Source organism: Buteo buteo, chromosome 2 (assembly GCF_964188355.1).
Source record: "Buteo buteo chromosome 2, bButBut1.hap1.1, whole genome shotgun sequence".
NCBI lineage: Eukaryota > Metazoa > Chordata > Aves > Accipitriformes > Accipitridae > Buteo > Buteo buteo.
In genome coordinates, this window is record NC_134172.1 from 64,015,066 (window position 1) to 64,303,423 (window position 288,358).

The following is a 288,358-nucleotide window of genomic DNA, read 5'->3' on the forward strand; positions in this document are numbered from 1 at the left end:
TGGAGCTGGAGGAGTCACTGTGCCTGGGAATCCCAGGCCAGAAAGTGCTGCTGCTCCCCCAGAGAAAGAGTGAGGACACTGGGTTTTAGAAATGCAGGACAGGGATTTCATCTTTTTGTCAAAGCAGCTTTATGAACATGCTCTGCTACATGAACAGCCAGTGCTGGACTTTTCCCTGCTGACTGCGGCTCAGCTTGCATGCTGCTGAAGCAGTGGCTATGCTCAGGATAGCCTCTCTACCCTGCCTGCAGAAGCTAGAGGGGAACTCTTTGCCAAGACAAGCCAGCAGAGCTTCCCCACCCTCCTCAATACTGCTGATGCCAGGCCTCTTGTTTTTTTGCCCAAGAAGAGCTCAGGCTGCCATTTCTACCCCTTGCCTTACTGTAGCAATCCTCCTTCTCCCCGACACTGCTACTTTGTCAGACCATCCCATTCACCATCACACTGCATCTCTTTGGGAACTGGAGCAATTGTAGTGCTTTTTGCATACAATTAGAATACAATAGAATAGAACATTTTCAGTTGGAAGGGACCTACAATCATGTAGTCCAACTGCCTGCTTCAGGACTGACCAAAAGTTAAAGCATGGTATTAAGGACACTGTCCAAATGCCTCTGAAACACTGACAGGCTTGGGGCATCAACTACCTCTCTAGGAAGCCTGTTCCAGTGTTTGACCACCCTCTCAGTAAAGAAATGCTTCCTAACGTCCAGCCTGAACTTTCTCTGATGCAGCTTTGAACCATTCCCATGCATGCTGTCACTGGATGCCAGGGAGAAGAGCTCAGCACCTCCCTCTCCGCTTGCCCTCCTCAGGAAGCTGTACAGAGCAATAAGGTCACCCCTCAGCCTCCTTTTCTCCAAACTAGACAAACCCCGAGTCCTTAGCTGATCCTCATGGGATGTTCCTTCCAGCCCCATCACCAGCTTTGTTGCCCTAGTCTGGACGCATTCAAGGACCTTCACATCCTTCCTAAATTGTGGAGTCCAGAACTGTACACAGTACTCAAGGTGAGGCCGCACCAATGCTGAATGCAGCAGGATAATCACCTCTTTTGACCAGCTGGTTATACTGTGCTTGATGCACCCCAGGATGTATTTTGCCCTCTTGGCTGCCAGGGCACACTGCTGACATATTGAGCCTGCTGTCAACCAGCACCCTCAGATCCCTTTCTGCAGGGCTGCTCTCCAGCCACTCCTCTCCCAATTTATACTTGTGCCTGGTGTTACTCCATCTGAGCATCCAACGTTTGGACTTCTTAAATTTCATGCCATTAATGATTGCCCAATGCTCCTGTCTATCTCGATCCCTCTGCAAGGCCTCTTGTCCCTCAAGAGAGTCAACAGCACCTCCCAGTTTGGTATCATCTGCCAACTTGCTAATGGTGCATTCAACTCCTGGATCAAGATCATTATAAATATATTGAATAGAACTGGCCCTAGGATTGAGCCCTGAGGAACAACGCTGGTGACCTGTCGCCAGCCAGATGTAGCCCCATTCTCTACAAGCCTTTGGACCCTGCCATTCAGCCAGTTCTTCACCCAGTGCACCGTGTACCTGCTCATCTTACAGTTGGACAACTTGTCCAGAAGGATGCTGTGAGGGACAGTGTCAAAAGCCTTATTAAAATCCAGAAAAACATCCCCCCCCCCCCATCCTCAGGGATGTTAACTCAAAGCCTTTGGGGAATGACAACATCTAATTGCATTATTATTCAACTCAGCCAGATATGGTAGCTCAAGGATCCATTGGCTGCATCTGTGCACTCACTGCTGCAGTACTCCTAGTTAAATGGAGTGAAAAAAACTAGTGCTTGGACATCCTCCGATGGTACAAGTTACGCAGGCATTGTCACCACAGCAAATACATCACTGAGCTGATTCTCCTAACAATGGAAAACATAACACTTAAGCAGCGTAATACACTGAATGCTGCTATTCTACTCCCTTTACCTGGGGAAGGAACTCCATATCATGATTGTGTAATAACAACCTGTGAAGCTGAAAAGGCTTGAGGAGATTTAACAGATATGCCATTTCTAGATCTCAGTCTGGAACTATTTGTAGACAAGTCCTCGTATTACCTGAATGGCAACTGTGTTATGGGTTATTCAATAACTACAATGAATGGAGTAGTGGAGACTTCACCACTCACTCTGAAGCTGAGTGCACAAGCAGCAGGATTAATTGCATTAACAAAGGCCTGTCAGCTGGCCAAAGAAAAGACTGTAAATATTTATACTAATTCTCAATATGCATTTGGAGTATGCCATGATACTGGGCAGTTACAGAAGTTGTGTGGGTTTATACTTCTAGTGGAAATAAAAGATCAGATGCTCCTCAAATTACTGAACTGTTAAAAGCTATACAATTCTAGAGAAACTTGCTGTCATTCATCAGCCAGCCCATACCAGCAGAAGGACAAAAGAAGAAATAAGAAATAGTCTAACAGATACTGCCACTAAAGCCGCAGCACAACAGCCATATGAACCACCAGGCTTACAAACAGACCAATGGTCCAAACTGGTGTTGTCCACTCCTGAAAAGATATGTTTGACTGTTAGTGCTAAAGGAATTGGCTCTAGGAGAAGGTATGAAGTGACCAAAGATTCCCAGAGAATATGGAAAGCAGGTATGGACAACCTTCCTATTTTACTGAAGCAGTACCCGATTCCCCTAGTAAAAATGCATCACCATCTAGGGCATCTTGAGACTGCTGCACTAGCCCAGATGGTGCTAAAAATCAGTTCACACCAGGAATTTATGCTGCAGCCAAATAGGTAACTGTGTCTTGTACGCATTACATTTATCCTTAAAGAATATTTAACTAAGACCTCAACAAACAACAAAACTGTCTCCCTGTGAAATACTATTTGAAAGACTGATACAACAGCCTGGAACTGATGTACCCACTCATATAATTTTATTAGCAGGAAATGAAAATGTGACCCAGTATATTTTACAGGTTCAGAAATTACTAAAATACAGTCAGGCCCAGGCACAGCTAATACAAGCAGTACCTCTAGAAGGGGCTCTGCACCCCTTCAATCTAGGGAATTAATGTTTGGGTAAAAGTACACAAAAGAAACAGTAACTTACCTCCTTGGTGGGAGTGACCATTTTTGTTATCGCTAACCTTTCTCAGCAGTAAAGGTGGAGGAAAAATTGACTTGAATCCATCACTCCCAGCTGCAGCCAGTCTGGAAGTGGAACCAGGAAACCCTCCTGCCAGTGAGAGAACATCCCACCGTTGCTGAGACTGATTTACCCGCAGCTGGGAACTTACACAGAGCCAGTGGATTGGCTGTGAAACTACTGATCTTGCATAAGAATTCAACAACAGGAAAGTGGAAAGTAATCTGATACTTGGGGATTGCACATGGACTGAACCATACCCTTACTTAGAATTAAAGGTATAATTATTTTTGCTATATATGTCTGGTGGTTTTTTTTCTGTTAATAGTGATTTGGAAGCCTAGATTTTGGTATTATAGCTCTTCTTATAAGCTTGTGGTGGAATATGGATTATACATATTCATTCCATAATTCAGCCATAGCAACAGTCCAAACTATTGCAGCAGTGGCAAATAAGCCCGACTGTTGGAAATGCACTAAAAGCCCATCCTCTACCGGAAATCAAGTCTCCTGGATTTCTGTCCCATTGAATTCTCAGTGGGACAAGGAGGGGCATATATGTTACGGATTTTCACTAAAGAAAGGAAGAAGCCTGAGAAGGGTTCGTCGCTAGTTTGAAAGGAGACCCCTGGATATGCTTGGAGACCAAACCTACTGAGAAGCATACTTGCTTTCTAAGGGCTGGGAATTGAAAATGCCAATATATCTTTAAAATTAATAGCATTAATGGAAATGGATAATTCACATCTTGGGTCCATATAGATGGAAAGGGGATTCTCATGCCTGGAATGTTCCATAGATCCATTCCTATGCCTAAAGGCAATCGGTATTCATATGTTCTTCCAAAACCTTACTATATACTACATCCACGGAGTGTGAAAGGGAAATTTTCCAAAAGCCCTTACATAAAACCTATTATAATAAGACAACATGCTGTAGATTTGTTCCTGGATGGAGTTTATCAGGCCCTGCAGACTCCAAGACAATGTGGATATTCACAGACAGATTAACTGGATATTCTGTAGGAAGCCATAATGAAACTAAAGATAATTATAAAATTCTGGTTTCCACTACGGGTGTGGTGGGTTGACCCTGGCTGGATGCCAGGTGCCCACCAAAGCTGTTCTATCACTCCGCCTCCTCAGCTGGACAGGGGAGAGAAAATATAACAAAGAGCTTGTGGGTAGAGATAAGGACAGGAGAGATCACTCACCAATTACCATCACGGGCAAAACAGACTCAACTTGGGGAAAATTAACTCAATTTATTACAAATCAACCAGAGTAGGGTAATGAGAAATAAAACCAAATCTCAGAGCACCTTCCCTCCACCCCTCCCTTCTTCCCAGGCACAACTTCACTCCCAGATTCTCTACCACCCCCGCCCCCCAGCGCCACAGGGGGACAGGGAATGGGGTTTACGGTAATTTCATCACACGTTATTTTCTGCCACTTCATCCTCCTCGGGGGAGGACTCATCACACTCTTCCCCTGCTCCAGCGTGGGGTCCCACCCACGGGAGACAGTCCTCCACAAACTTCTCCAACATGGGGCCTTCCCACGGGCTGCAGTTCTTCACTAACTGCTCCAGCATGGGTCCTTTCCATGGCGTGCAGTCCTTCAGGAGCACACTGCTCCAGCGTGGGTCCCCCATGGGGTCACAAGTCCTGCCAGAAAACCTGCTCCGTGGGCTCCTCTCTCCACAGATCCGCAGGTCCTGCCAGGACCCTGCTCCAGCGCGGGGTTCCCACGGGGTCACAGCCTCCTTCGGGAACCCACCTGCTCCAGCGTGGGGTCCTCCATGCACTGCAGGTGGAGATCTGCTCCACCGTGGACCTCCATGGACTGCAGGAGGACAGGCTGCCTCACCAGGGTCAACACCACGGGCTGCAGGGGAATCTCTGCTCTGGCGCCTGGAGCATCTCCTCCCCCTCCTTCTTCACTGACCTGGGTGTCCGCAGGTTTGGTTCTCTTACATGTTCTCACTCCTCTCTCTGGCTGCTGTTTCCGTCTGTCCCAACTTTTTTTTCCTTCTTAAAAATGTTATCACAGAGGCGTTACCATTATTGCTGATTGGCTTGGCCTTGGCCGGCGGTGGGTCCGTCTTAGAGCCAGCTGGTATGGGCTCTCTCTCGAACACAGGGGAAGCTTCCAGCAGCTTCTTACAGAAGCCACCCCTGTTACCCCCCCCGCTACCAAAACCTTGCCACACAAAGACAATACAACGGGCCTATAGGATCCTGATTGCTCTGAGTCATCTAATCTCAGTCCAAAACTTACTGGTTTATTTATACAACCAAACCTGGCACATGCTAACTGTTTTGCAGGACATAGTTTACATGACTCAGATTTATTAGAAGATTATAGTACCCTATTTACACAGCTACCAGGGCAATATTGGATATGTGGAGAAAAGGCATTCAAGTATTTACCTGGAACCTGAGCTGAAAAGTGTATTCTGAGCGTGTTAATACCATCCACACAGGTTAGCACCAGTATGTCTTCTGCTTCTGTAACTCATAACTACTGCTATATATGAGAAAAAGCATTACAACCCTCTGACAGAATGTGGCACTGTGTTCCACCTGTTTGTAAGAGCTTTTATCCCGTGGTTAGGAGTTGCAAAACTAGAAAGAGTGACTGCAAATGCGCCACAAGACTTAGAAAAAGTCATTAATGAAATTGCAAATAGTATTATAGCCCTATAGGGAGAAATCAAATTATTATCACAAACATTAATACAGAATTGATTAGCCTTAGACTACCTATTAGCAGCACAGGACAGAGTATGTGCATTATTAAATGATAGCTGCTGGTTTTATGTAAATCAAGGCCAGAAAAATGAAACTGATATAAACAAGATAAAGACTAACTTAAAAATATTACATGAAGAAAGACAGGGGTCTCCCCTAAATCTGTTTGGGTGGTTAACCTCTTGGCTCCCAGACCTAGGTATAGCTAAAAGGATAGTATTCACTATCTTACTTTGCTTTGTAATTATATATGTGTGTTTACAGTGTTGTATTACTTTATTAACTCAATTAACTACTAAATTAATGAATAGTGTGGCGTGACCCTGATAGTCAAAAGAAAAGGAGAGACTGTTAGGAAAAACCTCATTCCTTAAGTATTGTGCCAATTAGTCTTTATAGTATGAAATTGTATGAACTTTTAAAAGATATATTTACATTGTATACTGTATATTCATGGTGAAGTAAGCATGAGTAAAGGACCCCAGCTCATTGCAAGAAGGACAGCCCCCACACTGAAGAAGAAGGGATACCCCTAGACTATAGAGATAACACCAGCATCCCAGCCCCTCCAACTCCTCTGTGAAATCCTCCCATTATCTGGCATCATAGATAAGTAACTGTAGCAAGACTGACTCCAGGGATGTTTAGATCAAGAAAGAAGCAGATAGATGATGACACCATAAAAATATAGATGCCTTTGACCCCACTTGTGGTCAAGGTCTCTCTGCTGCCCAGCTCCAAGCCTGTATTCAGCAGGGCAAAGCTGGGGGAAAAGGTAAAGGAAGTAGAAAGGGGTAGAAAAGCTGTCTTCTTTTACAGGGTCCCTGTCATTCAGAGTCCTTGTGGCCACCTGCTCTACAGTGGGAGCTGCAGCCCTTCAGTTGGGCAGGGCTGGGGAGTCGAGGGAAACTCCTGGTTCCTTGGTGCCAAAAGAAAGGAGAACTTGCCCATAGCAGTACTCCAGGCTGGCTAGAGCTGGATGGAGAAGAGTGTTGGTGTCAGGTCTTCAAACTACCTTCACCTTTCCACAAGGACAGCTCGGCACCTCTGGGGATTGCAATCCTGTTTTGCAATCAGTGTGAATTGCCAGAGGAAAAGACATGGCTGTAGGCAACATTTTAGCTTAGCTCCTAAGAGGTGCAGCACTGGGCACAACCCTCTAACCCCCGCAGTAAACAGCTCCTTGTATTCCTACAGCAACAGTAGATAGTCAACAGACAAATGATGTAGGCACAGGGTTTCTTCTCTGCTGGAGAAGTAGAGAGATCTTTCCTCTGGGTGGGAAGTAAGCCAGAAATTAGTCTATACCTTGGAGGTTTGGAAATGCCACCCTGTGTGTGTGAGGAGCTCAGAAGCGTGTTCATCCCTGCTGCTCTCTTCTGCCCCATTCATACACTAGAACATCTTTCTTACAGCTTCACTGGCTCTCATGCTATTTTGGCCTGGGAGATCCCTCCAGTTGCCTAATGCACAGAGAGTACATCAGCCTGCATGACCTGTATCTGCAGGTGTATCACAAACGCAAAGACAACATCTGGAGGCTGAAGAAAGGGGGTTACATCACCAGTGGTGGCAAAGCAGGTTTGGACGTCAGGCTGATAGAAATAGTTCCCTCCAAACAGGGTTCCCCAAGCGCAGAGAGAGTGCATGCAGAGAAGCAGCTCCTCTCCTGCTGGGTTCAGGCTGTTTTGGGGAAGGTGGTCTGCGTAGCTGGCTTGATAGTGCTTGGGTGATTTCTCCCCTCGTCTCACTATAGGTGGTTTGCACTCTTGAAGGAGTTCAATGAGTACAGGCAATATCTGATCAGGCTCAAGCTGGAGGCAGAGAAAATGTTAAGGCAAGAAGAGGTAGGCAAAGCGGGGTGTTTGTGGACATCTCTCAGCAGTGCGGTGCTGAGGGGAGGTGATCAGTACAGAAGAGGTGAGGGCTGTGCTGATGGGCAGGGTGTTGTGAGGAAAGGACTGCCCATCTCGGAGCTGAGCTAGCACAGGGTGCTGGGGTGGGCTCAGGCAGGAAGGTCATGTGCAAGCATGCAGAGTCCTGAGGGAAGCCCTTCTCTTCTGCCCTTGTCCTGTGGCTGAAGCAGCATGCTGGCCTGGGCCTCCGTGAAGCCTCGGTACGCAGGGGCATGAGTGCTGGTCCAGGTGACAGCGAGCCGCAACATGGTGTCACCTTTCAGGAAAGGCTTTGGCAACACCTGGCCAAATTAAAGGATGCCCCCAAACTGCGGGAGCGATCGACACTTCTTGCCTGTCAGAGTGGCTGCTGCAGCCTCAAAAACCATCTTGCCTACTTCCACCCAAGAGCAGAAATATCTCCCTGAAATCAGAGTGATGCAGAAGAGTGAAAGCAGCTTTGGACGAAGGCCAAACCTACTCCCAACCTGAGTTGGTATGGGAAGGTGCCAAGCTGCCCAGGTCAGTAGTGATGCTGACTCCAAGAGGAAGCCAGATGTCGCTGCAGACAGCGTGTTCAAAGCTGTGTTTGAACAAACTGCAACTGAAGCCCAGAAGCTTGAAGAGGTGGCTGAGTCTGTGGTGCAAGAAGATTCCCTGCAGGTGTAGGACATAAACAAGACAGCTGCAACTTAGGCAAACAGTATCTAAATCTTTCTCTGCCGGGCAGTGCTAAGGAAGTAGAGCAAGCCAAGGGGCAGGGAAATACACTGAAATGCTGAATGGCCATCAGCCCCTGCCTTTGGTTGGAAAACAGTTTTGACTGAGTGCTCAGGTAGACTTCCTGCACTGCTCATAGTTTCCTTTAAAAGCAGAGACTTTGCAAATGCTCTCCACCTCTTTTTTTTTCCCCCCAGATGAGGAAACTTGGTCACAGGACAAGAGACTTACCTAACACTATGTCACAGGTAGGGCAAGGATAACCATGTTTCCCACATCACTGTCCAGTACTCTGTCCTCTAAACAGCTTCCACCTTTGCCTCAGCCCCTCAACCCCAGCCGCTTCTGCCACAGCTTGGACTAACCAGCTCCAAAGCCTGGCAGGCATAGAATGCACCAGCGAACGTGGGCAACACACATCACTCTTACTTGATACTAGGGTCATTAACATAGACAAATGAGATGGGAACAGAACACTCCTACAAGACACGACTTGAATTTATGTTTATTTTTTATATATATATATTTATATATATATACCTTTGTATAGATTAAACTGGGTGGGATTTTATCATATACATTTTTTTGGTATAATACATGAGAAACAGGAACATAGCAAATATAAATCAGTACATTCCTTGAGTGAACTCTTTGCCACACTGAGACTGAAAAATAGCATGCAGTGGGGAGACAGAGAGAAGGGAAATCAATTTTATTTTTAAAAAAAAGAGAAACAAAGACAATCTAGGTACAACTGTCAACAGAAAAGCAGCACTATATATGGCAAACCTGTATAAATTAAAAGTAAATTCCACTCTGACATCTACTACGCTTTAAAGTGCAATGAAGCCCGATTTATTTACCTACAGAACACAGAAAAGATTACCCCCTCTCCCCATTCCAATCTATCCCTAAAAAAAAATAAAACCAAACAAAAAAAACAATAAAATAAATCTAAAGGATATACATTATCCACAGTCCTACAGAGACGCCTACATCTACTCAGTAGCACCAAGAATCTGATATGGGTGTAATTAAAATCAATTAAAACTCGGGAGCAATGGTAGCATCTGTTTGCTGCTTTTGCAGACCTCCTGCCCTTTATTAGTGTCTCGGAGGAGAGGCAGCTCTCCCTGTGCTGAAAGTGAAGGCGACAGTGTCCTGTCCTCTCTCCATCACCAGCCGAACTGTTTTGGCAGCAGGCTACAAACACGTGCACACACACAGACACAGCACAGTGAGAGCAGCTGAAGGTTACACGAAGGGGGTGGGATGGGATGGGAAGCCGAGGCCCCACGTGTGCGCGTGGGTGTCTGTACGTACGTGCGCACGTGGGTGCGTGTGTGTGGAGGGAGCAGGACTAATCTACACAGAGGTGAAGGGCTGCAGGAGTCCAACACAAGCCATGAGCCTCTTTGGTGACAGGGTGATGGGAAGGGGAGGGAGGGAGAGAAAGGGAGTCAGCACAGTCCCCCTCTTGGGAGCCTCTGCTTGTGTTGTCTTCCAAGGCCAGGGGCCTGTGTGCCACAGTTCATCCGTCTCCACATGCTACCTCTCAGCAGGCCTCAGTAGCCAAAGGTCTCCTGGGAAGCATAGACCATGTAGAGGAAGCCATCCTCGTCCTTCTCCTGCTCGTAGATCTCCGAGATGGGGGTAGACACACTCACCATGCTGTGCTGGTTCACCAGCAGGAAGAAAGCCTGGGTCGGATTCAGCTGCAAGCGACGCCTGTAGGGGCAAGGGCAGGAGGGCCTGGGTCATCCCACCTGGGTAGGCACCATGACAGCAAGTTCCACCTCCCCCCAGCAATGCTGTTCACGTGGGGCCAGGCCTGCACAGCTACGACCTCCTCCCACACGCTCAGGACATGGCGTCTATAAGCCCAGCTGAGCTGCTTGGGGCTCCAAGGCCTCCTGAGTCAGGACTTTGCAAAGCCCCTTTCTCCAAGTGCTGCTGGCAAGGGGAAAGCAGAGGGGCCTCTTCCATCTGAGCTGAAGGATAAAAGAAGGGGATTGGAGTGCCCCTCATCAGCTCATGGAATGTCCCTATGAGGAAAAGGTCACAGTCCTTCAACAGGTGCTAAGAACCTGCCTCCCCTCAGCTCTCCCAACAGTCTGTACCACAACACAGGAATGCTGGGGTTGTCATGTTCCCATCCCCACCCTCAGCAGCTGCCTCTGCCTCATCCTCACCCCACCACTCTGTGTTCAGGGCCTGTGCGTGAGAACAGGTTCACAGCATGCCAGTTGGGGCCACCCCACTCACCGGATTATTTTGACCAATTCACTCATGTTGACATGGTCTGGGACAAGGAACTTGGTCTTGTCCAGCACTGGTAGCTGTTTCTCCCCTTTATAGCGTTCAATGATGACCTGGGGAGAAAGTCAATGGTAGGGTTAGCCACAGTTTACAGTGCCAAGCACTGGCCTCAAGGTCAAACACATATCAAAGTAGCACAAGTGGAAAAGTTGAGGTAGGGCCCCACCTTGCTTCACCCTCACAGGAAAACAAAAAAAAGGCCATAGGCAGTGACCATCAGGTTGGCTGTAGACAGCTCTTCAGCAAAGAGTCATCTGTCTGCCTGAGCCAGACGGTGCAAAGCATCCAAGATAAGTGAATTAAAGCATCAATTGCTCTGGCTGGCTGAGAAACAGTAGGCATTAGCGGATTGATTTAGCTACCGTCCTTGGCATGCAGGAGAACCGGAAGAAGAGTGAAGTGTATTTTAACATCACTTTCAGACTGACCAAAACCACGGGTTTTGCTGGTTTGAGCTAAGGACTGCAGTCATGGTGCACAGCAAGAGACATTTTCCTTTGCCTTTCTGCCACAACTCTGGGCTGCTGCCATTCAGCATCACCCTGCTTGCTCAGGAAGAGCTGCAGATATTCCAACAAGCAGCTTTCAGAAATCACTGCGAAGCCACCCAAGGCATTCCTTCAGAAAGGGGAAGTTTGGATTTCACCAGTCTCCTACTCCTCATGTTAACACTGAGACACACTGACTCCAAAAAGGATCAGAAACCCATAGTCACTTCTCCCGTGTGCCACCACAACTGTGCGGTGAGATTCCAGGGCACTTCAGCACAGTGCCACCACAGGGTCAGCCTAACCTGCTCTCCCCTGCAAGAGGTCCTGCTTGGGAAAGCTCTTACCACACCTACATTCTGAAATGGCTAAACAATAATTTCTGTTCCGTTTTCCTGCTATTATAATTAATGAATTTCTTCTGTTAAGGAGTGTCTGCTGACAACTACAACTGCTATTCTAAACCAGCTTGGAAATGTACTATTTGTATTCTAAGAAACAAGGTGGTAGGCATTTAAAATAAGTAATGATATTACTGATAAAGCTCAATACATTCCCATTACAGTGATACTCTGACTCTCGCATCTCTCCAGTACCTAGCTGTATTCTTCACAGAAAGACACTTGTATACCAATCAGTTCACTGTCGTTTCCGAGTTGAGACTGAACATAATTTTTCACTATAAGGCAAGGAGTTCCCATAAATAATTTTCCCAGGTCTTTTCCAAAAATACACAGGAGACTGCAAATGCCTTTGGACAGTGGAAGGATGGAGCAGCCTGCAGAGATTAGGAACCCCAGAAGATGGCTCTGTGGAGCCAAAAGGATCAGGCAAACCTCTGGGAACATTGATTTGCCTTTCCCTTAATCATTTGTTGACACACAAGCCTCTATCAGCAGCAGCAATGTATGTCCTGCTGCCTGCCCACACCAAAGCCAAATCAGACACTCTGGTTGGGATGATGTGATATCACCAGTGAGCTGGGAATGTCTGATGAGCTCCCCAGACTGCAGGGCTTATCTCAAGGCCCACCAGGATGGGCCAAGCTATGCTGCAGGCAGTTCCCAGATGAGCGAGTTGTGCGAGGCACCTTGGTGACAGCCCTGCACCTAAATGCCCTCTGAAGAGCCCATCCTGGACAAAGCTCATACAAGGGGAACCTAGGAGCCCAAGGGCTGGACAAGCAGCATATGAAGGCCCCCACGAGTCCACCAATGTATTCTCACATTGGCTAAGTCTCCTCTTGATACTGAGCAAGCGTGCCAGAGAAAAAGACCAGGGAAAGCCAGATAATGCTCCTTTGGCCCCTTTTGCAAGATGGGGACCTGATGAAAGAACAATTTTCTGCAGCAGATCAAATCATGGATCAGGATGCCCCCTACCAACCTGCTAACATCCCTTCCTCCCTCCAGGAGGACAGAGGAAGTACAAAGACAAGCAGAGCCATCCTGCTGTATTTGAGTCTTACTTGGACAGATGAGTATTTTGACTATAGGGAGATGAATAGTCTCAAGGGGCTGGCCACTGTGAAACACAGAGGCAACAGCAGGACCTTGAGTTTTTACCAGTAGTTTGCACAAAGGAGCAGCTACGTAGGAACTGTTTGTGCATATACCTTCACATGCAGAGAAGGCCCTGTACACCTGGGCTATGCCTCATTTCTCACATCTAGCAGGAACGGAGGCAGACATCTCTAATTACCAGCCAGTTCCATTCCACAAAAAAAGCCTCTGAATTAATCCAAGAATGGGCCGAGAAGGTTGTCCTGGCTGTTAAAGCAGCAGCTGCCTTGTGCCCTGAGCAGACAGAGGGCCTGTCATGTAGAACAGCTCCAAGAGTTTCTGTTTCCAGAACATGAGCTGCTATTTGGGTAACCCAGCTATGGGAACAGGTGGCCAATGGACAAAACATTCTTGTCTAGCTTTGGAGGGAAATGCATGATCAAATGCTAATATTACATCCCTGCGGCCACAGGGCTGGTATACAAAGCCACCTCCCCTCCCATATCCTTTTCCAAGCTGCTGCCTCAGGCCAGGGGGTTCCTCAGTGTGGGACACCTGCTCTTCCAGTGGGAACCCACCACAGATCTCACTGCAGAAATAACATGAGCTGGGCACAGGTGGAAAGGCTTAGGGCAGAGCCTGGGGTCCCAGTTCCATCACAGAGCGGGCTTAGGCAGCATTTATAAACTAAACCCTTGTTCTGAGGCCAGTCTGAAGAGGTGGAAAGGGATTTTGGTAGGGAATGGGGCCAGATCTGGCAGCCTGACAGAGGCGAGACTGCCACTGCTCCATGCCCTCAGGTCCAACCAGCAGCAAGGCTGAGAATGTATTCCCAGCAGGCACACACACACACAAATGTGTATATGTAACATATACATACCTATATACACGGCCAGCCACAGAGATCAACACAGACATGCAGAGCACTCACACACAGCACCAACAGCCTCATCCTGACCCCCTCTGGCTAACAGGGTGGAAGTCCTTTAGTGTGAATATATACAGTAACCCCCCTCAGTCCAAAAGGTGCTCTGGTGTTGATCCATCTTGAGCCTCGTCAGCCTTGGACACTGGGTCTGCAGCTCCCCAAAACAGCTCTCGTAGGAGCCCAGAGAAGGTTGTTACTTCCTCCAAGTCAGTAATTTGGGTTTCTGTCCACCATTGTGCCGGGGCAGGGCATTATTTGGGCTCCTTCACCCACCATAGCCTCTCTGTGCTCCTCAGAGGGTGTGCAGATGAGCTTTTTATCACAGAACCTAACAGAGACCTTGCTGCATGGCCCAAACACACCTTCACCCTTCCCTATCAGCATGAGAGGTGACTCTCTCCTAACTCACCCTCTGCAGCACTATAGCCTGTGACACACTAGGCCTCACTGAATTTAGCACTACAGTGCTTTGGGAAATGGTTTGCTCCTGTTGCTGCCCAGCACAAGCTGTTCTCCTGTGACTTTAGACTCTCCAAGGCTCACCGGAGCTGACTTAAAGCTTGTAGCTGCTCCTCAACAGGCCCCAGTTCAATGGGCTCCAGAAAGAGAGCACTGGAGCTGACAGCAGGCAAGTGCGATGGGCAGGCATAAACTTGGTCTATCCTCTAACAGGGCAGAAGATGATTTCTAAAGCACCTGCTCAGGCTGTGGATGGAGGTCCCAGAGAGAAGGCAGGAAGCTCTCTGCTTGCTCTGACCGCCCGAGGAAGAGCCGCCTTGCAGCTGCCTGCAAGGGCTAACCTAAGCGTGAGCAGTATCTCACTGCCAATGCAACCAAGCCCTTCTCCATAAGAGCTGTGTGTTCCTGTGGTCAGCACTTTTTACCATGGAAGTGCAGCCAGATTTGGGGAACGCAGAGACAGCAAAGGAGCCCCTGGCATGAGGCAGATAAGGAAACACTGGGGAACCCCTAGCTCCTGCCTATCTCTTTAGTACATGTGCCAGTGAGGCATCCTGGGCTGTGATTTCCCTTCAAACAGAAGCAGATAACTCCACGCCTCAGGCAGAGTCCAGGTTATCTACTGCTTTGTCTCCACTGCTCAGACAGACACAGCTCTCTCCCCATGCAGTCCCCCCATGTGTATGTGGCACAGTCCCTTCCTCAGCCTCCTCTGGAAGTACCCTCATGGAAACAGGAGAGAAATGCCTTTCCCTGGGCACAGGCACAAAGCCAGGCCATGCACTCTGCAAATCCTCCTGGACCTCTGTCAAAGCAAAATGGGACCAGCCCAAGGGCTCCAAGTGGAAACTGGAGATGCAAGAAGAGGGCAGCTGCTGCCAGCCATAAGGGTGTAACCTGGGCCATCTTCTCCCTAACTCCCCCTGGGCTGTGGGCTCAAACCCCTTTGCTAATTCCAGGTGCCTCACCAGGGAAGCCAGTCACTTGGCAAACACAGCTCCTGCCTTTCACAGAAGACCAAGACCTTCCTGCAGCCAATTTGCCTGCACTGGACTGCTCAGACCCACAGGTATCCCCCACACCATGCTCCATTTTGCAGTACAAGGCTTTGCTCACAGCCCTAGCACTGAAAGCTACATACAGTGACTTACAGGAACTTCGCTGTGTAAAAGAGAAGAGACAGCATCAAACTTGGTGTCAGGGTCTACTCAGGACCAGGCCTTTAGAGATACCAATGACACAAACACAGCTGGACTCCCCAAGGCCTTCAACACCCTTCTCTCCTGATTTTTTTACTGCTCCAGCAAAACTTGCAGCTAAATGTATCCTCCCCTGTCACATCAGTCAGCCGAGGAAAGCAAAGCAGCTGGGCGTTTAGCAGAGTCCCTCATCCTCCCACAATGCTGGCACTCAGGACACTATCAAGGACAATAAGGCACGGAACAAAGAGGTCACTGGAGCAGGTGTGGGAGGGCTCAGGTGTCTGCCATGGCCAAACCTCCCCATGCACACACAACTCCCCAGACAACCATACCAGTGGCCAGGCCCTGATGACACAGAAGCCTTCTCCTGGGGCACACGGTGTTTGACCCCAACACAAAGAGCACTCCAGCCATGGAAGCGCTCCCACCACGTTTCAGTAATGCTGGTAAAACTCTGCATGTGGATACAGAGCTCTGGCTCCTTCTGTTCACTTCCCAGGCAACGCATTTGTGTACAGGCACTTGATTAGGCATGTGTGTACATTTTATGTACAACTTATTTCTAGCCTGTCCTTATTGCTAGAGTGTTAAGGCATTGTAATTAGCTCTGCCACAGCTCTGGAGAAATGCAGAGCCAGCCTAATGCCATGAAAACCATGTTAAAAGCAGTGGTCAATAAATGTGTAGATGATATGGCATACTGGTATTCAGCATGCTGCAAAGGGCAAGTCCTGCTCTGCTGAGCTGACAACACATGGATACCACAGTGGTGGTGGAACAGAAGGAAGAGAATTATTTTTGCTAGAAGGTGCTATACTAAAAATTAAAAGAAGAGTGAGGCAGGAATGGACTAGTGTGTGCCAAAAGCAGTTTGAAACGTTAAGCCCTGAAGGCTAAATACTGAGAGATTGTACGCAATTTTAAGACAATGCTGATGTTCAATACTGAGAGCGAGTTGAACTAGGAACATGTCCCATTTTTCGGTCATACATGCTATGGTATTGCAAATACTAACTCGAGCAAGCCCTGAGTATGTTATTTCTGTAAGTTCTCCATCTTAGGAAGAGAAGCAAATACTCAGCTAGGATATCAAAAGCACACTCATAGCCAAAGAGCAAGACAGCATATTAGGTCTGACATGGGCAGGAAGAACTGGAGGCAACTCATGGCGTCTTACCTACACATGTCAACAACAGGTGCTGGGAAAGCACAGAGCGGGTGTGACTGTTTGGCTGCATTATGAATTATCCTAACAGAGTCTTTTTGCTTTCAATACAGCAAAGATCATCTCACACATCTTTCTCTGGGCAGATGTAGAGAAATCCTTACCAGGTTATCCAGGAAAAATCAGGTAGCTACTCTAACAACAACAACAACAACAACAACAAGAAGGCCATTTCAGAGTTTTCTCCTGCTGCACTAGCCCGGAAGTAGATTTGAGATCAAATCAGTTCCTTGCCTCTAGGGCAGGCATGAAGCTTAAGAGAAAAACTGTATTTTGCACTGCTGAGAATGTTGTCTACTACCGAGCAGCTGGCATGCACAAGGCACTGGAGTCTCATGGAGAGTGTCCTGTGTTGATTCTGGGGAGCAAAGTTTTGTAACCTCCACAGCTGGCTGGTGGAGGCTAGCACAGAGGGGTCATGAGAACAAAGTCTAATGCAGAACAGCAAGAATGATAACTTACCGGGATTTTGTTTGGATGCTGCTCTCGGATCTGCTGTACTTCTTTACAACGATCCGCTGGAAAGAAAGAAGTAAAGAAATGAAGTTAGAAACATCTGGCTATGCTAGCTCAGGCAAAAACAAGGTAATCACCCTGCAAGCCACAAACTCACAAAGAGGAACATGGCAAAAGAAATGCAAATTCTGTTCATCAGGCCTTTTCTGAACATTTTGCAGCAGTGAGAAGGCCAGCCAGATGTCGGCTTCAGGGATCAGCCCTTCATGGCTTCCTACCACCTCAATCACCCCCCAAGGCAGGGACATGCTACCCTGCCCGGTAAAACTGGGCAACAACATAGAAACCAAATAACTTAAATGAGACCATAAAGATTAGAAAACTGTATTCCTAAATCTACCTTAAGAAAATGCAGCTCATGACCATCAGTGCTGGGCAGCAGCACAGCGTTAGGGTCTCAGCTCTAGAAGTTCAGGATCTTTGTGTCTCCTGGCTGCTTCCCCAGAGGAGATGATTCTCCAGCTGGGGCTGGGTTTTAGCCATTTCCTTCTGCCTGTTGCACACTTCCAAACATTATTAGGCACAGTGCCTCAGTCCAAAAGAGATACACCTTGCCAAGGAGGACTCCTTCACTATTATAGATCTACATAGTAGCTACAACAGCTATTGGCCTGACAGAAAGCATTTCTAGACCTGTCGTGGAAACAGGAAGAAAAACTTAAGCAAGGAGATGACCCACGTACTAAAAGTTTTTTTCTACAGTTGTTCTCACATTTTCTAACCCATTTTCCTCCAGAGTTCACGTGGAGTGTCACTCACACACACAACAGGCAGCACATAAAAGCTGGTATGCTCTTCGAGCTTACAGGAGAATTTCAATGCCCCCTCACTGCTTTACCAGAGGGCTCTCCACTTTTCACAGTTCAAAGCAGCAGAACAGAGGGGAAGAAGCCGTACCAGGGCCAGGTATGGCTCCGTGCATGTTCCTCCTGGGACGCTACAGACCTTAGCTCCTCCTTGCATTACCATTACTCTAGGAAGTGATTCGCAACCTACAATGGCTCCTCTGAAGTGCCCAGGGGAAGCAGTTTCATGGATCACAGAGGGTAAGCTGGGAAGTGAAGGCCAGCGACTAAGGACTGCCTAGAAATGCAAGATCTGGGTATCACAGGATCTGTCATGGGATCATCCTGCCACACACACAGTTGCTGGTGCAGCACCTGCTTCAAGCCTGACTCCCCTTACCTGCTTCACACAGCCCCAGTTTCTCGACCCAGCAGGATCATACAGGGCAGGATAAGTGCATGTGTCTGAATGTGTTTTCTCCCCGCAAACGTTGAGTATTTCCCCTCTAACCACTCAGTAAAACCTTATTGCTTATAAATTGAATTTGGCTAGATGCTACTTCAGGAAAAGACCGGAGTTTCTTTAGAGGCCACAAGAGTACAAAATCACTGGATCACAGAAGCTTTTGAGTACCATTTCTGTCTCCTCTGAGAGGAAAATATCCCTCTGCTAGGAATTGCTAGACCTTTCTTCTCTAGGACTCCATGGGCTAGCAAGACAGAGCAAGATTATTTGGATTTAATGGAAAATTCAGGCATGATTGTTTTGGGTTTTATGACTGAAGATGTGGTTCTTCATGTTTCCTTTTCACCCTATTCAATGCTCCAGGGCATGTGATACAATTGTGATACAATTTTCCCCTGAGGTCCCAATCAGCAAGGAGTTATGCAGACATCAGCACTGCACGTGACACTAGTGCAGCAATGCCTCTTCAGGAATGCTGAAGGACACGGTGACAAAAAGCACCCAGCACACAAGCACCCAATGCATAGCATCCAACTTGAGCAGCCAGCCAGAAGCGCATGCCCAACCTTCTGCAGAGCTCCACTCCCACATGCTCATGGTGTACAAGCTTCAGCAGGTCAGAGCATCTGAAAGGCTGGAGATCCAGAGCAAGACAACACTTATTGGCATAAGTATTTTAGGCAGCTTGACTGCAGTCAACTCAGGCTTGCTGGGTATTAACAGACCCTGCAGAAAGCTGTGTCCTCATGGCTGGCTAGTTTTTCCAGCTTCAGTATCTACCCTATCCTGCATGTCTCTCCATACTATCATATGGCCATGTGGATGAACTTCCTAGACATCATGCATTTCCCTGTAGGGTCACAGAACTGTTTGCACAGGAAGCCCTAGCAATGCAGGTAATTATGAGACAGGTCTAGAGAAGCAATTTGCCAAAGGCAAATTTGCAGCCTTTGCATGTTATCATGGTTAGCAATGTAGATAATCTCAGAGCATCCAACTAGTCTAGGTTGCATGTGCCAATGGGCAACTACATGCCCGATACCCCTTCTTGCTCCCTGGAAGCATCGCCAACTCCAGCACAAGGCTGGCAGCCATCATCACCTTTGCTTCCACAGAGGAGCCAGAGGTGCTCCCTGCCCATCACACTGAAAAAGATACCACACAGAGAATAAAACGCTACATCATCCATCCAGCTACACGCCAGCATCTCAGGATCCCACCCCTGAAACCACAGTCCTTTGTCTCCCGAGGGCTGCAGACTGCAGGTGCCTTGGACAGAGGCAGGCCAGGCTGCTGCTGCAGGATGTTTCTTCCAGGTCTTGCTGACTACACACTCAGCAGGAATTAAGGGCATGAGCAGCCACAGGTGGTAAAGCTCTCAACTAGCCTCAGGTCTGCTGTACCATAGTGGCAGCCTCCCTGTCTCACTTTTTAAGACCTGCCATGTGCCCAAGAGCCAGTCGGTCCCTCTGATCAGATGGGCCCAGGGCATTTGCAGCCCTTCTAACCTCAGAGGACCCTGTGGGAGGTGGCTTGATTTGCAGGTTACCGCAATGCAATGACAGTAGGTGCTGCTTTGCTCCAGGGGCTGCTGGATCCCTTCGGCAGGTACGTGTGATTGCAACTACAAGCACCTAAAGCACTGCACTTCGTCCTCTGCCCAGGAGATGCCCATTTCAGAAACTTCATTCAGGAAGGCAACTGGGAGCAACCCCACCTAAGTCGTTCAGGTGCCTGAAGATTCAGGCAGAAGTTTCCAGGACATTTGAAGCTCTGCTAAGAGCACACTCAGTCCCATCCTAGCCTTGGAGATCCAACCAAACAGGCTTGGGAATCAGGAGAAGCTATCCTGCATCAAACCCTGCACAAGGGTAATTTCTGTGCGCACAATAGTTCAGGTGCTAGAGATCTCCTGCTGGAAATAGGTGACGGTCACCCACACCCTCCTCAGCCTGGAGTGGGAGCTAGCAGTTGATCCTGTGTCTCATGAAAGCATCTTCAATATCACACAGCAAGGAATGATTATAAATACCACCTTTAATTTAATGTATATGTAGTCTAATCTAAGTCACAGGAATAAAGATAAAACCACTAAAGGGCACTTCAGAGGGACCAATGGAAATGCCAGCCTAGCACCCAACCTCACACCACCTACGGCACTGCAGACAGGTACGCTCCCTCCACCCTTTCACTAGCAGTGTCTGCACACTCACATTTCATACACAACAGGTCTGATTTTACAAGCCTTGTTCTTCTCCTGCAGCTCTCCCAAACTGTAGCTGTGCTAATTGAGGTTAAGACCTTCCCCTTTTCTGTAGCACCTGGCTATTGTAAAGCCTTAGCCCATATGTAAAGTGAACCAGAACTGTTTATACAACCCAGTCCTTATCTACTTTTTTTTCTCTGACCCCTCCTCACTGCAAGGAGAAGCAGAACACCACAACCGATTTCAGCAGCTCAGGGACTCCAAGCAAGAGGGGATGAAGGGGCTACAGCCAGCTGCTGTTTTGAAGGAGCTGAGCAAAGATTAACAAACTGCACACAGAGGGAAGAGCACAGTCTCTGCTCCCAGGTGTGGGCACTGCACATCTGCCACGAGGGAAGCCAGTGCCAGGATGTGAGAGCTCAAGATGGCAGCAGGATGAAAACCACACACTTTTTATTGGTTATTCCTAGCAAAATTTGCCTGCTAGGGCCTGCTGAAAGACAGGAATATTTTTGCAGCATTGCATATGCCAGGAAAATTGCCTATTTCTCTTCCAACTGCTGTTTCAACTGTTAAGTAGCAACAGGAAAGCTTGCAAATTGCCCCAAACACCAGAATCTCAGCTGTTTTCTTGACTGAGGTCCTTCTCAAGCTGTTCTCCCAAAGATGTGGGCACATAACATATCCCATGGCAATGCAGGATGAGATCATTATGACAGTTGGGGAGAAGAGTAGAAAATTTTAAGCCAGACTTTCCAAGCATTAACCTTTTTTATCAGCAGTGCCTAGGAACCTTGGCTATGGGAGACAGGTCTCTGCTGTGCTGGGCGCTGTGCAGACACAGAAAGAAAGGACAACCCTGGATGCAAAAGATCTTAATCAGACAAAAGATACAGATGGTGGAACAGAAGGAAAACACATGGCAAGTTCTCCAACAGTGCAGTTGCGTAAGGGACAGCATTTTTCAGGAGACACTAGACAAATGCTGGTCAGGTACTGGTGCTGCCCTGGGGCAGCAGATGGACTCTACAACCAGCCCTACTGCCTGTGACCAACAGGAATGCTGCTAAGAAAATACCATTAAGAAAAAACATGACCTAGAAACGTCATCAATGTGCTACCAGGTCAACAGCTCCTGAGCTGAGCAAGAGCTGCGTGTAGAAAGCAAAGCAGAGAGTAGAAATTCAGCCGTGAGCTACTGCCTCTCCCTGTGGCCCCACATCCCAGCGCTCTGGGTGCAACTGCCCACGGCACGAAGGGAGCGTGCAGACATCCCTGCCACTTGCAGCAGGCTGCCAGCCCTATGGCTTTCTTGCTGCCATCCACAAGACACCCTGTCAGCCAGCTTGGGGGTGGATCTGCCTCAGATCTGAAGCAGATGCAAAAATGAACATGTTTCTTCAAGAAGCTGCTCCGGTCAGTCCCAGAGCAGAGGGTTGCTAGAACATGGTCCTTTCTCCAAGATATTTTCTGCAAGGAGAGGAGGAATTGGATGGTTTGAAATCAGGATGTCTGGGATGAGCTGGCAACTGCTGAAGACACAGGCAAGTTATGCACGTCATTCCAGATGAACGTCAATAAGTATTTTTGTAGTATCACACCACCCTAAGGCAGACACCTCTAACCACCAGGAAATACACCCCTGTGGATGTGTCACAGCTCACACAACAGCTGACCTGACCTGCTCTTGCCCAATGCTGGAGAGCTTGTTCTCAGGCCACTGGCACTGCAGGAGGAGCAAGAGGAGACTCCCACATCCAGGAAAGGAGGGCAAAGCTTGTGAGGCCAGCTGTGCCCTGGAAAGCTGTCGTCACTACTAAGAAAGGGTTATTGTCCCAGGCTACATAGCACAGCAGTGTTGCAGAAACTTGACAGTGATTCTGATCCTTGGTCGTATTTTACTTCTTCTGTCTGCAAAGCTGGGGAGCTCTGGACAGGATGAATGACTCAGGACCAAAACTACACCATTTTAAATTTAACGTCTGATAGAATGTGTGTCTCTGCAACACGGTGTATTATGCCTCATATGCTCCACTCTCACAGGAAGGTATTACCAACATGAACATGGAGCAAGGGATGACTTCTCTGCATGACTATCCATTTCACTGTTACAGCTTCATTACAAGATGTGTGATGTCTGGAAGGATTTTTGAATGCCTAGCTCCTGGAGCCCTGTGACTGTGAAAGAATCTCAGCAGTCTTGTTCATTTGCGTAAGTTCCCAGTCTTCCTGACTCCAGAGTAGAGCCTGAAAATGGATTTTAAAAGACAAACAGGAACCACCTTAATTTTTTTTTAGCAGTTTCAAAACTTAACTGAGTATGATTTTGAGCCTGGCTCCAGGAATGAGTATTTGTCTCTGGCAAGTCCACAATAAGGGCTCAGCTCGTGACCAAGCAGAGCCACACAACAACTGTGAAGTCTAAATTCATGTCAAGACACTTGTTCTCTGGTTGCACAGTACCATGTCCCCCCTGCTGTGGGCCATGCAGGATGAGCATCATTGATGACCTCCATCATTCAAACAGCTTAAAACAGGGTTTCCAATTCACTACACCTCCTGAGCATGGGGGTCAAATGGGCAATACCTTCTGTGCCATGTTTGGATGGCATACAGAGTATTTACATCAGACTTCCAGATAAGGAACTGTTTTTTTTCTCAACATTTAATCAGTTTCACTAGCCTTGGAAAAAGAACAGCAAGGTCCCTCCACAGGAGCAGTCAGGAGGCTGTCCTCTGAAAGGGCTTCCCTCTAGCTTTTGTTTGACCTTTTCTTCTGTCTTGACAACCTTCACAATTATAAGCCTCCAAGAGAGCAGGAATGCACTCAAATTTCTCAGAACTACTCAGGACACTTCAAATCGCTCAAACAAAGAACTGGCACTCCTGACAGAACTGTGTTTTAATGTAGAACAACACACACATGCATGCACAAAGAGACTTTGCACAGTCCGGGTCATTGCTGTGTACGTATCTGTGAACATATTTGTGCACAAACAAGCAGGGATTTGCAGGGCCTATTTGGGCGGATGTGCCAGACACAAGAGTCTTGAATTTATTCCTTCGTTTTCTCTTACAGCCTATTTCCAAACTGCCTTCTGAAGACAAAAGGCAGCAAACAACTGCATGACCACAGCCAGAGGTGTTTACACCCTGCAGGTTGAGTGCAGAACATCACACAAGCAGGGTGACACACTGGAAGACCTCCTGAGTGACTCTCCTGACCGTTGATCCCCACTGGGACTGATCAGGGAAGGAACACAGAAGCCAAGGGAGGTGACTTGGCTGTAGCTCATGGCTACTCGATGACGGAGGCAGCAAGAGTCTATCAGTGTCACAGTTCCTAGATTCATCAGTCTCCACCCTTCTGGCTCAAGGGGATATCTGAAGTTTTTGTAGTGAAGAAAGTATTAAGTAAAGAATAAAGGACATACAGGTTTTACTGTTCTTGGCTGCCAGTCAGGACCTTTTGTTATATAAAAGAATAACAATAAAAAAATCAATATTTGTGGTCTACATGTCTAGCTGGCCTTTGTTCTGGATGTTTGTTCAGTTCTTCTTGTACCAATATTTTCTTCAATGCTGATCATTAACCCCACATCAAATCATGTCACAGAACGTCCTTGGTAATTAGTACAACTAGACACAGGCAGCTAAGCACCAACTTGCAACAGCAGCCTCATTTCACGGAATCCCAGCTCTTAAAGCACAACTGCTAGAGCATGAATACTCCGAGCACAGAGTATGAGGACAAGCTGACTCACTAATCAACCTCAGATCAAGACCGAGATGCTTTTCCAAGTCCCCAACAAGCAAAACCATTACAAGCACAGGATGGTGGATGAGACAGACAATTCATCCACTGTTGGTCTTTCAACTGGTACAAGTACAGCTGGCTTATGCTAGATGAGTCCCTAGAGAAGGCAATGCTTCACTTTTTCCCAGAGCCAAGAGGAGAAGGTACTCAGCTCCACACACTGCCTTTATCTACCACTGCCTTTTCTCTAAAGAGAAGTGGCTTCCCAGAACTAAAGGCAGATCTCCCAGAGGACTGAACCCAGGATGGGAATACTCAGTCCATAGAGGCTGAGGCCAAACCTCTATCTATGTTTGTCACCTAGCCAGGGGCTCCAGCTGACCCATCAAGACACACATGTATGTGTCTTACTGTGAAGTGCCTCCATTTCGGCAGGACGCTGGGGCACGAGGCCAACTTACTTGCAGTTAGCCGACCAGTCTAGGTTTAAGGTCCACGGCTGTAACCACACTGGTTATGTACTGCATTGAAAACAAAGCTTGAAGCCCGTTGGCAGCCTTGCAACAGCAGACCAGCCAATTCAAAACAACCACTTCAAGAACAGTGGGAGGTGCGAGCTCTACCCAATACTCTGAAGGACTCGCCCTCTTTAGGGAAATGCGACGGTGTCATCAGGCTGCTGCATGCTCTCACCACCAGCCAGGACACCCTGTTCCTTTAACACAGACCACAGCTTTGTTCTGTTCTGGGAATTGTTTTGGACTCCTACAATGGATCTGACTTACACAGAAGACAGCCATCTCAGCATCTACAGTCAGGTTCAGCACATGAAAGCAGACAGTTACTGTCAGATTTTACCCCCATGCACCCAAACCAAAGATGCTTTGCTGCAGATGTGCCAAGGACCAGACCAAGTCACAGAGCATCACCCTCTTCTCTCACCACTAATGGCTCATCAAATCATCGGAGAAGTCAGCGCTTGGTGCCCTCAGCACACCTTGGCTCAAACCCCTGGCATTTCCCAGCCAGTCCCTTTCTAAAGTCCTCAACGATGATGAACAGAAATCCAGAAATTTTATTCAGGATAGACGAAGACAAAGCAGATGATCAAGAAGAAGAAATTAATGGAGAAACAAATCTAAAAAATACAAGAAGGGGGAAAAGATGCATTGTCAAAAGCAGACTCTTTAGCACGGGGTGGCAGACCAAGACCTAAGCAAGCCACTTGCCGTGAAACTGGAGCCTGGGTGCCTTTTGTAAACAGTCATATTCCTGACTCTGCCTTTTCTCTGTTTTTTTGGAACCATTCCACTTCTATAAAGTTTTGAAGCCTTAAAAGTTAAGCCATTCTGAGGGTACAGTGTCACTGGTGATGTTTTCCATCAGCCCTCTCCAACTGCATTATAAACAATCGCTTCCTGCTCCTGTTGTGTAATGATTCAAAGACGAAAACAAGCTGTATTTACTTTCTCCAACCGAGCAATTCCAGCCCTGACCCAAAGCAACGGAGTGGGCTGCCAGGCCTCCTCCTCCTCCTCCTCCTCCTTCCCCTCCTCCTGGCTGAGCTCTGCAGACCAGTCAGCTGAGAGAGCAAAAGGGCAGAGGAAAGTCCACAGAAACAAGAAGCACTTGCAGTTGCCAGCACCCAACTCCCCCCCCGCCCCCCCCTTTCCCTCCTGGGCTATTTTAATCCTGCTTTCTTTCAACTACTCTGAGCCTCGGATTTTGTTTTCCTTCTGGCTCATACAAAGTCTGAGTGATCTGCAAAGGCAAACCAGACTCCTCCCGACCATAATAAGCTGATTCTCACCAATTTAACAGTAGGTAGTTACTAAGGGTTTGATTTAGGACTTTACTGCTTTTAATATGTAGCTTAGGAGAACACAGCAGGGTCCCAAGGAAGTATCCCAGGCTTCATTTTATTCTTGTTTGTGCACGTTCACTTGGCTTGGTCGCTGTGGCAGGAGAAGCCTGGGTAAGCATTCAAGGCCAGAAGGGTTGCACCAATAAATTACCAAATATTTACAGTTTCCAAGAGAGCAGCGAGGGGTTGAATCAGCAGTTCAGTAGGAAAAAGCTCAAATTTTAAAACTCACATAGGAAACACACCCTCACCTGCATCTGGACGGTATCTGACACAAAATGAGGCCTCGTTTGGCATGAATACATCGATTTCAGCATTAGTCAAGCAGTAAAGCTCAACTGATACCCCCCTTGGGATGTAACCTGCCAGAAACATGCACCTTTCCCAATGCCAGCTGGCAAAGGTCAAGAGAAGCAGCAGTTGATGTTTCACCTGATTTCACTATCAGGTCTGGCAATCAAATCTGGTACCTTCTATGGTCACCTCCTTGTCATTTGAGTTTTCCCCCCACATACATTTAACAAAGGGACGGGTATGACGTGAGCATTAACTCTTCTGGGTCTCAGGGACAATTAGAGAGGGTGTATCAAATTCTTGGAACAACTACTACTCTAATACTAACTAGATGGGGAGCATGGAAGGTAGTTTTTGAGGAGGGCGTTGTGCTCTGACACCCAAAAGCGTCAAGACTGGACCCAGGGCAAGAGTGAAACAAGAACATTTACCTCTTGGCTACTACCCTTGCCCCGTAGATTTCAGAGCCCCCCGCAGTCACCACCTCACCCCAGTCACTCGGATTGATACACAAGATGCGAAACAGGACGGCGACGGTTCAGCAAACACCGCACACGCGTTTCTTGCCCTCAACTATAGCAGCTGCCCTTCCAACCACGCTCGTCCTGAACAAATTCGCTGTTCCACGCTTTATAAAAACCGGAGGCTTGTTGAGCGACCGCCTCCCCTGTCGAGGGGTAACGACCGAAGTTGATACGAAGCAGGCACGAAGTGGGCAGAGACGTACTTTGGTGGAGAGTAACGCTCCGCACGCTTCGGCCGTGAGGCACCGGGGCCGGTGAGGTACCGGGGCCGGCCTGTGCTCGGGAGCACGCCCGCCAAGCAGGCGCAGGGCTCCTGCACACCCGCGGGGAAAGGCTCCAAACGCCCCCCAGCCCGCGACCCCGCCTCCAGCTCTACCGCCTGGTGTCGCGTGTGTCCCCCAGCCCGGGGCCGCTGTCCCCGCCGCACGGCCCGCGACCCGCTGCGGCCCCCGGTGCGGGGGTCGGCGCCCCGCCGCGCTGCCGGCCGGGATGACATCACCGCGCGGCGGCTGCGGCACCGCCGCCCCCCCCCCGATTCCCCTTCCCGCGGCCCGGCTTCTCCCGGCGGAGCCCCACGGCGGCCGAGCCTCCGGTCGCACCGGGGCCGGGGGGGGGGGGCGGGGCAGGGGGGAGTTCGCCCCGAAGGTCAGCGCGGCGGGGAGGGCGCGGGGACTCGCACCCAACCCAGCCCCAGCCCCACCCCCGCCCGGCTCACCGAAGGTGCGGCGCTGCTTGAAGGGGCGGTCCGAGGGCATGGCGGCCGGGGGGCGACGGGCCGGGCCTGGCCGGGCCGAGGCGCGGGTGCCGGCGGGCGGCTCCGTCTGGCGGCGCGGCCTGCGCTGGGGCTGCGGCGGAGCGGGCCGGTGACGTCACCGCGGCACGCCCGGCAGGGGCGGGGCTTGCCTCCCGCGGAGGGGAGGGCGTGGCCAGGCCCCCGGGTGCTCCGGCGGGACGGCGGCCCGGGCGGGAGCGGCCCCGCCGGGAGGGACCGAGCTCTCGGTGGTTCCGCGGGTCACGGCACAGCTCGGGCCCTTCTTCCCCCCCCACCCCGCTCTGACTAGCGGACTGCCAGCAGCAGCAGCCGCCGCCTCTGTGCAAACGCTGCTTCCGAGCGCCGACCGTCGCGCGCGGGGGTCTGGGACGGTTCCCCTCAGAGGGGTGTTCTTCCTCGTCACCAGCACGCAGCGACCGCACCGGGCCGTTGTGCTGCGAACACGAGAGAGAGAGACGTCGCCGTGGCCGGAAAGGCCGTTTCTAGTCCGTAAGGGACGCGATGACAGAGCACGGCTGTTTACCGAGAGGACGGCGCGGTTCCCTCAGAGGCTGGGCCCGAGCGTCAGCAGGTCTCTTGCTTCAGTCAGAGGAGAGCAACCAGAGGGCCTTGTCTGGCGACAGCAGAAGCACAACCTGGGCTGCGATTTTGAGAGGCGCTGGAAGGACGGAGGTGTCAATGACTCCAGCACTCCGGAGATCTCGGCTCAGACGTCTCCCCAGTGTTACCGCTGGCTCCCCTTAGCCAGCACTGGGGGGAGGGAAGCATCCATGGGAGGATGCCAGCTGAGGCGGTTCAGACCATGGGTCCATCTGTGAGCTTCTACAGTCAACAAACCTGCACGTAAACCAGCCTCACCAAGATAATGAGGTATTTGCAATTCCCACGGCTACCTCTATCATTTCTCAACTAATGAGCCTGTTGTTTTCCCTACTGCGTTCAGAGCCTGGATATTTTAAAGACCCCAGCACAACTACAAATAGGGCAGGCTATTTCTGGAGCTACTGTAAATGAATCAAAAAACAACTGCAAACAGAATGTCAGTGTTTCACAAAGAGCCACATTTAATATTCCCCCTCAACGTATGCCGCAATACAAACTGTATTCTGCTGAAGCAATGGTTCATTGTTTACAGTGAATTGGCATGGAACACCAGTGAATGCAAAATGTTAAAGGATTAAGTACAACCTTGGTAAAAAACAGATGTGAAAGATGCATCTATTAAAAAACTGCTCCAATTATTACAAGTGTTGACAGTTAAAATAATCAAATTCTTTTCTCCTTGTAGAGTTTACCCAAGAAAGGAAACAATTACTTTCATGGCTAACATAATGGATTTTCGTTGACCAAGCAGTAGCAGTAGTTAATTAAACACATACTGGTAAGGAAGCGTAAACTCTTTAGATCCACTTTTATAATTAAGATACAGGTAGAGGCATTCATTTCCAATATAGATCCTTTTAATCAGAAAATAGGTAAGGGAAAACAGTAATGTTGAATTAGATGTGGCAAGCTGATCAACTTTACAGACTGCATCCTCAGGCAAAGGATTTTTTATTACCATTGTTATAAAGCATTAACACCGTTTTGATGAGAGGCATGAGGAACTCTTTGGGGCCATAATTCCACAGAAGATTATTCATACACCAAGAGTGGGAGAAAAGACGCTGGTTCATGGAAGCTCTGGAGCTTCTCAGCATGTTAATGTACTTGCAAAAATGGGACATGGATCAAGGAAGTTTTACTTCTAATCCAGCAGAGTATGATTTATACACTTCTTCCTTCAGCCCTTGGCTTTCCTGAAAAATCTTGCGCACACTAATACCTCTCTTGCCTATTCTTACTGATGTCATTGGCAAAACTCCTTATTTAAGGAGGTGCACTTTAAATCCAAAAAACCCCAGAGCAGTCAAAGGTTTAAAGATGGAAGGAACCAGCTCTAACAACCCAGCACCAGCAAGCTGTCCTAGCATGACCTAGATCAACAGCAAGCTTTATGTATAGCATGCCAGCATTCATACAGGGTAAATGCCGCTGATAATAAGCACCCCTGGATGTTTGTGAAACCATGCTAGCGGAGGGAAATCTCCCCGAAGGAATCCTGTCACACTGGTAAAGGAAGTGTGTTTTTGTCAACAGAAATCATGTTGATGCTCAGGCTTCTGCTGACACAGCAGTGTTTGTCAGAGCTCACTGTCCCTGCACACCCCAGCTGCCACAGCTTTTCCTACAGATTATACTGGTTCAAGGAGCTGCTCTAGCTCTACTAACATAAGGCCAGCCTGTATTGGTGTAACTATCTATGCCAGACTTTCATCGCCTTCAGATGTAGCTATACATAACAAAAGTGCTAAGACAAGATCAAACATAAACGTCCTGTATGTAAAGAGGAGCGCTGTACAACCAGAGCTGAGCCATCTCAGGCAGACGAAGAGTTGCTTGGGAGGGTGCTGGAGCAAACACGAGCTGGAGCAACTTAAAAGAGCTGCTGTAAGACCCATAGAAGATGAGTTTCTACAAACCTAGCTTTTGCGGTATTAACACGTTATCACCTCCATTCCTCTGCCAGAGATTTATCTCAAGAGCAGAGTCAGCACAAGAGAGCGCATCCTTCAGCCTCAAGTGCTGCTGTTGACAGCCCACAGCCATACCTCAAACTTCCTTTCCTTAGCGTGTTAATGCATTAGAGTCTGTTTCCCACATCTCAGCAGCAAATGCTTCCTCTGCCTTCAGAGAGGGATCCATGAAAACTGACTTCTCCAAGACAGCAAATTAGGCCAGTCTCCAGCCACCATACAAAGCAGCTCTAAGGCACAGATCGCAAAGGTTATTCCAGCCCTCCTTTGAACCACCTCGTTGTGCTTTCTGGCTAGAAAAAAGGACTAGAACCATAATGCTTATTTTGCCATTCTTCCTCAATTTGACAATAATTTTATCATACGAATGAGTAGGCCCAGACTCAGCAAACACAGGACAATAAGCAGAACTTCATCCCATCTCTTTCTTGACCCTCTTTAAGTTAACTAAGGAAAAGTGAAACCCTCCCCTAACTTGCATACTGAGCAATTGCTTCTGGTCAGATCTCTGTGACTCTCTAATGCTCCTGATCCGAATAAGACACTTATTCTCCACAGTAAGTATCTAAACGGAAATTGTTGTTCTTCAGCTTCATCCAGCCCCCCCCTTTAAAAAAAAAAAAAAAAAAAAAAAAGTGAGTTAACTTTGAATGCTAGTGTAAAGGTAGCACTAGCACGGCACAAGCAAGGCCCTGCCCTGAGCAGATGGATTTGAAAAGCTCCTCCAGACTCCAAAACCAGCTTCTTCAAGACCACTTTATTCAAATTCCTGAGTATATTTCAGGTCAGACTGCTAACAGTCCTTGAAAAAAAACCAAACAAAACCAAAACACTGCCCCCCCCGAATCAACCCCCACCCCCCCTCCAAACCCTCAAACAATCAGCATATAGCAGGAACTCAGTCATTTCACTGCACATTTATGGTCTCAACACAATGCAGAAAATGGGCATGATCTTTGTTTTGCAACAGGGTTATTTATTACAGCTTGTTTAAAGAAAAAAACACCTCAACATTCTCTGTCCCAAAGTCAGATATGACACAAAACCACTGGTAGAACAGCTATCCTAAAGGAAGTGTCCAAAAGAATGCCGGACACTAAAGAAATCCTTCACTGTTCAAAAGAGTAACACTGACACCTACTAGGGAAAGCCAAAATATGTAAGCAGGTCACCACTTCCAAGGAAACGATTTCTCTGCCTATGAACAACAAAAGATAGAAGAAATAACCGAAGTCACATTCTTCTTCTGCCTCGCTTCACTATTCAGCTATTATCCAGAGACTTCAGCTTGCTGGAGATCATTTTTTTGGAGACAGCACTCAATTAAATTATGACAGATCACATGCATTATATAAGCTGCTGTGTATCAGGAACTACTCCAAACACAGAGCATGATTTCAGACCCTATTAATTGGTTTGATGGTGTGGCTTAAACCAAGATTCAGTAATAAAAGGGCCAGTGAATACATACTATGCGAGTTACCTGTCAACTAGGAGATGGATGTTTACATCAGTCACTTCTTGGCACAAAATGCGATCCCAGAGCTACACCAGTTTAGTGTAGTCAGACATATGCTGATGGGAGAAACAGTTCATAAACTAAATAACAGCCAACACTGAGTCACGTTGACAGCTGAGATACCCAAAATACTGCAAAGCACCCTCACCCAGATGCTGCAGGACTGAGCACAGATCTCAAAAAGTATTTCTGAACTTCATGGTCATAAACACTACCTAAAAAATTAGACACAGTCTATAAATTAATGCCCAAGTCTGAACATGCACAGAAAACAAATGCTGAGCATACAGGTTATCTTAGCTGTTTGAGTCACCACACATCCATCCCATCACTTTGTGCTCTGAAATCCAGAAAAGCGTCCAAGTCAGCACTGACATTTTTACTAAAGACTCCAAAACTGCACTGCGGCCAATTGCCTGAAATACTCCCTAACCTGCTGAGATTATCCACAAACTCTTAGTCCGTTCCTCGGTATAGAACTGGACAGGTAGCACATGTTCCTACTACTCCATGTAATTTTGAAAGAGCAAGGCTAAACACGGGTTATTCCCTTCTGCTAGCAGAGATACATGAGTCAGGAGTGATCCCTCACCAGCACAAGAAACAGCATCCCCTAATAAAACTACAGGTATTCAATCAAAGTTCTTTCTTTAATTGCACACTATGTTTCATGCCTGTAGGCTGTGCCTCTTTGCTCAGGTGCACATTGGGAGAAATTCCTTTTCAGGCTGGTAAAACACTTCTATCACAAGCAGTCTGAGGCCAGACATGTGAAGAGGCTGAAGCACAAGCAGGCAGCTACACTACCTGCAAGCCCCCCCTTCTCTGTGGGACAAACGAGACTGGGGAAGGAACCAGGCTCTCTGAACACCACTCCCTGCTGTAGCAGTTAGCTGTATTGAGCTACCTGAGTATGCAACGAAAATGCAGTGCAAGCCAATATGCATCATTTCTGAATCTGGGCTATGGCATTCCGCACATCACTAAGACTCTTCAGTACAAGCCAGAGTTGTGTCTGTCACACACGTCACAAACATCTTCAGTGCAGACAGTCTGCACAAATTCTTGAGCTCTGCATGCAATTAAAAGGCTCTTCCAAGACTACAAAAATAACCCCTTTATTATTTTGGAGGAACCAGATGACCTTTTTTGTCCTTAACAGCCATCAATAAAAAATTACTAAAGGAGGATACCAGATCAAATTGGCTGCTGAACTGTGATAGTAGGAGAGCTCCAACAGGCAGTCTTGATGGCCTTACTTAGCCACAGCACTTCTCTGTCTGAAACAAAAAGGAAGTGGTAGGAAAATGCTCTAACATAGGAGGCAATTATAAGTACATTGCACATGCACTTAGACTAAATCCTTCTTTAGAGAAAGCAACAGAAGAGTAAAAATAGTCCTAGGATGGTTCTGTTTTTTGAAGAAAAAAAATCAATCATGAGAATAATTAAAATCTTCAGAAGGAAAACACATAAGACAAAAATAGTCACTGATGACACTTTTTAATTTGATATGGTCAGACTTTTTCAAAGTAACTTGTAAAACCAACAAAGTAAGACACAACTAGAGGATAGGCAAGTTTCATATTTACAGTCATTGAAAAGCAGTAGTGTAAAAGCATATCTCAAATAGTGGTGACAGAAGCATGGAAACATACAAAGAATAATCTTTTTTAGAACATTATTAGAATTTTATTATATTACCTTCTTAACTATTAAAAGAATCTGTTGCATTTTTTACTGCCTGATTCTAATTCACCAACTCCTCCTCAAAACGACTTGTGATACAAAAAAAAAAAAACCCGCCACTTTTTCTGTTTGTAAACAACAAAACCACCTGCTTTTGTTTTTCCAGACATTATTGAAGTGGCACAACAGAATTAACACTAATGCTCTATTCTTTACCATTAAATAAAAAAAAAACAGTTGGGCAAAGGGAAAAAAAACCCAGACCAAGTCAGCGTAATCATTCAGTTGGGTTCTGGATGACAATCAGGAAGTAGTCTTTATCTGGAGGAAAAAAGAAATAAATTATTCTTTCATTGCTGGTGTTTGTTCACAGCAACAATAAATTTCAGCATTTTTTCATATCTCACTGACACACTGTGGGAACTAGAGTTCTGACATTCATTCTCAATGAGCAAAAGAGGCTTGGCATGTCAGATCACTTATAATTTTTATGAGTCTTACTGAGAAAAAGTCTCAGCTTTAGAAACTACATGCTCCCAAGCCAATTAAATTTAATCCAGCTTGTGCCTAGGAAATAATAGTAACTGGCACAAGCAATGATGGAATCAAAATAGGTGGTACAAGACAGTGATTTCCCATATCTCACAGGCAGACTGCTGGGCTGCAGCTGTATTTTTTCTGGAGCAATGCTTATTCCTCTCTTTTCATCCTTCATATGGAAATTACAGGGTGCCTCAGCATAAACCCCAGAGCCTGTCTTAAGATCTGCCTTGACCAGTCCTTGCAGAGCAGTCTACTGCAGCCTCTCCATCAGCACAATCCCACCATGGAGCCAATGCAGTATGAAGGCACAAAGCTGAGTTCCTGCCACATTAGTGAACTGTACCCATCCCACTGCTTCCCATTTCATAATTTGCTGAAATACTGAGGATGTTTCCTGAAAAGAAGGTTGCTGCTGCTATATTCTACGACTCATGATTACAGCTACAATATGCTCTATTACTTTTCTCTGAACTGGAAAATCTGTTAGACTGTTTTGCTTTATCACTTAGTCTACAGTTCCGAACTGAAATTGCTCTCAAAACATATTCCTTTCCAACTCTTGTGGTTTTATACTGAAAAACACAAAATATAAGAGACTGCAACACGGTCTCGAACACTATTTAACACTTTCTACTTTGATCAACATGAAATGAGGAAAGTGACTTCCCACATTCAAACATGAAAAAGCAAACTTAGGTCAGTGATAAAAGCTTTCAACTCTGATGAAAGCAAAACAGCTTCTTGGAAAATAAGAGATTATACAATATGAAAAAAAGCAGCCGGCAGAACTCTTCTCTCAGGCTGACACAGTGTCAGTCTCATGAGAAAAGAATTCTGCTGGATTTGCTGATGCCTGCTTTCACGCCACTCACTTTTACCTGGTGCAACCATGATTTCATTTTTCTTGGAGCGGATCCGCAGGAATGTGAGGTCATTCTGGGGATCAATGTCTCGCACAGTGCTCCTTGCCTTCATGATGAAGCTGTGCATGAGGCCCGCATACTGAATTGTTGTAGAGTTGTCCATAGTACTTTTGATAGGAATACCTGCAAGAAACAGGGGACAGCAAGGATCAGTGACATAACTCCAGAACTAACCCTGCCTTGGGCATCATTAGGTCCAGCTGGGGTGGCTATTTAACCTAAGCAGATGTTGTCGCTACACCGGGCATTAGGAGTGTTCTTTTTAAAGGCTTAGAAGAACATGAACAGAAATAAGATGTGGAAAGGCTAAGATCTGGAACCACAGGTGTAGGTGAGAAGAACTGTTTACCTCTAGTAGCATCAGTGCTTTTCTTTTCCTTTTTCATTTATTTGGGTTTTTTTAATGAGATCTATACATAGAAATAAATAGTAACAAAAATAAATATCTGTGGAGAGACAGGAAATACCAATGTTTCAATCTTGTCCTCCTGACTGGGGACAGCTTTTCCTTTCAGAAAGGCTCCTGAACATCACAGTTAAACGATATTCAAGTAAGCTGGGCTGGGATTAGTGTTGATTATAGAGGACATCAGCTGCTGCATCAAGGCTTTGACAGAACACAGGCTGAAACACTGGCATAACTCAAATATTTCTAAGCTTTTGCAATTTATTTTGATTTATTTCCTAAAATAATAAAGTGAGCTTGCAGAATAGCAGAAATAGGAACCCAATTTTCTCTTATTGCCTAGCTATTGTCCATCTGCTTTGGCGACAGGAAAACCTTTGCTAAAGACAGACTGTAATCTAAATGCAAGTAGTACAATCAGCGGTCCTTAAAGTGCATGTTTAGAATAAGTTATATCTCAGAAACCCGAGACTGACACGGTACCTTCAGAATTAACAACAATGATTCCCTGCACTCCTTTTTGGCTCTGAATTCGCTTCAGCGTTTCTTCCACCTCAGCCTGCAAACAGAGAAAGCACAAATCAATAGAAGATTTCAGCTGTTACTTGCCTTCCACCAAAGCTTTGAAATAGTGACTGAAAATAAAGCCGCACAAAGATGATTAAAACAAATACTACCTACACCATTCTGTACAGCAAAGTGTCTGTACTTTGGTACTACCTTTTCTGCATGACCTTTTCAGTTGTTTTCTATCTGTCTTCACTCTTCACTCATTTGTGATTATAATCTTGTGGAAACCTGGAACTCCCCTCTAATCTTTCCCTCTCTCCTCCTCCCCAACCCTCCCACAACCTCACACATCAGTTCCTTACTGTAGGCTTGCAACCAGAAGCCTGCTTCATCAGACTGCTACAATTTAGGTGTCAAGCAAAAATCGTGTATGAAAATATACACGGAATTTATGAAAAACATAGAAAAATATACATTCTTGTTGCAAAACTACCTTCCCTTATATCAAATGAATGCTAAGAGCAATTACAAATAAGAAGGGTCGGGGGAAAACAATGAATAAATGCTATTTGTTTATAATTACAAATCCTGCTGGGATAGCTACAATATTATAACCACTAACAATAATTTAGAGCTTTGCAAAATCAACTTAACAAAAAAAAGGAAAAATGAAAACTGAAGGCCTAGGCGGCAGTCCCTTTTCCTTCTCTGTAAAAACCACCATCAACAGAAGAGCTTCCAAACCCTTCTGCACAACTTCCTTTGCTACAAGACATCAATCAAAATTTAGCTACAGGTTTTCTAAAACCTCAGCACCTGAGCTGCTTTCCACAGCTGGGTGAATATTTGGCATTTTTTATTCCCACTAAAGGAAACAGAGACATGCAGCATCTTTCAGATCCTGCACGACAGAGTCCCACAGAAATGGTCTAGGAGGGAAGACAGGAATCACCTGAACTCAGGAAAGGTGAGACCTACATGGGGCATTTGGCCAAGACAGCTGTGTTTCTTGGGCACTGTGAGTAACCCTCTCTCCACTTCCACCCAGCAGCAAAGGAGCACAGTCATGTTATAAGCCTTGTTCCCTGGGAAGAGGACTTCTCCCAACAAAACAACATAGCCTCCACCTCAGAACTACTAGCAAACTTCCTGCAGAGTGCTGTTAGTTTAAGTAGCTTGGAGTAACACAAACTATTGCAGGTAAGAGATGATACCACCTGAGTTTGTCTTTACGAAGCAGAGTTTTTCTGTCTTACTCAGCATAGAAAAATTCAGTCATTTCAACAAAACTCCTGATTATTTTTGAATGCCGGATTATTTTCAAGTGGAAGACAAGGGAAGGGAAACAAAGAACAAACTACAGGGTGCACAAATGCTGAGAGAAATATGGCAGCATACTGTTAAATCTGAAATAATTTCCTGACTTCTTACTAGCAGTATTTAAGTCCTGATTCATTAAGTATTTTCCTTCGTTGGACCTTAACAAACCTATCTGGATGCAAAGAAGCATCTACAGAGAATGATACTGATTTTTAATTTCTTCTAACAGCCAACAGATAATCTAACACACAAGGTGGAATGATCTGCTCTAACTGTTCACTGCTCTTGACGTAGGAAGGTCTTGCTCCTCCTGTTCTTACTCCCTGACACACACATACCACTTCACACACACTAGCTATGGTGCTTGTCCAACACCCCTGCAAGCCAGTTCAACTCACCAGACTAGCAAAAATATTACTGAGAAAAAATTTATAAGTTTAACTTGTGAAACAAACAAAAACATTCTTAATAAAGGGTTGAATAACTACAAGAAACAGTATATGGAGGAGAGATGCACTCTAGAAAAGGAGAGTAAATACTCCCCCATCACCCATCTGTCTTATATAACCTTTGTTGTATGTACAACAGTAGCCTTTATCTTCCTGTTTTCATCTAGAAAGCTTTAACTCCTGGGTTTGCCTAAAAAATATGTCTTATTAGACCATTTCAATTTTCCACCTACAACTTAGGTCAGTACTTATTTCTTTAGAAGTTTTTCCACATATTTTGATCCCCAATTTCATGAATGCGTGTATGCTAGCCAACAATACATTTGAATAGGAAGCAACCTTCAATGCAATTACAATAAAATAAATACGTTCCAGGTTTCACAGGATATTAAAAAGCCAGATGTCTGAAGCAGTCTTTTTTCCTGATTGCTTTCCGCTTCAGGAGTTTTAACCCGGTAGCCGTAAGAAATGCAAAGATTTTCCTCTCAACGTATCTTCAGCCTGCCATCCCACGGCGTTATTTCAGTACTTGACAGAGTTAACTGAAGGTTTATGGGAACGGTACGCTTTCCACCGCAATGATTTTGGGACAGAAGCCCACGGCCAGCACTGCCGGGCAGGCTGGGCTCAGCTGTCACGGTGACACCCCCCCCCCCCCCCGCCCGTGACAAAGCAGGGCCCTCCCGAGCTGCCCTGTGAAACGCCGGCGAGCCGCAGGAGACCAGAAACCTCCCGGCACAACACCGACTCAACAAGAAAGGGCCAGACCCGCGCGTTCCCAGCACAGAAACCGAGCCCCGGGCAGACTGGGGGGGGGGGGGATTGAGAGACACCGGAGAGAGATCAAACAACTGCCCACAGCTGGGTCCCGCTTCTACTCAGTGCCGGGCACCGGCCGGCCCGGACATCCGCCCGGGCTGGGGCAGCCCCTTTGGCCGAGGGGCTCCGAGGACCGGTCCTCTCCGCCTCGGTCTGCGGGCGCTGGCGGTAGCGCCAATAGGCCGGAGCCCCCGGGGGCCGGGCGAGAGAGGCGGCACGGGGCCCCCCGGGCCTGGCCGCGGGGCAGCGCCGGACGGGAGGGGACGCCCCGGCCCCGGGGGGTGACACGACCTCGCTCCCGCCAGCCCGGGCAGACCCCAGCGCCCGCCGCGGCCTCACCCACCATCTCGAGCCGCCGCCGCCGCCTCTCCGCCCAGTCACGGCACCGCGCGCATGCGCCGCCCGCTCCGCCAATCCGCGGGGAGGAGCGGCGGGCCGGCCGTCACGACGTAGGCCCTGCCCTGGAAGCACTTGTCGCAAGGGCGGGGCGGAGGGGGGAGCCGAGTGGCGGCGTTTCCGCGGTAAAGCCCCGCCCGGATCGCCTCAGGGCCCGGCGGGGGCGGGTCCCGGGCGGCCGTTGCGGAGGGGGAGCCGTCGCTTGGCGGCCGTCGGGTCCTCGAGCTCGCGTAAGGGCCGTTGGTCTAAACCCTCACAACTTTACCCCTCAAATAAAGCAAAGAGTTGACACACACTGCCGGTGCAGAGCGGGGATGGCCGGTCCAGGCCCCACTGCCGCGGACAGGCATCGCGCACCCCTAAAACTGCCGGGCTGGTGGGAACCTATCTGCCGCGGCCCCTAGGAAGCGAGGTGAGGCGGTATGGGTGGCTGCTGCCAGTATGGGAAAGGTAAACGCTCAGCCTGCCTATGTAGGGCCATGTCCTGTGTTCTGAAGGCAAAACGAAGTAACCCACTCATGCACCATATCAGACACAGCCCTAGCTGGTGTTACACAATAGTAGCAGTTAGTACTTTCCCCCTTTCAACTGGAATCCAGGCTCGGCTTGATTCAGTGCTGCTTTTTTCAGCACTACCCCCGTGCAAGCAGAAAACTGCCATTCAGCTAACACTCAGCTCCTCTCAACAGTTACAGAAAGCAGGTGTTTGTTGGGTAGAAAGTAGAAGTGTGACCTCATAAAGTATTTTTTGGTTTTTTTCCAAGATACTCTGAAAACCAGGATTTGACATAGCAGATAAGCTCACTGGTCCTTCAAATCTGGCAGGCACTACTTTCTGCTCAGAGAAAACAAGATTTCTCCAACAAACCCTGTCATTTTTGCACTACTGTAGAGCTGATAGGTTGAGAGTGGACATGAGATCAGGCACCTTCAGAGATCAGGAACAAATCCTTCTTTAGGATTCAAGAGATGCTGCTATTTTCTCGTCTAGTGGATATTTACAGCTCTGCAACCTAATTAATTTAAATTCTAATCTCGCTTACCAGTCCAGCAGTAAGTTTTAAAGCTTGCTTACAGAAAGTCATTCTACCATAGATTGATTCCACTTCTAGTCCCACCAATGATGACAAGATTTGGTCAATAGGTAAGCAGTGCAGAGCTGCTATTGGAGACCTAAACCAAACAAGGTTTTGTTTAAACTAAACAAGTACTCCCATCTTGCCAACTACAAACCCATCAATAACCCCAACCAGGACTGGTACAGACATTAGCAGCATCATCACATAACAAAATAGTGAGGAACTAATGCAATGGTGCAACTGAGGTGTACATTTACCATGCATTGCATTGTTATTCTGTTTTAGTTCTTTTGCCGCCCCCCCTTAAACTTCAGATATATGTGAAATATCCTCATAGCTGTACTAACTTAAAACTACACAAAGCAGTGTCAAATTTTGGGTTTACACAACTTACTAGCATGCTTTTAAGTGATCTCATCCAAATCATGGAGGAAGCAACTCAAAACTAACCTCCCCTGCTGCAGAAAAAAAGGCAGTTATTATTGCATATATTTACTTGGCATAGAAAAGCATACGTGGGATTTGCTGCTACTAACAAAATTGTAATAACTGAGCCTGCGTGAACATCTGGGAAAATATGCAGAGTGAAAACCCAGTGGGAAGGTCTGCAGCAACGAAGATTACCCTCAGTGGAGGACGATCAGTTTAGGGAACATTTGAACAAACCGAATGCAAACAAGTTCATGAGACCTGATGGGATGTACCTGTGAGCGCTGAGGGAGCTGGCCAATGTCATTGTAAAGCCGATCCCAATTATCTTTGAAAGGTTGAGGCAATCAGGGGAGGTTCCTGATCACAGAAAGAAAGTAAATAACCACTTCTCCTTTCAAGGAGGAGGATTAGGGTAACTACAAGGCTCGTCAGTCTCATCTGAGCTTTTTTCCCCTCCTTCCTGTCACACTGTCACTCCTAAACAGAAAACACAAACTTGCACAGTCATACCTCATTTTTATTATCACCACAATAGTGGTACAAGAAAATGTTAAAGCTGTGGCTCCTGCAGAACCTTTCTCCAGACCATCTCCCTCAGAGTACCACCACTAACAGACCAGCAGCCTCACTGTCTCCTTGGGGCAGCATCCCCAGCACCATGAGCACTAAAAATTCAGGTATTGTTGTATTTGCAGTTTCTAACCAGTCACAAACACAGCTGTGTCTGAAATCTCCTAATGAAGTTCCAATGCAACCAACAATAGCAGAAGAGGTCTCAGGAAAGAAACGTTCCTAAAGAACTTTGCTAGAAGGACAACTTCAGGCAGCCTAACCCCTCACCCCCCAAAAAGCAGACAGACAATTTATTTGCACACGGATGCTTCATAACACAGAAGAATAACGACGAAACTACCAACTCTTTAAGTAGTTTTATAAAAGTATTTGACTTACTGAGATACTGTTACAGTTACCTGAGTATTTGAAATTACAATGCAAGGAAATTTCAACAATGAATTTCAGTACAGTATTTTACAATCCAGTGCTGCTGATCCCAGTTTATATACGAGTTCACTAGAGCACATATACACAAACAGTGATTCTTGAAGAAAATTAAAAGAGACCACAAAAAGGGGGCTGGAGATACCAATATAACAGAGCGAGCTGAGATTACAAATGTAGTGCAGCATGTAATAAAAATGCAAAAACAACAACAAAAAAAACCCCAAGCATTTTGTTTTACTTTTCTCAGAATAATAAAAAAAGCTTTTTTTTTTTAAAACACAAGCAACTGGATTAAAAAAAATGAAATTCCATACTAGATCAGATGAAAACATGATGCATTTACTGTGCATTTCATTAGTATATTAACATTTCCTGAGCTACCCAGAACAATAAGGCTTTGTTAATTCTTAGATCAGTGGCTCAGCATTTAATTTTCTCATGTCATTCTCATAAGGCAAAATTCTAAATAAAAGGTATTTTAATAGTTGAAAACTAGGATCAATTGACAGTTGCGTATGAATATACATTTGTGACATACTATGAATTTATGCAGCTTGGGTTGCTAAATAATTTGAAGTAGTGGGAGACAAATTCATTAATCTCTGCTGAAAATCTTACTTGGAAGTCCAATTCATAATAACCTATTATCTGGGATACAAGATGATGTGGGCTCATCCACATGTTGTTTTCACCAGATCCCTATAAAGAACAGGAAAGTGCACCAGTGGCTTACATTAATTCCTTTTTATTTCTACACAACACACTGTAAAAAATTAACAATTTGTTAGCATTCACAATGCTGACAAAGTAAAATGCCTAAGTAATCTTAACCTCTGACTTCAGAAACATTGCCAATTTAACACAGTAAAGTTGCTTTGGATTTTTTTATATTTTGGCCAAATCCAATGTTTCACAGATTATTCCCCTGCCCCCCCCCCCCCCCCCCCCCGTTCTTTATTTGCAACATTTTAAAATCATATCTGGTGCTTGGGATATCCAGCCCCCTTTCCCCCATCCTAATACAGCAGAAGAGACATATAAACATGCCATTTAAATTAAAGAAAGAAAAATGGAATAAGTGGAATCCCGGACTGCAAAAATATATACAAGCATTTACCTTTTTCCTGAACTAAACATTTCAACCATAAAAATATTAAACAGCCATACCCTATAGAACTAGGGCTAAGGCTATTTCAATTATAACTATTCTTTATTTTAAAAATATAGGGCTGAAAGCCTTTTGGGTGATATTTATACATTAACAATAGTTCTAGGTTCCCTACATGAATCATAAAGCATTATGCAGAACACAGACTATTTTTCATAGCTTAATCTTGCATTATCTTGCTTAATTTAATCTCTCTTGTAAATATGTTAGATAACTACATTTCATTGTAAGAATTAATATAAACAGAAAATATTTATAAGGCTTTTTTCTCCTCATGAGCTGTATGCTGTAATATATCCATCAAATGTTTTGAAGTTGGCAGATTTTCCTCCTAGTAAAACCATGAAGTCAGGTTAGTTCTCACCATCAATGAAACTGTAAAAGAGGGTCATTTCTGCATCATCAGAAACTTTTCCTTGCCTTTCTTAGAATATGCATGACAAAAGAGCTATTCACTCTAAACTCTAACCATTCTGCCTTCCAATAAGCATTTATCACTTTGTATGACCCCAAAAAACTCTTGAAGTCAGTTAAGAACTGTAGTGTCTTGGTTCTTCTTAGGCCTGAATCAGTTTTTCCCTCTTATAGTTTAGACAGAAGGGACAGCAGGAAAGAAATTTTCTTTTCAAGACTGGAAGTTCAGTTCTACGGTTTCCCACTATCCTGTTTCAGCTCCAGTATCTAGAAGCCTCTTAAAAACAGCTCCTGTCCCAATGCTTTGAGCTGCAGTTATGCTTTACTATGTGCTACAAGCTATTTCAAGTGTCACATCTCTTACTATGGCTAACAGCTCATCTCATTGAAGTTTGCTTTGCTCCCTTCAGATAGGGCAAGAGCTGACCATACCCAAAAAGTGCATTCAGTCTAAAGGAGCAGTAAAATGCAAAATGTTATTGTAAACCAGAAGAGAATTGAATATCAACAGATTCTAAAAGGAAGTAAAAGATCTTATTAATACAATAGGAACTCACTACAAAAGTTACTAGCTCTAAGCAGCTTAGGGTGAATTAGCTTAGAAACCTCCCGCAAAAACTTTAGTTTCAGTCTTTATAGAACTATTTACTGATGCTCCAGCTTTTATAAAATCTGTAATCCATGTCTGAACTTTCTAATCCTCTTGGCCTTAGCCAGTATCACATATCAGTTCATCAGCAAAAATAAGTATTATCATTTTCTGAATCCAGTTGTTTTGTACCTCTTCTGAAAACCCAATATTGTCTTCAGAGCAAACTGGCTGCAACATTGAAGAATAACACTGAGAATAATGTCTGTTAACACTTTTGACAAGAAACATCAGTCTGCAAACAGGAATCTAAATGGAATCAGTGCAATGCCAGGTGGTCTTGTCTTTTGCAAAACTAGTGAAGTACCACAGTGTTAAGATTGATTTAAAAGTTAAATGTGTTACACAGAAAAAGATCAGAATTCTTTGAAGGGCACACAGAAATGTTCCAACAACTTTGGGTGGGTGTCTGTTTTGCTGAAATTAGCAGGATTGGGAAAAAACAAAGCAAAGCTATGCCCTGGATTTGTGCCACAGTTTGACATCCCCTTAATAGCAGCTTGGATCCAGCTGGCATGTGAGCAGATTCCAAGCAGGGAAAAAACAGTCTGGCCACACTTGAGTTAGAAAAAAGGGGCTTAAGCAATTACTTTGCTCAGAGTACACAGAGGATGGTTACAAGCTGGCTCTAATAACCCTGCTGTAAAGAGGCTTATGATGATGCTGCAGCATTGCAGCTACCAACGAACTTCCCAGTGCATCAGTAGCAAAAAATGCTACTAAAAAGGAAAGACAAAACTATTGTTAAAAATCTGTCAGTCATTAAGGACACATTCTAATTAATGAATGGTAAAACAAAGCAGAGCCCAAAGCTGTATTAAACCTCTACTTAGGTCATATTTCATTTGTAGCCATATCTGCTCATTTGATTTCTGAAAGTGCTCAGTAGAAATCCAGAGTTAATGTGGATAAAACCTCAGGATAACATCCATTTACTTACACATTAGTATTGTTAAATAAATCCAAGTCAAGTCTACTTTACAATGAAGTGTGCAACAAGCAGAAGTGAAGAACATACATCGTGTTGAGTTCACATTCTTCAAGGTGCAAATTTTAGCTATTCTTGCCCAAATCCTTCTGTTTCTTCAATTGCGAACAACAGCTTTTCCTTCAACTGCTCATAATTCTTATAGGGTGGAAGGTCTAAGCGATTGAAACTGAAAATAAAGACGAAACTTAAGTACTGAAAAATAATTAAACCATCACCAAAAAAAAATCCATTATGATTATGGGTAAACTTTTTGCTGTGTAGATGGATACCTGGATTTATACCCTGTGAAGAGCTGACTACTGACAAAAATTTATATATTTCTAAGAGCAAAAGTTAGAGTTCAAGTGCTTGAACAGTGATAGTTTTCTAGAAATGCAGTGTACTAGGTAAGAAGTTTCACTAACTTTTCCTAGTTGTTAACTAGAGTCATCATTCACATTTGAAGTTTGAAATTTGTGTGGTTTTACTAAACACTAATATACCTGAGGAACTGAGTATAAGCTACCTTTTCTTTAGGGAAGGGAGAGTGAATGTGGCTACTTCACTATCAAGATGCAGTGTAGTGATATCAACCCCAAATTCTTTAGACAATACTGTTTATTACTTTAAATTTTCAGTAATACACAAATCCATGGAATTTACAATGGAATCTACTCCATGCCACAAGAGTTTTTCAAAAGTGTAGCTATTATTCAACAACAAAGTTTATTGGTATAACTTGGTGTTTGCTTTCACACAGTCTCAACCATTTAAATATATTACCCATTTACTAAAATCTCCAAGAACATTGTTGTCAGCAAAACGAGAACAACAGTAATACTCTGATTTGTTACATACTCACCAGGTATGACTTCTAGGTAACCAGTTTTCCTTTCCAACTTTTTCAATACAAAATTTTTGGGGTCCATTGCTCCCTGTAACAAATGCAAATAAACAAGGCATAGATCTAGCTATCTTTGTAATCAGTAGGTAATACATTACAACTGAAGTATGAAAGGCTTAAACACAAGATTATCATTACTTGCACAGAAAAAAAGACATCTGTCTTTCACTATGTAACACTGTCTAGATCAAAGTATGCCTGTGGTGAAATGCATAAATTTGAAGAGATTTTGAAACTCAATACAACAGATGTAAACATTCCCTCATCTCTTTTTCCATCATAGCTCAAGTATATGCAGAACTTACAAAATAGCATTCAATATAAAATTCATTAAAAATGTCCATAAATGTAAAACTTGATTCTTTAAAAAAAACCAACTTATCTAATGCATTAAAGGGATTATTAATGCATACCCATGAGGTCAGCAAATCCTCCCACTGGTAATCTGCATGTTCCAGTAACAAACTGCAAGAGCCTCATTCTCTTCTCATTATCTATTTCTTTCACAAACTGAAAAATAGTAATTGAAATAAACATTTGGGTATAGATTTGATATTCAGATTTTCACATCATCATCATCTTTAGATTAACAAATTACATGACTGTTACTAATAGCTGGATGTCCTGGTTTCGGCTGGGATAGAGTTAATTTTCTTTCTAGTAGCTGGTACAGTGTTATGTTTTGGGTTCAGTGTGAGAATAATGCTGATAACACACTGATGTTTTCAGTTGTTGCTAAGTAGTGTTTATACTAAGTCAAGGACTTTTCAGCTTCTCATGCCCAGCCAGCAGGAAGGCTGGAGGGGCACAACAAGTTGGGAGGGGACACAGCCAGGGCGGCTGACCCAAACTGGCCAAAAGGATATTCCATACCATGTGATGTTGTGCCCAGTATATAAACTAAGGCGAGCTGGCCAGGGGCGGGGGGGAGGGATCGCTGCTTAGGAACTAACTGGGCATCGGTCGGCAAGTGGTGAGCAACTGCACTGTGCAGCACTTGTTTTGTATATTCCAGTCCCTTTATTATTATTGTCATTTTATTATAATTATCATCATTATTATTTTCTTGCTTTCTGTCCTATTAAACTGTTCTTATCTCAACCCATGAGTTTTACTTTTTTTCAATTCTCTCCCCCATTCCATTGGGTGGGGAGGAGTGAGCAAGCAGCTGCGTGGTGCTTAGTTGCTGGCTGGGGTTAAACCACAACACTGGATTAGTAGTAACAATTTATATTTACACACTACAGATCTGTTTGATAATTCTGACTATTGTTTACTAAGCTGTAGCTGTGCTCTGTAATTTCTGTTGGTCTGAGAATAAAACAAAGTCTACAAACCTGCCAGAACCATACTATCTGTCTGCTGGTCCTGGTGTAGTGCCGGTAGATGGTATGCCTCTGCCAGTCATTCAGATCAATTTCTTGCATTCCACACAGAAGCACCTTTAGGGGAGAGAAAGGGAAATCAACCTGTGAGTACAAGTTATGACTTTTCTTCTATGACTTCCCACATGGCAAAATAGAACATCGACTGCACCCATACTTGGAAGCATCTGCAAAGACAGTATACTTGGTTTTTATTTTAAACTTTATTCAAAACTTCTACAACAAAAAATGATGACTGCTTATGAAGCGTATTTGGAGAAGCCACAAAATAGAAAGCATCTCTGTTATGAAAAATGGAATAATTGGTTGCATTTACACATTCAAGCCAGGAAGTTTATCATTGCCCAGCCATACAATTCTCCACTAGGAACAGGATGTTTTGTTTTTATGTTTTTATCTTTTAAAATTGAACAGATGCTTCAGAAAGTGTAAGTTTGAGAGATCAAAACCATCTAGAAACCTGGTCCAGTCTGTATGTGATCATCCATTGCATATCTGGTTTTATCTCCCTCTCTGTCAAGTTACTCATTCTTTGAACACCAGCAAATCAAATTGCTGAGCATTACAAAAGCAATTAGATAAGAAATTTCTACTGGCAGAATCTTAGCCTTTAGAAACACGTAAGTAGGCTGCAAAGAGGAAAGTGAAAGGAAACACACTAATCAAATACCACTCCATAAAGTTTCCCTCATATACCCTATAAAACTGAGCTGTCAGCCTTAGAGAGTCCTGCTCTTCAGACATAATGACTGGAGTTTAAGTATTTTATGAATAACAACCTGGATCGAGCAATAGCCAAACAATCCTTTACCTCCAGTTCCTTAGCATCAAAATACTGCAAATACTGTTGTGGCAGAATTTCATTAAAGCCTTCAAAGAAAGCCTGTGTCTGCTCCTCAACACCTCGGGAAAGTCTCCATTCTGCTACTAGCCTGTAAAAGAAGATACAGAAAGATAATTTAAATGGCCTGTGCTAACCCAAGTCCACATCTTTGTTAGCCTATTTTGAGATGAACTGTAAGCTAGGTTAAAAAAAAAATTAAAAAAAATGGTAAGTCTGGAAAGTTCTGGGGATAGAGCATTGTATAATTTTATTAGTAACCTGTACTCTGTGCAAACAATTTTGTTTTTTCTTTAAGTTAAAACCCTGTGTTTCCAACCATTCTGCTAGAGAAAGTATTTTAGACTCAAAGAGGAGGCAGCGTCTATTCACTGATTATATTAAAGAGAGCACAGCAGTCCCTAAATATTTCAAGAAAGAAAAAAATGCAGAGCTATATTTGTCTAATATTCTCCCCAGAAATCTCAGTCATTATCCATGAAAAGGTAAAAACTAGGTCAAGTTGTACTGGTGAAGATAAGTAGGACTGCTAGCTTACCAAGAAACGACTATGTCCATTTGGAAAGTTCCATATTTGTTTCTGTTAATCATGAAACTTTGCTCTGTGGCAGAAATTCCACTCTCCATTAATAAAAAGGTGAAAAGCAGGCAGGAGACCCGAAGAACCTGAACCCAGGGAGAAGCAGATATTATGCTGAATTCAAGCCTAACCTGTCAGGAGAACTGGAGTCTAAAGGAGAGATGGCTATTTTCTGATTTCAATCCTAGAAGCTTTGGGGACTTAAAGCAGGACTGAGTAAGACAAAAGAATATGAGTGAAACTGGAATCTGAGCTCTCCCTGGGTTCCTAGAAACTATAAGAGAATGGTTTTCTGCAGATCCTCCCCATTTGCAACCCCAATATTAATACTTCGCAAAACTGCGAAATGCCAGTATGTTTCTTCTGCAAATACTACCTTCTCTGTGAACCACTGAAATGTCTTCAGAATACTGTGATGAAAACAAAATCCACTCCCTTCTCCCTCACCCCTTCCTGTGACAGAAGTCTTCACAGAACACTTCATGAGAGGAAAATTCTGCTGTGGTCCAGTTTATTTTGTGCCTGCAATGTGTGTGACTTTTTTTTTTTGCAAGCACATCCTTCAAGCTTATACGTTGAAGTTCACACCTTAAAGCAGAACTTATGTACTGTTGCACATTGAGGAAGAAGGGGATATTTCAGGACAAAGCACGTCACTGTTCACATTTTTATTCTTTAATTGCTCTTAGGCTCCTTCCCTCTAACCTATTGCTTTAAAACATTCTGGTACTGCAAACATAACCATTTATTCATTTATTTACAGTTCAACTTATTACAGCATTCATAACACTGTTCTGTTACAAATGCCAAGACCTAATTATAACATGACCAGTTCAGATAAAACTAGTAGTGATCCGAAGTATCTTTAAAAAATAAGAATCATCACAAAAGCATCAAAAAATGTTCTTAAGTTTAAAAAAACCTCAAACATAAATGGCTGGGTAGAGTATCAGCAGGCTATAAAGCAATATAATTCCAATAATAAACACATGTAATGAACGATTTTATGAAATACCTGACATTCACATTTGTTGTCATGATGCTCTGCTAAACTTAAATATCTCTAGGAAAAAGGTGGACCTTCTACTAACTGTAATCTTTGGGAAAAGTGGATTTTAGAAACTTTTTTCTATCAATAGTCTTCTTTCAAATAGGATATCCATACAATTGCCACTTGTTGCCAACATCAGCAATTACTCAGAGACAGAATTTCAACAATACTTCAGATTACATAGTTGACAATCTTTTCTTGCTAGAACTAAAGAAAGAAAATGATGGGGATAAGAGTATTTTAAAATCTTCCATTTATTCTTACCTAATATATTCTTCTTTGTTTTCTTCTGTGACCAGAATGTTGCTACCATTTGGCTTCAAATCATGGCTTTTGATTTCACCTAGAATTTCTTTATCAACTGAGAAAAACATTTCCAAGCCACATTCTTCAATATCATTCTCTCTGTAAGGAAAAAATAAAAAATAGTTTTAAATAACTGTGTTGAGACCTTGTACTCAGTAGAGGAGATGGTTATGAAGAACCTTAAGAAAAAAAGGTTTGGAGCTAAATAATCAAGATAAGGAAATGTTCCTCACACAATAATTATGGTTTTTCAAGAAGTACTGACTCATTTTACTAATATGCATACATGAATTGTACTCCTGATCAGAAATTTTTGATCAGTAGTACCCTTAAAGTTACCAGTCACAAGGCTGACAAACTACCTGCTGACTATGATCTGCGGAATGTCTATGGAATAGAGGAACTTCTCAAGTAATGACATTTTTGCATATTTCATTGCATGACTGCTTCTTCTAACAGGTAACGTAAGGACTGTGCTAAAACATAGCTGTCATTTTGTCAGACAATAGCAGATAAGAAGCAACTAAGCAAGACTTTGCATGCATAATGAATTATCTTCAACTCCAGTATATTTATGGACTATCTTGTAAGCATATACTAAAATGTCCCAAGCTCCTAAGTTAACAAAGTACAATTACTCCTGCTAAAGAGGAATTCTTTTAAAAATTTCAACATAGGAAGAATCTGTAGCCAATAAACATTGCTCAAATAAACTCTATTCTCTTTATAGGTGTTAAGAGCCAGGAGAATAACAGGTACAACCCTGTAATTTATATGTTGATAAAGTGCTTCTGTAAAGTGAAGAATCACCTGCATACGCAGAAGTTTTGATGACCATTTTCCCCCCAAATAAAGTGCAAAATCAAGATATTTGTCCTGAACTGTAACACAGAAATGTCAGTCTTGAAAACATCGCTGTGGTTTACCTAGCACCATGATGCAACAGTGCTTCTGAACTTGATCTTTCCAAAATACATGCTATTGCATGAAATCTCAGATGAGGAGGGAAGGCTTCAGATGGATGGATGATGAAATAAAATAACCTCTTCCTTTTAAAATGAAAGATACCTGCTCTAGCTCATTTTAAGCAGAAAGGTTTGACTAGATGACCTCTAGAGGTCCCCTTCCAAACTCAATGATTCTGTGAAATTTTCAAAATTGTGGGACTGAGAAAAATGGCCACCTGATATGAGAAGGACCAAGAAATTAAAAACTACTGAAAGCTTCCTGGAAAGTTATAAAATTTGTTTTTTTGGTGAGGAACAAAATTATGTCCACCCTGACAGATGTGACTTTTTTCCCCCTACAAATTTGCAGTCATTTCCTTAGAGGATGACTTCATCAGCACTACAGATAAGCAGGCTCAACTATACTAAACTTGAAGTTTGGGTCTCTGTACTTAGAGGTCACTGTGCACCCCTCAGGGGACTGAAGTTTTTTTCTCCAGAGTTTTCATATCCTTAACTGTTTTTTCAAAAGGGCAAAGCCTTTCATGGACTCCAACCTAGAAGATTTCTTTATCACTTCAGAAATTGCTACTGGTATTTGGGTCATATTTGCTCTAGAGGCAGCATTCAAAAAAGCTCTTGTTACAGCCTTAAGCTTCCTTATTGCTTTCTTCCATGGTAAAAAAAAAAAACCCAAAACACAATCCAACAAAAAAAACAAACACTGACTGCAGAATAATAAAAGCATATGTAGCCAGCACAGCTTAGTCATTTGATACCCTCATATACAGAGTGAGATGTAAGAGTTGTTCTTGACAGCAAGTTCTGAGTTTTCTAGTTCTTTACTACAGATGCAGGCTTCTCCTGTCTTTGACAAAATCTTTCATTAAGGACTGCCAGTACCCAAGAATTCAGTCTTGGAAGTTTCACACCAACAATCCACTGGGTGGTATCTGGCAACACTGCATACTTTGAATTAAAATGAGGAGAAAAAGTAGTTTGTGATGTCTATGACAAGTCCCCATTTACTGCCATAGACAAGTAGCCTAATATTGACATCCAGAAGCCTCTGTGCTCTCTTTTAGACCATTATAAATTACATATGCACCAAAAGAACCATACATAGAATAAATGTAACACTCTCAAGCAGCACTGAAAGACCTTGCAATTATTGGGTGTTATAAAGAAAACCCATTGCTTTGAAATGTGAAAAGTGGCCACCTTATGTGCACTGCACACACAAATGCAAAGATGCAACTATGTCTACATACAATGGCTTAAAAAAACCACCCTTTTACTCTAGACTTTCCACAAAATATTAACAGATTGATACTGTTCATAAGGTAAATGTTACATGTGCAACTCGTTACAATTTAGTCAGAAGATCATTCACCAGTAAATAGCTTCCCCCACAATTTAATGTAAATTTCTTCCTGATAACTTGCATTTTCTTGTATCATATTTGCTTGGTCTCTAAAACTCGATAAGCCACAAGATGATAAAAAAGTGCCCTTATTTTAAAAAAAACAAACAAAAACCCGTACATTTTCTAATGTACAAAACAGATATCAGGATTCCTTAATTACAGAAATTCAGACTTACAGCTTCGAGACCTTTTCTTCCCTTTCAGGTCTCAGTTTCATGGCATCTTTACTCAAATAGCAACTATTTTAAGTTTTCCTAATGGAATATTAATTCGCTACAACTTTTAGCAGCACACACATTGAGTACAGAAAATACTACTCTCTGAAAACCAAATAAAAATTCCTATCTCAATTTGTAAACATCTCATAAAGCTGCTTTCCCCTGCCTCATTATTTAAGATAATGCTTCCAAGATTCGTCACTACAGAAGATTACAATCTTGTCTTTTATATTTATTTCTGAATTTTAAAAACCAATCTATACCCACACCTTTTATAAATTTCTCAAATAATTTGTAAAACTATTCTGGTTTTGTATGATTCTTTAGTAAAACGTTTTATCTCTCTAGTTACATAAAAAAAAAAGATTCATTTTTTCTGCTAAATTGTTTCTACTATAGCAGAAGAAAAAAATTTTAAATGAACTCGTCTTTTTGTCTTTCCCTTGTAGTTTTTTTTTTTTTTAACTTTTGGGAAAGGAAAATCACCTGTGTTACTGAAACAAATGGTGCACATCAACCATGGACTACAACATCCTGGAGTCCTGCTATTATAAAATAAGTACAGAATTACAATACTTTAGATCTAAGGGGTTTTTAAAAATATTTTAAGAAATAATTTTAACACATAATTCCAAAATAATTATGGTCTACAAACTCCAGATCCTTATCACTTGCTGTCCTCTGGAGAGGAATCTGCAAAGGAGGGGGGGAGGAGGACTCAAAAAGAGTACGAATGTAGAATAGACAGATGACTGACAATGCATACATGGAAGGCTATACGTAGGAATGGTCTTGAATCATTCAGCTTGGAGCAAAAAAACCAAGGACAGCTAGAAGAATGCATGAGCATTAACTTCTTTAAAGCATGAAATCTTCAATATTAACCTTGAAGTCAAATTTCAGGTATGACTAACAGAAGAATTTTGTGGTTGGAAATAATAAACTAAATTTGTTAACTTCACATTATTGTAGCACTAAACTTTTTGTTTTCCAACTAAACCAGGTACTAGAGAAACATTGAGTGGATTTTTGCTGATTTCTTTTTATCAGTTATCTGAAAAGTTTCAGTGGAATTTACTCAAGCCATTTTATTTGTAACAGTGTTCAAGACTACCACATCTGTATAATGTCTAGCTAGATTTATTAAACAACAGCAAAAATGGAATACAAGATGCTGTGTAGAATACTCAATGAACCACAAAGGCTTTTGCATTATCAAATTATTATTTGTGTATCTAAAATTACAGTAAAAATTACAGTACTGCTCTGCAATTGATGTATTATACTTTCCAGTGGGGTTTTTAGTAATAAATTTACACCTACTTCCTGACATAAGTGAAAACCAAAAACATTGTATTGCTATTTCAAGAACAAAATCAAGTCAAACTCACTTTACCCAGATGAGAGAGTTGTAAAACTCTGGGTCAACAGATTCTAAATCCTTGAGTCCTACTGGCTTGTTTAGGATACGTTTATAGAACGGCAGAGAGAAACCAGTGTCAATGAATTTCCCATGGAACAATGCCTGAAGAACATGAAAACAGACAAAATAATGCAAAGGATGATTGAATACTTAATATGACAACATTCTGTACTCTGTACCAATGAAATCTGACAGCCAAAGAATTAAAACAACCTGGAATATCATGACTGCTAATATGCTGAATTAATTTATACCAACAGTAGTTACATCCAAACACCTGGTAATAGTTTCAACTCAAAAATGAATTGTTTAATTATCCATCTGATGGTACAATATTTATTTATAGGAAAATTACATGACAACCTTTTTCTACTTTTGAACTTACCATGGCAATGAATCTTCCAATAAATCGGAAGTATTTCAGATGGTCTGGATTAATGTAAGAGGCTGGGTTTATCTGTAAGCAGTAGTTATCTTTCCCTGCATATTCAAACAGGCAATACATTGGGTTCAAAACTTCATGTGACAATAGAAAGAACCATTCCCTGGAATCACACAAACAATAAACACAAATTTCAAAATAAATTCAATTAGAAATTACTTTAGCTAACTCATGTTGACTTAGGAACTTGTTGGCACATGGGTAGCCAATCTGACTTATTTACCAGAAAGTATGCTAGACCAAACTGAAACCAAGTTGAAATTAACAAACTACAAATTAATGTACAAAGTTACAATGACATACAACTGTCAGTGGTTTAGATAAAAACCACCCTTATCTAAATAAGCAGATTAAAAGTCTACCACTGATTTAAACTTTAGGGTTTTAGGGACTGCTAATTAATATATGCACTCAGTTACATTCCAGTGAAGACTTTTGACTTGAAAGTAGATTTCTATTCATTTTTTCAATAAACCTCCACTTTGATATTAATGGTTGTACCAAAGGTTTACTGTAGTTCAGTAAACTGTGCATCTATAATGACTGAGACGATTAAAGTAATTCCTAATGTGAATTGAAAAGAATTTTACACAATTTTAAGACATGCATACATCTTAAAGAACTGTCTTCCTCAGATATCCCAAGGAAAGATAAGGAATAAACTTCACTAATATTTTGAAAGCACTGCAGTTGAAGTATCTACTTTGGGGAAGTCTTCACACTAATAACTTGCAGAAAAAGATATTATTTGCCATTTCAGTTTAGTTTACCTTGCAACACCTCCATAATCTAAGCCTTCTTCACCAGGAAAAATAACCCATAAGCGTCTCCGTAGATCCTGAGGGCTGAAGCTCATTATCTTAGTAAAAGAAAAACAATCAATTCTTTTTAAGAAAACAGCTATAAGCACTGGCTAGACTTGCTACTATTTGCTATCAAGCAATACAGCATTTAATAATTCAGACCATAAGATGAACTATGAGTACATGAAGTACCTGCTTACGGGATGTTCAGGGAATCTGAAGCATTACTGCAAACCTATTTCCATAGATTAAAAAGTCAAAGATGCAAGAGAAAAGGAAATAATAATTGTGAAATTAAAGACTCAGGATACTTAGGCCAGCAACCTGTCTATAAGGATATGACAGAAATCCAGCCAATAAATAATGGGCCCAAAGTGAGTCAATACAGTATTTGTTAAATACTATACTGAATGGCATCCCAGTTACAAGTAATGAAGAGACATGATCAAGGACTCAAAGAAATAAATTAGAAACAAAACAATAATAAACCTTGGTTTTTTCCCTTCATTTTATAGCTTCATCTCCTAAAGAGGATAATAAAAATCTAGCTGGTTTGTTGCTTATTTTTTAAAAGTTAGGAAGAATCTTAAATGCTAAGGAACTTTACTGATGCTGGTTTTAATACAATGACCAAATTTGTAATTACGCTGATTTGGTCAACTGTTGTAGGTTTACATAAAAAAATTTCACATAGCACTTTTGTGTTTCCAAGAACCTTAAGTTTTTGTTTGCAGCGAGAGGCACAGAATTTGGATCAAGATTTGCACTTTCAAATCTCTCCTAGATGTCTGTAGTAATCATCACCAAAAAAATTATAACCCCAACAGGTATCTGCAAATGATCAATGGCTAACAAGTATAAAAAACTTAACTCAGGTCTTTGCAATTATGTCATCTAAATTATTGATAAGGCACCCTGTGTTCCTAAGGAAACCTAGGTTTGCTGATATTTACATAATCTCCCTCTTGATTCTTTACAGTACAGTATAATTTTATAACCTCTATGGTTACCGTAAAAGGACCAAGTGCAATTTTAGAAATAAGGCTGGAGCTAACTTTCAGTTACAGGATTTATTTTGTCCCCTTCTAACCCCTTCTATTTGAAGATGTCATTGTTCCAAAAGAAAAGACTAGCCAGCTGCACTATTTGTTGCTTCTGCTAAGCCACTTTACAGTAATTTGAACAAGAAAGCATTAATCCTTATTTCGGAATATATTTGTCTCAAAACATACTATTCTATTTGTTCAAATTTCCTGGCTTGACACATCTGTGATAATTCCTACAAGAAATGAAGCCTGAAGACATATAGGAAAAAACAATTCAGCTAGGGACAGAGGAAGCTAAAAGTTCCTATATTCTTAGATAAGGTATGCATTTTCTTAAGTTACTTTTGAGTCAGAAAAATACAGAAGTGTTCAAGAGGAGTATCTGCCAAGAGGAATTGTTCCATGCACTTCCAAGCCTGTCTCTATGTATCTTACTAGACTGACAAAGAGCTGCTTTTGGCTTCAATTTAACAAGCAATGGGAGTGATTTATTGCCACAATGAACATTCAAAAGTAATAGTACAATTCAAAAGCATTTAAAAATATTGTATAGGAACAAATTTTAACCATGGTTTAGGTCTACAGACATTAATAGGAATTTTGCTACTAATAATCTAAATAGAATTAATACTTTTGTTTTCTTTTAACCATTTCATTACTCATTTAAGGACCCATAACACCCAGACTGAGATCAACTTAATATATTTTGGTACATAGCCCATGCTTATATAACACAGTTAGGAAAAATGTGCCAACAAACATAAGCGCAACACGAAAACTTCCTGAGAATGAGGAGCTGCTCTGCCACAGCACTCCCCTCAAAATTAACTCAGATTTTAATTTTTTTTTCTTTCCTCAGAATTCTTTAACAAAATAACCCTCTCTGTCAGATGAATCAGCCTTTAGAGCCAGAACTTCATAGTTTAGCATGATCTTTTAATATTGTTCTGATTTTGGCTGAGATAAAGTTAATTTTCTTTCTAGTGGCTGGTACAGTGTTTTGGATTTAGTGTGAGAACAATGTTGATAAAACACTGATGTTTTAGTTGTTGCTAAGTAGTGCTTATCCTAAGTCAAGGATTTTTCAGTTTCCCATGCTCTGCCAGCAAGCAAGTGCACAAGAAGCTGGGAGGGAGCGCGGCCAGGACAGGTGACCTGAACTAGCCAAAGGGATATTCCATATCATAGAATGTCATGCTCAGCATATAAACTGGGGGGGGGGGGGGGAGGGTGTGTTGGCTGGGAGGCATGGATTACTGCTCAGGCATCGGTCAGCGGGTGGTGAGCAACTGCATTCTGCACCACTTGTCTTTCTTGCGTTTTATTTCTCTTTTTTCAAAAATATTCCTATTGTTAGTATTTTCTATTTTATTATTATATATTATATTATTATTATATTTTACTTTAGTTACTAAACTGTTCTTAACCCATGAATTTTACTTTTTTTTTTTTTCTCAATTCTCTCCCCCATCCCACTGGCAGGGAGGAGTGAGTGAGCAGCTGCATGATGCTTAGTTGCTGGCTGGGCTTAAACCGCAACAAATATGTAAGTATGAATGTATCCTAACTATTAAACTAGTATTTTATTGTAAGACTCAGTTAAAATAACATTAGCAAGACGTCAAAGGGTCAAGAATGACATGTGACAATAAATTTAATCAACTCAACTTTTCATGCCCACTACCAACATGTTTTAATACAATACCTGTTGAAATGAGTCCTCAAATAATGTTTTTCTGCTCACTGTAATCTTTATGTGTTGTGGCATTGCCAGTTGCTGAAATGAAATTTTTCAGAGGTGAAGTGTACAATCACTTAAAGTTTCTAATACTGAGTTGGGACTGTTAAAAGTTGTATATATTGTTTGAAGAGGTACAGTTGAATTTCACTAATCCATATAAACCAAAACCAGTAATCAAGATATTTAAATCATAATTTACTCCAAGAACAAATTGCTTCCAATATTGATATCTACAGTGAGGTATACATGCCTCCAGATCCTCCTTAGAACAGGTTCAAATACTGTACTCTTACAAGACATCAGAAAACATTAAGATCAGTAACATATTCTAAGTCAGCAAGTCTTTCTACCCCAGAAGTTAATAAAAAAATTATAAAATTTAGGTTATTGTGCACAAAATTCAAAGTGAAAAATTAGGCTAATCTCTCTGCTATTTTTCAACAGATAATTCATTGACTCTTGAAAACTGGAACGCATTTAAACCCAAGACTTTTTCCTAAACACCAAGTTATTTAATCTTTTGATATACATGGAGTTTAGAGGACCAAGACTGACACACTGGAATTTGATATTATTTTAGAGCACGCTAACGTGCAACACAGTACATTCTTCAATGTTTAGAAATGCATGTTCGGTGTCAAATGCCCTGCATTTTCTTCTGGAGGTATGTATTTGTGCAGAAAGTAGATCTTGTATTAACTATAAAAACACCATGCCTCCATATATTCCCTTATTAACAGCAGAAAGAAAACACTATTCTGAAATGCACCACTTACAAAAAAAAAAGCAGCTAAACTGATGTTCTTCTTTACTCTAAAAAGTTCTAAAGCCATAGCTTACCTAGCGTTAAAGCTTACACAAGTTCATACAAGTCCTGTATTTACTTCCTCTTAATTTAAGTCACCTTTAACCTTAAAGTAGTTTGATTACCTTTACTTGCAAGGTATTGAAGGAATTGAAGAGTTCATTTAAAGCATGCAAGCAAAACACCAAAATGCAAACAAATACTCCCAAGAAATTAATCCGTACCTGACACCAGAATCTGAAATAATGGACCTTTGCCTTGAAATCGCGCACATAAGCTATCTGAGGTCCATTGTCTCTGGAACCAAAAGAAGAAGAAAAATGAATTTCAAAAGTGGTTTTGTAATTTAAGTAAAAACCTGCAAATGTATGGTTTAGTTGGCCATCTAGTTGGAAGATTCTTATTCACATTTTTTGATTTTGGGGTGTAATTTTCTTGTTTTTAAACTAAAAAAAAAAATCTTCCTTTGTCAATTGTGGAGTGCGTACACAGTACTTTTTAAACAGGATCTGATTATTAACTGTAAAAAAGATTCAAACAGTAAGGATGGGGTGACATTCGATTAATTTAAGTTGGGAGTTAAATCAGAATTTAACTCCATTCTGATTCCTAAAAATCAAATAAAGAAAGGGTTGAGCGTACTTTTAAAAAGAAAGACTAGTAACTGGAAGGAAGGGATCTGGTCATCAACAGTACTGATGAAGCTCCTTCATTACCCACAGATCTTATATACTACTTGACAGGAAGGATTCTAAAGTGTTCAAAACACAGCCTTCTTCAGGGACAGTTATCAGTGGATGAAAAAAGCTAGAAAATTAAGAAGCATTACTACATGTAAAACTTTCTGCATAAAAAAACGTACAAAGAGAAAAAAACTTTTTAAAATGATGCATGTTAACCTTCATTTTTGAAAACTTAGTATAATGTTAAAAACACTTACAGAGCAGACTTGCCCGTGCGAGGATCTATATATGTAGTGGTTCTCCTATTGTGATCCACAAAGTATGGAATACCATCCACAGTAAATCGCATTTCCCAGCCTTCTGGTAAGGGTTTCTCATTTAATTGACTATGGATACAAGAAAATATAGGGTAACTGATCAACTAAATACATTGTCAGTTGATAAATACCTGAGACAGTAAAAATTTTGGCAGATCTAGAAAAACTATGGATTGAGAAACTTTCCATTCAATATTTATTCTGCCTTTTTTTCCTCTTAAATTTTCATGTCAGCTCTCAATTAGACCAAAATGACTGTTTAAATAAATATTATCTCATTTGGTTGCACTACCTGGTATAATGGCAAATAGAGACTTAAGGGAAAAATAGAAGCAAGGTTTATCGATGCTTCCTCCACTTATACAACAGAATTTTATCTTCTAACTATTAGATCTTTAATCAAAAACTGATATAATTTTAATAAGTAGCTTTTGGTACCTCATGTATAATCACAGCAGCCAAAAAAGAGCTTCAGAATGACAAAAATACAAGAAAATGCAAATACTGATCTTGTATGATTTTTCAACAACTTCCAACTCCATTTTGGTATAAACAAAAATGGATCTCAATATATTTGGAAGACCTGAGTAGTATCACTCCAAAGTGCTCTCAGAGTGACTTCCCTCCATACAACTACATTGTAAGACCACATTTCTAATTGTGAAGCCAGCATGCTGGGTTATATAAAGAATAATAGTGTTCTCCACACAGTCAGCTGCTGCAGATGTGATTGGGATGGAAAAGTTGTCATCTCTGGCTACAGGTATTACCCCTCCACACATACTAGGCTATTCCCCTCTCCCTCCTCTTACTCCTTCTCTATGGAGGACAGATGAAGTTGCTTCACCAAATGGAAATTTTCAGCTCAAACAGGAGGAGTTGCGATTGAATACCCTTCACCCTCAATTTCCTGCCTACATTCCCTACCTCAAAGAGTCAGAGTGACCAGAGCCTGAAATAAACAGTACTCCATTACTTTTAGTAGTGCCTCAAATTCTCTTTCTGTCTTTTTTGTTTTCTCCCCCCCCTTTTTTTAAAAGGCAAGAGGAGGGGTGCTGCAGTTTTTCAAGTTTGCCTTCTTTGTCTTTTAGCTATTGACTGTCTAGGAAATAAATTCAGGATCCTCTGTGCTATCCCATCACTGTATGAAAGAAATCCCTCACTCCCCCAATGATACAAATGTTTATACATGCGCGTCTTATTTATAAAAAGAGTAGGAGCTGTTCTGGGGAATGAACTTACTGCTGTTGACCAAGACTTTCCCAGTAATTGTACTGTTACTAAGTAATATTTTGACAGTTTCCATTTTGGCTAGTACCTTTTAATATTTCAACAGAATTTTGTGTAGGACAGTCCATGTTTCAGCTGTGGGCAGCATTTCCTAGGTCTCAGTCTCACTACTTTGTTACATTTTAATTCCAGACTTACATGAAGCTCCAACTGATTTCTTACCCCTGGCTCCTGGGATCTTCCCACTGAGTGATTCGTGTATTGTGATTGACAAAATACACTCTGCCATTGCTGTCAGTTCTCTTTTCTGAAAAGATGCAAAAGGAAAAAAAATTCAATACCTCCTTAATGTATTGCTGAGACTACATCAAATAAAATAAATTCATAAAATCAATCAACAGACCCTGCCACAGCCTCTGCCGATTTCTCTGTACTTCCTTTGACTCAACATCTTTTCACTTTCATTGACATTATTCTTTAACTGGCTATTCACAAACAGGAACCTCTCTTAATACTACTGACTGCTAATAGTCATTTGAAACTGCACCATCACCTACCCTCAGTGAAAAGCTGCACTTGACGGTATTCATAGGTAAATTCTTTGTATCTCAGTTCTTACCCTGAAAAGTTCAGCTACCTCCACCTGCGCTGCTTACACCAACAATCCTGACCACAAGAGATATTCTGGGCATCATAACAACAATATAAACATTGTTGTGAAGGAAGTAGCTCATCACAGGAGATTTACCTTCACTAGATCTATTGCCCTACTGTTTGCACTTTTAAAAAAGGTTTTTCAGTACTTTTGAAAGTTAAAAATTTATATGGCTTAAAATATTGATGAAGTTGAAATTTCTGTCTTAAGATCCTTTACTATGCTATTTATTTTTCAGTTGTACGAAAAATTAATTGGAAGAATGAAAAAATGTAAGCTGTTTTCTCCACAGAAAATTTCCAGCTGCTTCAATTATGGTGACATAGCTTACAAGCAATATAGACTGTAAACACAAAACAGGTAACAGATGTATACACAAGGATCAAGAAAGTACAAGGGCTTCATATTCAAATTATGAGCAGGGAATAGAAAATGATCAATGCAGTTTCCAAGAAAATACATTTATATTTTCTCTCAGTTTAGTGTATGCCCGTGATTGAACAAAGCTTATGATAAATGCCCCTGCTTGGTCTTCTGTACCATTCTGCAGCTCTTTATGCGATTTTTATTTAGTGTTGCAAGAGAAATACGGAATATAGAATACAAATTTATAAAAACAGGCCAAAATCTGACTACCACAGGTAAAAAGCTTCAGTTTACAAGAGAAGTCTGGAAGTAGACACTTGTCTATGAGAGTTACACTGATAGCAGATTTCAACATGATGTGGCAACTCAGTTTTGTTGTTTCCTGGGCAATGTCAGCCTACAGAACTTTCTTTGAAATGTTATATATGTAATGCAACAAAGCACAAGTGTGGTGAACAACAATTTTATGGCATGAACTTGTATCAATACCAGAACTAAAAATCCAAACAGTTATGTTTGAAAAACAGATGAGCCAAAAACCCAGGACTAACTGCCAACTAATTACTTGCTTTAAAATTACACAATTCTGAGAACTTTGCCTATGTATCATGAAACTTGAATTCTTATATCTGCTTGACAGTCACACAAGAAATTACTTTTACACTTGCATTTTTGTACACACCCCCTCCAATTATATTAATTGTAAATTTTTAACCCTGTAAAGTACAAAACCAAATTTATTACAGGGAGAGGGGCAAGTCAAGAATTGGTTAGCTGTCATTATAAAATGCATTTTCAGATCAACAAAACTCTCCAAGAATTAGCTTGGAGAGAGAATTTGGCAGTCTGATTTAGAGGGGGTTTGGAGTCTGATTTGGCAGGAACGGGATGGTGGCAGGGAATCCCGCCTAATGAAAGTGGTAAAAAGGGGATGACAGTGTGAAAGAAACTATTATGATAGTTACAGAATACTTTATAGCTTCTAATCTACTTTGAAATTGCACATCCTTGTCAGGACTCTGTTTTAACAGCACATTTGATTAGATTTAATTTTAAAAGATTTTTAATACAGATTTCCATTTTAAAAAACTAGCCTAGAACAGCTGACAAAATAATTTGCCAGAAGTATGCTTTAATGTTTAATTACATGGCATTACAAAACACTTTCAAGTCAGTCTTACCCCATCCATGTGGCAGAGGGCCAAGAGGATCAAACTCTTTGTTCTGTGTGGATGAAAAGTCCTGGTTCTGCAAGTCACACAAACAAATGGTGCATTAATGACTTGTCATTTGCTTTCCAGATGTTCTACCATAGCAATCACAAATTACTGAAGTAAATGCATTTTTGTTAATGTTACATATAAGCAAAGATGCCAACAATTTATTTTTCTCCACAGAGAAGGCCTACTTTACAGACCTTGGCATGCTTAATTAACTACAGTGCCAAGAAAATAATTATTCTTTGTTTAGTGCCCCTGCCTACGCAGAAGGGAAATTAGTACAGCAGCACCCAAAACAATCAGAAAGCAAACCACTTCATTCCTGCATTCAGTACAGTTCTCCCTACCACCATTTATGAGGTCCATTTTTACTCTCTACACACATGGCAAATTTAGAACCTACACCATTCTTGATAAACTAGTAGCATGAGTTGGAGTCATCTGAAGACTACTATTCATCAGACGTAAACAATGGATTTAAATTTCTGGAAGGATTATTTTCAATTTCCCTGCTTTCATAACATTCACTGGGCATATTTCATTTTACCCAAAGCAGAAATGTATGTCCTGTGAGATTATTTACCTTCCAGGTCTTTGGCCAAGCCAATACAAGACACAATACAAATAAACCAGCTTATTACTAAGCTGTAGGTTGTTTTGAACCAATGGCTTTTATCAATATAATACATCGAATTTTATCAAAGACGACCACCTATCCAGCTGACAAATAAAAACCATCACACTGCATGTGCTGCCTACAGTCACTGCAAGGACATGAACTGAGGTTACCAATTATTACTTCCTGCCATGCTACACACAAAAAGATACTATATTATCATAAAGAATAAACCAAAACAAAGTCTGATATCTTTATGGAGAAAAGTCACACACAAGCATGCCTCAAACCCAAATACATATATACTTTCAATATGCAGAAGAGATACTAATAGGTTGAAAATTTGAAAAAGATGCCTCTCACTTAACCTTTAGTCATCATTATAGTCCTTACCCCATATATAAATCTCTGATTAAACTGCTGCATAGCTCCTTGAAGCTGACTGCGCTGAAGCTGCCACTGCTCATAATTCCGGACAGACTCTAATGTTGGTCTCTGCCACGTTGTTGTTCTAGTGAAGTGGTCGACATAATAAATTCTCCCCATGTTGTCAACTCGTCGCTCCCAGCTTTTAAAAAAATTACAAGCAACAGCTCTCAATAGCAGACAATTTTAAGGGCTCAGAAGCACTTTTAGGTGAACAGGCAGTATGTTGGAAGTGGATATAAAGCATTGTCTCATGAGCAGGCTTTTTTTTTTCTCCTTTTACCCTCCACTAAAACTATATAAGAGCTAAAATAGTTTGAGAAGAATCACTTCTACTTTGTTGCATATTATACCAAGTCAGACTCATTCCATTTACTGTACTTTTTTGAAATAGTTTTCAAGAGCTACACAAACCACTGTTAATACTATACCATCATTATTGCATTTATCCTGCCCAACCCATTAGAAAATAATCTACTGCTTTCTCCTAAGACGACAGTAGAAACCCTGGCAGTTTGGACCGTACAATGCAAGATTTCCTCACACTCTAATTTGGCAGAAAAGGAATGTGTGGGCATTGGGTTTTGGTTTGGTGTTTTGTTTTGGTTTTGTATTGGGGTTTTTTTATTATTTTCAGTTCATATGAAATCAGTGCTATTTACAAAACTTGAATGAAAACCCTGCTGTTCTGAGTAAGTTTAAGTAATACACTAGTCAATCCTCTCAAAAAGTTAAAAATAAATTGAGTATGACAGGTGGGTTCCCTTTATGAGACTGTCTGCCAGTTTTTGTTCTTTAATACCAAGTTTTCTTTACTAACCCATGTTTTTACTTTGTAATTCTGTAGTGTGTGAACCACTTAAGTATGAATGAAGTGCAACAGAGTAATTCTTACATTTTTCTTACATACCTTAAAAAATAAGAAACATAGAACAAATGTGAACACCGCTTCCGTGTAGAGACTAACATCACTGGCTGTTCTGATGCTAGCAGCTGGAAAAGCCTAATAACCAAAGCTGTTTTATAAAAGCATAGTAAATTAGCAGCTGGGAACCCTGAGACAAGATCAAAGGACTGCAAACAGTAACCTCAGGATAAAGAGGTAACCAAGGGCATTCTTCCTCAAGCTCAATCCCAAAATACTTTTCTGTGGTTTTGGTTCTCTTTTACAGTTGGGGCTGTCTATTGTCTTTAACTTAAATCCATTTCTCAGTAAAGATTCACTTGCTTAATCTTTGACAGGAAATTCAGATTCTGTTATTTTTGATGTTCAATTCTTTTCCATACTACGTACATTTTTGCAGAACTCCTTAGAGATAACCTGGAGCAATTGTTTGCACTGGGTTCACATTTCTATTTACAAACATGCTTTCTAGCTTTAGTAAACTGTCAGTTAATTAGTTTCTGAAAAATCCAGACATATCCTAGACAATCCTATAACTTAACGTGGCTCACCTTGGAGGAAGAGGCTCTGGCCGATCCCATGTTGTTCTTTTTTCAACATGATCTACATAGTATACTCGACCATGTTGGTCTACTCTTTGCTCCCAACTGAAAATAAAACAATATTTTTATCTTCCTCCAGATCAAACTACTCCAACCATTCATCTACAGTATAAAGATGAGAAATATTTTTTTTTTCATAAAATGCTTATTTCTAAATAAAATGCTTGAAAGTAACACTTGGATCACGAGATGCACCAAAATGCTGTAGCATATACAGTGGTTCAACGTTCCTATTAACAGTAATTCTGTGTCAACTAGAATACAAAAAACATTCTACATGACCACCTTCAGTTTCTGGGAAACTGAAGCTAAAATTCATGCCTATGCATACAATTTTAGCAAGCAATGAAGCAAAGTTTTGTATTCAAGCATATCAATAACCTGTTGAACAGAATAATCTGTAGAGCATAATCCCCTTTTAGAGTAACATTAATTCAATTTAAATCCTCAAAACATGCAAATTTTGCACAGATCACATATATGCAGAGTTCATCATAAGGGCACTGGTCACATATTTTCTGCATAAGCAGCATTTGCGATACTGACTTACCCCTGTATTTGCATCAAATGTAACATTGTGCGGGAAAAAAAGCATGCTGATTTGCCATTTCTGATGAAATCAAAATGATAAAGCAACAACTGATGCTTTCAAGACTGCTTTTATATTTCACAGTTGTCCTGTGAGTGAGATAATTCAGATCTCTCCTACCTTTTGGTTCAACTGCCTGCAAATTAAGGCAGATATTTCACCAATTACACCATTCACATTGGTAAGCTTTTGCTTTCCCTCACTCAGAGTCCAGAAACTTCAAGACATATTGCAGATTATGTACTGCAATAGCAAATTTTCTTCTACTTATCTACAGCTGCTGCACTATTTAAAACTTCTATGTTTCACTGACATGGGAAAGTATGACAAGTATCAAAAATATCTGAAAGATTAATTCTTTTCTTGAATAAATCATGCTTGAAGGCCTACCAGACAAAACAGTTAGGACAACCTCCAAATTAATATCAGGGCTGGGGGGTTGTTATGCAGCAGAAGGCAGATGTTATGAATGTTTTGTTACACCTACGGTAAGTAAAATAAAGTAAAACCAGAAAGGTCAGCACAAAAAAAGAAAAAAAAAGTCATTAAACTCGTACCCAGGTGGAAGAGGACCTTGACTGACTGTAGTAAGCGCCTGAGGTGGAGGATTTACTGGCTGGACTTGTCTGGATACTGGAGGTGTGGTGAGTGCAGCAGTTGCAGGAGCTGTTGTTGCAGCTGTTGCCCCCTCAGGGCTCTGTTCTGAAGATGTATTTGCAGCTGTACCTGCCAGCGATGCTGCACTGGCCCCATCACTTTCTGTGGATGTGGATGAAGGACCATTTATACTTGCTGTGATGTCAGAGATATCAAAGACAGAAGAAAAAAAGCCTTTAACTGATATTTATCACCAATCTATTTCAGAAGTTGTAAACCACAAAAGTAAACATGCAAGAACTGGTATTTCAAAGTGCACACATACAGCCACATTTTACAGCTTACACAAGAACTAAAGAGCAATTTTGTCTCACTTTGCAAATATGCTTTAATCCAAGAACTGCCATCAACAGCACAATTTTGGTATTTCTGATAGAATAAATCATATTTACCAAAGCAAGTTCTCTGCATTCTGTAAACACTAAACAATTATAAACAAAAAACTACCTTCTTGCATTGATGAGTTAATTATTTTCCATTTATTATTCAGAATAATGATTTAAGAGATAATAAGCACAAAATTTTCAAGAAGAGATTTGACATTGCATGGAAAGAAATTACCGGAATGGGAGGGGAATACATACATTCTTCTAACATTTTCAGTTTTTTCTGAATGCCATTTGGTGGGTGGGATTAAAAGTTGTATACGAGTCAGGCCTTGTTACTGAACTCCACTGGATTAATCTTTTAAAATAATTACTGTACTGCAGTTTTGCATCCAGACTCAGCATTTATCAATTGTAATAACGAGACTACTGAAACAGATTGCAGTGTATGGGCATAAAGGAGTTACCCTAAAAACAACGACTAACTATTCAGGACTACTTGTCCTAAAGTTTTGTAGTTTTTAAATAATCACATAAAATTAAAAAAAATTATCCATTTCAGTGCAAAAGAGTAATGAATGTTTTAAGTGCTGCTATTTCACAGAATTTAACTAGAATTGTAGAAACAAATAACTAGTATTTCAAACCCTAATATTATCAACTTGAGACAGTTCTGAGTCCTTCACTAGATTTCATTTCAAGCCTCAAACTCAGTGGATCTCTTAGTGCAGTAGTAGCATTCATTTGCATTCTTTTGGTCCCAGCCCCACTGTATGTAGCAGTATCTCTGCAATCATTACTTAGCAGACATTGAAGCAAGAAATTTCTAATAGGAACAATGATTAAACAACATGTACTGAATGCAAGCTTAAAAATAGTCCTTCAGAAGTTACATGCCAAAGAATTTACCATGAAAAAACGTAGTTAAAAATCAGCATCAGAAACAACAATGTTCATTCAAAGAGTGTGCAGCTTTGAAATGAATACCTGGCCCTAGAATACGTACCAGCTACTGAAGTGGGTCTGCGGGGAGTGGGTGGAGGTGGTCTAGAAGGCCTGGGAGGTCTAGAAGGTTTGCAGTTTCCATTTGTGAGTAATGGAGAATCACTGCCATTAACAGTCTTGTTTTCATTGGGAGCAGCATCTTCACAGCCTTCAAGGCCATTTGAGTTAGTCCTTTTGCAGGAAAAGACAGAAAGGAGAACTGTTCTAATAGTCTATGGGTGACATCAAACTTTATGGAAGACACTAAAATGTAATAGTTATGATTAGGTGAGACTCTTACATTCATAATAATTATAAAAACCTATACAACTGTATAAACATACTAACAGTTTATCTCCTGAGGTATATGAAACCTCAACTGATGAAAAGGTTGTGAAATAGATGTATATAACATCTGTCACTGAAATCTCCTCTCACTTCCCAACTTGATGCACCTGCCTTTAGGCCCAGGCTCTGGATGTTGCTGCTCAGCTATTTCCACCCATGAATTCCACTTGTCTCTAATGAGATGGGAAGCTGACTAACACCTGAGAACAGCCTGTGTGCATTTGCTCCACAGGGCTAGTGTATGCTCAGAACACACAGAATGCTTCAAATTTTTACAAAACTTAACTATGCATACACCAATTTTCCCCTAAACTCAATTCTGGAAAGGACTGGAGAATTTAGGACTAAGCATTAAGGTTTTGACAAACAGCTATGAATATAAGCTTCTCAACTTTACAAGAATTAACAAACCAAATAGAGTACTGACCCATTCTCTACTGTTCAGTAATACCCAGCAATTTATTATTTTGATATATTTGTAGCTCCTTAAGCAGAGTTACAGGTATCTACATCTTTACTTCTAAAGCATTTTCTTTTCAGAATATGTTGAGCAAAATAAAAAGATTGTCAACTAAAACTCCAGTGGACTGACAGGTCAAGTACATAGGTCATCAGTAATAAAACCATAGGTTACTGGTTTCAGCCCAGTACCTCTAAATTACATTCCTTTAAATGTACACAAAATAAAAAACAGTAGGTAAGCCTAAGTAAATCAGAAGTCATAGAGGATCAAGTAGAATCATGTACATTTGACCTCAATATCATTGTCAAACACACTTTCGCTCTATAGCAGGTGCACATAATTCATACCATACCACACCAACCCCAAAGTAAATCACTATGAAAGCATGTACAAATCATTACTGATCTGAAAGTTGCAAGAGCTATAACCAAGGTTTTCCTCAGTCCCAGAAAGCATACTGCTGCTGTTTGAACATTGAAGTCAAAAGTGTAACCTTTTATCTTTAGTGTATTTGACCAGTTGGCTTAAGGTACAATAATACATATCAAAACACTATTATACACTAACATATTATTATAACAATAACCACTGCTAGACATATTCCAGATCATTTACATGATCCTCAAAATGGACCATTAATGAACACAAAACCCCCACTGGTTGGTACTAAAACCAAATCAGCTATTACTACTATTATTATTATTATACTACCACACACTCAGGTATACTGAATACCCAACCATGGAAACATTCTTCTGAGCACGAAAAGGAAACAGAACAAAAAAACCCCAACATTCATGGGAAGACTTCAGACAACACAGCTAAGAGAGTTACAATCCATTTAAAAAACCAGTGAAATTTAACTTGGCTACTCCAGGCGTCATCCGATTGTTGTGCATTGTACAGATCCTTAAAATACTTGTACTGGGAACTAATTAAAGTGGTATGGTGCTCATTGCAGGTTAATCTACCATCAAGTATGGTCACACTTTTATCCTACCAAGCAGCAGGCAGGGCACATAATCTGGTATTGACTTAAAACACTGCAACTGCTAGACAGCTCTTGGTATCTTCTTAATAAAGCTAAATATAATACTGGTATCTCCATGCTATAAAGCAAAACAGTGTAAAAATAACCAGTACCACTTATGCACCACTGGGATTTTTTATTTTTTTTTTTATATTTTACTTTGGTTAATCACTGGGAGAAGGATGAGGAACATGAAGGGAAAAAAAACAAAAGATCAGTCAGGTATGGAGGCAAACTGATGCTAGAAGATGGGGCTCAGATTGAAAACAATTTAATATGTGAACATACAATGGTACAGTATTTTTGTTTAGGACATGCTCAGATCTTAACAGATGCTGTTGCAGGGCATGCTCAGAATTTTTTCAGTTGTCTCCTTTATAAAACATACAGTTCCTCTTTCAAAACTGCAAACACTAAAAGGCAGTATAAAAAAAGAAAAAAGTCTTACCGTGTATCATTCTTTACTTTGGAGCTATCATTCTGTGTAGGACCTTAAATACCAGAAAGAAAAAGACAACAGAAGTATAAGAAACTTTCTGAATCATTTCCAAGAAAAGAAGCAGTCTTTAATGCCCACATTTCTTTCAAATGTGGAGGTAATACACTATGTGCTGCTTATATACTGTCTTATTTCAAAACTGCATACATTTTGCATGTCTATGTATATGTTTGTGTACATTTTTTTTAAACCACTGCCACTGTGACTAATATTTTCACTTTATGGAAGACATAACAGGATATCATTTGACTGTATTAATATTCCGAAAAACACACAGTTCAGTAACATTGTTTCCTGTCTTTGTAGCAGTATGAAGCCGTGTTCTCCATTCTTGAAGTGGAGCTGGCTTTTCATATTGTCTCCCATTTCAATGATGACAGGCAGAGCAGGAAGGGCAACAACTTCTCTAAAATGTTCTCTCTGGTTGGCTAGCAAGCAACTGCAGGGGCTTTGTTTTCTGGGGCTCTCTAGCCTGGACCTTTCCCTTTCTCTGTACATTAGTTAGCATAAAGACATTCAAGCAGGTACAAAATACGGCTGTACTCCAAACAGAATTATAGCAGCTCAGCCTAGATTTACAAACTTTTTGCAACTGCTTGTTCAGCCAGCTTGGAAATATTTGCCTTTTGTGCCAGCATTTGCAATACCTGAATATGCAGCACAGAACTGCTCATTCATGTAGACAGCACAAATAATTTATTTCCATGGAATTAAACAAATGTCATTAACAAAGAAATGAATTATCAATTCTGATGGGAACTATGTACAGATCTAAGCCAAAGACAAGGATGTAGTCATGTAAAGGCTTATGATAATGTGCTGTTAGTGGGCTGTGCACGGAAGTAATTTTAATTCCAGATACAGAAATCTTAACTTAAAAAGCTACTCAATAAACAACATATTTGCGTGTAAGTACCTTTAGCCTGTACAATAAGAATGTGTTAGACTACTTTAAGATTTAACTCTTTCTTCATGTGCTCCAGTCCCCTGATTATCTGGGAACCCTCTGCTGAACTTTGGGCTTGGTATGTCAATGTCTGTCTTTACTGTTGAGCCCAAAACTTTATATAGTATTCAGTTCCACTACCTGCATGCCTTTTTCTACTTGCTAGCACCTTTTTCTCAGTAGGTAAACTTCAGGAAATGGAAGAAAGCACAGATGAAAATCAAGTATTGCATAGGAGGAAAATTTGTTACTTTCACTACATATTTCTATTAACACACCTCAGCCCTGCTCTAAAATCCCCACACAATCCCAGCATTTGGCTTTTATTTTTTAAAAAATCCCACACCATCAGATCATGTGACTGATCCTTTTAACAAGATGCAAAGAAAGATGGACTAAAAGCTTTAAGAAATGATGGTTACAAAGCTAGTGTGTTCAAGTTTTCTATGACACTTAGACGGAAACTCAAGGCAACTTCCTCTAGTCTTCTAAAAAAACCCCCAAACCCCCCAAAAACAAACAAACAAAAAAACCCCACCAAACCCCAGAAGCCTAAAAATTGCCAATTAACTGCCTAGGTAGTTGCTACAGCAGACAGTCTCTTCAATGCTACCTTCTGGAGAAATAACCTCTTGCCTATTTCTACTTTGTAACACACAATACCCTCAAAAATGCTCCCTTGCCTGTCCTGCACCAATGGAATTAAAACATCTCACTTTTTATTTTAGTGTAATTACACATTTTACCTGTATTCAAGATTTTCAGTTAAAAATCATACTAGTTATCTGAAGACACCAACTAAACAGAATAGTGGATCCCTCTCTGCAGCGCTCCACAGGGAATAAAATCTATTATTTAAATGAGATTTTAAGAAAAACAAATATAAACCCTAGTGAGCAGAATACTTATTATTATGATGATGATGAGATCAAACAGGGTAGCTAGAGGGTTTCGTTAAAGTTTGGGATTGCTAGATGTAAGTTAACAAAGTATAGAAAATAAAGATGCTCATCTTATTTTCGTTACAGTAAGGCTGAAAATCTTCACTGTGGACTCCACTGAGGATTCCAACTCAAATAAAAACACATAAGAGTTCTGGTCTCTACAAACAGGAAGTTATAGAAACTGCTGTTGTTATAATTATTAAAACACTGTGTTAAAGCTTCCAGAAAAACAGCTTTGTACACCAGATATATGTAGAGGGCACATTCAAACTGAAAGTTACTTACTTCTTGTACTTGAGGCATCACCATTGGTTAGGAGCTCAGGATCTACCTGCATCCCATCTAGACAGACAGACAAATCTCCTACCACTTCTGCTGGTTCTCTGTCACCAACAAGATGCAATGTCACCACTACCTGCTCAACTGAAAAAGTACAGAAAAGAATGGGAGTTTATCTTACTACATGACAAAAAAGTGCATTTTATTCAAGAAGCCAATCATAGACTACAGTGATCAAGGGGAAAAAAAACCAAACCAAAACACACCCCAGAACTACAGCTCTGTCTCTCCATAATTTTTTGTGTTTTGTGTGGTGAAACTAATAATTTCCAGATGCCAGTAAAAAGTTATTATTTCTACAAAAAGGGGAAAACTGGAGCATAAGCTTGTTGCTGCCTAAAGAAAGGATTATCGTTACAGCAGAGATTGAGTCTCACGTTTCTGCCCACACTTCTAAAGCAATTAATACACCTGTCTTCAAAACCCCATAGTTAGGAAATGTAATTCACCTTATTCTTCATACAGAACAAATATCAATTCTATTTTCTGATTAAAATATTTCACATTTATATAATAACATCAAGATTCACATTTTGAATGTGAAGATTTTGCATCATATCCCCAGACCAAAGGTATTTTCAGGGTAAATAACTTTTTTTCAGTGAAACAGAACTGTAAATAAACATTTTTGATGAAACGGTTTGAAACAAAATCCAGTGAATTACAGCAGGGTGTCTGGTGTCACACAGAACAAGGTAGTCACCCAAGGTAATTTTCACCCAGATTCAGCAGGACAGTAACACTATCAGAACAGCTTATTACACTGCTATCAACATGCTGCATTTACAATGCCCACATCTGCAAGTCTGGAAGCAAACACTTCTTTAAAGGATGGAACATAAGTATGACAGCACAAAGCTATATGCTGTAGCAACATAAATTCTGTAACAGGTGTGTAGATTTCTGTATCTCTCTTTCAAGCTTCTTAAGATGCACATACTGCTGAAAGGCTAACTAGTTCCAAGATGCATGAAATAATATAACACATCCCTATAACACTATTTAGCACAAAAACAACCTTACACAATTCCTGGTCTAGCACCAGGAACATACCAGAGTTTTAATTTTTAAGCTATATAAAAGGAAACACTTTAATTAGGCTTTCACTCTTGCACATACTAGCAAAGTAAAAAATACAAGTTTTCAGTGACACCATAGCAGACTGTGTATAATGAAAAAAGACTACACTGAAAAGGGAGGAGGAAGCTCATAAATGGAATCTGTAGCAACAAAAGCAATTCTTAAGGGCCATATACAGAGTTGCACAGAGCACTCATTAACAGACAATTCCTGACAAATTCTGCAGCATTCCAAGGTATTGTTAATCTTATACTTACGTTTCATACTGTTTGATTTCAAAGTCTCATGAATATCCAGAGCAGCACTTCCAAGAAGGACATCAGATTTTAATGTTTGATGGCTCCAGACTCGAAAGTTTAATTTACTTACAGGAGTCACAATTCTGAAAAGAAAAAGTTGAGCACTGTATAAGGGCATTTGTTGGCAGGGGAAGCGGGTGAACCAAGCAATCTACTTCAACTGTCACTTAAAATTATTTAAAAACAAAGAAATAATGGTGGTAACATCAAACCATTTCTAATTATCCCATTCTAGTATGCAGTCACATTTATATGTCTTGTAAATCAAGACTGTTGCAAGACTGCTCACAGACTGAGTACATTTTTTATTATTACTATTTTAAGGGAAGTATCTATAGAAAAACTATTGGCTCACTATCAGCATCTGAGTGTAACTAGGATTAGAAAAAAAGACTGATTCTTGCAGGTTCACATTTCATGAGTGTTCCAGCATTTGCATACCTTGATGTGAGAATTTTTCACACAGACAGGGAAGATAGCAAATTTGCTTTCTGAAGAGGTTATCAGAAAATTTTAGGACATCCCATAAAAAGGGAAGTACTCGGAAATACTAAAAATTATTTCAAGTATTTTTAGAAGATGACTGTTCCCCTAATAAGCTGGCACATACTTACATCATATTATGACAAAGAAGCAGGAATATATACAAAATTATTTAACATTTTACTAGTGTACTTCTGGCTTCACAATGCATTTACTGAGAACAGAACAACACACTACATCTTCCATGGCTTAACAATTCAAAAACTTCCCTCACCATTTCCAGGAGTAGGATGTATTACTTCTACAGTGTGCTAATTTGATTATGTCCTTGCGGAACTGGTTCCGGGTTTACTACCAGAAAAGTCCCTTACGGACACAACTATCACAACAGTTTCTCTTAATTTCAAATCAATTAAAAAAAGAATTGAACCATTTATTTCAACACCCCTTCACTTCCCTGAGGCTTTTCTTAAATTTTTACTTGTTTTAGTGATGCAAAAATCTGAACTTCATTCAAAGCGTGGTGCTACAACCTGGAAAGACGCCTTCTAGAGAGCAGACACAGGACAAACAATGGCAATGTAAGCCCCTACGTAGTCCAAACAAGAGCCAAAGTTCTCTCTGAAAAACCTTGTGGGCTGGTAAGGTCATAAAACCGCAATACTGTAGTAGCCTCTGCCAAACACATAGACAGTTTGAATTTGTCAACCTGTGGCAGAGAAGGTACATCTGCTCCTAGAAAAGCCATCAGCAGAGTCAATCCCCAAACCTGAAAGCTCTTAACAAGGATTGGCTATGCAGTAAAACCCTCCACTCCCAGATCGAGGCCAGCAGTTATGTACTGGGAGAGCCCCTTACTGGAGAAGAAACACATGCAAACGGAAATATTTTCTGCCACAGCAGTTACTTAGTCTTCCTCCCTCCAGCTCCAAAACAAGCCAAATCAAACCATGCTCATTTCAAAACTGCTAAATCTCACCAAACATTTTGCAGCAAGATGATGACAGCTGAGATAATGTATGTGATCAGGCAAATCTTGAGAATAAAGGAACTCTCCAAGTGATAATAAAAGCCTAGAAGCCTAGGTTTTTCTTTTTCCTTCTTAAAGGTATTCCAACAACAGCAGAAAGATGAGCATCACAAAACAGCTGATATTACAATTAAGAATGGAGTCACAAAACTTTTTTTTTTTCCTAGAAAGTTGCTCTTAGAGGTAAAATATTCACCTGTCCCTCATGCTCTCTTGAGTTTTGAGAAGCCGTACAAGAGAAACAAATTTACATAAGTATCAGTTCCTGACACTGTATGAACACATTTCTGTTTTTGTAAAGAATATCCCTAACAGCAACTTCAAAGTAATTTTTAATACGGATATTCTTTTAGAAGGAACATTCTAACATTTATATATTTTTAAAGTATTTCAATTGTGAGAAACAGGTATTAAAAGACTGTTTATTTTCTCAGTGGATAATTTCACTTGCATATCGTTGATAAGTCCAGACTTTCATAGTTAGACCATCCCTTCAGAATATGCAGCTCCACCTAACAGACTGCCTCCTAGAAGAAGAACCCATGGTCCATACCCATTTGCAGAAGCTGTTACACTTTTCCTTTTTATTCTGAATCTGAATGTAAGCAGCTGTGTCAAAATATTTCCTAAAAAACAATTAACTTACTCCACTAAGTTCCATGTAGCATTAGTTTAATCTTCAATGAAGTTGATATGCATTGGGTGTCTCTGTTCGGCGCTTACTGAACAAGAGCAAAAATTACCCATGTATTATTGTGTGGACTTGCATAGCTCAAGCCACAAACATTTCAATTAAAAAAAAAAAAGAAAGAAAAAAGGCAGTCTTTAAAAAGCCAAAAGAAAATTCTGCTCTTGCACATTGATACGCATGTAAAGCACAAGGTTTTCTCTTTCTTAAAATACTACTTTGCAGTGGAAAGTAAGGTAAATAGTAGTAACTAAAACTTCATAATAATCTGAATTACAAGAAAAGAACAGGCACAAAAAAGGTTTTCATCAGGGAGGAATGTTCAAGGTGCCTCAAGAATAATAATCTAGAATTTAAGCAAGAGCAAATGTGCAAGCAAAAGACTGACCTTTATCCCAGTATTCCATGTGACACATTCTTAAGAGAAAACCAAATTTCACAGAAGCTGCAGATCATTCTTTTTCCTGTGCTTTATACTTCCTATCATCTCACAACATAAATACTGGGCCAAGCAAACATCACCAGCTGTGTTCATCTTGAATCTAATGTTAGTTTTGTACTCTGAAGGCACAAATTAATCGGGAATTTTGTACCTGTGATTGAATTTAGACATGTGCAAGACAGAGCTAACTACCTATACTATGGCATGGTACACAACAAAGTGGTACACAAAGAACAGCTACACTTTTCAGCCACAGTATTTCTGAAACACCATAACCTTAAATGTGACAACAAAAACATGCATGGGACTGTCAGTTTTAATATCAAATTACCTTACTTTCCTTATTACTCACAGAATTAAAGCTCCTTTGATATGCCAATACATTAATACAGAATACATTCCTGCATAAGCACTGGGTCCTTTCCATAGGACATAATGCAATAGTTTGTAAATATATATTCCAGACTAATATATTCGCTCCAAAATTTACACAAATATCTTCATATCATGTAACACTGAATGCCTTGCTTAAAATAAAAATGCAACCTGTAAATCCACTGTTAATTGCATTAATTTAGCTCAAATAAATTGGAAAACAAAACCATCAAACCTACACTGTTAGATGCTGTTTCCACTTGGGGCTATTTGTATTGTTGCATTTTTCTGTCTTCTTTGACTGTCCATCTACTGAGACTTCCACATAAGGGCTAGGTCCAAACCATTTATTTTTTTCTTTTAGCTTTGCTGAAATAACTGTTAAGAAAGAGAAAAATAATAATTTACTCAATAAGATTTCAATTGCAAACAGTATTTTTCAGTTGTGTGCTTCAGTATTCAAGTATTGGGTCATTGATGCCTGACAGTAACACTCAAGAAAAAAAAACACATTAGATGGACAAAAATGCTCTTGCATTCCAGATCATTTTATACAACACTATAGCTCACACAAATGCCTAAAACATGCAACAGTACTTCTAAAACATCAGACACTGTAATTAATAATAATCAATATAAGATCCAAAAAAGCAGTTAGGTGTTGTAAGTAGAAAATATCCTCTATAACCTCCTCCTGTCTATCACCAGCCAAGAGAATTCCTGGAGTTTATTATGCTTGCTTGTTAAAAAGCTCAAAACATAATCTGTCTCTCTCATTAAGGAACCATGGAAAACTGCCACTACTTCTGGTTAAAAGAACATCATTAAGAAAAAGAACTTTGTGTTAAGTTCTCTGTATCAAAGCAAACTTACAGAAAAGCTAACTAAAGGCAAACTTTGAGTTCCAATAACTACCTACTGTTCTAGAAACAACAAAACCTGGACAGGACTTGCAATTCTAGAGCTTTAATTGGGGGTTGGGGGGCAGCTGTGTTGGTTTTTTTTGTTTGGTTGATTTGGGTTTTTTTTGGTGTGGTTTTTTGTGGGGTTTTTGTTTTGTTTTGTGTTTTTTTTTTTTAAACATTCAACATAATTGACTGTAATGCTCCTGTCTTTCCAAACACTGTGGCTACGTTGCCTCCATTTCGCCAAAGCAGTATGCATATGCATCAGTCCACACTAAACTCAAAAACCAGTATTAAAGATATCATAATTTCCAACTGGCCACTGAACTCCGCTCTGTTCTTACAAATAACAACTTGGTCTCCTGTGCTTTTGTCACCCACCTCAGCTGCACTACATCCTTAAAAAAAGATGACTAATTCAAGCCCATATGGCTAATCTACCTAGATTCCCTTTATAGTCTATGCTCCTTTAGAGATTTAGAGAAGTAGCTTAGTATAAACTGCTCTGAACTGCTCCCAAGGGAAACTCTTTCTCTCTGTATTACAAATATCTTACAGAAATTAACTTCAATTAGCTAACATTAATTTTCACAAATAGCTCCCCTTCTTTTCCCCTCATGTGTCCAGTACTTCTATACTACAGCATCTCGTATCTCAACATCACTAGCTATCTCAAAGGCATCAAGACCCACTTTGAGGCAGCATAATCAGCACCTTGTACCTACTTTCAAGGTTCTTACTCAGACAACCTGAAATATCATTTAAAACTAATGAAGACAGCAGAATGGGGTGGTGAGGGTAGGGCAGGTGGGGGGTGCTGTTTACAGAAATGTCTAATAAAAGGTTAACGTCTGCTTGCAAAGGAAATTGCTTGCAGACTGTGGCTGAACATCTTAATAGTCTCAATTCTAAACACTGAGGTATTTCTTCAACTTCACTTTCTTTGTGTGAGTCACAGGCTTTTAATGGAGCAAGCCTTAGTCAGCAATCACCACTTCAATCCTTAGCTCTGCTCTCCATAGCTATGTGGAGGATGTACCTCCTTCTAAACCTCTTCAATTTTCTCTTTAGTATCAACCTGTAGGGACAAGACTTCTCTTAAAGTCTCACAGCCTACTAAGAAAAAAAAAGCTTGTGACCTCAGTGTGACAGCTAGAGCCAGTATAACTTACTCAGTTCCAACCTCCTTTGTAGTCTAAAGCTTTCCCATCTATTTTTGACAATTCTTTTCATCCTCACAATATCAGCTTTGTGAAGCTTCTGCTCATACCCACATATCTTCCACACTGATGGTGCAAAATTTACCCTTGATGCTCCTAAGCATAGACCTGCATACATCTACAGGTCTCCCATTCCCAGGCTTCAGCTTTTAGGCTTCAGTAAAATTTGTGAGAGAGCAAAAGTGAGGAAAACTTGGTCATTAAGTTTTAACAGTTGCTCTGCTGGTGGGGCACTACAAAAAGCAAAGCATGTCATGTAAATCCATTCCTATGCAATCTACAGGTGCTCACTTACAGTCATATTCTCACCAACACTTTTATTAAAGCTCCTTTACAATGGTGGCCATAAAAACATGTAACAAGGGAGAAGCAGTTCAGAGTCACTTAGCTTGAGATGTAAAAAGACTGTTAGGAGAAAGTGTTAGATTTGGTACTACATCAAGTGTTAGTAACCGAAAGAAGTATCATAATACATTATTAAATTTCAAAGAGGACCGTTCTGTACAATTTACTTAACAGCATTCAAAAAGAATTATTCCTTCACTTTTTTTTTTACGCAACAATATATAATTTCAAATAAGCTTTAGATAAAATCCTGAATAAAATAGCTATATTTCTGCCAAGTAATGATGGTATAACACCATCAATTTTATTGTGCGACTTCTCTTGGGTTTTGTACAACTCAAAACTTCCTGAAATGCAACACACTAGTAACTTCTGTTTAACTGTGGGAAAAACAGTTTTACATTTCTAACCTGAAAAGATATATCCTTTCAAAAGGCTTACCAGTGATCTGAAGCTGTGATTTCATGGAAAATCCACTGGATGGTCCTGATCTGGACCCACTGCCAGCCATAATATGGACTGGATCTTTAATCTGCATGAAGAGACAATGTAAACATTTGAATCCTCAGAAACTCAAAAATTAAATCATCTGGATTTTTGTCATGTAGATACATAATACTGCAAACAAACCCACCACACGGGTTCTCTTTCTAGATCCTTTCCATTTCCCCAAAGTACAGAAAAAGGTTTACAAAGGTCTGTACTATTACGTGATCTGTAAATAGTCATGTCCTAGGCAAAAGAGGTCTTTTGATTTTGTCCCTTCAATTTGCCAATTAACTGAGAGTGAATGATGTTCTAACCGCAAAGTTTGCTGCACCTCTTATGTCTGAAAGTATCTGCCCATTCTGAAGTACTAAGTCCTGGATAAGAAGTTTATCTTCCCATGACAAGTATTACTTGGTTTAAAAAAAAAAGAAAGAAAATAAAAAGAAAACCACAATCCACAAGCATAGGGAAAAGGCTGAAAATGAATTATGAAATTAAAAAGGGAATTTCAAATTTGGAAAAACTTGCTTCTGACTGTCCTTTGTTTTCACTTGGTCAGATCAAGTCTACAGACAGGGGCTGTAATTCTTCAAAGCACTTCATTAAAAGAGGAAATACATCACTTCTGAAAGGGGGTAAGACAACCTTCATTTACAGTCCAACCTTCCCCCTTACCACACCCCAATCTTCACACCAATGCTAGCCTGATCCTCCCAGCACCAAAGCAAGCAGGTATTCCTACTACATTTTGAATTTAATTCAATTCAGTATTTGGTTTTGGGGGGCAGGGAGGGACAAAGTGGACAATATGCATCACATAGCTTCGATATTAACAGACATAAATTAAATAATGTGCTATTATCTTAAAAAGACATGGCTTTGGAAATACCCAGGTATCCTTGCCTCCTATTCATTTTTAAAACACATTTTCAGCTCAACATCCCTTACCAACTAAACTAAATATAAAACTCTACAGCAGATTACCCTCTGAAAAATGAAGGGGTTACTGAAGACTCCAAATTACCTGCTGGATACAATTTCCAGACTACTTACTGCATCCGTTTCATGCCATGTTCCCTCCTTTGTGCCATTTCCTCACTGCCTTCTGTGGTCATAACCTACTCCAAACCCATTCCTATACATCTGACCTATCTCTCTTTGGGCTCCCATCTATTGCGAGGCTCAGCTACTCTGGCCAAGGGGTTGGCTAATCAGCATGTGCAGATCTCCCAGCCCAGTGCTGCACATCCTTGGTCAGCCACCAAATCTGAATCCCAGAGCAGATCAAACATCATGTGCCGCCTCTCAGGTCATTTTCCACACACAACATTATTTCCAACAAGGAAAGTAACATGTTAGCTTAAGCTGCTGATATCTGTATCCCGAGTACAAAAGGCTATACATATGAATTTACCAACTGGTAACACCACAAGCAGTCTAAACAAGTGCTTGTCTTATCCTCTGCATGCCATGCAAAGCAGAATTTGTAAAAGGAGACCGGATCTGAATAACGCAACTTTCTTTTTAGAGGCTGCAATCTGAGGCAAAAGTCTGCATCCTGTGACAATTACTGTGAAATTGATAATTCCACAGGTATTTTGAAAGTGGTAAAATGGGAAGTTCTTGCATCCTACAGCTTGCTGATGCTAGTGTTAACTACTGGAGAATATGACTCCACTAAAAAAAAGTACTAACGATTTGCTTAAATAATATATAGTGTTATTAGTGGAGTTCAGTACTGTTAATTACTAGATTCCCAATGTGAATCACACAAATCTAAATCCTGCTAGACTGAAAAAGCTTTTGATATAAGTATTTCAAAAGCAGTCTAAATTTAAAAGATTTAGAGGACAATTCTTAATTCTGATCCTGTGATTTGTTCTACCAAACTCACTAAGTATCCTTTATGCTTTAAGAAAGCAGTTGAATAGCATCTAGACCAACGTAGACATACTTGGATAGCAGAAAAGCTATTTTTCCACCTGGAGAAATAACACTGCACGTAATACAAATACAGTTACTGAAGGTAATAATTTTTAAGTGAATTTATACAGTAAGCATATATGGCATACAACATTCATTGAGAAGCACACGTTAAAGCTAACTTTAATTTCTAAGCTGGCAAAATACACTCATTAAGACAATTTTATTAATATTTGATTATTTTCATTGAGAATATGCAGAAAAATTTCTAGCAGCTTAATCACATCTGAAATGACTGTCCTGCAAATATTTGTTGAGTTAGCACATGTATACGTGCAAGTGTGTATGCAGTATGCATAGTTTTCACTAACAACTAGCTTAAGTAAAATTTCAAGACTCTATTGCCTCCCAATACTTCTAAGAAACCCCCCCCCCCAAACCTACATTATACATTGTTTAGGTCTCTCAGCTACCATAACATTTCTAATTATTTTTTAACAGTAAACCTGAAGAGTCTTATTTTATTGCACGCTTGCTAAAATGAAGAGGCTCTTCACTTAAGCAAGCTCCATTAGTTAACCAGGAAAGAGAAGGAGAGTTCCACAGGAAGAAGCAGAAAGCAACAATTTACCTGTGCCCTGCACTTCAACAGGCCTAGTTCTCTTTTCATTTTTTCGAATATTATCTTGACTCCAATGCCTCTTCCGCTCTCCTTAACTGCCAGCTGAGAAAGACTCAGCAAACAGAATAGCTGGTTCCAAGCCAGGCATCCAGCAAGGAACAATCACTGAACTCACATTGCAGCTTTTCTCTCAGCTGGGCACTAATTTAAGTCTCTTCCCTACCATGCATGTATATACTCTATCCAGATCTTTCATAACTCATAGAAATGTAATCAACTTTGATGCCTCCATCTCCATCAATTTTTAGCTGGAATGGATCAGCAATTAAGAAAGTTTGTAGTGCAAGACACAGGAAAAGAGGAAGAAGAGGGCAGAACAGGATTGGCAGGTAGAATCGTATACACCTCATTTTTTTACGAAACGAGGCTGAAATACATTAATTAGTCAAATAAGAATCCATAATGATTAATGAACTACACTTTGAAGAAGTATAAAGAGATTGCAGAAGACAATAACCCCCAAAATCACACGCATCCAGCTGATTACTGCATTTAAACTTAATTTTTAGCATTTACCCCCTCTTCGTTTATATAACAAATACACACACAAATCTGCTAAGAAACTACTGTATTAAGAGCTATTTTTAATGGTAACACTGCATATGATTTCAACTCAAAACCAGCCTAGCGCTACTTATAAAGTTAATCACAAAGACAGACAACAGACTTTTCAAGCATTATTAAAATATTTCCATTTAGCTTTATTACAATAGAAACAATATTTAGGATCCTGTGAAAAGCATATGTCTTTAAGACAAGTGGTTCTGTCAGCAACTGGATGTGAACAGGTCATGATGTGTGAACAACAGCAGGCATTTTAACTGTACTAGACCTTCAGACCCCCTGCCATGAAAAGAAGTATAATAATTGCTTTCAAACTATGTTATAATCAATCATTTTATGAACAAAAATATAATTTGAGGACTCATTAAAAACTAGGTATGTCTGCTTCATAAATTCATTGTAATGCAACAAGTACCTCCAAAAGTTGAAACTGTCATTCCAAACAACTGAGAATACATACTCAAGTTTTTTCTGCAGTAGAAAATTACACACACATCTTAATAAATATTTAGGGATTTGGCTTGGGGGGGGTGTGTGTCCCTCTCATTTGGTTTTGTTTAAAATTATAGTAAGCTCATATTGCCATTTTCTCCCTCAGATGTTGCTACCTGCTTCCAAGAAACCTGCCACAAATTGAAATTTAGGAACATTAGTTGAAAGGTTTGAAAGCTGTGACAGAGAGCGCAGGCCAGCGTAACAGACACTCAGAGCATGATCAAGTAAGTATAAGTTTTTTAGAAATGAACAAGACAAATTATTTGGCATATAAAAAGATATAATACAGAATTAATATCTTCTTGTCATTAAAAATAAACCATTCAAATGCTTGCCTGAATTTCTTTGTTGGCTGCATACCTACTCTCAGGTAGGTTTGTTTGTTTTTATAACATGCTACCATAATGTGTAGATTATTAGATAAATTATGCTCAGCTTCATAATTGCATATGCCATTGTTTGTACTAAGGCAGGTTTGAACAAACATTGCTTAAAATAAATCCGCATCACAGTAGGAAACTTGGTCCACACATCCTTTTGGGATTCAGTTCTTCGAATTCCACCTGTAAATAGAATGCTTTCTCAGCAGGCACCCCTATGGCATGACCTGATGCTGTTAGGCCAAACTGCATCATCTTCAGTGGTATTTTAATCCAAGATAGCAAACTTCATCACCAGATTTTTCTGTGAGTGGTGTGGAAGAAAGAAGAAAATCTAGAGGAGCACAGCCCAGATGCTACAAACACTTTCAGGAAGGAAGGCAGAAAGGGAGGATCCTCATTTATTTTTCTTTTAAGAACTCATGAGAAATAGTGCGGAGAAAAGCAGCTTTGAGTGCTTCTTGGTTAAAGTAAAGTAAGGGAAGAGGTGGGAAGGAGCTTCTTACCCCACAAAATCTAGGAGTATAATCAGAAGAAAAATGCTATCAAAGGCTTGAGAGATCTTCAGAGCGTCACACCAATTTAACTTATGGTGACTTTTTTCAGCGATGGGATCCATCTGTTAAAGAACTGACTTATCAAAGAAGGTAATTTTTTTTCATATTTATTTGAAAGAACAGAAGACACAACCACATCAGAATGAAATCCTGTGACTGTGTATTATATATTATACATGCATAGCTTTGAATATATGTTGGCACATGCTCTTTATAATTTAAAAAATACTGAAATAATTGCACATTGTTGGCTGCTGTAAGCGTTATGTTTACTGATTAATTTTAAGAACAGGCTAAACTGCTCTTTACAGGTGTACCAATTCGAAGTGTATTTGCTGTTTCAATAATCCAGTAAAAAAAAAAAAAGCATAATGAAAAAATTTCTTTACCATAACTAGTAATTTTAACAATGGTTTTGAAAACCATAGTGTAACACAGGAATACGGACTTTTAGAAAAAGTGTAAAATATACAAAGTCTTGTTTAAAAAAACTGCATGTAACATGTCCCCTTTACAAGTTGTTTTTTGGGTTTTTTTTATCAACAGGTATGTGAGTTACAGACAATTAAGAAGAGATTAGATATTTCAGAAAAAGTTCAGTCACCTGTTTACACTAATACTGCACTTTCTTTCTGTGAGAGAAATTAAATATGAATGCTTCCTTCCCTTCCCCCAAAACACTGAAGCCTCTTTTTAATTGAAGGCATGCATATTGTGGAAAAGTTTGTTTCTCTTAAATGTTAGATATAATTACCCAGTAAGCCTAGGCAGAGACAGCTAGTTTGGCAACTTACTTGTTTACCAAATTTGCAGTTACTTTAACTGTTCAACTTTGAAGTAAAAAGTGGTTTGACAAAGCTGTTTTTATTGTTTTACATTTTTATCATTTTTTCCCCTAAAATAAATTTTAAGGAAATGGTCAGTTTTGACCAAACAAGTAAGAAGACATACAGAAAGAAACTGCTGAGTAATCAACCAGGAAGAAAAGAATAGACACAGATTATAAGAGTGTTGAGTACACATTGGAAAGGGAAGCAATTATGAGGTTTGCATCAAGGGATATTCATAAAAGGAATGGAAACAAAGAGAGTTTTAACAGCAGAATGCAGCTTAGCTCCCTTGGCCGTTACTGCATGTGAGCAGCACTACACCTATTTACCAAAAATGCAGTAAAATCAAAGTATTCTCTGCCATAATACATCTGTTGAAATGCAAAATCCAGATGCCTAAATTGTTTTTGGAGCAAATGTGAAGTACAGTGCATACTGGGTCCAAAAACAGACTCCAGATTGAATTTCTGACCTGTTGTTGTCAGATCTCCACTGCTATCAATAACTGTACTCACCAGATTAGAGCCAGCACTGATATGCCAGTTAGCACTATAGGCACACCTCCCTTTTGCTGTGTACACACTCAGTTTAACTATTTACAAAGCTAACATACAGGCAGCTGTTCCAATAAGAATGAGTGAGACGCAGAGCCGATTCAACATACTAGCTAAAAATATATTTGCGGGAAAAACAACTTAATCAGTTTGGGAAGCAACCCAAGCGACATGACCTTCAGAGGCTGCAAGGTGGGAAAAGCAAGATAGACAAACCACAAAACATAGGAGAAGAGGTGCCCAACTTCTGGCCTTTCTCTCCTATGGACTTGCTAATGAGAAATCCTTGACATTGAAGCAGAAACTTCATCCATTATAATGTCTTAAAAATGTGTATTTTACATTTTTCCCTAATTCATGTATACAATATATACGATCCATTGGACTTTTGGCTCAACACAGGAACCACTTTCTTGTTATATCTGCTTACAGACTATCATTTCTACACCCTTTCAAAGTACAGTGATATATTGGAGTCAGAAGTCACATCTCCTTTAAATCAACAGGTCTAATTATATTTTATGACATTATCTGTGTCTATTCTAAAGAACTACCATCCTGAATCTTTCTATTGGATGTTTTTCTGCTACAAGTAAACATGTCTTGTAGAGAATTGTAATGGAGATGTTAAGATTGGTATGAACAAAGAAAGAATGGAAACATGCGTGTATAAATCAGAAAAAACAGTAAAAAAAAAAAAGGTTAAAAGAATGGCTTTTATTGATAACAAAGGACACTTCTTGCAGCAATAAAACTGAGGAGTGTTTGTGTCAAGACCAGGATGCCTTCACTCTGATAAGAATACAGCACAGATGACTGGCCAGCAAAAGAGCCTGTGCTTTGAAGGGAGGAGAGTGCCAACAGAGTTACGTCACATCACATATGTCATTCCTTTTCCTGTTAGTCCAACAGGAAAACATACTGTAGCTATAAAGATATGGATATTCCAAATAAGGAAAAAACAACTAGCATTAGCCTTCACTTAAGATTTATGGAGGCTGAAGCCAGACTCTAAAGCAAAGGAGTAGCGTAAAACAACTCTTGATTCCCAGAGGATATAAAATATCCATCTATAAAGTAGTTTGCTGTCACCAAAAGGAACCTGAAGCATGATAAATAGTTGACAGATACCATTAGTTCCATCTTCCATGTTGCACGCAAGACACACTGGCTATACCACCTCAACACACACAAACACCTTGGTGCTTGTAAGTACAAGTGTAAGAGAAAGAGTCAATGAAATGTGTGAGAGAATGAGTGTGAGTAGCTAAAACTGAGACTTTAAAAGTAAATACCACATTCCCTTCCTGTAAAGTCTCACACTGAGTTTTGTTATACTAATTTCCTGTGACCTCATATACAACATGAATGATAATCAGTCTGACACCATATTGATATCCTGCAAGAGGATCAAAAGATGGCTCTATTCTGTGTCATGAACAGACTTAAAACTACCATAGCAAAGACTAAGGAACTGCCGGTTAATGGCCTTAAATACCTTTTCTGAAAACACTTGGACAATTATTTATGCAACACTAATCCTCAGCGGTGATTCCTTGTTTTTCCTAAATATCTACCACTTCAGAAGAGAACTGAGCATGGGAAACTCTTCTGAATCCAAAGTTTCTAAGTTGGAAAAACTGAAAAACATTTAACCTCACTATCAAAACAAAGAGATTGCCCAAGGAAAGACAGAATAACTCTGGAAACATTGTGGCCAGACACTCAGCAATATTCACACTGTAACTTTTACCTCAATACCAGGGATCCCCAATGTTCCTTATGCAAAGTGCGCAGATTAGAAAAACTGGTCCATCAACTTCAACCTGCAGAGAGAAATGCTTCCAACAACACTGCTTGCAATCCAAATTAAACTATGTCTTCAGGCCTCCCAAACCGAAGACTTACATCAAAATTATAGAGAATTCAGTCATTAGCATTTCTATGCACCAAGAAGACTGCTTGTATAACCTGCACCTCAGCAGAAATATTTCATATTACTTTTTTCTCCATACATATAGTATTTGATACTGAATAAAAGAATTGGAAAAAAGACATGTAAAGAAATAGTACTGCAATATAAAAAATTCAAAGAAAAAAAATCATGTAATTTGACATTTTTCCCCCCGTTCAGTAATACATCAGTAATTCCCCAAACACGAACTGTTCTTAGACTAAAACTGTGGCAGGTAGGACAAAAGGGACAGAACAGGCTTTGCCACCAACTCAGACAACTTGCCAACAAATTTCCTTCCTAACTAAAAGGATGTTAGCTTTTACTAACTTTTAAGAAATTATCAAAGAGAGGAAAAAAAGACAAAAGTATACATGAACATCATATGCTTTTTGCTTGATTCCAAAAAGCCTGGCAAGAAAAGCCACTGCAGAGAGCTGCACGAGATAATTAAAACCATTTGTGAAAACAAAGAGATAGTCTATTTTTATTTCAGCCATTTCCTTCTCATGGTATAATCCATTTCAAAGAGGACAACAATTCATATATGCAAACCACTAAACTAAAACTGGTTCACTGCTGTAATCTTAGAAATAGAGCAATACTTAAAATGGCTGGTTCTTAAATACCACTGTTGGAAAACACGATATATTAAACGTGGCATGCATGTTAACTCGCAGTAGAGAGAATTGAACTGGTAGTAGGAAGACAGGAGAAGACAGTGAAACTGGCGTTGTTGTAACTACCACAAACTTAAACAGATTTTTAAACTGCTGGATTTACTGGGATTAACTGGACATTAAGTGGATTAACCCCTGCATTTTACAGCTGCTGCTTTTAGAAATTCATTTTGGCCTTTTAAACTCTTCTAAAAAAAAATCTTTTGTAATATTATACTTTCAACACAATGCTGCATTGACTCAGAACTGCGTTTCATCTTAATACTTCTGTGATGAGGTTTCAGGAGAATTTTTCAGCAGTAGTACACTATCAGAACAATGTTACAATCTGTGGACTGGAAAGTAAGCGATTACCTTGCTACTCGCAAAACAAGACAAATCACTTTTCATTCAAGAAACCAGATATTCAAGCCTTTTCCTTTTATGGCTGAAAGTACCCAGGTGTTATCATGGGCTGACAATACAATCACAAAGTAAAAGTTCATTTATAAGGATTTGTGCTCTTTTATTCATTTCATGATGGGCAAAACTATTTTCCTAGGCCCCCTCTTCTGGAAGCTTACCCTACACATCAAGATTTTTAAATCACCATTGGTTGCCTTTTCTTAATGGAGTAACAAATCCCTAAAGGTATGAGTACAGAACATTCTTACTTAACTTATCAAAGACAACTAATCAAATTTAGTCCCAAACCTGTCTCCATAGTAGGTGGTTGTATTGGATTTACATGGCATGGTTTTGGTAGCAGGGGGGCTGCAGGGGTAGTCACTATGGCCATGTTGGACAGACCCAGCTCCAGCTGGCTCCAAAACAGACCCACCGCTGGCCAAAGCTGAGCCCATCAGCAATGCCAGTAGCATTTCTGTGATAACATATTTAAGAAAAAGTAAAAAACACTGCACAGCAGCTGTGTGAGAGAGGAGTGAGAAAACGTGAGAGGAACAACTCTGCAAACACCAAGGTCAATGAAGGAGGGGGAGGAGACGCTTCCGGCAACAGAGCAGAGATTTCCCTGCAGCCCATGGAGTAGACCGTGGTGAAGCAGGTTGTCCACCTGCAGCCCATAGAGGACCCCACACTGGAGCAGGCAGATGTGCCCTGAAGGAAGCTGCAGCCCACAGAGAGCCTACAAAGGAGCAGGCTCCTGGCAGGAGCTGCAGTCCATGGAGAGGAGCCTGTGTGGGAGCAGGTTTTCTGGCAGGACCTGTGGACCCTGAGGAACCCATGCTGGAGGAGTATGTTCCTGAAACACTGCACCCCATGGAAAGGGACACATGCTGGAGCAATTCTTGAAGAACTGCAGCCCGTGGGAAGGACGCACATTGGAGAAGTTTGTAAAGGACTATATCCCACAGGAGGAACCCCAGGCTGGAGCATGGGAAAAGTGTGAGGACAAGGACTGGCAGATACAAAGTGCTACAAACTAACCACAACCTCCATCCCCTATTCCCCTGTGCCACTCAGGGGCGGGAGGAGGTAGAAGAGTTGGGAATGAGGAGTGAAGTTGAGCCTGGAAAAAAAGGGGGGAGTGAGGAGGAAGGTGTTTTTAGTTTTTATTTCTTTCTATCCTACTCTATTTTTAATTGGCAATAAATTAATCTTCCCCTAGTCAAGTCTGTTTTGCACATGATGGTAACTTGTGAGTGATCTCTAGAGCTTATTTTCAGTCTTATTTTCTTCCCCTTCTGGCTGAGGAGGGAGAGAACAGCTTGGTGGGCACCTGGCAGCCAGCCATGGTTAACCCATCACACTGGTCTACTGTGACCATCCCATTTCAGTTGCACCACATTTCTTTTAGGATGGTTTAAAGGAACTTCAGCTTCCAACGTACAAACTAAACTCACAATCTGAAAACTACCAGCTGACAGTACTATGATCAGAGTGCTTATGCCCTGAAGAGGTGAAGGTTTCAGAACTGGGGGTTCTGGATTGACGACATATTGACTACATAGTGAACCAACTTCTCAGAATGAGGAATATTATTCTTTCATAGGGAAATATCCTTTTAACATCTCCAAATACCAAAGTTCCTCTGCCCTTACACAATTCCTGTTATTAGGACTGTTAGACTGTTATTATAGATCTCTAACAAAAAGGCATCAAGTTCTAGCAATTAGAAGTCTCACATCTTGTAGAAATTAACTACAGAATTCTTCTACTTCCTTGCACTGTGAACCATGACCTATATGGAGCTTTGCAGAAACAGAGGTTAACAAAAAAATAATCTGTGCTGTATCTTCAGGGACAGCCTTCCTCAGAGAGGAATAAAAGACAGCTATGAAGACTGAAGCAATGTAATCGACAGACATTTATTGACAGAGCCCTAAGGGGCAAAAAACCCTTTCACATTTCACTTTTAAAAAACAACATTGTTTTATTTCCAGGTTTCTAAAAAGAAAGTACCTACAAAGTATAAACAACATTTTCCAGTGGTAACATTAGAAGAAAATTTTCTCAAGAGAAAAGCAGATAGTGTGGCCAGATAGTTACAAGCAGTCACTGTTAAACTGTGCACTAACAGTAAGCTGGCCCAGTATCCAAAAGCATTTAGTGCTTTCTTTGAATTGCAGCTGCTTCAAAACCACAATATTCTACAGCATGCTGCCTTGGTTACGGTTTACCTGAGTAAGAACATACCCTAACTGTAGAAATACATGCATTTGTTTTGTAATTTGGAGATTATGTTTCTCAACACTACTCAAATTTTATCACAAAGGACAACTTTGAGCACAAAGAAGTACTGAAGAGAAGTCCAAGATAGTTACAAAACAGAGTTGCCAAAAGCAGCAATATTTTTTGTTCTGTCTTCCCTACAAAATCGCATTTAGCCCTACAGCTATGTTTATGCTTCAGCTGGCTCTGGGGCTAAGAGGTTCCTACAAAGCAAAAATGGCAGTCTTGAGCATCTCAGTCAAATAATGTTGGTGTAAGCAACAGGTTATTTTAAACCTTACCATGAAAGCATGAAAAGGAAATCTTCTGAACAACTTTACCCAGTCTCTTTCTGCCTGTTGCTATGGGAAGGGGAAGGAAAGAATTTATCATCTGGAGGCCTCCACTTATCACTGCTTTAGCTACGTGACACAGTAGTGAGAAGAGATGGTCACGCAAATCCACAAGCCATAAGCTACTTATTCATGTTATTCAATTAATTTTTAATTAGGGCAATGAAATAATCTTAATGTGATCACTCAGAGCAAAAACATTTAAGTCAAAATTGTAAGCTATTTTTTCCCCTTTAAACAATTTTCTTACTTGTAATCTATTAACTGATGACTGCCTGCAAGAGGTATTTCAAATCACCTCCCTTTTACCCATCTTTTTGCAGTTTTAACAGTTTGCCTGAAATCCAAGAAGTTAGTAGGAATAGTCAGGAAAAACACAAATTAACATTTCCATATTTAAAACAAAGATATTCAAGGATTAAAAGTTATTTCACAGAACACACATGAATAAAACTTGAAAAGATAAAAAACGTACCACAAACCCCAAAATTTTGCCTGTTATGAAGTGCACAGAAAATTAAGGACAGGGATACAAAATACATAGAACAGTCACTGACTTTAAAGTCATGGTACAAAGCCTTGTGAAAAATTTCACACAGGATGAGAAAAGTTTGCTTGGTTTTACTCTCAGACTTATCTGAACATAGTTTAAACAACTGTCAAGCAGCATTTATATCTTCTCTCTCAGAACCGTCCTATGTATATTTTTGTTCTACCCTATGCTGTGCATTAAAAAAAAAAACTATCTAAAAATTATCTGAAAGTAACGTAAATGAAAATGTGTTACTGAAAGAGCATATGAGGAAACAAGGGTATCTTAAAATGAGAACACACTTCTATGAATTACTTTCTAATTTCCTTCCAAACGTTTTTTTTATAGAACCGCACAATAATTTAGGCTGAAAAGGACCTCTGGAGGTCATCCTGTCCAACATCCTCCCAAAACAGGGCCAACTTCAAAGTTAGACCAAGCTGCTCAGTGTCGCATAAAAACGTTCAGTTCACTAAACTAGCAGCAAGATACAAATTGTAATAAAGTTATCTCAATAGATATTCAAGTTTCCAGATACACTAACAACAAAATGAGTGGCTCTGTGGTTTTACACTAACGCATACCCTATTTTCCTAACACATAAATGTGCACAAATGCCTTACATTCTTAGCATTTCAGGTCTTTCACATACCCCTGCTATACTGCTACTAAAACGTATGAAGAGAAACAAAACATACCTAACATGAAAGTTAATATATGAAGTTACCTAAAGATGCATTCCTTAGAAATTTTATTCCTCTTGATATTTGCAATAATAGGGAGAAATAGAGTGAATAAAGAGAAACAGGTGAACTCCAAAGACAACTGCCTCTTCTACCCTAAGCAGTCACCTTCCAATCAAGTCCAATTACAAGCCAGCTTTCATTTCTTAAGATATTTCTCACAGTCAAGATAATTTATTTCTTTCAGGATTTCACGCAAACCGTAAATCAAACTGCTTTACTAAAACCAGAGGGCAAATCTAATAGTTCTAAAAATAAAGAAAAACATTCTACATGACAAGATTTATTTTGTTACTTGATTTAATGCTTAGAAATGTAATAATTTTTCCAGTATATGTTTGTACATTCATTTTATATGGCTCTCAGTTGAAAGACTAAGAAGAGCTTCTAAGCTAACTCCTTCTGAAGCATTCTCCATCCCACTGTTTTCCAAGAATAGTTTTGCGTTTAATGAATGTAATAGCTAGTCCTTTAACACCTTAGGATGTGTTTCCCTGCATGTTTTGTTAATAAAAATAGATATAAACGCTTCCCTTTCTATCAATCTAGGTTTCTTTTTCATTTGTTTCTTTTTTTTCTTGAAGACTTTTACTGCTTCATTTTCTACACTTGTTCACATTGTACACATTCAAGGAAAATTAAAATAATTCCTTTCTAAAAGTTGTATTTAAAAATAGAAATAGGTCTATTCCCCTTTAGCTTGTATTAGCTTATTGCATTGTCTTATGGCTTCTAAGCTTCACTGAGGGAAATACTTGCCAAAACAGATTCCTATTGTGTTACAGACAGATTTTTCACGTCTTGTACTCTAATCTTTCTAAAAACTCCTTGCACACACCTTTCAGAAATACTGTAGTCAACCTGTCTCTTTTTTGTTATGGTGTCTTTTAGAATGGCAACAGCCTTTTTCCAGTGATGACAGTCTTTGAACTCTCACTGTATCTTCCTTAATCTGATTTGCCATAGCTATGTCCACATCAGCAAGCAGTGCAATGTAAAAGAAGTGGAGCTAGGAGGTAAGACAGGTCTGTAGAACTAATACCAACATTGTATACATTCCTGGAGTTTTATTTTGGAACAGCTCTGCTCTGATCCCATAGCCCCACACCAGTTGGACTGCAGCTTCCAGTTTAGTTTTATCCAAAAGCAATTCAACTTCCTTGATCCAAGATCATTTCACCAGTCAAATCAAAGTGCAGCCTGTGAGAACAATCAGGGGATTAATTTCCTTGTCCAAATAAAAACAATTAAAACACTAATGCAGATGCATTCCCTGTTTCCCCTTCACCTATTCTTCTCTGGTATGCATTTTGGCCATATGGAAAACCTCCACGGGTCTAAGTTATGTCCACTGATTCAAGCTCATTCTTTTGCATTACTTCTGTTCTCTTTCTTTAATTCTGTGAATGTTGATATGAGTGTTTTCATGCACAAGCATGCTTAGTCACTAAGACTTCTACCTTTCACTCTGTTTTGACAGTTTCAAAGGAGATTCTTTCATAGAATGATTTCCTTTATAAAAGACTCCAAAGTTTCCCACTCTCCATCATTGGGACAGATCTGCCTTTTCCCTTCTTCTGCACAAAATCTAGGCTAGAAAATTGTTTCTGCAAAACTGCTGGAAAGACATGACCACAGCAATTAAAACTAAGTAAGTAATAAGGATCTTTTTAGTCAAATAGATTAAGATTGCATTTAAAGCATATATCTATTTAACTTGAATCATTAATGCTGTAGGTTAAAAAAAAGCTCTGTCATAAAGCACAAAGTATTTGTGTCTTCAAATAGGGTAACAGATTGTGTTTCTCTGAGGCCTAAGCAATGAGCTGGACCACAGAACTACTGGTTTCATGTGGAAGGAAGACCAGTAACTGAGTACCACTATCTGTGTAAACACAAACGTTTCTTTTTACAGGGAGGATAAATTTCAGGAAGTATTAAGCATCTACAGAGATGCTGAAAAACTCTTTTCCCATTCATTCTATGCACTAGAGAAAATCATTCACTAAGACTAAAATTTCTGACAAATCTCTGAAGTCAAGTTTGAGCTCAGTGAAGCCCATACCGTGCCACTAAAAGTGAAAAGGTCACTCAACTCCACTGAGCAACTTTCCACATTCCCGGGTACTGTAAAGAGCAAATGCCATTCCTTTCTTCAAAAGAGCAAGAAGGATGATCCGAGAAACTACAGGCTGGTCAGTCTCATCTCAGTCCCAGGGAAGGTGAGGGAGCAAATTCTCATAGGAACCATTTCCAAACATATTATGGAGAAGAAGGTGATTTGGATTAGTCAGCATGGATTTATGAAGGGGAAATCATGTTTGACCAACCTGACAGCTTTCTATGACAAGATGCCTTGGTAGTTGAGAAGACAGCAGTGGATGCTGGTTATCTTTGACACTGTCTCCTATAACATCCTCATAGACAAGATGAAGTATGGGTCAGACAGAGGACTGTGAGGTGGACTGAAAACCTGGCTGAACTGCACAGCTCAAAGGGTTGTGATCAGCGGTACACAGTCCAGTTAGGGGCCAGTCATTAGTGCTGTACCCTAGTTATACATACTTGGCCAATACTGCTTAACTTCTTCATTTATGACCTGGACAATGGGACCAAGCTCACTCTCAGCAAATACACTGATGAAACAAAAGTTCCACAAGGTGAAGTGCAAAGTTCTGCACCTGGGGAGGAATAAACTCATGCACCAGTAAAGGCTGGGGGACAGCTGGAGAGAAAGCAACTTTGCAGAAAACACTGGTTTGTTGAACATGAACTAGCAATGCTTCCTTGCAGCACAAAAAAAAGGGTCACCAACATCCTGGGCTGCATTAGGAAAAGCATCACTAGCAGGATGAGGAAGGTGGTCCTTCCCCTCTACTCAGCACCGGTAAGACCACATCTGGTGTGATAGTGTGTCTACTTCCGGGCTCCCTGTCGTGGTTTAACCCCAGCCAGCAACTAAGCACCACGCAGCCGCTCACTCATTCCCCCCCCATCCAGTGGGATGGGGGAGAAAATTGGGAAAAGAAGTAAAACTCGTGGGTTGAGATAAGAACGGTTTAATAGAACAGAAAAGAAGAAACTAATAATGATAATGATAACACTAATAAAATGACAACAGTAGGAATAAAAGGATTGGAATGTACAAATGATGCGCAGTGCAATTGCTCACCACCTGCCGACCAACACTCAGCTAGCCTGAGCTGCGATTCTCTCCCCCACTTCCCAGTTTATACACTAGATGTGGTGTCACATGGTATGGAATACCCTGTTGGCCAGTTTGGGTCAGGTGCCCTGGCTGTGTGCTGTGCCAACTTCTTGTGCCCCTCCAGCTTTCTTGCTGGCTGGGCATGAGAAGCTGAAAAATCCTTGACTATAGTCTAAACACTACTTAGCAACAACTGAAAACATCAGTGTTATCAACATTCTTCAACATACTGAACTCAAAACATAGCACTGTACCAGCTACTAGGAGACAGTTAACTCTATCCCAGCTGAAACCAGGACACTCCCCAGAAGCGATATAGACATACTGGAGCGACACCAGCGAAGAGCCATAGAGATGATTAAGTGATTGGAACGTGACATATGGGGAGAGGCTGAGTGAGCTAGAATTGTTAAGCCTGGAAAAGAGAATGCTCATGAAGATCTTATCAGCATGTGTAAATACCTGAAGGGGATATAAAGGGTTAAAAAAGATGAAGCCAGCAGTGCTCAGCAAGGGGACAATAGGCAGTGGGCACAAATTAAAATACAGGAAATTCCACTTAAAAACAGGGGATTTAGTTACTTATTTTACTGTGAGGTGGTTGAACAGTGAAGAAGCTTGCCAAGAGAGGTTAGGTCACCATCCTCAGAGATATTCCAAACCCAACTGAACACATTACTGACCACTCTAACTGGCCTTCCTTCAAGCAGATGGGTTTGGACCAGACAATGTCCAGAAGTCCCTTCTAACCTCAATTATTCTGTGATTCTTTAACTTGCCTGAAACAAACTCAGTAATTCCTGTTGTACCTGTCCTGTCCTTCCTGCTTACTCTCTTTAAGTCTCTGTCTTGTAACAGATTCTTCCTCTAAAGAGACATCTATCAAGTTGGTTATATAGTTTGCTGTTGTTTGGTTTTGTTTTTTTTTTTCAAACTGAGGTTGCCTTTCAGTGCCCAGTTATTGATTACAGCTTAAGTTTTACTAGTTTGAATAGAAAGGCACAGACTGCATAAGTCAGCATGTACCTTCTTCAGGTTCAGTAATCCTCATCTCGAATATCATCTAATTTCTGCAGCTTTCCCCAAGTCCTATATTAAAATTCAATGCACAAGCCTACACTAGGTATTTTTTCTCACTTTAAAATACTTCCATTTACCTTATTGCCACTCTCTATTAAAAAGCGCAATGCAATACAGCTTGAGTCAATCTTCTACAAAATGTCCAAGACTGTACATAGCAAAGTGTTAGCTAGCTGCAATTAATGACAATCAGGTAATATGAAACTGAAAAACATGCAAAAATCAAGGCCAAATTCAACTGTCCCAAGAGAAAGAATGCTATTGTACACTTCATATGCACACTGCTTTCCTGGCTTATTTTAATCCTCTTTTGACCCAATAAGAAACCTCATAAAATTTTCACATATCACTGCCTTGGAACCTGTGGTATCCCTTCATAATTTATATAACAACAGAGATGGGGAAGTCATTGAATATCATGGTTGATAGTGTGCTTATTCAAAAAGACATTTTACTTTGCTATTGGCACATGTCCAACTGTTCATACTTTTAAGAATCCCCTTCATTTTAACTCATACGGTGATAACTTTCCAGAGCAACTCTGGACAGTTACCCATATGTTGCTCCGTATCTCTTCCATGTGTCTATAAAGCCTCTGTCCCAATCTCTGCAGTACTTTCAATCAAACTAATGACTCTATTTTACATTAGAAATATCCTGTGTGTGACAAATTTGGGCAGGAATGTCACTTAAAGGATGCTGATCCTCTAACAGTTTCTAAAAGTTTCTTCTAGGTATCTATATAAATTAATCCAAACCTCAGTGGGAAAGAATGGCAATGGAGTTTCACTTATGATACTAAAACCAAACAAAAATGATGCTGCCAAAAATCCCAATGATATATACAGGTAACTTGATCATGGAGGCATAATATAGCTGCATACCAGTCTGATAAATTCACATCGATGTGCTGTTCTACCACTTTAGCCTTATGGTTTTAACATATCCACTAACTTTCTCTCATTTCACAGTTCCCAATGCATACATTTATCTCCCCTACCTCATTATTACTAAAATACCCACATAGCATCACAGTTCAGATTACAGTTTTATGTTATTTCCCAATTAAAAAGGCAGAAATCATTAAACTTCATGAGCACATTTCAAAAACTGCAGGACTTAATTTGATGCTTATGTGAAGAGTGATAAAAGACTGATACTAGCAGATATGTTGGAGAACCACTTGAGCTTTAACTAATTTGACTGGTTATTTTGTGATTTGGCACCAGAAGAAGACTAATGTTTTTGTATTACAGCTATTTTAAAATGTATTTCAAAGGCTTTACTTTTGAAGTGTCAATGAGAAACAATCTCTATATTATAATCTCTGACAGTAAAACAAAATACAAGGCCACCATCTTCTGTTTCACCATCCACCTTGCAGCTCTTAAACATGTCACTTTAGAAGCAGTTATACATTCAGTTATTAACAGAGGACAGTGTCTGCAGAGGATTTCATAATCTCCGGCCATTAGTTTTTCTTCTTGTTTACAGCTCAATGCTTGCTTCAACATATTTCCCCATTCCATTCTCAGCGCTACATTTCATTATCAATGGTTCATACACACCCTTATTCAAACAAACCTACATAAAGTTTTAACTCAGGGGGAGGGGGGTGAAGATGAAAAAACCAGAAAGCTTGACTATTAAATTATACTATTACCTGTATTCATTACTAAGAATGACAACTTCACCTGCCATCACAATTGTTTTAAAGATTGTTTTTAAAAGTAGCCTGTTGAAAGGCTGTTGTTTACTAGCAATCTATAAACCCAGAACTAAAAACAGATCCTGTCACCTGGAAGACTCAAGTCTAGCAGATACATTTTTCAAAAGCATAATAAAGCAGGTATCTACATTAACCTAAACATGATTCTTTAGTACATTCTGTAGAGAACTGTACAGCACCCAACACACCTTGTTTTAAGAGTGTTCAATAGCACTGAAGAAGGTTCACACGTGTACAAAGGTGCTTCCCTCTGGGGGTATAACAATGAAGAGAGCCCCAGATACACCTCTGTTTCTTTGCTCCCAAGAACACAGATAAAAAGGGCCATGGAGGTGTCAGTAGAAAGATACTGGCAAATTATATTGTCTGACAAAAACTATCTTGCTAAACAGATTGTCACTGTAGGTACCTGTGCCTAAAAACCAAATCAAAACAGACTGCACAAATCTGCAATTCAACCTGGCAAGGCTCATGAAAGAAATGATGAATCATTCTCTACTCCCAGTGACAACCAATCTGAAATTTGCTGATTATTTGAAATCTCTTGAAAGAGAAAGTTCTTTGTCACTTGCTACTTGTACTTGCTTTAGCAAATTAGATGGTCTAAGACACAGTGCCTCTTGATTAACTTTGACTCAGCTGTAAGAACAAGAACTACTGTAGCCAATGCACTGAAATTCTTACAGTTAACTAGTTACTAAGGTATGAATATACATACATTGACCCATAAAAAAGAGAAGCTGTTTCTCTGAATATCCTTAAGCATTACAAACAATCAAAGAAACTAGAACTGGAAATCTAGTATTTGCAACAAAATGATGTAATATTCCTGTGTGCTAAATTCAATGCCAGCCGGAAATAAAGGTTGCATCTCTCCAACCTAAATTATGCATTACTAAAGTAAAGCACACAAATGCAAAAGATGTAATGGAAATGAGAATTTCGGGGGGGGGGGGGGGGGGGGGGAATTGAGATTATTTAAGTAAACACTGAGGTATCAGAAAGTCTGCTATGTGTCACTGTCTTTTTAAAACAGGAAACTGCTGCTAACATAATCTTGAGTTCCAGGGCAATCATCTTCATGTTTTCTAACTGCAACAGAAGTCCATCACCTGCTTCCTATGAATCTTTTGCGAGTGACCAGATAGCAACATGAAACCATAGCCAGGAGTGGACAACACAGCCATCCCAACCCTGCAAAATGCAACTGCTTGCTACATTCCAGCTCATGCTTCTCTGAAAAATAAAACAGAAACTATAGGAAAAAGATGGCTTAGAACTGCACCACTATCACAATATTCTCAGCGCTTCTATTTAACTTGGTTTTTATGGGACTGCCCTAAAACCCTTTTGCCTTTTATCAAAAGATAAAGTAGACTTCTCTTCTGAAATCTTGGGTTACCCAAGACTTCTGACTGTAGTCATAAATAAAATCCTTGAATGAAAGTTTCAGTCTTTACATCCTAGATCTTCTATATGAAGAACTGACGATTGTACATTTAAAAAAAAGAACAGGATTACTTACCAACAACAAACATTAATTGCGTCCTTCGATTTCAAGGGAATTGCCACACAACAGGGATACAACTTAAAGCCCACAGGTCTGTGAAGAAGCTTAGAACGATCTCCTAAACTAAACTTGACAGTGAGCCAGAGATAACTGTACAGTAAGAGTGACAGCAATACAGTTGCTGCAGCTATCAGGGGAACACAGATGGTGAACTTGACTCTGGCAGCTTGATATTGCTGAAGGAGTGGTCCCACCTTCCCCTTTACACTGCTCCCAGTCACATAGTCCTTCCCTATCTTTGTGCCGATTCTAGTGCTAAATTGACACCCACTGACCTGTTTAAATCCAGTAAATCTTCAGAGGAAAAAAAAAAGCCTAGGGCCCCTGATAACTGCAAAACAATATTTTTTTTAATAATATAGGCATACTTTGCATGCCCTGTCAAAGTATTCTATACAAGGAGTGCAATTCAGTGTGAACACACTTATTACACCATACATACACACCTTCATGGGTCACCCGTCCATGCATTATGTGGCAAACCAAAAACATACTCACATACTGGAGTAGAAGTATAGGCCCATAAGCTTATAATGCTATGTAATGACCTTCATCAGCAAAGCATTCTTCCAGATACAAACCCTGAGTCTGTATCATGTGAGTTCTAACAATTGTTCTTCTAAATTTTGTTCAGACACTTTTTTAATTTAGTTTGTAATGCATGAGAGCCTTACCACTTCTGATTACAAGTTACGAAGGCAGAAATACAAAATACAAAGTACAGTGTTTACTATTTTTATAAAAGTGAAATTCCAAAAAGCAAAGAAATCCCAGCTGTAGCACAGGCTTCTAGAACTCACAACAGATCCTATCCCTATCATTACTGTCTACAAAGTCACTCCCCTCTCAACTCCCACATCATCCACCCTTAACTGCGATTTTCATTTTATTGGTATCTTCTACACTCAAATGTACAGTTCACTAGGAAGTTCACAGCTTTGAATTGAACACACACTAGTCTGAAAGTGTTTCCACCTCTAATATCCCCCATTAGGACAGTATTATTTTGTTCAGACATTCACATCCCAGATGAAAGCAAGACTTTTCTTAAGTGTTATCTTTTGCTTTAACAACTGAAATTGTCACTAATGCCATAAAAGTCTTGTAGTTCTGAGGGTCTGATGAGGGGTGGAAAGGAAAGGAAGAAAGTAATGATATGCCACACCTCACAGGACTATGTTTAAAATCTTTAAACCATTGAGAATACTTAAATAAACCAGCAGCAGTGTCAACAGGTTTCCACACAGAGCAAATCCACTTGCCCAAATCAGATTTCAGAACAGGGGTTAAATACACTGATTCAATGGGTGCACAAAAAGAAGAACAATGAGAACACCATTGCCTTGTGATAGTTTATTCATTGACCTGAACTAGATTTGGTTCAGGCAAGTGTTTAACAAATGTAGCATTGCTCTGGAAATTGGTCATTCTAATATACAGCACATGCCATGTTTGCAAAAAAAAAAAAAAAGATATGCTAATGTTTTACTGGTAAAATCAATTTAACAAGCACAAAATGGAGTATGCCAATTATCTGCAGAAGTACTGCCCATTGGTCATAAGTCTTCCTCTGTATCTTTAGGTGATGAGCACTTTTAAATGGAATTAGAAATGTTACACATGGCCAGTATTTACTAAATAACACAATGCAAAAAAAACACCTGAAAACACAGGTGACAGCTATTTAGTTTGGATAGCTATAGAAACTTTTAATGTAGAGTGAGGTGGTCAAAGCATTTTCCTAAACCTTCAGCATTTCCCTCCTCTTTCCTGTTACCATTATACACATTATTCCCCTTCAAACAGCTGGAATAAGAAGCTGCTTTGAAGACTGCATCATTGATGACAACACATGCACAGGATGAATCGCATACGTTTAAGAACATAAGCAGCCTTGCTACCCTTATACAAAAAACAGGTCAGTATCACACTGTTACTTTTTATCTTCTAAGCTCCTGCATTTTCTTTTTTCTCACTTCCTCTCTAGAGTGAAGTGCCCTTCATATGCAGTATTGCCCCAGAAAGTCTTAACTTTAATAGGTAGGAAAAACAGTGTTCATCTTCAGGTAAAATCTAGTGAAAATATGCAGCTCATCACTTTCATAGAAGTTAGCAAGCAGGGTCAAAGATTAGACCAAACACATTATCACCTTATGAACATTTTTATATATTAATCCCCACATTTTTATCTAGTCTGAAATGATATATTTACAGCAGTAGGAAACACACATATACCCATATATGCAAGGCACACACACACTTGTAGAAGCAAGCCCTATGAAGAGAAATTAATCAGAGTGATCCAAAGGTCAATTAATTCAGGCTCTCACAAGGCAAAGTATAAAGAATAAACTCACTCCATCTAGCTGCTTTGCAAATAAATCAAGAGAAGAGCAGCTCATGGCACTGGCAGAGCAAAAATTATGGTGTCAGAAAAGTACAAATGCAGTATTTGGAGCAACAGGTCTTAATCCATTCAAATGTTTACAAAACCAGCAATGAAGAAATAAAAATTTGGATATCTGACCATTCTAACTGTCAAGCAATAGTAATGATTATTAATATATAATTAATAGACAGCTAGCACTGGGGATAGGAGCAGGCACTAGGGATGGATACTGACCAAAAGCACGTTAAAAATTAACACAATCCACTCTTCTATGTCTCAATACATACTCTTCAACTTGCTCAGCACCTAGTCTTCCTTACATTTTTTCACTGTACTGATCAAGGCAAAAGTAAAAAGGCCAGTAACCACTTAGGAATGACTTGCACAGGCAAAAGTTCCATCACAACCATACGAAACTGAAGGAGTCCATTTTATTTTTAAGTAAATGAGCATGCTCCCAGTCACAAATTTTATATTCTCAATGGATATTTCACTACAAATGGCTATTTGATGAATTCATGAATAAATCAAAACCAGATTACAAACCTGTCTTTACTATGTCTTTTTCTATTCAAGATCGCTTTAAACCTTTAACTGCTCTTTCTCTTCCTTAGTATTAAACTTTAAAAAAGATTACCAGGTATCTAGCTAACACTAAGAGAAAAAAAATATGTCTAAAGACTACCCTTGACAAAAAGCTAGACGTATAAAGAACGGAAAACAGAGAGCATAAAGATTTTATAGAGGGTGATACTAACACCCTCTTCTTGAAAGCTCCAGCTTCCATATCATGACCTACCCAATCCAAAACTCAAGATCTGCACATTTCAGGTAAAAGGTAAGTCACTTCCCTTTCACTTCTTGATTAGAAACAGGGTTCCACACAATAAAACTTTAACAATCCACCTGAAAAGAATAGGCCTTTTCTTGCTCAACAACAATACCATTTGAGTCTAAGCTCTGAACTTCAAAATCAATGATCTAAATGCAAACAAGTAAGTAGTTCTGTTCATGACTGAAACAATAGGGCTCTCCTACCAGCACAGTTTAGAATAGCTCAGGCACGTGGGTGGAAGGCAGGTATTATCAGTTTCTAAATGGGAGGACTGTAACAAAACTTTTTTTTTTAAAAAAAGAACAGCATATTAACATACTGCCGAGTTTTTAAAAATGATTTGAATAACCAGCATAACAAGATCTAGTAACATGTTTCCACAGAGGGGAAAAAAAAATCTGCCCTTGATGTTTTACCAGGAAGTTTGTTCTATGCCCCACTATAGTAAAAGTAGAAATTCCAGGCATAACTTAAGAGCTGGTCATATGAAACAGGGCCTTGGTTACTTTAAAATGCTCTTTCCCAGTTTGTTACAATACCTTCATTTCTATTAAGTGTGATTTGCAATTCTTATGAAGAAAAAGAGCAATCCTTCAACTGCAGCAACTCTGTACTACAGTAAGTAAAACCTGAATACCAGTCACTTACAGAAAATGCTTGAGTCCTTTCTGCTTTATTCTTCAGATGAGAGGGAAGAAGAAGAAAAACTACCTTTTCCTCTCCAAAATGTGGACACAGAATTAGCTCAGGTAACAGTCAAACCAAGCCCAGGAAGGACTGCCTAAAACCTTTAAAAATACTCAATTTACGAGACAGTAAAAAGTAAATATCTAGAAAAACAGAATACTCCCAAACTAGACTATAATCATGGCTTGCCTACTTCCTCTTCTGAGGAGAGCGCACACTTCAAAGTGCTTCTATAGTTGGGCAAAGTATGGTTACAGTAAGCAACTGAGGCAATTGCTCTTCTCTAGGTTATGCACATGTATTTGCTTTCCTTAGGTGTAAAGGCACAAAGTAGTTCCTTCAATTACATATAAGTACAGCAGACTGACAAAAATTAGAACATTACATGAACATAACTGGATAGCCAAACAGAAAGGCTTAAAACTAAACAGCATCAGTGACAGCACTCCCAGAAGCTTCACCATTACCACTTGCTAGGGGTTTTTCTTCTGCTCTAACCCTATAGACTCTTTTCCTTGCTTTTAAGCAGAAATCAAATAGCTTTTGCTGCAACATGAAAAGCACTTCACTATGGTTGAATACATGTACCACCTTGTCTAAACAGCTTAAATTTACAAAATATGTTTGTTTAGATGCTATCATTGACTGATACTGATAATGCTGTTGAGAAGTAACTTACCTATGACATATGCTGTAAAATAGAACAAAATTAATTTACTTTATAAATCTCTCATGAAACATATTTTTTAAGCAGTCCTAAGGCAAGCTTTCTTAGAAACAATGATTAATTTAAATTCTATGAGAGAAACATCATGCTGCTTTACTACCTGTCTTCCTAGTAGCTTATTTATTCTGTAGTTAACTTTCCCAAACCATTTTGAAACTTAGAAATAAAGAAACAGGAAAACTTCATATTTCATGTCTGTTTCACCACAGAAGAAACAGAACTTTAAGGGAAAGAAAATTGAGGGAAGAAAACGAGGTGATAAATAATCTTCTCTCAATCTCTCTTAAACCCCAAAATAACTGTCTAATCTGTAAGAAGCTTCCAAACTTAGCACTCAGAAGTCTCAGTTATTTTCCACTGCAACATCATGTTTCACATGTATTGTATCAGATCTTTGTTTCAAAGACAAGAAAATTCACTTTGGATCAGAATGCTACATATTATTCCAATGATCACTTGGAGGTGAATGCATTCAGTGTGGTGATTAAAACTGTCAGCCAAACCACAACTAAGAATGCACACTAGACCAAGTTCAGATTTAAATGGCTGTAGCAAAAAGCAATGTAACTGTAATTAAATTAGAACTGCTTTGGACTTTTGTTGTGAGAGAAAAGAACTTAAATTTGTTTCTTCAAACAAGATTTTTTTTAAATTCCTCAGAACCGAAGACAGCTTGCAGTTCATGTTTCATTCTTAAACATCTATGCCTTTTTTCAGGTAAATACAAGCAAACAATAGCTGGATCTACTGTCATTCTCTCAACACATACTGTCTTCTTACAAATATCAGTCCAGATTTCTCTCCTTTTCTCTTTGAAAAAGATTAGTGGCAGGGTAGCAGAGACCAAACAAAACAATGAGAAACTCACCAAAATAAGCAACAACATATTGGTAAAAGATACCCTAAACCACACTGGTTTCTGACTTCTTCAATTCTAACTAAGCTATAAAGATAAGTTTTGCCGGGGATATCTTCTGAAGCTTCAAGGGTAAAGGATGCCACACAAATGACAACAGATAGCCCACAAGCTACACCCACCTTTTTCTCTGCATCACATACAGACCTGAAGTTCTTTTGTCAATTTAACATCAGCTATTAAACCAAGCTAAAATCTTGGATATCAGAGCCAATTAGATAAAGGCATCCTCAAACACCCTCTTGTACTTTTATCTGGATACTATTGCCACGCAAGGTCAAAGACACCCTACTTGGAAGCGGGAGGGTTAACTGCTAGAACTCGGCTGTGTTTCCAAAATAAAGCGGTGGCACCAGCGTTGCCATTCTGCTGTGTTTACAAGAGGGAACATAGTTCAGTATAAACCTCCAGCTCTAGTCATGCTTTATCGCTGGGAAACATTACTTCAAGGCACGGCTGTACCCTGACAAGACAAAGGCAGCGAACCCTCGTAAATCGGCTGCAGCAGCAGCCTCATCTGGACGGAGAGCCCAGGACAGAGGGGACGCGCTCCTGCGAGAGGGCTAAATACAAAGGCTGGAAAGAGGGCTGTGCTACAGAACGACTGCCAGAAAGCAAAGCTCTGACGGTAGCGAATCCCCAAGGCCCTAAGAAGGTGAAGGTTTAGAGGCTGATCTCAGCGACAAGGAGCCTGGAAAGGATAGCAGGGTCCGACCGGGGAGGGGAAGCCAAGACTGTTAGGGACAACAGGAGCAAGCGGTGCAGAGCTGGGGGAAACGGGCACCCCAGCCCGGGGCCCAGGCAGGTGCCCCCACCAGCCGGAGCGGGGAAAGGGCTCCGCAGCGCAGACCGGCACCGCCGGAGGAGGGGCGGCGGGACCAGGCGGCTCTCGCAGGGGAGCGCCGGGGTCCCGGGACCGCCGCCCCGTCCCCCGGGGAAGGAACGATGCTGCCGTCCCAGCCCAGCCCCCGGCCCCAGAGCTGCCCCCGCCGGGGCCCGAGGAGGCAGGGCGGCGGGGAGGGCCTCCCTCAGCGAGGCCCTCCAGGGGGCGAAAAGCCCCTCAAGAAGCCAGGCCTACGCCCGCCGGGGTCCCCCGCTCCCTCCTGCCTCCGCCGCCGCGCGACGGCCGCCCGGAACCGAGGAGAGCGGCGGGGCCGCCCTGCCGCGCCCCGCAGGGTCCCGTCCCGTCCCTACCGCTGCCGCCGCCTCCGCCTCCTCCTTTCCGCCCCACCCGCAGCGCGGACCCCCGCTCCCCTCACCGGACACGGCGGCGTAGCAGCTCTTCCGTCGCTCGGCCAAGATGGCAGCCGGTCCGAGCCCAACCTGAGGCAGCGACTTTACAAAGTCGGGCGGCATCTGCGCACGCGCCGAGTCGATCCGCGGCCACGGGCGCGCGGTGACTACAAGTCCCGGCGTGCTCCGCGCCAGGCGCCGCGCATGCCCACGGCGGCCTGAGGGGCCGCCTGGCAGTGAGGGACGCGGCGCGGTGGAGCCGGCGCGGCGGCTTGGCCTCGCTGGCCGTGCTTGCCCTTTGGGTCGCCCGTGGCTGCGGTTTGTGCGCCTGGGCTTTGGCGCTAAGCTCACGTGAACGCTTCGCAAGCAGTCCGTTCCCAAGCCCTACCCTGGTGAGGCTGCCCGGAGCAGCAGGGAGCCGTTTGGGCCCGGTCATCCCCTCGCCTCCCACAGCAACCGTCTGGGCCAGGTCCCTGGAAAGCATTATGTATGTATATACACACACCCAGGGTACGGATATGTGTGTGTATATACCTGTATATGCACACTGCAGCAAAAATCTTTGGTCGTTGAAGCAACCCTGCGGGCTAGGCTAATGCTCCTGTGAAGTTACAAGAATACATTAATGAACTTGTGGCCATCCATGGCGCTGGGTTATCACAATAATAACTGGAAATTTCTAAGAGCACAAAGGGATGTATTGGGTAATCAGAGTTTCCACCTGTCAAGCAACTGGGACATCACTGGTAGCAGTGCAGGCTTTGTGACACGCAATTAAGGTTTTGCGGTTTTAACGTATCCACTGCAGATGATTAAGCTACTGATATTACTTAGCCTTTACATAAAACCTTTCTTGTTTCAAGTGTATGTTTTCTTAACCAGAATGCACTATTGCATAAGTGAATACATAGAAATTACAATGCACCTCCTCTTTTGACAGTGAGGAATAAGAGAGTTCAGTTTCCATGCACTGAAATCAGAGAAAAGACTTTACTTTTCAAAGAGTAGGAGAATATCCTTGGTAATTTTTCAGGAAAATTATATACTTCACAAGTGCAACGTTTAGCATTTTCTTAAAACTGGTAGGGATGTGAAACGCATCTTTTCTTCCCTACTTCACACATAAACTCCAGTAAGAAAGACCCCATAGCTACAATTATGTGAACGTTTCTGTTGATGAGGCCTAAGCAAGAACACAACTCAGATTGTTTTCCCCTAACAGAATAAGACATGTTTCAATGCCAGTTAGCCATCTGTGGTTATGACTGGCCAAGGTATATATGCATATAAATTCTAGCACAGGAATCACTTTAATTCCAGCACAAACAATATATGCTGCTCAGTCAGAGCCTGTGAGTACTGAAAAGTCAGAATTGAGTGGCTTTGTCGGAAAGGTGTGTGTCCCTGGGAAGCAAGTTTGAAGCCAATACAAGAACCAAACAAATTGAACAGCTGAAATAAGTTCCGGAGGGGTTGGGGTTTTTTTCTCTGAAGCTTTTCTGTGCACCTTTAAGTCTTTACGTTCCTTTACAGATATTTGGCCACATATATATACATTTTAATGGTCCATTCAAATGAATAACAATAAAAATGACTTCTGCTAGCCTTACTTAACAGAAATTTCTCTCTCATGCATCACCTACATAAACAGTCATCTCTCATCCATTGTTGCAGTACAGATTCCTGTCCTGGCAGGACAGTAAAGCTCAGGCTGAGTTTAGCTGGAGTTCCACATCAGCATAGCTGGGTTTACTTTACAGTGTATTTGTTCTGTCTCCCAGCTGGTACATAACATTGGGCTTGTTTTTGCAGGTTGCCTGTGGTTTGATTCCCAAAACTGTAGGAACATTGCAGTTAGGTGTACTATGACCTTTTACCCCAGTTTTCTGAACCAATTTTAACTTTAGTAGACGTTTAGTGCTTGCAGGAAGAAGCTGAATGCTATCCCAAATACACATACATGTGACTCCTATTGAATTCAACAGATGTGCATATATCCCTAGGGCAGTGTGGCCATTTGCAGTCTCTGGTTTTGTCTTACTGGTTTCTAAGCAGATGTGTATTAATAACATTCAGTGTCTCTTTTCAAGGATACCATATAAGTTGTCCTCTGTGTTATCATTTTTTCCTCCTTTTGTAAATGGCGTTTCAGAAAAGTGATTGTTGTTCAACCCCAGCAAGCCTAATCTCTTTATTTTTCAGCTTCTGATGCCTCAAGTCAAGTTCCACTGGCTCCATCAGCTCTGTAAATTTCATGAGAAAAAGAATGCATTCCAGGTGCACAGACTACTGATTAGTTTATGCTTGCCAGGACAAGATGAACGTAGAGCTATCTTCACACTCTTTCACAGGTCATTTTCCCTGTTAAAAATCATGCCCTATCAGTGAACTGGAACAACAAGTAATGAATTAATGCCAGAACAATGAGGCAAGCACAGATGAATATAATTGAGTGGCAGAAGAGCTACATATCCAAGATTTTACCTTTCTTTTGTTTGCTTATTTGGGGAAAGAAGGGGAGTACTTGATTATTTTCTTTTTCCTTATACTTTCTGTAACTACAAGATACTCAGGCAGGGTGAAATTTTCTTGCTGTTCCCTGTCATGACCTTCTTTTGACTAGTAAGAACCACAACAGATTAGGAAAGTTTGCTACAACTGTGCAGGATGATCTTGTACAAGGGCTTTTTAGGAAAACCATGTATACTTTATAGCTTTTCAGATTTCCTAGGTTTGATATGGTCAAGCAGTGCTTCTGAGAGTTAATTTCTGAGAGATAATAATATTCATAACATTTTTCCCATTCTTTCTCAGTCCAATCCAGATACCAAAGTCACTGGGACAGAGACTGTTTCTTGTGGCAAAATATGTATAACATTTGTTCTCAGTTGGGCTACTGTAAGTAACAATATTCAAATCACTAATGCAGTCTTAACTGTGTTGTTACAGCCAGAACTAGCACACTAAGTTAATGCTGTTGGTGCTGGGAGTTGACTGGGAAACCACTGAGGATAAGGATCTGTGTGGCAGAGTTGCGTAAATCACTTCCATGTTTGAATCTTTCGTGTGGTAATAAAAAAATCCTGCAGGATCATTAAAATATTGCGATTCTACTAGATTTTTGAGCAGGAGTCTGTAAATGGAGATTGCTCTCTGATACCTCAAAGCCCTAGACTCCCTCAGCTAGAGGGCTGGGACAAGACTGCATACCAGAAGTACTGAACACCCTTATTCTTCTGCCACCCCTAGAGTATGGGATCCTCTCTCTCAAAATAGACCCTGCCTTCATTCACTCCCTTTTTCCACTCTCAACCAACAGATCCTCATTGACCTTGCATATGACATACCTATTCTTTCCAAGATTACATAATTTACTAAAGGTTGCACAGCAAGTCGCTGTCAGACTTGGAAACAGAACTGGGTTTCTTAGTTCCTTGACAAGTGTTTAATGATTTATTTTTTTTTATTTTAGTAAAGCACACAAAAATCCAGACAGAATCACATAAATACAAAATAATTTAGAGAGGAAGGAACCCCTGGAGGCCTCTAGGTCCACTCCCTGCTTGAACCAGGACAACTTATGTAAGGTTGCACAGGGCCTTGTCCAGTCAAGAGACAAGTATCTTCAAGGATGGAGATCCCACAGCCTCTTCATGCCCTGGTTAAGTGTTTGATAACCTGCACAGTGATTTTTTTCCCCCTTATATCTAATTGGAATTTCACTTGCAGGAACTTTTATTTCTTGTCCTTCATTCTGTCCCTGTGCACCTCTGCAAAGAGTATGGCTCCATCTTCTTTACACCTTCCCATCAGGCATTTGTAGACAGTAGTAAGATCCCCCTTTGCCTTCTCTTCTCCAGGCTGAACAGAACTAGCTCTCTCAGCATCTCCTCATATGTCCTGTGCTCCATCCCTGATCATCTTGGTGGCCTCCCCTGGACTCTAGTACATCAGTGCCTTTCTTATACCAGGGAGCTCAAACTGGACCCAGCTCTAGCAGAGGGGTTCTTACCACTGCAGAGTAAAGGGCAAGGTTCCCTTATCTTACCCTGCTGGCTGCACTCTGAGGACACAGCCCTGGATGCAGTTGCCCTTCTTTGTCACAGGGGCACTCGGTGGACTCGCACTCAAATCATTTACCAGGACCCCAGCACGTCTTCCACCAAATTGCTTTCTAGGCAGTTGACCCCGTGTCCTGGTGAATTGGGGTTACTCCTTCCCAGACACAGAACTATATTTGACCACCCACATTTATATTTGTTGAGTTTCCTGAGGTTTTTGTCCACCTTCATTTAGGACCTCTGTCTGCTAATGCTATTTAAGTCAACAACATAAAGCCGGTCCTTGTACTGCAGAGACCACAGTGACCATCTCTCCATGGAAGCAATTTTGATAGTGTGAATGCTTACCCACTTCAGGCTAGACACAGCCCCAAGCAAATATCACACAATGACTGTTGAATAGTCATCAGATGTCATCAGCATCCATTAGCTGCTAAGGTATTTTAAATCTTTAACTGTGGCTTAACTCTTCTGTCTGACTTAAGGCTTTGTAAAATTGGTGATTTATAAATGCAGGAATATTTTCACATCATTTTTCATTACTGGATTTCAAAGCACTTTATAAAAAACTATATAGTAAGTCTTCTTATAAATAAGTCTTCTGGAGCTTTGTGTTAACTAGGTAATTATGGCAGCAAGTGCTTTATATTTTAAAATCAGACCTATTATCTTGAAATTGTCATGCCTAAAAAGAGATTTTTTGTTGTGCTGCCTTGTTATCAGAGTCTGAATTCATGATTTCACTCATGAAGATAACAGTGCAGTGTCAGAGTGTATCTATTTCTAATTGACTTTAAAATAAGAATTGATTAATTTGACTTGGTATTTAGAAAAGTATCAGTAAGAAAAGATAAATTACTTCCTGTTATCTGGAGAAAGAATGAACCAAATAGTTGGTGAGAAACTATTATTATTTCCAAGTAATCTAATTGAAGGGTAAAACAAAGACATGTGGCTATTTAAATAAATATTTTATTACTCAATTGCTCTACAGTGCATAATCAGAGAACTGGGAGGGAGTGATTAGGTGTCTTGAGAACGGAAATGACACAACCAAGATATGTAGATGTTTTAAAGGAAGGACAAGATACTGGGAAAATTGTTCCTCTCTTCCCCATGCCAAAGGCTGAACATTATTTTTCCCTGGGACTGAAGAACATGATACCATAAATCTGCTGGGGAGTTTTCAGAAAAAGATATGACATGCTGGTGCTGGGATAGGTGAAAAACACCATGCATTTTTTAACTGATGGTTCTGTCCAGCTCTTGTCTACACAGAGACCTTGCAAGCAGCCTTCAGGCTGGGCCCGTGGTGAGACAGCATGGCAGATATGCAGGGTACCCACAGGCACTACTTGGATCCCAGTTATGGCTTTGCTTTCTGCACGCTGCATCTAGGATTCTTAAAAGACCGGAACACATGCATTTGCTCAGTGTCAGTGTGAGTTGGATGCCTGCTCCTGCCAGGCTCTTTGAGAAGAGTTTTTGAAATGGAGGTGCTAGTAGAGAGGGAGCCTTTATCTTGTTTAGACCCAGGTTTATTCCTGTCCCACCCTGATAACCTCCCTCATTTATATGGTTGTAAATTATCTACATCAGAAAGGCTGACTCATCCCCGAGTGGTTTACCTCCTTGCAAATTGCTCTGGTATAAATCAGCTTGTATTTCAGAGCAGAACAGATGCTGATAAAAAGCTATGTAATGTCAAAACTAATACAAAGGGAGAAGGTACGATTTAAACACCTGGGGCTTGATCCAAAGCCAGATAAAGCTAATGAAGTGGTTTCCATTGTGAATTCTTTAAAAGTCTTTATCAGCTTCAGGGGTCTGTACATTCTTTACCTTAGGTAGTCCCTTGTACCAGGATACCCCAATGCCCTCCACTAAAAAGAACAAAATCACCCAAGCTATCAATCCTGTTGAGTAAGAGGTCAAGTTGTGTCTAATTCCATCTGTCCCTTGGAGCTGCAGCATTACACTTCTGAACAAGAACTCTGAATCAAACCTCTGGTCTTGGACTGCAAGGAAGCTGACAGGCCCAGGCTTTGAATATCCCTTGCTGAGTAGTAATCTTGCTCATTCACTTGATTTATTTTATCCAGCCTTTCTTATGCTCAGTGTGCACTGAGGTAACTGGGCAGCTGAATTGCAAACTTAAGGTGAGTAACAAGGGGCAGGAAGGTTGCTGTACCAGTCCCGTTGCATGCCATTAACATACCAGGTGCAGGGGTCATAATTTCCCAGACTGGATTAAGGGAGAATTTACTTGGTTAAACTTGCTCTACAAGGCTCAGGGCTTGGTCCTCACTTCATGTTATGCTCATGCTTGCTACAAGTGCAAGAGGGAGGAGAAGATGATGTTCTACTGACTTACCACCAACCCAGAGCCTCAGGCTCTCAGGGACAGAACCAGCCTCTTGTGTAACAGGTTGGCCCCAGCGTTCCTCTAAGAAACAAAACCTGGTGTTTTTTCCTCTTGTTGGGGGTATAAGGAAAATAAGAGACAAGAGGTAAAATTAGTGCAAACTTTCCTTCACACCAGCTCATTTATTATCTTCTAGTTCTTGCTTCAGTTCACGCTTGCACTGGGTGTACAGACAGCATGTTCACAAGTAAGTAAATTCTAGTGTTCTTGCAACAAAAACATAGCCTCCTTTTAACCCTTGGACTAACCGTACTCTTCCCAAAAGGCACCAGCTTGATCATACCAAACTCTTATTTAAATGTTGCTAGTCCTCATTCAGAGGGAAGTCAAAAAGAAGGCGCTCTCTGCCCTCTGTTGGGCATGGCAGTTAATGATGGAAGGTGGATGGTACCATAAACACAAAATCAGGAGCTGGTAAAGTGCAGAAGCCTTTAATGAGGAGAGAGGTGGAGAAAGTTAGCTGCGGCAAATCTGGAATATGTTGAATTTAATATCATTGGGGCAAATGGTATTATCACCATAATGCTAATGCTTGCTATAGTAATATAAAGGTTGCTATAGATTGAGATAATATTAACTGAACTAGATCCCCAGCGGTGTTATTCTGTACTGCTGTGCAAGATGATAGTGAGGGGGAAATCACATTGTGAAGGACTTTGTGCAAACACACGAGGCAATACACGTCGCGGAGTTTATGCTTGAGGCAGGTACGGAGAGTTTACTTGTGGCTTGAGCAGTAACACGTTTGTGAGTATTCTAAGTGTATGTCTATGCTACCCCTAACAGCACTACATTAAAAGCCAATTTAAGGCCTGAACAACAAGGGCTCTAGTTCACATGGGACCCCTGCTAAGCTAAATCAGCAGTGTGAGTCATCCAGTGTGCATGTAAGAATGCTGCTGCAGCCTTCAGCTGCTGGCTGAGGCCCTCACAAGAGGTAAGGCTACAGAGCAAAGCACTTTACTTAGAAGACGCCAGTGATGGCATCACTGTTACAGCCTTCATTAGGCAGCTTGAGACATTTACGATGATATGATCTAACTGGATCATCAAACACTGTACCTGCCCCACTGCACAGAATGGCTTGTGCTAGCTGGACCAGTAGTTATGCAACACCTCTTTCATCTGCATCATTCACTATGGGGATTCTCCTTCACTCCTCATCAAACCTCTGTGCAGGGCAAAACAACATTAGTTTCCTAATTCAGGGTGCTCCTGAATGCTGCCACCACTATATCATAGTGCTTCACAGGCAGAAATGAATTTATTTTTGCAATGTGTATGTAAGTTTGTGGGAAAGTGAAATCATTGCCAGCAGTTTATGGGTAAGGGTGAACTGAGGTACAGAATATAATATCAAATGTTCTCACTGTTTGTGGGTACCACTTTGAGACACGCAGGGTTTGTTTTGTCAGAGTAGTTGGCATTGTGCTGTATTTCCTAAGGTCAGTGATGTACTCTGGACTTCAGTCCATGCAGCCTGGCGGAACATTGGTCAAAGAATAGGAAAGACCAGAGAATGCTTGTCATGGGCACCTAGAAAATGAGTATGCAATTAATGATCACTCATGCCAAGCCTGTCCTAAGGGACTGAGCCAGCACCACCAGTGGATGATGTGCTATGGTAGGGATAGAACCCAGTTCCCCATGCTCCCATTGCATTAATTGTCAAACCATTCTTGCCACTCTGATACCCATCTTCTACCTGCTGTGACAAAGGAAGTCCTGTGAACAACAGCCTCATTTTCTGTACATTTCTAAATCACACTCAGCACAGATCCTCCCAGTGCATTGTCAATCCTGGTGAACAAATCACAGGCATTCTTTTTATAAAAAATTGTATCAGATTGCACAAAATCCTTCCTATAGTGTATATAATATATAAATTGCTCCAGTCAAGCAACTAACTGGCTTTGTATGGAGTACTTGTGTGCAGTATCGCCTGTATTATACAGAAGCTTAGACTGATGTTTTCTCCTAGTCTTGAAATCTACAGTATTTCCTAGCCATGCCAGTAATCTTTCTTTAAATATACTTCGGAAGAAATGTCATATTCTCATTTTTTTGAAGTGTTTTTTTTTCCCTGAGTTTCACAGCTTTTCGCTGACTGTGAGATATTTAAATTTACAACCCAGAACTTCTCTACTTGAACTACTACAGTAAATGAAACAGTCACAGGATGTATAACATGAATAACATCCCGTTATTGTTTCATGTCCTCTGTTAGTGGTTTTTTTGTACTCTTCAGTTCTTTTTCCTGTTCCTCCTTCTTCACTACATCCTATTCTCTCCATTTTGTGCCTATCTTGTGCCATCTGGTGTCCCAAATCCACCAGTAATGGAAACAATGAAAGGACCAGAGTGTGTATGAGTAGTCAAGGCACTGACTACTTACACATTAAGATGTAGTACAATACAGTGCTATGAGGTATTAATCTCCTGAATCAGAGGGTCAGGGCAAACCATGCCACTAGCATGACTTGTCTTCAAGCACTCCTTATACACTTACAAACAACTGAGAATACTTAGACAAGCGTTGGAGCACCTTCACGCTAGGTGGGGCTGATCTGTCCTCATTTAATAAATACTACCAGCTCCTGCCACCCACTCCTTGGCTTACCTGCAGTCAGGTGCTGGTCCCTTTCAGCCTTCACAGGGAAATATGCCTTGAGCTGAAATTAGTGGGAGTTGTATGAAATGATGTCTTTGTTCTGGCCTTGCTCATTAATTTAGGAAGTACCTTTTATGTGTAGCTGTAGGTTAGTGCATAAAGACATTGACTATAATTGACAAACTGATGATCAGGTTTGGTAGGGAGGCTGTGGGCTGACACCTAACACAAGGCACAATTGGAGCATTCTGTTGCCCTTAAGTCACACTGTATAATGTAGAGCTATCAGGAATTCCCCCGTTTGCCTGTCAGCAGTGGCAGGTGTGCAGGAGCATGCAGAAACTACAGTCTGCCAGCGATACAGCCTTGGTGTCTCGGACGAGTGAGTGGGGAACTGCCAGAGCTCGAACTCCTGTCCTGCTACTGTGAGCTGGTGCATTCAAGCTGTGACAAAAAGATTGTTGGTGATGTAAACCAATGAAAGCATAACTGAATTAGATGAACCTGTCCCAGGGGAACAGACACGCTATTCCTCTGGGCCCCTTTTGTTTTACAGAACTGCTTGGTATGGTATCAGGTGTGCCGGTGCACCTGCAGCACTCCAAATATCAAACACAAGTGTTACCGCTTGCATGTGTACTGGCTGTAGGGCTACAGGTTTCCTCCTGGGACTTCTGTCTTTCTTTGTGAACTGTTGTTGTGGTTTAACCCCATCAGCAACTAAGCACCACGCAGCCACTCACTCACCACCCCAACACCCAGTGGGATGGGGGAGAAAATCAGGAAAAGAAGTAAAACTCATGGGTTGAGATAAGAATGGTTTAACAGAACAGAAAAGAAAAAACTAATAATGGTAATGATAACACTAATAAAATTACAACAGTAATAATAAAAGGATTGGAATGTACAAATGATGCACAGTGCAATTGCTCACCACCCGCCAATCGACACCCAGTTAGTCCCCGGAGTGGCAATCTCCCTACTCCCACTCCCCCAGTTCCTATATGAGATGTGACATCCCATGGTATGGAATACCCTGTTGGCCAGTTTGGGTCAGGTGCCCTGGCGGTGTCCTGTGCCAACTTCCTGTGCCCCTCCAGCTTTCTCGCTGGCTGGGCATGAGAGGCTGAAAAATCCTTGGCTTTAGACTAAACATTACTTAGCAACAACTGAAAACATCAGTGTTATCAACATTCTTGGCATACTGAACTCAAAACATAGCACTGTACCAGCTACTAGGAAGAAAATTAACTCTGTTCCAGCTGCAATCAGGACAACTGTTCACTGTAGGACCGGTCGCTGAAGATCAGCTGCTCCTCAGGTAACAAATATTGAACTTCATTTATGGGGAGCACTGTGAGTTGGAGTCTCGGGATGAACTCTGCACTGAGAATTATTTCGAACTTTGCAAAATAATTCAGTGAGAATTTCTGGGTAAGTATGAGGAAATCCTCACTTTCAAGTATTTAGCAGATAAAAAAAGAGGTGTATAACACCCTGGTTGCAAAGTTCACCCCAGTTTATGACTGAGGCTTATGAAAAACATATTTCAGGTGTTAGAACAGGAGCGAATGTACGTGTGACCCCCAGACAAGGCTGAGGCAGGGCTCTGCCTCCTGCGCGTGCAGCAGGCATTGGCTGTGGCTGGGGGCAGGGGCCGGCAGGCCTGCCTGCGCCGTTCCTGCCCTGCACCTGGCAAATTGGCTGTAGGCTGGAAAGAGGAACAGGCCACAGCCAAGTCCAAGGTCCAGGCAGACGAGCGACTCGCGCACCGTGCCTCAGCTCCGTTTGCGTGGCACCTCAGCGGCGTGCTGCCCGGCCTCGCGGGCCTGACTGGCTGAGTTGTACACTGCCCTCGGCCCTGCTGCAGCAAAGGGTCTGCATGCCACAGAGTAACTGCCTACACTAAAGAAATCATGGGATCGTTCGGGGAGCCTCCCAGGACAGCGGGATGGGGTGTGCTGCCTGGTCAGTGCCCGCAGTGGCTCCATGCCCACATCTGGTACTGGGGACCAGGGCCTGTCCTGGCACTGCCCTCAGACCCGCCCTGCTCCTGTGTGGCTCCAAGGCCTGTCCTGGCACCGGTGGTGGCGAGCGGCAGGGCCGCTCCAGGTAGCAGCGGGCACCAGAGCCTGCCCTGGGGTGGCTCTGGGGCTCGCTCTGGTCACAGGGGCAGAGGAGGCCTCTGGAGCCCCTGTGGTACCGCAGGGGGTGAAGGGGGGGGACAGCCCAGGCACCAGGGGGCTCCGGGGACCTCTCTGGCCGCGGGGGAGGCGGACCGGAGGCGGGCCGGGGGCGGCCGGGGAGGCAGGGCTCGGCCGGGGAGGGCCCCCCTCACGCTCACAGCGGCCGGGCCCCAGCGCGCCCCGCCCCACGCAGGCGGTGGCGCCACCTCTACTTAAAGCGCTCTCGGGGCCGGCGCTGCCTCCTCCTCCGCCGGCTGCCGCGGCCCCGCCAGCATGTCGGACAGGCTGCCGTACAAAGTGGGTGAGTGCGAGCCCCGGGCCTAGCCTAGCCCGCTCCCCGCGGGGCTCTGACGGCTCCCCTGCGGCCGGGGCAAGGCGGGCCGCGGCCGTGCCGGGGAGCCCCGCGGAGCGCAGCGGGGGCTCCGCGGCCCCGTTGCCGCGGCTGGATGCGGCGGCGGAGGGAAGATGGCAGCTGCCTGTTCGCCGTGCCGCCGCGGGGGGCGGGGAGCGCGGGCAGCAGGGCAGGCAGGGAATCCGAGCCTGAAGCCCCCCTCTAGGCTGTGGGGCAGGGCTGCGTTTGCACCCGTGCTGCTGATACACCCGCGGAGAAAGAAGGGGGCCGCCGGGGGGGCTGCACCGGCTCGCTGGAGCGGCTGTCTCTTTCCGCCACGGGGTTCCACCGGCGATTTTGCTGCTTTCCTGCGCCGGAGCCCGCGGCGCGGGCGACCCCGGCTGCCCTGTCCGTAGACCTTCTCCTGTTCTGACTGCCCACCAGAAACCCTGCGCTGGGGACAGGCTTTCACTCCGAATGTGAAAGTTATCTTTAAATCTGGGACCCGTGTTACACACTTCTCTGAAGGTTTTGTAGACCTGAAACTCCACAAGACCCCTAATTTTTCTAAAGAGTTGCGTGTTCTTTGAAGGCTAAATTCGAAGAGAAGAACATTCGTCCATAAGGCTCAGATTCATAAATAATTTGACTTGGAGGCTATGAACCTAAAATACTACCAGATTTTTTTTTAAGCAGCCCTTGTAAGAGTACTGAGCCCTTAAGAGGGGTAAGATTCTAGACCTCCCCCTCTTGATATAGTTGTTTCCATGGCCCTTCCATTGCCTGGGCTATTTTAAGTCCCCTGTCGGTGTAAAGGCTGTGCACCAGGTAGCTAAAGTGTAGGCAATAGCTTCAGTGGCCCCTGGGCTTCATTCTGGAGCAAAATGCAATTAGCTTGTCTTTGTTAAATGCAGCAGTCTGACTCAGAGGTCCTCGTGTTCCCGAGTGCTTTCAATGGCCTGTATTTGCTAGGTAGGTGAAAGAAAAGTGTCTGACCATGTTCTTAAGTGACACGGTAAGCTTCTGAAAGAGCTAACAGAGTCAGAGGGACGCTTGATCCTGACTGATGACACAAAGTGGTGCACCTAGGCATTAGCTGTTTGACCCTTGCCTTTTTAAGGCTGGAGTCAGACATCCATGGTGAGCACAGTATTTTTTACGTGAGCTAGGCTGTCAGAAGTCTGTTTTGTTCAGTTTTTGCTGAACTTTACTACTATAGATCCTTTTTACAAAGGCAGAAGTTGACTTGTAACTAAGGTAGTTATGGTGCCTTGAAAATAATCTTTGTGGATCCACGGGGGTAGGAACCCTGCAGCTTAGCTCTTAAGAGGGGAGCTGGGCTGGGCTCAGTTCCTGGTGTGCTTGGCAGGGAGCATGCTATGTGTGTTCTCATGTGGGGAAGCTATTGCCGTACAGGCAGCACCCCCCAGCCTTGAAAGTCTTAATACTGTGGAAGTAAATCTCTGTAGCAAGTGTCAGACCCTTGGGCAGTATATATAAGGAGGAATGCTGAAGTCTGGGGCTTACTGAATTAATGGACCTCAGGATATCTGCACACTAGGTCACAGTTGATTAATGTGTTTATACAGGAGCATGCTTTTTTCAGAGGGGCTGTTAGGTTTGGTCTAAACTTGTTTGAAAGCCTATGTACCATAGTAAAAAAACAGGGAGTAACTGGAATATGGTCTGTTTTTCCCCCAACTCTGTCTCCTAGCTGTTGCTGGGTGTTCAGTTCAGCTGTTGCAACCAATGCCTATCTACAAGTGTGTGAACAGATACCAAGGTTTTGGCTATTTAAACTCTGACACCTGTCCTCCTTTTCTTGCAGCTGACATCAGCCTTGCAGACTGGGGTCGCAAGGCCATTGAGATTGCTGAGAATGAGATGCCAGGGCTGATGAAGATGCGGGAGATGTATGCTGCATCAAAGCCGCTGAAAGGTGCACGTATTGCTGGTTGCCTTCACATGACAGTGCAGACAGCAGTTCTCATAGAGACCCTTACAGAGCTGGGAGCTGAGGTAAAGTGTCTCTTGAGTTTCTTCTTCAGCGTGCTCTTAGGTAATGCTCTGCCTGGGGCACTGCTTCTGCTTATGTAATTACCTTAGGGGATCCTGGCAAATATCTGTACTTTTTGGAAGAGACCATGCTGCAATCTCCAGGTTGGGTGGATTATATCTCCTCTCCTTAAGCAAAAGGCTTGTCACCTGTACTGCATGCACCTCTGAGATGTGGTATGTGTCTTCCCTCTGGACAAGCTGCATCTTCATTAGTGCCTGTTTGGGCTGGATTGCTGGCTTCAGCAGCTCCGTCAACTGTGTGTATGTACAACACCCTGAGCAGCAGTGTCGAAAGCTGCTCCCACGCAATTGTGTTGTGCTTGGGCATGCAGTGCTGTTGCTGGTAATGCTGAAGCTCTAGTGACTGCCTCCAGCGAAGATTAACCTGTGTTAAGAACCACACCGTGCCCTGGGTAAAGTCAGCAAAAACTAATGAAGCTTTCTGAGAGCTCATGCTGGCCCTTGAGCTGTGCAGGAAAACAACAGGGAGGCAGTGTGGTTCAGTGATCGAGGGCTGGGAACTCCACTGACTTTGAATTTGTTGTGTGATTATGGACCACTTAGCCTGGTCCATGTTAAAGACGGAGATACTTATAAGCCATTTACTGCATTGTGTCCTCTGCCTGGCTTGCTGACTGAAGCCCAAACATCCAGCTGAGTGTTTGCTCTACAGGGCAAGAGGAGAGCCAGGCATCTGAGCATAATCCATATAGCTTGCATGCTGAGTGGGTAGCTGACTGGAACTTGATGATGGATTATGTTAAGTACATATGTGATCTGAAATTCCTTCTTCCTGAAGTTTAGCTGCCTGAACTCGGGCTGCCCAGTGGTGCCCTGTATGGGATTCTTCCCTGGGAATGGTTAAAAGAGTTGAGCTGTGTCATGCTGATTGAAAGGTACTGGGAGAAGTGCTCTCTCTGTAGCAGCTAAGGTATTTCCTCAAAGAGTGGAGGGGGTAGGTCTAGACAGCTTGGCAGGTCAGCCTTGCCAAGGCACATGCAGGTGTTCTTCAGCCTGTTCAGAGCTGCTCCATGGTTGCAAGTGGTGCAGTGCTGAAGGAGAGCTTTGATGTGGAGGTACAGTCCTGGCTTTATTCCAGCTACTCTGTGTATGAAGCTTTTGTCCTTCCAGAGGATTTAAAAGAAAGCAGTAGCCACTGAAATTTGGGAAGCTCCTTGCTGCTCCTGTTGATTATTGTATCCCAGTATGGCTGGCCTAGGCAGCAGCTGTGTGCTTGCTTAAACATTGCCAAACTGCTTTAGTCTGAGCACAACCCCAAATCAGTGTTGTATGGGATTCATCCAAGTCATTCAGGGAGGTATCTGCAGAGATTTGGTTCCTGTAAGCATTAAGTTATGGTTGTGCCTTTAAGATGTGTGCTGTCATGTTAGCTCCTTCCTTGTCCTGATGCCTGCATGTTAGTTCAGACTTGGACTTGAGTTTGGATTCAGCCCTGGTTCATCTGTTCTGCCAGAACTTTGGTGCCTGGGAGGGAGGAGTGAAACTGATGAAACCATACCCTACATAATGAGGATATAGCTCACTGCAGCATAGTAATCTTGGTATCCCTTTTTTGGCTAGGTTAATGAAGGTAGATTAAATACTGTGTGCATCAGAGTATAAGTTCTAAAATTGTAATAAAAATGCATTCTCTTCATAACCAGTGATGTAAATATTGGGCTCTGAGTCTATCAGGTATGCCAGTTATTCTAGAGTCTGTGCCATTATCAGAAACTGGTATTACAGATGGGATGGTGCAGAGTTGAAGTAGCCTATGTCTTGTATCAGGTGCTTGAAGTGTAAACAATATATGGGTATTCTGTATACTTTGAATTCCATGACACCTCTTGATGTCATTTGTACTGATATGGAGGGAGCTTAGAAAAACCCAGGTGCAGTGCTCAGGGTCATGAATTCAGTTTTCCTGTGCTCCTTCCAGATGTGTTTTCACTGACAAGTGCTGGCTGTGTAGGCTCAGATGAGGTGCATCCTACTGCAGCCCTTACTTAGAAGTGTTAATTCTTGATGAAATGGGATGAGTATCTGAAAACAGGCTGAAGGATTATGCCTTATTGTCCTCTCTCCTCAAGGTCTGTTACAAATAAGCATGCAAATACCTGCCAGTCAGCCCTGTAGGGAGCAGAGTGAGAACTTGAGTGGTTCTGGGATGTGGTGGTTTCTATGTCTGCTGGGGAGCTGCAGTAAGTATGCTGATACTTTTCAGTGCAACTCAGCAACATGCTGTTGCTTTTCTAGGTGCCTGAGCCTAGTTATGAAATCTGTGTGGGAAATGCTTAGCTCAGCTGGAAGAGCTTCCATGACTGGAGCACAGAGTGGGAGTTTGGGTGAGCATAATCTTGGAGAATGCCTGTTGATTGAATGTAGTGTTTCAGCTGCATTTCTGTTCTGAGTGCCAGCAGGTGTGTTGCTGCATGTCCATATCCCTCAGTGGACACTTGCTATGTGGCTGTTCTGAACTTTATTGACCAAAATGTTCTATACCTACCCTACTGTGCACTTCCTGAAGATCTATAGCTGAATGTACACTCTGGCTGTCTGGCAGAAGCTCTCACGAGTAAGGAGATGGGTCCATTATGTTCTTTCCCAAAGTGACGTTATTTTCCCTATCTTAGATACTTAGTTTTCACCTTAACTTTGCAGAGCTACTGAGAAAAGCAGGAATCTGAGCTAATAGGCCTTTCTGCTCTTGCTCCCTTTTTAACTCCTGTGACTGGAAGGGAGTGCCTGATATCTCAGAACTTTGTTCAGCAAACAAAACTTGGGTTGTTTTCCAGGTACAATGGTCAAGCTGCAACATTTTCTCCACTCAGGACCACGCTGCAGCTGCTATTGCAAAAGCTGGAATCCCTGGTAAGTTTTCCATGTCCTAATTTGGCTCTGAGTTGAGGTGTACTGCATGTTCTAGCTAAATCAAACTGTCTACAAAGCAAGCTCTTCTGAACAAGCTTCAGGATAGAAATAGCCCATCAAAAGCAATGATTGTTACAAACAGGACATTTGATTCAAGCTGCATTGCATCAGCCTGACAATGGCTGGTGTGTTAGGCTGTGAAAGAGCCTGGCTGTATGTTACCAGCTTTAAGCCTGGTCATTAAGATGATTGAATGGGCTGGGTAATTAAATGGATTGGTGTGTAGGTGTGTGTAGAGGGAGGTGTTTGGTGCTTTCCACCAAGCTTGGTGCTAAATAGGGGTCAGTGAAGGAATAACTGCAGTGTGCCCTGTTACAGTGACAGGGTCAATACTCAACATATTTTTAGGCTAGAGCTAGGCCAGCTGTGGTGCTGCCCTAATATTGCTGAAGCAGTTTATCAGTATGCTGCTGTTTTGTTACTGTCACCTTCCATTAAAGAGCAATTCCTTGTGGATCAGTATGAATAGATTCAGCTGTCTGCTGTTACGCAGCTTAAGGATATAGTCCTCATGGCTGTGTGCTGGGAACTGCCTGGCCTGAGTCTGGATGTTGGCAGAGGCTAAATCTGATTTCTGGCAGCCTGCTTCTTTGCATTGAGAAGTTCTTTAATTTCTGTTATAATTAGCTATTGCCACAAGTCTTCCCCCAGCTGTGGTCCATTCTAAGCTAACAGAAGAAAGTGGTTCCTTCATCAGCTCCTTTGGCATTACTAGCTGCAGGCATCACCTCTTCTGCCTGTCTCTGGCATGAGATGTCAAAAGACCAGGTGGGACTCTGTAGATTTGATGTTAGGATATTGCTTTCCTCACTGCTGTCAATACCCAAAACTCAGCTGAAGGGCAGTTTACAGGTGGAGTGTTTGTCTATGTTTTTGACCTTTGCCCTTGGTATCCTTGTTTTGTGGAACTTGCTCTTTTTGTTACTATTGCACTTCACATGCTGAATTTGAGACCTTGGAGGAATGCTGATCCTTTGGATACAATATGAGATACTGATGTACATTTTTTCAGAAGGCGCAGTTACATGATTGGCTCTTTTAGCTTAAGGTTAGTTTTCTGTGTAAACAGTGAAAACACAACAATTTTGCTAAACGTTGGGATGTGTAAATCATGTGTCTAATATACGTTTGAATGGCTGAGTACCACTGAGGCTCAAGTATAGCATGAAGCCAGTACAAATGCCTGGAAAGGCAAAATACTGCTAAATACAACATGCTAGTGGTTGTAGCCTGGTATTGTTGGTAGATTTACTGATAGAGAAATGTGCCCTCATAAGAGCAGGCAAGGCATGGCAGCTTGGATTTTAGTGCTGTGCTAGAGATTAGAATTTAAACTCAAAGTTGCTGAAGAGTTTGTAGTCTGGTGCTTAGCTCATGCTAAAGTCTAGTCCCTCTTTTCTGCTGTGCTAGAAAATGCTGTAGTTGTGTTTTCATTTGTCTGTATCAATATATTCAGTGGCTATTTCTAATTCCTGGTAATGCAGGATGTATTAGAGGAGCAAGTGGGGTGTTGTGGATGTGAGTCTGCTTTAGTTTGCTTTCCCTTCTCCCTCTTAATATGGAAGAAGAATGAGAGCAGTGAAGTCTCAAAATTTTGACCAAGTTCATGGCCTGGGACAGAAGGCAAAGTGATTTCACTTTTGCTCATTCTGAGATCTTTTTTTTCATGCAAATGTGTTTTCTGGCCTGCAGGCACAGATAATCATCTGTCTGTTGGCTCTGCTACTGAGAGCTGCTGATGAAATCTTCCTTTGGCTGCTTTACTACATGCTGAGTAAGAAACTGGCTAATTGTGTGTGTTTGTTCCCATGTAGTGTTTGCCTGGAAAGGGGAGACCGACGAGGAATATTTGTGGTGCATTGAGCAGACCCTGTACTTCAAGGATGGGCAGCCCCTCAACATGATTTTGGATGATGGTGGAGATCTTACCAACCTAGTTCATACCAAATACCCACAGCTCTTGAAAGGTGACTTGTATTTTGTTTTGTCAGGTACAGTTCTACTTGGGAAGCTGTTTAGGCAGTCTTGTTTCTGTGGGAATTCCCTGCTTGTGTAAAAGGGGGAGGAGAGACAGGCATGTGCAAACAGGCTATGAATGAGTCTATGAAAATTGCTTACAGTCCAAGACCAGAATTTCTTACCTGCAGGAGCTGTTTCCACCTCTGCTCTGTAATATATAAGTTAGTGACCTGTCCTTCTGGCCATCCTTCACAGTGCCCATTACCTGAGAATGACTAGTGGTACTGCTGACTTTCCAAAAGCTTCCTGGAAATGGGCTGTGTTTTAGAATTGCTTAATGTCTGCTTGCAGTTAATATTTTTACAGCAGTGCTTTTTCTTCCCCATCTTCTTAGTGCACCTCTGGATGAAGTCATGACAACCTGTAGCCTTTCTTGGAAAGGGAAAAGTTTTCTACCTCGTAAACTGGATGAGTTAATGCTTTGTAGTTTATCAGTGAAGATGCTGATGGAGTCAGGGTTGGGACTCTTGCTTTGTTCAAGAGTTACTACCTTCAGTGTAAGTTACTAAAACTGAAAACAGATCTGTGTGGTGTTGCTAGCACGTATTTATGTAAAAAGATTTATCTGAAGGGAATTTGGCATGACCTGCAGTAGCAGGCTGATCTGTGCCTGGCAGGTGGGATGGATTCTCCTAAGCTCTCCCAGTGTCAATCATCTGTGCAGCTGCAAGCCGCAGATGCCCAGTGTTGCTAAAGGGCATGTTTGATCTGGGATGTGAAGAAAATTGGATGGTGATGGGGGTGGAAACTAAACTGATACAGTGGGCTGTGCTGATGTTCGTTCTTGATCCATAGAGGTGAGGTTGCTGTAGAAGCATTCTGGATCAACTCTCCTCTGACTCTTGCACTGCTTTAAGAGGAAGCTATGGGGAAAAAATCTGAAGGTGGCAGGCCATGGATAGGGCTGTGTGAGGGGAGGAGTATGGGGCTGCTCCCCATCCACGTGCTCATGCGGGTAGGGGCACCAGGAAGAGAGGAAACTTCTGTGCGACAGGTCTCACTTTCTCCTTCATGCTCAGCCTGCTGTCACTAGTAATCCAGTAGTCAACATCTTAGTGTTATTTAAACTGTAATGAGAAGTTTTCGTTGGTGTCTGCTCAGCCATGCTGGGATCCCCTCTCTTCTGTTGAAGGTCTCTTGCTTCCTAGATTGCCTCTGTCTGATGTTCATGACCTCTTGCTTTCCTGCCATTTAATGCCAAGGAATACCACAGTTGATCATGCCTCCCTGTCTTCCTGGCATTGTCAGAGGCCAAAAAATGCATTTTCCATGTTCATACTCTTTGTTTTGCAGGGTTGTTTCCCTGCCATGCACATGTAACACCTCAATTGGTGTCCCTGTTCCTGGGGGTCCTTGTGCTGAGCTCCTTTCATACTTCCAGCCCTCCTGCTGGCTGTTTCTTTCTCCCATCCAGCCCTTTCCTCCCTCTTACTTGTCTTGTGTTCCTGCTGTGGAAGCAACCGGTATAATACGGTGTGGTAGGGCAATGGCTGTTGAACTGTCTCGGCATCCATCTCTATCTAACCTGCTATTGTTAAGAAAACATCCCTACTGCCTGGAGTTGCTTCCCAAATTCATAAGAATGGCTCTTCCACTGGGTTTTTGAAGAGTCTAGTCAGGATGTCATACCTGTCAACATTTCCCTTGCCAAAATGTGTGCATTATCTGCACTGACTGTAGTTGAAAAGCCTCCTTGCAGCAGTTCAGTAAACTAATTAAGACTGATTTGTGTGGAGGATGACAGAACTTGATCTGCTTTACCTTCCAGTCCATTGCTCCTTGGAAACAGCAAACCTTTCAGAATAGGACCCACTGAGTAGTGTCTTGTTCTCATTTAACTGAGCTCTGTGCTTAGCCTTTTGCTGCAAAGGCTGCTGAAATGAAGTGGTGTAGCATCCTTTTTTGTTTTTGTATCTTGGAAGATAATAAAGGCTAATATATCCTAAGGGCTTGTGGTTATATTTGACCTCTTTGGGGGAGAGGTAGGGCAAGAGTAATGTTAGCAGGGCATGCACAGTGTGTGGAAGGACTGGATTGTGAGTGGAGGAGACGTTTCAGCATGAAGCATCTGAAAGTGCCATTTGAAGGCTGGACAAGTTTTCTGGGCTAACTTCAAAGGGAACTGTCTGTCTTCCATGCTTCAGCTGCTTCTATTTTAAATATAAGTTAGTGTGCAACTAACAGTTGAAAGTAGGGCTCATTCAAGTCTGCTTTAATGAGGAGATGTGTTAAATAGCTGTGTGGAAATGCTCAGCAATCTTCCCCCCTCCCTGATCATGACTGCTGTTAGAGGGCAGAATGGCCTTTGCACTGTTGGCTTACTTCACTAAACAAATGCCCTTAAAACCAAGATAAATAAAGGAAGGAAGGGGAAAACTAGAAGTAAACAAAGGAGGAAGTCATCTGAACTTGTGCACGGGAGGTATCTGGCATCTGTGCAGAAGAGTACTGTTGGGAAAGGATGGAGAAGATTGGGTCATTTGTGATCCATTGATGTAGAGTTGCTCATTGATCAGGTAAGAAATATAGGAGTGCAAAGCAGGTCTGAGTGTTCCAACAAGGCTTTTTCAATTTAATTCAACCTTTTCCTTGCTATAGGACCTTTGCTGTTCTCCAGTCACTTAAGTCACCCAGGCACTGAAATTAAGTGGTGTAGGCAGCACTTCTAGCAGAGTTGCAAAGTAGTTTAGACCAGCTGTAAATGTCACCTGGGAGCAGCAGGCAGATGGTCTTCAGGGAAGGGAAGCTGCTGGTGTACATGGTGTGAGGTTTGCAGAGTGCAATTTTAGAGACAATCTGCTAAGCTTAGACATGTCAGTCTGGAGAGCTTTTGAAGGATGATGAGTGTGTCTCATAGTTGCCTGATAGACCAGAAGAGAGAGGGCAGGTTTGAACTGGAGGTTTCTGCCATGACCTCCCACAGATTTCCTTCATAAGGGGTTGATTGTACTTCATCTAGGCAGTTGGACTGGAAAATCGATACTTTTGGGAGACTTACGACAGATGCTGTGTTTCCCTGTGCACCAGGCAATGTTCTTTAAACTGTCCTGACCCCTCCAACAAAGCCCTAAATATGCTAAAGCCTGAAGTAGTTCTCCCTGCAGGTAACCCTCTGGGGAGTGTAGTTACCGAAGGGTCTGTGCGAGGTCTGTGATGAGACAGACCTCTGGGGGGATAAATCAGCCTAATCAAGCTCTATTTCCTTCTAGTGCTGTCGGTCTCATTTCCTTGTGCGACACCGTGCTGCTGCTTCTGCCTGGTGGTCTGGGAAGCGACAGGGAGGTCTGATGGCTCTGTCTTAGACTCCGCTGAGGCGTCAGGGATGGGTTTGAACCAGCATCGGCATCCGAGTGCTGCTAACCTGCCGAGAGGAGCTGGGTGGAGAGGGCTGCAGCAGCATCTCCACGGGTGGAGTGTGACTGGGGGGGCGGCGGCGGCTCCCGTGGGGCGGCGCTAGGGGTCGGTGTTGCGCCGCGGAGCGCGGGCGGGGGCTGGGGGCGGGGCCGCCGCGGGTCCTCTCCCCGTTTGGGGGCGGGAAGACCTCGGGCCGGGGGCATGTGCCCCCCAGCTGTGGGCTGGGGGAAATGCAACGGGCCGCGCTTCCTGAGGGCTTAAGCAGTGAACTTTGAAGATGGCTTTAACAAGCTTTATTCTTTCTTACTTAATTGAGCTCTGGTACAAATTTGGGATTCTCCTTTCCTCCCTTTTGACCCCTCCCTTGCTGGGGGGTGTGTGTGTGTGTGACCTGAGCCCCTGGGTTCCTGGCAGCTGTCACCATGGCTCTTGTTCCAGCTGGGCAGATGAAACCCAAAGGGTTGGGGCAAAACACCTGCCTGCCTTCTGCCAGGAGCTGTGCTCTTGTAGCCTGCTAGTGAGCTGTGCCCAGGAGGCACAGCACCCCTGGGTGCTCGGCGGGTGCAGGTGTCTGCTACGGAGCAGTGCCTGGGAGACTCTGCACCCCTGGGGTGCCCGGAGGGTGCAGGTACATATAGCTCTGAAATGCATGCTCTGGCTTTCCTGCCCTCCGGTGCTCTTGCAGGGTCCTGGTCTGGCGTCAAGGAACCTCCCCGGAGCCTACAGGCCCCTCAGGGGGCTGACCTATTTGTCTTCTGTGGGCAAAGCCAGCTGCTCAGCTGGAGGTATGGATCTCATTAGCTTTGTTCCTGTTCCCACCTTGGGCTCTGCTGACACTGTTGATCCCAACAGTGATGACTGTTCTGTGTGCTGTTCAGAGAGGCGACTCTCCAGTTATTCATCCTGTCCTATAAACTTCTCATAGGTCTTGGTGGCTGGGGAGGTAGTGACACTTGGACACTTCTTTGATACCCAGAATTAATGGACTACATAAATAATTTTTTGGATTTTGGTGTGGGTTATCCGTGTTGTTTCCCACTTGCCCATCCCTAAAATAGTATTGGCTACTGAGAAGGTATGTGGGCTGTGGTTGAGGATCCCTGCCATTGCTGCTGGCTGGTAATCTTGGATAAGTCCTTTGGCCCCTCTGCTTTTGCTATTTGTGCAATAGGAAGGCTATTCACCTTTTTGAAACATTAGGAGGACTGTGGATAGAGTGTGGATAAAAAAATGTATGTAGGAATTTGGAGTGATTATATATTTTACAGTGAGGGAGAGGAATTAAGAAAAATGACATGAAAAGGAGCAATATTTCTGTCTGTTCATGTGCACTCACATAGGATAATCTGGGCTGTCGCCCGCTTCATCAGTAAAAGCGCATGAACAGAACAATTTATAAATGTTTATTTCTCAGAGTTTTTCTATCAAAATGACTGTAAAATTATTTTACTTATGAGCTTCCTTTCAATTTTATTCTATGAGGTCAATGTGAGAGGTCACTTGCCTGGAGAGGCAGTATCTTTGCATAAATTTCTGATGTACGTAGAACTTGGTATTCATTGTTTTCATATTTTCTCCTTGTGAGTCTGAATTAGCTCCAAATGCCACATAGATCTCTTTATAGAGATGTTGCTTGTGTTTGTGGTTTCAGCCTGATTTAGCAGAATTCCTTTATATTCCCCCAATAGTTTGTACTTCAACAAAATAATTGCCTTGCAGTATGCCTCCAGTCCTTAAAGAACAAACATAATTACCCTATCCTCTACAGTGGAAATTCAGCCAGACTGAATATTTTAGTTTCAGGTTTATTCTGATTGTCACAAGTTGAGTACCTTTTAGTACAGACAGGCTTTCAAAGTAATTGGGTGTTACTTGGTGTAGCAGCTAGACAGTTTATATATAATGAGGTATTGTTGAGACATGAGAGGAGAGATATCCAGAAGTCATGTGCAGTGATGCCACTTCTGAACAATTGGCTGTTGTCAAAAGGTCTGTGAAGAGTCAGGATCCTTAAGGCAGGGGGTGCTGTTAGAGCTTTGGCTTTTTGGTGTAATGTGGAGCCAGGTAACCCCATGTCAGTTCCTGTGTTATCAGGATCTTAGTCCATTATATGTTGTTGGTCTTTCTAGACAGTTCTTTGTCTCTGGTCTCTGCCTCCTGGACTGTTTTCAAACAAGGATAGATTTGAAATGATGTTTTTTGATTGCGCTAGTAATACCCATGAAACTGAGGTTTCATATAGCTAGTATCCAGATTTAGGAGGGTATCTTGGCTGCTTTATCAGAACTGAAGTTGATTGCATCAGAAGGATTGGGAATAGCGAGCTGTCTATTTGATTTTTTTGGTACTTTTTTCAGCTGATCATAGTGCTTTAGATTTAAGTGTGTTTATCTAGGTATCATATGCTTTCAAGCCACCTTGCAAGAATTGAGTAGGCTGTAGAAACATCACTGAGGTGAACATCTTGCCCTTTTTGCAGAAGAGTTTTTTGAACATTTTGTGAGAAAATAGATTAGAACAGGGTCTTTCCCAATTCCCTGGTCTAGAGCTGGTCCCTTCCAGTTTTCCAAAGAATATTTTGTCCTGCTCTTAAGTGCTTTGTGGGGGAAGAAACTGGTTTGAAGTTTCAAACTACTGTTGGAGGATCCAAATGAGAATTCTCATCTCTTCCCTGCTTCCTGCAAAGGGTTTGTTTAACTTGGATCTCCAGAAGATGCTCCCAGCACCTGGATGTGTTGGTTTGCAGCAACATTAACTCCAACTAAGGTGAATCCTTTTACTCTCCCCACAGGAATTAGAGGTATTTCAGAAGAGACAACCACTGGAGTTCACAACCTGTACAAGATGAAGGCCAATGGGACCCTGAAAGTGCCAGCTATCAATGTTAATGATTCTGTCACCAAGGTAATGCAGCTAGAGCCCTTCTGCTATGTTCTGCCATCTGACCAGTTTGGTGTTGGGATGTTGTCATTCCCATCCAAATATTCCTTCTCTTGCTGAGCTATTCTTGACCTGGTACTGAACAGATTTTCACCATATCCTTGAAGTGAGCCTATGATGTGTCTCATGGGATATGCCATTGTAAACACCCTGTTTTCAGAACATCAAGGGCTTTTTTTTATACCTAAGGACATGCATTTTTCTGCATTTTAATAATATGAAAACACCTTTGGAAATGATGGCTCCTGGGGCACAGTTGGTTCCTGTGGCAAGGGACATGTCCTCGCTCTGAGTAGCTTAAAGCTCACAGGTAAGTGGTAGGTACCAGCTGGAAAAGAGAGTGTGACATACATGAGCTTGTGGCTGGTAAAGGTTGGTTGATCTGACAAGGTATGTCTGTGAGCGCAGTTGCAAAGGACAGGGCAGGAGGTATTCCTTGCTTAGCCATATTGCTGCTTTCTAAGACAAATCCTGGTGAATCAAGGGATGAGGGGGAATGATGTTTAAAGGGTGCTGGTTCTTTTTGGATGCTGATGAATTATAGTGGGAATTTCAGGTGTACTTAAGGTTTATGCATCTAGATTTTTTTTTTTAAATCTAGTTGCTAAATCTATTTCAAGTTACCATACTAACATTATCTTATTGGGCATGGTAGTTCTCACTGACTGTTTTGCCTGCTTTCTCTGCAGTTTGCTATCTGAAGAGTATCTCCTTTCTGCTCACGGATGTATCTGGCATTTTTATTTCATAGCTAGTGGGCTGGAATCCAGTTGATCTTGGAAGAAGCTTGTTTCTTTGCATCCTTTTCACCTAGATTTGTGCCTTCTGCATAATAACTATTAATAGTGTTTATTAGATTTGGAAATTCAGATGTTTCTAAAAAAGCCTCTTGAGTGGATTTGTGTTGAGCTCACTTTATCCTAGTGCCAAACAAGTGCTTATTTTCAAGTACTGTTTGGTATTTATGTAGTAAAAGATTTGTAGTAACCACAGTTACAGATTTCCAGGAAGACATGCAACTGAGCTGACAAAATCTGTTCTCTCAGTTTGGTATTTTCAGTTGGTGCCAGGTTCCTATACTAGTATTTGAAGAGAGAAAGCAGGCAGCATCCAGTTCTGTTCTTCCCTCCTGCCACTCAAATGTATTTTTGGGTGGGACAGATGTCTGCATCTGGCACTCTGCTACCTTGCCCGCATGGGAATGCACAGGCACCTGGAAGGCTTTGATTGCAATTGGGGGATTTGGTGATGAGGAATCAAATCTGACCCTGCTCTTTTGCTCCATAAGAAGGTTTATACTGCAAGGAAAATCTGCTGGAGGACTAGAAAAGAGGATTACCAACTGGCACTAGCTTTGGAATTTGAAGGATCGGTAACACAAATTTTCGGAAACTTTAATGGCAAATGTGCCTGTGATAGGACTTATAGGCACTGAGTCAGGAACTTCTGGATCTGAACTATAACTTCTTACACATTAGTCCTCGGCCAATTTCTGAGGCTGGGAGCGGTATGCCACTGTACCTCATAACTTGCTTAGATACTGCATTGTAGTAATAGTTGCAACATTTTTATACATGGACTTTGCATTTTTTTATTATAAAAATTTTACAGTTGTAAGCTGTAGACTGAAAAACCAAACTGTAACATAACCTTGCATGTGCTAGATGGCACCAGCCATAGTTGCAAGGTAGGTCCCATTTGAAAGATCAGTGCACCTACTCACATCTAGGTGTGCAGTATTAAGATTGCTTGTAGCAGACAAGAGCGCTGCCTGTATTAAGTGAAAGCAAGAATGATTGGTGACCTAAGGCTGTAGAAAGCACAGGGCAGGCTTTGAGACCAGAATTTTGCTGTGAATGGCGAGTTCTTTACACCCCTGCCTTGGGAAGCGTAGCACAACTTTGGTAACCAGATTTTTTTTTTAAATTCTTGGCTTCTGTAACTCTTCAGATAATCAAATCTGTTTATACAGCCCATCCTCCTGGTCAAAACGAAGGGCCCAGGGAGAAAAAGGAGGAGCATTGTAAAAATCAGTACAGCAATATGTGTTTCTGAGTTTAGGAAGATGTTCCTACTGGAGTACTATTTAACATCTGACTTAGCAGGGGAATTTTGATTTGGAGGTCTGGCTGTTAAGCTCATGTGTTAATGTTACAGTAGGAGGATGTTTTGCGATGGGGCATTAGGAGATGAAACCCAGAGATTCTTGGTTGTAATGACCAGTATTTTTAATGGCTACTTGCTGGATTTTTCTAGATCTGAGCAGTGGTGAGGTCTGGCAGTGTTAGTGTAACTGTTCCTGGGCAAGGAGACAATTTTGATGTTCCTGGGCTGCAGGAATCAATTTCTCATGGTTGTTGTGTGCAACTTGGTGCTTCTGCAGGGTGCACGTCTTGCAAAGATAAGAATATGTGCTAACCAATTGGTCATATTCTGCTGGTGTTTTTTGCCTACCTGTGGCACTTGGTTCAGTTCATAGATAAACAGCAGCAGAGAACTGGTGAACATCTGATTAAGGAACTCAGACCTACCTCTGTATGAAAGAATTGTTTGTGCTTTTACTTGATAAATTCAGGTTACCTCTAAAAAGCTTTTAATGTGTCCAAGCCCTAGTCAGTAGACACAACATATTTCTGAAATGCTTCTCACGAGGTGTGTGCTGAAGTCTGTATCTGGTCTGACTATATAGATTGAAACTGGATAAATAAAAACATCCAACCAGGTTATCTTCTTCCTATCCCTCATTGTGGTTAAAGTATTTAGCTGACTGTCAGCCTCCTGGGTTGTAGTATTTGCATGGAAGTCCATTTTATTTCTCTAAGGAATTTTAACTTGAGTGACTTTCATATTTTCTGAAACTGCTCCTTTCTCTTTCTCAGAGCAAGTTCGATAACCTTTATGGTTGCAGAGAGTCCCTCATCGATGGCATCAAACGTGCTACAGATGTCATGATTGCTGGAAAAGTAGCAGTTGTGGCAGGTTATGGTGATGTGGGCAAAGGCTGTGCCCAGGCCCTGCGGAGCTTTGGAGCCAGAGTAATCATCACGGAAATTGATCCCATCAATGCACTGCAGGCAGCCATGGAAGGTGAGAACTAAGGAGATGCAGAAATTAATGTATCTGATGAGGGTCTCTGCGTGTCAGTGTAGAACAATAAGTGATAGTTGGCCAAGAAAGGTTCAGTGAGTTTCAGCTCTGACCCTGTTGAGGTAGAGGTGACTCCAGTTTAACTGTAGGAATTCTTTCCTTACAGTTAGGGAAGGAGTTTATTAGTATAGGCCTTGAAGATGTGTTTGGAGTCAAGGATATAGAGACCATAGTGGGGTAAGGCCCCCATTCATAATGCTGTAAGCCTGGGTTTGAATGGGTTCATTATCCTCAAGTTGTGCAACTCTAACCTCCAGGGTGGGTTAAGACTTCACTGGAATCTCTCCACAGTAAAACACCAGACCTTACCTTCAGTAGGTGTTTTTGGAGAGCAATGCCACGCTCTCTGCCTTTCCAGCTGTGCTCATGGCATGCTCTGGAAGCTATGCTCACTCTCTTCTGTGGGTGCCTTGTGTAACTATGCTTCCTAGTACCAGTTTATCCCATTTCTAGTCATACCTGACTAGAACCTGCAGGTGTTGTGGGTGTACTTTCCTTTGCAAACTTGACCCCCTGAATCCAGTCTGAGTGCAGTGCCAGATATTGCACCTGTGGACATAAGACATAGAATGTGTAGATCTACAGATTGGAAACAGGTGAGGGATAGCTTTTTTGTGCTATGTTGGTATTTAGTAAGAAAGTATGCCCACTACCTCACATCTTCCATAGGTCAGGTGTTGGCACAGCCTTCTCTTACTCATTCTTTCTCAGTACTTTTCTACTTGTAATATTGTATCCCACTTTTTAATAAATGCTGGTGGTTGGGTAGAGGAATAACTTTTTCTCTTTTCAGGTTATGAAGTTACAACCATGGAGGAGGCCTGCAAAGAAGGCAATATCTTTGTTACCACCACTGGCTGCACTGACATTGTTCAGGGCAGGTATGGTCTAGCCACTTGCTTTAGTGAAAGTATAGCTGTACAGTTAGGTTTTTTAAATGCTGCTGACAAGTTATGATTGTATGGTGAGGGTTAGCATACAGTCTCATTTCTGGACATCAGAATTTAGCATCAATTTAGTGAGAAATTTGGGCTTTGGACTTTCAGGTCTGTTGGATGTTGCCATGTTGCAATTGTTCCTGTCTTAGAGCATGTAATGATGGAGAAACAAAAAGTGTAGAGGGATAGATAGACTTTTGGAGAATGAGATATTCAGGGCTAAATTCTGTGTTAGGACAGATAAATGCGAACAGAAGAGTAGGTAGGTAAAGGTTGAGAAGTAAAGGCTGAAAGTGATTCCATCTGTTAGTACGCATAGCAGACTTGAAACTAGCCTGTTCTCAAACTACCCTGCAGTTTTTTTGTTACTGCTTCTTAGATCTCAATTTATAGCCCCTCCACTCCACACAAACTCATTCCTATCTTTGACATTATGATTGTACATGTTGTAGTGGAAGATCAGATTAAGTGGGAGGAGATAAGGCCATTAGTCTCTAGAGATGTAAAACTGCTGAAAACTTTAAAGTCATGAAAAAAACATTTTCTTCTGTGTAGGAGAGATAATAACTGCAGGTATTTCAGTTTTGACCAATGAAACAAAATAGTTTTACTTTCCATACTGGGAAAATACTTTCTCTCCAATAACTCTTACATCCTTGGGAAGTGTCCTTCCCTAGAAGCTTGAGAATTTTTCCAGCAGACTTCACATGCCTGAAAGGTTACCAGACCTACATGTCTTGTGAGAGTCAAATATAGGCAGTGAGTCAGGCACTTTTCATTTCTCCTTGAGCAGAGCTATGGACCAGAGCATTTTCTGGTGCTGAAGAAAATTTTTTTGTGTGTTAACTTTTGATATAACTTTTTTTTTGCAGGCACTTTGAGCAGATGAAGGATGATGCCATAGTGTGTAATATTGGCCATTTTGATGTGGAAGTTGATGCAAAGTGGCTGAATGAAAATGCAGTAGAGGCGGTGAATGTTAAACCTCAGGTGAGACAGCCCTTGCACAAGCTCTCCTGCTAGAAAGAAGCCATAGCTAACCAGTGTCTGTTTCCAGAAAGGGGGATACTCCTCTTCAGGTACTTTGTGTTTCTAGCTTTCTTGGAAGCCAGTGTTGCTCTGGGCTGATCAGAATGGAGATTCTGCTCTGCTCTTCCCTGATTAACCTGGAACAATCTGCACATCGTATTCTTGTGTTGGTATTAAAGCAATTGGTTCCAGCCAGTGCCCAAGTGTACAGCATGGTCTCTGGCAAGAGGTGCATGGTATGGATGCATCTTTCTCTGTGTTCTTACTTCCTTGACAAACAGGAGCCTACCCCTTAGTGGTGGTTGTGTAGACAATTAATTGCATAAAGTTAATTCCTTACAGGAAGTCAGCTTTGAGGTTTGGGTTATGGTGAGGAGGTATGGAAATGTGCTTTCTATGATAGCCCCCAGCTGAAACAGACCGTTAGACACTGTATAAAACTTCTTAAGAGCAGAGCCCATAGATTGCCTGGTGGCTGATTTGAATTTCCTCTCAGGAAGCTGCTTGCTCATGTAGTGCTCTGCACCAGAGTAATCTTGGTCCTGGTGCAGTGTGCCAGGATTAGAGTGAATCTCAAGGGAATGTCTTTTGGGATTCTGTCAAGGTTTGAAAAAATTCACCCCTCTTTGTTTTCAAAGTGGTTTTTTTTATACTTGGAGATTGAAGCCTCAGGAAAGTCTGTCTGGAGGTCTGCCAAACTCTCTTCCAGGCTTAGTGACTTCATTTTAGAAACCTGTGTAGACCAGAAGTCTATGCATGGGCAGACAAGGCAAGATGTTTTATCCTTGCTCAGCTTGCATTCCCACCATGTATTTACTTCAAGCTATGGCTGTAGCTACACAGGAAAATAGGGATCTAAAAATTTCAGCTTTTCAGCTGTGTCCCCTAAAGCAGAGAGAAAGCTAAACTAAAATCAAAACTCTTTTGTAACACCAGCATTGAGGGAGAAATCACATAGAGCAAACCAGGCTTTGTCTGACTTGGCATGTGACTTGTAGTTACTTTTTAAAGAGGGTGTGTGCTTGCTGATAGCAGGATTCTGGGACAGATTTTTCTACTTTTTAAAAAATGCCACACCCAAGCATAGGTCTTAGTAGGTCTCAATCTGCCCTTCTACTTTTCATAACTCCCCTGTGACTGATTGGCCACCCACATCAAGCTCTTACTAAGCAGTTGTGAGAGTCTTTTCAGCATCCTGGTGGTTGTTTGGACGCTCTGCATGGGCTCAAGTAGGTGTGAAGTTATACCCTCAAGCTCTCACTACATTCAAGTCTCTTCTTGCCCATGACCTTAGTGTGGAGCTTACTTTGCTCAACAGCTCTTGTCCTAGAGGAGCCTGCAGCTAGCTGCTTGTTTTCTGGTAGTTTGGGTTTTAAAACTAAAACTGGGATGGCTCAAAAAGTAACCATTGTTGAAGGTGAAATTGGATGTTAATATGCTATCATACAAACTACCTGCACATGGGTCTTTTAAAGTCCATGTGAAAAATTGTCACTGTTGGCAGAGGTAGTAGTTGCTTTTTCTTTATAGACTCTGTATTGAAGGAGCCAGTCTGTCACAGATGTATTAGGTGCAACGAGATGCAGTCTAGTCCAAGGTATGAAAACTGTAACAAGTTTCTAGTTAAAACCAGAATATTACTTTTTCAAAAGCATGGAATTGGGCTCAAAGTCATCCATATGGTTTAATGCTGAAGACCTACCTCCTACCCTGAGCCTCCCTGGTCTGTTATATAAATCACTGCTGTCACAAGCAAGATGTTCAGAGTGATGCAAAGGAGACACCTGTTCACAGATCAAAAGCTGTGAAAATAGCTGCCCAGTGTACTGTGGGTGCCACAAGTGTGTTTGCTTAAAAGTCATTAGCTAAAATTTGTAAAAGGTGTCTCTGACAGCCCTGAGTGGATCACCTGTGTGTCAGCTTGATGCACAGAGAGTTGAAGCTGAGATGATTTACTGGGGGAAATGGCACTTTACCCTTGGGATGTTCTTGTACTTTTCCTTACCCATCTACTGGTTACCACTGGAGATGGGATGTACCTAGAGGTAAATCTGACCTTATACAGCCATTCCACATGGTTGAAACTTTACTGAATTGAGGATGGCCTATAGATGTGCACCTTGTCAAGCCCAATAAAAGCTGGTTCCTGTCTTGGGTTAGTACTTGGGTTTTGTTGACTTTTAGCAGTGAATCTGAAGCACTGTTAACTGGTTTGAATCCCCAGTCGGACTTTCTAATTGGTGTATTTAATGCTATATGTAACTACACTGTGCTAGTGGTATACCCCTATGCTCCGTTTTGTCTGCTTAGATTTCTTGTCCCTAAAGACTTTAGACCTGTCTGACAAGGTAAGGAAGTACCTGCTGAGCAGGTGTTAGGTGAACGAGTTCTGCTGTGTAAAAGCTTCATTATTCTTCATTTTCATTCTCTGTGCCTGATTGCTGTGGTGGCTGGGCAGTTGAGCAGGAGTGGATGAATACATATCCTAAAAGCTTACTCATTTCAGAAGGGGGACAGCAGGACTGGGAGGCAAAATGTAACTTCAGAGCCACAAATTCCATGCTTTAAACAGATTAAAAGGTATTGAGTAGAAACTTGCTGCAATTGCTTAACTCTTCTAGGACATGCATTAACTTCAGGTTTAGGAGCAAGCTCCCAGGAGGTATCCTGCAGCTTCTGTCCCTCACCACCTGCATGGGAATTTGTCTGCATATGTTGAGACCTTTCTCAGGGCAGGCGTGATGAGTCATTACAATAATTGATAGACCTGCTCTTACACTGAAATCTGGGAAGGAAATTATTGGTTTGCCATTTAGGCCATTGCTGGTTTCTCAGTTTTGTTGCTCAGACTCATCAAAGGGACACTTCTGTGGTCATCTTGTCCCCAATCTTTTGGGGGCCTCAAGGGGATGTCAGTCCTGTGTTAAAGGTGTGAGATCTTGCACTTATCCTTAGAATAACATATGTTTTTTCACATCAGTGTTCTGGGTGAGGTATCCTGTTTTATAATACCGAGTACTAACTCTCTAAATATTCAAATTTTTACTAAGACCTGGCAGCTCTTTTCTGTATCCTGTAGCAGGGAGGGGAATATAGTACAAGAGCAAAAATCTCTTAACCTCCTATGAAGACATCTGTCTCTTGATCAGAGGAGTAATACCACAGCTGAGGGTTGCTGGACTTCAGCTAGAGGTGCAGAGTAGTTGTGAAAGTGTCCAACTTGATAGTTTTCAGTACCATAGGGTCTCTAATTACAAATGGTGAGCTGGTATAAGAAATATTTAATACTTGGGAAAGGAAAACATCTTATTGTGCCATTCTGGCTCATCTGTTGCTTTCAAAGTACAGTTAAGGATGAAGTAGGCTTATTACTGAAAAGGTGTCAGGCTGTTTTGAATATAGGTTTGCACTGCAGTCCCGTTGAGCTGTGTTCTGGTATTAGAGACTGATGTGTAGCACAAGCTCAACTCGAGAGGGGAAGGAAAGGTCAGGGTGAGATCAATGAACTTTGGCTCCAAAAATAAATTATTATTGTATCATGGTGTAGAGGGAAGTGTGAAGCTGCCAGAAAGTCTGCAGCAAGCTAAATAGCAATGGGGAAAGGGAGCAGGCATTTGTGTAAGTGTGGAGATGAATTTAGTGCTTGGATAATTGGGATTCTACTTCTGTAGCAACTTCTTGAGCTTATGGATCAGCCTGCTTACCTGCCCATAGATGAGATGTGTTTCCACGCTTAAGTTGTGCTGAAAACACAATCTGTTCTATGAACCCAAGAAGCAGAAAATAGTGCTGCGATTGAAGCATAGCTGGGGAAGACAGGTGGAGGCACAGACCTGCTCTGAAGGCAAAATACCTGTTCTAATAAAATGGTTTCTATTGGTTTACTTCATCTCTGCTAAAGACCTGCCAGATGTTTTCTCACTTTTACTCTTCCAATTCTCTCCCCCATCCGACCGGGGTGGAGCAAGTGAGTGGCTGTGTTGGGGCTTAGTTGCCAGCTGAGGTTAAACCATGACAGTTGTTGTTACAATTAAAACTTTTAACTTTCAGTCCAAGGCTTTAAAAATAAAACTGAAAGTGATGTGTTTTGCTTCATATTAAGTAACTTTTGAGACTTAAATTATAAATACAGCTGTGGGAAGGGACCCTTTTAGGTCTTTCACAGTTGCTGTCCTATGACAGCATAAGATAATGGACTTGCCTAAAGCATTAACCTTTGTCAAAGTTGGTTGTTGGTTATCTTTTAAGACTTTGCAGAGATTTGCTCTACTCCCATGTGCTTGGTGTGACATGAGCAATAAATACAAGTGAATACTGAATATTCTTGTAACTTATAGGCCGTATTGGTGTTTCATTTTGGGCTTTAATATTGTAACCCCCTACAGGGGTGAAGACAGGGGAGAGAAGAGCTAGTGACTGGTGGAAAGGAGAGGCAGAGTTAACTTCAATATTGCATGAGCCCAGTTTGGCCCAGACAGTTGAGGCACATTAAGTGACACTATCTCCTGAATTGTGTGGGACTCGTATAACTGAAGACTTGTCTCTTTAGCCTATCTGAGACTTGATTCTGTGTGCAGAGTCGTTTTGTCCCCAGCATAGCTTGGAAATCAGTGTGAGTGGAGGACCATGTCTTTGGCCCCCTGAGAGCAAAGGAAGGTACACCAGAAGCTAGGATGGCTGTTTGTTGTACTGTAAAGCATTGGCCTTACAGAAATGGGAAGAGTCACAGGGGAGCAGTTTCAGCAGGCTGAGGACTCTGGCTCTTACCCCTGTGTTAGACACAAAGGCTCTGGACTGTTGCACGCAGAGGTGTTCCCTCTCTCTCCTGTCTCTCCACACCAGTTGTTACAATTGGGCATATATGAGCTGCATTTTACTGCTAGCAGCATGCTGGCCACCACAGCTGTCTGAGACAACATCTATGTTGAAAACCAGAAGAACTGCCTAACTGGTTAAATATGAAGCAGATGCTAAGATTCATGTTGTGTGAAGTCCAGAATAGCTACAGGCTTCGTAAACACTGGCTGGGAATTGAGGGAGGGGTGTCTCAATTGTAATCAAAGTCTGTGTTGCAAGCCCACTGCTGAATTGTTGATGTGGGAAGAAAGCCCTCAAAACTTCGCATTATTTAAAATGCTCTCTTTACCCTGACATGGCACTGCTCTTACTTTTTCCCCACCCAGGTGGATCGCTATACACTGAGGAATGGCCGTCATATTATACTGCTAGCAGAGGGCCGACTGGTCAACTTGGGCTGTGCCATGGGTCACCCTAGCTTTGTTATGAGCAACTCCTTCACCAACCAGGTGCTGGCACAGATCGAGCTGTGGACCAATAGTGACAAATATTCTGTCGGAGTCCATTTCCTGCCAAAGAAGGTGAGTTCGAATAGCAGAAAGATGCAAGCCTGTAAGGAAGCTAACTTCAGATGAGATCACGTAGATTTGTTTTGTTTGTGCTTGAGGTCATTTTCCTACTGAATGTTGTTGCAATGAGCTTCTGTCCCTCAGTGAATGCTTGGCTTTGGTCATGCTGAGTCTGAAGTGGGCTATCTTTTGTGGCTAACCTTTGTGCAGAACTGGGACTTGTCTGTCCTGTGATAAGAATATCCAGTCATGTTTTGGCTTGACCTGGGGCTCTTCCCTAAGGTGTTGGGAAGGCCTGTGCTGCCTCAGGGTAGTCAGGAAGCTTCTCCCAACCAACCTGTTCTTTCTGCTGAATGTCAGCATTCACAGCAAGCTTTCACATGCCTATCCAGCAGCAAACTCTAGTGGGGCAGAGTTGAAGCTGGAGTGAAACTAGGAATCGCTTTTACTGTGGTTGATAAAGTGTGAGTCCCATTTGTACCTGAGCAGAGCTTATCACAATCTGGTCCTAATACCTTAACAAAATATTAATGACAGATTCTCTTGTGTTTTGCTTTAAACTTCTCTGCATTCTTTGTTCTTGGAAAGATCTGCATCATGTCACAACTCGCAAATTCCTTTTAGAAAACTAACCTGGTTTTAATTTTCCAAAACAAGCCTGAGAATTTGAGATGGTCATTGAAAAAGATGCTGGAGTTAGATCATACTGCCTTTGGAATGCAACCAGGTGTGAGACTAAATGCGAAAATACTTTTCATTTGGGAAGTAGAATGTGTATCTTTGGGCTTACTTATGAAGTGTTTGCTGAAGGACTTTAAGCTTCCAAAACCATCTGTTCGTGATCAAGCAAAGCATACCAGAAATACAGTGTAGGTGTTAATCAGGAAGCTGACACATGATCAGCTTCAAAGGAAAAGTTTTGTTGACAGTTCTCTCAAATTATAGTCCAATGTTGCTAGTAAAATGTGGTTTCATACTCTTCCTGAATAATGATTTTTAGTAAGCATACTTGAACTGGAAATGAGAAGTAATGCCCACATCAGTTACTTAGATGGAGTTGCATGTTAGTGGAGCATTCTTCAGGTTCATATACTGTGACAAAATGCTTTTTTTACCCTCTGCACTCCATAGAGTATTTCAAAGAATAAAGCAGTTGCCTTGTCAGAACCAACAAAAGATGTGCAGAAGAGCTTTCTTCGATAATTTTCTGGCTAGTATCTTTCCTTGTTCTGTGTAGTAGTTTTGAGGTTCAAATGTAAAATTTAACAGTTACCAAGTACCTTACATTGTACTTTCTTTCACTGCAAGAATATTGCTTTGATGATAACCTATTACGAACATGCACACACTTCTGCAGTGTGCGTTCCTGGAAATCTAGGCAAACTGTTGTGTCCATGTTCTTGGCACCAAATCTGTCCATCCTTGTGGTCAGCTATCTGATTTTAAGGTAAGAATGTCAGCTTACCTTCATCTAAATTTGTGTACCTTTTTATCTAAATCTTAAGCTGAAGCAGCTGTGAAACAACTTATCTCTGCTGCAGTTTGAGAACCTGATCTGGGAAATGTCAGAGACTCAGCTCCTTTTCAAGTGGGTGTAATCAGTCTTAAACTTGCTAGAAATGTACCTATCAGATCTTTGCATGTCAGTCTAGTCAATCAGATACTCATTCAATTTTTAACCCTCTTTTTTTTTCCTGGCAGGATCTACTAAGCTTAAATATCTGTTTCCCTTCTGAACACAGTCCTTCCAGTTAGCTTTTTCTTTCTTTTGTGATTATCCTGACTTATATATAGTGTTTGGTAGCTTTCATAGTTCACTTCCACAGTCTTCAACCACTTCATCCTGTGTTTTTAATTTTGTTTTGTACATCTCTGGCTGTGTTGGTTCTCAAGAGATGTTGGCAGTTCCGTATTACTTACTATGAGCAGGTTGAACTGCAGGGAATTATACTCTGTACAGATGTAGCTTTTTACCTGGTTCATTATAATGGGGTTACTTCAGAGTAGTTGCTTGTTACCACGCTCCTTTGGGAAATCTAGGACTAGTTATTGAATCATTCTGGTTCAATGCTGGTTCACACAAGCTGAAGATCTGGTCCTTGATTGTTTTGTTGATTTATTGCCCTTCAAATATATTGTTGCAACCTTTCACATCTATTTAACTAGTATGGGGGAAATATTGGCAGTCTTTCCCATGCTGCTGGAATTTCGACTTCCCTTAAACCTGTTTCCTTAGCAATGCTTACTTGTATTTTGCAGGAATTACAAATGGTGGTCAAACTTGTCCTGTTGTAACTCAGCAGCACCTGATCCCTTCTTAGTGCTGTTCTTTCTATCTTTGAATATCTTTTATGGCTGTACATTCCCCTCTGATATAGCAGCTAGTTTGCCATTTCATTATTTTTCTCACTCTTTTGTACCTATCTCCTGTAGCACTTAACTGTCTTGTAATTTTACACATTTTTCAGTCTCTCAAGTTTGCATGTCTGCCTGACACCTCTGGGATAAAGGAAATATATCAACATTTCTGAGCCTATGTCCCACAGCCCACCTTGGCTTTATTCTTCATGAAGATAATGCCAATAGATACTAGTATTCTTGCTGAACTAGTGATTCTGGAATGAATTTCTTAACACATGTACCCCTGAGATGGGATATCTGGAAAGGAGATGCTTTTTTCTTTTTTTTTCTGGTATTGGAACTTACCTAACAATGTAAGATGATAGTCTAGTATGTCCGGGTGTCTTTGTAGTGGAAACATGACTGGGGCTTTACCATTCTACCCAACTGGATATTCTTATCCCTGAATAGTTTGATCTCTGTTCTTTACTTGTTGGATGGGTGTGAATGTGTAAGTGAGACTGAAATGGGCTTGATTATATGAAGTTGTCGTGTCTCACTTAAGCTTAACTTGACTCCCTCAAAAGCATGGAGCTTTTCCATCTGAATGCAGTTCTGTGCTCAAAGCAGATGTCTGCGCTCAAGCAGGTAAGGTATGTTGGCAGGGAAAGAGCTGTCTTGACTGTTCATCTGTGTCAGTCTAAGTCCTTCTTGGGGCTGCTATTGATTTTCACATATTCATTTCTCACTATTGACCATGACTTCCTGAACCAATAGCACTCTGTTCTGCTAATATTCTTGTCTCAATGTTTTGTTTTTCAGCTGGATGAAGCTGTGGCTGCTGCTCATCTGGATAAACTGTGTGTGAAGCTGACAAAGCTGAGCGACAAGCAGGCCAAATACCTAGGCTTATCAAGAGATGGGCCATTCAAGCCAGACCACTACAGATACTGAGCAGGTGGCACTACCCAAAGACCAAAGTGCAGGGATACAACCTTCCAAAGCTCTTGTGTGTGCTGGGCTTCTGAGAACAAGCCCTTCGCCATATTCTTCTCAGTGCTGCAGAACCCCTCCCCTTACCAAGGGAACTACAGGACCTTATTTGTTAGTGAAAGAGGATCACTCTGACTCTTGGAATTAGAATTGGTTACTTAGCTAATGTCATGGTGAAAAGGATCATATGCACCTTTTATGGGGTCCTAATGTTCCCAGTAAGGGGAGCAGGACAGAAGATTGCCAAATGAAAATGCATAGTCTTGTCAAACATGTGGCTGACAGCCTTTTTGAACAGACTGACCAATAAGATGGAGAACGGTTTCTACAGGGAGATGCTTTTTGCCATGCCCTGCTCTAATTAATCTAGATTATTAATTTAGGTTAATTAATTAGATTAATCCAATTGGGAGGCTGGCCGTGTCAGGCTTCTCTCCACAAAGGTGTCCTAGCTGAAGTGCATGTTGTGAAACTGGAGGAAGTAGAGAGGAGTGCAGGTTTCTTGGTCTCCTTCCTATAAAATCAGCTTAACTTCCTACTCACAGATTAGAGCTGGAGGTTTTTTCTGGGTTAATTTACTCCATTGGTTTTGGTCACAACAAAGACCCTTCTATGCCTCTTTCATACCAACTTGAGGAGGGGTGAGGCAAGAATGACTTTTTGTAGCAGCCTTCTAGTGTGTTTGTAAACAGCTGAGAAACTACTGAGGGGATGGTTAGGTTTAGGGACCTTGTTCGATCCTTTGAAAACACCAGCAGCACACTTCTACCCCCAGCTTGATTTTTCTGAGTTGTCATGTCTGCTGTATCTTGTTTGTCACTGACTCGAAGTGCTTTTATTAAAGATCTGACTGTGGCCTGACTTGTTTTGTATGGTGAGATGCTTTTGGTTTTGCCATGGATTTGTTTACTTTTGTGTGGTCCTTAAGCTACTGAAAATATTTAATGTATCTGCATGGGGTTTCCTCAAGGCGAAAGTCAGTGCTGTGGCTAACCTGCATCATATACTTGAGCTGGGAAGAGCTGCTCCTCAGGTTATTTAAATATTTGAATGGCTGAATCTTACAGGGCAATTTTGAATAACCTTTACAGTAAAATATGCAGATTTCACTTCAGTTTCAGAAGCTTTCCAGAATGGATGGAAGACTTTGAAACATGACCTTTGCTGTAGCAGCTGATTTCCTTTAAAAAAATGTATATTGTAGTCTCATGTCCTGACTCCCTGCTAATTTCTCAACAGATGTCCAATCTGTATTAAAGGAAGTGTGCTCAGGTGGCCAAGAAGGCCAATAGAATCCTGGCTTGTATCAGAAATAGTGTGGGCAGCAGGACTAGGGCAGTGATTGTCCCCTGTACTTGGCACTGGTGGGGCTGCACCTCGAATACTGTGTTCGCCCCTCACTACAAGAAAGACACTGAGATGCTGGAGTGTGTCCGAAGGGCGATGAATCTGGTGAAGGGCCTGGAGCACAAGTCTTATGAGGAGCGGCTGAGGGAACTGGGGTTGTTTAGTCTAGAGAAATGGAGGATTAGGGGAGACCTTATCGCTCTCTACAACTACCTGAAAGGTTGTAGCGAGGTGGGGGTCCGTCTCTGCTCCCAAGTAACAAGTGATAGGACAAGAGGAAATGGCCTGAAGTTGCACCAGGGGAGGTTTAGATTGGATACTAGGAAAAATTAGTTCACTGAAAGAGTTATCAAACATTGGAACGGGCTGCCCAGGGAAGTGGTTGAGTCACCATCCCTGGAGGTATTTAAAAGATATATAGATGTGGTGCTTAGGGACATGGTTTAGTGGTAGACTTGGCAGTGCTAGGTTTATGGTTGGCCTTCATGATTTTAAGTGTCTTTTCCAAAGTAAATGATTCTATGAAATCATTCAGCCTTATTGCTTACTTGCTTTTTATTGGCAAGAGCACATCTGTCACTGACAGTTCCACTAAATCATTTACAACTAATTTTTAGCTGTTTTTTTTGTTTGTTTTTAATCTACATGCATTTAATTCAGTATTCAGTCTAACCTGAGTTTGAGCATCTTGATTCCCTGAATATGAGTTGTCAGTCCCCCTGTGATTACCTTACAATGGTTTTAGCAGGAGCTGTTGAATGAAGAATAGCACTGAAGAGAGCCCAGGTAGCAAGGCTTGGGAGTATCCGCTCCCTAGCACTGAAACTCCATGCCTCAGCTCATGTGGCATCCCACATCTGGCATGTGCTGAGTCATATGACAGTGACAGACTACAGCTTTTCTCACTTGCGTGACAGTGCATAGCAGATCTCACATAGATGGGGTGAGATGTGAGCTGTGGGATTTCTGGATCTGACACAAAGGATCCCAGAGAGGGGGAGATGGGTCATGGCACCATATTGCAAACAGAGACCTTTGCACAGGCAGGAATGAGAGCGTGAAGTGGGAACAAATGCAAGTTTCATACTCAAATTTGTGAAACTCAACAGGTCTGCTGTATAGGCAAGCAGGGTGATGCACTTAACTGGATGCTTGCACATGTTCTCTGTGAAAGGTACTGCGAGGAGGCTGTACTGGAGCAGTGAGGAGTGCTGCTTGACTGTGGTGTTTGTCAGGCTCATGTCCTCAACCAGCCTGAGCAAATGTAGTAAGTCTTGGAGCAGTCCTGCCTTCCAGTTCATCAGCATCTTTCCTCAATCTTGTTTGCAGGCTCATTTTGAAAGGCAAAAATAAAAGTGAGATTTGGAAGTGTGTATAAATGCGGTCCAGCTTAGGAAAGTGTGTACAGTATGTCAGAGGAATGTGGAGAGGTGGTGTGTGCTCTTTTTTCAGAAAATAGAAATTTACTTGGATTTACAGCTTCCCCCTGCCCCCCCCAAATACCTGGCAACCACTGGCTGAAAACTGGGAGATGCCTAAATCTACTCTAGTTAATAGCTGTTCCTCAAATTTAGCCATTACTAGCTATTAATTCAACAGGGATTTTAAATTAGATCAGGAACACACCCCGTCCCCCAGTAATAAAGTAGTACTAAACCAGATCTGGTTACCACGCTGGGAAAAGTTCTTGTTTAATGCTATGTCCAATTTCAGTTTGTTTTTTAACATCTTCATTAGTTTCTACGAGCCCTTTAGTGTGGTTAGGCTGTCCCAGGATGGTAATGAGCACTGTCATCTTGGGCAGTCTGCCCCTGCAAAAATGATTGAACCTGGTGGTAAAATGAAATTAATGATGAAGGATTATCTTCATACAGGTCTCTGATTTGGCGAAGAAGAGTAATCACATATTTCCTCAAATGTCTTTCAGATTAATTTTCTGTTAATGCTTTCCTTATTGTTGGCAGTGAAAATACTATTCTCTCTTAAATATGGCAACTCTTGCCCCTGTTTTCCCTCCACTGTTGAGTCAGAAGTGATAAGAGAGTACAGGTGGTACATTTTTCTCTATCTCAACCAGATACACTAGTCTCCATAATTTTTTAAAAAAGCAACTGATTTGCAATACAGTCTTGCTAGGTCCCGCTCTTTATTTTTTTTCCATGGCTAGATGGTCTGTGGAGATTGATGGAGGTGTACAGATAGCCTTAGGAAATATGGATCACTATAAGCAGAGAACAAAGAATGGGTAAATGAATGTTCTACTGATGACTCTGTGATTCATGACTGAGCTTGTTTTCACAGCAGTGGTTCTTCTTGAAGATGATACGAAGTTTTGCAGAAGCCAATTGTGGTTTTTAGCCTTTAGGGCTTTTTGGTTAAGATAAATCAAGTGTAGTAAATGTACATTGTAAAGTCTCAGTAGTTTTTGCAGTAGCATTGTTTGCCACTGGACAACTTTGCACAACTATAAGGAGCATGAAGTACAATTAAGTTTTATTTTTCCTTTTTTAAAATCACTAACCCTTCATGAGTGCTTGTGGTTTGCATGCCAACTTAGAAAAAGCAAAACCAAACAAAAGACAGAAGGAAAAAAGTCCTGTGGAAAAATACTTCTAGAAGTTAATAGGATGAAAACAAAAAGGGTTTAAGGTTCTGCAGCATCCTTTTGAATTGGATGGGGACTGACATCCCTTCTGCTTGTCTAATTCCCTAAAATTTTGTAGCAGAGAGATTAAACTTTTTAGGATATTTAGAAAGTCTATAGCAAAGTTTTTCCTTCTTGTTCAATCTGTAGAGTCCAGAGACACTCTTCAGCAAACCTGTTACTTTTTTGTAGCACTCTGATTTTGGTTTCATCAACTGGGAAATCATTTCCATAAGGGAATATTAAATGGGCCACAATCATAGACGTGCTCCTTTTCCCTGATGGAACAGCAGCATTTTAGAAGTAAACTGAACAGCATCTTAGTTGCAATATTGCAGATATTGGAAGCACATTAAATGCTTAGTAATCAGGCTAACACAGTTTTTGTTTTGAGCCAGTGCTTATTGCAGGTATCTGCTTTGCATTATTAACTTGATTTTCACTCAGTACAAACATTTGGTGGTCCTGTTTTTCCTCACTTCTAAAACTTACTTCCTATGTGTATCTTATTAACAACTGGATGCAAACTCATTTTGACCCTTTTTGGCAGTGAAAGCCTTTGCCTGTGATATTGTCTGACCTGCCACCGAGATGCCATTTTATAGAAAAAGAACAACTCTGCCCAAACCCTTGCACTTAGAAGAAAGCAGTAGTGATGGAGGGATGTTAAACAAGTTGAAGAGAATAAAGGGAAGTAAACCATCTGATATGCTCATTTAGTGCTGTAAATACTTGCTTCCCAAAAGGAGAAATTATTATGAATTGAATCACAGCTTTATAGTAAGGAGGTCTTTTTAAATACTAAAATCTTTGAGTTTAAAGTGGTCTGGCTCTGCCAGATATTTCTGAGGCCTTTTCAGAGTGAGGCACCCCTGGCTGTTGAATTACTTTAAATGCATCTGCTCCCATTGCCATTCCAGAAGACTTGAATTGCTGACTTTCACAAATAGGTGAAAGACCATTAACCTTTAATTTTTTTTTTTAAAATGCCACACTTGTTTGTTATGGAACACAAGGAAGAGTGAGACTGTATAGTCTCATGATTGATTTCTGGCTATTACTGTTGTAAGTTGTATAATACTGTTGTTTACCTATTTGAGGCACCTGTGCAGAGTGAAGGGCAGCCTGTATGAGATCATGAATGACACTTTAGCTGAGGAAACTGCCAAAAATAGCAAGGGTACTACAAGAACACTGTTATTAGCTAAATCCACCTGATGGTAGAGCGTGAGTGATGAAGGTATATATTAAAGTGAATAGAAGATTTCCACTGATTCAAAGGGGCCTGAACTAGATCACTAGGGAAGGTATATTTTTGTCTTTTCCTGCCTTTATATGTATTAAACGAATGCCACATGTGAACTGTTTTATGACACTATTACAGACATTTTAGGGGCCCCATATTTAAGGCCAGGATTTCATCTTAAAGGATTTCCTGGATAGAAATACATGTGCATATGCCATGCAGCAATTGTAATATTTTTTTTATTTCACTGAAAAAGCTTGCAGAAATGACTGAAGTCTCCTTTTTCTTCTGGGAGAGGTGGGAGACAGCCATACGTTGGCCATCTGCATATCATCTGAGAAGTTTGCCAATAAAATCTTTGTATTACCTCAGAAAGTAATCTGCAGGCACCACAAATTTAAGAAGGGCACTTTGAGAGTGAGTGAGTGCTCTTTCAGGCAGCCTAGTGTGTTTCTGGTGCTATTCTGCTGCTCCAGTTGGGGAAGGTCTCCTATAGGTCCTATGTCACATCTGCCAGCCTTGCATGGGTGTTCCTGATGTGTCTAAGATGGCACTGGGTGCTTATGCTGTTTAACTGGTCCTTTTGTGAAAGTCAGTTACCAATGGGGGGAAATAAAAGGGGCAAATTTTCATATCCCTCTTCTTAGCTCCTTCAAATACAACTGTGCAAGAAGCAGGAAATATGTGTTGACCAAAAAAGTCTAAGCTAGTCTGGCATGCCAGACTGGTATTTGGGTGACTTGGCCCCCAGATCAGGGTAATTTGCTGGGGAAAGGGAAGAAAATTCCACCAAATCTTCTCTAGGTAAAAAACTTCTCTCACTGTTGTTCAATGTACTGGAAATAGCTAATCAACAACAACTGCAAGCACTTGCTGACTTCAGGATCCTCAATATGTTGTTAGATCTGAAGAAATTGGGAGCATTGTTAAAGCATGTTAGATAAATTATCAGCAGAACATCTCAGGATCTCTAATCTGGATCTGGCGTTGTCTTTTTTGTTGCATTCAAGAATGGCATTATGTGTGTTACAAGTACTGGGATGTTATAACAGGTAGCTGGCTATGTAACTAACTTGGGTGAGGAGCCACAAGGTTTTGCTTCCATTTTACAGGCTTAAGGAGCTACTAAGTGAGGAAATGCATTGCAGGTCTATTGTGCATGTTCCCATGCTTTGTGCTATACCTGCATTGATGGGAGCTGATGATGCCATTGAAAAATACCTTGTGGAGTCTAGATACTGGCAAAATGAAAGCTGAAACAGCTCAGAGTGGAGATTGTATGAACAGAGATGAAAGAACCACTCACGAAGGACCAGCTGGGGGACTTCACTCATTGCCTTTGGTGGGGTGCCCATCAAAAGTAACATGGGATTTTGTCTCATCCCCACAGTAAGAAAAGCATGCAGTGGTTGAGGTGGTTTGCATCTGACACAGGAAGCAATTATTTCTTTTCAAGTATTAAAGGTACTAGAAAAATCTAAGATTATGTTTCTCTTTAGAAATGAGTAGATGTTTGCTCTGCATTTTCAGTTTTGGAAATTAAGTGTCTGTGACCAATCTGTTCTGGGTATTACAGTGGTAATTGGGATTTTGCAGTGCAGTAACTATAGAAGGCCATCCCATGTGTTTCCTTCTGTATGTTGACCACTGTGTGGAGCAGGCTGTCCAGAAGGGCAACAGTTCAGACCTCAGAAGTAGACAGAAAAAAATGTGAAGTGCTCATGCATTTGTTAAGGGAGTCCATTTTTAATTATTTTCTTTTTCAACCCTGATTCTGCAACTCGGAGTCATGTCTCTCTGAGTTAAATAGGATGCTGGATGCGAACAAATGCTGAATTAGTCTATTTAGTATGTTTATAGAGTAACTTCTGGCTGTAGAATGGTCTAATTTAGCTTGAAATGCTTTGATGAAAAATGTTATGATTTAATGCTTTTTTGCATTGGCCTTGGATGTTATTTAATGTCTACACTCAGACAGTGAGTGACCTCAATAGCATGTCCCACAACACTCCGAGAAGCATGTTTGCAGTAGGACTAAGATGATGTAATTTTGGCACTGTAAACTAGAACTCCCACAGAGTCAGCTTTGGGCATGGCATGTACAAGTTCTTCCTTGGCTATACAAGGTTTGGTTATACAAATGTCTAGCTGGTTCTCCTATAATTCATTTCATCATGAGGTTAGCCCTATCTCTGAATCTCAAAGGGACTTTACTGAACCTTTCATCACCCTCAGCCAAAGCAGCATCACAGATACTGTTGACTTGTCTATAGAACTTGGAAAAAGTTGTTCTACCTTCCATCAAATCTTTCCTTCTGTGAGAAGATCCTAAAGACCGATATGGGGAGTTGTTTGTTTTCCTTCTGGGGTCTCCTAGACAGTTTAAGTAATTAGCTTGAAAAATTAGGAGGTGTTTAGAGCTAGTTTGGTATAGTCATTAAGATGTTGATTCTACCATTTGTTTTATCCATCAGGATAAACCTGGATTTTATGGTCTTTGAGTGGGACAAGAAGCAATCAAGTCAGGACATTGGACAGGAAAATACAGTATCTGTTTTAAATTCACACAAGATAGGCAATATTTGGAAAAGCTAATAGTGATTTATTGGTGCTTAATCCTACTAAGCTGTAATTAGGGTGAAATTTCCATTAGTCTCTAGGAGCAAAATGACTCTCATGGAGCATTACTGGGTCTGTCTCTAAGCTTGAATTCCAATAAATTTTCAGTGGAGACATTTTGGTATGTGACAACTAAAGTTAAACACTCCATCTTTGTCATGCATGTGTTCTATCATCTGTGTGCTGATGACATTTCAGATAGGTCCCTTAGGGAACTTTTACACTTAGAAACAATTCCTCAATATAAGTATCTGTTCAAACTAAATACAGGAAGCAAATATTAGGTGTACATGTTTTACTGATTTATGTATCTTATCAATACCTCATGCAACAGGATCTTGACCCAGAAAAGTGACTAAGGCTAATAACAATTTCAGGGTCCTTGATTATATATATTCTTTGGTGTGATATATGAATGGCAAAGAAAGCATAACCTCTTTCTAATCAATTCCAGTTACAAAAAAGGCTTATTAATAAATCAAATTTGTCAAAATGCACTACGTATAAATGCTATATTAAAAAGTATGTGCGTATGTGTTGAAAAACAAATCTCTCATTCTCATATGAAAGGATCTTTCCTTTTCCTTCATTGCATACGTGCACCATCCTGTACTTCGCTGGTTTAGCTTCTGTGTCTCTAGCTCCTCATTGTGGGTCTCTGTGCTTTCTATTTCCATCTTCATTCCTGATCTGGATGATGGGGCAGAGCGTACCCTCAGCAAGTCTGTGTATGACAAAACTGGGAGGACTGACTGACGTGCCAGAGGGTCATGCTGCTGTCCAGAGGGACCTTGCCAGGCTGGAGAGTTGGTCTGTTGGGAGCCTCACGCAGTTCAACAAGGAGAAGCGCAAAGTCTGGGACCTGGGGAGGAGCAATTCCATGCATGAATATTTGCTGGGGCCCACCCAGCTGGAAAGCAGCTTTGTGGAAAAGTATCCAGGGGTCCTGGTGAACAGCAAGTTGAACAAGAGCCAGCAGCATGCCCTTGCGGCAAAGGAGGCAAACGGTGTCCTGGGCTGCGTTAGGAGGAGTATCACAGCAGGTTGAGGAGGTGATCCTTCCCCTCTGCTCAGCACTGGTAAGGCTGCAGCTGGAGTACTGTGTCCAGTTCGGGGCTCCCCCGTATAGGAGAGGTATGGACATACTGGAGAGAGTCGAACATCAAGAAACACCTTTTTTTTTTTTTTTTTTTTTTTTAAATGGTGAGGGTGACTAAGCACTGGCACAGGTTGCCCAGGGTGGTTGTGGAGTGTCCCTCCTTGGAGATATTCAAAAGCTGTCTGGACATGGTCCTGGGCAACCAGCTCTAGGTGGCCCTGCTTGAGCAGCGGGTTGGACCAGATGACTTCTAGATGTCCCTGCCAATCTCAAATGTTCTGCAATTATGCAAAGCTGGAGTGGGAGCTGCTGTCTAGAGAACAGCTGTTTGTTTGATTTCTGGCTCTCCTTCTTTCCCTTTCCTCTCCTCCTGCTTCCCTCCACCCTGGTAAAATATAATTTTTCTGACCAACTGGACATTCTGGTAAGAAAATGATACTGTTTCAACATGAGAAGTTGTTGTGTGATTATTGATACGATTTTAGTATCAACCAAGGACAATTTCTTACAGTTATGAGAACTTTGAAACAACAGGAACCTAAATCTTTACCTAGTAAAAGAAGGGGCCAAATTCTGTTTTCTAAGCCTATTATAATGTATCATTCTTCCTTCTCATCCTCTTTTTATCGTAACTGAATGGCTTACAGGTTCCTGAGCCAGGATATCTGATTAAAAGATATACTTATGTACACTTAAAAGAATTCAAGCTTGCATCTTATATGACAGTTGATGTATTTTATAAAAGATAAGGAACACAATGACATCCTGCCATCATTTGGGCGCTCTCTCAGATTAATCTCTGTTATATATAGATAACCTCTAAGATGAACAGACATTTCTGTCAATAACTGACCTGTGTTTTGAGCTCTGGATTTTGGATTGATTATTAGAAAAAAGTTCATAGGGCTTGAGCCCCTTTAGAGTGTCATCTGTATCATCTTTGCCTGCCTGGAAGACTTTTGTATGCCTCAGCTGTGCTTAGAAATAAATCAGTAAAGAAATTTCCTCTCAATTAGATCTGCACAGAGCATTAGAAATTTCAGGATTGGGATTAGAAATTCATGGTTAGAAAATATCTGATTGTGAAAGCTAAAGAGCATTGGTGGGGACACTGGTACAGTCATCTAGCAGGCAGGTGGAGTGAACATGGAAGATGTGGTTTTAGCCTTGGGAGTGCATGTGGCTCCCGTGGTGACTGGCAATAGTAGTGGCATGAAGGGAAAATACTAAAATCAAGAAAGGCCCACGGAAGAAAAGAGAGTGTACAGGAGTGGGGGAGAGGAACATTATAGATGCAGAACCAGAGGAGGTAAAAAGCAAGAGTTGAAGTCTGGCAGATGAATAGTCTTTGATGCTGGGGACAGCTTCTGGGTCAGCTCCCTCCTTGCTCTCCTGTGACCTACCATATCTCTCCTGGTAGTTTAACCAAGAAGGGGTTTCCTCCTGTGCCATCTTTGATAACTCAAGATTAAGGCAAAGAGCTTCAAGAACAGGAGAAAGATGTCTTCTAAACACCTGTTTGCTGCTGCCTTGAGCTCCATCCATACCTTCAGAGCTGTTTCTGAGCCTTTAAGGGTTGATACAACATTTGATAATTTAATCTTTTTTTTTCCTGCGGTCACTGGTTGCATGCAGCACATGGAGATTGCCACCTAAATTCATGCTTGGGGTAGGTGCTCGGAGTTGCCTATAGTAAGAATGGGCAAAGAAAGAGAGATTGATTGCTTGTAATGGTTTTCTTCAAGATGTACATGTGGGATACACATTCATTTTTTGCTGATCTTTCCTTCTTCGAAGTCCTGGATATATGTTCCTGCTTTTGGGCTCTATATGCACTATGTGCTTGGCAGCAGAAAAAGGGCTGAGGACTCTATTCCTATGGATACGGCTGGGGAAAAAATTCTGGTTTTTAAGTCATGAGGCACAGATACGTGCAGGGTTCAAATATACAGGTATATTATATACCTTGGAGATACTGGTTACTGGTAGAATGACTAAAAACACTGGAGGGACATGTACTGATGCCTGTCTGGGGATGATTAAAAAATTGCCTGATTGTTTTTGGCCTGTCGTTTCAGGTAGAATAACCTATATAAATTCTCATCTTGGTTTTTACTGAATGTGTGAAAAGGGAGTTAACCCTGAAACCTGCATTTTCAGCATGATACTTTGGCTGTGCTGGAAGCTGGTGCTGTGCTGTCCTTATGGGCAAACCCAAGCTTTGGTCCCTCACCGGATTAACCAGTCCTGTTTTAGCATGGCCGTTTGCATGCCATTGGTGCAGGTTTTGTGGTGCCAGTTAGACGATATTGCATATTAACTCTGGTTAATATGATCCTTCAAAAAAACCCAAAACAACCCCCAAACAAATGAGAATGCAGAACTCCTCTTAAAACACAGGTCAGTTTTGCTAAAAATACCTGTTCAACATCAGTCTCCCTGGTTGTCTGCTCCCTGAAAAAACCATCCTGTTTATGATGGCATTAACCCTATGAAAAAAACCCCAACCCATTGTCGATTTAATTTTTAGAGGGGCAAATCTAAGTTGTCAGCTTTGAAGCTCTCTACTTTGATTGCTAGACACCTGGGACAGTTTGAAATACACACTTGAGAAGCTAATGAAAGACAGAAGCCTTATTGTGTTCCCAGTTTGGCTTAGCACTTTGGGTTTAACATTAGACATTGGCAGATTGTCTGAAAAATTCGGCATTTGCACAAAGCACAGTAGTTACAACATGAATTCAACTGTGGTTTGCAGATTTTGAAGTTTGGCACACAGTCAGCAGCTGGTGTAGGCCTTGGTTTCGGACGTGTCTTTGGTTGAGCATTTTTCTAGAAGAAAAAACATGAAAATTCATATAAGCGGAAAATGAGTACGGGTCAGAATAAAGCACAGGTGCAAAGAACGTGAACCGTGGGAGCTTCTGGCTTGAGATGAGTAGGCAGTTGCTAGCAGTGACACCTATGTTAGTAGCAATATAGAGATGTGGTAGGACTGGATCATGGGAAATGCTGGCTTGAGACCAACCTACCAAGCAAAATGGTAAACCTCGTGAACTCCATATTTTGAGCAATTAGAAAAATGACTGGATAGAGTGTTGGAAAATGTTCTGTAGGGAAGAATGTGGCGGCAGCAAAGAAAGGGATGCAAGAATCTGCAAAGAAAATGACATTACCAGTAAAACAAAATAAGGAATTGCTCTTGGATCCACACACTTTTCAAATGAAAGGGTGAAACTGCCCTGTCAACCGGGGGGGGCGGTACCCGCTTTGTTCCCTGAGCTGCGAGGGTGGGAGAGAGAGGAGGTGACTTGGCAGTGCTCTACCTCGCATGATTTGTTTGTCAAGCTGCCTTTGGAGCTCAGTAATCCTTTGTGCATCAGATTTGTGTGTGGGAATCCTTAACTGCAGATGCAGGTAAGTGAGCTGAAAAAGACCTTTCAGCCTACCCAAGGAGCGCTGCTTCTCTGCTTGTGATTTGGAAAGGTGGAAAACTTTGGGGTGATCAGCATGTGCCTGGGACCTGGGAGAGATCTCAGGAGCCCTCCAGCTACAGGCACCCTACGCACTTTTTTAACTTGGTAGTTTCTCAGGAGTTTCAATTTTAAGGTAAAATGTTCTGTGGTCTCTAAGTGCCTTAGGAGCTTTTAAGCCAAAATATTTTGACAAAAGTTTGATCACAAGAATGTCCTGCTTTGAGCTGAAGGTGGAACTAAATGATGGCCTGAGCCCCCTTTCAACCTGGCTCATCCTGGAAATTTAGGAAGTGTTTCAAGGAAGGTTAACCACACAAAACAGGAAAAGAAGGAGCTCTAAATGTTTCTGGTTCCAGCAATGACTGGTTTGGCTATAAATGGCTATCATGACATATTAAAAGTAAAGTAAAAATGCTATTTTCTACTATTCTAGACTATCTTTAAAATATAGGAGTCCAGCTCATGTAATACTTCACATTTGAGACCTAAGGGTAACATCACATTAAGGAAATCTATCAATCTGAATCTACTGACCTGACAAAATTACTAGTTAATGTTTTCAACCAAATACCAACTTCTTTGTGTGCCTCTACTTTAATTTTTTTGGCACCTGCAGTGAAAAATCAGCAGATAGTGAGTTTGTGCCCCTGGGCTGCAGAGCCGGTACAGTTAACCCACATGGTGTGACTGGGAATGATACCTCTTTATGGTGGATGCCTAAATCATGTTACAAATACTTAAACCAGCTCAAGGTTAAAGTACCTTTTGTATGAGAGGACTGTAAAAGACAAAAGCAAAATCAAAACCAACAAGACCCCCCAAACCCAAACAATAACCTCTAACTAATCTAAGATCACATAGTTTTCTTTCCATCATTAATGTTTTGCATCTGTTTTTACAGTATTTAGACCTTCAAACTGTATGTAAATTATTTAAATTGGCAAATGGCTGTAAAAGCCTTGCAAATGAATGCACTGAGGAAAACTATAGAAGTAATAAACTGTTCTAATTCAATGATGTTTCTGAACAGCCACCTACCTTGGAAGATTTCCTGTTCTCTGCCTCTTTCCTGCTGACTTTCTGGGATCTTCTAGTTAAATCTTCAAAGACAATAGCACAACATAATATTAAATCAAGCATTAAATTAAATAACAGTGCATGTTATTTCACTGAGATGCTTACTAATATTTTTGTGTGAGAGAAGGCAGATAACCTGCATCGCTATCTCATCACTGCATGTTTTGCAGTGAAGACGTTCATCTCAAGGAGCCATCCTCACTTACACATAGTGTATCTGAACTCATGCCATCACTGTTGCTTGCGTGAAGCAGAAGAGCACTGACATTTGTATTTTAGGATAGCTTTTTTTACACATTGTTTGGTCAGATGCAAACAAGGAAAATAATTTCAGAGAAATAAAATTAAAGGTCTCTGTGTAAAAGGTGGGCATACTTATGCACATTAGTCACATGAACAAAAATAGGAAAAACCTTTTAGAATCCCATATTTTTTTCTGTCAAAAAGTGGTGTTACCTGCATAATTTTGGCAGGAATTAACAAGTGTACACTGGTGTTCACAAGCAAAAACTCTTTGCTGATTTGGCATACTCTTCATCTGTATGATGCCACCTTTCATTCTTCAGTTCTTTGTTCCTTTTTCACCTACCATCTTGTTTTATAAAACGTTACTTGCAAAGGTGTTTCATTAGTGTGCTTGTAGCTTTGAAAGGTTTGTGAATATTTGTAGAGTTGAATCTTGGATCTGGTAAATTTAGGGGTGGGGGGTGTTCAGACTATCCCTGATGTAACTTTTCTTTTTCTTTAGATCAAATCACTAGTGTTTGTGAACCTCCTCATGTTATCCCGTGAGGACTAATAGCATTTACTGCAGTTGTTGTTGTTATTATTATCTATCAGCTCTAATGCTATTTATTACTATATATGAACTCTATGACTAAGACTTGTCTTGGGATCTAACACAGCAGGACTGTTAAAGTGTGAGACACTTCCCAGCTCACTAATCTGTTATGGTATTTTTGATACCTTTATTCTGTGTGTGTGAGGTTTGTAATAAGCACTACCTGTATGTAATGAATGATTGCGATAAAAAATTTACGTACGCCCACTGATGAATGGTGGCTCCTTTTCTATTCGTGATCCGTACCTTTTTGAATATTTAATAATTGCCAGGATTTACAGAATTACAGAACGAAGAATACACATTTTGGGCTGTTTTGGGGGTTTCATTTATTATCCTTGCATCATTATAGTTAGGGTTATACATGTCTAAGAAACAGTGGGAGGAAAAACTATACTTCAGGCATGTAAAGTTATTGTCACTTAATAAGAGCACGTCTTAAAAAGGTATTGCACTAATTAGGATTAGTGGTTTAAATCCAGTTCCAGCTGTCAAGTTATGTTGGCTTTGTCATGCTGCCCTTTGAAACTTTCTGATGGTAACCAAGATGCTTGCAAGCCATTTAATCCTACATTAATTGACCTTTCTATAATACAATTGTACAGAATTGTCTGGATTGCTTTGCTTATAAGATGTTTCAATAACATTCAGTTAAAGGGTATATGATGTCATTAAACAGAAATTTAAACATTGGCATGATGTAAATGCTCTTTAATTACTCCAGGGAATTCAGAAAAGAAGAAAATGATGCCCAGTGAGCAGATGAGAGCGAAATGTAGAGATGTTTTTTTTGACAGGTGAGTGCTGTAATTGTCTCTTCTGTAGTTCTTCTGGGTTGGGTAAAATACCTGTTTTTCTCAACTGGCCTCTAATCTCATATTCCTCATGCTCTGCCTATGGTGTTTTCAACAGCTGCCCAACTGACCAGCTCCTTACAAGTCTCATCTGTGGTAATATGGGAAAATGTAATACAGGCTTGGAAAAATACTGATAACACACACCTCTAACCCCTGTTGATACAACTGCAATTTGAAGTTCTGTAAAAAGCATGTATTAATTAGACAATTGCGTGTTTTACTACTTGATGCTAGCAAATGCTCTGCTTAGCTTTTAAGATGTGATTCAACTCCAGCCTTGGGTGTTACTGAATTTGAGCCAGACATACCATCTTTTGATACCATGAGCACTGTGGTTGATTGATAGGTGTGTAAACAGCTGATTGCAAATGAGTTTTATTATTCAAGGATGACTACAGCAACATTTTAAAACTGAGATGTAACATGAGTGCCTTCATCTCTGTTATGTGTGGCCAACCAGAAGGAACAGGACTGTCACTGAGACAGGAAGCACTATCCAAAAAGTTTCAACCAAGCTGACAAGAAATTTTTCCGTTAGCTTATACAGAAATAGATTATATATATCAGCATGACAAATTATAACTGATAAATTGTAAAGAAATTGACTGTATCAGGAGGGGAGGGGAGAGAAGGCTGTGTTTATTTAAACACTTAATATTTGCTCAAAATTAATCGTTTCTGTGGCAGTGATGGGAAAGACCAGCCTGTCAGCCTTTCGCCATGGGAGTGTTGTTATAATAAATATTACCATGCGTGGCTTCATCCTCCTGACCTTGAGTGTCGCAGGGGGTTTGATGGGGTTGCAGGCAGAGGTTAGCAGGGCAGTGCTGGAGGAGCCACCCCTGTGCCTGCCCCTCCTGCTTCTGTCTTGCTGCTTTTTTCAGCTGCTTTCCCCTGTTTGCATTATTTTCTCCCATTTTGAGCTGTTTCCACCCTCTGCAGGACTGTCTCCAAGGCAGTCTCTCTCCCTCTAGCAACTCTTCCCACTTGTTTCAGCACCCAGTGCTGTGAAGGGCACAGCTCCAGTTCTTCATCTGGCTGCTGCATAATGCACAGAGCCCAGCAAAAATCACAGGAAAATGATGGGCCTCCAGTTATGTCTCACAATATGCTGGAGTCAGGTAGGTGATGTTATTTCCAGCTCACTTCAGTGAAAATGATGAGATCTGCTGTCATCCTCCTGCTCTCAGTGGGAGGTATCAGCAGGGCTGGAGGGTCCCTTTGTTAACCTGAACCCCAAAACAACAGCAGTGAGTGCCCTTTGTCCTCAGCCTTCTTTCTCCACCCATTTGAAAGGTCATGGCCAGGGACTTCCAAATGTTCTTTATACATCATGCATTAATGCATGCTTTTATTTAATTTATATTTAGTTTATCAAGTTGTAATTAAATTATTTTAGTTAATAAGTAATAGAGGTAAATGTGTCTACTGGTTGCCTGAAAGAAAACCCAGAAAGGTTTGAGCATGTGCCATTTCAGCTCCAGAATAAACTATTTTAAAACTTAGGTCATATTCCTTTAAATGAGAAAAAAAGAGGAAAGATTTGTCTCAGTTTTATTACTTGCTTAGTATTTTTGCAATTTTCTTTTGGTGTGGGTTAGTGGAAGATCAGACTGGCCTTTCACCTTTGAACAAGTGGGCTGCAAAAAGGCCTGGGGTTACCTCTGGAAATGCCTTGTGCCCCAAGAAAGTGAGTGCAGCCCTGGGCAACGGTGTTACAGTAGGTTTTGCATCTGTATTTTCCTTTTTGGAATAGTCAGCCAAGGCAAGTGGACTACAGAAGAGGCGAGTGTTATGCCAAGATCTGCCCTTTTGAATTATTCTTGCATTTTCAGTGTCAAATGTTCATTCTGTTTCTATGCATGTAGGAGAAGACTGAGTGTAAAGGTGAGCTGGAGGTTATTCTGTTTGCTTAGAGCCAGCCCCTTAATCTGCTGTGGATTTCTTTCCTTACCTTGGCTAATTGCTTCATCTCTCTGTTGAGTATAAAGTGGGAAAGCAGCACAGCTGGGCTTCACTGTGGAGCAGTGAGGGTACATGGGTGCTCTGCTCCTCACCTGTGCGAGGGAGGTGTCTCTTGCAGACAACCAGATGGGGCAGAGGGAGGAAGGGTTTTGTGAGGGATCACAGAACCATCCAAAGCAAAAGGACCTGACAGCATTATGGGATTTTTGCTATCTTGGATGTCTGTTGGCAAAGTAATATGGCATGACATAGCTTATCTGCCACGTTTAAGGCATAGGCACGTTTTTGCTAGAAGATAGAGAAATCAGCTGAAGGGAATGGATCTTATGTCTCTGATTTTAATTGGAATAAAGAAATTATTGGAAGTGTGAGACTGAAGGCATCTAGGATCACAAGCACCATGAAATGATATGGCTTGGGAGGCTGCAGAACAGCACAAGCTTTAATAAACTTGCAGTTAAACAACCTCGAGTTAACTCAGGAGTCAGAGGTTCAGATTTCATTGGAAATGCATGTGTGGGGCAACTGTTTCTCCTTAAAGAAATGTTGCCCTGAGCAAGACTGCAGAGAAAATACAGGAAACAAGGTAAGAAACCAACCTACTTTAAGCAAAAGTCCTAAAAGCCTGTAGAAAGGAGCTAAACAAGAGAAGCTTTGTTTTTTGAATTATTAAAATTTTGACATGGTTATGAATGACATTCTGCAGCGAATTATCCCCAAATACCTTTAAGTCTCTTGAAAGAAAAAAGTTGGCTTAAATTACATTGAAAGAGTTAGGGCAGACAGTAGGAAAAGATTTTGTGAAGAAAAGAGTTAAGCATTGCCCTAACAAGATTATTCCCTAACAGGATAGATGGTCGCCTGCCAGTAATGGTAGGGACAGAGCCGGTCCTGTCTTGGGTAAACAGATGACCTCTAGCTCTCCATTGCAGTGCTCTTTTCTTCCCCTGGTTAAAGATCATTTGGCACACAGGTAAATTAAGATTATATTAATTCCTTAGAAAACTGTTGAGTTCTCTGCTGCAAGAGCAGATCCTAAAAAAAAAAAAAGTTCACTTTTTCTATTTGCACTAGAGTTTCAAAGGAAGATTAATGCCCATATTAATGAAAAAACACTTCTCTGCAATATAAAAAGACTTACAGTATGATAGGACCTCAAGTGAAATCCGTAAAACTAAAATAAGTTGCCTGATTTTTTTTAATTTTTTTTTTTCCACTCTAAACTGTGGTTTGCCACATTGCCATTCTTGAATGCTGTGGCTGCGTTGCCACTGCAGTTCTGCTACTACTAAGGTATACGTATGAAACTGCAATGTTGCAGTAAGCTATCAAAATAATCCATATTAATCAACAATTGTATTTTCTGCAAATCTTGTTTGGCACCGAATAGCAGATTTTACTAACCTACTATGGAGATGGGTGGGGGATCCGAGAGATTCATTCTGTTGCTGCTTGATAGGTTGCATTCTGTCTTCTCTTCAATTACCATATGAGAATCTGCAGCTCTGAGCAAACTGTAGCAGAGCAATAGGCTTAGGAAGAGGTTCTTACTTTCCATCCTGGGGAGGAAAAATTCCATTGTCATGAAAAGCAAAGTTGGTCAAAACCTGTATGTAGAAGAGATGCAATGATACGAATCTCAGCAATGCTTTTCTGCCATGTCAAAGGTATGTTGCTAAAGCTGCACGATTCTTTTGTTTCTAGCACTTTGCCTCTGATACCGGAATACCTAAGATTGCATTTGTCTGAGTGGAAAAATGCTCTCTCAGATATAACTCTCTTAGATGGTCTTTTTTTCTTTCTTCCTGATTCTTTTCTCAAAATGTTTATTTTCCTAAAAGCTGTGAGTTCTCCCCGCTGACTTTTACAGTGTTGTTTGTCATATGACCAAGGGCAGAAGAACTTCTGCCGTCACTTTTGACCAGCTCAATCACATCATCAGATTTTTCCCAGAAAACCTTATTTAGAAATTTGTGTTAGAAAACCTAGAAAAATAATGAGAATTTTAAAAAGCACAAATTATGTTTCTTATTAGTTTCCTCCGTTTAAAAATAAATAATAAAGAAATATCTTGTTTTATTGTACCCTGATGTGGCTGCTCTGATCCCATAGTGAATCATAGCCATAAATCATGCAAGTTATTAAAGGCCCAGTGCTGTAAAGCATTTATGGGCCTTAGGGGTTAGTATGTACTTAATAGCTTCTAGGATGTAACAAAACCTATGGGATTTGAGCATATTTACAGAGAAATCCGAGCTTTGCAGAATGTGGCCATACACTTGGAAGAAAGCCATTGGCCCTGGCCAACCTCTGTGTGACACAGTGCAACTATACAGGGTACACAGAGCGTACCACCGTCCTGGTCTCCTTTTCTTGTAGATTCTTAACACTGTTGAAGTTCAAAGTTGATTCTTATTTCCATGTACGTTAGTTTTATGCTGTGTCAGAGTTATGTGAGCCTTCCTGCAGAGGCACTGCCAGCCTCCAGGTTTATGGGTAGCTTTTTGTTAGTAGCAGTAAAAAGAGGGAGTGAAATCAGATGTTTTAAGCAGTTAATCTTGTCGTAATGACTTAATTACTAGAGTTAAAAGATGAAGAGTTTCTGTATTAGAAGAACTTCAATCTAATCATTGCTGCTAAACTGAGACTGTACTACACTTGCTTTTATAGCCTCCAGTGACCTACTCTTCCTGGTGAGATGTCGAATATTATGCCTCCAATTCCAAGTGCTTGGGCTCATTTCTAAAACAGTCTGTTCTACAGGCCATGCTCACGTAACAAGTCAGTGCTGGGTAAATCGATGCTGCTTTCTTTGCTGGTTACAGCTGTGCCTTGAGGATGTGCACACAGATCTATTAGGACTCTATTAGGATTCGCAGGGTCACATGTGCAGGATCCTTTTTGATTTAGACATTAGCGTGAGCTGCAACAAAATAGATATATCTGAGCTTGGAGTTTTACAGTAGGGGGGATTAACCTATGGGGAACTGAGTGCTGCTGTGTCTGTATTTCAAATTATATGCAGCTGGTGTAGTTCAAACCTGGTATGAAAGTTGAGACCCAAGTTGGATCATAGCTGTGACTGTGGATAGACATACCCTCTGAATTGAGTTGATTAAAATTTTGTAATAGGAGATGGGAGGAGTCTTTACTTTCATCACAAATCACTTACTAGAGAAAGTACATCTTCTACAGAAGAAAATAAAAATTGCAATAAACAGCAGGAGCAAGTCCTGCCATGAAAATTTGTTGTGATGGTAGAATTATGGGCTTGGATTTTCTGCTATTGCAATTTAGTAAAGAATCAAGATGGCATGTCTGTTTTTATTTTTTACATACTCTGATCTTGCAAACTCATGCCAAAATTCAGCCTTTGCCTGTGGTAATTGCCTATCAATAATGGGAAGTATGTGAAAATATTTTCTAGGTCAGGAACCTAGCCGAATTTTTTTTTTCTATGAGGAAGAGATATCCTTTTATTGTTTTTTCCCTGTCTCCTTTCACAAAAGATACCGAAATCTGACTGAGATTTCTTGATGCTTTCTAAAGACTGTTCTAAGACATAATTATATATGTAGATAACCATTTAGGTCATAACCATTTAGGTCAAAATTAGAACGTCTTTTTATGTAACTAATTTTACCATCCTGAGTATCCGTGGTGATGTTCATATTCTAGGTATATGCTTAAAATTCAAAAAAGAATTGAATAATGGCTTGTGTTCCCAAAAGCTTGTCTACATTTTCCAAACATGCAGTTGGTCAAATAAAATATATTATTTAAAAAATCTTAGCTTGCTTAACATTTAAGTGTGCTGATTTTCATAGGATCTAGGTGTACAGGGAAGGAAGAAATTTTTTAATGAGGGTGAAAACCTGGCACAGGTTGCCCAGAGAAGTGATAGATGCCCCATCACTGGAGGTGTTCAAGGTCAGGTTGGATGGGGCTCTGAGCAACCTGATGCAGTTGAAGATGTCCCTGCTTATGGTGGGGGGTTGAACTAGATGACCTTTAAAGGTCCCTTCCAACCCAAACCATTCTATGATACAGCTCATGTCTATGACAGGTAGATGCAGACATTTGGGCTCTAATTCTTTCCATGCTCTGAGCTGGAGTGAAGAGACCAAACTGTGAGCTGGAAGCTGTCTAGATTTGCACACAGATTCATGCTGTAGATTTTGTTTTTTTAAGCAACTTTTTAGACTAGCTGCAGGATATGGTCTATAACATACCTATGATTTTCAGATCAGTGTGTGCTGCCCATCTGCATAGCTGGTGCTTAACTGTCTGCTGGAGACCATGCCAACATGCCCCCAAAGTACTGTTTAAATGAACTCCTTCCATCCCACAATGTTGTTTCCATTGTACTTCCTTGTCTTTACCTCCGCAAAACTGCCAATGAATGCAATTGTGCCTGTGCAAATGTAATAAAATAGTAAAATTTCACAACTTGCATCTGTTCACTTCAGAGTGACATCTGAACGTGTGCTAATGCAAACCTAGCTACATGTGTTGATTTGAATTCTTGTGCACGTGGGGTTTTTTGCCAAAAGCACTTAGGTGGCAGGAATTTTACAGCCTTCAAGTGACTGTTTGAACCTGGAAAATGCATGTATTGGTGAATATGCGTTTGATCTGAAAACTATACTAACCGGCTAGAAAGGTAACACTCCTCAGAGCAGCGTAGTCTGCTAGATGTGTGCAGCAGAGTTCAGGAAAAGATGAAAGAGGTGGAAAGTGGAATCAGAAGTGAAGGTGAGAAAAAGGGTGCTTGTAATCTTGGTTTTCATCTTTTGTAGCATATCACAAAACCCTTGCCCATGTTTGCTTTTTAGTTTTTTCTTTTTGGCATTAAAGAGAGGTTTAGTTTCCAATTTTGCTCATTATTTTCCCAATTTTCCTTCTGGGACTCATCAGAGGCTGTTTAAGGCAATCAAACTATTTTCCTTAGCTCCAGCAAGCTTCACATAAGCTTTTCTATGAAAACTTTGTTTTAAAAGAGTTTATTTTCCTATTGAGCTCTGAACAATGGAGAAGTAAATTGCTTTAATAGTAGTTTCTTTAGAGGGTTACCATTTATTGCTTTAATGAAGCTAAATGTACTCAGAGAACTTTAACATACGATTTTTTAGGTGTTGTTTTTGGGGACTTGTAGTGTTCGCTACATATCAAGGTGCCACGCTTAGATCACTGGTCGGCCCGGACCAGGGAAAGAGACAGATAACACACACAGTGTGAGCGCCAACTTCTGCCTTTTATTGCGCAGTTAATTCCTTTTATGCTAACAAGGGGAGGCAGGATTACAGGTACATCACAAGGCTGCGACTAACCCTCTAACTTTCCGTGACATCGCAAGATCTTCCGAACGCCGAACCCTACAGGGACTTAGTCTTGCGCAGCACTGGAATCTAACCACTGAACTTTAGTTACAGTTCAGCAAATTATGTAAGTGGATAGTTAACATGTGGCAGTGCCCTTTGTTGTCAAGTGCATGACAGAAGTACATTTAAAAACAAAACAAAAGCAAGCATTTAAAAGTTTGTTGACTGTCATCAGAGATAGCAGTACCATTTTCTATGCCATTTCCTGTGTGCTTTGACTTATATTTGATATGTAAATAAAGTATTTCGATACTTACCCCAGTCGTTAGCTCTCTCAAGCATTTTTCTGGAATGTAGATTTGGAAAATCACAGATGATGTGAAACAGCTTTTGCCTCTTTTAAATCTATTTTTTGTGATGCCATATTAAAAGTCTTTATGAAGAAATTTGATATCCCCAGAAAAACCCTGTACATTCAACACTTTTGAGGACAACTCATTTCCTGTCACAGCTGATTTCACTCTTTTCAGAGGTTTATCCTCATACAACAACAGAGTGAACAGTTTGAGACATTCATACATAAAATCTGCCATAAACACTGGAAGGGACAAGTTGAAATTTTCTTAGGAGGTCTGACAAATTTGGACCAACTCATAAATAAACTGGCATCATTATAAATAGCTGAAACTAGCTACTTAGAAAAATAAAGTGTTAAAGTGTGTGAACAAAGAAATATAAAATACTGAAAACTGTGTTACATCACTCAGTAACTCGCTGACAAATCTTCAGCTATGCTCTACTTCTGTGCTCCTATTTTGAAAAGGGCAGAACAGAAAAAGGGGGAATGCAAGGAAAAAAGCAAGAATTAGTGGATGCCTTGGAAAATGTTGAGATTTTAAGATGGAGAGAGACTGAACATGTTAGGAAATTAAACATGGAGGTTAATAGAATGACTGGGGAGGTTCTGAGTGATTGTTTCATGGTCACCTAGAAACGTGCTATCCAATCTCCAGAGCAATCCTATCTCAACCATCAAATGAAACCATCAAAGGAATAGCAATAAAAAGGGAAATGGCATGTTAAGGGATGTTTGGAAGGAAAGGAATGAATCCACCTGAGACAAATGGGAATCACTAGTGCTCCAGGCAGTGCTCCACTGACCCCAGCCACAGGGGTTCCTCTGCAGTGTTAGTTTCCCAATAGCAGGTTAGGCTTGACTACACAGAATACAAAGCAAAGATATGCTCTTTTTCAAGGCTGTAAAGGGCATTGTCAAGATGTAAAAACACACGAGTAATTACAAAGAAATAGCTGCTACTAATCCTCAAATCACAAAATCATTTAAAATAAAATTAATGCAAGGAAAGGTCTCCCCACAGAATAAACCTGGAGGCCCTGTTCCAAGTCTAACCTGAATCTCAATGCATTTGTGTTGTTATATTCAGCGTTGGGCTGAAAATCGTAGGTCCCCTTTTGGCATGGACTTCTCATATACCTTTGAGATTCTGGTAGAAGGCTCACAGGGCCGAATCTTGCAGAGAGTTTTTGGTGTTTGGGTAGACACCTGATTTCCTCGGTCCCCTTCCCATGTTCTTTCATGCTCCCCTGGAAAGCTGTTTGCCAACCCCACCCAACACATCTGCCCGTGTTTTGCGTGCTATAGAAATATGAGAAAAGTTGCATGAGAGCTTAATGACAGCAGCTTTATGAAAATGTGGCTATGTAGTATGTGTACACACTTAACGTATGCTCAATTCTGGTTGGTTTAGTGTGGTTTCTAGCCTTTGTGTGTTATGAGATTGGCCCTTGGAAGCATGAGAAGGAAAATAACAGCACGTTTCTGTTCCTCTGTTGTGTTCTGGTCTTTGAGTTCTTAGGCCATTTGGGGATCAAGTTTTCGTGCTTTTCAAATGCAATTGCAAAAGCCAAATACTTGAGCACATCTAAAACAACAAAAATGCAAGAAATTTTTAATTTCCTGGCTACATCTGGGAGTATGTTTTCCTCAGCATTCTGCTCTATTAATATTTTGCTTTAAGTACAACTTGGCAGTTGTGATACACTGTTCAAGATGTTGGAGGAGGACCAATACAGGTTATTCTATACAGCCTGCACTTCAGATTAAGGTGAAGGGTTTTTCTGGGATTGCCCATGAAGTTCAGTTTCAAAATGTTTTCTAATTTTTATCACTTTCATTGACTCTGCTAGGTGACAATGCATCACCCATGTTAGTGATAGGAGAAGCTTATTTCTTAGAAAGGAAGGAAACATTACAGCCATGGGTTGCCTTGCTGAAATTTTGTAGGAAGAGAGGTGACTGTCTGGTTCTTCTCTCATCCTCCTCATAAAGACAACGTCTGGTCTGGCTTGATATCATGGGAAGGTGTATACATGCAACAACCATAAGAGCTGTGCCAAACAAGTTTTAATTCCTGGCACAATTCCTAAGCTATCTACAAAAATTAAAAGCTATTCAGGGGTCCTGCTGCTGAGAAATGCACAGTTAGCTACTATAGTATAAGTGAAAGTGAACGTATAGAGAAACAATTGAGGAAGTATGCAGTGGCAAATATCTTAGCATGCTATCTTGAACAAAATGACACCTGTTGAGGAAAACTGTCAGGAAACTAAAGGTCCAAAGTTCCTTAACTAATGTTAAACATAAAAGGTTACTTAATCTACCACTTCAGCAGAGAAATCTTCATCCATGATTCAAGGAGTTACTGAAAATAACTGAAATTTCTAAACTAAAGAAAAAATCACCACCTGTCGGTGGCCCAACAGTGATTAAAAGAAACTGTGGGAGTATTATATATTTGGGAAGGCAAGTTGTCTGCCATTCTGAATGAGTACGATTACTTGTGATATCAATAGAAGAAAATCACTTCTAGAATGCTTTTTGCTCCAGACAGGTTGCACACGTCATTGACGCTTTCACACATTACAAGGCTATATATATATCAACAAGAACCACAAATGGAGTCAGAGATCAGCTCTGGATTACCGCTATCTAGTGAGTAATGACAGCCTCAGACTTGATGGTCCTTTAGCAATGGGGGTTGCCATTGCTGACACTGGCAACAAGGATGTGAAGGCAGAATTTGTTATGGATGAAGATTTGAATTGGGGCTGATGTTAAAGGCTTATCACTAGGAGCACACTCTTTCCTCATAAAAATATTGATAAGTAAACTAGAATTTCCCAGACAGAATCTCCAAGGGCTATAGTGACTTCTATACTGTATATTCAGGAAATTAATGTGAAATTTCCAAAAAGCAATGAATATGGGAGAGAGAACACAGTGAGTAAATATAGCATATGTGTAGTAAAACTGAGAATTAAGGAGAAGAAACCTGAAATCTTCAAAAGCAGTAAGAGGCTTAATAGCAGAAGGTTACAACAGCAAAATAGACATTACTCCATATAAAACTGTCTCATAGTGGAGAAAAACCATTAAGAGCAAATACAGATGTTTGACCGAGTTCAGTCTTCAGAAACAAAGGAGAGAGGGGAGCAAACTAAACATATGGACTTCAAGAAGACAGATTTCTATAAGTTCAGAAATCGTAGGTAAAACTCCACAAGAAACAAATCCAAAGTAAAAAACCCCAGCCTTCAGAAAACTAGTTTGTGGCTAGAAAGCTAGAATGAAACTGGATCAAATGATTAAGAGCAAATATGTGATGATCAGTTAGAAAAAAATTGCTTAGAACAACTGACACAAGTTTGACCTTCTTGTTAGCTGTGAAAGAAGGGGATTGCAAATTTTTTCACTTTGATTTTTTGTAATTTGAAATTTTTAATGTTGTAACCATTTGGTGTGATTGTTAACCCTCTAGCTCTTGAGGCTGGAGGAAGAAAAACTGAGTGGAACTTCTTGAATTGCTGAGTCCAATACACTGTTATGTCCATAACGCATGTTCATTTCTTTGTAGGTTCAAGACCAGGTAGACCTCTGTTATTCCAGTTATAAAGCCCTTCCATATCTCCCTCCTTACTTTTCATATAGAAATTAAATTTCCTTTTAATTTTCAGCCTGAATTTATTCATTGCCACTATATATTTATGGGCCTTGTGGCAACATTATCCCGCAGTACTGAATTCTCTCCTCTTCCTTTCTTGCTCAGTTATTGGAGAAAATGACCGTGCACCCCTCTGTATTTTGTTACATGAGATACTTCTGTAATCTCTGTGGTGCTGTGGAACTGCATTCCTTAAATCAACTTTGACAAGTCATTTGCCATTTAGCTGTAGAATAGTTGAGGCAGTAAGGGGCATATGGAAATCTGTAGTCCTACCTACTGCTCAAACCAGTGCCAAATTAGATCAGGTTGACTTGGGGTCTTATTCAGTCAAGACCTGAATATCTCCATGGACAGAATTCACAAAACCTCTCGTTTGGTCAGCTCCTCCAGCTTATCAGCCACTCCTACCAACTTGGTATGATGACGACACTTGCTGAGAGTGCCCCCTATTCCATCAACTAGATTATTAATAAAGAGGCTAATACTGGCCCCCGTTTTGACCCTTGATGGACTCCATTAGTAACTGGCCAACAGCTGGACTTCATACCAGTGATCACCACCCTTTAAGACTGAGTACCAGCCAGTTTTCCACCTCCCTTATGGTCCACTAATCCAGTCCGTGTCTCACCAGTTTGGCTATTAAGGAAACTACGGGAGACTTTGTCAAAGGTCTTGCTGAATTCAGGGTATGCATTGAGCAATATGCTCTCCTTTCCATTTATGCATGCAACCAGGTATTTGCACCTCCAGTCACCTCAGTACAGAAGGCAATCAGGTTGGTCAGGTATGATTTGCCTTTGGTATATCCATGCTTGCTGTTTGTAATTCCTTTTTGCTTTTCCTGTGGCTAGAAATTACTCCAAGGAATATTTGCTCCACCACCTTCCCAGGGACTGAGGTCATCTCGGCTGACCTGTAGTTCTGTGGATCCTCCTCTCACCCTTTTTGAAGATGGATATGATATTTCCTTTTTCCAGGCATGAGGAGCCTCCCTCAGTTGCCATGACCTTTCACAGCGAGCAGCCTGGCAGTAACATCAACCAGCATATTCAGAACTCTGGGATGCACCCTGCTTGGTCCCATGGACTTTTCTATGGCCAGCTGGTTTAAGTGCCCTTTGCAGTATATCTTTTTCTGCAGTGGGTAATGCCATGTTTCCAGAGGCTCTGGCTCTAGGCTCAGGCCAAAAGCAGACCTGACCAGCCTGTGGAAGACATCAGGTACTTAATCTTTTTATATATCCCTGCTTCACTGACTGCTTGAGTCACTCTGGAAATGCTCAAAACCTTCCTTGGCTGTGTTGTTGGCTGTGTGGTTGGGCAGCTACAGGTAACAGCACGAGGGTCCAGAGGAGCCTTGGCAGTCTCTCTGCAACTTCCCAAATCTCAGCTCCCAGCAAGCAACAAACTTCTGGAGTTTGGCAGATAGGGGCCTCCATCTCCAGGAGGGTGTCTCTGGTGACTATCTCCCACTGCTTCCTCTTGATGCGGACGCTGGGTTCAGCCTTGTCCTTCTGGATGCCACTGAGTCTGCGAACCCTCTCCTGCAGATCCTTCACCAGCAACGTGGCACCCCAACCAGTGTGCACCTCCCAGAGGTGCGAGGTTCAACGGGATGCCTGTGCCACTCCCTGTGGACGGAACCGTATGGCCTTATCCTCCTTCTGGGTGGTGCAGTGCCAGCAGTGTGCCCTGCAGGCTGTCACCACTGTCCTTGTGCCATCCACAGCAGCATCTCCGGGTTGGCTTCGCATTGCAAGTTAAGTGCTGCGATTCATGCTGGTCAGCTGCTGAACTCCAGTGTGTCTCTCCCGTTCACAGCCCCCCTACACATGTGATGCTGAATGTGCTGCTTAAACATAACCTAACCACCTAACTACCAATAATCATTATAGCAAAAGTGTTTTTATGGCCTCACTACCCACGGCAAAGATGAAACAGAGTACAGTGGGTCTCCCTGTGTGCACATCCATACCCTCCCTTTGACCTTGAGTGCAGGGTCAGTATAAAAGGCTTTTTCCTGTGGGAAATAGCCCATATATCCCCATCTGATACTGATCATAATAGGAAATCCTCAAAATACTCCAAATTTTACTCTTTTCTTCAGTACAGCTAGGTGTAATATAATAAATACCACTATGTTGCCTGGAGAAAACTTTCTTGGCTACTGCCAGCTCTACTGTTTGCATCGGCTTGCACGGGCATATCTCTGCAGGGTTTGTTTTTCACTAGGTCAAATCTCTTGCATTTATAATTACCACAGCATTTGAGTTCTGTCAAACCCAGCTGTTCTGGAAGCCATGAGAGCAATGTTAATTCCACTTACCAATGAGTTTTGACATCGAATCAGGAATTCAGATTTACGTTTATGTGGATATCTCATATGTAACTATAAAAATCATTGCACAAATGCATTTTACACAAACCATAATAGCCATTGCATTTGTCCTGAAGACGATTACATATTTATAAGTCAATGATTCCCTGCCCCCCCCTCCCCTCCCCCCAGCCCCTGGCAATATCTATTTTGTGTTAGTCAAGAGCCAGGGGAAATATCACTTTGATTGTCCCATTTGTGTACTTTTTTTCTGGGCATCTTCCATTCTAACTTAACTTCTCTGATTTGCTCTTAAAAAATTGCCCGTGATTGTGGAAAACAGTTTCATTCATTATTTCATGTTCTACCTTTGCATTTTGGCTTTTTTAAAAAACTGCAAAGCACACAGTTGTGGTGCTTGGGTCTAAATATAACCTCAGTTTGGTTAAAAAATGATCCATGTGCTATCTATGAAGACAGACGTGTCTGTAGCTGAAAAGCAACCTTTTTCAGGCTTCAAGCAAATTTAGGTCCAAGGCTTTTTTCTTTTTAAGGGTAGTAGTTGAGACTATTTTTATAGTTCTCCTCTAATACATCTACTTAGTTCTATCAGCTAAGTCGCTCCTCCAGCCTATATATTTTCCCTTAGGCTTTCCGGAAATTACCCTGGAGCCAGAACTGCAAGTGAAGCTCAGTGGTTACATAGCTTTTGCTCAGGGGTTTCATCACCCTGCCTAGACTGCTGCCAGACAAACGTGTTCCTGCTGCCTGGGCGAGACCCTGGCATGGAGCATGGTGTGATGGCAGGACACAAAATTCCTCCCTCCTGCGGCTAGGTGGCTTCAAGAACTCAGCTTTCCTTTTTTATAAAAAGGGTTTAAATCCTTATTCGCCTGTATAAAATGGTGCAATCTTAACTTGTTTTTAAACAAAGAAATGACATGAATGTCTAGGATTAAAGTTTTTACGGGATGCCAGTGTGTTACAACCAAATCTCTGCTTTTTTTCCTCCTTCAAATTGAAAACAAGACTATAAAATACTGTTGACAAAAGTCAAACTGTCAAGTGGCATTGGAAGGTTTCTCTTGGTTCATTCTCATTCCTTTTGTTCTTTCTTCCAGACTCTTATCTGTGGTCTTTTATGTATTTATTTTTTTAATTCCCAGGTATAGGGGCCTAGCACAACGGACACTGTCTTTTCTCTAGTTCCTCTATACCAAAACCACAATCAGTGTACTAAAGTGAATTGTGTATGTCGTACAGAGATAAGTGCACCAGAGAGACTTCTGTAGCGTTTGATGCAGTGTATTAAGTTTCTGTGCAATTTTAACTTGAACATTTTTTTAAGTTACGGAACTCAGTCTACCCTTCTTGCTTCCTTCTCCTTTTATTTCTATTTCTGGTTCTACCTTTTGTTTTCTTTCATTTTCAGTGATCTACTGTGCCATGTTGCCTTTGACACAGAGTTTCCTTTACACAAATTTCTCTTGCCTTTCATATATTTAGTTCTTTTTCCTTTTGCACTCTTTCATTGTTTCCCTACCTTGCTCTTATCATATCCAGCTGGATAATCCTGAGGAGTGAAGCTGTGAAACTGGATGAGATGCAACAGTGCAGAGATCAAGTTTAAACACTTAAGCTTGAGAGCAAAAAAATTTCTGAAGTTAATGGCTTCTGGATTTCAAACAATAGAAGGGGAAGAACTGGCTGTATTGGTCACAGCATGACCAAGAATGACAATGTGATGCAGCTGTGAAAAAAAGCAAATTCAATTCTAGGGTGTATCAAGAGAAGTATTTGTAACAGAAATATGAAAGTATTTAATATTGCATGCAGATACTGGTCTTCATTTAGAGTATTGTGTCTAATTTTGGTCACCCACGTGGTGCAAAAATACATTTAAATTAGAATGGATGCCAGCAAAGAATAATAAAATGATTACAAAATGTCGTTGCTTGAGATAACATGTGATCTAGCAATGTCTCCAATAATACTGTCCTATACACCCAATTTCTTTATATTCCACCTGACGTGACTTAATGCAGAAAGTGGTGCGGGCCTCCATTCCCTCACACATCTTGATCACAGATGTGAGAACATTTTATTTACACTTGTGATAAGCCTGAAAATTATCAGGCAAAAGGATCTTGTTCTATGCCTAGAAACAATGATTTAGGGGTCAAATATTCTTGAAATTTTTAAGGATGCCTGGATACTAATAAGCTGATATTATATCTAACTGCACAGTTTTAAAAGCATCTTACTAACATATACATTTCCTTGATTTCCTTGATTGCATCAAACTATTTTATTGTATTTTCAATAAAAGTAAAATGAGCTACAGTGAAAACTGTTTCAGACTTCCCTCTTTACTTTGAAAAAGGAAGGTAATCCTTAGAGTATCTGAGACATGTTCCTTCTCTGTAGTAAACTCAGCTGTACTGAGTTTAAGCTTTACTCTTCTTGTGTTTAATGTTACTTGTTCCTTCATTGAATAAAGAATAACATAACAGTCATCCTTCAAGTCCTCAAATCCTGGAGGACTGCAGTAATTGAATTCTGCAGGAGCACAGCCATCAAACACTGGGGGAATGGAGTGATCAAAACCTGGTGGAAGGCAGTCCTCAAACCCTGGAGGACTGCAGTGCTCAAATTCTGGATGAGTGGTCTCAAAGTTTGGGGCAACAAACATGTCATTAACTGAAGCAGGAGGCTTTACAGCTTTCATACCCTCGAGTATCTCATATCATGCATATATATTACAAAAGCATCAATATGAAACTAATGGCTTCCTCTAGAGTCTATTCCTGTTAAGAATACTCATAATTTGATCAATGGAAGAAAGTTGGTCCTTTCCTCTACCTGTGCCTGATAACCATATGTGCAGATGCAGTTGCAAAAGTCATACTGACTGCATTAACCCTTCTTTGGACCTCAGACTGCTTGGGCCTTCTTGATGACTACAGAACAGTTAAGAAAGACAAACAAGGCACACAGCCAATCTAAAAAGTTTTGCCATGCCATGTGCAGGAATATGCATGACAGGTATAATTGCGCTTGTAGGTATTTAAAATCCCTGATTTACAGATGCTGTATGTATTATTTTTGTAGCTATATATAAATGCAGTAATTTTTGACTCTCTGTGTATGTATGTAAGGGAGGGGATAGCTCAGCACAGACTCTTTCAAACCATCCTGCATTTATTTTTCTCTCTGCAGCTACACTTTTCTATCAACCCCCCTGTAATTAGGCCATATATCACACTGTTTAGACCAAAGCCACTTAAGCTTGGATGGGCTGAAAAGGAAGAAGATAAATTTCCATCTTGAGGATCTTCAGCTGAGTCCATGTGCCATCATAGCTCAAATTTCAGGATGGTTAAAAAGATGAGAATCACTCTTTATGGCAGCTGGAAGCCAAGAGTCACTGGGGTTCAGAGATCAACTATGTTCGGACTAAAAAGGAAGAGTCCTATTAGAAGAAAACCTTGTCCATCACAGTAACTATAACTCACTATAAATGACACTGCTTGCTTTCCTTTCTATTGCTCAGTTGGAGCCACCCCCACCCCTGTCTGCTGAGATGCTGTGTTCTTTGTTCAGATGGACAAGACAACAAACAGAGGTTTGAATTACAGGAGAAAAGTTTGAGATGAGACATGGGGAAAACCTTTCCAATGTTCAGGATAGGGAAGCACTGGAATAGCTTGCCTGGAGATAATTATTCAGTCTCCAAAGTCAGAGATGTTTAGGAATGAATTAGACATATGCCTGTCAGTCTGCTATGCCACTTCTCATATTCAAAACCAACACAGATTAAAAAAAACCAAAACCAAAACCTAGACAAAACTACACCTTCTTAAAAACTATACAGGTGGTGGTGCATATAAAGCAAAGGGTTGGATCCTTGTCTCACTTTTCATACAGATGTTAGATGGCACAATTAAGGATGGAGTGAATTTTAAAATAAAAAAAAATAGACTGTAATAATAGAAATACTTAGACACAACTAATGTCAAAAGAAGCAACTCTGAATGATGGGAGCTCTTTTTCTACCCAAGTGGATTCAATAATTTTTATGCCTATTTGTAGGGATCAGTATGAATGATGTGGTTCTTGTAATTTGTTTAATGGATACTGGCTGCAACAGAGCTGTTGTGGTTGTTACTGTATATTTACAATGGATTTAGAAGTGACTATTGAACTGATGATTTAGAAGAGCTCTTGAGAAAGTAGCCAGAAGCTCCTATGATAGGACTGGATAAACAATGTGCTGCTAAATGTCTAGGAGAGAGCAAAACTGTAATGAAGCTACAGTCTTACAAAAGCAAACAAGACCATTGTGATCATATGGTATGACTTCTACGACAGGCTATAGACCTGGATTTCACTGCTTAATTCTTAATTAAACCATGTGATAAAGTGTCTGGTAATTTGTTACTCTAAATTTGTCTTATTTCAATTTGTAGGAACTGCGTTCTTCTAAACCTTCCTTTTCACTGTGGAAAATGCCTTTGTTTTCTCCCCCCCCCACCCCCTCCTGAGAGGTGCTTGGATGAGCAGGTAACTTCCTAATATTCTTGCAGCTCAGGTGAACAGGTTGAACCCAGAGAATTACTAAGTATAAATTACTTTTCTCCCAGATCTTCAGTTATCCTCATGGCTCTTCAGTTTTTGAATTTTTCATTAGAAGCAGAGGTAGTGTTCCTTAAGTGACCTTGCCGATGCCAAACAATTTCCTTACTCCACTCTAGTAATTTTTAATCAAGTTCTCTATTTTCTACTCCAAATTTTTTCTGGGATCTGAGTCAAGACAATGCACATATAATGGCCTTATTGTCCATGTAGTCATTTAAGTTATTGGCAATTATCTAGCTATTCCATGTCTTATTGAAAATGAGCTTCCCACCCAGCTTCACCAGCTTAACAGATGGCACCTACTTTAAACTGGTTATCTAGCCTTCCTTCAAGGAGCAACTGATTCTACCAGTATGGGATGAAAACATGGGGTTGCGGTTGGATGGACTGATGGATGCATGGATGGATGGATGGATGGATCAGTCCACTGATTACAGAAGGAATCCTAGATTCCTGCCTTAAGGACTACAGGGGGAAGGAGTGCTCCTCTCTCTCAATGCTGAATCTACATCTTGGTTATGAGAAGCTCCCTGTTCATCAGCCAGCATGTTAAATGCTTTGTGGCAAGTTATTTAGAGTGGATGATTTAAAGCAACTTCAGTACCTGTCTTCTGATTGACTAAAGCTAAATTGAGGAAGCTAAAGTGTTTTCAGTATCTGGTTTTACCCCAAGAGTGAATGGAATAATTTTTTTGGAAACTTTTGCCTCTTCTGTGTTGTAATTTTTGGTTTAAGTTCAAGTCATAGGCTATCATGTAATAGATGCATAGCATTATTAGGGGGGCTTATCCCCAGTGCAATCTACAGGCCCTACTTGGAGTTTAATCTGCCTGCCACAGATTATCATTTTACTTCCTGTTTTTAAATAATTATAATATTTTGATTTATTTTTACTGACATCAACCTCTTATAATATTTTATCCTTTTCAAATTGCTTTGGAGCAGTGTTCTCCTGCCCTCAGGTTGTTTGAAGCTCAGGGACAGTACTCTGCTTGAAAATCTACTTCCACCTTCGTACTGGAATTTGGGGCATGTTATAAAGTGCTCTTTAAGTGCTCTAGGCTGTCCCTCATTTTCTGCTTGTTTAAGTCTTTCTTCTAGCTCATTTGGGAAATTTAAGTTATAATTCTTTCCAGCTCTATGGAACTGCCTCTAGGAGGATAAGCATCTTCTTCACATAAGAAGATGGGAAACTGGCAAAGTGTCTACCATTGAAAACTGTAGGAAAGAGCAAGCTGTGAAAACTATTGTTGCTCCATGTTCACTTTCCAGAGAAACAACTATATGAAATAGTTCTCCCCGTATTATCTTGTAAGAGCTTACATATTGGTTTGATTAAGAGATGTCACTTTTTTGACACATCGTTCTACTCTGTTCCTATGCATGACCAGATACAGGCTTATAGACATGGATACGTGAGAATTCCTGTTTGTATTCACTATAAAGCCTCTATTGTCTTAGGTTTTGTTCTATTTGTACATTCAGGAATAACTTGGCTCTTATGTTACAATCAAGATATCTAAGAGGTGAAGTTTGGGTTTTTTTTAATAGGATAAGAGTTATGAGATATTTGATCTGTGACTGGTGGAGGCTGATGGTGGATTAGCTTCAGAAATCCTTTGGGCAACAATAATCCTTCTGGTGATTATGGTAATGTGATAATGTCCTGGTTTCAGCTGGGATAGAGTTAATTGTCTTCCTAGTAGCTGGTACAGTGCTATGTTTTTGAGTTAGGTATGAGAAGAATGTTGATAACACTGATGTTTTCAGTTGTTGCAAGGTAATGTTTAGTCTAAAGCCAAGGATTTTTCAGCTTCTGATACCCAGCCAGCAAGAAAGCTGGAGGGACGCAAGAAGTTGGGTCGGGACACAGCCAGGGCAGCTGACCCAAACTGGCCAACAGGGTATTCTATACCATGTGATGTTACATCTAGTATATAAACTGGGGGGAGTGGGGGTGGGGGGATCGCTGCTCGGGGACTGACTGGGTGTCGATTGGCGGGGGGTGAGCAATTGCACTGTGCCTCATTTGTACATTCCAATCATTTTATTATTATTGTTGTCATTTTATTAGTGTTACCATTATCATTATTAGTTTCTTCTTTTCTGTTCTGTTAAACCGTTCTTATCTCAACCCACGAGTTTTACTTCTTTTCCCAATTTTCTCCCCCATCCCACTGGGTGTTGGGGAGTGAGTGAGCGGCTGAGTGGTGCTTAGTTGCTGACTGGGGTTAAACCACAACAGATAAGTAAGAAGAATGATTGATTTCTATCTGATAGTAAAACCAAAATAAAATCACTCTCTGGCTTTTCCTGCTAACTAATTTTAAGTGGCTTGCTTGAAAGTCAGAGGACAAAGAGTTTCCACAGTGAAGGTAATGGAACCAGAAGAAGTGCTGACTGCCATATGATACCTGTTTGCCGTGGATAGAAAGCAAAGTGAGTAGTAGGAGTTGTAGTGTTGGTAGAGTTTCCTACTGTGTAGTACCTGCACGGAAGATAGGGTACGGCTGTGGTGATCAGACTTGATGATCAGTCCAGGTTCTTATATCTGAGAGACTCTTGGGGCCCTGAGTGCGCCAACAGGGTCTGCAGCCTCTTCCCCGCTGCTGGCAATTTGGCTCGTGGCCAGCTCTGATATGGCACAGCTGCAACCTGGCATCAGTCTGCTGGGGAATTGCTGGGAGATGCCTCCTCAGGGGCTCCCTGCTTCCTTTGGACGCTGCGGAGGAGGCAGGAATTCCTCCTTAGCTGATGGCAGCAAGACCTGCAAGGGGGCAACTTGAAGGGGCTATGACTAAAGGGCTGAATTTAAAAAAGAACGATAAATATCTTTCATTTGTTTTCCATGTGTAACAGAACTTCTATATGTCCTTCTCTTCTGCTTGCCCATATCCTTGACACCCTAGGGGGTTCTGACTCATGCTAATCTTTGCCTGGTAATAGGCATAATTTCTGCTTGAAGGTACCACTTGCATATTGGTGACACATGTTGGCCTGCCATAGCCAAGAAAGTGCTGAATTGGGGGAGGGGGGAGGGGAGACCTTTGTGGCATGGTCACTGATGACTATGGGGAGAAATAGAGGTTTCTGGACATTCCTGCCACACCCGGGCAAGGTCGTGTTATCCTGACTGCAGTATGGACAAATAATAACAGTTGGAGCCATTAAAGTTTGCAGCTACTTAATGCAAATCAATTTGTTGCACTTACATGCCCTTTCAGAAATGAGGAAGTAGAAAATAAGAGTAAGATTGATTGCATTGTTCTTGTCTGTGTGTGGAAAAACATGGCATCAGTGACTCAGACATGGTGTATCATATGGAAGAAAGATATCGGAGCAGTCTTGGGTATCTACGCGAGATCAGCGAGAGATCTGGACTACCTCTACAAAGTGCTGTGAGGTGCAGCTTTCTCCATGGAAGAAGGGAAATCCATGTATGGCTAAGTGGAAGAAGGAGGAAGACAAATTCCAAAATCTTAGAAAGCATACACTGAAACAACAAGCTTTGAAATTACACATACAAATGATAAAAAGCTCAGGGTGAATCCCTAAATAATATATACATAGTTATTATTTAGGGATATATATATATATGTAGTAACTACAATGTACGTTTTATTTCATGCACTGTGTCCCCTGAAATGCTGTGTATTGCTTTCAGATGATCTGCCCGAAGTTGCTTCTCTGCCACTTCATGTAAAAAAAAAGGATAGAAAATAAGTCTTCATAGATTCCACATGGTTTGGGCTCAGAAACGTATCTGAATGGATTCTTTCTAACTTGTGTTTTTAATTGATCACAGGAGTGAACTAGATCTGCTCAGCACAGAGCTTTATTTCATTTTATCCTATGTTACAACTGGTCATTCATTGTGGGTCATTGCAGATGGTTCCCCACGATGGGATCAGTCACCTTTATAATTTTTATTTTAAGCAAATGTATTACCACCACCAAGAAACCTGGGTTTTGTTACCAGCTGCAGCCTTCCCAGAGGGTTCCCCTGAAAGAACATACCTGCTGCCATCAGCAGCTGGATACTGGACCTGCAGCTGCTCTGAGCAGAGCTCCTTATTTCAGGGTTGCTTTACACTGGTACAGGTAATACTTCAGTTCTAGACACCTTTGGAAAGTACATGGCAAAATCCACTAAAAAGGGTACTCTGCAGGAAGAATAGAAACAGGCTTACATGTGTACACTCAGTTTAGATATTTTTAACTGGGATACTTCTATTGACAGGATGAAAACATGCTTAGTATTTCGCTAAACAGTTAAAATTATCATGTTGAATGGATTTGAAATGCTTAATCAAACACTATTGTGAACATAATGTCTTCCTAAGTATTTGTAGGTGAGAATGTATCTCAGATTTCTTTCATGGCATAAGCATTTAAACATGCAGAGAGAAGCAAATGAAAAAGGTGTGGTGAGTGCTTCCTGAGCAGAGCACTAGTCAGTGCTGCCTTCTACTTCCTTATAACTCAAATTCAATATACTTATTTCAAATGAAATAAAGTTTTAACCACCTGAGTCAAAGAAGATTGAAGGGAAATAGTGTAATTTTAAAAACAAATTTCATAAGCAAACGCCATTCAAGAAGTCAGTGGGGTTTTCTGTTAAATTTGCTGTTTTTAAGAAATGTTGTTAAAAATGTTTTGCAATATTTCTTCTATGCAAATATGTATACCACACGAGCATGCAGACTTTATTAACAAAGTGTTAACTATCTAGTCAAGGGTTTTAGTAGGTCTTTACTCTGCAAAATACTGGGGACTAATTCATGTGTGTAGCTCTACTTAAGAGTCTGTTCATGCGTAACAGATTAAAGGAAGTACTAAAGATGAAAACCTATATTGAAGCTGGCAAAATTCTTCTTCAGTTTTCAGTGAACTGTTTTTTTCCATGTACAAGAAAAATAACATTTTTCCCTAGTTATCTTCCGTATCTGTGATCATTTTTGTATTTTTGCATTTGGGCTAGAATGCTCATGAAAGCTTTCTGAGCCTGCTTCAATGGAGAATTATTTTTTTTTTTTTCTGTAAAGTGGGAGATGCATAGGGAAGTGCAACTTTGATATTTGGAAAGCCAAACAAGAGACATATTCTTCTAAAAAAAATCAACAAAACCAACCAACAAAAAAAGCCCAAAACAACTACCAAAACCAAACCACAAAAATTCTCTCCCTCCCCCCCATCCCCCCCACAATCCTAATAGGCTCAAAAGACCTTTTTGAGAGAGACTGTGACTAAAACTGCCCAAAATGTAGACTGGGGAGACTTCAAACTATCCAAATAAAATGCAAGTGACTCTAAAGGGGGAGGGGGCACAGACTCTACAGTCAAATAACGTCTCTAAGGAACCCTTCCTGTCTCAATCAGAAGCATTTCTGATATTAAGAAGGTGGCCCACAAACTAGAAAATGCCAGCAAAGCAACAACGACACTTTTGAACACAATGAGCTACCCCTTCCTTTCATCATATGGCTGAAAGTCAAAAGAAAAAGAGAGCTGTATAATATATAATGAGAAATAAAGTGGGAAAAAAGTAGACAAAAATATGGAAAACAGTAAGAAAAGCATCTGTTCAGGAAAATAACAAATGTAATAAAATGAACAATTTTATTGTTCATTTTCTAGAGACTGCAGTAACTATAAAATTGATAGAAGTGCTGTAGGAATTTAGGTTGGAAGAAAAATGCTTCTATTGTAAATCACAATCATAAATTATCTCTACATTTCATATCTTGTTAACTATGTAAAGCAACTGTTGCTTGCTAAACTCACACAGAATTATATAATATAATGAATACTAATGAAGGATTAGACACTTGGATATGTGTAGCATAGAATTACTTTTTTTTTGATGTGCAATAGAGATAACTTACAGGGCAAATTAGAAAAAGAATTACAGTCCAAAGTTTGAAGAGAAATATTACCACTCCCGAAACAAATAAAATCTAAAACCTTAAAATCTTTCAGGAGTTATAAAAGCTTCAGGAAAATAAGGATTTTATTTCAATATTATATAGTAATTTTATTTACCTCACTTGGACCGGGAAAAAAATAATTTAGCTAACCAACTGAAGCAGTGTAAAAATACAGCTTAGGAAATGTACTCTGTTAACGTTAAAATCACACAATAAAAGAGTGTATAGAGATAATATAACATTTAAAATAATTTCAGAAAAAAACTTAGATGCAAATAGACTAAAGTAAAAAGCAAAATTTGCAACAAAAAAATTGAAGAGCCAGATACATCAAACAGAATCGAAACAGTCTAAATCACGGGCAATGCTGAAAAAGAAGTATTTGAAGTCGGACAGAAAGCTGGAGCAAACAAACACAGAAGAACAAAACGGTAAATTATCAAAGTCAAGAGAGTTTTAAAACTTTACTGCTTTCCAGACCAGCGAGTTAGATTTGCAGGACTGATTCGAGCATAAAGGAAGACAAATATCTCCAGCGCCATGTAGCAATAAAATACGATCTTTCAAGTCCAAGCAACACAGTGGAAGTTAAATGCCCTGAAGAAGAGGTTAAATGTTTTGGTCCTACCGAAACAGTAAGCTGTTGTCCTATTCATCAGGCCCTAACGAAAATCAATGCAGCTGGTCTCCCTTGTTCTGCTGATCTGCAGAGAATATAGGCAAAGCTTTTGGAGTTGTTCGTACTCCCGTTTGACTGCTGAGCAGCCTGCTTTTAATATCACCTCCTCCCAAAAGCAATGCAGAAGCATTTACTAAATTTTAGCTGACAAAATTATAGCAAGGATGGACAGTCTATTCTTTTATACTTGAATTTCTGCTTTTTTCTCAGTGCCTTCCCCCCCCCCCCTTCTCTCTTTCACTGTTGCTCTGAAAAAATCTGGTGGAAAATTGACCCATAGCCCCTCCTATTTCTCCCCATTTGAAAACCATAGAGACAGTCCTGATCCAGCAGTCTTCAGACAGAGACAGTTTCAGCTGAGGGCAGCTGTTTTCTTCTGTCACTCAGGTAGAAAAAGGTACATAGCAGGGGAACAACTGAAAAGACCTGCCGATAAAAAAAAACCAGCTGTTGTGCTCTTTAGTACTTGTTTAGGGCTCATTACTGCAAGTTTCCCTATCTGGCAGTCTTGCTCCCTGGAAAGATCATTATAAATGCATGTGCACAAGCAGCTCCTCAGCAGTTTCCTAAGCATGAGAATAGCAGAATTTTTCATTGATTCACTCCAATGAGAGAGTTTTGTGGAGTAACTAAAAGTAGGAACATAGAGGAGGAAAGGCTTTTTTCTTAAGCTTGATAACTGCATGTAAAAAACCAGATCAGTTAACCAGAATATGGACACAATTATTCAAATGTATCAAATGTCCCTTTATAATTTCAAGGGTTTAATTATACATTTCAATGTTATACTAATACTTTTTGTTGGCTATTTTACAGCCATGTGCATGTCATGTGTGCCATCAGGTTTTTTTATCCCTACTTAACTAAGTTCTGTATGAGGGGATAGATAGAAATAAATAATTGTTAAGCTATTTAGCTGCTGACAAGATGGCTTATGTTTGCAGCCTAGGGCACAAAAAATTTCAGATTGCGATAAATGACAAAGGGTCAATGGATTTTTGGAAGCTGAATGATCGAATTTGATTTAACAGCTTCAGGAGTGTTTGTATGAAAAAAGTTGATGTAAGGGGGAAAGGCCCTGATTTGAAATAAAACTGCAGCTCCTTTGCATTTCTCTGTGTGATTAATGAGTCTATTTTTGTAAAGACAGTTTTTTAGTGTTCCCTCAGGATCTCATCAGGACTATTCCTGGGTTGGAAAAAATACCAGTTTCAGGAGGCCTATTTATTTATTTATTTTTTCTCGGTAGGCCTCCCAAAATGTGATAGTTTAGGTGAGAAAGAATACTAGTGTAACATGAGCTGACTTTATAGGACTCAAAAAGTTTGCAAAAAACATGGGGCCATGGGAATTGCTGTTTTGGAGTTGCAACCACTCCTCACAACCCACATATTGGAAAATTTTGTAAACATCAAAAGTTTAAAAATGATTTTTTTTTACTACTTCTGATTTAAGGCACTAACAGATTGTGAAGTTGCTTTTTTTTCTGAGTGCTGTCTAGAACAACAGCTTACTTTTTGCTATATTTGAAAAGTCTTTCAATTTCCATCTATTTAATCACAGATTTCTTCTGAGATGCAACTAAGACACTGCAGACTGTTTCTTTCTGGTAAATTATCCCAGCTCTTCACTGATTGCAGTCACTTACTTGCTTGGTTTAAAATACTGTGCTCTTGTGTTTGTCCTGAATATCTGTCATGACCGATTTCCTAGGAAATGCCTGTTGCTAGCAGTATTGTAAGTAGGCTGATTTTATTTATTTTTTTTCTTTCCTCCATTAAAAACTGTTTTCTCCATTTTTGTACTGGAGTTTTACCTTTCCAGTGTTACAGCTTCAGTTCTCCTCTTCCATAGTGAAAACGAACAATGAACGGACCATGGTCATGCAGTTTAAAGAAGGATTTGACACAAATATGAATGGTAAGACTCTGAGGGGACAAAACCCACATAACTATGTGCTTTATGTATGTAGGTAATCTATTAAACTGAGTGCAGTTATTCAAACACTTAAAAGTGACTGTGGACTTGTATGTTTTCCTGATTCAAGGTCTTATTTTTTGAAGAGAGAGAAGTCTAAAGTAGTTTTGCTTAAGTCATAATGCAACATTTCCAGATTTACATGGAGATGATTAGAGATAGACAATAAAATTTGGCCCAAAATCAGCTTTTCACAGAAGATGTATATAACCATAATATCACTGTGCAAATACAAAGTTAAGGAGTATTACTACTGCAGTAAACTGATAGCACTAATGTAGACTTTCAGCTTTTAAATTAAAACCACCAGAGTGAAAAAGGGCTGTTATCTTTTTGCTTCAAACTGAATAACTTTATAAATCAAAGAAAACCTTCTGCATCCAAGATGTCTCTTTTTGCAACAAAATTTGAAGAAATGTGTTTTCCATTCTCTGCCCTGGTACTCTCAAATGAAAATTTCTAAGTGCTTTCAAAGAAGTAGTAATAAAGAATTTAATATTTACATCATTACACAATAAAAGAGGTAACTAAGCTGCACATTTGTAACACTCTTTTAATGTTCTTTACTAAGATATGTGCTGCTGTAGTATGGCAGGAATAGTGAAAAGATGTGATCAGGAACTAACTTTTTAATGTGAAACCAGCCATTTGTGGCCAAGCCTCTGTGCTTTGCAAGCCAGCAGAAATGTACAAGGACTCAGCCAGGTGATACACAGACAGTTAGTTATTTGTTAAGCATATGTATAATGACATGACTTGTACTGTGGAAGATTGGGATACTTGGAGCAATTTTACATGCCTAGGCCATTTTGCTTGTAATCCTTTGAACAGCTAACTTAAAGGCAGTTTCCCCATTTGATTTGAAATGTGTGTAGATAACCTTACCTAAATTTTGTGACATCAATTTAAGTAACTAAATCCAGCTTGAAAGTTGCTCACCTGTTGTTACAGACAAATGTAGCAAAGACCAAAAGGTTTTCAGAAACTATCATGTTTGGTGTTAATATATAAGCAAATTACATCACAGACCATCTGGGGATTTCTGTTCCTACTAGAGGAAATGCCCAGTGCTTAGCCTCTGCTTTTCCAAAAAGCATCCAGAGCATTAGCTTGGATCCTGGAACGGTTAGGGATTACCCACCAACAGAGTTCCCGCACAAAGGAAAGATGTGTCGAGCAACCAGAAATGTGGGCAAAAAAATGTGTCTTCTGTGAGCTACCTGAATGTGCTTGAGATGCTTGAGAAGGAGTGTTTGAGGGACCAAATGGTGACGAACACGATGAGCAAAAATAATTGTGTGGTGCTCTGAGTAGCTTCTCAGAGTAGCTCTGAGAAGAAACCTAGAACACTGGGAGGAAGACAGGCTTGCACAAACATGAAATCTTTCTGAGGCTCTTGGAAGGACAGATGTTTTTCCCTTGTTGTTCTCTGCTTGTGTTGCTTCACTTTTGTTGGGTGATGAACATGAAGCAGTAGAACTGGTTGAATTTTAGAAGGTTGGAATGTTCTCAGTTGTGAAAATTGACATTTATCACATGAAAAGCTTTAACAGCAACCAAATTTTCCAACTGAAAGAATTTAAATTCCAAAACTTTATGTGCTGATATCTGCAGGGGAATTTACAGCATCCGCAATTTCCTTTCTTTTGAAAATGCTGTTCTTATTCCATTTTAAATGTTCAAATTCAGAATGTTCTGATTTTATCTTTTTTTCCATTTGAAATAAAAAATAACTTAGTCAAAAGTTTTTCCCATGAAGGAAAATGTATTTTTCAGACACTGCTGTTATCTGAATTAGGGCCAAATTCTGATCTTAGCGTCTATTCAAGCCTTGAGGCACTGAATTCACATCTTATGACATTGTAGACATTTATGGGACGCAATTAATTTTCTCACTTAAAAAAGAAAGAAATCCCAGGGATTTGTTCTGTGCTGCTTTGAAACAAAACTCAGCTGTCACTCTGGAGAATGGTTTAGGTCAGACATGATGCAGGGATCCTGGTTTGCATTCACAGTACCAGCCATTGTAGCCTTGTAAAAAATCTGGGATGTGTGCATTTGTCTGTCTTTCTCTTCTCTGATCTCAGTCAGTGTTTCATTTTCTCCCTGTTTGGCTCATTATATTTTCTATTGTTGTAAGTTTACAAAAAAAAAATGTATTTTGCCTTTCCTTCCCCCCCCCCCCCCCCTTGTTTCTTCCTTCTTTCAATAGCTGGCACATCTTGGCTTTTCTTCCTCTTCTTCTGTACTGTCTCATGCACATACTCTTCTATAACATTTGTTTTTCCACACTTCTTTTTCTATCTGTTTCCCTTAGCATTCTTTGATACATGTTCAGGCTCTCTTTTCTGTCTTTCATTTAACCACCTTTTTTTTTTTTTTTATTATCTATCCTTTTTTGCTCTGTCAACTCCCCCCATTTTGTCATCCTTTCCTTCTTCTCATAATTTCTTCTGGCTGCCTTACCATACCCTTCATCACTGGTTGTTATCCCAAACACGTACTGTTGTATGACACCCTGACTCTTTCGTGCCTACCTCCTACCTGTACCTGGTACCCTCCTCATGTGTACATCTTTCTGCAGATGTTATTAGTCACATTAGGGCTGGGATGAGACAAGAGAAGGAGTTTTTCTCCTGTTCCCATAAGGATCTGGATATGCATGTGGTCTGTTTGCTGTTCATATGAGGATCAGTGTGCATCCATTATCTGCAAAGTTCATTGAATAGCCTGTGGATAGTTACAGATTGTATTTTTTAATTGCCTCATACTATCTTATAATAGGATTTGATGTCTTTCATGAGCATATGAGACCAGACTCCTCTTGGCAATGTTTCTCTGATTTTGAAGGTATGTTTGTGTGACAGACAGCAGCCTGATCCATCCTTGTTTTGTGGCATTTATATGGCACAAGAATGTAACACTTCTCATTTATTTATTTTTTCTCAGTTGCAAATACTTTTATTGGGAAACCATTGCTATTCTGAAAATCTTTGCAACTTGGCTTAAGGTGTTTTTTCTAATACATGAATAAGAAAGTTAGAAGCCCAGCTTAAATAAAAGTTGCTGTTATTTACAAGACCGTCACCTGTTTATAGTAGGAAGAAAGTTCTCTGCTTCTGTGACATGATAATATTGGAAGGTGATCTAAACATATTTGCTGGAAGGACAATCTGAAAGACCAGTTACAGAATTCACATGAACATGCTGCTCACTTCTAAGAGGAGAGATAACATGTGTCTTTGGACAGCAATACAGTGCAAGGATGGGAAACCCTGACTGAGCAAAATCAAATTTCTGCATTTCCATACATTGAGACTCTTATAGGCTTTCTGAATCAATTCAAGTCACTGACATGTCTAATCAGACATATTCTGATTAGAAATCTTTATATTTTTCAGATATAGTGTGACCTGGGAATGCAAATATGAAATAACTGGCAAACTAACAAAAATATTTTAATAGAAAGAACATTAGAGTGGAAATTTGCAGCTTATATACCTAATATTTTTAAAAGGGAATAGATTATTACAGGCAAATAAATCCTTATCTGAACATGACAAAATGGATAAAAATAATTAAAAATAGAATAATGAGGTGTCTGAAATATCATGATAGGATGAGGTTTGAACAATACAATCAGCCATGAAAGAGTTCCTTTGAAGAAGCATAACAATCTCTCAGTGAAGTTTCTCATCCTCTTAAATATGAGGTCCTGATCCTTCCTGGAAACAGATCATGGGTTAAACAGATTATATCTGATCTAGTTTTTGCTTTTGTATGGGAATAGATGTAACAAAAATCTCAGAAATACCACTTCATGTACACCTGGCTTTGCAAAAATCAGTGGAAGGCAGTTTAAGATCATTATTATTTCAGTGGTACATTTCTTGCTGCTAGTTCTGTGGAGTTGCACTGCTATAAAATTAGAGATTTTTCTGTAATAAGTAATGGAGAAGATGGGTATATTTGGAGAACATTTGGAGAAACCTTAGCATTTGGAGAAGTGACATGTGAATGATGCAAGTGAAATCTATCTGATTTATGCTTTTGAGTAAAATATTGTGAATAGTTGCATTACATTTTGGTAAAATAATGCTACATCAGTTCAGAAGAATGTCTTACCTTTAGGCTTGAGAGGTCTGCTAGTTAATGGTTTATCCTCAAATCTGAGAAATCAAAGAATGCTATTTCAGTGGAAGCAGTCAAAAGGAATAAAACCTACACACGGCTGCAGGTTAGTACTAGATTTACTGCTGTGTTTATGCAACATAAAAAACTGGTGTGTCCCCCCCTCCCCCCCTTGATATGCTATGGTCATTGTTACCATAGGTTCTCTCATTCCTCTTCATTGCTAGGAAATTCATAACATGGATTGTCTTTCACTCTCATGATGAGCTAGTCTTTCAGCCATAATTGACCTTATTGCTTTACCTGTTGCCCTAATTTTCAGAACATTGTGGCCAATGTGAGATACAATTTTGCTTTGCAGTTTAAATGCTTTATTTATCAGCGAAGAGAAATATAGAGAATATATTCATCATAGAAATACTGAATATGTCAAAGCTTTTGGGTTGGAACAATACTAGGCAAAGTATTGATTGAAAAACTTAAAAAAATCAATCCATACCATCTTTCATTATATTTATTTAATAATGGCAACCAGCCATGAACAGTTAATCCTAACTTTTTTTTTTCTTTCATACTTAATCAGAAAGGGGTTTAACTGAAGGCTAAATATTTCAAATTTGTGTTATAAACTTATCTGGCTTGCTCCTGCTTTCTTAGAAATAAGTGGTAAAACTTTAGAGGATGTGTCCTTAGTTAAAACTTTCTTCACTTGCCTGAATAAAGACAGCAAGAGCAAAACAGGTAGAGCAGAGCATGAGGAGTAATACAGGGAAGAAAGAGGCAATAGTGACATAAACTTAAAGGTGGCAGACATACGTTAATTACTGCCACTAAAATTTTCCAAATATGCTGCTTGTCACATCTGTCTCAGCTCTGATCACGTCTGTGGTAGGTTTTCAGGACTTTAAATTGTAAATGTTTTTAGGGAAGGGATTTTCATTACTCTTTGAAGTACCTGCAAAACTAATATATGGTGCATCACTGTGCCTGAAAATATCAAATATATGCATGACATATATATATTCTATATATATAAAATGAAGTTTGGGAAGCGCTTCAATATCTTACATTAAATTCTTATATTCTTTGCATGTTAAATTACAAGCTCTAATGACAGTTGTGACCATCCCATGAAAGGAAAAATAGTATTTTAGTTAAATAGCTAATTTACATTCTACATTCATAGCTTAGTTTACTCAGGTTACAGTTGTAACATTTCTCACAACTTAGTGATTTACTGCACTTTGAGGGATGTGTCTAAGCATTAAAAGAGGTTGTGCTATTGGTATCTTGGAACCTCCTAAGTGAATTTTAATTGTTCAACTACATCTACTTTCTAACTAAACATAGAAAAGGATTTTAAGTACCCCATAATATTCAATTAATGTTCCCATATTTCTGTTGCAACAACATTTTGTATCAGATATTTCTCAGTTGTGATACTGTATGTTTTCAGATAAATCAGTACATTTTTTTGTTGCAAAGACATTTGAAAGGGAGGGAAAAAAGTCCCTCACAAAACCAGCATTACAGTAAATTTTTCTTCCTTTTTTTTTTTCTTCTTTTTTTCCTTTCTACCATTTTAAACTTAAAGCTACTGGGAGTGAAGACTGTTGATCTAATTGCCGTACAAAAAGCTATCTGAGCTTGCATCCTTCTTCAAAAAAAATGGAGTGAACGTTCTTGGAAACTTGCTAGAATTAATCTTAAAGCATAAAACTTTAACATTTGTGTGAGAGCCACAAAACTGCACGCACATGAATTCAAGCATCCCATTTAAAGACCTATTCATTAAATTCTTCAAATATTCAGAACTCCCACCTTCTTATTTTCTGTACAAGAAAGGCAATGGACATCTGGTCCTTGTTAATACAATCAGTGTGTTTACAGGTTTCAGATTTTTAAGCACATCATAAAAACATCTTGTATACATCTGAACATATACAATGTATAATGTTTATAAGTAAGACTTGCTGGTACTGGAAGAAGGCAACAAAAATTTTTGGAAAAGGCTTAAAAAACCCCTGATCTAACATTCAATGAAATCACTCCTGAAACAGAAAACAAGATGTAACTCTCCACAATGAAGAAACTACTTATTTTTTGCCTATAATAAAAAGAATTTGAGACCAGTACGAGACAAAACTCTAATAGCAGAAAAATTATGTTTCATATGAAAAGATATTTATAAGTCTTAACTGTCCAATTTCTAAAGGCAAACTGATAATTTAGAAAGCAGAAAGAAAACGCTATCTTTCCCATAAAGGAGAGCTGCAGAAATTAATATTTTCATTTAACTAAAACTTTTTGTCTCCCTTTTTAATATATTCATTTTTTATTTCACAAAAACTGGTGAGTAGTTATTACCCTTCGTGTTTCAACTGACCAGTGCTATTATTTTTAAATTAAATGATATATATCTATTTATGCATACCTACAAGCAGAGTATTTAAACCATAGATTTCTCTGGCCCCTGAATTTTCTTTTTAGCTTGCTAAACAAATCCATATCACACCTACAGTTCTTGCTGGAGGTATATCTTCCTAAAATATTTTGTTGTAATTTAGAAAAACAGAAAAAAAAAATTTATGAATAACAGCAAAAAATCCACTTAAATAACAAATAATTTACTCACCCCAGGCATGTAGCTGAGGTGAATGTACTTCCAGCCAGATTTGAAAGTCATAGCTGAAGTGCTGTACATTGACTGGCAGTTCTGGCTTTTCTCATTGTAAGGAATTTCCCTGCAAGTCAAGTGAAGCTAATCCTGCTAAATCCTTTGATTTATCTAGAGCTTCCTAGGTAACTCATGTTTTAAGGCCTTTCTATAGATTAATTTTTCTTAAAAATAAACCACCAAAGAAAATCAGGTAACTGTAAAAACTGCTGTTGCATTAAGGCATCCTGGCATTGTAGTATCAGCCTAAGGGCAGCAAGGAACAGCAGGATATGCTCAATAAATTTTGTTTAGCTGCATCAGAAACTAACGTCCAAACGCATTTACCACATACCTTTCTTATAGGCCTTCCACTGTCTGTATTTTTAACATTCTGGTTCTGCTTCCTTTTCATATAAATCAGAAGTTAACCTTCAGTCAGTGAATTAAAGATGTAAAAGGTCTTGCTTATATTGAATATCCAAGACACATTGGCAGGGGCGGTACTTTGAAATGTTTATAATTTTTTCCCTCCCTCTCCAATGCAATGTCAAATGGGACTACTGCTGTCAGTTCACGTGGTCCTTTGTACTTACACAATAGAAGTTTATACATCAAGTATGTAAAACAGGAGACCCAGTGTGCCGTTCTAGAGGACCAAGCAACTGCTAATTTAGTTCTACGATGTACTTGTTTATACAGCTGTGACCTATTGGTTACTTGTTTAGTGCCTTTGGAATTGGCAGCTATTAAAAGTTGAAAGCAAAGGCCTAAAGACTGTATTTGGTATCGTCTTGATAGCAGGTTATTTCTACAGGGCCATCATGGAGGGAAGTCTACTGGTTTGGTACCTTCCTTTTTGGAGGCATGAAGGAGAAGAATGTTTGGTCCAATGGGGTTTCCAGGTTTTCTAAAAAAACAAACACCCTGCAAAAATTAGGTATCACTAACCAGGTATTTTGCCTCCTCCAGGGGTGTGAGTTCTCATGGCCTCCAGAGTCAGAGTCCTCTTTTCACCTCAGTAATGATGGGCAACAGCACTGGAACATCCAATGCTAAAATCAAGACACTGAGTGCTGGGTATCTGTCAAATTTGTGAGGGATTGAAAAAGCTCAATGAACTTTGGGGGACTGTAGAGAATGCAAATGCCTCTTACCGGCTCCTTTGCTGGGTTCCCTTGCCAGGAGGTTCTGATTTAGCCCCAGGGCTCTTCCATCAAGGATGAAGTGGGCTTGTAGTACAATGTGCAGCTGAGGACTTGGGGCTGCATCTCTTTTGTCCCCTTCTGCAGTTGGAAACCTTTTCCTTCCCCAACAGAAGAGCATTTCCTTCTCTCTCACTCCCAGGACACTCACTGATCCCATATGTGCTGCAGATCTGCTCCAGCAACTTGCTCAGGAAATGGAGGAACACCAATGGCTAGGGGAAGAGGAGGGAGAGTGCAGCTGGCCTCCAGCTCCTCTTCTTTTTCCACTGCTAAAGTAGAGAAGGACCACACTGTCATGGCCTGGAGACAGAATATGGGGCAGGGACACATCAGGGTCAAGTACTGCAGAATAGGGTCTGACTTGGCCATGTAGGGCAGCAGGGTGAGGCACAAAGCTACCATAATGAATATTGTGATTGTACGGGTGCCTGGTTGTAATGCGTGGTTAGCATCATGCTACCGCTGTGGTGTTGGTGCATCATCCATCCTTACGCTGAAAGTGTTGTGGGCCATACACTACACAGCAGCTGTGTCCTGAGTCAAGGCTGTGCCTGGGCACTGCTGACTCTGGGCTTCAGGGATGTGGCCAAAAGCCTTTTGCGTTGGGGATCATGTGGAAGAGCCCATGGCATTTTGTACAGTCTGATTCATGAGGTGTTCAGCTTGTACAAGCCATAGTCACAGAAAAGAAAGGTGCAGATGATACTACAAGAATTGCACTCCCTTCTCCCTCTGTATTCTCCTTGGTCATCATCCTCCATTGTGTGAGTCAAGTACTGGGAGGAGAGGCTGTTCTTCACAGCCACCAGATGGATCTTGTATTGATAAGAATCAAAGGGATGATGCCAGGAGAAGGGGAGAGAAAGAAGTCTGGAGCTACAGCATCCAAAGCAATTCCTGCTTCCCTGATGGCTGGAGATGACAGTTTGGTGGAGTGATTCCTGCTTCTGCTAGACCTGCTTGATTGATGGTCCGTCTGCCTCTGGTAACAGGGCCCAGGGTAGGTTCTCCTCTTGCATTTCCCTTTCTGCAGCTCTGCCTTTCTCAAGTGTAAGGGTATTTATTTGAGTGGAGATTTTTATTAAGCAATTACTAAGCATTGTGCAGTTTTAAAAACCTTTTCCTCATTTTCACTGCATGCAAAACTTGATTTTTGTTTTTGCTAGTGGCATGACAGCAGTACTGGGCTGAAAGCATTGCATGTGGAGAGCTGTGCTTTTTCACAGTCCAGAATGTACCACAAACAGGCTGCAGGAGCATGTCAGTTGATGCTAAGTATGGGGACTGGAACTACACATGTAAGCAATTTATTGATTCAAGTTTTCCCAAGACGGAAATAAGAGAACAGAACAACTTGAAGCAGATAAACTCTTAATGATTGAGACCTTAAAAAAGATGGGGAAATAATGTCTTCGACATTATTTCAGAGAGAAGAAATTTCTAGGGTATTTTTCTTAAGTTTTGGGGTTGTGCTGGCTCTTGGACATACAACCTTCAATAGCTGGAAGTAAGGCTTTCAGTAGATGAAAATATTCTCTATTACCTAGTTACAAAATTACAACTTTTGTTGTAAGCTGTCAAGATAGAGAAACAATAACAGGCAGTACAGAATTTACACTTTAACTGTGGTTTAATTTGGAAAAGTGACCATGTAAAATCCTTATTTCATTTTTTAAGGGGAAACCACGTAATATGTCTTCCTTTTCAGTATTTTCCCTGCTTTTTGCTCTTGTTTCAGTTTATCTGGTTTGCATCAGGCTGAACCTGGCCTAACATATGGCTAGCATGTAGCCTTGCCAGAACCAGCTAGAGCCTCCTCACAGTTGCCTGAAACTTGATTATTTCAGCTTCCTATGACGGTGATTACAGAGGGAATCTTCCCTAAGGAATTTGGTTGTATATTTACCAAACATGCCTCTTAATTTTTATATCAGAAGAAAATAAAGGTGAGAATGGCACTGACATACTTTTGTCACTGAGGCTATTTTAAGCAAAACTTCTTTTTTTTTCTAGAGGTGTTTTAATTCTAATTGTCCATGATGCAATCTCTCTTCTCTCCAAAAGCTATGTATTTGCCTACTATCCCCTTTCACACATCACAATTATATTGTTCAATTTTTCTGTTAGCCTAGAAGTAATAATATTTAGTACTGAGTAAAAATATTTAATATTGAGGACCAGATCTTCAGGTGACTGAAGTTAATAGGTCCAAATGCAATTGTCATTTAAACCATCTGTAAATTTTGGCCTCAAGGTTCTTTGCAGCTGGTGTAGAAACTCCCAATAATACCAGTTTGAAAAGCCTCTTTGCAAATGGGCACACAGGACCAACTGAAAAAAGAAAAGACTAACTTTGAAACAAGGAAAAATATGTCTTTTTTTTCAGGATGGAATTAACTAAACTCCTCAAGCCCATCGAGATCTGCAAGAAGGGTCTTGCCTTTGTGCTTACTTAAAGACTATATGGTAAAATCTTTACGGCCAAGATACTCTATAATGCCTATCCTTTTTGAACAGTTCTTCTTGTAGTATTTACCATCTTTGCCTAGTTTTCTTTTTAACTAGGGTGGGATCACTAAGATAAAAAGTAAAACATATATCAGAAGTCTTGCTGAGAATTATTCATTCAGTGAAAGCAGTATATTGCAGAGGAAACTTCAGTGCCTTGTCATTAAATATGTACAGTGACTTGTTTCAGGACCCAACATAGCTCCTGTTGTGGGGTGTATATTTCTTCTCAACACTGTAGAAGAAAACTCCTTTTTGTCGGAATAATTTCTGCTTTCACAAGCCTGTGAGATCAAGGTGACTGTATTAGTTCAGCTGCCCGATGCTACAGTTGGATACTAGATGTTCAAAATGAGTTCTGCAAGGTGGAAGGACACTGTCTGGCTGAAGATACAAATGCACTCCTTGAAACCAAGATGTTTGACGGGTATATGTGTGTTTGTCAAATACATACTATGGAGTACTTATTCAGTATTGAACGCAGCGTGTTATCATGGTATTGCGTATGAAAGCAGACTAATACTTTGTCCAGAGGGCCGGGTGGCTGCCCAAGTTCTCTCTGCAGCTGCACTGCCCCAGCACTGGTCAGGGCTTCTTCCAGATGAGTGCTCCTGTATGTATTTTCTGTCCAGATGAAACACTTCCAGCAGTGTACCTATCCCTGGTGGAGACCAGACCAGGAGGCCTCCAGGAGCCTTTCAGCTCCTCTTATGGAGTCCTGGCAGTCCACCATCAGGAGAGTGAACACGGGTGTGTAAGGCACAGACCTGGCTTGGAGACACATGGCTGTCCAAGTCATTGCATATTTGGAAAAACTAGGTTCAAATATGCTTGCAGTGTCATCAGAACTGGGCAAATTAAATAACTGCTATATTCTAAAATCTGCTGTAAAACAAAGGAACATGGGTTGTTTTCATCAGCTTAAAGAAGACGTAGAAGTTAGATGAGCATGTGGGAATTTAGATGAGAAGTAGATGACCTACAGTTTTGATCTTTTCTCTAAATAGATGATGTCAAGCAACTGGCAGACACACTTGCTGTTCACTCCATCAGAGAGTGCTGCAGTTGACTGGGACCACAACACTGCCGTGTGGACAAAATAGTTGTGTCTTGGAAAGGGACAATGAATGAGGCATTGCGAAATAGTTGTGTAGTTGTGTAAATACTATGGGCAGAGTGGGCTGTGCAACCCAGGGACCTCTTTCGCGCCCTGTAGAACCCTCTCCTCCCAGTGCGGCAAGTAAGATTTAGTGCCTGCAGCTCCTCTCCCTTTACTTACCATATTCTCCTTTGCTTTATCCAGAGAGCAAAGAGCTCTTTTTTTTTTTTTTTTTTTTTAAAACTTTCCAATCATGTAGTAATTCTGCTTACATCAATTTTCTCTCAATAATAAAATATCCCGTTCCTCTAGTCTATGAGCTGCCCCTCGAGTATTATAGTGAAAGTGGCTAAGAACCCTCCCCCCCAAACCTCCTGTCACATCAGTTTTAAAACCCTGGGATAATTTCACAGTGTCAGGGTGCCAAGGGCTCCCCAGCCCCAGCGGCCCTGGGCAGAGTCCCCGGTGCTCCCCCCCTCACCCCAGGGCCCCATGTCTTCTCCAGCCGTGGCACCAGGGCTGGGCTGGGGGTGCCTGTGACTGCTCTGTCCCACCTGTCCCCCCACCTTAGGTGCTGTGTAGATGTGGGAATGGTGGAGACATTGAAGGCAAAAGTAGAAGCAGAAGTGATACAGCTTGGGGGACCCCCACTCCAGTGTGGCCATGAGGCTGGTGGGTCCGCGCATGGCTGTCGTGGTGCTTGCAGAGCATAGCATGAGTGTGCTGGCCCTAGCTTGGGTGTTTCTGCATCACACAGTGCTGATACACTGAAGGAATCACCTTTTACCTCTGCAGAACACCAAGTAGATGTGTGTCCCAGAAAGCGCAGGCATGAAGCTCCTTTCTGAAGCGTTTCCACTTTTATATCATCTATTCATCATCGAGCTCTTCTAAGAACCAGAGGTCTTCTGTGAAGTGCATGGTGTGGATGTAGCTAAACATGCTCCCCTTTGCCTCCCAACTAAAAGATAATCAGGTGCATTCCCATACGGTCTCTTTGAATGGGATGTGTTTCTCTGGACTTCCAGAAGATTCCTAGGGTTGTAAGTCTAATTTATCACTAGAGTCATCCAAAAAGTCAAAATTTATTTAGTGAAAAGTTTTACATTGGAGAAATGTATGCTTGGTTTCTTTTGTGACTATGGAAAAAATGTTTGCCATTGCAAAGAAATTATGATGCCTGTATGTCTGGTGGCAGGTCCTCCCTTAGTGCTTTGTTGGGAACTTGGAAGAACAGAAGTCTCGCCTGAGGTTTGTACATGCCAGTTTGAGTGCTCAAGCCAGTCAGCTATGAAGCACATTGTTTCCCTTTCTGTAAATGAATAGAAACTCTAAAATTAATGTGATAGATGTAATTGAAGGGAGGTTTCTCAGTCTTGCTGAGTGGATGAATTAAAGCTACTGTTCTCTTTTTGTTTAGGACAGGGTGCCTGTATTCCTGCCCAGAAAGTCCCGGACAGAAATCCGGGAGTAACGCATAGGGAGCTTTGAGTGAGAAGAGGCTGGTTTGCATGGGCATGGCTCTCTCCCTGGTGTCAGGTAGTCTGCGTGGAGATGCTGCTCGCACTCCAGCTGGGCTGCCTAATGCCTGGGACATGGTGGTCCTGCCTGCGCTCCACCACAAATGCATTCGTGGACAAGAGACAACATCTTCATCTTGCTGTCAATAAATGGTACCTGCACAGCTGTGTCCCTGGCTGCAGGCAGTCCAACTGGAAATACCTCTACTGCACTGAGTGGATTGCCAGCTCTAGGAAATCCATGGCAATTTCCTAATTTCTCCAACCTCTCTTCCCTACCTTCCACCTGAACTCAAATTGCAGTGGAAAAATAGGGCATGCACCCCACAGATCTGAAAAAAACAGATTACTTATCAGAAGTTTCACTGGACCTGGTATTTTCACCAAAAGATCTGATTTTATCTGGGTGGAATTTTACAACAAAAACTTTAGCAAAGTGTTCTCAACTGAAATGGTATGTCTACTACACACCTATAAAATGTTGTGTGCGTTTTTATACTGCACTGTGACTTACCTGTGTAGGGTTTGATAGACTGAGTTAATTTTGGTCATCTCTTCCTTCTCAGAGAATACACATATTTTACTGCTCTTCCAATTATAGAATTATGTTTAGTATTATACTGTATTCAAACTGTTTGCTAAACAGCAAAAAAGTAAAAAAAAAAGTAGTAAAAAAGGCCAAAAAGTATATGACTTCTTAGGATATAACTTGTATCATAGAGGTATTTTTCTTCCTTTATAAACTTATGAAAAATTTTCCGTTTCTAGTGAAAATCAACAGTAATTAAGGAGGCACATGATTACAGTGCTAAAAAGAAATCTCTTTTTTTTTTGTTAAAGCATGTTTCATGTCAGTGGTACCTGTGTTTCTGAGGAAGAACATGAAAGTCCAAAAGATATTGATTTCACCTATAAAGCAGTTGCACATTAAAGTATACAGCCAAAGTATATGAAGAAAGTGCTTCTTTAAAATGGGAGAATTTGATAATTTCTGTTCATTTTCTATCTGATTTTTGCATTAGTTCACAAATATGGGCTCTCATGGGACTCAGTGCACCTCTGTTAGTGTCTGCTTAAGTAAGGAGGTCATAAATATGGAAGACTGTGTATAGGCCAGCTAATATTTCTCACAGGTAAGGTATTTGCTCAATAGTTGAATTTCTTTTTTCTCCTTTGTTATCTGCACATTTCACATGGAGCCAATTGTTGGGTGTCCCACACAAGTCTGATGGGACTAGGATGTTTTATCTCCTGCCTCAATAGCATGGTTTGATGCTATGCATTGTGCTTAGCCTCTCCAAAGTCATGCTTTAAACTCATTGGTGAGACGTTTATCACTCTGGAGACATAAGGTCAACCTCAGAATTTCTAGGTGAAGTTCCCTTGCTTTGAAGATAGTGACTACAACTGAGTCACAGGTACTACCCTCTTTATCTGGAGCTTTTAAAGCAATAGGTAGAAATATTTAGTATTCAGGCAGAAGCCGCAGTCCTTACAGGTAGAATTCATGTTACTAAATGTAGATGTCAACAACTAAGCTAATCAGCCTACAATTCTTTTACTATCAAAAGGCAGAAAAGGGTGCATTTAGAGTATCTTTTCCTAAAAGGAACATCTGATATAGGTTGGATGACTCACATCCTGAAAATGTCTGGTTTTCTCCACTGGATAAAATGATGCATTTGCAGATGTCTAGACTGATATGCAAATAAAAAATAATAATGCATAGACTACTTGCAATGAATAATTGAAGCAATTCAACTAATGCAGAAAGCTTTGTTTCAACAGAAAACATTTTGGAAAGCCTAAGTAAATGTATGTACGTTAATGAAGCAGCAAAGACTAAGACTAACAGGATTTTTCTGTTAGACAGATGTTGAGCAGTAAGAACTAGTATTATAATATGTAGTTCTTTAAGACAACGTCTAGCAAATGATTAATTTGTATGTGGGTATTTGTGATTATGGCCTTTCTATGAAAATCATGACACTTATAATAACTTGGAGTTTGGCTGTCCGACAATGTAGACAGTGAATGAAGTGTAGAAAAACTTCAAAGATTGAGTCTCCAGATATAGAACTCGTAGATTTGTTGGAACACATTTAGTCAGCACTCAGAAAGTGGAATTACCATGTTAATGTCTTGATTCTGTGGTATTTCTAGGATCCAGAACAATGTTTGCCCCATTTTTTTAAAATCTTAAAATGAAAACAATATTCATGTCTTTGGACCAAGTTTTGAAAGGCTTAATTCATCAAGGTTTATTAAAGATCTGAGTGCTTGAAAAGGGCAATGGAAGTAAAATACTATCACCATTTTAGGCTGACTATCCATAGCAGCATCTGGCCTTGATATCCTCTTAGATCTAGGATGGATAGATTCTGGCGTTTGAAACCCTGATGGGGGAAGGTCACATTCCCATACAGATGTTACATAAAGTTCTTCTTTCAGTTGACTTACAGATGGGAGGTGGCATCTCCTTATAACTTGTCAGTTTGAAATGATACAGTTTTGGAGTCTGAGAGGAGGGTTTCATGGCAAAAATCTAGTGAGTCCTTGAAAAATAATTCTTAAGCTAAGAATGCTCTTTGTTTTTGTACTTTGGTTCTTTGCAAAGAAGTCAATGCTTTATTGTTGCTCTCTTAATAAGTGACACATTTTTTTTTCTTGTTTCTCCTTCCTTAAGGGCTCAATTTTGTTAAATGTTGCAGTGTTTTGTCTAGGTTGCCTCTCTTGCCCCATGTGGGTGTTGGTTTTCTTAAGGATGGGCAAATTAACTAAGGCAATTACTGGCTTACCGTAAAAGGCACTTGGAGCTCAGGTCCTTTTCTGTGCTCAAAACAAAGATAATTTAATTTTATTTTTTGCTTCTAGGAGGAGCAGATCTAGAGGCTGACCAGAAAAACATGCAGGTCATGGGGATTGCTTTCATTTTTAGAGCAATTCCACTGTTTGAACTGCACATAGAGCTTCTAGACAGGTAAATTCTCACTGACTGGAAACTCAGGATAATCAGAAATGCAGGCTGAGAAAGTAAATTACCATATTCCTTATCTGACAGATAAAGACAACTTGGCCCAGATTGCATGACTGTAAGTATGGAAGGCAAATAAGTCAGATTAGGTTCATTACATATGGAGCAGAGAGAGAACTGAGATATCCAAAGATAGAAGTATAGTGCAAGATCTGAGCAGGAGATGGTGGACAGAAGCAGAATTTACATTTTAGTTGCAATGAGATTCCCTGAAGCCTTCTTTTCTCCTGGCTCAACAAGCCCAGGTCCCTCAGCATCCCCTCACAGGGCAAGTGCTCTAGTGCCCTGAGCACCTTTGGCCACCCTCTGCTGAACTCTAGTTTGTCAATGTCTGTCTTGTATTGGGGAGTCCAAAACTGGATGAAATATTCTACACATGGCCCAGTGAGCATTGATATGGGGGATAGTGAAGATAGAAGGGAATGTTGAAAGGGATAATTGCTTCCTTTAATCTCCTGGCTGCGCCCCTTGTTCCTACAGCCCAAGATGCCTTTCACCTTTGCTGCCAAGGCACACTGCTTATGTTCAAATTACTGTCTGCCAACATCTCTAGGTCTTTTCCAGCAAAGCTGTTCCCCATCCAGTCTGTCCCCAGCCTGTATTGTTGCAAGGGGCTATTCCTTTCCCAAGTGCAGGACTTTGCATTCGTCCTTGCTGAATTTCACAAGGTTTTTCTTGGCCCATTTCTCCAACCTGTCTAGGTCCCTCTGGATGGCTGCTGTGCCCTTGAGCCTACTGCAACAGCAAGTGCTCTGTTGCCTCCAAGTCACTGATAAAGATATTAAACAGGACACATCTCAGAATAGGCTCCTGCAGTACTCCACTTGTTACTGGTCTTCAGGTGGTGCATGACGCATTAAGCACTGCTCTCTAAGTCCCATCATTCAACCAGGTTTTTTACCTATCTAGTTTTCCAACTATCCAGACCATGTTGTCCTAACTTGGACACAAGAATATTGTGGTAGACAGTGTTCTCTGCTCTCTCCTCATCCAGAAAAGTCAACTTCCCAATTTCTATTTAACAAATGTCTATTAATAATTTCAATGTGACTATCAGAAATTGATCCAACCAAGTTAGTATTAAATAGATCACAACATTACCCTGATCTGGTGATCAGCGGGTAGAAACAAGAGTGAGTGGCCAGGGAAGACAACCCTTTCTGCTCCTGCATATTTAAAGGGATCAGCAGTGGTGCATATGCTTGCTGCTTTTGCTAGACATACTGAGTTTTGTGGCTTTTCCCTCTGTCTGTTGTAAAAGGTAAGGTAAAAAACCCACAGACCAATATTTAAATATGTCTTGAGGCTCTAGACAATGTTCAGGCAGATGGAGGAGCGTTACTGACATACAGATCTTGGTATAACTTGCTAGTGTAACCTTTATGCAGGGAGAGAAAGAAGCTTGCAGATTCCTATTCTGGCTTAAGTTTATTGACTTGGCACAACACAGATCTTTTTCAGACACAAAAACTTTATTTTAAATGGAAAAAAAACCCAAAAAACCAAGAAAGAAGGAGGTCAGAAATGCCATCCAGTGAAGCTGTCAGCATAGACCTGAGCAAGATGACTGTGCAGTGCAGGCTGCACAATACTTCAATTCAAAGAAGCAGAGCTTAAAAAAAAAAAAAACCCGAGCAAAATTAGAGCAGCATCCTAACTAACTAACTAACTAACTAACTAACAAACTAACAAACTATATGTTTCTTTATCAGTGTATTTGTTCTACTGGAGTCCTCTCTTTCAGTCCTCTCTGTAGGTGGAGCTTGTTGTAAAATGCTCTAGGAAGCTAATAAAAATATGTTTTCAGTTTGTTCTGGTCATAGTTATTCTGATGATGAAATTTAATTTACACTCATATTGTCCCAGACTTCATGCCTTTGAAGTTGCTGAGGTTTATAACTCTGGTATCAAGGAGACCAACCTGTACCAAAGACCCTTAGAGGAAATAAGAGAACTAAACCCTCTCCTGCTCAGCCCTGCACAGGGTAAAGCCTGCAGAGCTCCGTGCTGACAGCGGCATGTGCAGAGTACAGCACTGCTCTTGGGTTTGCATACAGACCAGGCTGGGGACCTGCCCTGCCCTGACTGCCTCCTCATGAGTCTCGGGTGTCCTCTGCCATCTCCTTTGTGCTTGAAGATAATCGTGCTGTTGGGACACATCCATATGTAAGAACATCCTCTTACAAAGCTTGGAAAGAGCAGAGTAGGTGTTCACAGGAAGTAAAGCCCAGAATGAACCTTGGAAAGAGATGAAAGTGTCCAGTGGGAAATAGGGTCCAAAAAGCACCTGAGCTCGCATAGGATTCAAGTTTGTGTTTGTGTGGATTTAAGGGTGGAAAGACAAAACTGGAAGTTGGGCTCTGGTAAATTTTTGTAAGATACTTAATAGAGAAGGGATTTCAAGATGGTCTACACAAAAGCCATCATTTATTTTTATGACCCAGTCCAGTTAGTAACATTTCTTTTCCTAAATAGTCAGCAACAGATTATGATTTCCTCAGATAATCACTTATCTGACTCTTGACTGACTTACTGTGGACACGTGTTTCAGTGCAATGCGCTATATCTGATAAATGTTTGAGATATTAACTATTTTGGGTAGAACCATGCTTGTGACATACCATCTCTCTGACTGCACGAAATCAACTATTTTCAGATCCCAAAGCAAATGCAGTGACATAAAAAGTGAATATCTGGAGGTATTTTCCTGTGTTTCAGTCAAAGCAGCTGTCTATATGGACTTTAATCTGGTAGTTGTATATTTCTGTATTTCTGCAGGGACTGGAACCTCAGCTGAGTAGCCTTTCAGTATTTGCAGAATTTTCTTTTCCTTGTTTGCATAAACACAACTTTGAAATAATGACCTGGTTTTAAGCCTAAACTTTCAAAATTGCCATTTTGCAAAAATGACAGTTTGAGAGGTTGCAATATTTTCCCGAATATAGAACAACCATCTGAATATTTAAGAATAGTAAACATTGTCATTTACAAATAACAGTAAATTCAGTCTATTGCAGCTGTTCTTTAGTATTTATCATGTAGATTTGTCTGAGAAGAAATAACAAAATAATATGAAAAAAAGAAAAGAATGAAAATGTTTCATACCATTTATGCTTCTGGTGAAACAAAACACATTGTTTTCTGTAGGAAATTCTTGCTGAATTCAAGGTGTTTGATTATTATTAACTTCAGAAATAATAGGAATGGGGGGGGGAGAATAAAAAAACTTTATGCCGTAAGTAAAGCAAGACTTGTTTTTAATCAAATTTTGAAAGAAATTATTCTTCATGGAGATGGGAATATAAGTTCCACCTTATAAAGTGGTTTGTGGGATCAAGATACTAGCATATAAAGAATAAAATTACTCCTGCAATATTTATCTGAGCTTGAGTTCATATGAGTCCGCTACTGCTTTGTGTGCTTATTCAATGAAAGAGAAGGTCAAGGTTTTTTAAACATGCATTTTTTTTTAAACTTGATCATTGATTGCAATTTTATAGAGTGAAGGTTTAACCTCTCAGTCAGTTTGGTAGTAAAATTCCATGCCAAGCTGAGTGATAAATAGAGGATTTTCTGTGAAGCATGAATCGAAGGAGAAAGAAATTATGGTTCTCTACTTCTCCTCAAAGATAGAAATACACGAAACTGAAAAAGAAATAAAGCAGTTCTTTGAACTTCAAAAATACTGCTTAAATAGATTTCTGCTGAAGGCAAAATGTTTACAGACTATAGCATGAAGAGAAACATCTGCTTGTGGATGGCAGCTGAGAACTGAACATGTACCACAGTAGGACAACATCTGGAATTGACACAGTGCAGGGTCTCCCAGTGGAAAAATGAAATTTTATAGTATCTGTGCAAGGAATGTATCATTTGAAAACTGTATTCAGTAGTATGACTGCTGGGAAACCAGCGTAGCTTTTGTTTTCCCTGCTTCATTGGTACATAGGTATGTAGATAAGCAAACCTGAAATCTTTTGATGTTTTCCAGTAGTTTCTCTGCTGCAAATTCTCAGTTGATGAGGATGAGTAAAGTTCATATAATTGATGAAGACTTCTGTCTTAAAAACAAAAAACTGAAAGACTTTCTGATGTGTTTGTTTCTTTAGAAAGGTCTCTGGGCTTTTGAGAAGTATACTCGGATAAGGATTGTCACAGGGATTGAAATGAAATACTGGCAGATGAAAACTGTGGGACTTGCCCCAGCAACACTGATGGTGGCTGTGAGCCATGCTGCAGCAAATAAATGCTCTCTGCTCAAGCCTAAGAAATAGCTGCTGTTAACCTGGTGCTGGAAGTACTGTCCCCCTTCCTAAAGTCGTGTTGCACAGGTACTAAGTTTTAGTTCAGATTTGCGTCCTTTTAAAAGCTTAAGGTCTCTCAGCATCACCCATGGGACAAATTCTTAATCTGAATTTTCATTTTGCTTTGACTCCAGCGGTGCACAAGGAGTGAGTATTTACCAAATATCTTAGTCACCTAATGCAGCGAGAGTTATTGGAGCAGAGGATGGTATGGGAATGAAAGCAGGGACCTGCCCTGTCTGGCTTTCTCACTCCAGCCCATGTTCATTACTCTCTCAAGTAATTCAAACTTTGATCTCAAAAAGAGAATTTAACTATCAGCATTTGCCGACTGTTCCTTAATACCAGCTTCACAGTCGCTCCACTGCCAACAGCCCAATTGTTTGTCAAAATGAAGTGGTTTAAACCACAGCGTGGTAGGGATTTTTGGGTTGGTTTCTTTCGGGGGATTAGTTTTTTTCCTCTCTTAAGTTGAAGTATGAAATATTGCTGGGGTAAGAATTGTCATTTACAAAAATATGCTTGCCAGGAGGAAAATTGCTCTCCATTCTACATGGATGTGCCTCTGGTGCTGACTAGTAGGTGCTGAAATGCTCACATTCAAGAGAACTGGGAATTAAGTCAAAATCAGACTTCATAATGATGGCACAAGAGATGTGCCATCTCTTGTGGAGCCCTCTATTACGTCCTGCTCTAGACACTTCAGAGTTGCTTTCTGCAGTGGCACAAATCACCCCTCTTGAAGCATCCTGTTTTATTATTACTTGTGGTCACTTGAGATGTACTTGTTGAGGGGTCCTTGCTTGGTGGCCGTGGCAGGTAGTCTACTCATCTTGAGAGCAGTCCAAAACAAACTGTTGTGCAATATAGTGGAGTGGTGGTTGCTCTCCCTTATTTCGCCATAGTATGAGTGTGTTTGGTGCTTTTAGAAATAGAAAGAAAACTCTGTGCATCTGCAAAAGACTTTTAGCCAGAACGTTTGAAGCTTTGTTCCTGAGCAGTTCATGTGTCTTGTATTTGGAGGTTACTAAATGAACAGCTGTCTTTATATTTCAAAATAGGGAGGAGAGAGTGCTTACACATTTTCAGGCCCCATTCACCAATTTGTCTTGTTTTCAGGTAATATATATTAGTATATCCCAGTGATCTCTGTTGACTGATACAGCCAGTTCTGCTATCTTTCATCCATATAAGCCCCATAGTTTAATATCCTGAATTAGACATACAAGAGGGGTTATATTCCAGCTGCCTGAGTTGAACTTCATCTGGTTCCCTGGAGCTGTCAGTGCCCTGAATAGGTCAGCGTGAGCTGAAGGTTTTTGTGGTAGACTAGCTCTGCACAAAGTGGAATTCAGACCAAAGATGAGGGATGAGGTTCATCAGTCTTCCCCTTCAGATTCTTCAGGACTGCAGACATTTTACATAACTGCTGTTAGATTTAGATGCATGTGAACTGGATAAAAGAAACCTAGACCTGGTCTGGCATGTTCATGGCTAGGAGCATAGCCACAGATGAGGAACATTAGGAAAGACTCTGGGTTGTTTTTCTGACACTATACCTAAAATATTAAATGCCACTGTTGGCTCCTTCCCAGGATATAATATTGCCCTGAAGACCATGATTCCAAGTAGCCAAGCTGATGGTACCTCCATCAGTACATTTAGAACAAGAGAAGAAAATTGCCTTTCTTCCTTCCAAGGAACAGCTATAGCAGCTGGTTGTCTGGGATACTTCTAATGTGCTGTGATTGGTATTTCTGGCATTTTCTGCCTTCAGAGATTGCCTGATCTACATATAGAAAAATGGGTCTTTTCCACATGTAGTCAAAACTGTAATGGTATCTGAAAACAGCATGCTTTGAGGCAAGAGGGAATTTCTTTACCACTAAGTGCTAAAGACAAAATTAATTGGTGCTAAGAGAAGGTACTGAGGATGGCCAGTGAAGAAATTTGGATAGGACTAATTTTGAGACATACTTATAGGCAAATATATATCTGGAATCAAGATGTCTTTTATGCCTTCTGTTAAAGCCACAACATTTTGTTCACCATGTAGGCACAGAAAATTTGGCATAGAGTACTGGGCTGAAAGGGCAAGCTTGCTAGGACTACAGCGGTGGAATATGTGGGCAATCATTCAACTTGATTTGTACAGCTTTATATGACACTAATTCTTTGGCCTGTACTCAGGTGAGAACAACACTGCATTGTTCTATCTTATTGTAATTCTCTCCTTAATAATACCAAATTAATTTCTATTCAAGACTGCTGAGTACAAGCCAAAGCAAGGCATGTCATGGCATGCATCACTAAAAAACCCTTCAGAAGCTGGATGCATCTCTCAGATGAGCTAGTTTATTATCTCTTACTACAAATATTGTGTCGTGATATTTGATTTCTATGTATCTATAGAAACAATCACAGCAGTTTAATGCCCTGACCTCTTTTCTTTCATTGACTCACAGTGATTCAGCATCTGAATGAATCTTTAGCACAGATTCCCCTTATCTTCCATGAAGAAACATTCAACGGCATTTGAAGCTTACAAGCTGAAGAGCTCTTTCCTAAGGGAATATTTTACAAGAAACACAGAAGAATCAACATTTTGTTGACTCTCTGCAGTGAAGTTCTTTGCAGGAATTGGGGAGCTTCTGTTAACTTCATGATCCTGGTCTGATTTTAAAGAACTTGCATTTTCAAAGTTGAAGGGCTTGAGGTATTAATGGCTGTCTTAATGTGTTGAGGTTAGATCTGAGGTCTAAATATTACTTGAACAACACTTTCCAGAAGGATGTAACTTCAGCAATTGACTTCACCCTTGGTTTGAGATAACTTAAGAGGAGTACACTTACTCTTTCTTTGCTTTGAGGCTCCGCCCTTACTAAAGTGTTTTATTCTTTTTCTCTTCTCTACATGCATTTTGCTTTGGGAACCAGTAATTTTTGTTTAGATCCCTTTGCATCTCTCTCACGTTCTTTCCTGTGTTCAGCCAGCTCTGTGCTGGCCCCTTTCAGGAAAAGGGTCTGAGACAGCAGTGGAGGGAAGTGGGCAGTGAAACTATGTACAGCACAACTTCTAGCCCCTCTGCTGGTAAATGTGAAATTCAAAAAGCAACATGAGTAACTTATTTAAAATATTTTCTTTTCCAGATGGCCATTGGACTCATTACTATGGCATCTATGAGTACAAAATTGATAATTTAAGGAGCAGAATTTTCAAAAGCCAATAGCTTAAATCTTGGTGAGTTCAAGGTATTCCTGGCTGGTTTTCAAGTTCAAAGTGGTGCTTTTTAGTTGTATACTGGAGTGATTTTTTTTTTCCCAAATCTCTAGCCAGTAAGCATTAAACAGATAATCCCAGTTTTCTATATATTTTTAATAAGTGTTTACAAATTTTTCACCTGCTCTACTATCAATTAAATAATGTGTCACTATACTATCAATTAAATAATGTGTATGTTCACACAATATGTAATTAGAAACATGGTCTGGAGATTATTGGTTTCTTATTTAGCTTGGGTTTTTTTGACACAAGAGTGCTAATAAGTCAAAAGATTTTTTTTGAAGCTTGCTAGCATATTCATGCATGATCATTAAGTGCATAAATAGTAAAAAAAAATGTTTGAGACAAGTCTCTAGATTTTAGGTGCTGTTGAGCACCTCCATGTTCATGGACACAAGATAGAATTATTGATAGTCATTGCCTCTGAAAATCAAGTCTTTAAGCTAGTGTAGATCTACAGATAGAGACACTTAACCTTTTCCTACATAAGTTTTGATCCTGTGCAGAGATTTTACCTTTGCAGTCACTGGATGCAGTACTTTCTATAAAGGAAAGGTATTATTTAGTACCCTTTCTTGGCCCAAGTTATCTTTTTTTTCAGCAGCATCATAAATGTAGGTGATGGCATCTCTTTCTCCAGAAGTGGCAACATATACGTCTGTTGTTAATATGTCGCTGTTAGCGCTCTACTTTTGAAAAAAATTCCATGGTCTCCCCAGAATCAACCCCCTGGGAAACGTTTCATTCTTTAACACCTCTGACTTTAGTTTTATTTAAATATTATGTAACTAGAAGCAGCAGCTACAGTCCCAAATACTGAATTATTATTAGTCTTTGCAGAAAGCAAGATTTTAAAATATCAGAAGGCTTAAAAGATACTGGATTATTTTCTCCTAGATTCCAAGCCTTTAGTATATGTTTATGTTTTGTTTTCAGACTTTTCTGTCCCACTGCTGGCTGAGAAGTTTTCTTTGGTTGGGTTGGGTTCGGTTGGGTTGGGTTTTTTGCTTTCTATTAAAAAAAAGAGAGGATCTGAATTCCACTTCTTCATGTAAAACAAACAAGTGTAATTTAAAGAAGACACCATACTCTTGAAGACCTGCAAACAAAACCAGGTGTTCATTGCAACCTACAGCTCATTCTGTTTGTTGGCAGATCAGAGCTTTGTATTGCCATATAACAGCAGTTTGCTCCTCAACAATTTGAGCGCCTAGATGTCTTAAAAACTTCAGGTGATAAAGGGTCTACTGCATGTCTAAGAAAGTGTAGGGGTCGGCGTTCGGAAGATCTCGCGATGTCACAGAAAGTTAGAGGGTTAGTCGCAGCCTTGTGATGTACCTGTAACCCCACCTCCCCTTGTTAGTATAAAAGGAATTAACTGCGCAATAAAAGGTGGAAGTTGGCGCTCACACTGCGTGTGTTATCTGTCTCTTTCCCTGGTCCGGGCTGACCAGTGATCTAAGCGTGGCACCTTGATATGTAGCGAATGCTACAAGAAAGTGGCTTTGGTGGCTCCTTTCCAAAGATATGTTGTGGTTTTTTTTTCCCTTGGTAGTCTAGCTTCAACTTGTAGTCAAGTATCATCCTACTTCTGCAAAACTAAAAAAGCTGTTTACTGTAAAGAAGTGTTCCCTAAGTTGTTCTTGTTGATTATAATGAAGTTGGGTCTTGATTTTTGAAGCCTAGTTTATTACTGAAGGGATATTACTGAGCATTGGCTCATAAATGTGGAGGCACTTGTTGGTGTGTTTTTGCAGGGTTAGGCTCACTCACCTACTGTGGGGGATGTAGTTATGAGCATTGGGTTCATGGCATTTGTCATTTGTTAACATCTTAAGTAGTTTCACAGAAACCTCTTCTACATTGTTTGAACATGTAAGGAGGTAAAAGTCAGCGGTGAGAATTCAATCATCTAACTAAAAAAGTAAACTGAAACCTTTAGGTCTGAAACCAGGATGTATAGAATTATTTTGTGTGCTTTTAAGTGTAAAATCTTGTGTGATGTGAGCTGTGGATAAGATTTAGTTCTGAACGAACCCTTTTTCAAATATACCAGTGTTCATGAGTGTAGGGAGGAGGAAGCTGGATATTGGTTTCATCATTCAGGAGGAGTCATCCCTGCTGGAGCAGAGATTGCATCCAGCTGTATGGAAATCAGTCCCTGACTTCTACGTTCTGGCTGTACGTTTGACCTGACAATTGCTTTTCTGTCTTCTGTCTCATCTGAGCTAATATAAAGAGACAAGAAAATCTCCCCAGATGCTTGACTTATGGCATTGAAATGCCCATAGTTTCAAGATTAAAACCAGACAACTTGGGGTGAGGGAGAGGGAAAAGCTGTGGTTACTGCTATGGAAAGGAAGAGTTATGGGAATAAGAACATACACCTCTAGTGATGATCTTAATATAATTGTCCATCTGCAAAGGCTGATACTCTAAGGCAAAAACCACCTAAAAAATCACAATGAAATCATAGGGTTTTTGAATATTGTTTCAGCTGCAAGTAGATACTTTTGAAATTACTCTTACTCCTGAAGGCTCTACAATCATCACAGCAATTGGAAGGCAAATAAGCATCTTAACAGAAGTCATTAACAAAACCAAAACTTCTGTTTTGACTGAAAGTAATATAAAACACACCTGAAAACACACCTGATTAACACAAGGCTCAGAGGCTGGTGCCATTGATGGAATTTTGGTTTTTTTGATCATGGGAAGGTTTACACAGCACCAGGCCTGCTGGTGACAGATGGAGTCCAGCTATATCAAAGGGGGAAAAGGATTCTCGCTCATGACTTGGCGGGGCTCATAGAGAGGGCTTTAAACTAGGTTTGAAGGGGGAAGGGGATAAAACTAGGCTCACCAGAGATGAGCCTAGGTGTGGCATGCCAATGCTGGGGGTGGAATCAATAGCCCAGCTCAAGTGCATCTATGCCAATGCAAGCAGCATGGGCGATAAACAGGAGGAGCTGGAAGCCATTGTGCAGCAGGATAGATATGACTTAGTCTCCATCACAGAAGCATGGTGGGATGACTCTCATGACTGGAGTGCTGCAATGGATGACTATAAGCTCTTCAGAAGGGATAGGCAAGGAAGGAGAAGTGGTGGAGTGGCTCTCTATGTTAGGGAGTGTTTCAATTGTACAGAGCTCCATGATTGTGATGATAAGGTCGTGTGCTAATGGATAAAGACGAGGGAGAAGGTCAAAAAGGCAGATATCATGCTGGGAGTGTGTTATAGACTATCCAACGAGGTTGAAGAGGCAGATGAAACATTCTACAAGCGGCTGGCAGTAGTCTCACAATCATGTGCCCTTGTTCTCATGGGGAACTTCAAATTTTTGGACATCTTCTGGAAATACAGTGCAGCAGAGAGCAAACAGTCTAGGAAGTTCCTGGAGTGTGGAAGATAACTTCCTGACACAGCTGGTAGGTAGGCCTACCAGCGCAGGAGCCTCACTAGACCTACTGTTTACAAACAGGGAAGGACTGGTAGGAGATGTGGTGGTTGGAGGCCATCTTGGGCTTAGCAACCATGAAATGATAGAATTCTCAGTTCTTGGTGAGGTAAGGAAGGGGTTCAGCAAAACCACTATTATGGACTTCCGGAGGGCAAACTGTGGCCTGTTCAGGACACTGGTTGAAAGAGTGCCCTGGGAGACAGTCCTGAAGGGTAAAGGGGTTCAGGAAGGCTGGACATTCTTCAAGAAGGAAGTCTTAAAAGCTCAGAAGCAGGCTATTCCCATGCACCACAAGATGAACTGTCAGGGAAGGTGACCAGCCTGGCTGAACAGGGAGCTTTTGCTGGGATTCAGGAAAAAAAGAGGAGAGTTTACCATCTTTGGAAGAAAGGGTAGGCAACTCAGGAAGAGTACAGGGATCTTGTTAGGTCATGCAGAGAGAAAATTAGAAAGGCAAAAGCTCAGCTAGCACTCAATCTGGCCACTGTCATAAGAGATAACAAAAAATGTTTTTACAACTACGTTAAAACAAAAAGAGAGCCAAGGAGAATATTCATCCTTTATTGGATACAGAGGGGAACATTACCACCAAAGATGAGGAAAAGGCTGAGGTACTTAATGCCTTCTTTGCCTCAGTCTTTAATAGTGAGACCAGTTATCCTTAGGGTACTCAGGCCCCTGAGCTGGAAGACAGGGACCGAGAGCAGAATATACCCCCCATAATCAAGAAGGAAGCAGTTAATGACCTGCTATGCCACCTGGACACTCACAAGGCTATGGGACAAGATGGGATCCATCCAAGAATACTGAGGGAGCTTGCCAAGCCACTCTCCATCATTTATCAGCAGTCCTGTTCAACAGGGGAGGTCCCAGATGACTGGAGGCTTGCCAATGTGATGCCCATTTACAAGAAGGATTGGAGGGAGGATTTGCGGAACTACAGGCCTGTCAGCCTTCCCAGGTACCAGGGAAGATTATGGAGCGGTTCATCTTGAGTGTGCTCACACGTCATGTGCAGGACAACCGAGGGATCAGGCCCAGCCAGCATGGGTTCATGAAAGGCAGGTCCTGCTTGACCAACGTGGTCTCCTTCTATGACTAGGTGACCTGCCTAGTGGATGAGGGAAAGGTTGTGGATGTTGTCTACCTGGACTTTAGTAGGGCCTTTGACACTGTCTCTCACAGCATACTCTTTGAGAAGCTGGTGGCTCATGGCTTAGACAGGTGTACTCTTCACTGGGTAAAAAACTGGCTGGAGAGTTGTGAATGGAGTTAAATCCAGCTGGCGGCCAGTCACAAGTGGTGTTCCCCAGGGCTCAGTTTTGGAGCCAGTTCTCTTTAATATCTTTATCAATGATCTGGACGAGGGGATCAAGTGCACCCTCAGTAAGTTTGCCGACCACACCAAGTTAGGAGGGAGGGTTGATCTGCTCAGGGGTAGGAAGGCTCTACAGAGGGATCTGGACAGGCTGGAGATCAATGGGCCGAGGCTAATTGTATGAGGTTCACCAAGGCCAAGTGCCAGGTCCTGCACTTGGATCACAACAACCCCATGCAACGCTACAGGCTTGGGAAAGAGTGGCTGGAAAGCTGCCCAGCAGAAAAAGACCTGGGGGTGCTGGTTGACAGCCGGCTGAATATGAGCCAGCAGTGTGCCCAGGTGGCCAAGAAGGCCAATGGCATCCTGGCCTGTGTGGCCAGCAGGAGCAGGGAAGTGATTGTTCCCCTGCACTTGGCACTGGTGAGGCCGCACCTCGAGTCCTGTGTTCAGTTTTGGGCCCCTCACTACAAGAAAGACATTGAGTTGCTGGAGCGTGTCCAGAGAAGGGCAACAAAGCTGATGAGGGGCCTGGAGCACAAGTCTTATGAGGAGTGGCTGAGGGAACTGGGGTTGTTTATCCTGGAGAAAAGGAGGCTGAGGGGAGACCTTATCGCTCTCTATAACTACCTGAAAGGAGGTTGTAGCGAGGAGGGGTTCAGTCTCTTTTCCCAGGTAAAAAGCAATAGGACAAGAGGAAATAGCATGAAGGTGCACCAGGGGAGGTTTAGATTGGATATTAGAAAAAATTTCTTTACTGAAAGGGTTGTCAGGCATTGGAACAGGCTAACAGGCTGCCCAGGGAAGTGGTTGAGTCACCATCCCTGGAAGTGTTCAAAAAATGTGTATATGTAGCACTTCAGGACATGGTTTAGTGGGCATGGTGGTGTTGGGTTGATGGTTGATGATCTTAGAGGTCTTCTCCAAACTTAATGATATGATTTGATTTGATTTGATTTGATTTGATTTGATTTGATTTGATTTGAAAATGCAGGCAGGGCAGGCATGAAGACCTGAACTGTGGTGGGTTGCTCTGCAACGGAGCTTCTGAAGTGGATATATGTGATCTGGATCTACCACAGGCTGAGATGTAATACTACAAGATGTTGTTTTTTAAAGTGGTGGTGTTTAACTCTCTTTCAAATGTGTTGTGGTTTAACCCCAGCCAGCAACTAAGCACCATGCAGCCACTCAGTCACTTCCCCCCACCCAGTGGGATGGGGGACAGGATCAGGAAGGAAAAGTAAAACTCATGGGTTGAGATAAGAACAGTTTAATAGAATGGAAAGGAATAAAATAATAATGATAATGATAATAATAAAATGACAATAATAATAATAATAATAATAAAAGGATTAGAATATACAAAACAAGTGATGCACAATGCAATTGCTCACCACTCGCTGATCAATGCCCAGTTAGCTCCTGAGCAGCAATCCCTCCCAGGCCAGCTCCCCCCAGTTTATATACTGGGCATGACATCACATGGTATGGAATACCCCGTTGGCCAGTTTGGGTCAGCTGTTCTGGCTGTGTCCCTTCCCAACTTGTTGTGTCCCTCCAGCCTTCTTGCTGGCTGGGCATGAGAAGCTGAAAAATCCTTGACTTAGTATAAACACTGCTTAGCAAAAACTGAAAACATCAGTGTGTTATCAACATTCTTCTCATACTGAACACAAAACATAAAACTATACTAGCTACTAGAAAGAAAATTAACTCTATCCTAGCTGAAACCAGGACAAAATGCTGCAGAGGTGGAGTGCCACATTGAAGCTGCTGCTAGAAATCCCAGGACCCCCACACAAGCTTGCAATGCTGATAGTACTTTAGCAAGCATATTTTAGGACTGTAAACTCTGTAAGTGTAATATTCTGTTTGTCATAGTACGATGTGCCAGACTTTTCCCCAGTACATCTGCATCAATGTTAATCAATGATGACTGTGACCTTCACAAGGTCTGTGGAGTTAAAGTCTATGAGAAGTTAAAGGCTCACAAAGCAATTGCAAGTGAAAGATTTGTATAACTGTGAGATAGCTCTTATTTCTTTTACTTCCCTTCTGGCTAGGATGGTAGATGATTATAATTTTTTAATTTTATTTATTTAACTGAAAAAAGAGGGGCGGAGGGGGAGAAATGCACAAAGTTTAGCTTTTCCTTGTGAAAATAGAAAATATGGAATATGCTCTGTCACTGGTAATAAAATGTTCCATTTGGCTTGGCCCTAATGTTCATAAATGTTTCAATTTAGGTACTCTAGGAAAGGCAAAGGAAGAAAATAAGCTTCTTCATTAACTTGCTGGGGCAGGAATAGAAGAGGGAAGGGATGGTGATAGTACTCACTCTTATCCAAACAGGCAGCCTGAGCAAAATTTTGTCATTGCAAGGCAAATTTCTAAAAAGTACTGTCCAGATCAGGTTATTTTATAATCATGTGTTTGCAAATTTAAAGAGAAATAGGTATTCTCTTTAATGCACATATCACACAAGGATTCGGAGTGTTTCCTAAAAAGACAACCTGTAGGAAAGCCAATGTCGTGGCTGTTACTGTGGCTGTTACTGTTACCTTGCCAAAAAAATCACTTTGCTGGCTTATTCCAGGCACTTAAATAGCTCTTTTTGGCTATTACCTTAGCAATATGATGATATTACTTGAGGACCATTATTTCAAAGTAACTCAAATTAAAAATGTCTTTTGGTTCCTTATAAATCTTCTGCTACTTTTTTCTGTCAGCTGACCCAGTGTTTATGACTCCCCGGCCTTGCAGAAAAAAATCTGTAATTGTTATTACTTTCCACTCCCAATCTTAAGACACTTTTGTGTGTTTACCAGCACATCTTTTTGTCTTCTGATATAATTTTATATTCTTCTATTATTTTCTAATTCTGTTCTAAAAAGAGCAAGAATGGAATTATTATATCATGCAGTATTATCTTAAATAGATGTATTTTATGCTTTTGGTAATGAAGAATTTTGAAGAGTTTCCAAGAACTTGGCTTTTCAGATTCACTGAAAATAAAGAAAAGAAAAAGATTGTGTCAATTATGCATAGATCAGAAAATGCTACCTTGATAAAATCAGAATGTTTTGCAGAAATATATGAATTACAGTGAACTCTCTCCAAAACAGTAACAGGTTTTTATGACTTGCCTGCTTTTTTGAATGACTTCTTGCCTTGGCTTTTTTTGGAGTAGTGCTCTTTTTGGAATAGTGACCCTAAATTCTTGTCTGTTGTTTTGTTGTTTTTGGTTTTGTGAGTTTTTTTGCTCCTTCTCCAAAATGAGGCTTTCAGGGTGTCATAATTTAACCCCAGCCAGCAGCTCAGCCCCACACAGCCTCTCGCTCACTCCCCCTGCATCGGGATGGGGGAGAGAATCAGAAGAGTAAAAGTGAGAAAACTCCTGGGTTGAGATAAAGACAGTTTAATAGGTAAAGCAAAAGCTGCACACACAAGCAAAGCAAAACAAGGAATTTGTTCACCACTTCCCATGGGCAGGCAGGTGTTCAGCCATCTCCAGGAAAGCAGGGCTCCACCACGCCTAATGGTGACTTGGGAAAACAAACACCATCACTCCCAACATCCCCCCTTCCTTCTTCTTCCTCCAGCTTTATATGCTGAGTATGACATCCTATCATCTGGAATATGCCTTGGGTCAGCTGGGGTCAGCTGTACTGGCTGTGTCACCTCCCAACTTCTTGTGGACCCCCCCCCCCCCAGCCTAATTGCTGGTGGGGTGGGGTGAGAGGCAGAAAAGGCCCTGACTCTTGTGTAAGCACTGCTCAGCAGTAACCCAAACATCCCTGTGTTATCAACACTGTTTCCAGCACAAATGCAAACCATAGCCCCATACCAGCTACTGTAAAGAAAATCAACTCTCCCCCAGCCAAAACCAGCACCTTATCCACCCCTTATTCCATACCATTTACATCATGCTCAGGTCCCACACAACCCAACATATTCTCATTACCCACCACCCCCCTTCCCATCCTTTGATAGAATACACAGATAAGATTCTCCTAGTCTATGGACCACCCCTGTAAAAAGTCTGTAAAATGTCCACAAATGTCCACAAAATGTCCACTGAGTTCATTTAGTCCATGACTTTGGGCTCCATCTGTTATGGCGATCACTCAGGACAGGAGTGGTGGTGTGTTGCATGGAGTTATTTGGCACCAAAGCCAGCTCAGGCCAGGCCACTGCTGCACTTGCACTGTTTCTTGTAAGGCTTGTCCTCCATTGGTTCGGGTGGTTCCTGCTATAGTAATTCCTATAACATGCAACTCAAATCCCGGGTTACAACAGTTTAAAGGTATTTCCATTACAATATCCACCCCTGGTCCCTTTGGACCAGGTTATAGGCTTTAACATTGCAACAAACTCCTCCCCTTGCTCCTAGCCTGGCTAGCAACAAGGGGTTCCTCCTCTGTTGTGGGCTTATCCATGGCCACATGCTTTGAGGTGCTCCAGCATGACCTCATGCACAGCCACTGAGGCTTCAAGGTGTACCACAGGGAAAATGTCTTTTTGCTAGAATACATCCTTCTCTCTGTGTAGAAAACAACTTCTCAGTGTGAATTGGTGCAATACTCTATTCTTAACATATGAACAGGTGTCAACAGTAGCTCAGAGTTATTTCAAATTAATCATTGCAACTAACATCTTTAAGCTAACAAAAGCTGGTAAGGAAGAAGATGATTTGGGCTTTGAAATTCAGATTCAAATAACTATTTCTTGTGATACAGCTTGTCAGGTACCACACTCCATAAGCTTGATTTCCAACAAGACCTTATTATTTAATTCTGTTGTTTTGGCCTAAAGATCAGGCAATGAAATCTGACCTCTTTTAAACAGGGAGTGACAGATATTGAAACTCAGAGAACAAGCAAGGGGGAAATATACAATTTCAACTGCTTTCTTATCTGGTTAACAGTAAGGAAAGGAAGTTGTGAATAAATACTGGGAAAAGAGGAAAAAAGTCCATTTTGAACAAAAGAAAGGAAAATAATCTCAGAGCTGCTGCTTCAGGAGAAGAGATTGGTCTCCTTTCTTCCTCTGGCTCCTTGCACATATCTTTTGAGATTCTCCTCCAAGAAACAGAGCTGAGGTGGGAATTCCTGATTAATGGCATTTCTTTGTCGGTCTCTGCAGCTCTGATGCACCTTCAGACAGCAAGGGACACCAAAGTGTTGACCTCTTTATTCTTCAGGTTGCTTTTGGTTTCTTTACTCTTCTAATGCCACTTAAGTTTTTGTAATTAAGGACTAACCTACCTTTGTGTCATGTCTGCATGTCACTCCCCAGGGCAGGGTTCAATAGTGTCAGTCAAGGTCAGACACTTTTACTCTCACAGTAAGCAGAGGGAAGAAGTCATGGTCTAACCATCTCTTCTCAGTCATTTTCTTGTTCTTCCCCTGGCTGTCCACTGAAAAACCTGAATATGTTTTTTCATGGTATCCCTCTACCTCATCCTTAAGACAGGTCTATCTAAGTTAGTAACTAACTTAGGACAAGTTAGTAGCTTGTCCATACATCACCCCACTTGTAATCTCCATAAACAGACTCTTTAAAGCATGTACTCATACATAAACAAAAACTTGAAACTTACCTTGCTTAAAAAGAGAAAGAAAAAAAGGCAGAGGATTAACTTCAGACCTTGGTACTAGAAGACCTGAGTCCCAGCAAGCCAGCCCTTCCCATGGAGCCCTATCCTTTGCACCATCCAAGACGTTAAGTTCTGTGATGAACATAAGAAACCAAGAAATACTTAACAGGGCAGACTGGCTGTCTGCCTAACCCTGTACTCTGTCTCCAGCTGTGGCAGGAAGAGATGCTATTCAAGGAAAGCATGTGAGCTAAACCATATGCGTGGTTTGCTGCCCTGGTTCTTTCCCTCCCTCTTCTTATGGCACTGTAACTGGGCTACCCACATGATGGTCCCAGATTTGTTCCAGTGGCTGGATGATGCAGGTATCAGAGAACGTGCCCCCAGCTATTATGGCATAACAGGCTAACCATAAGCCTATCTTCTCAAATGGACTTCAAGGCTGCCTGGAAGTTTGCACCTGGAAACCATTTTAAAGGAGCCGTGCTGCCAGGGTAACTTTCTCCTGGAAACAGTTAGGTAGTTAGGTACATAAGTGCTACCAAATGGACATGCAATTATTTGACAGTTGTGTAAAACTTTATTTCTGATTACAGAATCACATGTGCCATCTTAAAATCATGCTGGGGTCCAATTGTTCTATTTTGCATTGATGGTAGTGTGTGAGAAAACAAGAAGTCACTTAAGTGAAGTGGTGGATATCTGTCTTTTTAAATTATTTTTGGACCAAAAGGTATTGATTTTGCTTCTTAAGGATTTTTTTTTCTCTTTTTTTTGGAAGTTGAGTAAGAAACAGTGTTAGCTGGGATGCAGTCTGCATACAGTCCCCTCATGGTTACTGATGAGCAATCCAGGTAGACTATAGCTAATCAAAGTTCTCTGTAATAACAAATAGCAACTTGCAAGTAATTTTTTACTGAGAGAAACATTAAAAAACATAGTATCTATCAAAACTGCATGGAAGAGTCCGGATGTAGTGAAGACAAGGCAATTATGCCAGTAACTGCTTCTACATGCTTTGTGTAGGTGCGAAGTAAAGCGTGCACCTACATTAGTGTCTTAGTTCAGACCAACAGTACACTTTTGAAGATCTCCCAATAGACCCAATTTCTCACCCTTGGGTTTGTGTTGCAGCCACTGGGTTCATTCCAAGTAAAATTGCACCCAAAGACGCACTCCAGGCGTCCACCTAATGCACTCATGCTCCAACCTCTAACTGCCATTCAGGTCATGGCACTAGATTAGAGCAGGACTAAAGTAAAACCTCTGCAAAGTGCGTATTGTGGATGTTGGCTTCTCAAGAGTTGACTGCATTGCTCCATGTATCTGCTGCTATTGAGCTGCATTATAATCCATAGCTGTTGCAGCTCCACTAAGAACTTCCACCTATGCTATATCATCTGGTCTTGCTGTATTTGAGCTCATCTTGAAGCAATACCACAAGGTGATAAATTATCATTACGCTGAAATTGAATAGGCTATTGGTAGAGCTGCGTGTGTGACTGTTACTCATGTAAATTGCTTGTTCCCTGGAAACAATTGTAATTAAATAAAAATGCCCCTTATACAAATTTTCCTTATTTCTGTCAACGATTTTGTTAAAAGCTCTGCTAACTATTTCAATCTGTCCCTAAGTTCTCAGAAAGACTATATGTATTCTTATGCCTATTTCTGTGTTTTATGTAATCTTTCCACATTATTTTAATTTGTTTTAAAATCATAGAATCATTTAGGTTGGAAAAGACCCTGAAGATCACTGAGTACAACTGTAAACCTAACACTGCCAAGTTCACCACTAAACCATGTCCCTAAGCACCACATCTATACATCTTTTAAATACCTCCAGGGATGGTGACTCAACCACTTCCCTGGAGAGCCTGTTCCAATCTTGATAACTCTTTTGGTGAACTAATTTTTCCAAATATCCAATCTAAACCTCCCCTGGTGCAACTTGAGGCCATTTCCTCTCATCCTGTTGCTTGTTAATTGGGAAAAGAGACTGAACCCCACCTCACTACAACCTCCTTTCAGGTAGTTGTAGAGAGTGATAAGGTCTCCCCTCAGCCTCCTTTTCTCCAGTCTAAACAACCCCAGTTCCCTCAGCCGCTCCTCATAAGACTTGTGCTCTAGACTCTTCACCAGCTTTGTTGTTCTTCTTTGGACATGCTCAGGTACCTTAATGTCTTTCTTGTAGTGAGGGGCCCAAAACCAAACACAGTATTCAAGTTTGCAAGCAGTTGAAATTGTTGCCCATGAGAGTCAAAATGTCCTTGGTTATTTGTCTGTTGAACTTTTACATGAGCAAACCGTGATTGAGTGATGCTCTTACTCCAGACTGCTCGTTGTTTTCTATTCTACATTACGTCCACTCTGAGGAACACCACAAATACAGGCTGAATGCTGGTCCAGTATTTCTGAAGGACCGTATCTCAAAATGCCAGACTCAGATTTTAAGAAGGTAAGATGCTTTTGCATAAGGACGGAAAGTGGTTTACAACACTTTCCCCCTCTTGAGAGCAAGCTGAGCTGCCATGTTGCCATAGGCAGAACTTTCTCTTCCTACTCACAATCCTCCTGGCTGTACATGCAACCTTCTTGACCACAGGAACATGTGGGGAGCTCATGGTAAGCTGATTAGCTGCTGAGACTCTGCTGTCTCCTCTTCTTTCCTCTCATTGAAGTCCTTTCTGAAGTTTCTTTCCCAAAACAGGACTCTGCATTTTGTAAGGATAGCCCACGTCCTTTGCTCTTAACTGCATTCCTTCACGTTTTGCTGTACTGCTGATCATGCTGTATGTTTGTGCTCAGCTTTCTAAGACCATCTTGGATGGATCTTTCTAAGATCCATCTTGTCCTGTATCAATTTTTTGTCCTCTGTCCCTCTCCATTTATCATGATTTATAGCCTCTCAGTTTACTCATTTAAAAAACAAAACAAAAGCCCCCTAACAAATATGGCCAGTCTTACAATTCTCCATTTCTAACTGCATTTGTTTCTATTTTCATTATTGGTCATTTTAAACCTATATAGTATCTCACTGTTGGTTTTGTATGGTTCTAGTTTCTTAATCACTATTTTGGTACCATGCTGCATTCTTCTCTGAACCTTGGCTGTATTACATTGGCCCTACTGCTTTAATAATAATCTCTTACATGTATAATCTTTTGTCACCATATTGCAAAATGCTTTACAAAGATAAGTCAGCACCATTACAAATGGGGAAAAGGAGACAGAGAGTGGTGAACTGAGCTTTATGTGGCAACTAGTTTCCATGCAGTTACGGGTTTGAACTATGAGTCCCGTGAACAGAAACTCTGTAAAAAAAAAAAAATGTAACTACTTAGTATGAATCTCAAAGTTGCCTGAATGTTCTGGTTTTCCTCTAGAAAACAAAGCAGTTTGCATGTTTAAAGTTAAGTCAGTTAACAATTCAGTCCCCTCTTGAATGCTTTGGTGGAAGAGAATGTTGGCTTCAATCTGGTTACATGTGATAGAAAGGGCTGAGGAGAAAAATAGAAAACAAATAATTTTTATTAATTTTATCTTGGAACCCAGTGGGATTATGAGTTTTTGTTTTCAAGATGTGTGGTTGTTGTGCTGGATGACAGTGCAACAATGCTGCAGTTTGAACACAGTAAAAAAAAAATCAATATATCTAAAGAATGGCTACAATTGGCAGCTGTGCAGTCTTTCTGCTGGATAATTTCAAATTAAAAGAAATGAAAACTCTGCATGGCACAGTCCCCTATGTGCCAGTACAAAACTGAGTGAATCCATCAGTTTCTAGGAGGTCTTCAGCTCAAACACTCAGAATACAACAGGTACCAGGGTATGCACTTACTGCTGGGCTTCAGCTGAAAGTAAGCAGGACCAAAGAAATCATCTGGAATAAGGATAGAAATGTGGAATACTGCTGTAATTTTAGATATTTGTTCTTATTTCAACCACTTCCATTTTTTTTTTCATCTTTGCAATGTTGGGTTTTTTTTGGGGGTGTTTTTTTGTTTGTTTGTTTGTTTTGTTTTGGTTTGTTGTTGTTGTTGTTTGTTTGTTTTAATAGCTCAGGGAAATATTCTAATTTCTTTCTCTCTTTGCCTTGGGCAATGAGGAATACAGAGAAATGTAGTGAACTTTAATGCCTCCCTGTAATCTCTCCAGTGCCTCCAGGCCTAGCAGTCAGAAATGCAATGGTAAAAACTTTACTAATTTAGATGTATATAGGCATTTTCAGTAACAGTCTCCCTGACTGATTGCACAGGCAGCTGATCAGAACTCTATATGCCAGTGACAGAACAGAATAGTCCATTTTAACTACAAATCAGGATACTAGTGGGGGCCCAGCTTCTATTAAAAAAAAATAAAAATTCCATTCTCATTGGGTTTGGACAAAAAAAATATTAATACTGCATACAAATTGTGCCTATCAGAATATTTTTAAGAACTTGAGAATTTTTATGATGTTTAGAGATAGAAGCTACTCACCTCAACTGAAAAGTAACTGCCTCTGTGATGAAATCGCAAATCTCTCACTAGATGAGTTGTCTAGTAGCCTGAAGGTTCTTGCAGGAATCGTGGGCACCACAATTTCTTCCTTTTCTTGTTTTAACAAAAGGAACATAGCAGCTCCTTGCATCTATATCTTCTGAGTCTTTACAGTGTGGGTAAGTGGAACCAATTGGATCTTTCAAGTTGTAATATTTGATTAGTGCTAATTTAGACATTTCAATTCTACTGTGTAGAAGCATGTGCTGCTTTTAGATGTATTTTCTTTGTACCTTCAGAAAGAGAAAGAAATTCATTGAGGAAATGAGATCATGACCAACTTGCTACAAAAGAAAGAGAAGGCTTCTGGAATAAATTTTCTGGGTAAGTATATACTTCCTTAATGTATGTGTTTAATAGAATTAGTATTACACGTTGAAGAAAAAAGGTACACATTCAGGAAGAGTTTATTTCCCAAATATATTGAACAGGCTGTCAATCTATCTTATTTAAATAACAGATCTTTGTTTAAGAAAAATCCGCTGAATGAAAATAGATCATTTTTAATGGTGGAGAGGTGCAGAACAGAGCCTTGGTTTTAGTCACTACTTTCTCTGTCCTATTTGGCTGTTTTTAATCACCTGTTATTTACATCAAGAGACCTTAGACCTAGTATTACTTATTTCAACTGCTTTCAGTCTAATTTAATTTTGAAATATTGTTTGTGAAACTGATTCATTTATGCATTGATTCTACTTTTTGAGTATTTTGGAACCTTGTTAACTGCAAACTTAAAAGTAGCAAAAGCCATTCTGAAGGATGCGAAACAGGTGTTTCTGACTTTAACAGTTTTATTGAATCTTGGGCTATTTACTCTTCCTTTAGTGAGAACCAATGCTTTTGAAATACTTGAAGTGCAAGGTTAGGGACATTGTGGTTACTGAGAGGACCTGAAAATATGCTCCCCTAAAAGCTGCAAAATCAAGAGGCAGAGTAGTCTAACTCAGGAGATTGCTATACAAGTCATTACTTTAAATTGTATCTTATGTGCTTTGGACTCTGTGATACCTGATCACGTCTGTTCTGGCATTTCTTTTTATGCTTATGCTTGGTCATATAACTTCATGTTCCTTTTATACAAGCTTTCCTTCATCTTACTTGCTGAATCTAAATTGACACACTTTCCATATTTAAGTCCTAATGTTTACTAAATACGTTAATGTCCTGTTTCAGCTGGGGTAGAGTTAATTGTCTTCATAGTAGTTGGTACAGTGCTATGTTTTGAGTTCAGTATGAGAAGAATGTTGATAACACACTGATGTTTTCAGTTGTTGCTAAGTAATGTTTAGTCTCAAGTCAAGTATTTTTCAGCTTCTCATGCCCAGCCAGCAAGAAGGCTGGAGGGGCACAAGAAGTTGGGAGGGGACACAGCCAGGGCAGCTGACGCGAACTGGCCATACCTGTGGACACATATTTAGCTAATGGTTGCAAGAGCATTCCAGATGTCTTTAGAAGACCTTGAACAGAATAAACAAGAAGACAAAAAAAGAAAGATGCCAATTAGAAGAACACAGGTGAGCATTCCACAATAAAGGGAACTTGGCACAAAGAACCTCAATTCGGCAGTTTATCTTGACCAATTAGACTGAGACAAGTTTCACATGTTTTAGGTATTGGTATACCAATTGGTATAACCAATTATGTCTTATGTTTATGTGTGTGTACAGAGTTGATATAACCAATCATATTTTATGCTTGTGCGTGTGTACAGTGACTTTGCAGAATATGTGATTATAAATATGTGTGTGTTTTAGCAATAAACGTCATCTGCTTTCAAGTTTACAGGCGTCTGTTTATTTCTACCCCCTGCACATACCATGTGATGTCACATCTAGTATATAAACTGGGGGGAGTGGGCGTAGGGGGATCGCTGCTTGGGGACTAACGGGGTGTCAGTCGGCGGGCGGTGAACAATTGCACTGTGCATCATTTGTATATTCCAATCCTTTTATTATTGCTGTTGTCATTTTATTAGTGTTATCATTATCATTATTAGTTTCTTCTTTTCTGTTTGTCGTGGTTTCAGCCCAGTCGGTAACAAAGCACCACACAGCCACTCGCTCACTCTGCTCGCCCAGCCATGGTGGGATGAGGAGAAAATATAAAGAAAGGTTTGTGGGTCGAGACAAGAACTGGGAGGGATCACTCACCACTTGTGGTCATGGGCAAAAGACAGACTCAACTTGGGGAAGAAACAAAATCAATTTAATTTACTACAAATCAAAACAAAACAAGGATACTAGGAAGTAAACCCAAACCTTAGAACACCTTCCCTCCACCCCTCCCTCCTTCCTGGCTCAACTCCACTCCCACTTCTGTCTCCCTCCTCCCCCTCAGTAGTGCAGGGGGATGGGGAATGGGGGTTGGGGTCGGTTCATCACACGTTGTCTCTGCCGCTCCTTCCTCCTCAGGGGGAGGTCTCCTCACTCGTCCCCTGCTCCAGTGTGGGGTACCTCCCACAGGAGACAGTCCTTCATGAAATTCTCCAAAGTGAGTCCTTTCCATGGGCTGCAGTCCCTCACAAACTTCCCTGGCATGGGTCCTTTCAGTGGGCTGATCGTCAGTCACACACTGCTCCAGTGTGGGCTTTCCCATGGAGTCACAGCCATATTTGGGAGCCTCCACTCCCCTGCTCCCCTCCATGGGCTGGGGGGGGGACAGCCTGCTGCCCGACCATGGGCTGCAGGGGCATCAACCTACTCCGTCCTCCCTCTCCTTCTTCACTGACCTCGGTATCTGCACAGGGTTTCCTCTCACATTCCAATCTCACTACTCACTATCGGTTCCCCCTCTTAAATATGTTCTCCCAGAGGCTCTATCACTGTCATTGATGGGGTCGGCCTGGGCCAGAGGCGTGTCTGACTTGGAGCCAGTGGAGCTTCCAGCAGCTTCTCACAGGAGCCACCCCTGTGGCCCCCTGCCCCGCTACCAAAAAAACCACGCCACACAAACCCATAACACCATAACACTGTTCTATTAAACTGTTCTTATCTCAACCCACAAGTTTTACTTTTTTTTCGATTCTCTCCCCCATCCCACTGGGTGGAGGGAAGTGAGTGAGCAGCTGTGTGATGCTTAGTTTGCTGGCTGGTGTTAAACCACGACAGTTAATATTAGGATTGGAGCTACCTGAACCAGGAGAGCAGCTTCTAAGCAATTTCAGCTAAGATGAATCTTCAGACTCCCTGCACAAGGGTGATATTGCAGCCAGGCGGGCAGCGATAGCTGTGCTGCACGTAGGGACCTCCTTGCCCACCCATGAGCAGACAGTGCTGACAACACCCATCTCCCACAAAAACGTCCCACCACCCACTAGAGAGTTTCCCCCTCGGGCACTGGCTGACGCGCAAAGCGCCGGCTGCTGTCCAGTTCAGCACCATTTCGGGACATGCGTCGTCAGGGCAATTGCCCTAAGACATCACCAGTATAGTACCAAAAAATAATAAGGTATTAATAAGATGATGGATTTTAAAGTAATTTCCAGAGGAAAACCAGTGTGTTTAGTCCTGACTGTTCCAGAGATGCAAGAATAGGATTTAATGCAAACCAGATTCTGGTGTGGGCTGACTCATTTGTTCAAGACTTGAATAGCTTAGTTTAAATAAATGAAATGGCCACAGTGATAATCTATAGACAGGTCACAGTAATGGCAGTAAAGAACACAATTCCTTACCCTCTAATATATTTAATCTTATTTTTGGGAAGAGATAGGAAAGAGAGAGAAATGGACAAAGAAAATGTTCTTCCTGCCCCTGCAGCCAGCATACCACATCCTAGAGTTTGAATTGCTAAGGAATGAGTTTTGAATGGTTGGGAGCATGGATCCCTGTGCAAAGCACTGCAACTTCTTCAGCTTTGAGTCTGCTACAGCAGAAGACATCTCATATCCTCTTAAAGAAAAGCAGATGTACAAGTATCTGATGTAGTCACTGTCTGTAGGTAGATACAACTGGCAATGACTACATCAAAATATTTGTCTTGTAATGCTCTGTTTATTCAACTGAAATATTTTGAAAGTGCTAATAATGACAGGATTTGAGCTTTCAAATTAATGTTTTTTTTCCCTTTAATTACATTGCCTATTAAGAATTAACAAAACCATTTTCCATCAAGAAAGGAGAGAAAATTAACAACTTTGTTATTTGAAGCAGTGTGTGGAAGGTGTTTCAAGTTACCTGGAAAAATTATGAACGATGTCCTGACTGCAGGTTGATGTCACTACCCAAGGGAGCAGTCCTCTGTCACAGAGGGGAATGAAGAAGCTGAAAGGTGACAACTGGCCTGTGAAGGCTTGTACATCTATAAAAGAACTAAAAAGAGGAAAAAAGCAAAAGCTCTGTTTGAAATAACACTGAGTCTTGAAACAAACTAATGGTCCTGGTAGCATTACTGAAGTGTAGATCCTAAATACTAACTTTCTTTGCTTCACCAGGTAAAGCGAACATCTCGACAAATCTGTCCAGTGCTTCATACTAGCACATCTAGGTGCCATTAAGTACCTGAATTAGTGCTATGCAGCAGTAGTCTGGAGTGTTTGTGCATCTCCGGAGTTGCCCTGCTGGCACTGGACTGCTGAGGGTACTCAAATGATCTGAAAAAAAAGGGAAGGATCCGTGAATGAATCTGATGAATGGCATTCAGCATTCCTGCTTGGCCACACCATGAATGAAGATCACCTCCCAAAACATAAGCCCCCTTCTGTGTCTCTGCCAATAACTAGTGAATCTGTGCTTGCTTAGAATGGGTTGAAACCTATCTATGAGCTGGCAGTGGTGAAGAGCTTGAGTAGGAGGTGAACTTGTTCTGCTTGAGCTCTGAGGGAGCAGAACACATGTGAAGGCTAAAGTGATGTCTGCAGACTACCAGCATGCTAAGAGCAGAGTGCAAGCTTGATGAATCCTAATACCCTGGGATAACAACCCCACTGCTAGAAGATACCTCTGGTGTCACCAACTATATTAGGCAAAAGACACTCAATGGAGCCATTGTAGGACAACGGAGCATTCTACTAAGCCATATGGTACTGCTGTACTCAAGCAATAAGTACTTGAAGTTACAGGTGTTACCTTTTAAACTACCTCTCTCTATGTACTCAAACAAGGTGTGGGTTCAGTCCTGTGCTGTTAGCATTTTGACTGCATTAGGGTGATATTGGCTCAACAGCTTCTATATGGCTTGGGACTATAAAATTGTATTGCTTTAAATATTTACTAATTTGCTGAATTCAGATAAAAGTTGTATTTAGTGGAGCAAGCTCAGGGGTTGTGCCTGAATATCTGTATGTAGATGTGACCTCCATTATGTGCCATGGATCTGCAGAACTCTGTTCTACTCCTGTTGGTAATACCATGCTAGCGGAAGTCTGTTTACTGTCAAAACAAATACTGGATACATTGCTTCATACCAAACACTTCAGCAACAGAGACTTTAGCACAGCAAGATCATTAAGGAAATAGTTGGTTAAAAAACACCTTTTGTTCTCAAAATTAAAATGTGATGCACATATAACAGAAACGGCTGCTTTTGGTATGACATTTGTAGTCATAACAATTTAAACTAACTGCAAAAGACACTGAAGAGAGTGAGTGTTGCTACTGGTGCCAAGACCTAGCCAGAAAACATTAATCTTGGTCATCTTTGTGAGGACATAGAGGTGTCGAGCAGAGTTGTGTCTACTAACAGCCATCAAGTTTAACATTTTGAAGCTGCATCATATTGCAAATCTCTTTTCCTCTTGACTTACAGGCAATCATTAGTTAGTGCTGCTTGAGTACAGAGAATTTGGAGTATTTATTACATTTAACAGATTTTTCTCCATCAAAAACAATAGTACATGACATTTTTTCAGCACCCCCTGCTCTGCAATCAAGTTGGTGATTTTTAATAACCAACCTGCAATATACTGTTGTCTGGACCACGTTGGGATTTTTTGGAACATTTCTAAAGACATTCAGAAGTATCTAGAGGTTGTGTCCTGCCTGTGTGCTGTCAGCATAGCCAGACTGAAGCTGAACTGTGCAGAAATGCAGCGTCAGACTGACAGCTATCCATTCCCAGGAAGATGATGTCTCCAACAGACCCAGACCATGCCACAACCACAGCAACAGGCACAGCTCAAAGACTAGAGCAAATTTTATTTCTAGCTGTGCCTTGGGTGCAGAACCATGACTTCAGGGAACTTGAGCTTGTCAGGGAAAATGTGCTACACATTCATGTATCTAAACAGAATAATCTCAATTACAAATAGCCTGAGTATTTGCGCTGTTCTATCTTCCAGTTTTACCTACAGCTATGTCTGCCAATGTGTTGGCACACAAGATGTGATTGTGCTTACCCAAAACGCAACACTGGGAAGGCTATAACTTTCCATCAAAAGCACTTACAGGAAAGGAAGTGCTGAAAAAGATTGTGTAAGGACTACAGAAAAGTGGAGGACTGACTTCTCGAACCTCATTGTTAAACAGGGCAGAGGTAAAATGGAAAACGCTCTGCCACCAAGGTATAGCTAAGAATAATGCTAAGAATGTATTTGGAAGAGCACTCTGATAATTAGTCTGGAAAGTGCTCATGGATGCATCAAGGATTTAGGCTTCACCTTCCACATCTGTTTCTTGGCATTGTCGAAATTTTATTGACCAAGCTTTGTTGCAAGACCTCCTGATGCTTTATGCATGGTTATTCTGAATAACTGTGTCAAAAGACTTTGTCTTAAGTAAGCTGGAAAAGGAGTAGATACCACTTGGCAACTATGAGCATCCTGTAAGTCCCTTTGGACTTCTTGCTTTCCTTTCTGAAAAGCAAACATTCTTTCCTACCCTTTAAGCAACTGTTGGTACAAAGCTAGTGTCCACTATTGCACTTAATTCTTGTCCCATGACAGCTTAGCTTTTTGGGGTGCCCTCACAAAGGCACCATTGAAAGATGTATTTAAACAAAAATATCTGTGGTGTATCAACAGCAGATCTTTATCTCTGCCTGTTAATGCTTTAACATTTTTAGATTTCTGGGGCAAGGCTTCTCCCTGCAAAAGCTATATTGGCTCTTATCTAAATATTTTATCTATTTGAGACTACCATAACTCAGTTATTTAGTACAGTACTGTGATGGGATTTTTTTTGCTCCATAGTCATACCTCCTTTATTTTGCTCTGCAGGAATCCTGAGGTAAGTTGCACATACAGCTTGCTGCAATAGACTGGCTCTTCAGAACTGACAGTCTGACCAGCTGCTATGCGCAGCTCAGGGCAAAATCCAGAGCTCCATCTTCTCTACTCTTTTGCTGCCTATTTGAGTCAATAAGCAGCTGTTCATGACCTCTAAAAGTGGTGCATTATGTATTAGTGTGTCTCCCGCTATGCATGACAGATAGGTGACATCTGTTCTTATGATGCATTGGAAGACAGAAATCTGGACTCCCATCCTTAGGAAATCAGTTACTGTGGCTTTTTTTAATTGAAAGGTTTGTTTTAAAAAATGCTCAGACGTGGTTTGTCACAAGCTGTGAAACAGCTTGTCATGTTACATTGACCCTTTTTTTGTTTTGTTCTAATAACAAAAAATTAGGGGTGATTTCTGTTGTGTTGCCTAAGGATGCGTCTCATTGTATGTTATACTCTTAACATTCAGACTATATCCAATATGGACAATCTTTTTCACTGCTAGTAGAAGGAACACCAGCTTCTTAGCAGCTCACAGCCCATTCAGACCTATCTCTTCTTTGCAGTGACTGGCCTGCTACATGCCAGAGGTTGTATGCATTTCCTCCGATAGAAAAAAAATCAAGGTTACGGACACACTAGCAAAACTTCCTGTGTGTTGAGAGTGTGTGTTTGTGTCTCCGTATGACCTTCTAATGGTGCAATACATATAAATTTCCAGCAAAAAGAAGCTCTAACAATAAACTGCAACTGCACTACTCGTATTGTTTGGCACATTTCTGTAATTGGGATTGTTAAAGCAAGCACTATTAGTGCAGACCTAGCTATAGATCTCAACCACCAGCTAAAATCTGTTAGTGGTTTTGAATCTTTGCTTAGACCACAGAATTTACTTAGAACAGAAAAGGGACTCATGAACAGTTCTGAACTCATGAACTAGATAATGGGACCTTTTCCCTGGCTTGGATGCAGATAATTGAAGTGATCATGATTGATCCTTGGTTTCATAACAGTGTCAATCTGGACCAACTTAATTAAGGTAAAAAATGCCAATCTGCACCAGGGCTGAGCTAAGGGCCAAGATTCCTTAATATGACTTTGCTATTCAGTGCAGATAAACTGTCAGCATTTACTACTGTAGAGAGGATTCCTTGTAGAAAAGAAAAGCATGTAAGGTACTCAAGGTGTGGGTTGAGCTTTTTGAATTTCTCTGCTGGACTAAACTGGGGAGGAGTAGGACCACAATGTGCATGAAGATTACAGGCAACCTCTAAAGGTCATGTGCAAAAAATTAAAAAGGAGAAAGCTCCTGATGTGACCATCTGGAGGCTCATCAAAACCCACAGCTGTCAATGTGCCCAAGATCTACTTCAAAATGAGCTGAGAGCAAAGTTGGGGACCAGTGCAGATATGTTTAACCATATCCCTCAGCTGCCTATTCTTCATTATGCATAATGTTCTTGTCATACCATCAGTCACCAGCACATGTTCTCCATTTTACTGAAAACAAACCCCTAAATCATTAGTCTTGGAAGTTTTATTAGTGGACAAAACCTGGTTTGTGTTGGGCCCCATGATGGCTCTGAAGGAGTTGTCTTTCCATCCCAAAAGCAGACACAGGCAGACCCTGTACCTTCGGTTACCATCACTAGCAAGGCTTTGTAACCAGGTTGCAACAAACACTTATTGCAAGAATGCATACTTAAAATTATGAGAAAATTATATTGGAGTAGACATTCAAGATAAATCTGTAATTCCTATTTAATATCTAACCAGAAACCTAAAATTTTTCAATGTGTTTGTACCACAAACCCTTTCCTAGAAATAAGTGAAACACAGATTTTACATTTCTCTGGCAAAAAAGGTGGTGGGGGGGTAATCAATATGTGATAGGGCAAATTGCAAGATAAATTTTACTTAAATGAATACATCTAGGCATCCCTTTCTGCTGCCTAAACTCTTTAGCACTTTCGTTTAAGGTACACGCAGCATGAAAGAGTCAATGCATTTCATTAAGGAAGTGTTGAAAGGCAACATTTTTCATAACAGTGTGATATTATGACATTGCCATCTCCTTTCTTTTTGCCAAGTCTGCCAGTGAATTTTGTCTCCACAGAATATAATTTTCAGTGAATTTGAATAATTTGTGAAAAATCTTGCCACAATATTTCCCTCTAGATCCTTCACAGAAGCTTTAGACTAGAAAGTTTTCATGTCATATTAAAATGAAAGCACAGTTATAAATTTCCATGGGGTTTGCAGAATCCCAGATCTCACAATTATGTCCCTTAATACGTTTCTCTTTTTGTCTTTCATTTTCACAGTAGGCATACTTTTCAAATTTATTTTGCAGATCTGAAAAAATCTTGCTCCTGTTTTCAATTAATGCTGTAATGGATTCTTGGATAAAATAGTACTAAAATAGCATCCAACATTGATTTGAATAGGGTTTACTCCTTAGGCTGTGCTAGCAAAATGGTAAGCTCACTTCTTCAGTGCTAATCTGAAACAATGGCAAAACCCCAAACCTGAGGCCAAACATTTGCCCTGACTAATGGGGTGGGGATGGGGAGGCAGGCAGGCAGGGGAGAGTCAGGATGGGCTTCTGCCTACAAAAAGACTAGAAAGGCATTAATTCTGGTTGTAAGGCAGACAAGCTTAGATCCTGAAAATATGTTTTTACTTGTTTAAACAATGAAATAATTAAAATATTCTTAAATAATTAAAAAATTATAATATACATTATATTATAATGAGTTATTATTAATAAAAATATTAGTTTAAATGCTGTGCAACATATTAATGAAGCTAATTATCCCATCTGGAGTGTGTGAAGTCAAGCACATGTGTCGGTTTTCGCAAGACATGGACTGTAATTTACTGCTTGGAGTTCTAGAGCTGTGCTCCCATATGGAAAACACCGTCGAGAGGTCCTTCACACCACAAACCCACTGGGGAGGATTGTCTGTATTTCAGTGAGAAGTCAAGTGAGTTATGGCTTTCAGTCTCTTAAAAAATGGATTGAGAAGTTTCCAAATACAATAACAAGCTGTTACACTACATAGGTGGTCAAAATACAAAACCATGAGTGTAGCAGAGATGACTATGGTAAACATGTAAGGATTTAATTTTCAGATTATTAAAAAACAATGTTGATTTAAGATCCTTTCTGAATTAGATATGTTAAAAGTTCCCATTTTTGACAGGGAAGTGAGAATTCCATTTCTGTCATTACTTAATTATGTGTCAAAGATTGAGGTCTGCAACATCAGTAAAATCTGTCCCTGGAAGTTTATGAATCTAGACTTTTTAAAAGTGTTTTTTCTTTTTGATCTAGCAGCTGAAATGTCTTTCTGTGTCAGCAAGGGTTTTGTTTCTTCAGCTTCATGGAAAATCTAGAAAAGCCAGCATTGCTAATCAGGCAAGTACGATTTTACCTGCAAATTCTTTTTTGCAAGATGTATTATTCAAAATACACACATATTTTTATTTCTTTCATGAGCTACTTTACTGTTTCAAACTTTGACTAGATTTTAAAAAAAGAACAAAAACCAAGCAAAAATTACAAGGTACTTTCAACAGTCACATAAGGCTCAGATTGCTTTTATGCATACAGAATGTGGAAGGAGCATAAGACAACTTCAGCTGTCATGCTGAGAAAAAAACATACACTTTAACTGTAGCTTGCATTTCTTCAACATGAGGAATGTCAAAATGTGCTGTGCAAAACCAATTTCATATATTAAAGGAAAATATGGCATTTGAAACTCTAAGCTAATCATGTAAAACTTATCTTGCATTTGGGAAATTGAAAGCAAGAATGAATAAGGAAAAAATCTATTAAGTATACTGGAGCCAGGTAAAAAGAACCTATGCTTATTCACAGACTTTAAAACAACTCAGCAGGTTTCCCCTGAAATAGAAAATCTGGTTAAATTACACTTTAATTCTTGTTTAAAAGCTTTTCAGCAAATATTTTAAATCAGAATATTAAAAGTGGTATAGTAAGTTCAAAATTAGTTTTGCCACTTTAATAGCTCAAAACTTTCTGTAAATAGATAGCTAGCATGTATCTGTCACAATGTCTGGAAAATCATTAAAAAGAACGTTATGCATTAAGCTTACTATAAGTATACATTTCAATTTAAACATTTATATATATATTCTTTGAGGATTATTACACTTTTAAGGATAAAGAGAACCATAATCACAATCTTCATTAAGATGGCACTTGCTGGGTTCGGATTTTTTAAAATAATCTTCTGGAACCAGAAACTTTGATCACTAAATAATGTCAGCACAGAACTCTACGCCATTGCAATGCAAGATGCAGAATTTGAACAAGTAGATTTTCCATCAGATGTTTGTGGCATTTATAGAGAAATATAGTTACCGAAACACTCTTAAAACACATTTAGCAGATTTTTCCCCAAATATGAAAAACATCTGTGGTTATGGATATGTACTTCCATCTCCTTGTAGTTACCTGCAATACACTGAGAAAGCAAAGGCACCAAGCAGTTCTTAAGAGGAATTTCTGAAGAGCTTCACAGATGCACATAATGTCATTACTGCAGTTATCTTCCCAGGGTAAGCAAGACACTTATTAGCAGAAGGCTTTAAGGAAATTCAGCTTGTAAAACATAGTAACTTTTAAAAATGAGCCATATTTTCTCATGTTTTGACACATTCTAAATTAACAATAATTGAGAAAATGAAGAAAAAAAGAAAGCCTAAGCAAAACATGGAACCACTTTTTTTTTAATTAGAGCTTTAAAGAGATGCTTTTTGCATTTCAGTGTTGCTTTGACACATTTAACATCGATCGATGGCTTACATTATAGCTAGACTTTATTACCATCTACTTATGTCCTGGTTTCAGCTGGGATGGAGTTAACTGTCTTCCTAGTTGCTGGTGCAGTGCTATGTTTTGAGTTCAGTATGTGAAGAATGCTGATAACACTGATGTTTTCAGTTGTTGCTCAGTAGTGTTTAGACTATAGTCAAGGATTTTTCAGCTTCTCATGCCCAGCCAGGGCACCTGACCCAAACTGGCCAACGGTGTATTCCATACCATGGGACGTCCCATCTAGTTTAGGAACTGGGAAGGGGGGAGGCAGGGATTTCGCGGCTCGGGGACTGGCTGGGTGTCGGTCGGCGGGTGGTGAGTAATTGCGCTGCGCATCATTTGTACATTTCAATCCTTTTATTACTACTGCTGTCATTTTATTAGTGTTATCATTATCATTATTAGTTTCTTCTTTTCTGTTCGATTAAACCGTTCTTATCTCAACCCAGGAGTTTTACTCCTTTTCCTGATTTTCTCCCCCATCCCACTGGGTGTGGGGGGGGGAGTGAGTGAGCGGCTGCGTGGTGCTTAGTTGCTGGCTGGGGTTAAACCACGACAACTTATAACATGAAATAAATAAAACCAATGATCCATATATATTGCATATTGGAAACGCTTCAATCGCAGTGATCACTAAGATTAAACAGTATATGATGATTTTGTCAAATTGCTTCCCACTCATCCTTACAAAACTGTGAGCTAAAGAGTGACTATAAAGATTGGTAGAAAAACACTTTCTTTTTTTTTTTTTCCTACTTTGGTAGTTTAAGCAATGCCATAAATCTGAGTCTTGGAAAATTAGCTCCTTGTATTTTACAGATGTAAAAAATTCTGTGCATTCTGCTGAGAATAAACTGAATAATAAAAGCTTAATTGAGAATGATTCAAAGGGTAAAAAAAGCTACCAGAAAAAAGCAGCATGTATTTTAAATTAAAAGCTGTTGGGCATCAGCGCAGCATCAGTCTGAGTTTTGTGTGGCTTTGTATGCGTATCATAGAAATTTATTTCTCCTCTGATTTGTGTTACTGATAATAATCACACACAAATTTGATACATTAATAATCTAAAGCAAGTTAGATTGTGCTGGTTGGAAAAAAAATTCCTACAAAAGATAAATTCTTTGCAAACAGGAAATGTAATATTGAGGTCTGTAGGTACACACCTCCATACCTGAAGATCAGTACTGTTAAATATTTTTTTTTTAAAGAGTTTGTGAGATTCTATATATACAAAGTGATTCCCAGGTGTTGCAAGCAAAACCCCTTGGTGTTTCCAGCACCATTTCAAGATAGAAGATGATTTCTGGCACCTTTCTTTATAGATGTCTCTAAATTACAAAGCCTACGATTCTCCATCTGCAAAAGAAGCCTATTGTAATAAGTAAATGACAGATACCATCAACAATTCATTCAAAAGATCAGTTAGCCATTAAAATAGCCAGTTATAACTCATAACTTTGCCTTCAGAAAGGTGACACCCATGAATGAGGTATCTTCTAATCACATAGTAACCATGAGCCTCCCCCAAAAGTCTTCTGTACATTTGCAGCTTAAAAGGAAAACATAAAAAAAAGTGCAAGACAATTTCCTGAATTACCAAGAGATGACATCTTCCTCTACAACATGTAGTATCTCTAAAGGATTTTGAGAGAAAAAGGCAGGAACTGGAAAGGAAAAGGATAGGATTTCTTACATGCTTGAGGAATAGAGTTGAAGAGCTTTGTCCTACCTGAGCAGAGAGCAGCTCCAAGTTCTCTCTAGTGCAGCTGGAGCACTGTTGCCTTTAAGAAGCTGTAGCCTCTCAGGCAAGAAGAAATCTGGCACCATGTTCCAAAAAAAGACATACACGTGTACATAAAAAGGGGGAAAAAAAAGAAAAAATGACCAACCCCAAAATAGTCAATAAAGGACAAAAATGTACTGCTTCCACCACAAATCCACCAGTTTTCCCATCCCCTGTCTAAGAAACTTTTATTGCTACCTTTGAAATGGAGCTCACCTGAAAAGAAAACACACCAGTGTATAATTATCTGAATATTTTTTCTTCTCCAGACGTAGTCATTGATTGCGGTGTAGTTTAGGATCTCTTTCCTGGTTCTAATTTGTAGTGAAATTCATAAGCCATCTTGATTCTTTTCCAGTCCCTTGAAAATCAAGGTACAGACTTACACTTTACAAAAAAAATCCAGGTTTTCTGCTGGGAGCAGGAAGCCAGCATTCCCTGTTGTATCTGAACACAGCCTGGCTGACATGCTCCTTCCGAGCTTTAATTTGTTTGGGTTTTTGCCCTGCTTCAGGGCCTGAATGTGCAATCATCAGGCACTCAGCTGATGTATTTCCTACAGGTTCAGTTATTCAGTCTGTGTTAGTCCCCCTCAGATGGAATTCAGATTTGTAAAACCATAGGAAGCCTGGAGTTTGTGTCACGGGATAACTAATTTCTCCAGGCCTTTCCTTCCAGCTCCCTAACTTGGGCTTAAGGACGGTGTGGGTTTGCCATTTTCCAGCCATTTGTGGCTGGCCACCTCTGGGTACCCAGACTGTACACAGCTGGTATAAGTTAAAGCTTGCTCTAATATAGTCTTTGGCAAAGAATAAGAGAAATGTTATGGTTTCAGGCTATTTGCATCCATTTTAAATATAGTCTCGCAATTTTAAGCAGGAAGAAAATTGATCCTTCAGCAAATATTTCTCACTGATATCTAAAAAGGCCCTCTGCAACTGGACCTGCTCAGCTTTCTCTGCCTTGCATTTGATTGCACAACTATTGATGCAAATATTAAATATTAATGTGATTTCTTAGGCATATCAGGTTTTTTTTCCTGGCTACATTGTGTGAAAGAATGCACCCCTGATATCTGTAGTTCCTTCTGCCCTGCCTTATACTGGGGAAAAGTTGTTGCAAATTCTTACCCATCTGTTACTGGACAGTTATAATCCAAGGGAAGGAATACAGGAAACTAATATCAGAACAATTATAGGCAAATTATTTTTCCTCTGTGTAAACAAAATAGTGTGGAATAGGCTAGAATGCAAACCGCAATTTGTTTCTGCTTGTAGAGCTCAACACCAGTGATATTATGATTGATACTATCATCACTGTTAGAGCTTAACAACTGGAGAGGACTTGGAGCACCGCATAGATAGGCCTATATGGAGATAAAAATTTTGCAGTAAAGGAAACAAATGATGCTCTAAAAAAAGGAATTATACCTGATATACCTTGAATCAGTCTTCCATTTCAGAATATTGCTGCTAATATGAGACTTGCTCTTCTTTTAGTTAAATAAATCTTGTATAAAAATGAAAAAAAAAAATTATTTTCCATGCAACTCATCATACATATGATTTCTGAGGCAAATCAGGAGGAAACACAAGGAAAATCAAAGCCATGGTTGGCATAAGACCTCATTTCACTTGCCACAGTACCTCATTTGATTTTTTTTAATTGCCTTGGTTTTTTTTTTCACAAATCTGGTATAAAGTTTCAGCGAAGGTGGAATGACATTAGCAGCAATGCTGATGCCAGTTAGAACTAAATCCCTCTCGCTCTCCTAGCAGCACTGAAGACCTGAAGGGTGGTGAAGATGAGAAGATCAGCAATGGGAACACCAGAGCTGCCAGGGCTTCACCAGCCTCTTTCCCCACACTGTGGGGACAAGGATGGGCTCTACAGCTGCAGCCTCAGTTGGCACTGATGGTTCCCGATCCATAAAATGAACGAACCATCCCTCCCTGCCACGGGGCTAAACCGTTCTGAGAATTATCTGTGTGTTTGGATGGGAATGGTGAGAGCTAACATTTTCTTCTGAAAAAAAAGTTGGGAATTTTTAGCACTGTGGGAGAAAGAGATGGGGAGTGCTGACAAGAACATTAAACAATCTGCTTAGTTCCAGTTAGCAATGGAGGTTGTGCCTCCTTCTAGCTTTGGTGCTACGGACATTAACCCCCATGTCAGGATGTCTTAGGGTTGGCTGGGTTTTTGTTTGTTTTCCCCCTTCTGAAGCAAGGGGTTGGCAGCTATGGCTGGAAAAACATACAACATACTGGTAATTCCAGTTACGCTGCGGAAAGTTCTCACTGCTAAACCCGGGTGTGGTGGTGATGCTCCCAGGCTTAGGCTGGTTGCTAGATTGGGGGTCAAGAGGAGATCTTCCACAGGAAAGACTGGCAGGAATAGTTGTGGCATTTTGTTGCCTTTTTCTGCTAAGCAAGAGGTGATTTTCTCCTTAGCGCATGCAGTCAATTTTCTGCTGTCATGCAGACTTCTCCTTTTCTCTCCTTACCCTTATTTATCCTCTCACTCAATTTCACCGGCATCATTAAATCAGCTCTCTAGTGGATTTAGCTGTTTCTCCCTCATCTGTGCTCCCCTTCAGAGACTTCAATTGTCTTAATCTAGCTGTAGAAGCAGTTTATTTTCTTTGAAAAGCAATCTTCTTCCTAAACAGAAACTACTTACTCTGGCAATGGGCTTAAGAGAGTGATCCTCAAGAGGCAGCCTTAAATTTATCCTTGTGCCCTTAAATTATGTACGTGGAGACCTGAAATACTCTTAACTGCCTGCATATCAACTAACATGAGAACTTGAATGCCAGAAGTCTTTGGGCTGGGGATGCAGCTGTTACTCTGACTTTTCTGGGGGCACAACAAAGCATTGAGGACTGGATTAATGAGATGCAATCCATAGTGCTGTTCCTCAGGCACTGCAGCAAACTCCCCCCCCCTTGGCTTCAGTGGATACAAATAGGAGGAGGCTGGGGTCTCAGCCAGCATGCTGTAGCATGACTGGCAAATACATAAGTGCAGGATTTTGATATAATACTTCATTTATAATGCTTCATTTGGGGGTGTTGGTCGACAGCTAGCTGAATATGAGCCAGCAGTGTGCCCAGGTGGCCCAGAAGGCCAATAGAATCCTGGCTTGTACCAGAAATCCTGTGGCCAGCAGGACTAGGGAAGTGATTGTCCCCCTGTACTCAGCACTGGTGAGGCTGCACCTTGAATACTTTGGGCCCCTCACTACAAGAAAGACATTGAGGTACCTGAGCATGTCCAAAGAAGAACAACAAAGCTGGTGAAGAGTCTAGAGCACAAGTCTTATGAGGAGCGGCTGAGGGAACTGGGGTTGTTTAGCCTGGAGAAAACGAGGCTGAGGGGAGACCTTATCACTCTCTACAACTACCTGAAAGGAGGTTGTAGTGAGGTGGGGTTCAGTCTCTTTTCCCAATTAACAAGCAATAGGATGAGAGGAAATGGCCTCAAGTTGCACCAGGGGAGGTTTAGATTGGATATTTGGAAAAATTAGTTCACCAAAAGAGTTATCAAGATTGGAACAGGCTCTCCAGGGAAGTGGTTGAGTCACCATCCCTGGAGGTATTTAAAAGATGCATAGATGTGACGCTTAGGGACATGGTTTAGTGGTGGACTTGGCAGTGTTAGGTTTATGGTTGGACTCAATGATCTTAAAGGTTTTTTCCAACCTAAATGTTTCTATGATTCTATGATTTACCTTTCATTGTTTCTATAGCTCTGGAGGTAATACTGACTGCAGCAGCCTCTGCTTTCAGATAAATGGTCCTAACCAGAAGATGTATTTTTCTGATGTTTACAGGAATCAGTATAGGCCATATCATTGTAGTGATGATAGTTGATGCAGACACTGCCTTAAAAATGCAGGAACCTGGACTAGACAAAACAAAAGGAGATTCAGAAGTCACTATTGTATGGAAATATTCCTCATCTTTCTTATTCACCTTACATCAGGTGAATAAAGCAAGTTGAAGACAGAAAGATTTGGATGATAACTGTGATGATGATGCACTGGAACAGAACACATGTTGTTACAGTCAAAGAATTTGGAAGACAGAAAATTTAAACAAGGGCCTCCTTTCAAAGTGCTTTCTCTGCCAGGAATATGTGGGACATTTACTTAGTAAGATGCTACCCTACCATCCCAACAAAGGACCCATCCATTCCACATGCTTCTTTCCACTACCTTCTAAATATCCATCCCTCAGTTCTCTGCATCCCTTTTTCCCAAACCTGCAAGTTCCTCTTCCCATCCTTTCTCACTACTATTTTAACAGCTCGGGAGCCACACTGAACCCACAGTCTTTGCTAACCAAAGTTAGCGCAGAGGATGCTTGAGCATGTGTCTATGCTGAGGGAGGAGTTTACAGCAGTGAAAAGTCTCTGTAACTTCCACACCTTGAGCATAGCTATGTAATGTTAGGGCCCTGAGTGCACTAATAGGGCTTAATGGCCCTGACCAGACTCACCTGGGACTCCCACCCACACACGCTGCCCATGGGTCCTGGTGCCCCATTTAAGCTCAGGCTTGAGGGTTTAGTCCCTCCTTGAGATATGTTGTAGGAGTGCTGGCCTCCTGGATGGACCTTGGATGTATGCTGTAGGCAGCTGGTCTCCTAGATGGGCCCCCTTGGAGGTAGGTCCCATCTCCTGGATGGGCTTTAAGTGCACATTATAGTCCTTCTGCTCCTTGCTGGACTCTCTGGATGGACGCTGGACCTGGTTCATTGCTCTTCTTATCCTGGACTGTTGATGGATCCTGTTAGCAGCACCCAGCTCTGGCTACCCTGTTTAGATCCTGTGGGACTGTGCCTTGCTGGTGAGGGCATAGCTTGCACTGGGTGACCCTTGGCTTCTGGCTTGTCCACCTCCTGGGGAAGCCCTATTCTTGCTGGATCCTGATATGGCCTATGGCAAAATCTTCATTTCAGAGTTCCAGTTAATCATTGCTGGCTTCACCCTCCCATGGTATTACAAGCTGTATTCTGGAGCATGAGCCCATAATAGCTGTATTGGGATGGGAAACAGAAAAGCAAGGCTAAAATAAATGCTTTATGAACAGTCACTCCCTCTAGCCTTGAAAGCAAGTTGCTGTGACAGGGAACTGAATTCCAGGATGGCAGCCATAGCAGAAGACAGCTCAGATGTTTTGCCTTTCAGTTGTTTTGAAGTTCATTCTCTCTAAAGCTTGCTTGGTTCATCTTCAGTTCATGCTGCTACTGTAAGTGGAGCAAGGATTCAAACTGAATGACTCCTCAAATATAATAGAGTTCAGCAGTAGCAGCTGGTCAGACTGTTGCTGCAAAAGTAGCTGTAGCAATTTAAGGTACTGTGGTCTTTGAGCTCCATGTCACTCATCCTTTGCTGGATGAGTACCTGTTCCCAGAGCTGAGGTTGCAGGAATTAACACTTGATCACTAACGAGTTAGCTGAGTTAGTCCAAACCATCTCCCACGGTGGTTTCAAGCAATTTGATTGCCTACTTGATGTAGATGAGGAGTGCTGGCAGAGTCACAACCCCCCTGGCCCAGCCTCCATGGGCACGAGGAAGAGGAGGCCTGGGATGAACAGACATCATGCTTCAAGCTCTACAACTCTGTATGCAGTGGTAGTTGCAGCATTTATTGAAAGCTGATGAGGTAAAACTTATCTTTCATCATTTGGAAAAATATTCTTTATTACTTGATTGTGTAAACTGAAAGAGGTGAAAGAAATTATATTAAAGAAATATGGAAGGTAACTTGGATATGGCCTGAGAACTGAATGGATACTTTGAGTTTTCAGTGTTGTTGATAAGCAAAGGCAGGTATGATAAAGGGATTAAAGTATAGAAAAGGCCCCCCCCCCCCCCCCCAACACAAGAAGAAAGCAAAACTGAATGGCAAGAGAAGCAATACTCAGACCCAGACTATAGAGTAGAATGGCAGTGCAGGCAGAAAGTGTCCTAAATAAGGAGGCAGTAAGTTCTCCAAGCAGATAATACTCAATTGGTCTGACTTAGAAATTATGAAGGGAAGCAATTGTGATAATTAAAGACCAGTAGGATAAAATACAGTCTAAATCTTAGAAAAAGAAAGTCTCTTCACAAAATAACTCTTTTGACAGTGAAACGGTTGATTAAGCTCAGCTCTACCAGTTACATTTAAAGTCCTTAAATATTCTTTTGCTATGATATTTAGGAGCTGTTTGTCATGTAATTAGGAATGCACATGTTTTTTTGCTTAGCCTTTTAAAATGGGTATTTTATAGCACTTGCTGTATATTTTCAGCTAGACTATCATTTAAATTTCAGTATGTTCTACAACCCAAACCAAGTTTGGAGGAAATCAATGTAATATGTATTCAAATTATGCTAGTATTCAACGCATTGCCTGTCTGCTAGTGATAGAAGCAAGAGATGCCCCAGATTCATTTTTAGTGACCAGGAAAGCAGTATTCACAGCACAGAATAGCACACTGTGGGAAAGTTACAACAGAGACAGTCATTGCTTTCTGATGCTATGAATGTGACTTAGCAGCCTCAAAGTCTCTCTGATATTCACCCCTGCTGTAGTGCCCTTCAAAGAGCGTGCAACATTTGGAAGTCACTAATATCTTCTATCCCACTTGCCAGTAGCTCAAAACCAGATTAGGACTGGTGTCCTCATGAAGCCTTGCATTCCTACAACAATGTAAGGGAGGACAATGCAAAGTCTCTTCAAGCTTATTATTTTCCTCAGTTTGGCAAATTTTAAAGGCAACAGAGGTTTTCTGGGAGAAAACCAATCAGCATCTGTCTCAACTCATTGCAAATGTTTATTTAAAATAAACTTGACTGTACACAAACAATTCCTTTGTGTGCAAGGCAAATCCCAGAATTGTTGGTTCTCATCTTTGGCCTTTCAGTGGTATAGTTAAAAAGAAGCAGCAGATTTAGAGGATTCATCTGAAAGACTGTGTCTCCTTTACTAGGATATCTTGTGAAAACAGAGACTCTTCTAGAATGTTATTTTAATCTTTTGCATTTTGGAGAACATGAGGATGTCAAAACAGTAGTGCTGTTTTCCTTTTCAAAGCTTACTTGGGCATACTTGTTCATCTGGTGCTATTCTGTTTTGCTTATACCATGGGGTACATAAGAGGAATTTAGAAATTCAGTTAAGGAAGAAGACTTGAATGACCTACAGTTGCCTTTGGATGCTTGTAACTGATGCAGAAATGAGGAGTGAGGACTTAAGATATATCTGGGTGATCTGCAGCAGTTTGCTGTCCAGTGCCTGATACACAAGTCCACAGCGAGCTCACATGGGTATCCCCACTCTGCGTGATGCACAATTCTCTGTTGTATACTACTGTAAGGATGGGGCTGCAGTGCCCTCTGCTCTGAAGAAGGCTGGTGTTGGAACAGGGTCCAGCAGTCAAAATGCCCCCTTGGAGGCTGCTACAAAAGAACTTGTCAAGGGATTTACTGAGGCCAGATCATAAAGAAAACAACATCTGCAGCCATACAAAAAATGGTGGGGGGTGGAAGATGAATTTATTAACATAGGAATGTAACTCTGTCCAGAACGCAAGTGTTAACTTTGAGAAAGTTCAGACTTTTCAAGATTACACACCCAAATCCCAGTCTAAAATTATTAATTGAGAAGAGACAGTGTCTACCGAAAAATTTGTATTTTGATTTCTGGCTGCTGTAGAATCATGTGCTAAACCTCTTAATACTGAGGAAGAACGGTGAAAGAAATATAAAAGCCTTTAATAAAAGAAAAGTTTAGTTTGGTTCCTATTTTGTGTCTGTTCCTGCTGATTTGCTTTTCTGAATCAGAGCAGTAATGGAAGAAAAAGTACTTATCACAAAGTGTTACCTAATGGAACATTATTGAATTGTTAATAGCAAACATTACAAGTACAATCTATAGGCTTGATGGGAATCTGCTTTTACCCTTTTGGATGAGATAATGATAAACTCTAATCCTTTTCTCTGTAGAAAATGTTTGTAGTACGTGGTTTGTAGGCCAAAACTTTCCACCAGTCCTATATAATAGCAACTGTACATCTGTTGCAAATGAGTGGTTTGGACTGCTTAAAGAATTGCCATCAAAGATATTAGCAAAAGTGATTTAATAAGAATTTATAAAAGTGTGACTTAAAGTTCAATGGCAAGGTTCACTCCATTACTTAATACATGGATGAAGTGTACAAAGAAAAATCAAACTAGAATCAAACTAGAATGATTTATACAGAGACTGAAGACGCAGAAGGGTAAGGGAGAAACATAAAAAGGAAAATCAAGTTAGAATTGATTTTCCTGATTTGTACCAAGATTGGAGATGTAAAAAGGTAGGGGAGGTCCTCCTGTTGAGTCATGAGGTTCAGAGAAGACCCCCTTGCTTTCTAAACTCCTGATGGAGCTTATGTGTGGCTGGACCCACTCCTATTCCCAGACTTGGTAAACAGTTTATGTCTAAAAGGATTATATGTGTGTAGCAGCAAGAGGCTCATTCACTGTCTGAGGTAAATCACAACATTTAGCAGAAGTTAATCACTGACTCATTTAACATTTACAAAGTGATTCAATAGTTTACTACAGTTGCAACAGTGACTTAATTATGGATTCAAAAGGGCAATATTTGTATTATATTTTCTATCAGATACCTAGGTCAATTCACACATGCATGCACACAGACACAAAGATAGAGATATATATATAAACAGCTTCAGTAAATTAAGCAAACAAATGGAAAATGGGATAAATTGTACAGAAAGCATCCTCTGGAAAAGATGGCAAGTCTCACTTTAGTAGGGCTAGGATTTTATTCTGAGCCTGACTTTGTACTTGTATTTAATGGTCTTTTGCTGTAGCATAAAAGGATAGTAACATTAAAAAAAACCCAACTCAAAACCTTGCATAATTCTAAACTTATGCATTCACTCTGTTCTTCCAAGCAGCAGAAGAGAAGCTATCTTGGCCATATAGAAACAGTGTTCTGTTCCTTGAACTCCAAGGGCTCAAGACTCCGCAAACAGTGCAAGGATGAGATCAGAACCAGCTAGTCTTCAGACACAGCACTTCTCTGTGGCTCTGCCTGCTCTAGCCATGATACTTGATAATTCTCAGCTACACACAGCTGCTTGGGCTCCAGCTGGATAGCAAGTTCTCTTTTTACATATGTCTGTTTCCAGGGTCATAATGCCATAAGACTTTTGGCACCATATCTTGGATTGATGAGCTGCAGCCCCTTGTGCTCCTGTTGGGTGACTATATCTGGACAGCTCTGAGCTACATGCAACCAGGAATGTGGCCTGGCAAACTCCCTAATCTCTGCTCAGAAAAGGCAAGATTATGCCTTTCTCCTCTGGCAGAAACAGGCTCTAGATGCACCCCTTCTTTTACTAAAGCCAAATACAAAAGAGCTTCAGGGCTCAGTTCCATGTACTATGTCCAAAAGATTTCTTCCTTACTAGCTAGATATAGTCCTTGATCACACAGCTTGACTTGACTAATTCACAGAACAGGAATGGAGCCACCCACTCTGGAAGATTGGCTTTTGGACCAAGACTACTAGCCATGTGAACTGAAGCAACAGTTGAGAGAAACTATCTTGGCATCCTGACAAGGATGGTTCCCTGGCTTGAGTGCTGGAACAGCAATCCTGTGCTTGGGTCAAAACTTTGCATCAAGACTACAAAAAAGATAAGCTGGTCTCACAGTATGTGGGGGTGTGTGACAGTAGAGGGGAAATGAAGTTGAGAGAGAACCAGTGTGTTTCACCCATCCTTGTATAGCTTTCTCCAGGGACTGTCAAATATTCAGGAAATGTGTTCCTAGTGGGGACTGGCAGGAGTGCAAGTGGCAACTTGAATGGACATGGTGAAGGAATGCTTAGATCCAGCATGGCAGCCTGGGGCTTCTTGGCAGAGTGTTGTATTTTCTTCTAAAACTGGGTGTTCTTCAGTAGCGAATGATCAGAAGTGTCCCTTGGGTTATGCTGACATTTCCCCAGGCACTGGGCTTAGCTCTGGCCACAAGCTCCATGCAGTTCACCAGGCCCTCCTGCAAAGACAAAACCTGAAAGGAAACACAAGTGTGTCACAAATTAGTCTTGCTTGGTAACCTGTGCCCCTTCAACTAACAAATCTGACTTATAAAAAACAAACACAAAACTGCACATTTAGAAAGAAAGCATGCAGGCCATGCCTAAGGAGTAGGCAACTGGGAAGCAGCAATCATACAAAGGATATAGCACCTAAACAGGAAGGAATAAGCAGTGCCCCAGGGTCTCCAGTCCAGTTCAGGTGGTATAGGTAATTTAATTAGATGTTTGTGAATGCTCTTTAGAATTGCATCAGATAGATACAAAAGTTGTATTAAGTTTGATAAAGGAAACACATTGCTTAGATTTCTAGAGGCTGCAGAAGCCTGGGTTGTCCTGAACAGTAGATGAGCAGCTATACACAGAGCTGGCTGCTTCTGGAAATGGGACAGGCTGCACCTAGACCTGTTCCTTCCTACAGCAGTGCTGTGTCTGGAGGCCTTGGCCTGTGTATCTTCCCCCCAACCTCTGCACTGGTGACAGCGTTTGCTCTTCCCACACCCCTGGAGTGAGCTATAAGCTTAACTTCTCAGGGGTCTGCAGATGCTCTGCATTACTGCAGTTCCTCCAATTTAGCAAGTCTGTATGTAGAAGCTCTTCACCATGGCTTACTCGCTGTTCTCCAAAGTATGGATATATTTTCATCTTCTACCTGTAAGTGGATTGTCTGCAGTAGAAAACATCTAATCCTTGTTTTTCAGCACAGAGCTTTCCCCAGGATAATTTAAATGTTCTTGATCCCATATTGCATTCTGAGATCAAGGGTATACCGGTTGGGCAAATATTCTTGCAGTGAACAAGACTGATACTAGGCTTTTACAGTTAAAGCAATGAGAACCAGAAAACTAGGACGTACTGTTGGGAGGGAGGTAAGGATAGATGTGTTCAAACCAGGCCTCTCCATGCAGCAACCAGCACCTGCATTTGTCAGTAGCGAAGCTCCTCGTGTGCTCTGAATCTCTCCCTGAAGAAGCTGCACTTGGTTGATTGTACAGGGAGCCTAGCCTTGGGATGATGGAAGCATCTAAGGTGGAATACTGTTGTTGGGTCTTGTTGGGTGTTGTTGACTGCGAGATAGGCTGAACTACAGTGAATTGTTACTTTCTTTGTCTCCTTTTGATTACTTAAATGCCAACAAACTCGCAGGGTGTCACTATTCTTTTAGGACAGCATGGCATGAAGCTACTCAATATGTGTATGTGCAGATGACCAGTCCTACAGATCACCTTACACTCATGCAGGTTTGTTAGTGCTAATACTGTCTGTCCTGCTTTGCTGTTCTAAGAATGAAGCAGTCTCAAAAGGGGCAAATAACATTTTTGTAAGGCTGACTTTAAACTAGGGAGTCCCAAGAGCTCTAGTTGTAAGTGCAGACACAGCAATCTCCAGCTGTGCACCAGATGGGGACAAAAGGATACCAGAGGTTGACCTGCTATCTTGAGGTTATTGGCACCAGCTGTATTCACCAGTTGTGGATTTAGGTGTCCTGGCTTGGGATTTGTCTCCACCACAGAAGAAAATTCTGGCTTTCCCAGTCTGAGTGAATGTAGCCCACTCTGGGCTGGAACTGGTATGAAATTAGGCTCTGGTTTTGTTCTAATTTATGCTGTACTTGCTGGTTCTTGGTTGATCCATACATTCAGTCCCAGTGTATTGTGGAAGAGCTTGGCTGGCCTTTCTCAACTGCTGTGGGAGTCTACTTTTAACTGCCATCTTGGTTAAATTAATTGCCAGCCACATGTCCTGTCAGTTGTTACACATACTGCATTACAAAGAAAGGGGAGAGATCCATGTCATAAGGCAGAGTGGAAGAAATGTTGACAGTAGTGTGTTTTGCTAGTGAGACAAGGCTGAATGCATGTGTGGCAGAGGAAACAATTCAGAATTTAATAGTTGGGTGCTGGTTCTGGAGAAGTTCTGCAGCACCGAGTGCAGAGATTGCATTATCATGCAAATATGGCACAACCAGCATGTCATCATGGTTTCAGAACTCCTGTCAGAAAAGGCAACCTGCATGAGGATCTACCTTAGATCTTCAACAGTATCAGGGCTATGGTAGTTAAGGTCAGTTAGGGGCTAAGCCTGGAACTGGCAAAATTGTTGCTGGGGCTGGGATGGTGGTGCAGTTACATGGTGATGTTCAAGAGAATGGTGGGATTTTAGGTGGGAAGGTTGCTGTTGTTCTGGGGACTTGTCAAAGGACTCCTGAAATGTGTGTGGGCTGTCAATGGCTCATCTGGGCTGAGGACTGCCATCCTCTGCTGATGCACATGAATGTTTACAACAGTTTGATATTAAAACATGCCTGACAGCCTGCATTTCTAAATGTTGTTGACTAGCCAAGAGTCCTTTCTAGCTGGTAACGTTTTGCGAATTTTACCCACTGTTTTGATACTGTTCCCCACTTCAGTGGTCCAGGAAGCCCTCCCTAGAGTTGGAAGCAGTGGGGGGAAAAGGTTAATGTTGCACTGGGTGAGTACAGAGTGGCAGTGGAATGAGCGTTTGGCTGTCACAAGGCCCTGTGTGCATGTCTGCATTTTAAAACCAGCTATTTCATAACTTCAGCAGTCAAATTAATGTTCCTTGGAATGGAAGTTTGAAAAACAGGGTGAAGGGGAAAAACACCTAATAAACCTCCAAGAACTAGAGGAACTGAGAGCTAGGGCCTGAGAGAAGGCAAAGACAAAATGAATTTACCATTTCTTAAAGAAGCAATATTAGAGACAGAAACTATAATTAGTTCAATGCTCAGGAAAGGCAAGTTAGTAAGGAGTCAGTTTGTCTGATTTGTAGTCTTTTACCTCAGAGGAAGTGGATACTAGGACAGCTTCCAAAGGATATCATGAAAGAATAGCACGAATGTGCAGAGAAAATTCAAAAGGCTGAAGTGGGGTATAGCTATAAGGGACCAAACCTACAACAAGAAAATATCTCAAAGAGCATTGCTATGAAGACCAAGTCCAGGGAAAAAGCTGATCTCCTACTCAATAAGTTAACTGAGTGTGATGGGTTGACCCTGGCTGGACGCCAGGTGCCCACCAAAGCCGTTCTATCACTCCCCCATCCTCAGCTGGACAGGGGAGAGAAAAATATAACAAAAACTTGTGGGTCGAGATAAGGACAGGAGAGATCATTCACTAATTACCGTCACGGGCAAAACAGACTCAGCTTAGGGAAAATTAGCTCAATTTATTACAAATCAGCCAGAGTAAGGTAATGAGAAATAAAACAAAATCTCAGAACACCTTCCCACCACCCCTCCCTTCTTCCCGGGCACAACTTCACTCCCGGATTTCTCCACCAAGCCCCCCCAGCGGCACAAGGGGGACAGGGATGGGGTTTACGGTCATCACACGTTATTTTCTGCCGCTTCACCTCCTCAGGGTGAGGGCTCATCACACTTTTCCCCCGCTCCAGCGTGGGGTCCCACCCACGGGGTCAGTCCTCCACAAACTTCTCCAACGTGGGCCATTCCCACGGGCTGCAGCTCTTCATGAACTGCTCCAGCATGGGTCCTTTCCACGGTGTGCAGTCCTTCAGGAGCACACTGCTCCAGCGCGGGTCCCCCATGGGGTCACAAGTCCTGCCAGAAAACCTGCTCCGTGGGCTCCTCTCTCCACAGATCCGCAGGTCCTGCCAGGAACCTGCTCCAGCGTGGGGTTCCCACGGGGTCACAGCCTCCTTCGGGAACCCACCTGCTCCGGCGTGGGGTCCTCCACGGGCTGCAGGTGGAGATCTGCTCCATCGTGGACCTCCCTGGGCTGCAGGGGGACAGCCTGCCTCACCAGGGTCTTCACCACGGGCTGCAGGGGAATCTTCACTCTGGCGCCTGGAGCATCTCCTCTCCCTCCTTCTTCACTGACCTGGGTGTCCGCAGGCTTGTTTCTCTTACATGTTCTCACTCCTCTCTCCAGCGGCTGTTTCTCACTCCCAACTTTTTTCCTTCTTAAAAATGTTATCACAGAGTCGTTACCACTATCACTGATTGGCTCGGCCTTGGCCGGCGGTGGGTCCGTCTTAGAGCCGGCTGGTATGGGCTCGCTCTCTCTCGAACACAGGGGAAGCTTCCAGCAGCTTCTCACAGAAGCCACCCCTGTAACCCCCCCCGCTACCAAAACCTTGCCACATAAAACCAATACACTGAGTAATACTCAGGTTAATAGAAAACTATAAAATTGAAGAATTGACTGTATTGCTTCAGTTCTCATGAAAATGTCCAATTGTAATTAGGCAGCTTACAATATAAAGATGGCTGACATCTTGGACTCGGATATGAAATGAACAGGCCAGAGGAAAGTTAACCCAACTCAAGATTTCCACATCAGGTGGGCTTGATGTATTTCATCTCAATGTAAATTTGAGGAGATGGAGAAGACTGGGTGTGACCAGCCCTAACCATCAAGGAGGCGGGGAGAGGATCAGCAAGGGAGTCATGTTTGTTGCAGTTTTCCCCAAAATGTCACCAAACAAGCTGCCGGCAAGATAAAAAGCCTTTGTGGCTATGGATAAGCAGTACTGACTTCAGATAAGTGACACTTTTGTGAGCATGGAGAGACATGTTCTGAATGAAGCTTCTAAGATGGCTGCAAAACTGCTGGAAAAACAGGGAAGCTCTGTCAACAGCTCCCTGTCAAAGAGGAAAGATTGGTGGAGGCTACTTAATGTGCAGCAGGATTAATCAATTTCTAAAATATGGATCAGGGAACCAATGGCTATGTAACAGTTCTGCAGGAAAAAATGTGGCAGCAGAGCCCACAGATGCTGTGGGTTCAGATCCGGCTTGTGAACCTTTGCAGTGATTGTCCACAAGCAGTCTCTGAGCTCACTGCATCATGCTACAGTGGAAAGGCAGGCATTATACCAGAAAGTGTGAACAACTGGATGGTATAAAACAAATGTGGAAGAGACCTTCCCCTCCATATGGTGCTCAGGCCTTTGCTGCAGTGATATGTCCAATGCTGGACACTGAAAGAAGAAAAGCAGGGTGCATGAAAGGGTGCAGGAGAGATTATTAAGAGATCTTTAAAAACAGGAAACTGGGACCTAAGAGCTGCCCTCCTGTCTTTGGGGAGCTGGAAGCATTTGAATGAATGAATCCTAGAACACTGGTTATTATTGGGCCACTGTAAAAGTAGAAAAGGGAAGAACAAGCAGAAATGTGAAAACACCACCTATAGCTGGTATTTTCCAATATGTCAAAATGCCAAATATATTCAGTTTTTCAGAGAAGAGACAAGTTACTGCTGAGCTGATCCCAAAACAATGAAAAGCTTTGGCTCAGCAGTTAAGTACTTTAAGAAAAACATATGTGTTGTATCTTCTATTAGGTGAGGAAGGCAGCTTAAAAGTGAGTGACCCAGAGAGCCCTGCCAAGGCAATGCTACTGCTTCTGACCCAGCAGTTGTAAAAACTGAATTAAATGCAGCTTGTATGGTAGCAAATGGTTAGTGTGGTATGTAAGCTTCAAAAGCAAGAGCAGAAATAGAAGATGACAGAAAAAAATAAATATAATCTACACAAGCACAACTCCAGTGAAAACACAGAAGTATATTTAGGGTTGAAAGCTTCTGTCTGTGGTCTTTTAAGTAAGAGCTAGACATGGTCCAAATTTTAACCAGGTGGCATTTAAAACAACTTTAGTAGATGGCCCAGGAATGAGTACATGTGTCTAGCCTTAGGGCATGTAGATGTGGGAACACCATGGCATGTGTTAAGCTCTGGGGCAGGCAGAAATAGGCTATGAAATAAGGAATACAGCTAAAAAAAAAAAAGTAACTGTAATAAAAAGGAATGGCCTTTCCTTGGGGAAGGACAGAAAAGGAGGGTGACTGGATAAAAAGGAGGGACGGAATAATGTAACCCTTTAGGGAGCACTAGATAAATAATGCAGCAATGGCTCTGCAACAGGAGTAAACATGAGCTCACATAGGGAAATGGCCTCAGGGGTTTGAGGAGGATATGAGACAAGTCTTCTGGATGTGTCCTACTTGATCCCTTGACAGAGATCAGGATGAAAAAAAGGGAAGGTGAGCCCAGGCCTCCATCACACCAGTTTTGGGTAGGGATGCCCATCACCTCCTTTACCAGTGCCTCTGGACTAGAGAGAGTGCCCTGCAGCTACAGTGAATTTACAAGGTGACAGGGCAATAAAGAGACCAGGATGCTGCTGGTGTGCCCATCAGCATAATGCTGGGCACCTGGCTACCAACCTCCATTAAGCGGGGCTACAAGATGATCTATTAAGCTTGAATCTGTTATGGGATGCACAGCAAAATCCAAAGAAATTGGACCTATTGAAGTACATATTGGCTTCAGGAGAGAAACCAGAACACTTTGTGCACAGCCTAATGCTAACAGCCTACCAGAAGAGTAAGAGCAAGACCTTCTGCCTCTAGCCTTTTTGTGGGACAATACATTATATACTGGATTTAGCAACTGAACATCCTGATCCTCTGTCACAGAGAAAATCAAAATACCCTTGGCCAGTGTGGGAAGCTGGGAGCCCACCCACAGAGGCATATTAGAGCAAGTAGTTGTACTATGCCACATGCCTGTAGGGATCCCGTCTGGCATGTCCTGAAAGCAGATGGCAAGGCTCACCAGCTACAATATTTTTGTTTGTTTATTAATCATTCCAATTTAATTTCTAATGTAGGAACTTGTAGTAGTGCTTTACTTGGGTTCACCAAGGATTTCACAGTACCCAGCTATATTATCGTTGCATCATCTGGATGCAGGAAAAAAATATTATAAGCTGATAAAGCCCATGTTTCATATGTAGATATAATGTTTCATGGTCACTCAATTAGAAGTTAAAAAGTGAAGTGAACAAATGTTAGCTATAGTTCTGGAAACAGGATTCAAAGTAAGTTGGGAAAAGACCTGCCTGGTACAGAACAAAATAAAATGCCTGAGAGAAGATTTGGATGGGAAGACTGTCTTTGCAGGGGCTCTTCTAGAAACATGCTCACCTCTTCAGACCAGCAATGGTATGTGAGGCCTACCTGAATGAGGTTGGTCTGTCCTGCACAAACCTTTAAACTCCAAAACTTGGAATTCTTTGCAGAAACATCCCCACTGGCATTTCAGCAATGACTGCGATGTTGCCTTCCAGCTGAGAGGCAGCACTGGCTGTGCCAGTGCAGACAGTGCTTATGCTAACATGGTAAATATGGGTGTAAAGGTCTTGTGTCAGCAGGAAGGCTGTGCATGAAGTTAGTTATTGGGGTGCTATTACCCAGCTCTCCAGCTATACTCATCGGGAAGAGCAGCAGTCAGGGGAAGAGCAGCAGCAGAAATAAATTATTATAGACATGCTTTGCTTTGTTAGATAACCCAATCCTCTCATAGAAGGATGAAAATCAAGACTATTGCCCTGACCCTTGCAGCATGAATAAGAAGGATGGGGGAGCATATGTGTGTAGGTTGTTGTGCAATACCTTAAGTTTATGATGTTTGTTTCCCCTTCCACTATTTCTCAGTTTCTCCTTTAAAAAAAAACAAACAACAACACAAAAAACCCCAAAAAGACTCCAAAGCTCAACAAAACCATAGTCCCACACTGACAAATAGTAAAGTCCTACCTGTTTCCAGGTGCAGTCCCAAGCTGTTGTCATTCACTTCTGTCAGAAGGCCCCCCCCCCAGGTAACTGATCCTTGTTTTGTTTCTGTTGGCTGCAAAATTAAGTAGAATTACATTGATGAAAGGGAAGTGGGAATATGAAATTAAAGCCTTCACGTTTAGAACTGCATAATAAGGTCCTTGAAAGAGCAAATAGTCCTGTCCATCTCAGGAGTCACCTGAGAAAGAACTAAGGTCTATTTTAAAACAGGGTAGCTAAATTACATTAGACCCTGTATAGATCTTAATTTAAATTGCTTAAATTCAGTTTAGTTAGATGAATTCTCACAGCCTGCATACAATTAGAGGCACATTTGCTAGATTTAAAATTATGGTTTTTTGCTCCTGTCTTGCACCTCAGGCAAGAAATTCTTCTTAGATAAAATCTCAACAAAAGCTGGCAAAAATTTTACCCAGCTAGTATCTTGTTTCTAATCTAAGCAAAACTCTTAAAGATAGACCATACAAGCCATACCAGGCAGAACTGCAACCAACAGAGCCACAATGCCTAAATAGCTACAGCCCTACTGAGCCCTTGAGCAGCCACAGGTGTTTCCTCTCCTGCTGCCCACCAACGGGTGCGCCAGTACCATCCTGACACTGTATTGTGTATCAAAGTCTGTTCTAGCCCTAGATCCATGTTCAAGTATGATGAGGAAGGTGGTTATTTCTACTACAGTCCTTTATGGGGAGGAGACAATTGCTTATGAGATTTGAATCTGCCCTGGCTCAGTCCTGGACGAAGCACATGGAAAGCAGGACCAGCACTGTTGAACTACAGTGCCAAGACACTTCTATTAAACTTTAATGAGCAAGGAGTCTGCTGGTCCTGGTTTAGATGTTGCCTTTTCAGATTTGTAATAGGACCACAAATCATGCGGGAAGTATTGTAATTTGGAATCAGAAATGTCATTTTCATTCATATGTCTCGCATATGAAGTGGCTGAGGCAGAGAAGGGACCAGATGGCAGGTTTTGAAAATTAGGTGTGGAGATGAGGAAAACAGCAGGGGATTAGGGGAGAAGAGAAACCTTTGCAGCTGGATTTCTTTTCCCCTGTCTTTTTTTCCAAGGTCCCAGAAATTTTCTCTCTCTCTTCTCCTTCCTGGCTAAGAATTTATTAGATTCCCTCATCTGCTAGGCTTTACATTCATTACAGAAAAATGTGCCTGGTCTTTCCTTGTCCTATCTTTTTCTTTCTTTCTCTTTTTCACCCTCCATTTCTTTCTTTGTTTCTGCTTCCATTCCCTCTTGCAAGTTTTCTTCTCTTTTTCTTTCCTGTACAGATTTGGATTTCAAAAATCCATAGTGATATAACATGGCAATATAGCTGTGGAGATATATTATATCAATACAGCTTGTTGTAGACTCTTTGCATTCCCCAAGGGTTCTTGTGATTGGGAGACAAGGGTCTGAAAGACTGGGGTCATTTGCAGTAGATGACTTAGCAAGATTAGTTATTTTTCAGATATGATTGTTGTGATTGCTGAAACTTTCGCTGTAGACCCATTCTGTACTACAGATAGACATGTTTCAAGGTGCTATATCCCAGTAAATAGGAATGAACTGTATTGCAGGTTTACTGCTGGTCAGTTAATACTGATGTTTTGATCCCCTCTTGTGTTTTTACCTCCATACATTGCAAGAATGAAAATGCTGCACAGACTCATGTCCTAACAGGGGGAGGCATTTAGTAGAACTATTAAGTACAAACTAAGACTCTCTTTGGTATGCTCGTATTGGTATTGCAATTGTTAACACAACATTTGGGCTTTCCTCCTAGGCAAACAAGTATTTGAAATGCAGAAGCTACGTATTAAAACACATTTATGGCTCAACCAAGCAGCAAATTGGAGGAGAAATTTGGAAGATGACTTTTTTGTTTCCCTGATCACTTTGTTGCTCCCTCCAAGCATGCTGCTCCCACTATCCTTGCTCAGGCTCTGAAGCTCTGGCCTATTTGGCTGCACCGATCCATTACACTGGCACCTCAGCCACGTGACTCAGGTTTTTGATTTCCAGCAAGCTGTGAGGCATTTGCTCAAGGCTGCTGTGAATCTAATCCTAACTCATTTGGATAGTCTCCCAGAGAGACTCAATAGCAAAGTTTATTTCAGGAATCCCAATCCAATGGCTCAATCATAGGCCTTTGCAAAACTCAGCTATTCTTTAATGAATCACTAACTTTGGTAAGGTTAGCATACTGCTGAGATGATGTACCAGCCATGTGGCTTGGCAGCTACAGGTGTATGAATGTAGCTCTCAGGGCAGCTTGTTGCTCCTGGCATTTGTTGTACTGCTTTCAGTGCAATCTTGTCATCTCAGCCCACAAATGCTTGTCCAGTTCTGTTGATTTAACTAAATCTGTGAGTCCAGGTGCAGGACATGGGAAATGCCATCACTCTGCAAGTGCCTGAGATAGTCATTGATGAGAAGGACTGTGAGATCCTGAGTACATCTGACATAGTCTCAGATGCAGTGTGATCCAGCAGAATTGGTTTCATGATCTGATCTAAAGCCCCCTAAAGGTAGTGGGAGGTTTTCCCATTGTTTCTGTGGGCTTTGCATCTGTTCACACACAGTTTGATCTATTGGTTTAGTATATATCAACAGTCCCTTAGATTGTTTTAAATTTAGGAACTTATCTCATGATCCAAAGTCAGACAGAGATTAGAGGAAAATTTTGCTCCACTACATACCTTCTTAGTAGAGTCTACTGTGCAAAATCGTGGGAACCGAAAGACAGTTTCAGTGGATGGTGCACCCCAAGATGCCTAAGTCTGCTGGAAAGGAGTTCCTGTGTTTTACCTGTGGACAACAGTTCACTTCCATTACACAGCTGTGCCAGAGTCATTGCAACAGTAAAGCTGAACTAGCTCCTAAAATTGATATGTGCCTTATGCAAAGAAATTATGGGGCAAGGCATCCCTTCGGTGGAGAAATAGATCTGCCAGGAGCACGGGACAATTTACGATTAGAAGAGACTGTTTTTTTGGTGTCTCAAGGCCCAGCAAAAGCATTCCCACCTACTGTGGAGTGATAGGCAGGTAAGAAGGAAGAAAGATGCACAGAATGGGAGTATCTGTAGCAATTGGCAGAGAACAGCCCTGAAGAGGCACTGTGTTATGGTTGTGCAATTTTCTCAAGACAAACAAAGGGCAAGAAAGAACACATTCCTTGGGTCAAAGACGTAAGCCTTGCCTGCATAGCCAATAGTAAATGACATATATTTCACTGTAGCTGTACGTATGTGTACCTGTACGTGAATACATGAATGTAAAGAATGCTAAAATAATGAAATAAGCTCTAAGCTAAGACTTGGTGTGAGATATGTGGAAGGAAAATAAAATGAGAAGTAGCCAACAGAGCTTGGAAAATATTTTCAAGCCCCCATAGCATCAAAGTGTCATGCAGTTCCCTGTCATCACAAGAAAGATTCCCATTTTCCCTAGTACCAGACCAACTGCAAGATTTTCTACTTTGCTGGGAGATAAAGAAGAAATCTCCTAAAGCTAGGGCAAAGTATGTGATTCTCAAAGACAGATGATAGTTACTAAACATTTTTCTAATGAACCATAGCAGTCCTGTTTATGAAGACACAGACTTCATTGGGCTATAAGAGAATAATAAAAATGAGCAAGTTCTGAAAGTCATGTTTAATTTTGCTACCTTAAATGCTTATGACAGCAGAGATCCTATGATAAATAAGATGCTTTTTCTCACAGAGGACACATTCTACCTGGGAGAGGCTTCCACACCAGCCTGAGAAAAGTTTGCTAAAGAGCTAAAGCCCATGTGGCAAAAAGGTGAGTGCTGCTTCTCGGTCTGTTTTGGCTCTCTCCTTTTGAGCTTAAAATCTGCATAGGCCCCAAGGGCGGAGCAGTTTTGTCTACTTTTGTTTGGGAAGCGCAAACCCGGCAGCTGTGCTCAGCCATTGCAGCAGACTGCCAGGGCAGGATGGTCTCTGGGTCTGCTGCTCTGTGGCCAGGCAAGAGACCAGCATGACAGTCTCTGTGGAGGAGATGGCTCATGATGACTAACTTGGCTGTGAACTACTGTGACTAGTTTACGAGGCTGTGACTGCTCCTAGTTCACTTATAAAGTGGCTAAATCATAACATCCCTTTAAATCTTAAAAAGCTGCTTCCCCCCCCCGCCTTTTCTGTCCTGCAGACCAGGGGTCTCCTGGGGAGGGAGAGATTGAGAGATCAGGCCCTCTTGAGATTTGGGTTTGATTTGCTTTGAGATTAAAGTTAAAGCTGACATCCTGTGACAGTCTCTTTGTTTAGTGGGTGTTGAAAGGTATTGTTCTGCACTCGGGTGCATTTCTGGGAAAAGTGTTGTAATTGTTCATTTTGCTGTCTTAACTGCCCCTTGGTAAAAATCAAAACAGAGAAAATTGTTGTCAAGGATTGTATTGGGTTTGTGTGGCAAGGTTTTGGTAGTGGGGGGGCTACAGGGGTGGCTTCTATGAGAAGCTGCTAGAAGCTTCCCCCATCTCCCCGACAGAGCCAATGCCAGCTGGCTCCAAGACAGACCTGCTGCTGGCCAGGGCTGAGTCCATCAGTGATGGTGGTAGTGCCTCTGGGAGAACATATTTAAGGGGAAAAATTTGCTGCATGACAGCAGCTGGAAAGAGGAGTGAGAACATGTAAGAGAACCAACCCTGCAGACCCCAAGATCAGTGAAGAAGGAGGGGGAGGAGATGCTCCAGGCGCTGGAGCAGAGATTCCCCTGCAGCCCGTGGTGTTGACCATGGTGAGGCAGGCTGTCCCCCTGCAGTCCATGGAGGTCCACAGTGGAGCAGATCTCCACCTGCAGCCCGTAGAGGACCCCACACCAGAGCAGGGGGATGCCTGAAGGAGGCTGTGACCCTGTGGGAAGCCCACGCTGAAGCAGGCTCCTGGCAGGACCTGTGGACCCATGGAGAGAGAAGCCCACACTGGAGCAGGATTGCTGGCAGGACTTGTGACCCCATGGGGCACCCATGCTGGAGCAGTCTGTGCCTGAAGGACTGCAGCCCGTGGAAAGGACCCACACTGGAGCAGTTAGTGAAGAATTGCAGCCCGTGGGAAGGACTCACATTGGAGAAATTCAGGGAGGACTGTCTCCCATGAGAGGGACCCCATGCTGGAGCAGGGGAAGAGTGTGAGGAGTCCTGCCCCTGAGGAGGATGAAGTGGCAGAGGCAACGTGTGAGGAACTGACCCCAACCCCCATTCCCCATCCCCCTGCACCACTGGTGGGGGAGTAGAGAGAGAATCCGGGAGTGAAGTTGTGCCTGGGAATAAGGGAGGGGTGGTGGGAAGGTGTTCTAAGGTTTGGTTTTACTTCTCATTATCCTGCTCTGATTTGATTGGTAATAAATTAAATTAATTTCCCTGAGTCAAGTCTGTTTTGCCCATGACTGTAATTGCTGAGTGATCTGTCCTCATCTTGACCCATGAGCCTTTCATTGTATTTTTGTCTCCCCCTGTCCAGTTGAGGAGGAGGAGTGATAGGGCAGCTTGGTGGGCACCTGCCGTCCAGCCAGGGTCAACCTACCACAAGGATGGAAATATGAAATGAGAAGAAAGATTAAATGGCTACATGTGGCAACATGTATGGTTTCCAACAAAGAGATTTGGCAATACATACTGAAGCTTGAATGCTATTCCTGCACAAATTCCCTGGAAGGTAGAGCTCTGCAGTGGTCTGTATTTCTGTAACTGCTTGGGAAAAAAGTACCATTTCAGTGCTTAACATCCTGGGCTTTTCACAAGAATCGGGTGAAGTACAATATAAAGACATAGCAGAGCTTCTGAAAATGTTTAGTTGCTGCCACGGCATCATAGGAATACAATATGAGTTTCATCTCAAAACAATCTTGAAGCAGGTACTTCTATAGTTTTGGTATGTTTAAAGGCAGCTTCTTGCCGATTTTATCTTTTTTTTCTTTATTTGTGAAGGTGCAGTTTGGTTTTGAGCCGAATTCTTAAAACAGAGAAATGCTGTTTGATAGTAAGTACAAGAGAAACCAGCACTAGAAAATGCAGTAAAGGGGGCCATGCTCTGTCTGTGAAGGCTGAGATGAGAAGAAGCAATCAGTATGGATACACCGAGCTGGTTCGTACCCATGAGAAGTCAGGCTGTGGTGCAGAGTGTCCATCTCTGTCTGCAAACTCATGGTGAGCAACTGGCTGCTTAGGCTTTAAGTACCTTAAAGAGTAGCAGACCCCATGTCAGGCAGAACTGTAAACCAAAAGAAAAATATTGCTTCTGTGTTTGCCCCAGAGATAAAGGACTCATGAAAAGCAAAGTAGCAGTACCCTCTGTTACTGGTAAGGGCACTATGGATTTCCATAAGAGCAAAAAATATGTCTCTTGTACTGGGAAGAACCTGTGGGAAAACAACTGCCTGAATGACAGAGGCAGGAGACAGTGACACCTGCAGAATTTGAGGTAGCTGCCAGTTGCTTTCCCGAAAGACCAGTATCAGGGTCTGTAAATCTGCCAGCTCAAAGGGGTTCAGTTCCTAAGTATCAGATGTATAGACAAAACTGTCAAGGAGAATGGAGTTTCCCAAACTATATTTCTTCCAAGAATAACTTCCTGAAATGACAAGGTGCCTATTTAGATTTAAAATACTATAATTTGTTGTATTTGAAAGGGACCTGGATCAAATCCTGCAGGGAATGAAAGCATTTGCTGTATCTAATAACTGGGTGACATGCTAATATGTGAGGGACAGTCTTAACCCCCTTCCTCCCCTGCCAAAAAAACCCCAAACCCTCTCAAACACCAAAAGCCCAAAAGATGTAGAGTTTGGAAAGACTCTAAGAACAGTAAGCATCCTTTCCCTGCCCGCCCCCCCCCCCCCCTTCCTCCCTGCCCCGGCCCGACTTGTTTTCCCTGAAGCATTAATTTAAGCAGTTAAGTCTGGCAAGCAGGCTATCCCAAAACGTGCACCACCAAGTCACAGTGACTGTTGTGTGCATGCTCTTTACCCATGATGAATACTGTCGTCTTCCATGCCTCATTGAAGAGTGTTCAGCTAAAGTGCATCACTTCGCACTTACTGTTGGCTATTAAACACAGTTATTGCAATTTAGTGGATGTGGTCTAGTGAACAGTAGCTCAGCAGATGTGGCAACTTGCTACCATACCCTAAACTACTCATGTGTTTAGTTTCCCAGTTTAGGTGTATGTCTTTGTTATTCACAAAAGCACCCTCTGAAACATCTGTATATTTCAATACATAAATGATAAAGCAGGCAAAAAGATAAAATTTTGATGCAGAAGTAGGTAATGTTCCATTAGTGGCCAAGGACCACATGGCTGGTTATTGATCTTTGTGCTTCACTGGTGTGATAGTTGTTACAGATCATCAGAATAACTTGTTATTGCAGGTATCCTGTTTGAATTGACCCATTCATAAGAAAACATACAAAGGGGAGTGTTGTGCTGACATGATCCTATTACTGGCAGAAATACTTCTCTGGAAATAGGCCAACACTTTCAGATAGTTTCAGAATATGGGAAGTGTACTGGCTGAGAGTAAAGTATCTCCAATTTTCCTTAAACAGTTATGTCTTTCTTTTTTCTGTAAGGACTCCAAGTTGCATAAAAACCTCATTAAAATTCATAATACATGTGCTAAAGGTATAGCAAGAAGTTACCTTGTGAGGCCAAAGATGATAACAAAAGGAGTGAAAAATGTTCCTTTGAAAAAAAAAATTGGTACTGATTGTATTACCAGATGATCAATACCACTTGCTGGGAATTCTCAGATCTCCTGTAAAACTACATTGAGCTGCAATCTTTCATACTGAGGTTTAAAAATTAATATTGGTGGCAAGTGTGTGGGAAGGAGCTACATTTTTAAGAAAACCTGTTATTGGTTTAAATCATAGAAAGCGTTTGTTTCCTGCCTGCAAGTTAAAGTTCTCCAGGGAAGATCAGGATGTGATCAGGATGTTATTTCTACTTTCATTTCAGGTTCAAGTTTCTTGCAACAAGATGGCTTCAATTATCTCTGTAAAAGAGGATTTTTATTTTGTGATGTTAGAAGACTTTGTTCTAGATTCTCCAGGAAGAATCTTTCTGTTGTGTGTTCAGAAAGAATATAAGTATCGATCTGGATTTTCTTAACTTCACCATGTATTACAAAACCACAGCAATCTGAACTCTTTGCCTTTTAATGCCACTTCAGGCAGAACTGGCAGATTACAGCACAGTACCCAAACTGAACAGAGACTGAATTAGCTGTACTCAGAGCCCTGGGAACTGCCAAGGGCTGTGTTAGCAGAATGACTGTCTCGGCTTCTGAGAAGCTGTGTTAATTTGAGCTCTGGTGATGCACCCATCACTTCAGGTTCAAAGCAACTGCCACACTCTGCGATTTATACCTGTGGATCAAACCTCAATGAAACACATGGCAGAAAGCACAGAATGCATCCCCAAAGAGAAAATGGTCAGAATGACTCTCCAGCTTTGTTCCTACAGCTCTCAGGGCAGGAATTGTCTTCCTACATGTTTGCAGAGACCATGCTGTGAGAAAGCCATGAACATATGGAAATCAATCTAATGAATTACCCTATGGGTCACTGCTCATGGATGCAGTCTTGGGCACTTCCAAGCAGCTTGGTGGGCACCTGGCATCCAGCCAGGGTCAATCCACCACATGTTTGTTCATCTCTGCAGGTGGTGAAAGTTCCAGATTGTGTTTAAGAGAGATGTGCAAGGGAAAAGCAAGAGTCACAGACAAAAGAAATATACATCTTGGAAGTTACCAGGGATCTGATGAGCTAAACATGACTTTTGTATGTGGGCTGTATTAATCTTTGTCATTGGTTACTAATCCTTACCATTTACTGTGGTTTGGTTTATTCACTGCTGCGGCAATAATAGAAGTCATAAATTTGGTCATGAAAGAGAGGACTGTCTGTTTCTTCTGGAAAAAGGGAGTGATAACAATAGACAGTGAACTGAATTTTCTCCCCTCCTGGCAACAAAGTAACTTTGGGATGGCAGACTGCTTACTGCAAGAGGCAAGAGACTTCAGTTAATTTATTGGTGAAATCTTTCAACAAATCAGGGATTCCCAGCTTCTCCTGTACAGAATGGACACCAGAGGCTTCTGTCCCTCTCAGATACCTCTTTCGAAATGGCTCCCTGCTGTGTGCTTGCTCTGCTCTGTTGTCTGTTATCTTCCACCCAGTGTCTGTGCCCTTGAGTTACAGCACAAATCTGTGTTAGCCTTGTCCATTTGAACTGTGGCAGCAACTGCTACCAAGCTTAGAAAATCATCCGAGTTGTCTCCTGAAGGGGGGCAGTATTCACTCCGTATTGGAGGCTCAAAGGGAATGTCTGCAAACAGCAGGGAAGTATTGAACATCAGGATCCCCGGGCTCTCTAGCCTGTGGTTTGGGAGCAATGTGTAATCAAGACCAGAACAACAGCCACAAAACCAGTGTCAGTGGTGGCAAAGCTGTGGAACGTATGTTCTGAAAGGTAATGGAACTGTAGGGAAATCATCCAAGACGCTTTAGTGCAGGGGGTTCCCAACTCTTGGTAAGCTTTTCAGGCAAAAGAGGTATGTGGAAAGGGATTTTATTCCTTCTGCAGTGCTGCTGGCAAAGATGTGCTGCTCACAGCTCGGGGATAAAATAGCTAAAACAGCAATATGGACACACCTGCTGGAATTCCTGAAAGCCAGGCTGTCCCCTAAGGGGTTTCTCTGGAGAAGGGTTTCATCACAGACAGCCTCTCTGCTAAGCCAAGATCTGTCCATTCACTGGGATTCAAACCAGCCTCCTGGCCCAATTTCTTTCAGAGCATTTCAAATAAACACCCTCCTTCTGCAAGGCTTCAGTCCAGCCATGGTTGTGACTGCTGCACCATAACTTGGGAACTTGGCAAAAGTGAAACGTGCTCTCAAGAGTGCTATAGAGTAAAGAGGCTGCTGAGCACACTGCCTTCTAGGAGTGCAAAACTCATAGCCTCTTAGAGCAGGTTTTAGTAGCTAAAAAGCTTGATCATTTTGAGCATGTAGACGGGCATGGATAAATCTTCCTGATGCTTGAATTCTTATGCTAATATCTGACTGAAAGTTAAAATCTATTGTGTGGAGTGGAAAATGCAGCAAAATGAGAGTGCTAGTGTGGTGTGCAACAATAGCAGTTGGGTGTGAGTCAAAGCTTCATAAATCTCCAGGTGTGTTTCAGCTGCTTTGTCTATGTCTTCAGCTGACTATAGATCAAGATCAGGGTGTTCAGAGAAAAAATATGTTTTTCTCTCCTGAAACCTGGGCTCCTGATTTCTGTTTTCTTTCTCATTTGGCTCAATATAAACAGAAGTTTTCAATACCAAAGCAGATGTTTACTTGTTAAGAATTTCATGGCTCTTTTACCATGAATGAAACACTCATGGGAAACCTCAAACTACTCTTTGGGAGTCCGGGGTTTTCTGGACAGCTGCACTGTGAAGACTGCAGTGCTACCGACAGATGCAGGAAAAGGGGTGCCTGGTTCCCTTTTCCACCTAATGTGTTTGTTTTCTGGACCTGCGACCTTATGTTCAAACCAAGACAGAGAGCTGGGAACTAATTTATATTTAGGTTTGCATTTGTAGTTCAAAGACAAAAGCCATTAGATGGGTGGTCAGAAACCCTGGGCTATCTAAAGCCTTAGTCTTTCCCTTTGTAGAGTACCCCATAGCCACTAACAAGGCAATCTCCTCCTCTGTTCCAGTTCCCACAAGGATGTTGCTAATTACTTTTTTTTTTTTTTTTTGAGTGGTCTCACTTGTGCCTTTCTTAATGTTTTTTTCTTATAACTGGTAATCCATTTTCTGTTTGGCTTATTGCTGTAATACAGAATATCTTCTCAGCAACTGTACTAGGCATGTGTCCACCATCTACAAAGACTGAAGAGAGAAGCACCAGCCAGAGCCTCGTGTACTTGTCATGGCCTTTGCTGGAATGGGAGGTTAGCTTCTGCAGTTAAATAGGGCTAGTTCTGGACTTACATACATACTACATAGTATAGATGAGGGAAAGGGAGCACTGATGCTTGCTCTATATGGATTCGGGTTTCCTTCAAACATCTAGCTGGGAAATAGTTTCGGTCTTTCCCTTCTGTAAAACCACCAGTCACTGAGCAGACCGCACAGAACCTACTGCTGTGAGAGCATGTAAAGATGAGAGAGGGAGAGAGACATGACATTGCCTTTGGCATTCCATCTTCCAGCAAGCTGCAGCAGGATCGTACCTACAATTAGTGCTACCAGGATGACATGAGTGCAGCTGTAGGAGCGGCCCACCACACAGTGGGTTGGAGATCCATTACCTCCCAGGTGAAGCCAAATGCATGTGTGCTTAAGTAGCCTGGATACTCCATGAGAGAAAGGTCAACTGCTTCACAGGTGTGTTTGGTGCTGAAATTTGTTTCTGCCAGATGTGCACTTATCAAAGCAAACACTGCCATGGTTGTCCTTATGGAGAGTGTTCTGGGAAATCTTTATTTGCTTTCATGCAAAAGTATCAGCTTGTGTATAAATCCCTAGATTTTTAGCTCCTGCAGACCTTTGTCTTTCTGGTGATAATAGGTAATGGAATAGCTGTCAGTTCCTGAAGATGAGCACACTGTTAAAGCACTAGTAACTCGACTATGTCCGGATCAAATCAAGTGTTATTTCTTTTACACCAGATTTTAACCACAGCTATGCCCTGCATGCTCAGGCTGTAAACAATCTTTGTGCACTTCTTTTCATGCTGCTTCTAAGAAACAGAAACAGCATCCTGGAACCAACACATTTTTTAATATTGTTTTTAGTATCTTGAAGGCAGGTTGGCCTGAAATTAGGGCTCATAAGGCAATTTCATGCAGTTAACAATCTAAAAATATTATTGTTTGTAAAGAAAGCCATGTCTGATCTTCCTCTGAGACATGTTTATCTTGTTGCACTGTGTAGCTGAATCTGGCTGTTCTACAAAGCTACTTTTCACATTTTCAGCACCTTCCCCCCCCCCTCAGATCCATCTGAATTCTTGGATAACTCAATAAATGATTACTTCCATTTTTTTTAAACAATTGCCTATTTGTCAGAGTTCATTCTTGAGGAACACTGACTACTTTGGCATATCTGCTACAGGGGCTGTACAGCACCAGCACGTCTTGCAGCGATAAGCACAACCTGTGTACGTGCTTAGGAACAGGCTCTCTTCCAACACATTCATAACTCCCACAGACAGAAGAGGTGATATGGAAAAAGCACAGAAGCAAAAGCCTGAGTTACCAACGATATTCGAGTGTCTGAAATTAGTGGGAATTGGGCACTTAATACCTTCTCATAGCCTGGGGCAAAATTAAATGTCAGCAGTCCTCAGAGCCCAAGTGTTTCCTTCTGGCTCCATGTTTCTAAGGGCCAAAGAACAATGCAAGGCAGGATTTAGACCGAGGAACTCTCACAACAGTCTTGCAGCCCCATCAAAAAGCACTGATATAATCTTCCCTTGCTTTCCATGGGCACCAACAGCCTCATAGTGGCAGCATTATTTCCTCCCAGGACCCATTAAGCTATTGTGTGAAGCAGAAGGTCTGTATCACTGTCTGTTTGAGATGGTATGATGCTATGTGTAGTCACGCAGGGAGTCTTAAAAGTCTTTTTTCGATTGTCCATGACAGTAACTGCCAAAGCACTGGAGTCTATCAAAAAGTGTGACTAATGAAGTTGTTCCCATGTTACGCAAATCAACTCCTTTGTAATTTACTGAATGGCTCTGATCCTCACTGTGGATTTGCTGTCCTAAGGCATTTGCTTTTAAAAGAATGCCTGTCAGCCTTCCAGATATACTGATCTTTATTGATTGAACAGTCTTTCTCACCTTGTGAAGGAAGGGTTTTTCCAGCTTGCTTCTGTTCTATTAGCATTTGAAAATAAGATCAAGGAATCAAATATTATTTTGGACTTTTTGATTCTTAAATAATTCACAGAATCAAATCAGATTGATGAAAATTATCTTCAACTTAAGGCCAGCAACTGAACTTTAGGATGTTGGAGGCAATAGCAACTTTATAACTTTTCTGTAAGCAATGCCATGATATGCCTAGAATAGCACTTTTTTTTTTTTTAAACTGTGTACCAAGAATCAGAAAACTATGAAAAACACTGGGCCTCCATTTTTCAACCATGACTATGCAGAAATCCCATTTAGGAATGTGGATGTGTTGCACAGTGTAACTTAACCCAGCTGACCATTCCACTGTTTGAAAACCTTTCCTAGCTCGTACAATAATGTGCTAATTAAAAAAAGACTGAACAGCACTTCTACTAATCCCTCTGATTTTTCTACCACAGCCTACTGCACACTTCTGTTTGTACAGCTTATGCTGATATTAGTTACCTTGTCTGACTGGTACATTTGTCCTTGCAAAACATCTATTGTGGATGCAATTATAATGGCAAGACTGCACATTTATCAGAGTATCTTTGGTCTGTGTGAGATGGTGGCTTGCTTGACATGGGTTTTTAAAACCCACTCAACATTTGCCTTTTCCTTTATGACATTTATTTTGCCTGGGCTTAAGTCTATCACTTATAAATTTAGGTAATAGATAAGCTGCTGCTTAAGTGAAATACATGCATTCACAAGATCTGTGCCTATGTGACAGTTTAGAAATGGATCTGAATGCTTTCTTTTTTTTCCCAGGACTTTGAATTCTGGAACTGAGATGCAATTTGGTTCTGTCAATGCTTAAAAACCTGTGTTGATTCATATTGTCAATTATCACTAATAGGTATGTGTCAACTTCCAGTTAAGGGGCTATGATGAGAAAATAATCTAAAACATATGCTCGTGTGTATCCATCGTCTTCCTATATTTGCCTGATCAAAACTTGTGGCAGAAGGTGGCATTTCTATCAAAACTGGAAAAGGTCTTGTATCATTTATAGACATATCTTTGACATTTTTATCCACATGCAACTTTTTGAAATATAGGCATGGAACAGAGTGTTTTCTGCCAATTAAATTCTGACTTACTCCTTGTTTAAATGTACGCAATTAAAATCTTACATACACATAGTGGTGTTTTTGATCAAACCTATTGACAACTTCTCCCAAGTGAGATGCTACTCAAGAATAGCAACAGTGCTTTAAATGCTTTTGATCTCAATTAACCCTCAAGTGCAGGAAATTCTTAAGTGAAAAATGTGACACCTCTGCAAATGTGACTGTCTTACAGGTGGTTTCTGCTCCTCTGTAACAGGAGGAAAGGCTGATGGAGACAGGTAGTGTTGATGACATTTTGCTCATGTACAAATAAAGGCACAAAGTCCTCTGTTCCTACGTATACAGGAGGAATTGAACATGAACCATGTTCTTGGCTTTCAGGACCAAGCCTTGTTTTGCCTACTTTTTCTCAACCATATTTAGAACTTGTCCAGGCTGCCCATTCAGTTTCCTGGCTTTTTTAATGCCCAAAGGTGTTTCCCTTCTTTCTCCTCCTGTTTTTCATCTGTATTGAAAACAGTACCTAGTAAAACCTCTGTCTGCATATTAGTTTATTCCTGAATTGATTTGGTTGTGATTTTTGTCATGTAAAGCAATAGGAGGGACAGCAACAGCATGTGCTTCAGGTTTCCAGGGAGCTCCTAGATAGGCTCTAGACTCTGGCTACTAAATCAGGGAAGCAGAAATCTGACTATGAAAGCTACATTGCAAGGGCTATGATTCTCAGCCTGAGAATTTCTCACACACTGAACAAAATGTTTATTTTAAAGAACACTCTGTGCAGTTACCCAGGCAGAAAGTTTAGAAAACTGAGTTGTGATGTAGGAGCGTTAGGCTCTCTACATCCACGGTTTTCAGTGGTTTCCAAGTACCTGATTTGTTTAGCACATGTTGAAACTGTCTGCAAACACCATGTTCAAAATAGCAAAGAGTTGGAGACAGTTAGGAGAATAACTAAGTCCTGCCTTACCGTTTTCCTCTAAAAGAACCAATGGTGTGTTTAAACTTTCCTTTGCATGTAATGAGCAAGCGGTTTCAAGCGTGAACCTCTGCATTAGCTGTTTCTGGCAGATTTGAACTGAGAGCTGGCTGATCTTCCAATGTTCTGGGGAAAAAAAAGGCTCTGAGCTCTTCCTTGAGCCACCACGCTCCCCTCTTATCCTCACTCCCAAAAGAGGTGCAAGAGAAACGAGCGGTGCTCATGCCTGACCCCACAAGGTCCTGCTGCCCGCAGACTGCAGAAGTTGCCATCAAAGCAAACCATCGAACCCACCCGAGAGTCCCTGGGCTGCTCAGACCGGTAGGCTCCAGCTTGAATCAAAGCATTTTTTTTGGGTGCTGTCTTCTTTCAGGGTGCACTAGTTGGGGCTGATCATCTAGCTGCATTGCGCATTTTTTTTATTTTGGTAAAAAAAACCTAACAAAAAAACGTCCAACACCCCCTCTCTCCCCAAAAGCCCTTTTATTAGCGCTGTCATTTCTGTTGCCTTGCTCTTTTTCAAGGCTTTGTGACTCTGCCCAGGGGAATGACAATAAACATTGGGGTTTGGTTTTTTTTTTTTTTACTCGCTGGCCCTTCACACCAGGGCAGAGCAAGGGGCTCCTCTCCCAGAGCCGTTCTGCGGCGACTGCCGACCGGGGCACCGGGGGGACCGGGGGACCAGGGATCGGGGGACCGGGGGGACCGAGGGACCCTCCCCCCCGTCCCGCCGGGCCGCGGCCGCCCCCTGCCCGTCCCCGCCGCGCCTGGTCGCCTTCGCGCTGGCGACCTCTGGCGGCGGCGGGGGGGGGGGGACGGGGTGCGGGGGGGTCTTCCCTCTTCCCACCCGGCCCCAGATTTACGGGGAGGTCACCGAGGTCGGAAGAACTCCTTTGCAAGGGGCTTCCCGCCGGTTCCTCCGGCACGCTGGGGTGTGCCGTCAGGGCCGGGGCCCGCAGCGGTATCTGCCGGTCGTGCTCCCCCCTCGCTCTTCCCTACGCAGCACCTGTTTTGCAGATCCTTGCAGGATCCCCAAGCATACGGGATGCAAGGATAAAAGATGAAGAGGCGAGGGGTGGTGAGAGAGGAATGTGCATGATGCCGTGAAAAGCCCAAATCAGGACTCAATAGTCAGAAGACTATTAAGCAGGTATGCTTTATTGCAGCGCTGGGCACACAGGGGATTTCTCCTCCTCTTGTGTGCACCTGATCAGGTTAATTGCATAGTTTATCTACAGGTTCTATATACATATTCATTAGATCTCCAAGAAAAGTTTTACACATTCATTAGTTTTCCGGGAACTCATTATCATATGCAAATGTCCCTCCGCAGGCATATTTGAGGTCTCTGGTGGTCTTCAGGAGTCCTCTGGTGGTCTTCTGTAGTCTTCCTCACTTGTCCACTGTTTGACCCTTCTCAGATGATTCTGTGCAGTGTGATCTTCTACATGTTTTGATACATCTTATCCTAAAGAATGCTCATTAGTGCCTCTCTTTTCTATGTCTACATTAATGACACAGTTCTCCAGATACTGCAAGGCCATCTGAAAGCAGGGGGGTTTTTTTGGTATCTTATACATTGTGCAGCATACAGAACTCTTATCTACTACCAGTCAGAAAATAATCGGGTAAAGAAATAGCAAGACCATTGTGTTCAGAAAAAACATCTTGTATCATACACACGAACAACAAATCTTGAAATCCAACCACACAGGTAAGTAACAGGCTTTTCCTCTCCCAGCACTTGCCTGGCTCCCAGCAGCACCTTCCCCTCCACGCTGATGCTCTGCTGAGTGCAGCATTGCTGCTGGGAGTTTCAGTGTAGATGGACTGACAGATGAATGGCGCTTCGGGCAGCTCTGCAGGAGATGCGGTTTTTGTGAGACAAAGGATGTAGCTTGGACTCCAGCATACGTGCTCTGATTACTTCAGGCCAACTAACCTTGCCTGTCTCATGATAAATCTTGATACAACCTATTATTTTGTTAATCTCTGCATGGGGATCACTGTAGGGTTTGATCTTTCAGCTAACAACAGAAACAGCTGAGCAGACTGTCTGAAAAGCTCAGTCCCACACATCGAGAAGGATGATGCCTACTGGACATTTGGCATTCAACGTGCAAGGGGATTTCCCAGCCCTTGGGGCATGAAGTGGAGGGAAGAAAACAAATCTGTTGTGTTTCCTGACTCACAGGTGATTTGAGATTGGATATTGGAAAGGTTCACAGAATAACCCAGTCCAGGAAGAAAATGGTACAAGTGGGAGTGATGATCACCTTAATCCCTATTACTCTTTCCTTCAGAGACAGCCAATAGCCATCTCCCTGGGGAACACCACCATGGAGAAGTGGCAAACAACCTGTCAGGAGGTTAAAGAGACGTATCACTGAGGTCCTGAGTGCCAGCATTAGACCCTATTTAGGAACAGTACCTTTTCTGCAGTAAAACACTTCCAATAAGCCCTTAAGGACTATAGTCTTTAGGACTAAGTCCCTTCAGGGCTATAGTTGGGAGAAACTTCAGAAGACATTTACTAGAGGATGATGGCCATAAATGCCTGCAAGGTGTGCCTTAACATGTGATTGCTCCAGGCAGAAAAGGGAGTACATACATCTACTGGTCAAGGGAGTGTGGCTTTCAGGAAAAGAGACTTTGTAGGAAGGTTTTGGAAAATAATCTCTGGTCATCAGAAGACAGAGTTCTTCTCCAGACCTGAGAAAACATTTGGACAGAAATGCTTTGTGTACAGAAAACAAAAGAAAATAGGGACTAAAAAGTTTTGAGAGGGAAAAGCAAGGCAAGGGTGGACTGGCAGGAGGACTGTAGCTTGACTGTCTCCTGGATTCCAGAGAGCAGACATAGTATATTCTTGTAAACAGAATTGCATTAAAGATATTTGACTGTAACTAGAGTTTTCCCCTTTAAGACCCCAGCCTTTGGCTTATTGTTCTGCTAAGTCCGTCAGTTACCATTGTCCTGGGTTCGGCTGGGATAGAGTTAATTTTCACAAGAAGCTGGGAGGGGGCACAGCCAGGACAGCTGACCCCATGACAACCATGAAGTTCAACTTTGGACAATAATTTTCATCCTTTCTTATGCTGCTTGTGTCTCTGTTTTTCTCAAACAGACCAAAAGTGACTATCTAATTTAAACCCACTGCTTAAAATTTTGACAAGAGGTTCAAACCTCTGACTTTGTGTGCATTTGCATGCAACTGCAGTCCAATGTAATAGTGCCTTAATTGTTTTAGGTTGTTTGAGAGTGATTCTACTCTTCACTCCAGTTGGCAACAATGCGGGATCTTTTTTGGAGTGGAAAATGGATTTTAGTATGGCTAATTTTGGCGCATTCCACTTCCTCATAAACAATTTAACAATGCTCTGGAAGTTATTCTCCATTTTTTTCTCAAAACACTGGTGAACACTCTGCCTCAAAAGAAAGCAAGTATAGAATCTATTTTATTATTATTATTTAATAACTGAAATCAAGGAAAAGACAAGAAACAGCAGAGGGATGGGGAAGAAAATCATGATAGTGAATCTAGCACACCAGCAGCGTAAGTGCCACTATGTTTTCGTAAGTATTGTGACAAAGAGAAGTAAGGATGGATTTGGAGGATGGTTTTGAAGTGACTGAGGATTTCACATACTGGGAGGATAAAAGCATGGTGAAAGACAGAAAGAAGAGAACTTGCACCCAGCCTGAATGATGCTAGGCTGGGCTGGGAGAAGCTTCAAAACCAGGCATTTTGACCAAGTGCTGTATCCTTTTGGGAAGAGCTTTCACCACGGTATGAATGCACTAATTAAAATGCAAATTTGGCTTTTCAAAAACATGTGTTGTAAAAGCAAGCACACAGGAAGGGTTTGAAATCCTCCCCTCCCCTTTTCGACTATTCCCTTTCTGCACAGCCAGAACTATGTCACCCCTGTCCCTATCAGTTGGGCTTTTGGCTGTGAAGCAGATCTTCCTCTGTCCTCATCCCCAGGCTGTGATTAAGTCCTGCAGGCTTCCTCTGTCTGACGTCTCCTCAGATGGGTCCTGTTTGTCTGGGCTGCTTTCCTAGGAAGCCTTCTTCCATATGAGTACTTTCTTCTCCAAACCTATCTCACCCATTCTCTGGGCTTCCCTAAGAGCACAGACATGTTTGCTCCAGATTTCCACTGAGGATCCTTCTTCTTGCTGTTTCACTCTTTTTGGGTGGAAATAGGACTACAGTTCTGTCTTACAGATATCTTAAGTGAAGGGCTGTGGTTAAACCTGTGTCAGTGAGTTTAAGCCCAGCTGTTAACACCACTTACTCGACAGCAATCTTTAGACTAGACATTTTAAAATTAAATTACTTATTAAGAGCAGAATTCAGTGCTATGCATGGACTTAGTAAAAACTGACCTACACAAAACTTAAAGCAAAATCTACTTTAAAACTCAATGCTCATGTAAGCCTTAAATTGTGCCTAGACTTACACCAAGACCATGGAAGAATGAACGTCACTCTACAGAAGGAGATGTCTGGCTATCACCTAACAGTAGCCAGAACAAAATTCTTCCTTTTGCTCCCCAGGAAATCATACAAACACAGCTAAGATCGAAACAGCCATGCACGATTCTATAGTCTCAGTTTATGTGTGTAATAACCACTTAAAATAGATGTCTGATGTCTTAAGTTTTTGGCATTGTATGAAAGTATGGCTTCAGCATCACAGGGAGCTCTAGAGCAGGGCTCAGAATTCAGCAAGGCAAATTCACAAGGTCTTTTTCTGGAGGGCTGGGTAATAGTCAGAGGAAAGACATACTCACAGCCTCCACAAGCGTATTTCACATGATTGTGATTTTCATTGTGCCATCCCCCCAATTCAGGGTTGCATTTGAAGTTTATTCATCCCAGACTGTGATTGCTTATCACTTTCAGACTATAACTTGGGTAACTGCATAATACTTCCAGTGCACTCAATTTCTGAGCTTTAAGTATCTGAATTTTAGTTAGTGAAGTTAAAATTCTACTTGATATGCTGCATCATATGCTGCTTTCTTAATGTCATGATTGTTGCTTACCAACAAAATAAGAAAAAAAAAGAAAAAGAAACCTTTTTATCTGTGTGATTCTGCAAACTCTTTAACCCAGACTGTGCTTTCCTTACCAAAATTCATGTAGGATTTTTTCACCAAGTATCAGATCAAAGATACTAGTTGCAGCTGTTCTTGGTCAACTGTTGTCAGTGGTAACAACTAATTAACAACTAATGTAGCAGTGCTTTTAAGTTTCTGGAACTTATTTAATTCACAAGGAAAACAAAGAAGAAAACAGAACAGGAAAGTCCTGCATCCTGAATAGTCTGTCAGCAGAAGAGGGGAAAAAAATCAATATAAGGTCATCTCCCAGGCATGCCTTTGATATTGCAGTGTCTGCAGCCAAGAGCTTCAAAGACAGCATTTTGGTGTCTATCTGAAGATCAGGTCATAACTCCAGCATAGCACTTCTATCAGCTCCCACTAGCTTTTCCTCTGACATTTTCCAACTATTGTGTGTTATATATGTGCACAACATTATGTTATGTATTACTCATTAGGCAGCCCAACTGGAGGAAGTCTTGAGATTTTTGATCACCAAGTATCTTGACAGTATGTTGACAAATACCAATAATACTTGGTCTCCAAGTATTACTAAGAAAGAAAATGGTGAGTCTTACTCTAGAATGTATTAACAAATATGTTATAGATGAGACATTGCGGAGAATTATGCTGCTTTATTTGGTACTGCCAAAGCGTCTGATGAAAGTACTATGCCCAGTATTGGGCACTGCACTTAAGAAATACGTACCTAAGTAAGAAAGGTGCAGAAGATAGCAATGAAAATGAGAACAAAAAATTATGATCTCGTGAAAAAGGCTGGAGTGGCTGGATTTGCATCTTCTGAAAAAGAAGACTGTGGGGGCAAGACAAGAAAGAGCACAGCAATTTTCCAAAGGCCCATGAGTTGTCACACAGAGAACAGTGAAATTCTGCATCCTCAGGGGACACTACAATAGGCATTGGATTAAGTCACAGCAAGGAAGATAAAGACATTTTTTTGTCAGGCACTTGAACAGGCTGCAGAGAGAATCTTTGTCCATGGTGTTTTTTAAGAACAGCTTAGACAAATGTAATTGGAAGTGATATAAAAATATAGTTATCCTGTCTCAGGACAGGAAGTTGGTCTAGGTGAGCTCTGGGAAGTGAGGTGGGTGTTGGGCTGTGCGTAGACCAGTGCAGGCACCATCATTAGCAATCCATGCACTCTGGCTTCATGCCAATGAAAAGTGTTCAGTGTGAAAGTCTAACATGACTGGGGTGTTGAAGCAAATGCTTGCAGCAAAAGAAGGAAGAAGAATTTGGTGGGAGACCATCTTCAGTGTTACCGCAACACTGAATGTGTCTGCTCAGCTTATCAACAACATTAAATAACAGCTGCCTGCAGTACCTTAAAATCCATGGTATCCCTGCGACATAATGGCAAGTGACAAAGATACAAATGCTGCACATACCCAGGGAAATGTGGTGGTATTGAAACAAGAAAGGAAAGTAATCTTTTGATGTTGGGTTTCAGAGGTTTAACAGAAAAATATTTTAGTCATACTGGGAAAAGCTAAAACTGATCCTGTCCTGGTGTCTACTATGTCTCCAAACCGATGGCTTTGTATATGGAGTATGCTGGGTATCCTCATTTTCAACTGAGGCAAGCAAGAAAGGTAGATGAAAGGAAGACCAAGGATAGACAAGATGGGCAGTCTTTTCTTGTAGGTGATTAAAAAGTTAAATGATAGAGTGTGCATAATCTCCCACTAGCATATAAAGAATAGTACAAGTTTACACCACATAATGGGAAGTTATGGGACTCCAAGAATGCAAATGGTCTGGAAATATTAAAAAGTGAAACATCCTGTAACAATTTTTGGGCTGATGGCTCTGTCTGCTTTAACATTAAGTCTTGCATGAAATGGATGACCTTTTAATTTCAAAGAGTTGGTTGGGAGGCAGAATTTTGACACGTACTTCATGGTAGGTAATTCTGTTGTGTATTAGTGCCATGTTCTTTTATTAGCTAGTATTAGGGAAGTCTGCTGCCTCCCTGGGGCCCAGGTTAAGGACATCACTAGGAAACTTCCTAGCCTGGTACGGCCCTCGGACTATTTCCCATTACTGCTATTCCATGTGGGTGGCGATGAAGTCACAACATGTAGTCCAAGGGCAATCAAAAGAGATTCCTTGGGACGGTTCGTAAGGGAATCTGGAGCACAGGTTATTTTTTCCTCTCTCTTTCCAGTTGTGAGCAGCAACACAGGAAGAAAGAGATGAGCCCAGTGTATTAATACGTGGTTCCATGGCTGGTGTCACCACCACAATTCTGGGTTTTTCGATAATGGGATGGTCTGCACAGCACCAGGCTTGCTGGCATCAGATGGGATTCACCTTTCTCAAAGGCAAAAGAGGGCCTTTGCTCACGAGCTAGCGGGGCTTATTGACAGAGCTTCAACTAGACTTGAAGGGGGAGGGGGATAATATCAGTCTTGCCTGTGACAAGCTGTGGCATGACACACCAAGCTTAGAGAGACAGGGTGCTAGTGAGGACTCTCAGCCTGTTGCTCTGAGACATGCTGGCTACGCTGCAGCACACTTGAAGTCTTATGAAGATTAGCCAGGGGCTCCTGAGGTAATAGAAACCAAGAGGGAAACACCAGTGAAATACCTCACAGGAATTAAGGGCTATGTTACTCTAAGAAGGTAACACGGCCAACAGCCCAGCTGAAGTGCCTTGACACCAATGCATGCAGCATGGGCAACAAACAGGAGGAGAGGAAGCCACCATGCTGCTAGAAAGCTATGACCCAGTTGCCATTACTGAAACTTGGTAGGATGAATGCCATGACTGGAGTGCAGCTGTCAACGGCTACAGGCTGTTCGGAAGGGACAGGTGAGGAAAGAGGGGCAGAGGGCTTGCCCTCTACATCAAGAAATGGGTACAGTGTGAAGAGCTGTCTCTGAAGAATAGCCATGAGCAGATTGAAAGCTTATGGGTAAGAATTGAAGCAACACAGGGAACCTTGTGGTTGGTGTCTACTACAGACCGCCCAATTGAGGGGAGCCTATTGATGAAGCCTTCTTACTCCTGCTACAGGAGGCATCGCACTCGGAGGTTCTCATCCTGCTGGGGGACTTCCACCACCCTGACATCTGCTGGAAAAGTAGCACGGTGAGCTGTAGGCAATCCAGGAGACTCCTGGAGTGCACTGAGGATAACTTCTTAAGCCAGGTAATGGACAGCCTTACCAGAGTGTATGTGATACTGGATCTGTCGGCCATTGATGCAAGTGAACTGGTTGGTGATGTCAAGATTGGAGGCAGCCTGGGCTGCAGTGATCACGCGCTGGTGGAGTTCGCAGTCCTGAGGGATATGGGTCAGGTGAAGAGTAAAGTCAGGACCCTGAATTTTAGGAAAGCAAACTTCCAGCTCTTCAAGGAGTTAGTCTGTAGGACCCCCTGGGAAACTGCCCTCAGTATCAAGGGAGCAGAACAGAGCTGGCTGATCTTTAAGGACACTTTCCATAAAGCGCAAGAGCTCTCAATCCCCAGGTGGAAGAAATCAGGAAAGGAAGGCAAGAGACCGGCATGGATGAGTCGAGACCTGCTGGTCAAACTGAAGGGCAAGAAGGAAATGCACCGGCAGTGGAAGCAGGGACAGGTATCCTGGGAAAGTATAGGGACGCTGCCCAGTTGTGTAGGGATGGACGGGGCCAGGAAGGCCAAGGCATGGCTGGAACTGAACTCAGCAAGGGACGCAAAGAATAACAAGAAGGGCTTCTACAGGTATGTCAGCCTGAAAAGGAAGGTCAAAGAAAGAGCACCCCCCGATGAGTAAGACTGGCAAACTGGTAACAAGGGACAACAAGAAGGCTGAGGTACTCGACAAATTTTTTGCCTCAGTCTTCACTGGCAGCCTCTCTTCCCACACCTCTCAAGTGCATGGACTGCAAAACAGGGACTGGGGGAGCAAAGTCCCACCCACTGTAAGAGAAGATCAGGCTCATGACCACCTGAGGAACCTGAACATCCATGGCACCTGATGAGATGCATCCCAGAGTCCTGAGGGAACTGGCTGATGTAGTTGTCAAGCCACTCTCCATGATATTTGGAAAGTCATGGCAGTCAGGTGAAGTCCCTGCTGACTGGAAAAAGGGAAGCATGACACCCATTTTTAAAAAAGGTAGAAAGGAGGACTCTGGGAACTACTGACATGTCAGTCTTACCTCTGCACCTGGTAAGATCATGGAACAGATCCTCCTAGAAGCTATGCTAAGGCACATGTTGGACAGGGAGGTGATTCGAGGCAGCCAGCAGGGCTTCACCAAGGGCAAGTCCTGCCTGACCAACCTAGTGGTCTTCTATGATGGAGTGTCTACATCAGTGGACAAGTGAAGAGCTACAGATGTCATCTGTCTGGACTTCTGTAAGGCCTTTGACACGGTGCCCCACAACATCCTTCTCTCTAAATTGGAGAGATGGATTTGATGGGTGAACTGTTTGATGGATGAGGAATTGGTTGGATGGTCTCATCCAGAGGGTAGTGGTCAATGGCTCAGTGTCCAGATGGAGATCAGTGACAAGCGGTGTCCCTCAGGGGTCCATATTGGGACCAGTACTGTTTAATAGCCTCATCAGTGACATCAACAGTGGGATTGAGTGCACCCTCAGCAAGTTTGCAGATGACACCAAGCTGAGTGGTGTGGTTGACACGCCTGGGGAACGGGATGCCATCCAGAGAGACCTGGACTAGCTTGAGAAGTGGGCCCATGTGAACCTCATGACGTTCAACAAAGCCAAGTACAAGGTCCTGCGCCTGGGTCAGGGCAACCCCCGCTATCAGTACAGGCTGCAGGATGAAGGATTGAGACCAGCCCTGCCAGGAAGGACTTGGGGGTACTGGTGGATGAAAAGCTGTACATGATCCGGCAATGTGTGCTTGCAGCCCAGAAAGCCAACCGTACGCCCAGGCCGGATCAAACGAAGCATGGCCAGCAGGTCGAGGGAGGTGATTCTGCCCCTCTACTCCGCGCTGGTGAGAGCCCACCTGCAGTACTGCATCCAGCTCCGGGGTCCTCACTACAAGACAGACACGGACCTGCGGGAGTGGGTCCAGAGGAGGGCCACAAAAACGATCAGAGGGATGGAACACCTCTGCTGTGAGGAAAGGCTGAGAGAGTTGGGGTTGTTCAGCCTCAAGAAGAGAAGGCTCTGGGGAGACCTCATCACGGCCTTCCAGTACTTAAAGGGGGCTTATAAGAAAGATGGGGACAAACGTTTTAGCAGGGCCTCTTGTGACAGGACATGGTGTAATGGTTTTAAACTAAAAGAAGGTAGATTCAAACCAGATATAAGGAAAAAATTTTTTACAATGATGGTGGTGAAACCCTGGAACAGGTTGCCCATAGAGGTGGTAGATGCCTCATCCCCGGAAACATTCAAGGTTAGGTTGGACGGGGCTCTGAGCAACCTGATGTAGTTGAAGATGTCCCTTTGAAGGTCCCTTCCAACCCAAATGATTCTATGATTCCATAATTCTGTTGGGGAAATGGAATGAGGAAGAAGGACTAAGGGACTGGAGCATCTGACATATGAGGACAAGCTGAGAGAACTTGGATTGTTAAACCTATAAAAGAGAATGCTCAGGGGGATCTTATCAATGTGTACACACAGGGGGGTAAACAGGACAGAGCCAGACTCTTCTGGGTGACAGAACAAGGGGCAGCAGGCACAGGTTGAAATTCAGGAAATTCTACTTAAACACAGAAATAACGTTTTCATTGTGAAGATGGTGGAACAGGTTGCCCAGAGAGGTTGTGGTGTCCCCGCCCTTGGAGATATTCAAAACCCAGCAGAACAAGGGTCTGAGCAACCTGTTCTAGCTGACAGTGCATGAGCAAGCAGGTTGGACCAGGCGCTCTCCAGGAAGCCCTTTCCTACACCAAGGAGTGTACGAGTCTGGGGAAGGAAGTAAGGTCTGCTTTTTTAATGACAGACAAAACAGTATTGCATTTCTCCCCTACTTTGATCAGAGCAACCACCAAATTCTCTCCCTCCCCTGCGTCTCAGCCCCGTCATTTTCTGGTATGTATTCCTCCTATTCCTTCACGCTTGTGTGCAACAAACCTGAGAAAGAAATGCTACTCTTCCTGGGCCCAATAAACCCCGGCAAGAGGCGCCCTGTGGACACCAAGGACACCTTCAGCGCACACAGCCCTGAGTTCGTGGGGGTGCTGCCGCCATTCTCCACCCCGCCCCAGCAGCAGCGGTCGCGGCGGCCGCTGCCCGACTCCTCCACAGGCCCTTCCACAGGGGAACGAGCCCGGAGAGCGGTGCGAAGTGGAGCCGCCGGGGTTAGCTCGGGGACTCCGAGGCGGAGACAGGGGCGCCCGTCACACGCCAACCCGCCTGAGGGCCTCGCTTCCCTCAGGGCTCCCGCCTCCCGCCCGCCGCCCAACGGCGCAGGCGCAGCTCCGGAAACGACAACTCCCGCGAGGCGCCGCGGCGGGGCGCGCATGCGCGCGGCGGCTGCGCAGGCGCGGGGGAGGGCGGCGCGGTGCTGCGGGGGAGGGGAGCGCTGATGCAAGAGGCGAGCGCGGCCGTCGCGGGTAACGGCTGACCGCGTCCCTCAGCGCCCGCCGCTCCGCCCGCCTCCCGCTCCGCACCGCGCCGTGCCGCTTCGCGCCCGGCCGCAGCCATGTCGGGCGACGAGGTGAGACCCGGCGGCCGCCGCCCTCGGGGGGAGCCGGGCTCGAGGCCTGCGCCGCGGCCGGGGCCGCCGCCATGTGGGAGACCGGGCCCGAGGCCTGCGCCGGGCAGCGAGCGCGGCCTCCGCCCCGGGGCAGAGCCGGCGCCTCGGTGCTCGGGTGGGCGGCGGTGCATGGATCCCGCGGCCCCGCCGGGCGGCACCGGCCGTTGCCCCACTGGCCGCCGTCCCTGAGCAAGGGGGGCCGCGGCCGCCTCTCGGTGCGGTGGGCGGAGGCTGGGCCGGGCCGAGTCGGGGGCTGGCGCCTTCCCCGGGAGCCTTCCCGGTCTGTGCGCGCTGCGGGGTCCCGCCTGGCCCGCGACTGTGGTCTGGCTCCGCGTGTCGTGGGAAGGCCTGAAACTCGCCTCGAGCTCCCCGCGTTCTGCCGGCGCCCGCCTCTGGCAGAAGGAGGGCCGGGGAGGAAGGCAGATTGTCCCCGCCACCCTTTCTCCATCGCGTTTTGTGCGCTTCTAGCGATGGGTAGCGTTTAGTTGGCTTACTTGGCGCTCTCGCTTTCTGGAGCTTTAGGATGCTGTCTTTTAACCCGGAGCGCTAAATAGCTACATTTCAACAAATGATAACTTCGGGTTTTTTGGATCCTATGGTGTTTGCTTAGGCACACTTTCAGGGAAGTAGATACATCTGCCTCTCAGAATTTTTCGGGTGTTGTAGATGCCATGTGTTACTAACCTCATTGCAGTTGCTCTCACAGGGAAAAGGAAAGCTTTACATGTATGAGGTTATAAGCACCCTGATGGATGACTGTATAACCTGTGAGAAGCTGCACTGGCTGAATCCATGAGATGGCTGCATTTGGTCTTGTATCTCATTTCTGGTGTTGTTTAAAATACCCGTGTGGCTTGTTTCGTTCTCAGCAAAGTGATCACTCTAGCCTTGGAGATAGGCAAGTCATAATTTGTCCTATGTAATAAAGGAAAACTAGTGTAATTACTAACTATTTTAATGGTAGCTGAGACTGACTTATTCAGCTGCTTTAACATCTAGAATGAATGTACTGCATTTTTATGCCTAATTATGCCCCTGGAAGTGCAGTTCTAATGTCTTGGTTGTATTCTGGTTCCAGAAATTAGCACCCAGGAATCCTTGCATCAGATGCTTTCTGTCTCAGGTCATAGGACCATAGAGCAGTTTATCTGGAGTTTCCTGGTTTGCATTTAGCTTAAGTGTCAGTAAAAATATTTTTCTTGCATAATGCATTTGTTCTGACAGTGAGATGATATCAGGAATATCTAGTATAGTAAAGTTACATCTCTGGATTCCTTTATGTAGCAGACTGATAGAATAAAAATGGTAGCAGATATCACAGTTGAACTGTCACTGTTGGATCTTCTGCCTAGTCTATGTGTGAGAGTCAGTGAGCGCACATGCCTTCTAGAACTTCTGTATACCTGGTTGTTAGGAGCTAGATAGCTTGTTATTATTGATGTTAAGTTGGTGACGCTTTTTAAAGCCAATGATCCTATAAAGTTGAGGAGGGCGAAGATGCACGAAGACAGATTCGGACCTTAAACTGGTATAGATGTTACAAAACTTTGTTTTGTTGCATTGGACTGTAGCTTAAAATTTTCAGAGCTGTACAGAAAATGAAACTCCCTGGTGGAAACATCTACTGTCTGAGTGTAGCCCGGAAGTGCGGCACAGCAGAGGCAACTCAGGCCTTATTTGCAAGGGGAAGCAGTCCATTAATATCTGTTTGCTTTGTTAAAAATCCTACTACATATATAACCCTACTAGGTATCTAAAAGTTATTCTGGCCCTGTAGTTTTATGAAGATCCAGGAAATGGTATTAGAGAATGCTGTGTTTTGAGCAGCCAGAGGGTTTAGGTGCAGATTGGTCTTAATTTTGTAGTCCATTGTAGACATCAGCTCAGTGTAGTGTAAGGATACCTGAACTAACTTTTATCAGTGCAGAGTGACTGTGTGCTTTGTAGACATGCCTGTGTTTATTCGGACTAATGAAGTAGGATTTATTTGTGACCTCTGTTAGAATCCCCAGCATTTGCCACTGTCACAGCAGTTTAGAGTAATGTTGGCTACTGTCTTAAGAGTCGCATTTGGACTATGAAGCTTTGATTCTTGATTTTTTTTTTTTTTTTTTTTTGCCTGTGTTCTTTTACTTGCTCATTTTCTGTAAGTTGGGATTTTGACTGTGTAGGCATTTGAAATAAGGAGTAGATATATGGAGCTGGATGTGAGAAAGAACTGTGTGGTCTATGGAAGAGAAAACTCCATATAGGAATTTGGCTCGGAGAGCAGAAACAGGGTAGAAATTTATAACCATTTCTCGCAGGAAAAGCAAAGGGATTGGTGTATTTGGGCTGAGGGCTACAGTCCCTTCAGTAGATGGCCTGCAACTTCGTAGAGTTTTTCAGTGCTTAAATGGTGTCAATGCCTTGACTAATCAAACATACTGAATAGAGAAAAGGATTGAAGAAATTTCTGAAATGTCTAGCTCAGAAAGGCAAAACACAGAATAGCCTGGTTGTCAGGCCAGTTAGTTTATATCATGATTTGTTAAAGCATGGGTGACCTATGGCTTCTGCTTAGTTTTTGTTGAAGCCCTTGATGAACAAAGAATGTCAGACATAGACCTCCTTCTCAGGTTGTGGAACTCTTGTATTAGTTACCCGAGAGCAGTTAGCATGTTATGACTAGGATTTAGGTTTGCAGAAGCCTGGCTTGACCTAACTGGATGGAGCAGACCTTCAGACCAGTGCTCTGTTCAAGGCCAGCTACATAGTTTTAAAGCTGAAAAAACAATCTCCTGCGTCCAGAAGTTGTCCTTGTGTGTTAACTTCAGTTTAGCATGGTACTACAGAGGGCACGTTCTGTCTCTTGTAGACTCAAGACATACTTTGTGGTGGTTCAGGATGAAGGATGTCTTTTTCTTTGCAATGAGAAGAGTGATTTGGGGTGGGTAGGCTGGTTCCTTCTTAGAAATTATTACACCCGATCTAAGCATAATCTTATGTTTGCTTAATCATGTGAGAAGATACGGAGTTTTACATAACTTTGAAGAGTATTGCAAAGCTTCTTCATTGAAATTAATCCTGATCTTGAAAATGGTGTTCATGTTCTTGTTCCCAAAGCTGTGGACTCTTGCTGATGCAGGCAGCTTTCCTTCTGTTTCAGCAGACTGTGGAGTTTACAAGAGGAAGCCAGCAGACAGTGTAACCGGTTGTGCATATTCTTTGATTACTGTGCGTTACAAGAGCATGATTCATACATGTGTCTAAGCATTGGA

The 288,358-nt window shown here is 41.6% G+C and overlaps 6 protein-coding genes across 19 annotated transcripts in view; 2 read left to right on the top strand and 4 right to left on the bottom strand.

The window, feature by feature from the left end:
• Positions 1–8,978: 8,978 nt before the first annotated feature.
• Positions 8,979–27,910, bottom strand: MAP1LC3A (microtubule associated protein 1 light chain 3 alpha). Its single transcript, XM_075058663.1, has 4 exons — positions 27,752–27,910; positions 17,087–17,142; positions 10,767–10,873; positions 8,979–10,229 (listed from the first exon to the last, which is right to left on the bottom strand). The coding sequence occupies exons 1-4, from the start codon at positions 27,789–27,791 to the stop codon at positions 10,067–10,069; spliced, it is 366 nt and encodes a 121-aa protein (XP_074914764.1). The 5' UTR covers positions 27,792–27,910; the 3' UTR covers positions 8,979–10,066.
• A 5,479-nt stretch (positions 27,911–33,389) lies between these two features.
• On the bottom strand, positions 33,390–39,018 carry DYNLRB1 (dynein light chain roadblock-type 1). Its single transcript, XM_075058677.1, has 4 exons — positions 38,906–39,018; positions 35,948–36,023; positions 35,014–35,181; positions 33,390–33,913 (listed from the first exon to the last, which is right to left on the bottom strand). Exons 1-4 carry the CDS (start codon positions 38,906–38,908, stop codon positions 33,870–33,872), a joined length of 291 nt encoding a protein of 96 aa, XP_074914778.1. The 5' UTR covers positions 38,909–39,018; the 3' UTR covers positions 33,390–33,869.
• A 2,376-nt stretch (positions 39,019–41,394) lies between these two features.
• Positions 41,395–107,487, bottom strand: ITCH (itchy E3 ubiquitin protein ligase). 6 transcript variants are annotated; one of them, XR_012654563.1, is made up of 25 exons: positions 107,390–107,487; positions 80,043–80,133; positions 77,371–77,509; positions 74,072–74,196; positions 72,681–72,818; positions 70,455–70,497; positions 68,188–68,357; positions 66,756–66,990; positions 65,559–65,654; positions 64,071–64,245; positions 63,023–63,089; positions 61,043–61,127; positions 59,531–59,659; positions 58,815–58,887; positions 57,750–57,821; positions 54,966–55,054; positions 54,139–54,298; positions 53,722–53,855; positions 49,698–49,838; positions 47,773–47,893; positions 46,914–47,018; positions 45,990–46,086; positions 45,535–45,607; positions 44,643–44,859; positions 41,395–43,873 (listed from the first exon to the last, which is right to left on the bottom strand). XR_012654563.1 is itself a non-coding variant. In XM_075058715.1 (25 exons), the coding sequence occupies exons 2-24, from the start codon at positions 80,110–80,112 to the stop codon at positions 44,760–44,762; spliced, it is 2,637 nt and encodes an 878-aa protein (XP_074914816.1). In that variant the 5' UTR covers positions 80,113–80,133; positions 107,390–107,487; the 3' UTR covers positions 41,395–43,873; positions 44,721–44,759. The 6 variants fall into 6 exon arrangements, 4 of the variants coding, with proteins under 4 accessions (XP_074914816.1, XP_074914823.1, XP_074914791.1 ...); XM_075058715.1 differs by having other exon boundaries at positions 44,721–44,859; XM_075058722.1 differs by having other exon boundaries at positions 41,395–44,859; positions 66,756–66,957.
• Positions 107,488–118,809: 11,322 nt separating this feature from the next.
• Positions 118,810–146,953, top strand: AHCY (adenosylhomocysteinase). 2 transcript variants are annotated; one of them, XM_075058738.1, is made up of 10 exons: positions 118,810–118,947; positions 120,806–120,996; positions 123,831–123,906; positions 125,781–125,933; positions 132,131–132,243; positions 135,159–135,366; positions 136,220–136,307; positions 137,237–137,354; positions 142,577–142,771; positions 145,922–146,953. In XM_075058738.1, the coding sequence occupies exons 1-10, from the start codon at positions 118,920–118,922 to the stop codon at positions 146,051–146,053; spliced, it is 1,302 nt and encodes a 433-aa protein (XP_074914839.1). In that variant the 5' UTR covers positions 118,810–118,919; the 3' UTR covers positions 146,054–146,953. The 2 variants fall into 2 exon arrangements, with proteins under 2 accessions (XP_074914839.1, XP_074914848.1); XM_075058747.1 differs by lacking the exon at positions 125,781–125,933.
• Positions 146,954–153,867: 6,914 nt separating this feature from the next.
• On the bottom strand, positions 153,868–196,262 carry ASIP (agouti signaling protein). Of its 8 annotated transcripts, none has more exons than XM_075058805.1 (5): positions 196,091–196,262; positions 192,272–192,315; positions 164,668–164,822; positions 159,562–159,623; positions 153,868–157,879 (listed from the first exon to the last, which is right to left on the bottom strand). In XM_075058805.1, the coding sequence occupies exons 3-5, from the start codon at positions 164,819–164,821 to the stop codon at positions 157,703–157,705; spliced, it is 393 nt and encodes a 130-aa protein (XP_074914906.1). In that variant the 5' UTR covers position 164,822; positions 192,272–192,315; positions 196,091–196,262; the 3' UTR covers positions 153,868–157,702. The 8 variants fall into 8 exon arrangements, with proteins under 8 accessions (XP_074914906.1, XP_074914878.1, XP_074914914.1 ...); XM_075058777.1 differs by lacking the exon at positions 196,091–196,262 and adding an exon at positions 195,289–195,427; XM_075058813.1 differs by lacking the exon at positions 196,091–196,262 and adding an exon at positions 194,913–194,950.
• Positions 196,263–284,893: 88,631 nt separating this feature from the next.
• Positions 284,894–288,358, top strand: part of EIF2S2 (eukaryotic translation initiation factor 2 subunit beta) — an 11,742-nt gene continuing 8,277 nt past the window's right edge. The window contains exon 1 of the mRNA XM_075058836.1: positions 284,894–285,059. Within this exon, the coding sequence (XP_074914937.1) occupies positions 285,045–285,059 (15 nt within the window). The 5' untranslated portion in view covers positions 284,894–285,044. The remainder of the gene's footprint in view (positions 285,060–288,358) is intronic.

Excerpts from the sequence above, each read along its gene's own strand:
- MAP1LC3A (XM_075058663.1), bottom strand. The coding sequence starts at position 27,791 with ATGCCCTCGGACCGCCCCTTCAAGCAGCGCCGCACCTTCG. Across the intron at positions 17,143-27,751 it reads CAAGCAGCGCCGCACCTTCG|CGGATCGTTGTAAAGAAGTA; the intron begins GTGAGCCGGGCG and ends CTTTCTTTCCAG. Across the intron at positions 10,874-17,086 it reads AGCATCCAAACAAAATCCCG|GTCATCATTGAACGCTATAA; the intron begins GTAAGTTATCAT and ends CTTTCTCCCCAG.
- DYNLRB1 (XM_075058677.1), bottom strand. Across the intron at positions 35,182-35,947 it reads CATTGTTGTTAATTCTGAAG|GTATTCCTATCAAAAGTACT; the intron begins GTACCGTGTCAG and ends TGTTTCTTGCAG. Across the intron at positions 33,914-35,013 it reads TGAAATCATGGTTGCACCAG|ATAAAGACTACTTCCTGATT; the intron begins GTAAAAGTGAGT and ends TTTTTCCTCCAG.
- ITCH (XM_075058715.1), bottom strand. The coding sequence starts at position 80,112 with ATGGCTGGCAGTGGGTCCAGATCAGGACCATCCAGTGGATTTTCCATG. Across the intron at positions 63,090-64,070 it reads ATCAGAGATTTATATATGGG|AACCAGGACTTTTCATCCAC; the intron begins GTAAGGACTATA and ends TGTGACTTGCAG. Across the intron at positions 59,660-61,042 it reads GAAGATCCCAGGAGCCAGGG|TCAATTAAATGAGAAACCCT; the intron begins GTAAGAAATCAG and ends TTGTATCCATAG.
- AHCY (XM_075058738.1), top strand. The coding sequence starts at position 118,920 with ATGTCGGACAGGCTGCCGTACAAAGTGG. Across the intron at positions 123,907-125,780 it reads TGCAAAAGCTGGAATCCCTG|TGTTTGCCTGGAAAGGGGAG; the intron begins GTAAGTTTTCCA and ends GTTCCCATGTAG. Across the intron at positions 136,308-137,236 it reads ACTGACATTGTTCAGGGCAG|GCACTTTGAGCAGATGAAGG; the intron begins GTATGGTCTAGC and ends TTTTTTTTGCAG.
- ASIP (XM_075058768.1), bottom strand. The coding sequence starts at position 164,848 with ATGACAATGGAATTTTTCCTCCCCAGGATGGAAAGTAAGAACCTCTTC. Across the intron at positions 159,624-164,667 it reads CCCACCCATCTCCATAGTAG|ATTTAACTAGAAGATCCCAG; the intron begins GTTAGTAAAATC and ends TTGTCTTTGAAG. Across the intron at positions 157,880-159,561 it reads AGAACAGGAAATCTTCCAAG|AAAAATGCTCAACCAAAGAC; the intron begins GTAGGTGGCTGT and ends TTTTTCTTCTAG.